Genomic DNA, 288,358 nt, shown 5'->3' with positions numbered 1-288,358 from the left:
TTTTGCAAAAATCAACCTGTTGGTGGCGCTATAACAGGCCAATGTGAAAAGGGTGGGATATATTCCTCAGCCTAATAAGACAATGTGTGAAAGATTTCACGTAAATTGCATGCTGTGTTCATGATTTGAGGCTTTTGTTCAAAACGGGGCAATCTTGCAAACTGTGAAAGGCAATTATAGCCAATTAGGGTGGAATATGAAATATCGGACAGATCCGACTTGAGCACATGACCATAGAGATACTGTGTAACGATTTGTGAGATTTTTGGACAGAATCTGGAGGAGTAATATCCAAAAATGTGTTTTACAAAAGTCGGCCTCCTGGTGGCGCTATAAAAGGCAGATGCGGAAAATGCAGGTCAAAGGTTTGTCCTTGGCCTCTAGGGAGTGTGCATGCAACGTTTCACGCAGATCGGTGCAGTTTTAGGTAACAAATGTGAAAAGCTGCCTCAAGGTGGCGCTATAACAGGCTGTTCTGGAAAATGCGGGGCAGAGGTTCATCGTTGGCATCTAGGGAGTGTGTGTGCAAAGTTTGGCATCGACCGGGTTAACGGTGCCGGAGATTAGCTGGTAACGGACGGACGGAAGGACACACGGACGGACACACACACACACGGACGGACACACACACGGACGGAGTGCAAAACATACTCTCTCACCATGCCTTCGGCCTGGTGGAGACAATAACAGGCCAATGTGAAAAGGGTGGGATATATTCCTCAGCCTAGTAAGAAAATGTGTGAAAGATTTCACGTAAATTGCATGCTGCGTTCATGATTTGAGGCTTTTGTTCAAAACGGGGCAATCTTGCAAACTGTGAAAGCCAATTATAGCCAATTAGGATGGAATATGAAATATCGGACAGATCCGACTTGAGCACATGACCATAGAGATACTGTGTAACGATTTGTGAGATTTTTGGACAGAATCTGGAGGAGTAATATCAAAAAATGTGTTTTACAAAAGTCGGCCTCCTGGTGGCGCTATAAAAGGCAGGAAAAGGTTTGTCCTTGTCCTCTAGGGAGTGTGTATGCAACATTTCACGCAGATCGGTGCAGTTTTAGTTAAAAAATGTGAAAAGCTGCCTCATGGTGGCGCTATAACAGGCCGTTCTGGAAAATGTGGGGCAGAGGTTCATCGTTGGCATCCAGGGAGTGTGTGTGCAAAGTTTGGCATCGACCGGGTTAACGGTGATGGAGATTAGCTGGTAACGGACGGACGGAAGGAAGGACGGACGGACGGACGGACAGACACACACACACACACACACGGACGGAGTGCAAAACATACTCTCTCCCCATGCCTTCGGCCTGGTGGAGACAATTAATTGTGAATGGGAGTGTCTTTCCGGTGAACACTGGTATTATAACCCCTGAGTATAATTGCATTTTAATTACCTATAGTGTTATGTCCTTTTCAATTTGGTCGTAAAATAATATTAGTTATGCATTTGTTCTCTGCAATGTGTATCCTGTCTGAGTTATCTCTCCTGATTGGATCTGTGCATGAAAATGCATTTTCTGTTTGAGTAAGAGCTGGAGGGACATAGAGACTTACTTACTTATGGAGGTTACTGAACAAAGAATTTGCAGCTAACGCATTCAAGTTTAAACGTGAGGACCATAAATGAATGATAACTTCATGCATGATGAATTGATGATTGAGTTAATCTGCAATCCCACACCACCTTGAAACTGCTTGACAAGGTCTACCACTCTGCGCTTAGTTTATTACTGGCCCACTGGGCATCCTCAAGTTAGAATGCATCATTGTACTTTGTATCAGGCTTAGGGCTGGCTGTCCCTGGCTCCTGCATGTTTATAAAGCAATCTAAAAAAAAAATTACCTGTCATCTCTAATTTTTCTAATTCCCAGACAAGGTCTCAGGATCGGTTGCTGAAGTCCCTTAAGTAAAATAAATAAAATACAAGAATAAATTAAACCTTTTAGTTAATTTATTAATCTTGATGTGAGTGGAATTCCCCTTTAAGGCAATCTTTTCTTAAAATGAAAAGATGGTCATTTGGAGAGCAAAGAGCATCAACAGATAGGAATTTAGGATTGAAATGGTTTAGTCCAGACTCCAGGGTAACACAACCCTTGAACCTGTATCAGCTAATATATGATGCACTTATATGTTTGTTTATTAATCAGATTACCAAAAAATATAATCATCCCATTTGAGGTCTTCCGGAACAGGGCCCTGAGAACACGGCACCATTTTCATGCCCATTTTATTTTACATTTTATATTCACATTTAGTTTACAAATGAGGAGCCAAATGTTTTACTAACATACATTTAACGCACAATATTTCTTCAGATGCAACAAATTGCACACCTTTGATAGCCATAGTCATTTTGGGGATAAACAAGAATTTGAAGGGTACATTTATCTGATAATGATGTAGATAACATTATGAAACAATTTGGAGTATAATGTATAACTGGAACTTTAAAAAAAATATATAATATATATATTGTATTATATTATAACTGGAACTATCTGAGGTCAAATATAGTTTTGTTGTCAATACTCCTTTTATCCAGAATAGGCACCCAGCTGCAGCCTATCAGCACACAGCGTGTGCAGCCTATAAGAGCCTCTGTAGACTGCTTCAAACCTAACCCGCCATCTTTGATTGTTGTTTAAGTTTAGCAGCAACAATCAACATTAATTTCCACTCTTTAAAGGTAAGCTGTAAAGACGTGTTATGCAACCAACTGAACCAAGAACTGAAACCCGTTTCAACAATCTGAAACAAACTACCACTAATGTGACCAAGTTTGTAAAAAAAAAGTTGCTTGCTTGCTAGCCGTTAGCACGGATCGACACACGGAAAACAAGTTGAAATGTGTCTAGTGAACTTATTTTACAAACCATGAGGTGTATATATCTCACCAGCTTAACATTTGAACTGTAACAAGCACAACTTAAATCTTAAATGCATATTTGCACAATGTTTTTAAAATATCATTTTGTGTCTTTACCATAACTTCTCACCTGTTAACCAGACTCTACCAGCAATCAAGACGATATGGAGGCACCTGGTAAATTTTCTCTCCTGCGGCAGCGAGATGTCAGTGTCCCTATGCTCAGGGTGAAGATGTCCCGGAGGAGATCACAATCTCAAAAGGAGAACCGGGAGTGTGCCGTCAACAGCCGCAGGCAGCTTGACCAGGTCCCTGAGCTGGACTCGACACTGGAGGCAGTCAACATCTCCAATGTTAAGGAGACCGCGCCACGGGTTGGACAGTCTGCTAAAGGTAAGGCTTGATTTGTATAAATGCATGCAACTTAAAACCTAGCCCCATATGTGCCCTCTCCCTACGCTCATTCTGTAGCTCCGAGATGAGGTCACAGACAGAAACCCCTCCCACCCCGTTCAGAAACGGCGCATGTTTCCACAATTCCCCATTGCTTACCCTTTTCTTAACAATGCACCAAAACCTTGAAGTGACGTTCCGGGTTTACACTAATTTACCGTCAACAACGCCAAAGAAAATCCAACTTTAAACGGTTACACGAGCGTTACAGCGGTTGTTTAGCATGTTTTTCAAGGAAGTTGAAAAGCTTTAGCGCCTCCCCGGCGCCTCCCCTGGTCGAAAATGTCCAACTGACTTCAGTTCACTCGACATGCCCGCGCACACGCACCAATCCCTTGATAAACACGGAAGCGACTGACAAAATTCGCTTCGTAAAGGCTCGGTTCAAATCGCTAGTTGGATTTTCTTTGGCGTTGTTGACGGTAAATTAGTGTAAACCCGGAACGTCACTTCAAGGTTTTGGTGCATTGTTAAGAAAAGGGTAAGCAATGGGGAATTGTGGAAACATGCGCCGTTTCTGAACGGGGTGGGAGGGGTTTCTGTCTGTGACCTCATCTCGGAGCTACAGAATGAGCGTAGGGGAGAGGCACCCAGCTGCAGCCTCGCAGACGAGACGTGCTCCGTGAGCGGGCCGTGCTCCGTGAGCAAGAACAAAAACATGGTAATACATAAAAATAGTCATGTGAATCATACGTAAGCTAAGAACCTAACAGTGGAATATCTATATAATAATACTGCATATACAATATAGAGTGCTATGTCTCCAAAACGATATTAAACTGACTTAATAAATGTCTGCAACACAGAGTGTTTAACTATATGATGCTGTTTATTAGCTAGTCTATGGTAGTCTTAGTGATGGTGGTCTCTGTTGTCAAACTTTCAGTGTTCAGACTGATGGTTATGGTTATGACAAATATTGCCTATTTTAACATACTCCTGAATATTGATTTAGCACTTTTTCTTTCCTTTTCAGAAACACATATCCGTAATGAAATCTGGCGACCAGCCAGTGCCAGTCAAGTGCGGCCGGCAGTACAGCTGCCCGTTCTGGGGACCCACATAGGCCAGGCCTCTCTGGTCAGCCAACCAGCCAGGCCTGGCCTGGGTCCCCCCACCCCCAAACCTAACCACTAGGACAATCAGGGATTGGCCGTACTGCAGCTACAAGACTCCTCCCCCTTCAAGAGTCTTGGGCGTGGCCACAGAGCTCTTCGCTGCACATGGCAGACCCTCCGGTGGTGACGAGGAACACCGAGAGGCACCCAGCTACATAGTGTCAAGGACATCACAGCAACATCCTACCTAAGAAGCGAGTGCATAGATGCCAAAAATGGCATGTTTGTTGTTCTCAAGACACTGCATGGATGCACTATTCCCTTGCATGTGCAACAGAGGTCCTGGGGAGGAGACCACAAGCTTCGTTGCGAGTCCCTCAGCTGTCGGCAGAATCAAGAAGTGGCCTTAAGAAGTGATCTCACGGCCTGGGCCACGGCTCAGTGGTCCAGGCACCTTGGCTGGCAACCCAGTCTGGCAGTGTGCCGCGGGTTCGACTCCCGATCCCGACGGCCTTTACTGCATGTCTTCCCCCCCATCTCTCTCCCCATTTCCTGTCAGCCTACTGTCTGTCCCTCCATACAAATAAATAAATAAAGGTGAAAGCCACAAAAAAAACATTAAAAAAAAAAGAAGTGATCTCACAAGCTTCAGATGTGTTCACCTCCGCTCACTTGACTACTGTACAGTGACGGTTACAGCCCCAGAGTTGCTTCAAGACACCTTGCAGTTGATGGTGACGCAGAGATGGTTTGGGGAAGACAAGTTGAGAGAGTGCATGAAAAGAAAAGAGGCTGCCAGTGCACAGCAAGCTCCATTGTCTGTTTGTACCACCCTGATGTTTCCAAAATATTGTGTGTCTGTCTATGAGCCATCAGTCTCTTATTACAGTCGTCTTGGGCGGGTGATGGTCGTCTATAATAAGAAGAACACCTGGCATTGTGGTTGCAACAGCTCTTGCAGGTCATGCGCTCACAAATACATTGCAAAGTGGCACCTCTTTCAGGAACATCGAGACCTCTTCAGGCGGGTGAGATCAACAGAGCATTCATTGCAAATGGAGGAAGAAGTTGGACAACATGGATCTTTGGACGGCAGGAGTGATGAATCGGTATACCCTCCTGAAGGTGAGATTCTGAAAAGGATGGTCGAATACATATTCAACCGAAAGAAGCTTCCAGCTGTACTGCAAGAGGACTTGCGGAAGAGGAAGACTAAGGAGGATTACCCGACACACTTGATTCCTCCCGAGTCCCAGTGCTCCATCTGTCCTGGAAGGGTGCCCCTGAGTGACTGCATTAAGATCACCTCTCATGCTAAAATTGTCACCACTGACGGCATTATTGAAGGTAAGTTTAAATCTAATTGGCGTAAATCTGATTTAAGTCATATATTAAATTTAATAAAATCTTATTTTAAGAACTAATATACAGTATTATCTTTTAGACATAAGTACATACTGCAAGGGGTGTCCCATGTTTGGCATGTACTATCGGTACCAAGAGTTTGCAGATGGACTACATAACTTCAATGACAGCATACTTCTTAGTCTTCACTTCTGTCTCCATTTGAGGTCTAATCTGCAGGTTTGCATTTTTCTTTAATTATGCTGCAATTATCTACAGTGTAATTTTATTTCTTAATTGAGTTGGTCAACAAAATGGTTAAATATTGTTTCTTCATTGGGATTTAATCCTAGGTATACATGCATAGGAGGCAGAGTGAATGCCTTACAATGCTTTGATGTTGCCTTCCCTTTCAGACCAACCAGTCTATTGGGAGTGCTATTCTGGCTCTAGAATATCTTACAGAGAAGAAGTTCCCCTTGGCTGATTCACTCCATCACGGGTACCTGCATTTTGAGGCTCTATCTGAGCATGACTACAGTTACAACTGTGTTTTGATTGATTGATTGAAAATTGTATTAACAGTTTGCAGAATTACAGTACATTTCAAGCACAAACTCAATACAAAGGCTGTTAACTGAGTGGACGACCCAATTAAGCATTACACTTGTTTACAACAGGGTCCACCATGTTCAATTCATCATATGCGTTGTGGGGACCATCCACCAGTGATCGTCATGGATCTGGAAAAGCTGTGTTCAACATGTCTGGTAAACATTTTGGCTTTCTCATAATCATAGATGGGGAGGGTGTTTATAGTATAAGGTCACTACTACACAACTTCCCTTCCTAAATTCATTTATTTTTAAATGTGCAGAAAAGTATTGCTTTTATGTGATTGTAAGGTTCTCTGTGGTGGTCATAATATTGATACAAGTCTGTTATTTGTAGCCAGTGACCTCAAAATGCCACCTGAGGGCTACAAGGGAGAAGTGAATGTGGAAGAGTTCTGGGATTCTGTTGGCAAGCAAGAGATTGCCAGGGGGTTTCTTACTAGTAAGTACAAAAGATTTGCTGACTTGCACTCAACAATGGAGATGTAAAACTTTATTGAAAAGATTCCTATTGATAAAAGTTTACAGTACACTCTAGTGCATTTCTTTCTTCCATTAAGGTAATAAGGAGAATCCTTTCTCTGTGCCACCATCCTACGAGTACTGGGCTCCTTGGATTGGTCCCAAGACCTGGAAGTCTGCAGTTGTGTTGAACACTGAATTCCACAAAGTTCCTACAGCTAGAGTTTCTGTTAATGAGGCGGAACTGAGTGTAACTGAGAGTCGTCTTATTGATAAGCTCATGAATAAACGGGTATGGAATATTGTGCATGCCTGTTCAGATTTACACAATGGCAATTGCAACAGAAATTTTCATTACATTTAAAGTCTCTGCATTTATTATTACCCAGGCTGGGGTCATTCGAGACCTATGTAAAGAGTGTGGCCTGGATACTGGTGGCTCCAGAAACGACCTTATTCAGAGACTGAAGACTGAGATGTCATCGAGGGCTGGCTATGACAAGATCTTTGAAAAGATATGGGGTGCATCAGGTATTTCTTACATAATGCATGATTTATTTTCCCTCTGGCAGCCTCCTCTGCTGTAGACCCCCTGCCAGTTTCATCTGATGTACAAGACCACCTGCCAGTGTCCTCGGGACAAGACCCCGTGTCGTCTGATGATCTTGTCCAGGGGATTCTGCCAGAGGATCTTGTTCAAGGATCATGGGACATGGATCTGTCTCCACAGGATTCACTGATGGATCAGCCATACCATGCAGAACCAGGTGACAGATGCAGTGGTATTGGGCATGGTATCTCGGCTAATATGACACACTTTTTTTTCTGTAGCTGATGCAGTCCTTTTTGTCTTTCGGTTTTCATCTTGTTCTGTCAGTATGTGACGATGGCTGCCAGGCTCTAACATCACCTGAAAACATCCGGGGAAGAAGAGACTGGGACTTCGCTTTCCATGGGGGACAGCAGACACTGGTACAAAGGAGAAAAAAAAGAAAACTGTCAGACTATGTGTTGTGACATTGCTACAATAATGTGTACAATTTCTTTCCTTGACTGTTAAAGCTATGTGCTGAATGGGCAACGTTCTCCTGAAGAGCACATTATTGATGTCGGCGCAATAACTTTAAAGCGCAAAGATTTCCTGACTTTGGGGTTGGAGAGGGAGGTGGAAGCCACGGTGAGTACTATATCTCTGCTGTCGGGAGGAAACCACCTAACTCCAAAATGTTCATTTTTCAGGAAATTAAAACCTTATATTTTGAAAACAAAGCAATACAGTCTCATCAAAGTTGGTGTTGTGACTTTCTATATTGTCAATGACTTCCATGAGAGGGGTAGAGGTGGTGGAGTCCAATGGCCTTAAGTGGTTTTGTCCAAAGTAATTTTTACTACTTTCCATTGGTTCAATATTTGCAAAACAACACACAGACATAAAGGGTGTTCAATAGCACTGATTTATGCAACAACAAAAAAATCTAAAATGGACTTAGGAGGTTTCTTCCCGACAGCAACGATATCATGATCTCAAAAGGCAAAGATCAATTCTCTAAAACTCAACTTATGCTTCATGCAACTTTACAGATTGTCAACTGCTGTCTCACCATGATCTCTGAGATTGCCAGATGTCGAGTAAGTTGTGTTTCTAAGTTTCTTAAGAAATTATTTAAATGTTTTTGGACATATTGAAAGGTAGTATGTATTTACAGGGAAAGGATGTAGTCACCATGGATGCGTATGTGGTGGCGTCATGGAAGGCACCATATGATGACGATCCCTTTCTGTCCCTATCAAACTTATCTGATCAATATAAATGAAAGCTCTAACTTCTAAAAACTTTGTATGCCAGTCTACATTAAAACTTTTTTTCCCTTATTCTCGTAGGATGATGCAGCTTCTAAAGACCTCATCCTATGCCCGACATGGAAACCAGGACACTGGATGCTCAGTGTAAGGCTTTTTGCATGTCAACAAATGTAGTCTTTATAACTTTGTAACGGGTGCAGTACTTAGTTTAGACTAGTCATTGGTTAGACCAGTCATTAGTCCTACAACTACAACCTATCTCAAACCCTCACCCTAAACCTAACCTCCCACGGGGCAGCACACCTAAACCTAACCTTAACCAATGACTAGTCTAAACTAAGTATGCACCCCCTGTAACTACTTTAATAGAGTAATGTATACTTCTGTGATCAGTGTCAATATTGTTTTGACAATATTATTTTGGTCATGTAATTGAAAACCACATGTGTGTGTGTGTGTGTGTGTGTGTGTGTGTGTGTGTGTGTGTGTGTGTGTGTGAAGGTGAAGTGAGCGGTGCCTCTTATCATGATATATGACACAGTAACGTGCTGCTACCGACAAATAGACACACATAGTCACATGCTGGTTTGTACCTAATTTATTCGATTCAAAGGAGCTTTATTGGCATGAGAAAACAAACGTTTACATTGTCAAAGCAAGTGTCACAAACTCTCAATACAATAAACAGTTGAAAATGGAGAAAGTATATACAGTTGGACAGGGTACAGCATTTTGTAAATGGAGCTATGTCACATTGCATCGTTATGTACATGTTATAACGGGTTATAAAGCTTTTTTGAAACTAATAGCAGCACTTCTTTTCAGTCACTTTGGGACAAATGGCAGCATTTTTCTCATGACTATTTAAATGGTATACAGAAAACTCAGATTTAAGATCTGTTTAAAGGTAGCAGCTCTGTTTCACAATTGCTTTTAAAGAAAAATAGACTGGAGGTTACACATGATGCTAATTATTTTTTGCAACTTCTTTACCACTGTTTCTCAGGTCATAAGACCAAAAGACAAAGTCTTGCACTTCTTAGACTCTAAGAACCCCCATGGCTTTGGCAGTCAGGAAAATCTCTCACTTTTCAGGTTATTTTTAATGCAATTTTGGCCCGAGTTCAAAAGTTGGCCCTCGAGTTCAAAAGTTGGCCCTCAAGTTTAAAAGTTGGCCCGACGTTCAAAAGTTGGCCCTTAATTTCAAATGGCCCAATTACCTTCTATGAGTTGTACAGCTGCATGTGTTCTGCTGGCATGACTTGTATTGCTTGGTTGCATGTTTTATGTTGCATGTGTGACTTGTATTGCTTGGTTGCATGTTTTATGTTGCATGTATGACTTGTATTGCTTGGTTGCATGTTTTATGTTGCATGTATGACTTGTATTGCTTGGTTGCATGTGTTCTGCTGCATAACTTCTGTTGCTGTGAAATGCATGCACTCTTGGATGAGTTGGGTATTTCTTTCTGTTCTGTATGGCTTTATAGGAGAGTGAGATCTGGACTGGTTCAAATGTATGACATTTTATATTTCTAACTTACACCCCATCTTAAGCATGGAACTTGAGATGAGTTTAAACGTAACCACGGTAACCGTGCTGATATCATACATTTGACTCAATCCATCAAGTCATGTACTTGTAAATAGTAATTACATGTTTATTTTGCAGTAAAATGGCTATGAAAATGGTGCCTGGGCTTTGGACTGTCATGAAGAATAAGGTAGTAATAAAGAAATTATGTATACTGTATTCATCTACTGTAGGTGTATTATGCGTTAGACTTGAACCATTCTGTTTCTTCCAGAACATCCCCCTACAGATGGATGGACTGTGTTGTGGAGTCTTCATGCTGATGGTAAATTAAATTGACACACAAAGCTGTTATTACTGTACTTATTGCGTACTGGTTATTGAATGAAAATTACATTGTATGCTTGAAATGTGTTGCAGTATGCTCTCCACCTGGTGATTGATGAGCCATTTGACTTCAGTTTTGTGAGTTGAAATTGTACACATTTACACACAGACATACCAAAGATAAGGCTGTGGTGGTGTCTGCTTCTGATGGAGAATTTCACTCTCGGCGGGTAAAAGAGTAAAATAATGGAATGCAATTAATTTTGACATTTTTAAGTCTCTGAATCTAACCTAAACCTTCTTTCTAATATAGTCAAGGAAGGAAATTTGCCCATTGGTCAGATGATGCACTGAAAGTGCGGGAGGACGCAGACAACGACGCAGACGAGGCATGTTTCTTAATAGCGCATGAACAAGTTGAAATTTGTATTTGTCTGGTTATTTTACTGTTCTGTAAAATGACCTGTTCCCTATGTTAAATTTTAGGATCATGACTGTATGGCTGCCTCTATTGATGTCTGCATCTTCCAGAAAAGGTAAGTGATGGGACAAATTGTGAAATTTGCAAATATCACTTAAAGGGGAATACCACTATTGTGTGGAAATAAGAAAGTCCCCCCCATTCTGTGTTGCCTAGAACTGGAGGTCTGAAAAAAAGATGTACTTCATAATGTTACTGATTTTATTTTTTCTTCAGACCTCCAGTTGTAGGCAACACAGAATGGGGGGACCTTTGTATTATTTCCACACAACTATAATGTATATTAATGGTAAAATGTTGAAAATGAGTGGTATTCCCCTTTTTAAGCAAAAATTACATGAGTGCATAGGTTATTAGATGGTGGTATCCTGAACACGCAAACCCCCTGGTCCAGTGTCAGAGGTGCCAAGGGTGGCTCCACACACACTGCGCTGGAATCGCAGTCCCAGTGGACAGTTTTTGCTGTGGATGTAACAAGAATCCCCATTCACTGGAAAGGTTTGCAATTTGTTTTCTGGGCAGTGTTATAAGCTTGTTGGTAATTATGGGATAACAAAAGGGATTCTATTTCACTACAGGACGTTGGAATTAAGCAGAGCTGGGATTGCTGGGGTGGTAACGGGACCAGAAATCCAGGTAAGAGATTTGCAATTTTTCAAACTAAAGTTGTTACTTTGCATATTGAGTTCTTTAGATGTAATTTGCGTCTGCTTTCTCAGGCTCTTCACACAACCCTGACATCAGGACAGCAACTCTCAAGCAGACTACCTGTACCAGAACAAGCAGGGATGTTGCAAGCTCCGGGACAGCTTGAGACGGAGGAAGTTCACAGTTTTCATGGAAAATGAGGTATTTTTAATGTTAGGAAGATACAATCTCACTGTATACATGTATACATTATTGGTTGTCAGTTAATTATGTCTATCTCCCCCAATTAGACAAACGAGTTGGTCAGACTCGTAAAAGGAACGCTACAGCTGTCCAATGACCTAGACCATATGGACTTCATCTTGGATGTGATGCTTCCTGAGGTATGCGTCATGGATGAATGAATAATGTATAATTCTTTTGGGGCGATAGTTCAATGTTTGTTTTTAAAAACGCCTTAACAATAAAGATAATTTAATGTTCGTTTTGCATCATCATTACATCACCTAATCATAGCCTCCTCGATGTTGTAAGATGATAAGAGCGCCCCTCACTTCACATGGGAGTGATTTTTTTGTATTTTTTTTTAAACTTTATGTAGTACTGTTAGACATGTTATGCATCAACAATTGATCTTTGTATTTTGTTTCTTTGCAGACTATGATATACATACTGAAGAAGCTGGAGGGGTTTACCAGATTCAGAACAGGCCCTCGACATTTATTCTTTCACTTAAGATAACATTTAGTCTGTCATAAGTTGTCACCCACCGAGTTGATTTGGAAAACTGTTCACAGAAAGTTCGCTTTTAAAATAGTTCGCAAATGTCACATGGCCACATGTTGAGATAGGTTGACAATCATAAATTCCCATTTAGGCGGGGGAGATGGTTGAAGGGTGCTCTGTGTGTTTTATCAAACATTTGAAAATAACATTATTTGAAAATGTTTGACACAGGCTCTAGTGAGGAATGAGCAAAGCAAAATTTCATCAGCTACACAAACGTACTGTAGATTAAATGTTAACAGTTTTTTTTTCAATGTTCTTTTTTCTTTTTAAATAATGTACAAGACGGAATGGAAACATTGTGCCCCCAAGAGCTGAATCTTTGCAAATGTCTGACTCTAGTCACTCTTGGGATGTTGTCACTATGAGGTTTCCAACAGTATTACAGTTTTCATTCGGGGGATGATGCTCAGTGACATTGCCAATGTCCAAAGGCTCCAGTGAAATTTGTTCTTTATGTGACTCTTCGCTGTCTCTGCTTCTCTGCATGCATAAGGTTTTGGATGAAAGTGCACATTTAAAAGCCAGGACCTGGAACGGGGGTTGCAAGGCTCTGCAATATAAAGTTGTGACCTATTGAAATAAGTCGAGATGTCTCACAGAGTTTGAGTTAATAAAGTGGTTAACTTTGATCCTGCCTCTGTGCCTGCTTTGAGTGATGTTTGTATTACCTTTTAATTGCCAAATCAAATGTGCTTCAGACTTGATGGCAAATTTATACAAGGTTAACTTTAGTGAATGTTGTGTACAATGTTCAGAATTCAGTCCGTATAGCATTACATTTTTTTTGTAACGGTGGTTAAACCAGTTATAAACTTTTAAGCAGTTTGTAGACAAGTAGTAACGGTTTGTTCACATTCGTAAACGAATAAAGTGCTACCAGTTTTCTTGAAACATTGCTTTGCCTTTAACTGGATAATGTAATAACTTAAGACTATACAGTAGGGCTTATCACACCTGCTAAAAGCACTCATTTGGAAACTGATGTATGATGCTGACCATGATACTGATATATTGCTGACAAGATACTGACTATCCCTAGGTGTTAACACAGGAGATTTTCACCTGGACTATACCATTTTTGTAAACTGTATCTGTAAACATGTATTTATTGAATAAACACCTTGATTGGCTTTCCCACAACTTGCTCCTGAGTCTGTGTGTCTGTGTATTAGGGCTGTCTCAAATAACTGAGTTAATGAATTTGTGAAATGAATTAGATTAAGATTTATAACACAATTAATGCATGCTTGGATGATCCACCCCATACTCTCATCCACTGCACTATATATAGCCCTATCTGGATGGGGGGGAAACGTTGGTTATTGCCTTAAATTAAAAGGCTGCCTAATTTACATAGGCTCAAATCACAATCAGAGAGACACCATCCTACCACAGTGGATGTGTTATGTGAGATGAGAGAGATGAGATGTAGCCTACTTTATTATCCCTGCAGGGAAATTGATGCATCAGACACAATGTGAAATAAACAGAAATCAAACAGACAGACAGAAACACATCAGATACAAATCACAAGGAGAGTGGCCAGATGGGACAGTTCCTCATTTCCAAGACTTTTCAGGCGTCCCACAAATTGAGACCCTGTCCCACATTGTGACTGGCAGGCATCAGTGTTCAAATGCCCTAATGATAACACCACTCATGAACAAAATGAGCATTTTAAAACAAAATGTGAGACACCACAGGGATTTAATAATGAAATGATATGCAATAGGCTATTAGGCCTATATGGTCGAATATGACATCAAGGCATTTAAGTAATAAGTTGCTATAACCCCGTCCCCGTGTCCCACACAAGTGATACTTGTCCAGACCATAGACCACAGACACAGGACCATATGCATTGGGGGACAAAGTTCTTAAGAATGTGTTGTTGCGACTGTAGGCCACTGTTTACTATGAAAACATGCATTTCCCATCAGTCAGTCAGTAAGTGTGTCATGTCACGCCTTGTGTCACGCCTCCAAATATGGTCAAGCCTCATGACATCACGTCTCGTGACACGTCACACCACCATATATGGCCGTCTCCATATATGATATAAGATCACGACACTGACCTCATCAAACCTCATCATCTGGAACAGTCTCCCTACAGAAGTAAGAGAGACCTCCAACTATTTGACCTTCAAATTTAACCTGAAGAGGTGGCTAAAAACAAATCAAATCTGTAATCATGAGTAACTATCAGCACTATTTAGTATTCATCACCGGTGTCATTTTTCACTTCACTTTGCTGTCCCCTGTACCATGTTGATCTGTTCCATGTATTGTACAGTATTGTATTATGTTTTTGTATGGACATAGTGTTGGGTGCTGGCACATATGCACACATGGCATCAACGCATGGTGTTGTGTGCTGGCACACTATACACTCTGTCTTTCTTTTATCTGTATTGTATTGCATTGTATTGTACTGTATGTGTCATTGTATGTTTAGTTTTACTACCATTTTAAGAGCCTGCTCAGGGACTACAGATGTAAATTAGCTTATGGCTAACTCTGGCACATTTACATGGAAGTGAAAACTGAAATATTGATTAATAAGCATTGTCCCTGTCAAATAAATAAATAAATAAACCCTGGATAGCCATACATGGAGAAGACTGGATCATCACCTAGATCTCCATATATGGAGCTGAGCCGGCCAGCAACTCTACATCTGACCTCAAACCCTTAGATCTCCATATATGGAGCTGACCTGTTCTGACATTCCATTTGTTGATCCTCCCCACCCGTCCTTCCTCTTCGATGTCTCCCTTTTGACTGATACCTGTCCATTCAAACTCTAGACGGGCCCGCCCCAAAGTTATTAGTAGAGTTCTCAACAGGCCCAAAAATGAAGGCCCGGCCCTACCTGGGCCCTCATCAAACCCTGTACACTCAAGACACGCTCCATGGCCAGTACAGAATTAAATATGTTGATCTGACCCCCCCATGCCAAAGCACCAGCGCTCGCCCAGCAGTCTGCTGTCACCCAGGCAGATGTGTGCACGTGACCTCGCTTCTCGCCCTCAGGGCGTCTTACTGGTATAGTCTGATGGCGGTTGGCAAGATGGTCTACTGTTATTTATCTTTCTATTCCCACAACAATATAGACTACAGAAAAATATGGCATATTTTGGACATAGTTCGAATGGTCATCATTGATCATGACTAATTATTTTTTAAGAAATGTAATGTAAAGTAATGTAAAACATTAAAAATGTAATCGTTTGACAGCCCTAATACTATATATTATTATTAGTGTGGTTGCCCAAATATAATAATTTATAATATTATTATGAGGCTAAGCGCTAAGGAGTGAACCAAGGATTTCACACACACACACACACACACACACACACACACACACACACACACACACACACACACACACACACACACACACACACACACTCACACACACACACACACACACACACACATATATATATATAACCCCCCCAAGGACCGCTGGTGGTTTTGGGGGTGCGACCCTCACGTTTAGCAGTGTTGCTCATTCCACGGACGCGTGGTCATGACTGTACCTCGTTGTAAAGGTGACTAATCAACGATTAAAATGATATAAAACACAATACCAATTGGTATTAATTAAAGTGGAGAAATCATGGACCAAAGTTAAGTTTACGTTTAGCAATGTTGCTCATTACACGGACGCGTGGTCATGACAAGCTGTACCTCGTTGTAAAGGTGACTAATCAACGATTAAAATGATATAAAACACAATACCAATTGGTATTATTAAAGTGGAGAAATAATGGACCAAAGTTAAGTTTCCGGTCCCTCACCGATCACCGCTCACTCATCACCGCCCTCACGCTCTCTCATAACCTCCTAGCCCCATATGTGCCCTCTCCCTACGCTCATTCGGGAGAGGGCACATATGGGGCTCCTCACGGAGCACCGCCACTCACGGACCACGACTCGTCTGCGAGACTGCAGCTGGGTGCTATTGGCGTAGGGAGAGGGCACATATGGGGCTACTTAAAACCCTACCATTTTGTTCACATTCAAGATTATATTGCCGTCAAAACGGGAAATTTGGTTGTAACAATTTATTTTCTGCACAGACTTGGCTGTCGCACAACGACTGGAGATGCTTAAAAAATGGAAGGAGACTAAGAGCTTAATAAAGGAGAAGGAGACGAGGGAGAAGGAACGTAAGGCGGTCTTTAAGGTGGGCTTATTTCGCCCCACAGACTCATTCTCCCGACAGCTTCCAGTTGCCAAACCCTGTGAGGTGAGAGGGCATTCAAAGCCAGCCCCTTTGCAAGATAAAGTGGCACTACTGATTTTTTGTCACACTATGATCATGTTTATAAAGCTATACTTGTTTTCAATGCATGCACCATACTTTTATTTGTTTTATGCTGAAAATGCTAATAGAAGTTGCACTGTTATGGTAATTGGTTATTGTCCCTCCTTCCTACCAGGCAGCGGTGAAAGTGCCACAGACCCGTGGCACACGTTTAACAAAGCTGGACCAGCAGGTGACTTGTAACTCCATAACCCCACCCAGCTCTGTCACGTCAATTTGCATGAGCATTGACTTCTACTTATGCTTGTCTCCATCTTGTCCCACAGCCAAACAAGCCTGTAGTGGGAAGAATGACCAGGAGCCGCACAGCTCTTGTCCAGCCACAGCCAGCCCAAGCTACAACCAGCGCCAAAGTTGTCCAACCATCTGTACAATCTGCCAGAGCCAAAGTCCAACCAGCTGCTACCAGGGGCAATGCTGTCCCTAGAGGTAACTAATTGCAGTCTGAGACAGAAACCATGTTTGGGACTGAAGTTATCTTGCTTTATAATGATGCATTCAAACAAATGGGCCTGCGCTATAACAAATTGCTGTACAAAGTTCTTACTGTAATTCATCATTATTGGTTTATTGAACTGTTGAATAATTCAATGTATTCAGCAATGAGATTCTACGATATCATCCAAATCTTGTGTTTTTATTTTTAGCAGGGCCAGTGGCTGGTGCAGCAACCGTCTCAAACGTGGACAAGCCTGCTGGAGGTACACACATTTTCTGCTATTCTCCTCTGGTGTTTCAGTTAAACCTTTTGCCTTAACCATTTTCATATAATTTGTCAATTAATGCATTTTCTTTTTTAAATGTGTTGGGTTTTTTGTCCTCTAGGTAGGACAACAAGAGGCAATGCTAAGCCTGTAGCAACCTCTACTGGCAGAGGCAAGAACAAAGGTATACCATTTACAGCATGCACAATATCCTAACTATGACTTTAGTCTTTTGCTTGTTTTAACTTTGTTTATTTGCCTGCTGTACTTGATACCTGATTTCTGTGTTCTAATTCAGCAGTGGTTGTCAAGACTGTGGTGGTTGATGAGACTGTGGTGGTTGACGAGACTGTGGTGGTTGACGAGACTGCAGCTGTGGTTGTCAAGACTGTGGTGGTTGACGAGACTGCAGCTGTGGTGAGATTTTAATTATAGACTGAGTGTAATGGTCCTACGTCTCCATGCTTCACACTGAATAAGATGCTGAATACATATGTAAATATTTGTCTATTGTGTTCTTTTGGATTCATGCTGTAATGTTAACAGTGACTAATTGTGCTCTGGTGTCTGGATCTCCTTGGGTCTGAACTAAATATTGAATGTGGGGATTAAAGTGGTTCTGTTTCATTACCTCAGAAGCAGGGTGCAGAATCAACTCGCCGTGAGGAGGAAGCTGAGTTGGTGGTGGAATCTGACACCCTTGCTCCCAGGCCTGCCACTGAGGGTACCTCCTCCTTTGCCCCTAAAGGGTTTGTGTTTGAGACCCCTGCTGGCCTCTACACATTCAAATTCGAGCCGCTTACTCCACGCTCTGTGGACACCTTCCTCAGACCCAGGTTTGGGCCTTCCTTGACTCAAGACTCTTGAATTTTATCTTGTCACATGTCTCGTTCGTGGACCTATGTGGGAAAAGTCAGTTTCCAAACCATGGATTGCAATTCTACTTTTAACTCTGCTTTCCCCCTGCCAGCTCAATGTTGAACATCCCACCTGTTCCCCTCTTGGAGGCTGAGACGAGTGGACCGTCTCCTCCTAAATCCCCACACCGCTCCCCTCAGGCTCCAACCAGCCCCCAGGAGCCCCAACATGACGTGCCATACTTCAGGTGAGAAAATTATGCAGAACGATGGTCAAACTCTTGACATGAAGTTATGTACTAGTATACATGGATCACAAGTCTGACTTATTATTGTGTTCACAGTTTAATTGTTTTCTGGTCTCTGTATCAGGTCACAGGTCACCACTGAAACGGCCAAGTTGACCACCCTCAGTCAGCTCTGGGATGTGAAAGTGGACGATGACTCCATCCCTGAAGAGAGTGAGTCTACCTGCTCAACAGGAACCAGAGGGACACATTGTGACTGTCAATATTAATCAAGCCTATCGTTACTGTCGGAAGGAAACCTTGAATGTCCAAACGATACTTCAATTAAAATTGTGGTATAAAGCACCTGTGTTTCATAGATCAGTGTCACAAGCTCTTAATACTTAATTGGTTCAATATATTTCAAACATATAGATGTGACTTAACCTCTTTTCACAACTAGCAGAGCTACAAGCTCATTCTTTTTTTTTTGCGAAGCTGTAGTAGGAATTAGGGCATTGGTTTATAAAAATCACACCCGTGTGAAGTGAGGGGCGCTCTTATCAACATTCTCTATGATGTTGCTGTGATTACTGATTAGGTGATGTAATGATGATGTAAAACAAACTGTCAAAATATAAAATTCTCTTTATTGTTGATGGGATGTAATGTTTGTTGGGGACAAAAAAACCCATTAATTTCTCCATTGTCAATGGCGTTTTTAAAACGCCATTAAACGTGTGTGTGTGTGTGTGTGTGTGTGTGTGTATATAGGAGGGACTATCGCCCCTCAAAAATTGAAATGTAGAGATGCAGGGTTTCTTCCAGACTAAGATTATCCAGAGTTGTAACTCTTCCCTCTTGTACATGTTTTAATTGCATATTCACTGAATGTGGCTGTCAATCACTGTTGTCACTGTTTCTCACTTAGATTTGGACCAGGTATTGCCACCCCAGTTACCACTGGCTGCCATTGAGGTACACGCTTTTCTTTGTTGCAAAATCTAACTAGTAGCCACTTAAGCACTACTTTGGTGTACACCATCTATATTTTCATGCCTGAAATGGGTCTGCCAGGTTGAAAACCATTAAACCTACCAGGACTGATAATCCAACTCTTATTTCACATTGTAGGTTGGCTTCAGGCCTATTCAGTGGAGACCATTTTGACAGTCTTTCTGCTTTGTTTCTCAGGCCTCTCAGACCTCCTCCTGTTCACCCCCAACCTGAAGGACCGGATCAGGCAAAGTGTCTGCCCAAGTGACCTGATGGCCTTTACACCGCCTAACTAATGGAGATTCTTATTTTTTTAACCTGATCTTATGTGTATATGTTGCTTTGTTCAAAATAAATCTTTGTATAAATCTAGTTTGTAATGGATCTTTTACTCAAATATCTTCACTTGACTGACTCGCATTGATAACCCGATAACTGATGACATGCATTAACCCATCAGATCTGAGGCAAATTCTAAATCCTGACTCAACATTTTCTGAAAAACTCAATATGTTATACATGGCAACAACTACCCCAAAAGGGGTTTCCTGGATTCCTGGCCAGCATGACTTCCATTTAGTATATCATGCACTGTAAGCTGTAGATGGCCTATTTTCAGTTATTTGAAGAGGGTATTTGCTGAAGTGGTCAAACTAGCAATAGAAAACATGTATGTTGCCCCAGAAAATGCATGATCACTGCATAGGACTTGGAACACAACTCTTCAGTTGAGTTTTTTGTTGTTGCTTTAATCCATGTGATAAGGGTACAGAAAGTAATATGCTTAGAAAAAAGCTAAGCAACAGTCTGGGAAATGTTGACATCAAAAGCTGTTGGGCATACATTGCTTCCAATAATTGTTGCATATCTGTATCAGAGTATATTGGTAAATCTTTTGTTTGCATGGCTGGATCGAGGTGATCCTAGTACATCAGCGATCAAAGCTAGGTGGTATTGGAACAGTGGTTCTCAACTTTTCTGGATCAAGTGTTCAAAGACCATTTCATTTTGGGTCCGGTGCCAGCACTCAGGATACATTGACTTCATCCTCTTGTCCATCAGCTTTCTCTGCTGCCGTCTCCTCTAACTCTTTCCGCTGCCGCCTCTCCTCTTCCTCCCACTCTTTCAGCCTGGAACGGAGAGATCACTTGAAATGACAATTCTTCTCCTTAGATAAAAACATTCTAGGCCTGCAAATATCATGCAATATATTCGACCACAGCCAACATTTGGCCAATCAGATTCGACTATACAAATTCTTAGTCGGGGACACCACATATTGCATGATTTGACAGATTTGCAGTCTCACGTTTGTCATGCAATAATAGATAATGTGCTTAATGTCTGATTTAACATGCTATGGTTTCTGATATCAAATCATGCAAATAAATTTGACTGATTGGTAGTTGAATCAGACACTCGTTCTTGCTGGAGAGACGACTAATCAAGGTCAGGCATTCTACACATCTAGTTTGAACCAGACTACCTGGTCTGTTCTAAGACCTTGGCCAGGCTGATGCGTTTCTGGGCCTCCTGGCGTAACCTCCCTTCCTCCACCTCCCTGCTCAGCAGTCTGCTGTAGTCGTATGCAGGGAATAAGATCTGGCTGAAGAACTGGTGTGTCCTCTGGATCCATTGATCCATTTCATCATCATGAGTCACTGGACCTCCAACTCTCATCACTTTTTCTTCCTCTGCAGCCCTTTCTGCAGGTTCTGGATATAATTATAGACAACCTTTTACATTGGCATGACTTGCAGGGAATATTTAAAAGCCTAGCTCATACTTTTTTAACAACCATGTTACTTTAAGTTATTTTTGAGGGGCGCTAGCCCCCCTATGCCCAGCTTTGTGTGTCTGTGTGTACCCCATAGAGATGATTTCATTGGCTGAGCAATATGTGTACCCATACTGATGATTTGATTGGCTGAGCAATGTGTGTACCCCATAGTGATGTTTGATTGGTTAAGCACGAATGTGATGTATGATAAGAGCGCCCCTCACTTCACACGAGTGTGATTTTTTTATATTGAAGGACAGAATAGATGTATGTTTGATAAAAGCCTTATTCAGTGTACCTGTGCTGTGTAGAGGCAGCAACGATTCCTCCTTTTTATGGACCTCTGATAACTGTGTGGCAGAATCACTGGCTATCGTTGAGAAATGCACACAAAAACAACAGTATGACATGGTTTACTGCAAGGATTTGCATTTTAAACAAAGTGTGTTTGTGTTGGTTATTCTTTTTTTTTTTTGGAAGAAAAGTAGATAACTGCTGATATTCAAATGTTGCCTGTGGTTCAGTTTAATCAAAGACAAGACATACTGTAAATTGTATATTTGCCACACATTACCGTACACAGCACAAGCATAGAAAATGTGTTTCATAATTGCATTTGTACATATTACTCAAAAAGTGCTGCACAATATGCATATTACAATGTGCATAAGTGGTATCAGTGTATATATTAGAAAAACAAATAAAACAACCTGCTGTCTGAGAGGTGGCTACGGGACTGAGATTCTGCTGGGACTCAGAAGAGGACAACTGCAGAATGTCTCTGGACCTGGTTGTCTGTGTAGAGAAGTACAGTAGGAAATTATGCCAAAACGACACATCTTGCTAAATGCAATTCCTGGAAACGCCACTGGGACAAACTGATTTTGAACTGGCCCTTTCACCCTCTGGTTTGACCACTGATTCAATTATAGAACTTTATGAACCGGGCTGCATAAACAAACATCTTCCATGAGACCTACTTTAACTCATCTTGTTTCCAACCAGGAATATTTCCCACCTTTTGCAGAAATGACAGTATACACATTAACCGGTTCATAAAGTTCTATAATTGAATCAGTGATCAAACCAGAGGGTGAAAGGGTTTGATGTTCTAGTTAGTATACACAGAGGGAGAGAAGACTAGGGAATATGAAAGGTCCTAACAAAATGTGATCAATGTCTTTTAGTCTGAAAGGTGTATGTGCCCTAATGCCTCCTCCATCATTGTGACCTCACCTGTTTGGCTTCTATCTCTGAACAGGGATGTTGCTGTCTATCTTGACCAATCAGCTGGCTCTTCACTTCAGCACAGGCTAGAAGAGCTTCTAAGAACTCCAGGAACGTAATCTACAAGGAATAGACAGGTAAAATATTAATGATCAGGAGAGGGAGATTGGCTGGATAGATGTGTAGGCCTACTATGCACTACTACTGTATATGTAAGTACATCAATAATTGTATCTATTCTGAAAAATATTACTTTGATTTATTTTGTATTTGTTGTCAAAACATGAAACTTTTAATGTATGTTTTCTTATTAGGAACAAATAGATATTAGAGCACAAGAGCTCACCTCTAGATCCAGGTTGTAAAAAGACCACTCTCCGGTGTCAATGTTCTCAGCACTCATGATCTTCAATAATTTTCCTGTGGTCAGCTTGGCATCAAACAGACCAAGATCCTGGTTTCGGTGAGAAACATTGACTATAAAAACTGACTTAAACATTCTGGTATATGAATCAATTAATAAAGGACTTAAAAAACAATAGAAATGTGTAGTAGTGGGATGTGGTTTCATGGCAACTGCACGCAGAGAGAAAGCCACATGGTGGCACCCTTCTGCAGTTAAACATGGCATATATACTGCCAGACTGTGCCAGCCCTATTTCTCTGTTGGTTAGTGGGTATGTCCTAGGTTGGATGTGTAGGCATGATGGAACCTATGCATGGAACACCCTGCATAGAACCTTACCTTCACCAGACTCAGGGTTCAGGAAAAATAAAAGAAGACATATATCACATTGTTTTCCGATCTCTCATATTGTTTACGATGTGCACTGCACACAATATACTTTAATTGAGGTATCTAAAGAGAGTACTGGACTGTCTTTGCCCATACTGTACAGCCCAGTCAGAAAGTAGTCTGTGCTCACCAGTGTAGTTTTCACAATCACAGAGAAGTAAAAATGTTACCTTAAACATCCACACAAGGTGCCTGCAGGTCATGGTGTGGTCAGCTGAGGATGCTGGCTTGACTACACTAAAGGCCTGATAGATCTCCCAGCACCTCTCTGTGTAGTTCACAGTAACCACCGCATGGACTGGGTTACTGAACAGAAACCCTGAATCAAAATAAAGGTGTAGAATTTTAGGGTGAGACTGCAGTCACTGGAAGGTCTTTGTATGTGTAGAGTACAGTACAGTACAGTACAGTCATCTGTGTGTATAGAAGCCTATTTCGTGGAATGTGAATGCTGTATGCACCTTTTACATTCTTTGCATTTGGAAGGATGTTGTCATTCATCAGCTTGGAAAAGCATGCCACCAAAACACTGTTTGACGACCTAGGACAATGAAAGACACATGTCTTATGTGTTCTTTATTGCACAGAAAATTCAGTGTTCATTTATCCATTTGTAACTGAGATTATATCAAAATTTAACCAAATGTACCCTAATGGGTTCAATGGAAACTAGAAAAAGTGCCCTTCTGGGCACAGGTCTCCACCAGGAGGATAGGACTGTGTGAGATGTTTGGCAAAATGTTTAGTAGTAATATAAACATGTTTGCCTTGTATGGCAATTGGATGATTTGAGGCATTTTGTTCCAATCAACCTGTTTTGCAAAAATCAACCTGTTGGTGGCGCTATAACAGGCCAATGTGAAAAGGGTGGGATATATTCCTCAGCCTAATAAGACAATGTGTGAAAGATTTCACGTAAATTGCATGCTGTGTTCATGATTTGAGGCTTTTGTTCAAAACGGGGCAATCTTGCAAACTGTGAAAGGCAATTATAGCCAATTAGGGTGGAATATGAAATATCGGACAGATCCGACTTGAGCACATGACCATAGAGATACTGTGTAACGATTTGTGAGATTTTTGGACAGAATCTGGAGGAGTAATATCCAAAAATGTGTTTTACAAAAGTCGGCCTCCTGGTGGCGCTATAAAAGGCAGATGCGGAAAATGCAGGTCAAAGGTTTGTCCTTGGCCTCTAGGGAGTGTGCATGCAACGTTTCACGCAGATCGGTGCAGTTTTAGGTAACAAATGTGAAAAGCTGCCTCAAGGTGGCGCTATAACAGGCTGTTCTGGAAAATGCGGGGCAGAGGTTCATCGTTGGCATCTAGGGAGTGTGTGTGCAAAGTTTGGCATCGACCGGGTTAACGGTGCCGGAGATTAGCTGGTAACGGACGGACGGAAGGACACACGGACGGACACACACACACACGGACGGACACACACACGGACGGAGTGCAAAACATACTCTCTCACCATGCCTTCGGCCTGGTGGAGACAATAACAGGCCAATGTGAAAAGGGTGGGATATATTCCTCAGCCTAGTAAGAAAATGTGTGAAAGATTTCACGTAAATTGCATGCTGCGTTCATGATTTGAGGCTTTTGTTCAAAACGGGGCAATCTTGCAAACTGTGAAAGCCAATTATAGCCAATTAGGATGGAATATGAAATATCGGACAGATCCGACTTGAGCACATGACCATAGAGATACTGTGTAACGATTTGTGAGATTTTTGGACAGAATCTGGAGGAGTAATATCAAAAAATGTGTTTTACAAAAGTCGGCCTCCTGGTGGCGCTATAAAAGGCAGGAAAAGGTTTGTCCTTGTCCTCTAGGGAGTGTGTATGCAACATTTCACGCAGATCGGTGCAGTTTTAGTTAAAAAATGTGAAAAGCTGCCTCATGGTGGCGCTATAACAGGCCGTTCTGGAAAATGTGGGGCAGAGGTTCATCGTTGGCATCCAGGGAGTGTGTGTGCAAAGTTTGGCATCGACCGGGTTAACGGTGATGGAGATTAGCTGGTAACGGACGGACGGAAGGAAGGACGGACGGACGGACGGACAGACACACACACACACACACACACACGGACGGAGTGCAAAACATACTCTCTCCCCATGCCTTCGGCCTGGTGGAGACAATTAATTGTGAATGGGAGTGTCTTTCCGGTGAACACTGGTATTATAACCCCTGAGTATAATTGCATTTTAATTACCTATAGTGTTATGTCCTTTTCAATTTGGTCGTAAAATAATATTAGTTATGCATTTGTTCTCTGCAATGTGTATCCTGTCTGAGTTATCTCTCCTGATTGGATCTGTGCATGAAAATGCATTTTCTGTTTGAGTAAGAGCTGGAGGGACATAGAGACTTACTTACTTATGGAGGTTACTGAACAAAGAATTTGCAGCTAACGCATTCAAGTTTAAACGTGAGGACCATAAATGAATGATAACTTCATGCATGATGAATTGATGATTGAGTTAATCTGCAATCCCACACCACCTTGAAACTGCTTGACAAGGTCTACCACTCTGCGCTTAGTTTATTACTGGCCCACTGGGCATCCTCAAGTTAGAATGCATCATTGTACTTTGTATCAGGCTTAGGGCTGGCTGTCCCTGGCTCCTGCATGTTTATAAAGCAATCTAAAAAAAAAATTACCTGTCATCTCTAATTTTTCTAATTCCCAGACAAGGTCTCAGGATCGGTTGCTGAAGTCCCTTAAGTAAAATAAATAAAATACAAGAATAAATTAAACCTTTTAGTTAATTTATTAATCTTGATGTGAGTGGAATTCCCCTTTAAGGCAATCTTTTCTTAAAATGAAAAGATGGTCATTTGGAGAGCAAAGAGCATCAACAGATAGGAATTTAGGATTGAAATGGTTTAGTCCAGACTCCAGGGTAACACAACCCTTGAACCTGTATCAGCTAATATATGATGCACTTATATGTTTGTTTATTAATCAGATTACCAAAAAATATAATCATCCCATTTGAGGTCTTCCGGAACAGGGCCCTGAGAACACGGCACCATTTTCATGCCCATTTTATTTTACATTTTATATTCACATTTAGTTTACAAATGAGGAGCCAAATGTTTTACTAACATACATTTAACGCACAATATTTCTTCAGATGCAACAAATTGCACACCTTTGATAGCCATAGTCATTTTGGGGATAAACAAGAATTTGAAGGGTACATTTATCTGATAATGATGTAGATAACATTATGAAACAATTTGGAGTATAATGTATAACTGGAACTTTAAAAAATATATATAATATATATATTGTATTATATTATAACTGGAACTATCTGAGGTCAAATATAGTTTTGTTGTCAATACTCCTTTTATCCAGAATAGGCACCCAGCTGCAGCCTATCAGCACACAGCGTGTGCAGCCTATAAGAGCCTCTGTAGACTGCTTCAAACCTAACCCGCCATCTTTGATTGTTGTTTAAGTTTAGCAGCAACAATCAACATTAATTTCCACTCTTTAAAGGTAAGCTGTAAAGACGTGTTATGCAACCAACTGAACCAAGAACTGAAACCCGTTTCAACAATCTGAAACAAACTACCACTAATGTGACCAAGTTTGTAAAAAAAAAAGTTGCTTGCTTGCTAGCCGTTAGCACGGATCGACACACGGAAAACAAGTTGAAATGTGTCTAGTGAACTTATTTTACAAACCATGAGGTGTATATATCTCACCAGCTTAACATTTGAACTGTAACAAGCACAACTTAAATCTTAAATGCATATTTGCACAATGTTTTTAAAATATCATTTTGTGTCTTTACCATAACTTCTCACCTGTTAACCAGACTCTACCAGCAATCAAGACGATATGGAGGCACCTGGTAAATTTTCTCTCCTGCGGCAGCGAGATGTCAGTGTCCCTATGCTCAGGGTGAAGATGTCCCGGAGGAGATCACAATCTCAAAAGGAGAACCGGGAGTGTGCCGTCAACAGCCGCAGGCAGCTTGACCAGGTCCCTGAGCTGGACTCGACACTGGAGGCAGTCAACATCTCCAATGTTAAGGAGACCGCGCCACGGGTTGGACAGTCTGCTAAAGGTAAGGCTTGATTTGTATAAATGCATGCAACTTAAAACCTAGCCCCATATGTGCCCTCTCCCTACGCTCATTCTGTAGCTCCGAGATGAGGTCACAGACAGAAACCCCTCCCACCCCGTTCAGAAACGGCGCATGTTTCCACAATTCCCCATTGCTTACCCTTTTCTTAACAATGCACCAAAACCTTGAAGTGACGTTCCGGGTTTACACTAATTTACCGTCAACAACGCCAAAGAAAATCCAACTTTAAACGGTTACACGAGCGTTACAGCGGTTGTTTAGCATGTTTTTCAAGGAAGTTGAAAAGCTTTAGCGCCTCCCCGGCGCCTCCCCTGGTCGAAAATGTCCAACTGACTTCAGTTCACTCGACATGCCCGCGCACACGCACCAATCCCTTGATAAACACGGAAGCGACTGACAAAATTCGCTTCGTAAAGGCTCGGTTCAAATCGCTAGTTGGATTTTCTTTGGCGTTGTTGACGGTAAATTAGTGTAAACCCGGAACGTCACTTCAAGGTTTTGGTGCATTGTTAAGAAAAGGGTAAGCAATGGGGAATTGTGGAAACATGCGCCGTTTCTGAACGGGGTGGGAGGGGTTTCTGTCTGTGACCTCATCTCGGAGCTACAGAATGAGCGTAGGGAGAGGGCACATATGGGGCTACTTAAAACCCTACCATTTTGTTCACATTCAAGATTATATTGCTGTCAAAACGGGAAATTTGGTTGTAACAATTTATTTTCTGCACAGACTTGGCTGTCGCACAACGACTGGAGATGCTTAAAAAATGGAAGGAGACTAAGAGCTTAATAAAGGAGAAGGAGACGAGGGAGAAGGAACGTAAGGCGGTCTTTAAGGTGGGCTTATTTCGCCCCACAGACTCATTCTCCCGACAGCTTCCAGTTGCCAAACCCTGTGAGGTGAGAGGGCATTCAAAGCCAGCCCCTTTGCAAGATAAAGTGGCACTACTGATTTTTTGTCACACTATGATCATGTTTATAAAGCTATACTTGTTTTCAATGCATGCACCATACTTTTATTTGTTTTATGCTGAAAATGCTAATAGAAGTTGCACTGTTATGGTAATTGGTTATTGTCCCTCCTTCCTACCAGGCAGCGGTGAAAGTGCCACAGACCCGTGGCACACGTTTAACAAAGCTGGACCAGCAGGTGACTTGTAACTCCATAACCCCACCCAGCTCTGTCACGTCAATTTGCATGAGCATTGACTTCTACTTATGCTTGTCTCCATCTTGTCCCACAGCCAAACAAGCCTGTAGTGGGAAGAATGACCAGGAGCCGCACAGCTCTTGTCCAGCCACAGCCAGCCCAAGCTACAACCAGCGCCAAAGTTGTCCAACCATCTGTACAATCTGCCAGAGCCAAAGTCCAACCAGCTGCTACCAGGGGCAATGCTGTCCCTAGAGGTAACTAATTGCAGTCTGAGACAGAAACCATGTTTGGGACTGAAGTTATCTTGCTTTATAATGATGCATTCAAACAAATGGGCCTGCGCTATAACAAATTGCTGTACAAAGTTCTTACTGTAATTCATCATTATTGGTTTATTGAACTGTTGAATAATTCAATGTATTCAGCAATGAGATTCTACGATATCATCCAAATCTTGTGTTTTTATTTTTAGCAGGGCCAGTGGCTGGTGCAGCAACCGTCTCAAACGTGGACAAGCCTGCTGGAGGTACACACATTTTCTGCTATTCTCCTCTGGTGTTTCAGTTAAACCTTTTGCCTTAACCATTTTCATATAATTTGTCAATTAATGCATTTTCTTTTTTAAATGTGTTGGGTTTTTTGTCCTCTAGGTAGGACAACAAGAGGCAATGCTAAGCCTGTAGCAACCTCTACTGGCAGAGGCAAGAACAAAGGTATACCATTTACAGCATGCACAATATCCTAACTATGACTTTAGTCTTTTGCTTGTTTTAACTTTGTTTATTTGCCTGCTGTACTTGATACCTGATTTCTGTGTTCTAATTCAGCAGTGGTTGTCAAGACTGTGGTGGTTGATGAGACTGTGGTGGTTGACGAGACTGTGGTGGTTGACGAGACTGCAGCTGTGGTTGTCAAGACTGTGGTGGTTGACGAGACTGCAGCTGTGGTGAGATTTTAATTATAGACTGAGTGTAATGGTCCTACGTCTCCATGCTTCACACTGAATAAGATGCTGAATACATATGTAAATATTTGTCTATTGTGTTCTTTTGGATTCATGCTGTAATGTTAACAGTGACTAATTGTGCTCTGGTGTCTGGATCTCCTTGGGTCTGAACTAAATATTGAATGTGGGGATTAAAGTGGTTCTGTTTCATTACCTCAGAAGCAGGGTGCAGAATCAACTCGCCGTGAGGAGGAAGCTGAGTTGGTGGTGGAATCTGACACCCTTGCTCCCAGGCCTGCCACTGAGGGTACCTCCTCCTTTGCCCCTAAAGGGTTTGTGTTTGAGACCCCTGCTGGCCTCTACACATTCAAATTCGAGCCGCTTACTCCACGCTCTGTGGACACCTTCCTCAGACCCAGGTTTGGGCCTTCCTTGACTCAAGACTCTTGAATTTTATCTTGTCACATGTCTCGTTCGTGGACCTATGTGGGAAAAGTCAGTTTCCAAACCATGGATTGCAATTCTACTTTTAACTCTGCTTTCCCCCTGCCAGCTCAATGTTGAACATCCCACCTGTTCCCCTCTTGGAGGCTGAGACGAGTGGACCGTCTCCTCCTAAATCCCCACACCGCTCCCCTCAGGCTCCAACCAGCCCCCAGGAGCCCCAACATGACGTGCCATACTTCAGGTGAGAAAATTATGCAGAACGATGGTCAAACTCTTGACATGAAGTTATGTACTAGTATACATGGATCACAAGTCTGACTTATTATTGTGTTCACAGTTTAATTGTTTTCTGGTCTCTGTATCAGGTCACAGGTCACCACTGAAACGGCCAAGTTGACCACCCTCAGTCAGCTCTGGGATGTGAAAGTGGACGATGACTCCATCCCTGAAGAGAGTGAGTCTACCTGCTCAACAGGAACCAGAGGGACACATTGTGACTGTCAATATTAATCAAGCCTATCGTTACTGTCGGAAGGAAACCTTGAATGTCCAAACGATACTTCAATTAAAATTGTGGTATAAAGCACCTGTGTTTCATAGATCAGTGTCACAAGCTCTTAATACTTAATTGGTTCAATATATTTCAAACATATAGATGTGACTTAACCTCTTTTCACAACTAGCAGAGCTACAAGCTCATTCTTTTTTTTTTGCGAAGCTGTAGTAGGAATTAGGGCATTGGTTTATAAAAATCACACCCGTGTGAAGTGAGGGGCGCTCTTATCAACATTCTCTATGATGTTGCTGTGATTACTGATTAGGTGATGTAATGATGATGTAAAACAAACTGTCAAAATATAAAATTCTCTTTATTGTTGATGGGATGTAATGTTTGTTGGGGACAAAAAAACCCATTAATTTCTCCATTGTCAATGGCGTTTTTAAAACGCCATTAAACGTGTGTGTGTGTGTGTGTGTGTGTGTGTGTGTATATAGGAGGGACTATCGCCCCTCAAAAATTGAAATGTAGAGATGCAGGGTTTCTTCCAGACTAAGATTATCCAGAGTTGTAACTCTTCCCTCTTGTACATGTTTTAATTGCATATTCACTGAATGTGGCTGTCAATCACTGTTGTCACTGTTTCTCACTTAGATTTGGACCAGGTATTGCCACCCCAGTTACCACTGGCTGCCATTGAGGTACACGCTTTTCTTTGTTGCAAAATCTAACTAGTAGCCACTTAAGCACTACTTTGGTGTACACCATCTATATTTTCATGCCTGAAATGGGTCTGCCAGGTTGAAAACCATTAAACCTACCAGGACTGATAATCCAACTCTTATTTCACATTGTAGGTTGGCTTCAGGCCTATTCAGTGGAGACCATTTTGACAGTCTTTCTGCTTTGTTTCTCAGGCCTCTCAGACCTCCTCCTGTTCACCCCCAACCTGAAGGACCGGATCAGGCAAAGTGTCTGCCCAAGTGACCTGATGGCCTTTACACCGCCTAACTAATGGAGATTCTTATTTTTTTAACCTGATCTTATGTGTATATGTTGCTTTGTTCAAAATAAATCTTTGTATAAATCTAGTTTGTAATGGATCTTTTACTCAAATATCTTCACTTGACTGACTCGCATTGATAACCCGATAACTGATGACATGCATTAACCCATCAGATCTGAGGCAAATTCTAAATCCTGACTCAACATTTTCTGAAAAACTCAATATGTTATACATGGCAACAACTACCCCAAAAGGGGTTTCCTGGATTCCTGGCCAGCATGACTTCCATTTAGTATATCATGCACTGTAAGCTGTAGATGGCCTATTTTCAGTTATTTGAAGAGGGTATTTGCTGAAGTGGTCAAACTAGCAATAGAAAACATGTATGTTGCCCCAGAAAATGCATGATCACTGCATAGGACTTGGAACACAACTCTTCAGTTGAGTTTTTTGTTGTTGCTTTAATCCATGTGATAAGGGTACAGAAAGTAATATGCTTAGAAAAAAGCTAAGCAACAGTCTGGGAAATGTTGACATCAAAAGCTGTTGGGCATACATTGCTTCCAATAATTGTTGCATATCTGTATCAGAGTATATTGGTAAATCTTTTGTTTGCATGGCTGGATCGAGGTGATCCTAGTACATCAGCGATCAAAGCTAGGTGGTATTGGAACAGTGGTTCTCAACTTTTCTGGATCAAGTGTTCAAAGACCATTTCATTTTGGGTCCGGTGCCAGCACTCAGGATACATTGACTTCATCCTCTTGTCCATCAGCTTTCTCTGCTGCCGTCTCCTCTAACTCTTTCCGCTGCCGCCTCTCCTCTTCCTCCCACTCTTTCAGCCTGGAACGGAGAGATCACTTGAAATGACAATTCTTCTCCTTAGATAAAAACATTCTAGGCCTGCAAATATCATGCAATATATTCGACCACAGCCAACATTTGGCCAATCAGATTCGACTATACAAATTCTTAGTCGGGGACACCACATATTGCATGATTTGACAGATTTGCAGTCTCACGTTTGTCATGCAATAATAGATAATGTGCTTAATGTCTGATTTAACATGCTATGGTTTCTGATATCAAATCATGCAAATAAATTTGACTGATTGGTAGTTGAATCAGACACTCGTTCTTGCTGGAGAGACGACTAATCAAGGTCAGGCATTCTACACATCTAGTTTGAACCAGACTACCTGGTCTGTTCTAAGACCTTGGCCAGGCTGATGCGTTTCTGGGCCTCCTGGCGTAACCTCCCTTCCTCCACCTCCCTGCTCAGCAGTCTGCTGTAGTCGTATGCAGGGAATAAGATCTGGCTGAAGAACTGGTGTGTCCTCTGGATCCATTGATCCATTTCATCATCATGAGTCACTGGACCTCCAACTCTCATCACTTTTTCTTCCTCTGCAGCCCTTTCTGCAGGTTCTGGATATAATTATAGACAACCTTTTACATTGGCATGACTTGCAGGGAATATTTAAAAGCCTAGCTCATACTTTTTTAACAACCATGTTACTTTAAGTTATTTTTGAGGGGCGCTAGCCCCCCTATGCCCAGCTTTGTGTGTCTGTGTGTACCCCATAGAGATGATTTCATTGGCTGAGCAATATGTGTACCCATACTGATGATTTGATTGGCTGAGCAATGTGTGTACCCCATAGTGATGTTTGATTGGTTAAGCACGAATGTGATGTATGATAAGAGCGCCCCTCACTTCACACGAGTGTGATTTTTTTATATTGAAGGACAGAATAGATGTATGTTTGATAAAAGCCTTATTCAGTGTACCTGTGCTGTGTAGAGGCAGCAACGATTCCTCCTTTTTATGGACCTCTGATAACTGTGTGGCAGAATCACTGGCTATCGTTGAGAAATGCACACAAAAACAACAGTATGACATGGTTTACTGCAAGGATTTGCATTTTAAACAAAGTGTGTTTGTGTTGGTTATTCTTTTTTTTTTTTGGAAGAAAAGTAGATAACTGCTGATATTCAAATGTTGCCTGTGGTTCAGTTTAATCAAAGACAAGACATACTGTAAATTGTATATTTGCCACACATTACCGTACACAGCACAAGCATAGAAAATGTGTTTCATAATTGCATTTGTACATATTACTCAAAAAGTGCTGCACAATATGCATATTACAATGTGCATAAGTGGTATCAGTGTATATATTAGAAAAACAAATAAAACAACCTGCTGTCTGAGAGGTGGCTACGGGACTGAGATTCTGCTGGGACTCAGAAGAGGACAACTGCAGAATGTCTCTGGACCTGGTTGTCTGTGTAGAGAAGTACAGTAGGAAATTATGCCAAAACGACACATCTTGCTAAATGCAATTCCTGGAAACGCCACTGGGACAAACTGATTTTGAACTGGCCCTTTCACCCTCTGGTTTGACCACTGATTCAATTATAGAACTTTATGAACCGGGCTGCATAAACAAACATCTTCCATGAGACCTACTTTAACTCATCTTGTTTCCAACCAGGAATATTTCCCACCTTTTGCAGAAATGACAGTATACACATTAACCGGTTCATAAAGTTCTATAATTGAATCAGTGATCAAACCAGAGGGTGAAAGGGTTTGATGTTCTAGTTAGTATACACAGAGGGAGAGAAGACTAGGGAATATGAAAGGTCCTAACAAAATGTGATCAATGTCTTTTAGTCTGAAAGGTGTATGTGCCCTAATGCCTCCTCCATCATTGTGACCTCACCTGTTTGGCTTCTATCTCTGAACAGGGATGTTGCTGTCTATCTTGACCAATCAGCTGGCTCTTCACTTCAGCACAGGCTAGAAGAGCTTCTAAGAACTCCAGGAACGTAATCTACAAGGAATAGACAGGTAAAATATTAATGATCAGGAGAGGGAGATTGGCTGGATAGATGTGTAGGCCTACTATGCACTACTACTGTATATGTAAGTACATCAATAATTGTATCTATTCTGAAAAATATTACTTTGATTTATTTTGTATTTGTTGTCAAAACATGAAACTTTTAATGTATGTTTTCTTATTAGGAACAAATAGATATTAGAGCACAAGAGCTCACCTCTAGATCCAGGTTGTAAAAAGACCACTCTCCGGTGTCAATGTTCTCAGCACTCATGATCTTCAATAATTTTCCTGTGGTCAGCTTGGCATCAAACAGACCAAGATCCTGGTTTCGGTGAGAAACATTGACTATAAAAACTGACTTAAACATTCTGGTATATGAATCAATTAATAAAGGACTTAAAAAACAATAGAAATGTGTAGTAGTGGGATGTGGTTTCATGGCAACTGCACGCAGAGAGAAAGCCACATGGTGGCACCCTTCTGCAGTTAAACATGGCATATATACTGCCAGACTGTGCCAGCCCTATTTCTCTGTTGGTTAGTGGGTATGTCCTAGGTTGGATGTGTAGGCATGATGGAACCTATGCATGGAACACCCTGCATAGAACCTTACCTTCACCAGACTCAGGGTTCAGGAAAAATAAAAGAAGACATATATCACATTGTTTTCCGATCTCTCATATTGTTTACGATGTGCACTGCACACAATATACTTTAATTGAGGTATCTAAAGAGAGTACTGGACTGTCTTTGCCCATACTGTACAGCCCAGTCAGAAAGTAGTCTGTGCTCACCAGTGTAGTTTTCACAATCACAGAGAAGTAAAAATGTTACCTTAAACATCCACACAAGGTGCCTGCAGGTCATGGTGTGGTCAGCTGAGGATGCTGGCTTGACTACACTAAAGGCCTGATAGATCTCCCAGCACCTCTCTGTGTAGTTCACAGTAACCACCGCATGGACTGGGTTACTGAACAGAAACCCTGAATCAAAATAAAGGTGTAGAATTTTAGGGTGAGACTGCAGTCACTGGAAGGTCTTTGTATGTGTAGAGTACAGTACAGTACAGTACAGTCATCTGTGTGTATAGAAGCCTATTTCGTGGAATGTGAATGCTGTATGCACCTTTTACATTCTTTGCATTTGGAAGGATGTTGTCATTCATCAGCTTGGAAAAGCATGCCACCAAAACACTGTTTGACGACCTAGGACAATGAAAGACACATGTCTTATGTGTTCTTTATTGCACAGAAAATTCAGTGTTCATTTATCCATTTGTAACTGAGATTATATCAAAATTTAACCAAATGTACCCTAATGGGTTCAATGGAAACTAGAAAAAGTGCCCTTCTGGGCACAGGTCTCCACCAGGAGGATAGGACTGTGTGAGATGTTTGGCAAAATGTTTAGTAGTAATATAAACATGTTTGCCTTGTATGGCAATTGGATGATTTGAGGCATTTTGTTCCAATCAACCTGTTTTGCAAAAATCAACCTGTTGGTGGCGCTATAACAGGCCAATGTGAAAAGGGTGGGATATATTCCTCAGCCTAATAAGACAATGTGTGAAAGATTTCACGTAAATTGCATGCTGTGTTCATGATTTGAGGCTTTTGTTCAAAACGGGGCAATCTTGCAAACTGTGAAAGGCAATTATAGCCAATTAGGGTGGAATATGAAATATCGGACAGATCCGACTTGAGCACATGACCATAGAGATACTGTGTAACGATTTGTGAGATTTTTGGACAGAATCTGGAGGAGTAATATCCAAAAATGTGTTTTACAAAAGTCGGCCTCCTGGTGGCGCTATAAAAGGCAGATGCGGAAAATGCAGGTCAAAGGTTTGTCCTTGGCCTCTAGGGAGTGTGCATGCAACGTTTCACGCAGATCGGTGCAGTTTTAGGTAACAAATGTGAAAAGCTGCCTCAAGGTGGCGCTATAACAGGCTGTTCTGGAAAATGCGGGGCAGAGGTTCATCGTTGGCATCTAGGGAGTGTGTGTGCAAAGTTTGGCATCGACCGGGTTAACGGTGCCGGAGATTAGCTGGTAACGGACGGACGGAAGGACACACGGACGGACACACACACACACGGACGGACACACACACGGACGGAGTGCAAAACATACTCTCTCACCATGCCTTCGGCCTGGTGGAGACAATAACAGGCCAATGTGAAAAGGGTGGGATATATTCCTCAGCCTAGTAAGAAAATGTGTGAAAGATTTCACGTAAATTGCATGCTGCGTTCATGATTTGAGGCTTTTGTTCAAAACGGGGCAATCTTGCAAACTGTGAAAGCCAATTATAGCCAATTAGGATGGAATATGAAATATCGGACAGATCCGACTTGAGCACATGACCATAGAGATACTGTGTAACGATTTGTGAGATTTTTGGACAGAATCTGGAGGAGTAATATCAAAAAATGTGTTTTACAAAAGTCGGCCTCCTGGTGGCGCTATAAAAGGCAGGAAAAGGTTTGTCCTTGTCCTCTAGGGAGTGTGTATGCAACATTTCACGCAGATCGGTGCAGTTTTAGTTAAAAAATGTGAAAAGCTGCCTCATGGTGGCGCTATAACAGGAAAATGTGGGGCAGAGGTTCATCGTTGGCATCCAGGGAGTGTGTGTGCAAAGTTTGGCATCGACCGGGTTAACGGTGATGGAGATTAGCTGGTAACGGACGGACGGAAGGAAGGACGGACGGACGGACGGACAGACACACACACACACACACACACACGGACGGAGTGCAAAACATACTCTCTCCCCATGCCTTCGGCCTGGTGGAGACAATTAATTGTGAATGGGAGTGTCTTTCCGGTGAACACTGGTATTATAACCCCTGAGTATAATTGCATTTTAATTACCTATAGTGTTATGTCCTTTTCAATTTGGTCGTAAAATAATATTAGTTATGCATTTGTTCTCTGCAATGTGTATCCTGTCTGAGTTATCTCTCCTGATTGGATCTGTGCATGAAAATGCATTTTCTGTTTGAGTAAGAGCTGGAGGGACATAGAGACTTACTTACTTATGGAGGTTACTGAACAAAGAATTTGCAGCTAACGCATTCAAGTTTAAACGTGAGGACCATAAATGAATGATAACTTCATGCATGATGAATTGATGATTGAGTTAATCTGCAATCCCACACCACCTTGAAACTGCTTGACAAGGTCTACCACTCTGCGCTTAGTTTATTACTGGCCCACTGGGCATCCTCAAGTTAGAATGCATCATTGTACTTTGTATCAGGCTTAGGGCTGGCTGTCCCTGGCTCCTGCATGTTTATAAAGCAATCTAAAAAAAAAATTACCTGTCATCTCTAATTTTTCTAATTCCCAGACAAGGTCTCAGGATCGGTTGCTGAAGTCCCTTAAGTAAAATAAATAAAATACAAGAATAAATTAAACCTTTTAGTTAATTGTGCTCCTATAGAGCAGTGGTTGCCAAACTTTTTAGCCTGTGAGCCATGACCCAAAAGAGAAATTAAATGGTAAATGGTGCATTTATATAGTACCTTTATCCAAGGCGCTTTACAGAGATTGTGCATTACATTCACCCATTCACACACCGATGGCAGCGGAAACCATGCAAGGCACCAACTAGCACATTGGGAGCAATTAGGGGTTCAGTGTCTTGCTCAAGGACACTTCGACAGTAACTCTGGGGGAGCCCGGGTTCGAACTGGCAACCAACAGTTACCATCCAGGCACTCTACCCCTGAGCCACCGCCGCCCAAAAATGTGATGTTTGCCCCGGACCCAAAGGGAAAATAGCAGATCTACAAGCTCACAACGCTCACGCCTCGTGAGCTTGTAGATCACCCATTTTCACAACCACACTATTGTTATTGTAACACTTTCTTTTTCCTCCGGAGTAATCGAATAATCGAATCGAGTAATCGAATAATCGAATCGAACTTCCGTTGTGATTGGCCGAGCTTTGCATAACGTTTGTAGCAGCTAATTGGCTGTTGTTGGTTATGTAACCAATCTATGTTTTACAAACAGACTATTCCGGAGTAATCTAACTTCCGCTGTGATTGGCCGAGCTTTGCATAACGTTTGTAGTAGCTAATTGGCTGTTGTTGGTTACGTACCCAATCTATGTTTTACAATCGTTTATAAAGACATGAGTTCCATTGAAGGGGCAGAAAACAAACTATTCAAACGTTATAGAAGTTTTCAAATTATGGAGGGGCCTATGTAAGCGACTGCGGCAACCACACTTTGCAAATTTTCAAATAATAATAATAACAATAACAATAACAATAACAATAATAATAATAATAATAATAATAATAATAATAATAATAATAATAATAATAATTATTATTATTATTATATATTTATATTTACTATATGTCATGCCTCGTGACATCACATGACATCATCAGGGATGGAGATCCCTGATAGAGATCCCTGAGGTCATCAATATTAAGCCCATCCCTGATGTCATCAATATTGGCCAGCAACTCTATCTGACCTCAAACCCTTAGATCTCCATATATGGAGCTGACCTGTTCTGACATTCCATATGTTGATCCTTCCCCTTCGATGTCTCCCTTTTGACTGATACCTGTCCATTTAACCTCTAGAAGGGCCTGCCCCAAAGTTATTAGTGCAGCTGCGCCCGGCAGCCAGCGAAAACTAGTTCTCAACAGGCCAGAGAATTAAGGCCCATATGGAGCTGACCGGTAGTGACATTCATATGTTGATCTGACCTCATCAAACCCTGTAATGCCTATAATTAGCCTATTATTTCTTCCTGAAATTAAAAAAAATACATTTTGTTTTTAATTAATGATTGTTTTTGCTCCTTGGGGAATGTTTATGTTTATGTTTTGAAAAAATTATAATTCAAAATCAAAATGTGGGAAACAAAAAATAAAGGGACATCAAATATGTCTGCGAGTCTACAAATGTGTGTGGACCCACTGTTTGGGAAACTCGGAGCAATTGCCAGCATGGAATAAAGTGAACGACCATTGGATTCAAAAAAGGAAACTATATGTCTACACAAAATCAAAAGCACTGCATGAGCCAAACTGTCTGCGAACAACCTCTGGAGTCAGAGTCTGCCGTCTGGGAATTCAATTGGTCACCAATTTCGATGTAACACCGGTATCACCCGTCGCTGGCGAGGAGACATGCTGCAATGGAGCAACCACACGGTTGTCTGGTCAGAAATACTGGATATAAATCAGACAGATCCCGGCGCGGAGGGGGATTCTGCTGGTCCAGAGGCTGTGATAGTTCCTATTATTTTTGGACTAATATTTCTGCTGGGTGTAGCTGGAAACATTTTGGTAATGGTTGTCATCGGGAAGTTTAAGTCGGGAACGCGCGCCCGAAGTACTACAAATATCTTCATCCTAAACCTCAGCATAGCGGACCTGTCGTTCCTTCTATTTTGTGTTCCCTTTCATGCAACTATTTATTCGTTACCCGAGTGGATATTTGGAGCCTTGTTGTGTAAATTTGCCCACTATTTCGCCATGGTGAGCATGCTTGTGAGCATCTTCACACTCGTGGCCACGTCTGTGGACAGATACATCGCGGTGGTCCTTTCCAAAAAGTCCCCTAGCATCCGCAGTAGGAGGAATGCCCTGGTCGGCGTCTGCGTCATCTGGGCACTTTCTTTAATTTTTGCTGTTCCAGTGGCACAGCACCACGTTTTAACCAACCACCCCGCAGCTCCAAACAGTACATTTTGTTGGGAAAAGTGGTCTGGACCTTCAAAACAAATATATAAAGTGACAATTTTGATCATAGGCTATCTGTTACCTTTGGTTTTAATCATATGCTGCTACTCAAAGGTAAGACAAAACCAAACACACACAATCCTCATGCCGACCTTGCCGATGCTTTCATCGGTCGCAGATAGCTCTGGTCTATATACAGTAGGTCTACCTATAATACCTTTGTATTTTTTGCCTTTGCAAAGGCATTAGAGCATATGGACCAGAGCTAGGTCGCAGATAATGCTGCTAATCTGTTAAAAATGATTTTATACGAATATATGTCCTTGCTGATATATTTGCCTAGAAAATGACACAAGACGCAATTATGTTTCTTGTTTAAGTTTAAATGTGTTTATTGGCGTGTTTTGATGATTAGGACATTAGCCTGTCTACTGCTGGCTCGATTTGACCGTCTACTCTAAAGTAAAGTATGCTAAAGTTTATCTTGACCTTGACAATGTGAACGCTTTTTCATAGCGACATTTAGTTAATCTGACAACTGTTGAAATAAGTCTCTTTTAGTTTAAAGCATTAATAATTGCACGGGACGCAGGAGTCACGACCAAAGGGCGTTCATGCGCTCGTCGCAATGCGCCCCGTGCGTAAAGCACTTTGAACCTTTACCTTTCCATAGGCTGTTAACGCACGACAACGCTGACACATCATTATTGCTTTCTTTGGGCTCCAAAGTCTGGTATTAAGTTAAACACATGGAGGTTAAATATCCAGGCTATTTCTCCCAACCAAAGTGTCATGCATGGGTTAAGCTATGAAAAGACCTTGGTGGATGGTCATTTCCACTTTACATATATAAACACTAAGTTCGTGTGTGCGTGCGTGTGCGTGCGTGCGAGCGTGCGCGCGCATGCTTGCATGTGTGGGTATTGTTATTCCCAGTGTTAATTTTAATTAATTTTCATATTTAATCATGCTATTTATCATTCTGAAAATGCCAGTTATATGCATTTTATGTTTCCACTTGCCTGCTGTTCATCCAATAACAGCAGGCAAACACTCCTCTTTCACTCTTTTTTGTGCCTGATAAGCCTAGTTTATTTATTTATTTAGTTTCTTTAAAATTGTATGATGACTAGAATTTCGCCGCCCTTCGGGCGGCTCATCCTAGTTGCGTTGCAGCGCAATGGGAAGAAGGAAATTGCGAGATTTGACAGACTCCACTTCATGTTTCAGCTGTGTTTTTAAACCCAGTATTGTGCCCTTCACATGTATTAACGGATGGGTATTATTATTATTTGTTGTATTTTATTTGCACATCAAAGCAAATTAAATTAAATTAAAATAAGCACACATGAAACTGCTTTTTACTGTTTTTGTTTACTTACAATAAGTTACTGTTTTTGGAAACCAAAAGATGTTGAGAATGGAGCAGAACATACTGTAGTATATTTTTGTGGGGACCTTGACTGCATTATAGTAGGCCTACAATCTTTTGGATTGCAGTGACCCCACATTGTTTCTTCGGGAACAATATTTGTAGTTACAATGAGGGCTACATGAGCCGAAGGGAGAGAAACACGTCGCCTCTCTCCAGTCCGTGCGTATGGTGCTGCTGGTGGCTGAATAACAACGGATCGCATCGCTGACTGACATAAACGCACAGTTCCAATTCAGAGGCACTTCAATAAGAAAACTCAACTAATAATGCTTGTGTGTGTTAATCTGCCCGATGCTGACGTTAGTATATAATGTTTAGATTGTTTTCCTCTTGTACATGCGTTTGTGGGCACAGTGGCAGGGGGTGAAAAGGCGATTTGTCCCATGGTGTGCACTGCGCAACTGTGCAGTGTAAAACATGCTGAAATCAAACCACACACACACACACACACACACACACACACACACACACACAGTCACTCAGTCACAAATCCTCCACAGTGTGATTACGTGTCTGCAGTGACACTGATGCGAGGTTACAATGAGTCCGTGGTGTGGTGAGACTGGGAAAGGAATAATGCGCGGAAGAGCTTGGCATCCGACTGCGCGCGTTGTGTCGATGAGATGGGCGCGTTGGGAAATACCGCACCGAAGCACACTCGCCTATTAGTTTGCATTGCATTTGCACAGTGCGCTCAGTGCGATATTTCCGAACGTGGCCGTTGTGTGTGTGTGGGTGTGTGTGTGTGGCTGGCTGGCCTGTGTTTTGCTGCGTGGGGATCGCCATGTGAGGGGGCTAGCCAATAAGGGCCCGGTGTTGCATGTGGAGAATTGTGTAGGTTAGTGTGTGTGGTGTAGCCGAACGGGGTGGTGAGAACATGAGGGGGATGTAGCACAGCAATCGGTGACCCCTACATTAAGCTGTGTTGCTCCCAGCATGCAGTGCAAATGCGTGTTGTAGCAACCGTAGCCAATGGGAAAACAGGATGCAGTGTTGCCAGGTCCGCGAATTGTAAGCGAGTTGTAAGTAGCGTGTTGAATGGCATTTGTTCTGGGCTTGTTTTCATAGACCTGGCAACAAATTAGGCGGGGGTGTCGGTGCTTGTGGCGTGTTTGTGTTTGTTATTGATAGTGATATTGTTTGTGAGTCTGGACGGGAGGCGGCTTTAGTGGCAGTGCAATGACAATTTTTACGCGGGTGATGTTGAGTGTGGGCGTGCTGTGCGACATGAGGAGATAGCGGAGGGTCGACACGGAGGGTAAGTCTGTGACATGTTAGTGTGTTTAGTGGGTTGTTGCAGTGTGTGTTGCAGTGTGTCAGTGACGTAGTAGCTGGTGCCTTTTGTTCTGTTCCTGGGAACAGCGTTTTGGGCACACCTTTTCAATTGTATAATAGATATATGGTGCCATTCACTGAGGCAAACAACATTCATTAATTTATAGCTGTATAGTTACAGTTAATAAAATATATGATTTATAGCAATGTGTTCATCACATGGTGTTGGCAGAAAAAAGGAACCTGTCTCCCTATGTATTTAATAGGCTAGTAATTTAGTCACAAGCACTTTTTAAGTCTGTTCAGTATTGATATAATCCACAGAAAGTGTGTGTGTGTGCGTGTGTGCGTGTGCGTGTGTGTGTGCGTGCGTGCGTGCGTGCATGCATGCGTGCGTGCATGCAAACGTGCGTGTGTGTGTGCCTGCAAACGTGCGTGCGTGCGTGCGTGTGTGCGTGCCTGCAAACGTGCGTGTGTGCGTGTGTGCGTGCGTGCATGCGTGCGTGTGTGCGTGTGTGAGATATGCTTCATGATATCATATTATATACAGCCAGTTCTAAGTCTTTAAGTCTAATGGACATAAAGACATACATAAAATAAATAACCAGTAGTAGTAGTACCCAACATGTACCAGAGAGGTTAAGTGTGTGTATCTGTCTCACAAAGATGTTTTTTATTCTGCTTCCAGGTGTTGTTCCATCTTCATAAGAAGTTGAAGAAAATGTCCAAGAAATCAGAGCGCTCAAAAAGAAAGGTATGTCCTCTGTATTGTGTTCCTCAAAATGTCCCCACCTTCTCTCTTGGGATACCGGAGAACTCGCCAGTTTACCAAGTCGCCACGGCGAAAATTCTTCATCAATGTCTTCATCGTTATGCTAACATGCTGTCTTCATCAGTGTAGTATGTCAAACTCACAGATTCAGTTCATTTCCAAAGTGATCAAATTATTTTGATCACTTTGCACTTTGTGCAATTAGATGGTCAGCTAGATGATGATAAAAGGTGAGTATGTGAATACCAATGATAAGTAGGCCTACCATTTCAGAAATTGTTACCAATGAATTACATTGTTTTGGTACTTTGGTGTTTAAACTTTTAGCATTCCTACTTTCTCTAGTGTTAACTCTAAACAACTATCCTCTCTCTCTCTCTCTCTCTCTCTCTCTCTCTCTCTCTCTCTCTTCTCTCTCTCTCTCTCTCTCTCTCAATTCAATGCAATTTAAATGAAGGTGAAGTAAAACTAAAATGCACTAAATTGCGGCGAGTTGGTAAACTGGTGAGTTCTCCGGATACCTTCTCTTGTCTGTCTGGAAAGTGTGAACAGCAAAACACATGCACGCACGCACGCACGCACGCACGCACGCACGCACGCACGCACGCACGCACGCACGCACGCACGCACGCACGCACGCACGCACGCACACACACACACACACACACACACACACACACACACACACACACACACACACACACACACACACACACACACACAACTGAACTCAATTCAATTCAATGTTTTAAGTTTTGCAAGTGAAGAAGACAGAGTGCAGTAGTCCCGTTCTAACAGTCAATGGGCTTCTCCGATGCACCCGTCGATATTTCGAAAGTTGCCAAGGATGAAACACAAAATAAAGCCAAATGGCGTATTTAGCTTACATGCTGTAGACACACCTATGTATGTTGTTACCACAGCAACCAATGTTGCCAAAAAAATGAATGCAGGGCATGAATACACAATTGGAGCACTCCAAAACAACAGAACAGTCAAATATTGCATTTGAAAGGGTTTTGTCCGCAGCGTGAACACAGCCTAAGTGTCTTTGTTGCTTTTCACACATTCAGCCATTATGTTCTTCTAATGAAACATGTGAGCAGAGCAGAGCAGAGCAGACATCATAAATCTACTCGAACGTAATCGGGGATTCATGAGTCATGACAAGTCTGTTTATTCAGAGAGAATGTGAATGTAAGAGGTTATGGGGTTGTGGGTGGCAGTGATGGACTTTTACTCTACTTCATTTCAAAGACAGATTTTGTACTTTCTTTTCAACTATATTTCTAGGAAGGGAAAACATGACACTGTACTGTAGTATAATGAAACAGGGCATTTATGAAAAACTGAAAAAGTTAAAATATGAAAATAAGAGGTTTCTGCCCAACAGCAACAATATATTTTTAGCTGTTCAGTTGTGCATTTTGGCAGAAGCCTATTTGACATATTAGTGTTTCACGGCCACATCAGTTGCTTTGATCAAGTAGGCCTACTATCAAATAGTTTGGACCTTGGAACATTTATGGCATGTTAGCAGGGACATAGCCAAGGTCAAAGCCAAGCCATGGTCAAAGCCAAGCCACTGTGTCCAAAAGTGCACTAGACGCCCTAGATCAGCCAAACATTTGTTCTCACTGACCAAATAATAAGAATATAAAGTGCCCCGAAGTGGAAAAAGAGGCACTCCAATAAGGAATGCAAGACTCGCTCAGATACACATTCTTATTTATTGAGAACGCCTGACGCGTTCCTCAGAGCAGATTGGTCTTTGTGCTGAAAACAGATTTATGTTTATTGGGAATGGGACTTGATCCCTCAACCACCCCAGGGCGTTCTGCTGCCTTTCTCCTCTTAATGTTTTTTATAGATAGGCAACCCTGTTGCCAATGACTACACAGCTGACTTAAGGTGGGAGAAGAAAGTCACCATTTATGGAAATAAGGATTTCTTTATTGTACGATGAATAGGACAAAATTATGAAATAAAGAAAAGAAAAGAAAGAAACCCTAACAGTCTCAGTAGTTTATTTACCAGGACAGCCTAGAAGAGTTGTGTCCTTCGGGTACTTTTTATTCATATAGGCACAGGCAACACATGCCTACCTCATCAGAAATACAGCACAGGTGTGTCACTTATAAAGGGGACCTGGGTGAAGCATATAAAGAGGTCAGAGTAGAGAATATCTGGCTTGTTTACACGTGCGCCTAGCTATGAATATTTGCACTTTATGAATTCAATAGCAATCAGAACCCCTTTCAAAGAAGGCCTCAGCTATGCAAAGATCATAGGTAATTCATAGTGTTACACTCGATTGGTTTGAACCGACCAAAATTGCAAATTGTCATCGTACTCACTACTCACGACACTAGTGGGGCTGGAAGGGAAAAAGGGGATTGGGGTGGGGGTGCCCGGTAGCTCTGACAGTTGCTGCTTGTCAGTGATGAAGAGCATAATTTAAATCCGACAACCATCAATTCATGTCTCACGGGACATGTGAGACATGAATTGATGGTTGTCAGTCGCTCTGACTGTGGTTTCCAGTCTGTCTACTCATCAAATAAAGCAAAATATACCCTGGCTAAGTGCCAGTGACTATTGAAATATGTCCCCAAAGGCCCAAACTTCAGTTAAACAGTTTTGTGATCTCAGTGATGTATTGATCCACATGACGTCACAGGGACCCTAAAAAGTTTAGACGGAATAAATAAAATAGAAATATGCAATTCTGGGAAATCACGAGCCACAAGCAATCCGCTGGGAAATGAATTCCGTCTTGAATTCTTCATGTATTTGTTTGTGGGAAAGCCATTTGCACATTGTAATTCATGGGTTTATAGGTTTATACTAGAAAGTTCTGTTCTTGATTAATTCTTCCTTATTGTGATGTCACTCCTGTCTGATTGATATTGTCCAATCAGAAAAGGGACAGAAATTTTACTTTGGGGGTTACAGAAAAGGTTACAAAAAACGTCCATTGAACTCAATGAACAAAAAAGGTTACAAAAAAATCCTTTATAGCTGGCATAAAAGTTTGTGGGCCTAGAACAATAGTGTAATTCTGGCAAAAGTGTGGTTGTACAGTATGATGATATATGATGATGATGAATTGACCCACATGACGTCAAAAGGTTTATATGGAATAAAGTCGGGCAATTACTATAGTTTGGTTGCCTATACTGCAACCACAACAATAAACTGGAATTCTGGAGAATGGCAAGTGTGGTTGCAATTTTCCCCCGAGCAGCTCACAAAATACAGTATGATGATGTTGTATTGACCCACACGATGTCACAAAAATCTTATACAGAATAAAGTCGGGCAATTACTACAGTCTGGTTGCTTGTTGGACTATACGCACCTTGGACAATGGAATTAGGTCATCCTCAGACGAGTCTTCCATTGTCCATTGCTTCCAGTAATTCCATAATTTAGCAACAAACAGTCCTGTATGAAGAAACTTCCCTTGAAGACAAACATTGATTGAAGGTGTGTGTGAGATGCTTGGTCAGGCAGTACTGTACATCTGAATGGAATTCCAAAGAGTTCATTCCATGCTGCTGTCATAGTGGAGCACAATGTGTACGTTTTTGGAGGAGAGGAAATTGTCCCCGACTCCCCGGTTACAACTGGAAGTAAGAGGAAAATGTAGAAGCACTGCAACATGCTTTATGCCTTGATGTCGACACCCACAGATGGTTCAAGGCCAAGGTTTCTGGAACTGTTACCAAGGTGAGGTACCGCCACTCAGCATGTGTCTTTGGGAAGGTCATGTACAGGGCCGGATTAACACCTCTGAGGGTCCCTGGGCACTGAATCTGGAAGGACACTCTACACATGCACGTGCAAATCTTTGTGCGCGTGCGCAAAATCTGGACAGTGGGGCATTTTGGCTCGGTTTTATGCTGTTTATTTGCCTATTCCCGGCCGCCTACTCCGACCCCAGAGTCAGGCAGTAACAAGCACATTATTTTCATTTGACCCACATAGTAAGCACATGGGCATCCCCAGCAAATGGTTGTTTTTACCTTTTTTGTCGAGCCACCTGACGCTATGCATGCAGAATGAAAACAAAGAAATGCTGGATGGTAGACATCACGTCTTTTATCACCTCTCCACCTGACCTCACACAGCCCAGTAGGCCCACCCACCTTGAACAGCCAGTCTAGTGCATTGTTGCTTCTTTTTGAGGGGCGCTAGCCCCTCCTATATACAGGTTTAATGTTTGTGTTTAGTTCAATGTTTGTTTTAAAAACGCCATTGACAATGAAGAGAAAATTCACGTCATCTTGTCCCTAACACAAACATTAAATGCCATTAACAATAAAGATAATTTAATGTTTGTTTTGACACCGTTTGTTTTACATCATCATTACATTAGACTTTAATATATTAGAGTTAGATTAATAGAGGTTACACAAAAACATACCTGTATGTATTAAGTTTGAGTCGTCGAAAAAAATAGTGGTCTCTTATTGGCTCCTCGATGTTGTAAGATGTTAAGAGCGCCCCTCACTTCACACAGGTGTGATTTTATTTATTTATTAGTGGGTGGTTGTTTTAGATCATTCTGATTAGTGGGGAATTCTTTTGTGGAGCTAAAAAAAATTAAAAATCTTTTTTTTAGGGCCCCCTGGTGCCCAAGGGCCCCTGGGAACGTGCCCAAAGTGCCCATATGGTAGATCCGGCCCTGGTCATGTACATCCATGGAGGATGTCAATCTTTTAGGCCTATGGACCTACAAAATGCACACCACCAACATGGTCTGGACTTTAATGAACACTAGAGGCACTCCACCAGCTGTTTCATCAAGTAACTCCGCCACCATCATCGGGACAAAGATGTTTGTATTTGGGGGCTGGGAGTATAAGTATACCTACTGCAACAACATGAGAGTGTTTGACACAGAGACCAACTTCTGTCTGAACATGCCTTGCAGCCTTCAGCACAGCTTCTTCCATGCAGGACGCGGGGTCATTCAGCCTTTATCTCTAATAGAGAGCTGTACATATTTGGTGGCTACCGGGTCTGGGACTTAAATGATCTGTGGAAATTCAACCTAGAGACTTTCTCCTGGAAGAAGGGGGGAAGGCCCAGGTGGGATGAATAGCATGTGCTGTTGCATGGGGGGAGACCTTTTCATTCTCTTTAGAGCATATAACCTATATGTATAGCCCTAAAGGGCGAGTTTGCGTGCACGCATCCGCCTGGGTGACGGCAGACTGCTGGGCGAGCTCTGGTGCTTTGGCATGGGGGGGAGGGGGGTCAGATCAGCATGGAATGAATTCTGGACTGGCGTCATGTGGAGCATGTCTTGAGTGTACACTACAGGGTTTGATGAGGTCAGATCAATGTATGGAATGTCAGAACAGGTCAGCTCCATATATGGAGATCTAAGGGTGGCAGCGGGGGCAGTGTCTTGAGTGTACAGCAGTGGCCCTTGGAATAAATTTCAGAGAGAAAGTTACAGCGATATATAAAGTGCTAGATTATCATAATGACAGTAATCCTAAATTATATTCTATCATATTCAAGGGCTTTTGGAGAGAAATTAGACAGACTCCTGCAGTGTGTGTGTGTGTGTGTGTGTGTGTGTGTGTGTGTGTGTGTGTGTGTGTGTGTGTGTGTGTGTGTGTGTGTGTATATTTTCAGCTAGTGCTCGTTGACGCTCGTTCTGTCAAATAAATACCGTAGGTCTATTCTAAAGTATAGCATATACTGTACTTGTATAGACATATATCACCCTGTGCTCATACTGTGCACAAATGTGTACCGCCTGATGATGTGTGTGCGTGTGTGTGCATGTGTATTATAGAGACACACGGTGACTACAAATTTCACGCCCCCAAATGAGACAGCTGCCAATGCAATCCCTATGAGAGGCATCATAAAATACCCTAATTTCACTGGTTCATTACTGAGGCTATAGCGTTTTTTTTTGTGTTCTAATAAAGTGTCCCATATGTTTGATTTGTCCTTTTCAATGTCACATAACTGCCATCTCAATATACATCCTACAATGTACTATAATATACTCCATCAGTTTGTGAAAAGTGCTAGCATTGTAAATCTCAAGTCAAAGTGGTCACACGGTATGTCACGGTTGCATCCCTTGAGGTTTTCAGTACCCAGATATATTTGTTGTATTTCGTTTTATATGCTACTGTATGTATTTGTTGAAAATGATCTAAACAGCATCTTGCAAGACTATTATTACAAGTAAGACGCGCGAACGCGGGAAGTGAACGCAGCTCGTAAATTGCAATAACAACAATTAGAATAAATGACGTACTTTTTAAGGTTTTTTTTTAGTTCTGTTTTTTATTTTTTATAACTTTTTTAAGTTACGTTTTTTTTTTTTTTTTGTGCGTGTGTACATTTTCTTTACATTTTTTTAAAGTTTTTTCTTTTTAAGTTTTTAAGTTTTGTTTTTTTAAGTTAAGTTTTTTTAAGTTAAGTGTGTGTGTGTGTGTGTGTGTGTGTGTGTGTGTGTGTGTGTCTCTGTGTGTGTGTGTGTGTGTTTTGTGTGTGATACAGCTCCAAATATGACAGACACACACAGACAGACACACAGACAGACAGTTTAGGCCAGCTTCTATAGTTAGTGCTCACTGCGTTCGCAAATACTCATCTGGAGAATTCACTAGGTAGTTGAAAATGTCAGGATGTCACTCCTCCATTTAGCTGGGTTATTTTCCCATGCAACTATTCAGCAAAGTTAATTATACAAGTTGACAGCTGTAAAACACACCGTCGGAGCTCCGCGGTAGGTAGAACATACATAGTAAGCCTGTGACATGTTCAAAATATAGACATGAATAACAAAGTCAATCGGGATCGGGATGTATATTGAGAATTCCACTCTTCAAAGTCAGCGCTCGTAGCCTCGTAAAGGCAGTGACGTCCCTTAAAAGTCTGCCGTCTCCCCTCTGCTCCGTTAACATTATGGGTAACTCATTCAAGTGGTAAATTAAATATGAAATGCATCCTCTATTGAGAAAACAACAATATATGTTGACAAAGACACTTCAAACATTTGGAAACATATTTTTATTCAAATCAATATAGTCTTCAGTTCATTTCATATTATTTTAAAAGTAGGCTAACTACAATAAAGAAGAGGATCCAATGCACTCTGTTCCAGTGAGGTGAAGAAAAGCCTTTTTATTTGGCAAAGAACATTACAAAAAAGGAGAACCAACGCGTTTCGGAACTCAGCCTTCGTCAGGGTCCCATAGTTATGACATGCAGCAGGACGTCATTATATAGCGACCATCATGATTGAAAACACTTGACAGCAATCAGTGTCGCTGTCAGTCTAATACATGTCAGCACAATAAATGTTAGAACATCAATGTCCGCACATTATACATCATAACAGTTAGGTCCATATTGTTTCAGATACAAGGGTATAGAAACGACTGGGAGGTTTTGTAAGAAAATACAATAAATAAAAATAAAAAATCACACCTGTGTGAACTGAGTGGTGCAGTGACGTCACACACTAACCATAGCAACCATGCTCATCTGTACGTGGTACCACGTACAGGTACACAGGTACACGTACAGGTACACGGGTACAGACAAAGCTGGTTGTTGGAGTGGTTTGCACCACTCAAAAAATAAAATAAAAAGATAGAATCCCCAAAACAAATACCAGAAAAAGGTTGTGAACAGTGTGTGAGGAGGAGGAAACCTTTAGAGAAAAGGGGAAAAATCAATGTAGTCATTTAGACCAGGGAAGTTCGTAGCTTTCAGGGTGACAATCCAGAACGTTTCTCTCTGCAGCAACTGCTTTAATCTATCACCGCCTCTCACAGTTTTAGGGATGATTTCTATAGCAATGATTTTTAAAGAGCTTGGGTTGGCATGATGAGCCTCTTTGTAATGTACCACCATGGGATAATCAGGGTTTTCAGTCCGTATTGCATACTTTTGTTCTGCTTGTCTATCTTTTAGTCTGCGCTTAGTTCGTCCTATATAGAAGCAACCACAGTCACATTCTAATCTATAGACAACAAAAGTAGTGTTGCAGTTGGCCTCTAATCTGATTAGAGGCTTTGTCTAATTCTGACTGAAGACATCCTCAAAGCTCTTTGTCTTAATTACGTTGGAGCAGTGGTTACAGTTACCACACTTGAAATTGCCCTCTGGATAGTTGTGCTCATACTGTGCACAAATGTATTAGCCTACAATCCCTACATAGATTTTGTGTTTGAACACAAAATGCATTTGTAGAATCCAAAAAAAGTCGCACTTCGCACGCACGCTGTGCGGCCCTCCACACACAATCATTCTACAGTTGTGGCCCCCGACCTAATCTAGTTGAATACCCCTGCTGTAAATTCTCCACAAGGCCCTGGCCAATGGATTTAATAATGCCAACTAAGTAAGTCTCCACTTCATTGATACGTTTCGACATGTTGTGTTAATCCCGTCTCGCTGTCACTAACTTTTTGTTTAGACTAATGACTAACCGCAAAGCTACCGTTGTGAACTTGTGGAACAGCAGAATTTGCGCTGCCACTGTTCTCAAATCCCGGGGGCAGTCCGCTCTCTAGTTTATATAACGCTATGAGTGTTCTCTTCTCTACTCTCATGCACCTCCCTGCATGTGTTTTGAATAATGACATCTCCCCATATAGCCAAATAACACCATCAGGAAAATGTGGAACACACATTTATTATTAATATGCATATTAACCGTAAAGCCGATAAGCATATTCGGATATTTCATAACGGTTGGCTAACCGGCTATCCGGTTAACTGTTGACATCCCTATTCTCCGTCATCTATTTTTCAGTGATTACGCTAGAGGGCGCTCTTTGAATGATGCTATGACTTCCATAGAAGACTACACCAGGAAGTCATGTGATAAAAAATATATACAGCCCATCCACAACAACGTTAAATGATTTATAAAAATGCTTCTATTATCTATCTATCTGATTTATTTTCCCAGATTGCGTTTTTGGTGAAAACAACTATCTGCCCATTGTTTTGTTTTTATTTTTATTATAATTTTTTTACCATGGTCCAGTAGCAAATAAAATTGCGGGTCGCGGGCCACGTGGGCCCCACCCCTAGAAACAACTATGCCAGCTGTTTAGTACAGTCAAACCAAGCTTATACAAATCGGGTCCCATCCAACCAACCAATACTGGGGTGCAGAGTAGAGACAAATATTCATTATTCACCTCCAAAAATCCAAGAGAGGTGTGCCACGGTCCGGTCGTGGACCGCGGTCCGCCTGTTGAGGACCACTGATGTAGGCTAATACATTTGTGCACAGTATGAGCACAGGGTGATTATGTCTATACAAGTATATGCTATACCTTAGAATAGACCTATTTGACAGAACGAGCGTCAACGAGCACTAGCTGAAAATACAAACACACACACACACACACACACACACACACACACACACACACACACACACACACACTGCAGGAGTCTGTCTAATTTCTCTCCAAAAGCCCTTGAATATGATAGAATATAATTTAGGATTACTGTCATTATGATAATCTAGCACTTTATATATCGCACACATCATACCTGTAACTTTCTCTCTTAAAAACAAATATTCCAAGGGCCACTAGGGGGCAGTCCGCGGGCCGCATTTGGGCTGCCAGTTGAATAGCCCTGCAGTAGGCTGACAGGAAATGGGGAGAGAGATGGGGAAGTGAAATGCAGTAAAGGCCGTCGGGATCGGGAGTCGAACCCGCGGCACACTGCCAGACTGGATTACCAGCCAAGGTGCCTGGACCGCTGAGCCACGGCCCAGGCCTTGTTTCTCTAGCGTGACATCCTTTGTTTTCATCTGCGTTGAAAAAGAAAATCAGTGGATCTCGAAAGATGAGTAAAAATGCTGGCAGTGAAGCAGGTTAATAATTACCTGGCAGTTAATAATGTGGCCTCAGTCATAAATGTGAGAGAGATGTACTGTAGCTCTACTTAACTACTATATCATCAATAATGATAACTAATAATGATATCATCAATAATGATAACTAATAATGATAATAACTACTATATCATCAATCATCAAAGTACCCCTTGGGTACAGACAGAAAGACCTTGCACATCTTTTCATGTTTTCTATAATTTGGCCCCCTCTGAAAAATGTTTGGACACCCTTGTGTAGTTAGTAGATTATAGTAATTGCCTGACTTTATTATTTATTTATTCCATATACACTTTTTGGGGTCCCTGTGACCATCACACATCATTATTATCATCATACTGTACTTATGCAAGACTTAAAGCTTGAAATTGTCGGTGCAACCACACTCTGCTACCAGTAGGGTCACATTCAGGGTCACATCATGTTTGTATTGTGTCTTGAGCACCACATACCACTTTTGTAGCAGAGATCAGCGGTTCTGGACAACCGGATGATGGGGATCTCCTATCATGCCTATACAGTATAATATGGATGGGCATATCGCTCATATCGTCAGTTCTGGACAACCGCATATCCAATCCAACCAACGTGCCGAGTTTGTAGTGGATTTGCCCCAGATTACAGCCTGGTTGGTCTGCTGGGAATGTGCGCCTCTGAGAAAGTCCAGCCTTTATAACCCTGTGGGCTGAACCGTTATATGGCAGCTAAATAATCACTGCAAGTGGCAAGGTCCATCTGGTTTATGGAAGTAGGCTATAAAGGAACCAACTTCCCATGTTAAACATGAACAAAACACAGAGACCAACCAAAACATGGTTGATGCAATAGTTTGGTAGTTTAGTTTGCTACAAACCACAGCAGATGAACCCCAGTTCTCCGCTTGGGAAGCAAATTGATAAATTGTGTAATTAACCCCTTTATTTATTAGGGGGACATTGTAATGCAGGACATTGTAATGGTTCTGTGTAAATCTGAATGAAGTTGGAGAACGGATGACATACTTTCACAAACTTGGTGGGAATGATTAGTTGGCTGCCATAAAGAGGTTATTAACTTTGTTGTGAAATCAAGGTCAGGATCAAAATCGAAATTGGAAGAGCAGATTTTCATAGTGTCTGGGTGGGTATACAGTAATTATTAGGCAGCACCAAAGAGACCATTACATTTTGGTCAAAAATACTAAAGGTCAAAGTCACAATTATGGTAAAGGTCAAATTCGAACAGGGGCCAGTTGTCATCGGTTGCCCCAACCAAACGTAACCACGGATGATTTTAGCAATAATGCACGTGACCTGTGAAGGTCCACACGACTGTGGCTAAGGAAAATAAATGGAAAATGTCACAGATATGGAAATGAACACGCTGACACGCTTATTTATTTTTGCTTGCTGTCATAATAACGCTCTCCTCCAGCACTTCTACTGCAGTGTGAAACATCAAGCATCGAGCAGGAAATTCTTTATACCGGTACATTGACTTTACATTTGACCATTATAAAATGGTTAATTATATTCATTCATTTCATTTAGAGAAAAGGAGTTACTCCTGTTTACTCCAACTGGTAAAGATGTTTCTGGCATGCACAAACAAAGCAATTCAATCCTAATTGCTCTTCTAAATCCTTTAGACCCATTATTGACCTTAAACCAACCTTGAAACGTACCTTAGTTACGTCACCATCAGCCAATAAGGGACCACCAATCTTACCCCGACATACATACATACATACATACATACATACATACATACATACATACATACATACATACATACATACATACATACATACATACATACATACATACATACATACGCGCGCGCGCACGCACGCACGCACGCACGCCGATTACAGTACTTGCGTGCTCTGCTAAGTAACAAGTAATGCTATGCTATGAACACCTGCAAATGAACACCTGCAAATCCGTCGACCCATCAGTCAGTCACGCCTCCATATACTGTATGGTTGTCAGTCCATCACGCCTCGTGACATCACGTCTCATACTGTATGGTTGTCAGTCCATCACGCCTCGTGACATCACGTCTCATATGGTTGTCAGTCCATCACGCCTCGTGACATCACGTCTCATATGGTTGTCAGTCCATCACGCCTCGTGACATCACGTCTCATATGGTTGTCAGTCCATCACGCCTCGTGACATCACGTCTCATACTGTATGGTTGTCAGTCCATCACGCCTCGTGACATCACGTCTCATACTGTATGGTTGTCAGTCCATCACGCCTCGTGACATCACGTCTCATATGGTTGTCAGTCCATCACGCCTCGTGACATCACGTCTCATATGGTTGTCAGTCCATCACGCCTCGTGACATCACGTCTCATATGGTTGTCAGTCCATCACGCCTCGTGACATCACGTCTCATATGGTTGTCAGTCCATCACGCCTCGTGACATCATGTCTCATATGGTTGTCAGTCCATCACGCCTCGTGACATCACGCCTCGTCACACGTCACGCCACCATATATGGCCATCAGTCCATCACGCCTCGTGACACGCCATGTCTCATATGGTCGTCTCCATATATGAAGATCACGATAGCTATAAGACTGGATCATCACATACAGTAGATCTGCATATATGGAGCCGGCCAGCAACTCTACATCTAACCTCAAACCCTTACATCTCCATATGGAGCTGACCTGTTCTGACATTCCATATGTTGATCCTACCCCACTCGTCCTTCCTCTTCGATGTCTCCCTTTTGACTGATACCTGTCGATTCAAACTCTAGAACTAGAGTTCTCAACAGTAAGCCCTGGCCCTACCTGGGCCCTCATCAAACCTGTACACTCAAGACACTGCCCCCGCTGCCACCCTTAGATCTCCACAGCCAGACTAGACAGACTGATTAAGCGAGCAGGCAAGGTGACACGGACCAAGCCTGACTCTGTGGCAGTGATGGCAGAGAAGAGGACTCTGGCCAAGACACTAGCCATCCTGGACGATGTCAGTCACCCACTGCACACAGCACTTTACTCTCAGAAGAGCAAATTCAGTAACAGGTTTCTATCCCAGACATGCAGCACAGATAGACTTAAGAATTCCTTTATCCCAAGGGCCATTAGACTATATAATGAATCAATGGGGGCCGTGGGGGGGAGACGAGGAGGGAGGGGGTTGGTCAGTTGATGTTTTTGCTTTGCTTTTGTTTGGTGCTGTACTTTTTAACTATTTGCTATTGCCTTTTTCTACTGTTTCTATGATGTAATGTACTTTTATATGTTCATCATGCTCTTTTTATTCTGTATGTATGTTTTTACACTGGAGCTGTTGGACAAAACAAAATTCCTTCGGGATCAGTATCTATCTATCTATCTATCTATCTATATGGAGCTGAATTGTTCTGACATTCCATATGTTGATCTGACCTCATCAAACCCTGTACACTCAAGACACGTTTTCCCCACAAATCTCATTGCCGATAATAGCAGATCTCCAACCTCTGGAGTTGCGTGTGAGCTTGTATCTGCCCAGGATAGCGATGCTAGGGTTGATGTGGTTAAAACAATGCAAGAGTTCAACATCAAGCGGACTTTAAGGAATAAACAAGTTTCCCTTTTATTTCACCTGCCGGCATCACAGCATGACCACCTCCTGACTGAGGGACTTCCAATCCGGCCCTAGACCTTCTGCTCCCAGTTTCCTCTCTCTCTGCACCAGTGGTTCCCAAACAGTGGGAGGGGACCCGTTTGTGGGTCACGGACAAATTGTTATGGGTCACAACTCGAGTAAAAAATAAATAAATAAAAAGGTCTAAGGTGCTGACGATGATCGTTGCTCTGTGAGCGGTCTGTTGTCATGGCTCCTTCACGGCCCCCAGTGGGTCTTAAATAGCTATGGAGAGAGAAACTAGAGGAGGATGTTGGAGGAGGTAAAGCAGAACAGTGTTCTGCTTTACCTCCTCCAACAGTGGCTGTGATAAGTAGAGGCTGTGATAAGTAGAGGTAGGTCAGAGGTAGGTCAATGAACGGGACAGCTTCGGGATTCGGGAAAGTTGATTAATTAGTCTCTTCATTTTTCAGTTCAAGTGGTAAAGTTAACGTGGGCATGTGTCCATCTTTATGATTATGGTTGTTGTCTTTCACTGGCATGCGACTTCACTCACCTGTCACCTTTACTCCATTCCCAGCTCTTTTGAAAGAGTCTCTGTGGTTCTGATTATTTTCAAAACTCAACTTTACCAGGTGACTGTAGTCTGCAGCGCTAAAACGGTTCACAGTCAGCAACACCGGGGCAAATATGTCTGTAGTCTGTACTAACGTGCAGCCAGACGAGCCAGCCAGTAAGCAGCCCAGTTTAAACACACTCTTTCCGGCGGGCGTTGTGAAGGGCCCTTCACAATATAGCGTCTCCCTTTATGAACTATATTTTACACTGGTTACTATTAGTCACGGTAACTTAACAGCGTGCGTTTGTTCATGGGAGAGAGAGCCAGAGAAAGAGAGAGAGAGAGAGTACTCCTACTACGGTAGGAGCGGCCGCCGGGCCCTCTCCCGCCGCAGGCGGGAGAGGGCTGCTTTCCCTGCTTCCCCTATATCGCCACCCCTGAGGCAGGTGTAGTGGACGGTGAGTGGCTGTGGAGTGCGATCTGTACTCATGAACTTGCGTTGATTACAACCATATATATATATATATATATATATATATATATATATCGCCTACAACAACTTCCGGAGGCCCTGTTCATGACGTAATATGATTTTCTTTTTTTTTCTTCTTTTTTTTATCACTGGCCTGCATGTGTGATGTGTCTTATCGGACTTCAAAGCATGAACAGCAGCCATATAGCACAGCCAAGTAGAAGCAAACACAAAAGCATCTTTTTTTTTTAACTTTGTCTTGAAATTACCGGTATAACTGATTATAACTGGCATGCAGGCAGCATGATGCAAAGGCACCTTAATTAAACGGGAAGTTGATTATAATAGGCCTAGGTTGTTTGAGAAAGTTGATTAAAGCATTTGTGATGAATGATTATCATTGTTCAGTTTCCTCAGAGCTACAACGTTAATGTGCATGTGTCCACGGTCCACCTTTAAGATTTTACCCAGGTTATTACAGTAACAGGAAATAGGTGTAAGTTAACTTACAGTAACAGCATGGGAGAGAGCATGCAAGTAACCGAGTTGACAAGAGAGACAGGGCGAGAGAGAGGGGGCGAGAGAGAGGGGGCGAGAGAGAGAGGGTGAGAGAGAGGGGGTGAGAGAGAGGGGGCGAGAGAGAGAGGGTGAGAGAGAGGGGGTGAGAGAGAGGGGGCGACAGAGAGGGTGCCTCTTGGGGAGCTTGTGTCCGTAGTGTACGAAAACGGGTATTTAGGGAGAGCTTGTTTTGCATCAACAAGGGCCCCTGTTTCAATTGAGACAAATGAAACATAGTAAAGGCCGCCTGTATATATATATATATATATATATATATATACCTTTGCATAACGTTTGTGCCACATGAGCCAATATAAGTGGCAGCGAGGAGGAGGAGCAGAGGAAGGGGGGAGAGGAAAGGATGGCCACCTTTCTCTATACCAAATTGTCTGTGCATGTGTGAGAGAGAGAGAGAGAGAGAGAGACAAGGCAACTCAAAGACAAGGCAAAAAGGGCTTTTTATGCCATCAAGTGTTCAATTCAAATCCAAATTCCAATTAGGACAGCCTCAGTGCAGCTACACTATCACCCAGAAGATTAGACCTAACCAAATTATAACTAAAGAAAAAGATAAATACATCACATATTTGAATGAACTCACATAATCACACCACAAACTAGAAACATATTTGGCCTTAAACAGACAATATACTGTGGCAGACTACCTAACCACAGTAACTGATAAAAACCTGAGAAAGACTAACTGACAATGTACAGACTGAGTGATCATAGTCTGGCAATAGAGAAGGGCAGACACAGACAATTTACAGTAGCCTATGCAATGTTTTATTTTCTGCACCACCTGCTTTATTTTATTTTAATTTATTTTTTAATTTCATTGATATTATGTTATGATGTTGTTTGTCATATTTGTGATTGTGCTTTGGCAACACTTGCCGATAAAGCCTGTTGAATTGGAGAGAGAGAGAGAGAGAGAGAGAGAGAGAGAGAGAGAGCATACATATCCTGAATATTGCTGTCTGCCTCAGTGCTCCCTAGTCAACTAAATTCTGGAAACCTCTAAAAATGAACTACATGCTGCAGAAAAACCACAAGGAAGCCATTCTCGAGTTTATAATCTGAGAACCATATCTGACCTTAATCCCAAAGCCATGCCCCTCCACTTTACACTCCTCTGAATTGAAGGGACATCTGGTTCGTCAGGTGGACAGTGTGAAAAGTTTCACAGCCCGTCAATTCTTTACCAACCAGTGAATATTCGTCATAAAACCTGGGGGGGGGGGGGGGCAGTGTTTGGCAGTGTTTTGCCGTGAAATCCGCTAAAAAACGTGGAAAATCTGCGTAATTATGCGCAAACTTTTTCGCGCTTTGTGCTCGCAGATAGCCCCCAAATATGTCCCCCCCAGTTATAAAATGCTATCTGCGCCCCTGGTGTGCGTGCAGTTGTTGTGCGTGCCTCCCAGGTGTGCCAATGGAGTCTGCCTTCCGTAGAGCGTGTCTCTTCCTTCTTTAAGAAGTCCTTACCACCAACTCGGAACCAGCACACTGCAAAACAAAGCAGACACACTCACATGCCCTGACAAAGGCTGCAGGGCCGTCAAGTTCAAGTTTTGCCATCTTCTGAAGATAAAAGAGTACACTATCCTAAATGCCATGACCTTTCCCAGAATATCATTAAGCCCTCGCATCTCAGTCAGAACACGTAATGGACCAGAACCAAGCAAGGCAGGTTGACATTTTCTCAAAAAAGATGCATTTACAACCTCTGTAAACTGTGTGGTTCAATACACAGAGGTGTGTACTGTGTGAAACCATGTACACAGGTCTCAGATAAAGTTTGGATTAATGTAATTCAGAAAAAAAGTTTACTGTTGCACATCCATGAGACGTCTCACACTAACACAACATCACAAAGGATCTGATTAGAACAGTCTGTATATACACGCTGGAAGAAAAGGAAGTCCACACCTTCTATTGTGTCAAAACATTAAAAAAACACTTACTTATAACAGAAATGAACAAGTCCCACATATTTGTCAGAAAGATGTGTTGAAGGTTATGACAGTAGCTACTGTAAATTAGAAAAATAATTAATACATGGACAGCTTTATCCAAAGATCCAAACGCCTAGACTCTGCGGTGTGGACAGAGTCAATTTGATACACCCTGGCAAGGGTTGCCAAGGGTGGTTAAATATGCCAAGAGAATGCTGTGTCTTAATTAGAGACACACCTGATGAAGGCTCAATAGGACAGATGCAATAAGATAAGCCTCACTAAAGAGCCATTTGACAATCATTTGATTACAGAAAGCCACCTGGGCTACAAATAGCTATCAGCCATCGACCGTGACATCAGTGCCCAATGAGCTACAAAGGAAATGGAACCTCTAACCACAAGATTATTACTGTCATGCTCTACATACAACATCACTGTTTCCCAAACAGTGTCGGTACCCATTTGTGGGTCACGGACCAATTTTTATCGACTCGAGTAGAAATTCCATTTTCTTTTCCTACATTTTAAAACAAACAAACAATCAAATCTAAGAAATGCCATAAATCAAAATAAAAATAGATACAAAATAAAAATATCTGCTATTATACACTGACACGAAGGTAGACAGGAACGCCCACAAACGTCACATCAGGTTTTAGCCTGGGGTAAAGAAAATGGTCTTCCCCATAGGGTTATAATAGCGTACGATCCTTTGGATCACTTTCAGAGCGATTTTTTGGATGATAGAAATATTGACAACCAAGAAAAATCCATCAGAAGGACATCTGGAACGCAATCTTTCAGTCGCCGTTGGAAAGTTGACTAATTATTAAGTATATGCGACGATTTAGCCATGGTTCACATTGCACTGGTCTGTCATGGCGGAACTTCAACCTGTTTTACGCACTTTTCCTATTTACAACGTAAACGTCGACATACATGTTCAGATTTAAAATATAAAGTGCTCGCCCCAGAGCCACGGATGTTACAATCCTCCTCGGGTGGGTAGAAGTTTTAATCCGATCGGTGGCCATTTTATCAGAGTTATAACTCTCATGACTCTCATGGCCTGTTCAATCTCATGCCATCAGCGAAAAAAGATACACGCAATGTTTTACAAACTTGCTTATGATTCTTGATGACTATTTTTATGTAATTGAGATAATACCATAATATGGTATTATCTCAATTACATAAAAAGAACAACATATTATGTTGTTCTTGCTTACTGTAAATCGCTCTGGATTAAGAGCTTTGGTAAATGCCTAAATTATAAATTGTAAATTGAGGCATAGTGAGCTTGTAAATCGCTTATTTTCACGACAATCAGGCTTTGCACAGCTATGACTTTAAATAGCGAGCATGTGTGTCTCTCTCTCTCCCATGCTGTGTGATGCCGAGTGCGGTGCAGTGGCTTTATGCTCTCTCTCTCCCATGCTGTGTGATGCCGAGTGCGGTGCAGTGGCTTTATGCTCTCAACGTGCTGTCTCTCTCCCATGCTGTGTGATGCCGAGTGCGGTACAGTGGCTTTATGCTCTCAACGTGCAGGATAGTGTGGAGCCACTGCAGAGCACACAGTGTAACTATGATCATACTTTTTTACTTGATTGTATAATGGAACTTTCAGATCATGCACACTTTAGTGCTGATAAATTATAGTGTACAGGATATTTGTGTTTTTTTTCCTCTTTCTCTGTCACGCACAAACTGAGTATAGGACCCAAGGCATGCAAGAGAAGTTGCACAGGAACTTTACTCACAAAATAATAACTAATACAACTTAGATATACACATCACAGGGCGGAAACGGCAGCGTAATAACTCCCTCACAGGGAAAACATGCAGGGAGAGAAGTTCGGAACACAACATAAGATGACAATCAAGCACTGAACAAACACAAGGCAGTCCGTTAAATAAGGACGGTGGCAATTAGTTCTGGGCACAGAGTGTGACATTCTCTCTTTTCTAAAGAGATCATTTATTTATAGATCATTGTCACTTTGGAATAACCTGCCTCGAAATCTGTTGCATTTACAGTAAATTAACGTTTAAAAAGCAGCTAAAATTCCATTTGAAGTGTTTTGTGGTTTGGTTTTGTGGGGTTCTTTTCGCTCTCGCGTAATTTCAGCAATTTCTATTTGCTTTTATCCAAACTATTGTGTGTTGAATACTGACTTTTTAACAATTTTGTATTTGTAATTGTACTTGTTTGTACCGGTATGTTTATTCTTATGTGGACCCCAGGAAGACTAGCTGGTTGCTATGGCACCAGCTAATGGGGATCCTTAATAAAAATCTAATCAAATTCTTTCTTTCTATACAGTATATGTATACAGGTACAGTCAAGGTTTGGGATTAATGTGTTGACCATGTAAAAGACATGCCTTGTGTGGCTTGGTCTTGTAGATGGCCACTTTACTGTGCTTAGCTCTTTTACTGTGATGGGACTTAAACCTGTGTGGGCCCCTGTGGGCTGTTGTATACTAGGTTCGGACTCGCCAAATAATAAAGCTGACATCATATAGAATCCCCAACCCTCTTAACCTTCCAACTGTCTGCCTGGTAATTACCTTGCTGTTGCTGATACAGTCCAAGAGTACATGGTTAACATAAAAGTTTAAAACCTTGTTTTAAGTCTAATATCATAAACGGTCCTCTCATTTCTCAGTGAGTTGTTTGTTTTTGTTAAATTATAATTATGATGGCTGGGTAATTATCATTAAACCGTAACTCTGTTGACGTTAATTTCCACACCAAGATTCACATGGATGATGCCATCAATTGTCATACTTAATTAAAGTTGGTGCAGTTTTACTCTGGCAAACTTTGTTGATTGCAATCAGGAAACTGGATTGATAATGAGGATTAAATCCACCTCTCATTATTTCTTCTCTTCTCTTCTCTTCTCTTCTCTTCTCTTCTCTTCTCTTCTCTTCTCTTCTCTTCTCTTCTCTTCTCTTCTCTTCTCTTCTCTTCTCTTCTCTTCTCTTCTCTTCTCTCACTCCAGACAGCCCAGACGGTGCTGCTGGTGGTGACAGCCTTTCTCATATGTTGGATGCCGTACCACATCATTGCAATGTGGGTGGAGTTTGGCAACTTCCCCCTAAATGACGCCTCCTTCGCCTTCCGCATCATGGCCCACATCCTGTCCTACGGCAACTCCTGCATCAACCCCATCCTCTATGCCTTCCACTCCGAGAATTTCCGCAAAGCCTGCCGCCAGGTCTGTGGATGTCACCTGTATCCTCCACCCCCCACGGAGAAGATGGCACGCCGTATGGACCGTATGGAAAGTACAACATCGACCATTCGCTCCACCACTGCTATTTGAAAGGGAGGCAGCAATAAGCGACACAAGAGAGCACCAAAAATAACTCATTAATCTCTTGTGAGGCTGTGTGTGCCATTGGCGACAAACCAATTCACAGATTTGAGCCAGCTGATTTATGATATACATGTAGTTGCAGGGATACATAAGGTGGCACACAGCAAGGTGCAACTTGGTTGGTTGCTGATGGACAATTACTATTCTTTTTTTAAATAAATTTAGAGTAGCCAATTATTTGTACCCCTATTTATTTTTTATCCCAATTTGTGCCCCAATTTTTACCCCTTTGTGCCGTTAATCACTGCTATTGTACCCTGGCTATCTACTTGTGAGGAGCCCCCACTGGGAGGACGTAGCTACTCCATTCTCCTACTCCTCCCGTTCATCACTGACCGGCTCCGCTCCAGCCTATAGTGCAGCCAGTGACATAGACTGCCTGGACCGGCTGCCCTCTCTTGAACACGGCCAGTGTTAGTTTAGATCAGTGGTTTTCAACCCGCATTAGCCTCGCAGACCCCAAGCATTGAATATTTTGTTGTCGTTGGATACGATTTTGTCCACAATTCCATGCTGTATTGATGTGGTACCATAGGAGAGATTACAAGAAAACTTTCATCAAAATAACAATTATTCAACATTCTTTGTATATTGTACATTAAGTAATGCATGTTTAGCAATAATTTAACTCTTGAGAGTGTGAAATGTTACACTCTCAAGAGTTAAAGATCTATAAGGGTCCATTTGTTTACCAACTCTCCATCATTTTTCTGGGGACCACCTGGAACCCCCTCAAGGACCACTGGTGGTCGTCTCAGAGTTACAGATGGATATTTACGTTGTCCATTTGGACAACGTGGTGGTCCCCGGACACGACGTTGAGCACCAGAGTATCGTATTGAATGCAGAGATTCTTATAACCAGGGTTGAGTACTGCAGTAGCCTCGCGTAGCCAGACAATATCAATCTGCCTGGGGCAATTTGCATTGCAAAGGCAGATAAGTCTGGTTACGCGAGGCTAGTACTTCAGTGGGGAATAAACAATAGAAGTCTGCACACTGTAACTTTGTAAAGCTCCCAGTCAAGACTTTATTATAGATTATATATTCATTATAGTCTTCAACAGAATTCTGATGAAGACTCTGTGGTGAAACGCTAATCTATAATTAAGCCTTAAGTTAAAACATTTATTCCTATTGATAAAAATAGACACCTGAATTAATGTGCTCTTTGTGACCAGACTGAATAAAGATCAGAATAAAGGATAACCAAGTGCTCACTGTGCTCATGCCGACATGATGACCATTTCATTCAACACACAAAATGATGAAACAGAAAGGATCACACAAAAAAGGCTTTTTACAGGATAGAATGCCCAATTTTATTAAGCATTCGAGAACTTTGGAATGGGTAAGAACTTTATTGATTGCGTTAAAGTTATGAATTTTACACAATACTGTAGATGCACGTGTCAGCAGCAATGAGGGGGGCAGCAAATTACTTTATATAATTACTGTATGCTGCATATGCTTGCGCATTATTATTATTATTATTATAGCCTAGTGTATGGCATTGAGGTATAAAACTGTATGTCAATGTTCTAAGCGTCTGTCTGTCTGTCTGTCTGTCTGTCTGTCTGTCTGTCTGTTTTTTGTTTTTTTGAATTGGGGTAAAAACCATTGTCAGTTCCAAATCAAATAATGCTAAAATACGAATGACATCTTCCTGATTTATTTTTGTTAGAACATTGGGAAAATGAACCAATGTCTGATGTTTGTTCTGAAACAAACATCAGAAAACAGAGAAACAGTTATTTTAAAGTCAATTCCTATTGTCGATCAAATTATACTAAGATCCCCTGACTCCCTCCTGGCTCTGAAGCTGTGGACTGACCTCCCCCCTCTGTCAGGAGTGGACTGTCTGTAGACTCACTCTCCCCATTTTCCACCATAATCTGAAAACCTAGCCTGGCTGGTAAACCATCCGTCACGTGATGTCACGTTTACCTATAGCCTACTTACTTTGTAGCGCTTAATTGCTTTCTTAGCACTCCATTTAGCCTGTCATTTGTTGACTAGGGTTAATACCATTTGCCCTGTCTTGTGCTTTGTAAGTCACTCTGGCTATATAACAGCATCTGCTAATTGCCTAAATTGTAACATTGCGTCTTGGACTGCCATGCTATACTGCTAAAGTTGTCACTTGGCCTCTAGACAACTTTTGTCTTCCACATGGAAGACAATAGTCAAACAATTAATTCTAAAATGACTGCAGCTACCACTCTGCTTGGCAAACTGAATGGAAAATAATCCCACATAATCCTAAAAACGTGCCCTACAATGCTAATAGGCTCAATATGTTTACTTTATACCATCTAGGACAATTAAGGACTGTTTTGGTGCCCGTCTCCTCTGCTCTCATGTCTGTGTTTGTGTATTTAATGTTTGGATGAAATGCAGAGGGAAGGTTGTAGCCTACCATCGTGTTGATCTCAAAGGAAGAACAAGGCTGTGCAAGAAGAAGCTTGGTTTCTCTCTGGTTAACATTTAGTAGTGCATGTTTAAATCCTGTAATAAACACATTTCCCTCTCCCTCTGCTCAGATAATATAAGAACGGTTCCTATGCAAGTATGAAAAGTATGGAATTTCATTTAATATTTTCCAAGTCTGGAAAAGTATGGAAAATGTAAAATAATGTATGGAAAAAATATTCATGCTTGACTATTACTGATATTCTGTTTTCCCTGGGGAGGGGACTCAGGTCCTGCCCGGTCGGCGGTCGTGGATTCCAGCTTGTGCTGTCACGTGTCGCCAGGCCTATTCATATTCCAGTGTTAGGTGAATAGGTGACCACCCAAAACTACAACTTATCACCTAAAACTATATGTATAGTATGAAGGCCCTTAGGTGCCTAGGGTGTCCGTACTCAGGGGGGCCTCCATACATACATTCTGGCACCAGTGAGCCTTTGTACGTGGAGGGAGAATATCTGACCAGGGGCCTTCCCCTGAGTCCCCTGATCCGGGAAGAGTGCCACCTGGCGGACACGGGAGGGGAGGTTGGGGTTGCATCGGCCGCCTAATTCTAAATGACGGAGCAGTTGTGCAAAGACCCGCCCGGCAGCACTGTTTAATGCAATTTATTTGTGCCAGTTATTCAATTTTGTTGAATTACTCATGACAAAGTTGTAAAAGTCAACAGTATGTATATCCATAAAATAAGCAAGCAGCACGCACAGACAATACACTAGTTCTTTCTTTCAATCATGTTATTATTATTATTATTATTATTATTATTATTATTATTATTATTATTATTATTATTTATTATATTTTCACAATCTGATACACAGATTCGCCGGCTACTTTCTAATGTTTTGATAATTCACGTGACAGATGTATGCATATGACGGTATAGAGTTTCAAACTACTGTATTTAAGAAGAAGATGATCAGGTAATAATATAATTGTGAAAATAATAATAATGAAATAAAGAAAATAGTGAATTGTTTGCTAGCGTGCTGCTTGTTTATGTTATGGATATACATACTGTACAACTTTGTCATCAAAACAACAAAAAATACTTATAACTCGCACAAATAAATTGCATTAAACAGTGCTGCCGGGCGGGTCTTTGCGCAACCGCTCCGTCATTTTGATACACGGGAGTCCCCCTGACACTGAACTCTCTGACACCTCTCTGACATCTCTGACACCTTGTTTTATTATTATTACCCTTATTGTCTCCACCAGGCCGAAGGCATGGGGAGAGAGTATGTTTTGCACTCCGTCCGTGTGTGTGTGTGTCCTTCCGTCCGTCCGTCCGTCCGTCCGTCCGTCCTTCCGTCCGTCCGTTATCAGCTAATCTCCGGCACCGTTGGCCCGATCAATGCCAAACTTTGCACACACACTCCCTGGATGCCAACGATGAACATCTGCCCCACATTTTCCAGAACGGCCTGTTATAGCGCCACCATGAGGCAGCTTTTCACATTGTTTACCTAAAACTGCACCGATCTGCGTGATACGTTGCATGCACACTCCCTAGAGGCCAAGGACAAACCTTTGACCTGCATTTTCCGCATCTGCCTTTTATAGCGCCACCAGGAGGCTGACTTTTGTAAAACACATTTTTTGATATTACTCCTCCAGATTCTGTCCAAAAATCTCACAAATCGTTACACAGTATCTCTATGGTCATGTGCTCAAGTCGGATCTGTCCGATATTTCATATTCCATCCTAATTGGCTATAATTGGCTTTCACAGTTAAGTTTGCAAGATTGCCCCGTTTTGAACAAAAGCCTCAAATCATGAACGCAGCATGCAATTTACGTGAAATCTTTCACACATTTTCTTACTAGGCTGAGGAATATATCCCACCCTTTTCACATTGGCCTGTTATAGCGCCACCAACAGGTTGATTTTTGCAAAACACATTTTTCGAACAAAATGCTTCAAAAACATGTTTATATTAATCCTAAACATTTTGCCAAACATCTCACACAGTCCTATCCTCCTGGTGGAGACCTGTGCCCAGAAGGGCACTTTTTCTAGTTATTATTATTATTATTATTATTGTCTCCACCAGGCCGAAGGCATGGGGAGAGAGTATGTTTTGCACTCCGTCCGTGTGTGTGTGTGTCCTTCCTTCCGTCCGTCCGTCCGTCCGTCCGTCCTTCCGTCCGTCCGTTATCAGCTAATCTCCGGCACCGTTGGCCCGATCCATGCCAAACTTTGCACACACACTCCCTGGATGCCAACGACGAACCTCTGCCCCAAATATTCCTCAGCGGCCTGTTATAGCGCCACCATGAGGCCGATTTGGGCAAAACACATTTCTGTAGATAACTCGTACACATTTTATCCATACATCACACAATTCGGTATACACTATCTCCATAGTCATGTGATCAACACAGATCTGCACAATTTCCCATCTTCCATCCTGATTGGCTAAGATTGGCTTCCAAAGCTCACATGATTGGTCCGTTTCGAACAAAGTGCCACAAATCACAAACACAGTGTCCAATTTCCATGAAATTATACACGCACATTTCCACTAGGCCGAGGACGACATGCCACTATTTTTCCCCAAATCAGCCTCACGGTGGCGCTATAACAGGCCAATTCCTGTTTTTACCTATAACTGCATCGACAACTTATGTATGTGCACTCCCTAGAGGCCATGGAAAAACATTTTCCCTGCATCCCTCCACATCTGCCGGTTATAGCGCCACCATGAGGCCAATTTCTGCAAAACGCATTGTTTATGTTAGTCGCACAGATTTCATCCAAATCTCACGCAAATCGGTACACACGATCTCTGTAGTCATGTGATCAAGACGAGCCTGTTGGATTTCTCAGATTCTACACTGATTAGCTAAGATTGCCTTCCAAAGTTTTCAGGAGTAGCCCGTTTTGTACAAAATGCTGCACATCCAGAATTCTATCCTCAGAGATGCTATGAGTGATCTGGCTCTGCATTTCCTCAACAAAATGAAGAAAATTGTTGCAAGAAACAAACAAACAAAAAAATATTACATTACATTAAACATTTTGCCAAACATCACACACACTCCTATCCTCCTGGTGGAGACCTGTGCCCAGAAGGGCACTTTTTCTAGTTATTATTAAACTTGTCAAATTTGGTGTTGAATATTGAACATTCTTAGCGTTTAGTTTATTGTTTTAACATTATAAAGTATCACCAGTTCTAATATAAGAACTATTTGATGGCTCTCATATTCAGTTTAAATTTAACCAATACTCAAAGTCTTGTGAGTCTTGGTTATAATTTAAATAGAATCTTGTATTGTTTGCAAATGAACAATGATGGACTAATATGATATACTTGCCACTTGCCAGTACCTCAAGGTCTATGATGTAGTAGCCTACTAGCCAGAAGACCTACATCATGATCTTGATACTACTAGCCGGTAAATTACATGGAATATGATGTACAGTACTAGCAGGTACATTACATTGACTATGGAGGAGTATAATGTAGAAAGACAACTTTCAGATCACGATACTTGTAGCCACAACTCCAGTTGTGCAGTCCAGTTTTCACTTTCAGCAGCCTAAATGGCGCTGTTCATTCTTTCATTAGGCCCAGCTGACTGTAATATGGCCAGGCACAGGGGGCAGATCAAATCCCCCTTCTTCTCCCATCTCATGAGGAGACGGGCCGAGAAATTTGAGCTGAATCGAAAGCCTTCCATCTACGTCCAGGCCCAGCTGTTCAAGTCAACCAACCATGGGTCCTACTCATCCTTATCTCATTTTCCCAGTTGTTGGCGACAAGCATCGCAAGCTGCCTGGGCTATGTTGTTGACATGGCAACTGGGAGTTGTGAGTGTGACATGCTTCTGGTGTTTACAAGATCCAGTAATGCCATATTGTAAAAAATGCATTATAATATATGAGAGTGAGTGAGTGAGTGAGTGAGTGAGTGAGTGAGTGAGTGAGTGAGTGAGTGTGACAGAGAGAGAGAGAGAGAGAGAGAGAGAGAGAGAGGGTTTGTAGGGTTCAATCATGCTTGCAAGATATAAGAGGATAAAACCAGAAAAAGCACTGAGACTTGTTTACATCAGGTTCCTCCATCATTTGCATCACTCTTGCTATTCCAATCTCGCACTTGTAAAGGCACTCCGAATGAGAGTGTCTGTAGCCTAAGTATCAATGGACTCTATGCACACAGAATAACCCTTCCTACTTCCCTGGAATCCCAGCTCCTTCCCTACTTCCTTCGCAGGTGTTACCGATGATACTAATTGTCTCCACCAGGCCGAAGGCATGGGGGGAGACCCGGGAGAGTATGTTTTGCACTCCATCTGTCCGTCTGTGTGTCCGTCCGTCCATCTGTTACCAGCTAATCTCCGCCACCGTTGGCCCAGTCGATGCCAAACTGTGCATACACACTTCCTGGATGCCAACGACGAACCTCTTCCCCAACCTTTCCCCACAATGGCCTGTTATAGCGCCACCATGAGGCCGATATCTGGAAAAAAAACATTACCTGCTATAACTGGACCGATCTGTGTACAACTTTAATTGTATGCGCACTCCCTACAGGCCAAGGGAAAACCTTTGCCCTGCATTTTCCACATCTGCCTGTTATAGCGCCATCATGACGCCAATTTTTGCTAAACACATTTCTTTATATTACTCGTACAGATTGTATCCATACATCACGCAATGCAAATCAGTATACCTCTATAGTCATGTGTTCAACACAGATCTGGTTGATTTTTCATATACCATCCTGATTGGCTATATGATTGACCTAAACGATTGATCTAAAGTTTGCACGACTGGCCAGCTTAGAACAAAATGCTGCAAATCATGACCGAAGCATCCAATTGCGGTGAAACTGCACACACACATTCCCACTAGGTTAGGAAACATACATGATTTGTATCCGAAACATCCATGGACGGGATGTGAATAGCAAGGCTGTTTTGCCACTACAACAATGCACCTTTGTCAATAACATGCTTTATATATTGCATGCCAAGTTGCCAACCATGAACACACAACATGCATTCATCTTTATAACATTACTAAGTATTATTAATATAGCTGTTACATGTTATTAAGGCTCTGATCCATTTAGTGTACAGTGGTTCTCAAACCTTTTAATTTCAAGGACCCCCAAACATGGAACCAAATGAACCCGTAAGGGTCCATTTGGTTCCATTTGTACACTCTCAGAGTTACAGACCTGTACGGGAACATTTGGAACCCACTCAAGGAGTAGCAGAGTGTTTCCAGTGGGCCAACATGCACACAATACAATAGCATCACCTAGCTCTGGTCCATTTGTAGTACACTAGAATTTTGCGGGCCTTCGGCCCGCTCATCCCAGAGTTGCGTTGCCCCGCGTTGCGATACAGAAGTCCACAGATACAGAAGTCCACAGTGACACGCGTTGTATGCAGCTGTTTTGTGTTGCAGCGCGTGCGCGCGTGTGCGTGTAGTGTTGTTGGTGTTGTTCTTATCCATATATGCGCCTCGGTTCGTCCCGTTTGTTCCACGCCAGGTGTAGATTTTTTCTGTGCTTGTTTTCATAGACGTGGCAACAAATTAGCAACAGTAGCCAATGGGAAAAAAGGATGCAGTGTTGCCAGGTCCGCAAGTTTTAAGCGTGTTGTAGTGTGTGTGAGAAGGGCTCGACGCTTAGCATTTTTCCAAGTAGCACGCAAATTATTTTAGGAGCACGATGAAAAGTTATGAAATAATGTGTTTGAGGGCCCTCCTATCCTATATACAGCTTTAGTCCCCACACGTCTCAATATTTGCCATTGACAATGAACCGAGAAATTAGGTCAAAATGCCGCAAAATATGACGTAAATTCAAATATATTATTATATATATATGTTTTGTAATTTAATTTGTTTTGTTTTGAATACTTTACTTATAAAAAAACCTGGCAACCCGCACCCCGCGGTCATTTTCCGCTAACCTGAGCGGGGCTCCCTAGCCTGCTGGAGGGGGTCACATCATCCCATGCACCCTCGAGAGGAAAAAAAAGGAAAATAAATGCAGCCTTGAGCCACCAATGTGGTCTTGTGGAGCTTGATCACCTCCTCCTCCTCCTTTCCCCAAATTGCCAATCCCAATAAATCCAAAAGTAGCCTAGTGTGAATACTTCCACAGCCTAATTACTAAAGGATGAACTATCAGTCTTCTCCAAAATCTTGACAACGCATTGTAAACAGAGACAGGAGCCGTGTGTGTGTCACACCAAAAGTGGTGACCTATAGAATCCTGTACATAGGCTATAAGCATCACGCAATCGTCACCCCTACACAGCTGTCATTAATTAATGGTCTTGACTTGATTGCCTATGCGTTCAAGTTATATAGGGTGAAAAGCGTGAAATGCACAGGCTCATTTTACATCGCTGCTGGCTGCCACTGCCACTCTCTCTCTCTCGCTCTCTTCTCTCTCCTCCCTCGCTGGGGATTGTGTGTGGGGGGGGGGGGGGGGGGGGGGATTAGTTGCGCTGCCTTCGACAGTGCTATACTTCTCCAGCAGCGGTGCAGAACCGAGAGAGTGACACATTCTTTTGGATGTAAACTGCGCAACTTTTAGCTTTAAAGATCGGATTCTGTAGTCGCACCGGTGCTACAAAGTGAATTGTACAACTTGCACGGTGATATTTTAAGTCGCAAATGCGAGTACGTAGTCGCACTGTCGAGCCCTGTGTAGTGTAGTGCAATTGGCGCTGCATCGCGCGGCGATCCAAAATCCCCCCCCGCGCACGCACGCACACACACACACACACACTGTACGTAGCTGTTTGTTGTTGCAGCGCGCGCGTGTGCGGTTGGTGTTGTTGTTCGTGTCCATATATGCGCCTCGGGTCGTCCCGCTTGTAGCACGCCAGGTGTCGACGCGGTCGTGTTTGCATGATTTGAACTGTCCAAGTTAGAGTCAGTGTGTGCTGTCTGTAATTCGTCTTCTTCTTTTGGTATGTGTGTGTGGGTCACGTGGTGGGCTTTGAGCAAATGGGAGAGGGAATGTAGTGTTGCCAGGTCCGCGTATTGTAAGCGAGTGGTAGTGTGTGTAAGTAGCGTGTTGAATGGCATTTTTTCTGTGATTGTTTTCATAGACGTGGCAACAAATTAGGCGGGGGTGTCGGTGCTTGTGGCGTGTTTGTGTTTATTATTGATATTGATATTGTTTGTGAGTCTGGACGGGAGCCGGCTTTAGTGGCAGTGCAATGACAATTTTTACGCGGGTGGTGTTGAGTGTGGGCGTGCGGCGCGACATGAGGAGATAGCCGTGGATCGACGCGGAGGGTAAGTCTGTGACGTCTTAGTGTGTTGTTGCAGTGTGTGTTGCTCCTGCTTGGGCTTCGGCACCCAGCGTGGCAGTGGCGTAGTAGCTGGTGACTTTGGGTATTGGGTTGCGTACATGTTTTCAATTGTAGGCTATAATAGATAACAGTAGCACAATTTGAAATGTGCACCCTATGGCCAGACAAAGTCTGTGTTTTTGACTAGGGTTTGACTGGATTGCTGCCCCTCCTTGTGGAGAGAGGGAGGCTGCATGGAGGTGTGTAACTGGTAGTCCAGGAAGGAAGTGAGACTAAATTTCATGTCATGAAGATGGTGTCATCATGACTAAAATATCAAAAAATCACACCTGTGTGAAGTGAGTGGTGCAACTGTGTGGGGGTTCCCGGGGGGGGGGGGTTCCAGACCCACAGGAACGCACCCAGGGTGCCAGCCCGGTTCCGGCGAGCCGCCCCGCGTCCAAAACGGTTGAGAAATGACAGAGTTACAACCATGCTGTTTTCATGCTCATACCTACCCAGGCAGGCACCCACCCACACACATAAGTCCGTAAGGGAGTGGTTTGCACCACTCAAAAACACATAATATTCATAAAAACTCCAGGAAAGTGTTTCTCGCTGTGATTGGCCAGTCGCTGTGATCGACAGCCTAAACCTAACCCTAACCCTAACCTTAACCTCAGTAAAACTATACCTAAACCTAACCCTAACCTTAACCTCAGTACTAACTTGCCCGGGGCGTGGTTATAAACACAACCCGTATAGGAATTAGTATGTAGCGTACTTGACATGCAAAACCACAAAACCTGGGCATTGAGGAAGAGCTCCCTCTGCTGTTAAAAATCACACCTATCTTGAAACTTCTCTGCCTTCTCTAAGCTCCTATCTAGACACAAAATGCAACAGTATAACATAAGGTTATTGGGTAGCAAGCATATCTGAGAATGATCAATACAATAAACAGGGACAAGTTAACAACTTTCAAAGGTGGATTTACATGTTTATTGAAATTCAGAATATCAAAATCCAGCTTAGGTCAAGTTTTCAGGATGGGGCTGAGTTGGTGGAAGTAGGAAGTCTTTGGTTGATCTCTTAGTTGGCAGCCAGGGTCTGGTCCACCCAGCCACGGAGCTCGGTGACGCGGGCGTAGACGGCGGGGGTGGAGGTGGAGCAGCGGCTGCTTCCCCAGGAGACGATACCAACCAGGGTCCACATGTTGTCCTTCTCACACACCAGGGGGCCACCAGAGTCACCCTGAGACAGACACAGCAAGACCCGAGCGTTACAATTGATCACACAACTACCCACAATCTACTTTTGTCTTAAACGATGGAGCTTGCACACAAAATAAATACCCGCTGTTTTACACCTATAAACCATGATGTAACAATAAAGATGATTCTGATTCTGTTATACAGAAAGTCAATCAGCCTGATTTGATTAATCAACAATGGGCTATTTGGGTTGTTAATATTGCAGTAAGGAATAGAAACAGTAACACAAGTTGTATGTAGAAAATCTTGTACAGTAATAGACACATTTCAACATTAAGCATGAGCGCATTAAAGTGAGCACATATTTCAGATAGACAGCATGAGTGGCACCTCCACACCAAGTTGATATGTTCCATATGGCCGATTAAAAACTCTAAACTCACGCTCATTCTAACCTGCTGCATGCCTGCCACAACTGCTTGCTGATGCTATTCTTTGTGCAAAATATACGTTATGAATAGCCTGCTATAGAAATACAATCATACACACACGACTACAGTAGATTCAAAGTGAAATATGAGGGAGCAGATCTCACCATGCAGGAGGTAGCACCATCAGCTCCAGCGCAGATCATGACGTCAGAGATGTTGCTTCCCCAGTGCTTCTTGCACTGCTCATTGGACAGGAGGGGCAGGGCAGCCTGCTGGAGCTTGTTGGGGGTCATGGGGGCTGGAGAGAGAGAGAGAGAGAGAGAGAGAGAGAGTTTAGTAATTAAATAACACCAAGAAAGTAAAGTAAAAACAAATGACAAATGAACCCATGTTTAACAACTGCACAACTGCAACCCCCTCCCCCCCCTCCCAATGGAGAAATGGTCTCACCATTGTAGCGTTGTAGACCCCAGCCAGAGGTCACGCAGTTCATGCCAGCGGCGAAGACATCAGCGGACTCAGCCAGGCAGACAGGGGACACGTTGGCGCCCAGGCGAGCGGGGGTGGCCAGCTTGATCAGAGAGATGTCGTTGTTGATGGTGCGAGGGTTCCAGCCGGGGTGGGTGAACACCTGGGAGGGAGATGACAATATGAACATATAGTATTCACCTGAAATACTGTATTGTACTACATGGGTTTGCTTCTGGGCTAGAATGGCAATCAGGGTGAGCAGCCTCTTTCCATTAGCTCACCTGCTCAACACTATTGACATTAACATCAGTCTATTAAAAGATACAATCCATCCCAACCAGCTACCACCAACTGTAAGATGCTGCTGTATGGAATACGTCTCAAAGCCACTGGCAATAGTTGTACATAGTATATACTGTGAAGTTTAATATACTAATCTGTTGTACACTGTGAAGTTGTTTGCACAAATTTAGGTAGCAGCTACTGGGGGGGAAATGCTGCTGAATTGTCTGAAGGAAGCCAAGCCAAAATAAGTTTTACTCTTATGTACCTGTACACAAGATGTAACAATAATGTACAACCTTGGAACTTGAACCGTGAACTCTTCAACCTATTTTCATATTATATAATTGATTCTCATACTGCTGATTATATGGCACCATTTTGGTCTTACTCCCTCTGTGTCTCAGATGTAGGCTGTGGACAGTTCAGAAACATGCCTGCCATTTGGCAATTTCAAATACATTTTCTAACTTTTTGTTTTTTAATTTATTAATGCACAAGATCAAATGGCTTCTCTAATTCAGAAATTGGCTGCAGATTCTCTTAGCTTGGGAGCTCCATCAATGTCATTGCTCACAGAGTGAGTAGAAATCAATGTCATTGCTCACAGAGTGAGTAGAAATTGTGCCATCTTATTATGAGCTTTTTAGTGAGGGCCAAATTATAGGAAGTGCTCCTTTAATATCAATTAAGATGAATCTATTAACATGAGTCGTGAGTCAGGTTGTGTATAAGTGTGAGTATGCATATGGAAGGGAATATAATGCCATCAAATGTACCTTGGAAGGCTTCAGGATCTGGATGTCCTCAGAGGTGGAGGAGGAGCCCTTGTCGTGCTCTCCAACAATCACACGGTGGTAGGTCCTGAAATGAAATAGATTTCTGTGTTAATTACGTCTTACAAGATGTAATCTATTATTTACATGCACTGTGTGTAGACACTAGACACATATGAGTAGATGTTTTATAGGCCTATCTCTTCTGTCGGGGGGAGAAACCACCTGACTCCAAGATGTTCATTTTTCAGGAAATTAAGAAAAACTTTTTTTTACTGCCTCATCAAAGTTGGTATTGTGACTTTATATATTGTCAATTTCTTGCATGAGAGGGGGAGAGGTGGTGGAATTGGATGCTTTAGCAGACAGTTTGAGGGTCCAATGGAGTTAAGAGGGTTTTTGTCTGAAACGCTTTTTAATACTTTTCAACTTTTCGACCAACACACAGAAGTAAATGGTGTTCAATAGCATTGATTTATGGAGAAAAATCAAAAATCTCAAAAATGGAGTTAGGCGGTTTCCTCCCGACAGCGACGATATGCAGGTATAGATCCCTTTATGCAGTGAAGAGATTTTTATATCGATTACATGCATATTTGACTATACAACATTTAAAATATCCTGCCTTTGAATGCATGAAAATCTAATTATATAATTGTTCCTCCAGAGCAATTTACAGTACAGTGGCTGAATTATATCTTAACTTCCTAGATCACCTGATTTACAAGCCTTCTGCATTTGCTGTGCAGGAGAAATGCACAAATGAGGACTCAGATACTGACCTGACATTGCAGTGGGCAGCAGTGACAACCCAGTTCTCATTGATCAGGGAACCTCCGCAGAAGTGGAAGCCATTGGATTGCTGAGGTAACATGAAGACGGAGGGGATTAGATATTAAGCTTACACATGTGAAGTCTCTTCACCAACCATCACTCATGACCAGATTTCCATGTATGCGTCAATATAGATTATGTGCAATAAAGTGTGGTGAGAATATAGTATTGATGTTGTGTGTATATCATTGTAGCATTCCTGGTCTTGTCAGGAGGCAGGGATCACTGACATTAAACCTTTTGAAATAAAACGGCTGAAGTCTGATATTTGTATTTATTTGAAAATAGACGATCTACAAGCTCACAATGTGTCGCGATGCGATGCATTGTGAGCTTGTAGATCTGCTATTTTCAAAATAGTTTTTACATTTTGGGGCATATGGGGAGAAATGGGGCATTCTGCATAATACTTTGTACTTTACTCAAGTAAATTTGGATTAACAGACTTTTACTTGTAACAGAGCATTTCTAGATTGCAGTATATTGATACTTCTACTTAAGAAAAGCATTTGAGTACTTTTCCACCACTGGTCACAGGCAGGTAGAGTCAGTCAGACAGTCACTCACCTGCAGGGACACCTGCCAGGGCCAGGAGTGTGGCACAGCCTCCTCACCGTTGACGATGCGGGCATAACCAGTCACCTGGGGAGCGACGGCGGGGGTACCGCAGCCTGGAAACGAGGAGACAATCATTGTCACACTCCTGACTATCAAATCTAATGTAAACATCACATCCCTTACTGTTCATCACATTGAAGTAAATCTATACTGGACCATACCCATTCTTTATACAGTAACATTTACATCTACATTAAAAAAAGGGGGGGGGGAAGCCTGGGCTGCCTGGACCAGCACGCCTGTGGCCCGGGCCCGTACTGAATAACTTTTACTCTACATCTTCATATTCATATTAAGAAATATAATTCTTCCTCTCCTCTTTTTAAACTCTTGAGCTGTACTTTAAACTGAATCCTACTAATTAATCCAAGTGTGTTTGCAGAAGGAAGTACATCACAGGTTTAAACAAGTTATGTAGGCAAACACTTCTTCTCTGTAACAAAACCCATATTTGAGATGGCTGAACGAGGACCCGGGCTTCCCTTACCGTAAGCGGCGCTGACGAAAGCAAGGCAGGAGATCACCCAGAGGAAAGCCATTGTGACAATGTGAGTGTGACACTGAACTGTGAAGACCAGAGCAGATCGTTCCATATTTATCCCCAAAAGCCTCTCACTGTCAACCAATCAGAGACAGGGGTGTGTCCACCTCAGCTGAACGTTGAGGTTGTTGGCAGTGGTGTAGTAACTAAAGTACATTTACTTACGTACTGCACTTGAGTACAATTCAATTTTGAGGCTATTTTTAAAATATTTTTGTACATTTGAAATTTTGAACTGGGACATTCTGAATATTTCTATATTGCAGTATTGATACTTTTACTTAAGTAAAACATTTGAGTACTTTTTCCACCACTGGTCGTTGTTGGTCCAAAAACCTTCCATCCGCCTGTATCAGGTCACAGGTGTTTATCAGGCTAAAGCCACAGGCCAGTTCTCAGGCCTAGTGCACTGCTTGGATAAATATAGCACGCACTGACCTTGACATGTTCATGTTTCCCCGTTTGGAAACATTCTGTGTATGAGTAGAAAGTAAACAGGAAAGTGTAGAATTTCAAATACATTTAAAAAATAATGTACCTACCGCTATGTCTAAGCATGTTTTCTGTATCTAAGAATGTTTACTATGCATAAGTATATGCATCCTTTGTGTTTGTATGTCTTATGTGTATACCGTAGATACAGTAGTTACTGTAGGGTAGATAGATGTGCTTTAGCTGTGCCAGTTTTAACCAGTTTAAACCACAAGTTAGCTGAACTTGTAGATAGATTCGCAATTCTTTATGTTTTGACAATTTCATCCATAAGGATATAATAGGCGCCATGGCATACAGTACAGTAGGCCTATACACACTACCTTTTCTGACCTATTTTATCATGCTCCAGACAAATAGGCTACCCCATATTACAATAAAACTAACTAAAAAAAACACGAAACTAACACGAAAAAAATAAAGAAAAAAAACTAAACCAGTAAAGCCACATTAAAAAATGATTTATAACCATAGTGAAATTGAAAACTTAAAACATTAAAAGAAAATAATGTGCAAACTAATGGACATTTTAAAACTATAATAACCTTGATCTTTGTTTGGATTGACTTGGTTAGCATTATTGTAAATATATCAATACATACAAATAAATACATTTTTTTCTCCTTGTTTATTTAACAGCGACAATACAAAAAACAAGTTGTATCAAGAAACCGTTGCGTTGTACATAGGGTATATATCCAAGGCTAATTTGCAACCCCAGTCCCTGGTTAGGCCTTTCTATAGGCTACAAATTTGAACTACCTATACTAAAAACAATCGTTTACAAAAAAATACATGCAGATGCATCTAATCTATACTAATAATATTTTACAACAAACTTATAACAATATGTATAACAATACCCATTACATTGACCTATAAAACAAAAGATAAACATAATCACTCAGGTAACCAGTAAGACACTATACACAGTTGATTTGATTTCAACCATAGTTTGAGTCCTCTGTAGAACACATTACCATCCGTCTCTAGTTTTAGACCCTTAGGCAAGTAGTTCTAAAGGTTTGCCCCCTTTACTGAGAAGGCAGACGTGTAGTTGCTCGTGTAGTTGCTCTACCGGAGCTCAGAAGACTATCAACCAGTCCAGAGAACAAAGGTGAAACATGACAATGTAAACATTTTTAAAAAAAAAACAATTTGATGGTAGAAAAAAACCACAAAACGTAAAAAGGTTGTGTTTAAAAAAAATACCACACAGGTGCCATCTCATCGGTTTTTGATCCATGATTTGTATAGCCTGTTTGTATATTGAAAATCACACCTTAGGCAACTGCCTGTCATAATTTCAAGTGTTTTTTTGACTGGGGGGGTCATATTTTGACAGCAGCAACTGCCTGTCATAATTTCCCTCCCTATCTAAGTATTGGACAGTATATGGATGTTGATATTCATTTTCTATTCATCCTTAGGGCCTCAAATCACACCTTAGAAAGAAGGAGTGTCTATTTCAAACACAAAGTGTTTTTTGACTGGGGGTTAGTATTAGGATGTCAGTATTAGGATGTTGATATTCATTCTGTATTCATCTTATAGGGCCCCAGATCACACCTTAGAAAGAACAAGTGTCTATTTCAATGTTGATATTGATTTTGTATTCATCTTTGGGGCCCAATTTGATGTTATTGGTTTTAAGACCGTTTGAGAGGATTGTGACCATGTTGTAAGGCTGTATGAGAAAATCATAGCATGCATGTACAGCTGTGCAGTTTGGGCTGAATAGTCCCTTCTAATGTGACGGAAACAATTTAAATTTGGTTTAACCTTCTTGCATATGCTTCACCTGCTTTTCAAATTTTAGGTTTTTATCCAAGATAATTCCTAAATATTTTACTTCACTCATTTCAGCAAGAGTTTCATTTTTGATGCACACCTCAAAGGTATCCGTAGCAGGCCTGTTACAGATTGAGATACACATTGAAACTGTTTTTTTTTTTTTACAGAGTTAGTACATTACATAGAAGTACAGTAGCAGCTACTCTGCAATATAGAAGTAGCAGCTACTCTGTTACAAGTAAAAGTCCGGATTTCAAAATGCACTTGAGTAAAAGTACAATAATATTGGCATCAAAATATACCTATAGTACTAAAAGTAAAAGTATTCATTATGCAGAATGTCCCGTTTGAAGTTTTGAAATGTTTAAAAATATTTTTGAAAATAGCAGATCTATTATCTATCTAGATTCATCAGCATGTAGATTGATTATTTTTAATCTGGCCGAAATGTACATAGGGCTTAAGTGGTTAATGTATGCTTTGTAATACATAATGATCAAAATATACAAAGTAACTAGTAACTAAAGTTTTCAAATAAATGTAGTGGAGAGTAAAAGTACAATATTTTGAAGTAGAAGTAAAAGAACTGGAAATTGGAAATACTCAAGTAAAGTACAAATTCCTCAAAAAGTACAGTACTTGAGTAAATGTACTTAGTTACTTTACACCCTGCTGAAATCTATCAGATAGCTATAAAACCATTGAGTCACACTTTTTGAGGTCTGTAGATTAGTGGAGCCCCTTTTGGTGTTGTACCTGTGTGTCATTCAGATTGATTTACTGAAAACTGAAAAACTTGAAAAAAATGTGTGGAACTGATCATTTACGAGCAATACCAGGACAAGGCAAGACAAGGTAAATTGAAAACAATAAACTGACATTATTAGTCTTTTTTGTCTAACACAACAGTCAATACACCTTGAATGAAAGCCATTTTCTGACCCCCGGCTTGGAGTGAAGGAATACTTCTACATTTGTTTTTCTTCCAGTCACAGGGAGCCAAAACTGTGTAACAGTATTAAAATGTAATACTCTTTCCCATTACAAATCTTGTAGTTGGAAAGCTTCACTGCAGCTTCTTCTATAGCAGTGAAGTTCTTTTTTTAAGCAGAAGCTGAGAGACACTGACAGAATCGAAAATATGCAGAAAGATTACGTCTGTCTATAGCAGCCTGAGCCAGTGAGTGGTTTCATCACCCCAGGAATATCAGGTCTAAATTGTCTGAAATAGAGTTTTGCAAGCTCAAGTCTGCTGCACTTTGAGCTCCTCGTGTTTGAGAAGATGCAGAATTTAAGGGTAAGGGTAATCAGGCTTGGCTCAACATAAAAGATGGCATCCCTATTTATTTATATATATATATATATATATATATATATATATATATATATATATATATATGTGTGTGTGTGTGTGTGTGTGTGTGTGTGTGTGTGTGTGTGTGTGTGTGTGTGTGTGTGTGTGTGTGTGTTTATTTCATTTTGAGTTTGTCCTTTGTACCGTGGTGTTGTTTAGCTTAGTTTTGATTGTTGGTGTATCTCGTTTAAATCAATGTAGAAAATAATTAAAACTAGAAAAAGTGCCCTTCTGGGCACACGTCTCCACCAGGAGGATAGGACTGTGTGAGATGTTTGGCAAAATGTTTAGGAGTAATATAAACATGTTTTTTTGTTTGTTTGTTTTTTGCAACAATTTTCTTCATTTTGTTGAGGAAATGCAGAGCCAGATCACTCATAGCATCTCTGAGGATAGAATTCTGGATGAGCAGGACATGTGCAGCATTTTGAAAACACTTTGGAAGGCAATGTTAGCCAATCAGTGTAGAATCTGAGAAATCCAACGATCATCGTCTTGATCACATGACTACAGAGATCGTGTGTACCGATTTGCGTGAGATTTGGATGAAATCTGTGACTAACATAAGCAATGTGTTTAGCATAAATCGGCCTCATGGTGGCGCTATAACCGGCAGATGTGGAGGGATGCAGGGAAAATGTTTTTCCATGGCCTCTAGGGAGTGCGCATACATAAGTTGTATACAGATTGATGCAGTTATAGCTAAAAACAGGAATTGGCCTGTTATAGCGCCACCATGAGGCTGATTTGGAAAATAATGAGTGGCATGTCGTCCTCGGCCTAGTGGAAATGTGCTTGTATAATTTCACGGAAATTGCACACTGTTTTTGTGATTTGTGGCATTTTGTTCGAAACGGACCATTCATGTGAGCTTTGGAAGCCAATATTAGCCAATCAGGATGGAAGATGGGAAATGGTGCAAATCCGTGTTGATCACATGACTATGTAGATAGTGTATACCGAATTGTGTGATGTATGGATAAAATGTGTACGGGTAATCTACAGAAATGTGTTTTGCCTAAATCGGCCTCATGGTGGCGCTATAACAGGCCGTTGAGGAATATTTGGGGCAGAGGTTCATCGTTGGCATCCATGGAGTGTGTGTGCACAGTTTGGCATGGATCGGGCCAACGGTACCGGAGATTAGCTGATAACGGACGGACGGAAGGACGGAAGGAAGGAAGGAAGGACACACGGACGGAGTGCAAAACATACTCTCTCCCCATGCCTTCGGCCTGGTGGAGACAAAAAAATTAGAGAGTGTGTCAGTGAAAGAGTATAAGGCAGAAGTATCAGAGAAACTCTGACAGGAAACCAATAAAGAATGATTGCGTCTGACCCAGCAATGGCTCATCACCTCAGACACATCAGGTTCAATTTGTCTGATTGGTTTGAAGACAAATTAAATAACACCAAACTTTGGAACGTGTCATGATGAGCCAAACATACAATCTGTTCTATTGCTATTCTAAGGTGACAGGGTGCGTATGCCTTTTTGAAGCATTCACCGGTTATAACCATGGGAAGACAGATCATCTGGGAATAAGAAGGTCCCCGGATCACTGGCCTCACTTTCTTTGTTTCAATCATTTTATTTTAGTTTTTTCCACAAACTGATATATGACTCACATATACTACACCAGATAACACACGCACTCACGCACGCACGCACGCACGCACGCACGCACGCACGCACGCACACACGCACGCACGCACGCACGCACGCACGCACGCACGCACGCACGCACACACACACACACACACACACACACACACACACACACACACACACACACACACAATCCCTTCATGTCTCCTTGGAGAACATGTGTGAGCCGTTCTAGTGGGAACAGTTGCAGAACATTAATGAAGCCAACTTGAGACAGATGGTACAACATATATGGTAACCAACATTGTACGTATGTACAGTACCTATATGTTTTTCTTGCACCTTCAACATTTACCGGAGCAGACTTTATCATATTTGCTCCTTTGATATGGTGTAGTTTATAATTTATGTATAATCTTGAATATAATTTCCTGGGGCTATATATATATATATTGATGGTCAGTGATTGCAATTTGTATGTCCCGTTCGGTGTTCACATGACTAACTTATTTTTTTCTTTCTTCAGCAGGTAGACCTGGCGAACAGGCCTCTCAATTTGCTCAGGTCCATTTCCTTCTTTATATTGGAATGGTATGGAATGGTTTTGGAATTTAAATAACTTTTGTTTTTTGTTTTTTTGTTTATTATTGTTATCTGGGGTAGCCCATACTGTTCCTGGATTTGTTTAAATGTTGACATGGTCCTATGTACAGTATATCTTTGATATTGGACGTTCAATCCATCTGGTTAGATCTAATTTCATCTGTTTAATAATAGGGGTCAGATTCATCTTCACTAAATCCTCAAGTAGCCTATTTGCCTTATTGGTCAAATTGATCGAAGATGAGCAAGACACTTAACCCCTAACTACTCCCGGGTTCTTTATTAATAGCACCTTATAGTTAGGATGGGGGATAAATGCCTTCACGTGATTTACGTAGCAAAATATATATTCTTTCCCACTTTTCTCGCATCATCTTGAGACACCCTCCCCCGCCCCAGAAGATGAGGGACATATTTCTTATACAATAACAACATTTCCACAAGCTCTTATATGGACACAACATGCAACAGTAACATCTTGGGTATAGCAAACATTACAAGTAACCAAGTTTGCCCAGGCAATATCTGAGAATGATCAATACACAGCAACGCCAACTTCTAAAGATCTTTAGTGTTTATTGAACTTCAGCATATCAACAGCATCCAGCTATATAGGTCAAGTTTTCAGGATGGGGCTGAGTTGGTGGAAGTAGGAATTCTTTGGTTGATCTCTTAGTTGGCAGCCATGGTCTGGTCCACCCAGCCACGGAGCTCGGTGACACGGGCGTAGACGGCGGGGGTGGAGGTGGAGCAGCGGCTGCTTCCCCAGGAGACGATACCAACCAGGGTCCACATGTTGTCCTTCTCACACACCAGGGGGCCACCAGAGTCACCCTGAGACAGACACAGCAAGACAGGAGCGTTACAATTCATACTCATTGCTGCATGCAGTTGCAGTACACACATACAGTAGCTATGCAAAGTGAAATATGAGGGAGCAGATCTCACCATGCAGGAGGTAGCACCATCAGCTCCAGCGCAGATCATGACGTCGGAGATGTTGCTTCCCCAGTGCTTCTTGCACTGCTCATTGGACAGGAGGGGCAGGGAAGCCTGCTGGAGCTGGTTGGGGGTATTGGGGGCTGGAGAGAGAGAGAGAGTATAGTAATTAAACAAACATCAACAAAGCAAAAATGAACCCAAGTTTATCAATCGTGTCAATCATGTTTACCCCCCCAGCAGTGTCCAGTGACATCACAGAGAGAGTAGAGAGGGTCTCACCATTGTAGCGGGTCAGACCCCAGCCAGAGGTCACGCACTTCATGCCAGCGGCGAAGACATCAGCGGACTCAGCCAGGCAGACAGGGGACACGTTGGTGCCCATGCGAGCGGGGGTGGCCAGCTTGATCAGAGAGATGTCGTTGTTGATGGTGCGAGGGTTCCAGCCGGGGTGGGTGAACACCTGGGGACCAACAGACGGGTGGAAGAGGGAGAAAGACAGGGATTAATGGGAAGGAGTGAAGAGCAATTATACGGGAGATGCAAGTCTTGTGCAATATTAATGCAGGACTGGAAATACTGTATTGTACATCATTGTATTATAAACCAAGAGGCCTCGCCTAGCCTCTTAACAGTATCTCAACACTATTGACATGATTGACAGCATATTAATATCAAACATCAGTCTGTTGAAATCAATTACATTGTGTGTCAGGTTGTGCATTAAGTATGCTGTAAGTGTGAGTATAATATGCATGTTAGTAGTAGTGTTAAATGTAGCTTTAGTTAGTTTATTTGGCACCTTGGCAGGCTTCAGGATCTGGGTGTCCTCGGAGGTGGAGTAGGAGGCCTTGTCGTGCTCTCCAACAATCACGCGGTGGTAGGTCCTGAAATGAAACAGTATCAATGGAAAATTAATTTATTTCTCTGTGTTAATGTAAATGTTAATGTGTTTAGATGTGATCTTATGTAAAATGTAATCTTATAAGTAAGATGCAATCTCATAAGAGAGTATTATTTACGTGCGCTTGTACAGTAATTACAAATCACAAGTAGGCTATTATGCAGACCATACAGTACCATCTGCTGTCAAGTGGTTGTTATATTGATTAAATTCAATTCAATGCAATTCAACACAACTTTATTTATGTGCATGACTAAAGACAGACAGGACAAACAGACAGTGTGCATAAGTTGAGGACTTAGATACTGACCTGACATTGCAGTGGGCAGCAGTGACGACCCAGTTCTCATTGATCAGGGAACCTCCGCAGAAGTGGAAGCCGTTGGATTGCTGAGGTAACATGGAGATGGAGGGGATTACATAACACATGCACATACACACTAAGGAGTTTTGGCATTATACTGATATTAAAACCATTTGAAATCTAACGGCTGAAGTCTGATCTTGTCACAGGCAGGTACAGACAGTCACTCACCTGCAGGGACACCTGCCAGGGCCAGGAGTGTGGCACAGCCTCCTCACCGTTGACGATGCGGGCATAACCAGTCACCTGGGGAGCGATGGCGGGGGTACCGCAGCCTGGCAACGAGGAGAAAATCATTGACTATCAAATCTAATGCATCATGTTGAAATAACTGGTCATCACCTTGAAATAAAATAATCTACAGTATACTTTCAGCTGAATCATCCTAGTTAAGGACAGTGTATTTGTAGGAGAAAGTGCATCTTTTGTGCAATCTTTACATTTTCATTAAGGGTTTTAACAAGTTCTGTATAGGCAAAGACGCTACATTTGACATGTCTTCACTGTAACAAACTCCACATTCTAAAAGGCTGAACGAGGACCCGGGCTTCCCTTACCATAAGCGGCGCTGACGAAAGCGAGGCAGGAGATGACCAAGAGGAAAGCCATTGTGACAATGTTACACTGAACTGTGAACTTGGGAGCAGGTGGGGTCCGTATTTATTCCAAAAAGACTCTCAATGTCAACCAATCAGAGACCAGGCTTTGTCCACACCTCAGCTAAATGTTGAGGTTATTAGTGCAAAAACATTCCATCTGCTGCATCAGGCGTTTATCAGGCTAACGCCACCTGCCCGTTCTCAGGCCTGAAGTGAACTGCTTGGATAAATATAGCATGCACTGAAAATTACATGTTCATGTTTCCCCCTGTTTAGAAACCTTATGAGTGGAAAACTTGAGTACAATTTCAAATTCATTTAAAAATGTAGCTACAGAATGCATACCTGTACTGTATGTATAAGGGGTCATCAATATGTCCGTACACGGACAAATGTGTCCATGGCAAAGACTTGTCTTGTCCGTGGCAAATGTTTCATTTTCTTTTTTACACACCATTATAATGTTTTTATTTTGATCACAAGACCCAATTACTGAATGTCAAGTCTCCAGGTTTCCTACAGAATTATTTACAATGATTTACTACGACACTATGGCATGTTAGGTGTCCAACTAGTACTAGTGGTTCTCAAATTTTATTTGCAAGGACCCCCTTAACTCTGAGAGTGAACAAATGGAATCAAATATCCATTTGTACACTAGCAGAGTTACAAACCTGTTATGGTCATACAGGGCTATAGGTATTTCCTGGTGTTTCTGGTATAATATATTAGACGGTCAGTGGCAAAATTCACATTTTGGCAAAAATGTCCACTAAAAGTCAGCATGGCGATGACCCCTGTGTCCAAACAGACTTTTGTTCATTATGTTTTACATCCATGATGCACGATGCATTCAGTAATATTTTAGCGACTTTATGTTTTGAATTGTTAACAAATAACCAATGCTTACAGTATGTGCAGGCTGTCCTTCATAAACTAAACTAAACTAAACTAAACTAAACTAAACTAAACTAAACTAAACTAAACTAAACTAAACTAAACTAAACTAAACTAAACTAGAGTATAGGCTACATAAACAGTACAACAATGTTAAACTGGCTGATGACAGAATAGATGGATAAATAGGTTTATCCATCAAAAGCAAAATGTTAATCTCTGCAGATTCTGCACTGTGAAATTCTCAGTGTCCATTTAACTCAAATGGACCCGTTACAGGCCCATGGACCATGACGGACGGTTTATTTGGTTAACTTTCAATGACTTCGCTGGGGAACGCCTGGAACCACTTTGAGAACCACGGCTGTATAGAGCAGAATAGGAGCACCAAATAATGTACAACTACTGTAAGGTCACAGTCACCATAGATGTCCCTGCAGTAACACAGATAGGCCTGTATATGAACATTTGTGTACATACACACTAAATAATCCTAAAATATGAGAAGACAATGATATATTGACAATGATATCAAAATGGCAGACAGCAGGGGTTATAATACTATTGGTGGTTTATTTGAGAATAGGGGCTTTTATAACTTATTCAGATTTAAAAGAAAAATGTGACATTGGAAATGACTAGAGAGGTGCCCGCAGGACCTCTACGGCAGTGCCAGTTGGGCACTGGCCTGCTTGGAACGACGCAAGTTGGAAATTAATGCCCCACCCAGATATTATGTCTGTGTCCCCTTTATGCTCGACGTCAGATTCCTATTATGGAGTTCTGTGTCAGCCATGCCCAAATATGGAGTGTTGGGATGTCAGAACAGGCCAGCTTATGGAGTTCTGTGTCAGGCATGCCCAAATATGGAGTGTTGTGAGGTCAGAACATAGCTCCATATACCCTGGGCATCTGCCCGGTCCAGAACCTTTTTGGGGCGGTTCTGGACAACCGTGGGTCCGACCGACACTGGGCACTGCACTCCCTGTGGTGGTGTGGAACGCATGTGTCGAATTTGAAGTCGGTGGGGCGAACGGTTCTCGAGTTACGTGGATTACAGACGTACACACAGAGACTTGGTGCATAGATGGTACATTCTGTCATAGTCTAGGTAGTAAATTTGACGCTGATGGAAATCCACTAGTAGTTAGATATTTAGAATTACCACATGAAGCTCATATACTGCATCTGTTTTTGAGTGGTGTAAACCACTCCTACAACTGGCTTTGTTAGTCTGTCTGTCTGTCTGTCTGTCTGTCTGTCTGTCTGTCTGTCTGTCTGTCTGTCTGTCTGTCTGTCTGTCTGTCTGTCTGTCTGTCTGTCTGTCTGTCTGTCTGTCTGTCTGTGCAGAAAAAATGAGCATGGTTGCTACGGTCACCCAGTTCACCCGGATGTGATTTCATTACGTCAGACATTACGTCAGACCACAGCTGATCAGGCTATATAAGACCTTACACCACTCAGTTCACACAGGTGTGATTTTTTTCTTAATGCTAAAACAACTGCTGGGTGGTACATGACAGTCTCAAATTGATTTCCATAGTTGTAATACATTATTTAGAACTGAACTGCACAGTATATTTTGACACCACAAAAGTATTAATATTTGGGTAAATGTAACTCTTTGTAAAAATGGTCTCTTGCTATTTTCAAATGGTAGAAATTGTAAATGGTACATTTACAGAGGACTTTTCAACGAGTCAACCATGCAATTAAGGCACCACCGTGACCTGCTCATCGGGGTTACGACACGTCGACATAAAGCCAGGAGGAAGCGGGTACTTTCTGGTTGCAAGATGACCACTCAACCTCCTGATCCAATCTTTACTGTGTAGGTGGGGAGATAACAGTAGGTGCATGTAAATATTGTGAAACACAGTCTTTTCACTAACCAGTTTGTTAGAATAGTTTATAGAATATTCCTCATACATTTTCAACTGAATAATTTCAAATTAATTTAATGCAGTATATATTAACAATTTCGTCAACAAATAAAAACTAGACTAAAATGTTATGGAGGGACTAGTGGAGAAAACATCCAGTAGAATTAAAAGACACATCATGTTAATTTTGGTTGCATGCTGAAAATAGCAGATCTACAAGCTCACAATGCATGTGAGCTTGTAGATCGGCTATTTTCAGAATGCAACCAAGCGTAAATTCTCTCATTACATCAAGGCCTGACTAAATATCTTATGATATTTTAGTCAGCTAAAGACTAAAATATTTCAGATGACTAAAATATGACAAAAACTAAATTGAATTGTATTCAAAAGACTGACTATGACCAGTCTACTAAATATTGTTCACAGTATTAGTAAATTAAATGTGGATTAAGTATTCAATGATTATACACTGAAGAACTATACGTACGGCAACGTGTCTGCATAATTGCATGCCCGGGTTGGCTCCAACACCTCCTACTGGTGGTCACACAAGGTCAGCCATAAAAAAGTGGCCTAAATAATCCTGTCATGAGGACTATAATACAGCTTTTTAAAATATTGCTGCAAGATTTATATTAATTAAACCACAAAGCATTATATTTGAAAACAAAGTTAACTTAAACTAAGTAAGGAGGAACTGTGCACTTGAATCTGTGTACTTGTATTATTATTCATTTTGTTATATTGATGCTTTGTAATGGGACCATACAAAGCATCATATTTGAAAACAAAGTTAACTAAGTAAGGAAGAACTGTGTACTTGAATCTGTAGTTGTTTTTTGTAGTGGTCACAGTGCAAGGTTATTGCATCGTGACCACGAGCTGTGCGGCCTCTTTTCTTGGAAGCACATAAGGTCAGCTCCCCCCCCCCCCCCCCCCCCCCCCCCCTGTCCTCACTCCACCACCAAATGTCCAAAATGTGCCTCATGGGAACATGTCCAGTGTCACCAGGTGGTGCATGGCGGGCGACGGTAGGACAGATCTACGTTAACAGGTTAATAGTTAATAGATGAAGACGGGTATATAAAGGTTGATGAGGGGATCAAATTGAGTGAACCTAAGCTCAGTAAGCTGTAACCATGGCCTTCCTCTGGATCCTGTCCTGTCTCGCCTTCGTCGGTGCTGCCTATGGTGAAAGCTTGTCCGGTCCTTCTGCGATCGCTTTCAAGTTTATTTTATTTAATTTGTTCAAAGTTTGCAGATTTACAAACTCACAACACGATGGGCTATTTTTAAGTGTGTGCGCGCGCCATCATGTGGTTGTCAACAGGTTGAATGCATTAGAAACAGCTCTGTAATGGTGTGTGTGTGTGTGTGTGTGTGTGTGTGTGTGTGTGTGTGTGTGTGTGTGTGTGTGTGTGTGTGTGTGTATGTGTGTGTGTGTGTGTGTGTGTGTGTGTGTGTGTGTGTGTGTGTGTGTGTGTGTGTGTGTGTGTGTGTGTGTGTCCTCAGGCTGTGGCTCTCCTGCCATCACTCCAGTAGTCACTGGATACTCCCGTATTGTCAACGGTGAGGAGGCTGTGCCTCACTCCTGGCCCTGGCAGGTGTCCCTGCAGGTAAATATGAATATGAAGGAAAAAAATTAAATCAAAATGTGCCATAAATATTATATTATGGAGGATATCTCGGCGGTTGATGGGCTTGCTCAGTGTGCAGTCGGCGACATTCATGAATGATAAACCAAGTGAAAAAATGATACACCTACTGTACCTAGTGAATGATTTTATTTTCCCCCATTTTGTGCTTGTTGCACCTTTTACTTACTATGCGTTGGAGCACATTGGAATGTACACAGCAGACAGCCATAGAGTATATGTGGGGTCTTTGTCACATCCAATATGTACAATATATCTTTTAGGATTACACTGGATTCCATTTCTGTGGTGGTTCCCTGATCAATGAGAACTGGGTTGTGTCTGCTGCCCACTGCAATGTCAGGTAATACAACACACAACCATGAGATAAGTAAAGTTTGGACTATAAACAAGTGTCATTCAACCATTTTAAAACTATTCATATTATAAAAAAAATAGTCATAAATATTCAAAAGTAGCAAATCTACAGTACACGTTTGGAAATAGCAGATCGGTTATTTTACCTATTTGTTGTAGGAAAAAGTAGCAGTTGTTAAATATGTGAAGTAAAATATAACAAACAACCTACTGTGCTACTTATGGACAAAGTGAAACAATGTGATCTCTGGTTGTTTTTCCAGAACTTCTCACCGTGTGATCCTGGGCGAGCACGACCGTGCTTCCAACGCAGAGGAAGTCCAGATCATGAAGGTTGGAAAGGTACAGTAGTAAGACATTAATTAACAGTAATACATAATGACATTAGATAACTTAAATACACATTATAGATACAATACGTAGCCGTTAACATAATTGTAGTAGATCTATACGGTCCATCAGATTTATTTATCATTGTGTAATACACACATAGGCCTACATAAAGCCTTCAATTACAGTGTTCAACAAAGTCCAACAAACCACTGTGTGCATATCAAAATCAAAATGACATTAAGCCTGCTCCTTCATTACAATTTACAATTTAAGCATTTAGCAGACGCAAGAACAACACATGGTAATACATCAAATACATTAAAAAAATAGTCATCAAGAATCAAGCTAAGAACCTAGCTTTTGTCTAACCGTAGAAAATCTGTACAGTAAATGGTGGTTGCAAGTCTAGGAAAGTGCTATAAAACGCATTGCCTGCTCATATTGTTGGCCTGCATGGGGAGGGTGTACTTTACTTTATTTTTGTTTATTTGATATGGACAGAGCACATTCATCTTTGATTGATTGATTGATTGATTGATTGAAATATTTATTAACAGTTTGCAGAATTACAGTACAAACACAGTAAAGAATACACTATAGAGTTCTATGTTGTCTACATAAAATGGTATCTAAATTACCGGTACATACGTTTAGCCTTTGCATACGCCTGTAAGGTTGTCGAGGTTAGTGCAAGTGCTAGGGCAAGTGCTACAGCTAGGCTTCATTACTGCAGTCAATCGAGATATGGGCAACGGATAACTGACTGTGATTTCTCTGACAGGTCTTCAAGCACCCCCGCTACAGCCAATGGACCATCAACAATGACATCCTACTGATCAAGCTGGCCAGCCCTGCCAAGTTGGGCATGCGTGTGTCTCCTGTGTGTGTGGCTGAGACCAGTGACAACTTCTCTGGTGGCATGATGTGTGTGACTTCTGGATGGGGCCTGACCCATCACACAGGTGAGGAAACAACAACCCAAAGATTAATTCAGGCAGGTTACCAAATGTTAATGCTAATGCCCATACAGCATGGCCAATGATTGTAACATCCTTTTTTAGTTTTTATGTATACTACATTGTAGTAGTAAGCCTTGTCGAATGATGTGGCCCATAGGGCATGGAGCCTATCTCCTGTAGCATGAGGCAGCTTGATGTACAAGTACACCCCCTGAATTCAAAATATACTTGAGTGAAAGTATAAAGGTGCAGTCGGCGTCCAAATGTATACTTAAGTTAAAGTACCCAAAGTAAATGTGCTCATTATACAGAATGTCCCATTTCAAGCTATCACAATCTTTAGAAAATAGCCGATCTACATGTTGACGCATTGTGAGCTTGTAGATTGACTATTTTCAAATGGCTGAAATGTATAGGGCTGAAGTGGTTAATGTATGTTTTGTAATAATTATCAAAATCTACAAAGTTTTCACATATTAATGTGGTGGAGTAAAAGTACAAAATTTGGATCCGCGATGTAGTGGAGTAGAAGTCTAAGTATTAGAAATTGTAAATACTCAAGTAAAGTACAAATACCTCAACATTGCACCTAAGTATACAGTACTTACGTAAATGTACTGTACTTAGTTACTTTACATCACTGCTCCTGGGAAATCGCACTCTGGTTTTACCATAGTTGTCAAGAATGTTGTTAAAATCATTGTTAAGGAATGGAAGTCTGAGGATTTGCCTCCAGCACATGTAGGCTATATGGTTCACTCAGCTTGGTATTGTGGCTGCTTTGGAGAGGTTATCCTTTAAGATGAATAATCAGTTGGATAAATATGATTTGAAGTGGAACGTGTTCCTCAGTCATGTTGCAGGTCCTTGATATGATCCATGGTCAGGCAATGCCCTTTTGATTGTTTACTGTATTAGTATACATATGATACGGTTGATGATGCTGCGTGTTTGGTCGTGTAAACTAATTTAAACTTTTAATTTGATTTATTTGTATTTTTATTTGTTTATCTTGTCTATCCTTGTTTTATATTATGTTTCTGTGTTCGTACATAATGTCCATGCATACGTATTCTGTTGTTGTTGTTGTTGTTGTTGCTTGTGTTTGTTTTTTCTGTTTTCTGTTTTCTGTATTTGTAAAAAATCCAAATAAAGTAGGCCTACTGATCATAATTTTTTTTTTTAAATTTAAAAAAAAAAGAATGTTGTTGTTGAGGCCTTGGTGCAGTCTATACCCTTCCCACAACGGAAAACATCCCACTCCAATCAAACCTAACTTTTGAAGGACGTGTGCTTTCTTCCCAGCTCCAGACACCCCTGCCCTGCTCCAGCAGACAGCTCTCCCTCTCCTCACCAACGAGCAGTGCAAAAGATTCTGGGGCAACAAGATCAGCGACCTGATGGTCTGCGCTGGAGCCTCTGGAGCCTCTTCCTGCATGGTGAGTGACAGGGAGGGAGAGAGAGAGAACAATCATCAAGATGACATTTAGACATGAAACACGTATTAATACAACACCACTGCTTGCTGTTTCAGGGTGACTCTGGTGGCCCCCTGGTCTGTCAGAAGGCTGGAGCCTGGACCCTGGTTGGTATTGTCTCCTGGGGCAGTGGACAATGCGCGACCAACTCGCCCGGTGTGTACGCCCGCGTCACAGAGCTGCGTGCCTGGATGGACCAGACCATGACTGCCAACTAAATCCGCTCTCATGCATCATGGCCGTTTTCATATCATCATGAATAAAACTACTCTGGAAGCTGTACACGCTGCTTGTTCTTTGGAGATTTTGGTGCAATTAAGGAGAGTTATCTGACAGAAATTACAATGGATTTAAAAACCTATTTATTACACCATCCCTTTGAACAACGGCAAAAAAGAAAGAAATATTATTTGGGTCAAGGTGTCCTATGGGCCTACTTAGTTTTTAGTTTTTGCTTTTGTTTATTTGCACATAACTATAATAGTTAAAAACATATGGGAAAGGAAGATAAATTAAAACAGTTCATTAAAATGGTAGCATACAATAACAAAAAAGACAAAAAAAAAATATGCCGGAGAGGCCAAACATCGCAAAGGGGCTTGTGAGGTGGCCTTCCTAATGAGAGTCCTACAAGAACTAAACAAAACAACAAAATACTATAAAGTACAAAATTATGGTGACGAAAATAATATAGGTATTGGGTAACAGTCTTGGGGATTTAACAGGGTATGGGATGTGTTGGAAATATAATATCAATTATAAATAAAGAACTATCAAAATATAGGACATATATGTATCAGAAAAATATGTAACAATAGGAAATGTTGAAACATAATGTATAATATAATGTTAGACAGATCTATTAGGAATTGAGTGGGAAACAAAGAGGCAAATTTGTTAAAATCAAATAGGGTAAGGGTTTTAAGAAATTGAAATTGGAATGGAACTGGTAAATTTGTTAGAGAAAGTAATAATTTTGATAAACAAGAAAGGTTGGCTGTCTTGCCCAAACAAAATATATTTTAAGACATGATATAATTGTGTAATTGTGAAATAATTGCCTGCTAGTTCTCTTACTACAAAGTGTCACCAGCAAGATATTTATAACCAGTGTACTGTAACAGCCAAACTGTAAAACGAGGGTGATGCATTGCCGAAATATGTTATGCAGTAGCTACAACTAATTTCATTATGAAGCCATGTCAGACAAGACAATTAATGGAACATTTTTGGCTCCTCCGTGTCTGAACCCCTACTGACTGCAGGGTGTATGTGAAGCACTGTGAACTGTGATTCAGATTTTACGTGGGCCAGTTTCGAATTGCAGCCGTCCGTAGGTGCCCTTTGAGAGCGGGATTCAAGGGAGTCAAGGGATTCGCATGTCTTAATGACTGTTGGTAGGGCGTTCCACATTTTGGTGGCATAGGAGCGAAAATAATTTAGTCCCTTGTTTGTGCCGAATCTGGGTTGTACATGGTTCGTTGCACTCCCTCTGGTGTTGTGGGTGTGGACTTCGTTAACATTAAGGAAGTATCTAGACAGGTACATGGGTATCTTGGTGCAGAGCGTATTATACTTTACAAGAAATGAATATATAAATCATAAATAAAATCTTTACTATAGCTATTACTGCTAGTGCTATTATAGCTATAGCCTATAGCTATTACTGCTACAATAGCTATAGCTAGCCTATTTACCCTATTTACACTCAGATGTACCCTAGAGTCCATATTCTGGGGCGAACATTCAGCCAAAAATTGCCTATCTACAAGCTCACAACACTTTGCATTGTGAGATTTTGTGAGCTTGTATCCGCTTTCGGCAAAAGGATTTGTTGTATAATGTATATCGTGGTTATAGCTACTACTAGGCCTACTAGAGCTGTTACGACCCTATAGGGTCAGTGTTGGTATTGCTCTGCATTGTCTTGTGTGTGTGTGTGTGTGTGTGTGTGTGTGTGTGTGTGTGTGTGTGTGTGTGTGTGTGTGTGTGTGTGTGTGTGTGTGTGTGTGTGTGTGTGTGTGTGTGTGTGTGTTTGTGTGTGTGTGTGTGTGTATGTGTGTGTGATTGAGTGTGATTGAGTGGTGAGGAGTGACGGATTGAGTGAGTGAGTGGTTACCAGCTGCAGCTTGCATGAACACCATCATTTATATCTGTTCTCCGAAAATAGCTCATCTACAAGCTCATGCATGGGCTGCAGATCGGCTATTTTCGGAGCAGAGATTTATAGACATTATGTGCAAATATAAAATAGCTGTGAACTTATGTAAGTGGTTATGGTGAAATAAACCATTAACACTGGTTAGTTTGGATGGGGCGAGGGGACTATGACATCACCGGCTCAGGAAAGAGACGGCATTCGCTGTACACATGGAGACGGCAAAGTCGCGTCTCCAAACTGTGGTGGTTTCAAAATTAGCCCGTTAAGTCCCCAAAAACGCCGTCTCTGTGTGGCAGAAAGGGCAGATCGGCCTGGGTAACGCAGAATACATCCTCGTCTGGACAGCACCTAAGTGGTGTATGTATGTGTGTGATTGGCTAACTTCTATAGGAGGAACCAGGCTGGTGATTGGCTTCTGTGATGGGCTCAACTATAAAGCTGGCTGAAACCAAGGGGCCAGTGAGGCGCTCCAACGTTGAAGCACTGGGCCCTAGTGGTAAGAGGGCGACTGTGGCTCAGGAGGTAGAGCAGGTCGTCCAATGATCCATGGGTCGGCGGTTCGAATCCCGGCTCCTCCTGTCTACATGTCAAAGTGTCCTTGGGCAAGACACTGAACCCCAAATTGCTCCCGGTGTGCTGGTTGGTACCTTGCATGGCTTCCGCTGCAATCGGTGTATGAATGTGTGTGTGAATGGGTGAATGTAATGCACAATCTATGTAAAGCGCCTTGGATAAAGGCGCTATATAAATGCACCATTCACCACCACCACAAGGACTGCAGGCGGACCCGTGGATTCATGACGAGGAAACCCCGTGAAGCTGGGCTTTAACATTGAGCGCTCGGTTGCACTTCCGCATTTGCCAACCAAAATTTGGTTGGCAAACGGTCCTTCCGGGTGCTTCAAAACGCCACTGAGCAACTTCCACTGACATGAATAGCGGGGGAGGGGCGGAGCTTCGCGCCAGATCAGTCTCTATCCTTCTTTATACTCTATGGCTGAAACCAACATTCTGATGTGTTGTTACTATAGCCAGCCTCCAAACACCAGCATTTCAGTCCTGCTTTTAGATTTTGCCGTGGGTTTCAGCTAGGCTATGTGTATGTAGTATTGTAGTGTAGGGGTGGGTAATTTGGCTTTTATATATCCCACCCTGAGGTAATGTGTATGCTGTTGCTTTGTTTACCAGAGGTTCATATCAGGCTCGAAATTGAACCCATTATGTGAGCAGAAAAAACATATTGACAGCAAAGAGGCAGAGGAGAACAATGGGAAAATCAGATGGGCAGTGCAGATGGACAGACATGGACAGACACTGTGGCCTGAGGGCATCTAATTTTTGGAGGGTCATGAGGGTCATCCAACCTGTAAGAATTCACAATAGGCACGGTGTCTAATAACATATCGCCAAGAAAGAGGCAGAGGATAAAATGGAAAGATCAGCTGGGGCACTGTGGGGCAGTGCGGGCGCCGGGCGGGTCATCAAGGCCACTGTGGCCTCAGTGCATCTAATTTTTGGAGGGGCATGAGGTCAAACTGAGGGGACGCGGGGACAAAGGCATAGATGCCGGCCTCCATAAAGGTCCTGCCCTGATTATAAAAATAATCTTTGTTTATGTAGGCCTAGATTTATTTTTATTTAAGTTGATTCTACTGGTTTACACATTCCCCAGGAAGAATTCATCCATCCAAGATTATTCATTCAATGATTCAAACAATAAGCAATATGCTTTTCCTAATTTCAGTTATATATATATGTGTGTATGTGTACAGTATGTATTCTATGTGTAGATATGCACATATGGATATGTGTATGTATGTACTGTATATTCATTTATTTATTTTTCTTTCTATCCTTGATGTGTTTTGATGTGATGTTATGCTTTGTTATTTCTGATGTTCTTGATGTTCTTTATGATTGTTGTTTTTAATCCTGTCTGTAAAGCCCTTTGTAACGTTATGTTTGGAAAGGTGCTATATAAATAAAATGTATTCATTCATTCATTCATTCATTCATTCATTCATTCATTCATTCATTCGTTCGTTCATTCATTCATTCATTCATTCATTCATTCATTCATTCATATGCATTTATCACTGCAATGGCACAATTGACAAACACACACACATGTTTGAATTGGACGTTTTATTGAATGTGCAGTGCACTAGTGTAAACTAGAGTGAGTGAGTAAACGGGTGACAACAGGTTTAGTTGGCAGTCATGGTCTGGTCCATCCAGGCACGCAGCTCGGTGACGCGGGCGTACACACCAGGCATGGTGGGAGTGCAGGTTCCACTGCCCCAGGAGACAATACCAACCAGGGTCCAGGCTCCAGCCTTCTCACAGACCAGGGGGCCACCAGAGTCACCCTGAAACAACAAGCAGTGGTGTTTTTACGTGTTTCATGTCTACAATATTATTACATTCCGGTAATCGCAATTATTTGAGATAATTGTAATTATTTGTGTGTGTTCGTGTAGAACACAGTTCTTATATGAACTTTTATGAAGCGATCTAAAATCCCCCTATGGGGATTAAAAAAGTACACGAACCCGTGGACTTAGCGCCCTCTAGCGATATTGACGTCAGACTTCGGTGCTATACTGTAGTTTTCCATTTTTTAATGTTTTTCAATAAATAACAATCTGCCGCGTGGGTGGAGCTTCATTTCCATCCACCAGCTGTCTAAAAAGCCGGAAGAGACCCCGGGAGTCAGCTTCCTTTGGCCGCTCATGGAATCTTAGATGTGCCCATACCCCCTCACTCACCATGCAGGAAGAGGCTCCAGAGGCTCCAGCACAGATCATCAGGTCGCTGATCTTGTTGCCCCAGAAACGTTTGCAGTCCTCGTTGGCGAGGAGAGGGAGAGCCGCCTGCTGGAGCAGGGCAGGGGTGTCAGGAGCTGGAAAGAAAACACACATCATTCAAAGGTTAGCTTTGAGCTTTGAGCTATAGCAGAACATAAATATTTGTCATAATATTGTCTTCTTGTTATGCTTCATGAGAAGAAGACATTTGATCTGTGTTAGAACATTTGTTAGGTTTCATGAAATCACCTTGAAGCTTTGCCGTTTTTACAGAATTATACTGAACAAGAGCATAGAATATTGATAACTTAAAGATAAAGATATTGAGGATTGAGATACCAGTTTGCTCCACTTTCTACTTGGACATCCTATTCTAGATAATTGAACTGGCCACTGCAATAGTCCAGTCACTGTGGTCAGTGATTAAAAAATCCCTCACCATTGTGGCGGGTCAGGCCCCATCCAGAGGTCACACACTTCATGCCACCAGGGAAGTTGTCACTGGTCTCAGCCACACACACGGGAGACACACGCATGCCCAACGTGGCAGGGCTGGCCAGCTTGATCAGCAGGATGTCATTGTTGATGGTCCAACTGTTGTATTTGGGGTGCTTGAAGACCTGTCAGAGAAATTACACAGTTGTTTGTTGAGTAAATGCATGGCTTCAATGATATTTTCCAATCTGCAGCCAGGGACATGAAAAATGTAAATGTACACTAAGGAAATAATGTTATATCCCTTCTGAGTCCCAACGCATATCAATCAGAACATATATACTGTACCTTTCCAACCTTCATGATCTGGACATCCTCAGCGCCGGAAGAACGGTCATGCTCGCCCAGGATCACACGGTGGGAAGTTCTGAAAAGGTTTCAAATAAATTATGGTGGCTTATTACAGTTATTACAGTATTTCTTAATGATTCCCTGCATGTGCACTGTATTAATATAATATGAATTACAGAGGGAGTTTCTGGACTGTACTGTATACCTGACATTGCAGTGGGCAGCAGTCACAACCCAGTTCTCGTTGATCAGGGATCCGCCACAGAAGTGGAAGCCGGTGTAATCCTGAATTCAGATTGTATTTATTAGCAACCGTATAGGATTTGCAGAGGTAATTTACAGTAATTCAGTTATGACAGCAAATCATACAATACTGTACACTTTTGCCTTTCATCCACCTACTCCCACCACATGTGTCCATAATAACGGAGACAGTTGGAGAGACGGGTGTTGTAAATAAATGGTGGTGGTGTCGCTGCATATTTACCTGCAGGGAGACCTGCCAGGGCCAGGAGTGAGGCACAGCCTCCTCACCGTTGACAATACGGGCGTACCCAGTGACTACTGGACTGATGGCAGGAGAGCCACAGCCTGAGGACACACACACACACACACACACACACACACACACACACACACACACACACACACACACACACACACACACCCACACACACACACACACACACACACACACACACACACACACGGCTTGAACACCAGCATGTTGCTATATATTTAATTATGTTGCAGATTAGCGCACAGTAAATTGTTCCAGATAAGACTGTTGCTGAAAGGAAGAAACACTTGTGTGAGGGTTGCTGTTCATAGAAGAATATGGAAATAGCATTTAAAATTCATCAAAACCTACTTGGAATTACTATTTAAAAAAGAAAGAAAAAGTATTAAAGCACATGATTATACAGTTCACCTGTAGAATAAAAAACTAGCCGTGATCTGGGTTGCTGGAACCACTGTCTGCATACAATGAAAATATTGATGAGCTGGTACTGAGAACTCACACCAAGCTTGCACTCATAATATGAGTCTCATATCCAAACCATTCAGCCGCCGCTGAATGACTCACATTTCATATAAGCTCACACATCACTTGTGCATTCAGAATATCAAAGCATAAGCATTATTATAGCCTTATGCGGAACACCCATTTCAGAAGTAAACGTAGGCCTACAAGTTCTGAATCCTAGTTACTTATGTAGGCCTACATGAGTATGTTCCTATAACTGGATTTTTCCACTCATTAATTTATGCTTCGTCGTACAATGGTGTGATACAATATTATTACAATATTGTGCGTGTTAAGGCCTTGTTCAACATGGTAGCCACTACCCAATGTATTGCACGCTATTTTCAAAATATGGCAAAGTGATTAATTCCTAATGTTTTTGTTATTTTGTAAGTAGGCTCACGGGAAGACACAATAGATATGCACAATTTGAAAATAGAGCTTGTATTTCAGCACATGAAGGTATACTTACCATAGGCAGCGCCGACAAAGGCAAGGCAGGAGAGGATACACAGGAAGGCCATGGTTTCAGACTTTACTCTGCAGGCAGGCTGACTGCATGGTCTTTTATACTGGAAGTTCTGGAACGCAGGCTTCTTATCTCTCGGTGGGAGTTTGTACAGCTTGCATGTTAGTTATGACATGAGGTTTTCCTCTGAAGGCACCAGTGGGGTCTTGTTAATATTTCATGTGAATTCTATTTCACAGTTACATACATACTGTAATGAGTTTTCGGGGTTTTTTAAACTATATTGTACGTTTGCGCTCCTCTGTGGCAGAATTCAGCTAGCTGGGTGAAGCTGCAAACTTAAGTTCCCCCGTGGGATGAAAGAATTCACAAAAAAAGAAAAGAAAATGCCTGTCTAATTATTTTAGAGCAGTGGCAGTTCATGCAAATGAACAATATTCATGCAATATTCAATAGGCATTTTAATGAGGATGGATACTGGTGTTTTTGCCACCATTTGATGAGATTTTGTCTCGCAGACCCAAAACTAAAGACCATTTGGTAACACTTTATAATAAGGTCGCCTTTGTAATGCATTATAAGCTCATTTATAATGCATTACAGGTTGTTATTCTTGGATAAGATTTTGTCCACAATTCTATGCTGTATTGATGTGGTATCATAGGAGAGACAACAGGCAAACGTTGATCAAAATAACATAAGCACACCTGCATAAGTACCCTAATGCAGGTGTTTAACAAAAATGTAATTATTGAGAGAATAGAACAAATGGACGGTTTCATTGTACACTCTCAAGTGTCTTGAGAGAGTAAAATGAAAGAGTTAAAGATCTATAAGGGTCCATTTGGTTACCAACTCTATACCTCATAGCTGGGGGACCACCTGGAACCCTCTCAAGGACCACTGATGGTCCCCGAACCACTGGTTGAAAACCACTGTCATTGGTGTAGAACCATGTAACCTGTAAAGTTTCCGACTCCTTTTTTTAATGTTTATTTAACCAGTAAAAACACATTGAAACTGCATCTCTTTAACAAGTGGGAACTGGCCTCACAGGTGCAACTATACAGTTTCTCAATATCTCTGGTATAGCCTACTGTATAGCTTGCATGTTTAGTATAGACCGCTAGACTCCAGCAGGAGCCACGGCTTAGACCCTTAACACAAAATAAGATGCATTGTTGTAATAATGCATTGTACAGTAAACAGAATAAACTAGATGCTAGGCCACTGTGACATCGGGGCATCTAATTTATTGAGGGGCATGAGGTCAAACTGATGGGACGGTGGCGGCAAAGGCATCTATGCCTCCATGAAATGTATGTCCTGATTAGAAAAATAAATAAATACTTATGGAACACTTATAGAAAGGCCTTCGACAAAACTGTTCCACTGAGCCTGAAATCACTTTTTTTCCAGGATGGGACAAATACAGTTTATATATGTCCTTTCCTCTTTGCTGTATTCACAATCCTGTATAATCTCTCCCACACCTAGTCCAGTAATAATGTAATTTGACCTCTAACTAATTGCAAGAAAACCAAAATCAACTGATTTTGCATCTTCAATATATCCTGAATAACAGAAAGAAAGTTGCCTGGAATTGTCTGAGGGGAAAGTGTTGAAAATGGCCTGTACAGTATGGCCACCATTGAAATCCTATTATAAGGCAATATTTTCTAAATTTCCTTATGCTTTAAGTAGCATGTGACATATCAAACTAGGTTGTTGTCATGATGCTGAAGCCATTCCAAGCATTAGTTTTGCATAAAAACACTCATTGGGCTAAATTTGGCATTTGTCATTCCAAGCATATATCCTGTGCTGTTTTTTTTTCTCACGTTTTCTTGCACTGACCAATGGACACTTTTGTTTTGTTTGGCTTTGCACTGTTGACTATTTTTGTCTTGTTTTTCATATGATGAGACGCAGTAATACACTTTATTATGACGCACTGATCGACTGTATATATGTATATACGTTTTTGTTTATCCTTGTTTGCCCTGTTTATTATTTTATTATTGTTTCTTGATGCACCTTGCTTTTCCTTCTGCCTTGTTTCGTCAGTATACTACAGTAGTTTTTCATCCGTCTTATCCTTACTTGTATGTTGTAACCTTAACTGCTGTGCTGCCTTTTACTTACTTACTTAGGCCCGTCGCTCCCAGTGGAGCATAGGCCATCAACGACTCTTCTCCATCCAACGTGGTTTTGGGCTGTCCTTTCCGCCTCTCCCCAGCTGATTCCCTGTCTCTTCAGCTCCGCCTCAGTGTTCTGCCTCCAGGTGTTCTTAGGCCGCCCTCTCTTCCGCTTCCCCTGGGGGTTCCAAGCTCCAAGTCAGTGCCTGGCGCATTGTACTAGCTGCCGTTTTCCTCAGGGTGTGGCCAATCCATCCCCACTTTCTCCTTAGGATCTGTTTCTCCACTGGCTCCTACAATTTACAATTTACAATTTAGGCATTTAGCAGACGTTCTTAATCCAGAGCGACTTACATTAAGCAATAACAAAAGCATGGCATACATCACATATATAAAAAGTAGTTATCATGAATCATGCGTAAACTAAGAACGTAACAGTGGAGTATCTATGTAAACTATACATACTATACTATACAAGTAAGACGCGCGAACGCGGGAAGCGAACGCAGCTCGTAAATTGCAAAAACAACAATTAGAATAAATTACGTAATTTTTTAAGGTTTTTTTTAAGTTATCTTTTTTAAGTTTTTTTTTAAGTTACGTTTTTTTTACTTAAGTTTTTTTTAAGTTAAGTTTTGTGTGTGTGCGTGCGTTTTTCCTTTTTATTTTATTTTTTTAAGTTAAGTTTTTTTTAAGTTAAGTTTTGTGTGTGTGCGTTTTCCTTTTTAAGTTTTTTTTTTACTTAAGTTTTTTTTAAGTTACGTTTTGTGTGTGTGCGTTTTCCTTTTTAAGTTAAGTTTTTTTTTTACTTAAGTTTTTTTTAAGTTAAGTTTTGTGTGTGTTGTGTGCGTGCGTTTTTTCTTTTTATTTTATTTTTTTAAGTTAAGTTTTTTTTTAAGTTAAGTTTTTTTTAAGTTAAGTTTTGTGTGTGTGTGTGTGCGGGTGTGTGTGTGTGTGCGTGCGTGCGTGCGTGCGTGTGTGTGTGTGTGTGTGTGTGTGTGTGCGTGCATGTGTGTGTGTGTGTGTGTGTTTTTGTGTGTGATACAGCTGCGCCCTCTGGTGGTGGGCGGGTGGTGTTACAGCGTGACACACACACAGACACACACACAGACACACACACACACAGACGTGATCTGCTGGGTCTCATAGTAAATGCTCACTGCGTTCGCAATAATATATTATACATGTGTACTATAAAGTGCTATGACTACATAAAGTGCAATTCTAGAGCTGTCTACGTAACAATAGTAAGGGCATTTTATCAGGTATTTGACCAATCTGGGAACTAAATCGTTACCAAGAAATGTCTTCACCAATGTGTTTCTAAAGGTGTCTAATAACATGTACTAAAAGTTTGAAATTCAACACCCGTGGGAAAGTTGAGTTATTAGCATAATATGTGACCATACCCTTAACATCCTATATAAGGCAAAAAAGTCCAAATTTCATCATTCTTTAAGTAGCATGTGACATATGCAACTAGGGTGATTTCATGATTCTGAATCCATTCCAAGCATTAGTTTTGCACAAAAAACACTCCTTGGGCTAAATTAGGCCATATCCACTTGACCAAATGTGCTGACCTCATCACGTTTGTGTGGCCGTTTTCCTCCCAAGGAGTGTTTTTTGTGCAAAACTAATGCTTGGAATGAATTCAGAATCATGCAAACACCCTAGTTTCATATGTCACATGTTACTTAAAGAATGATGAAATTTGGACTTTTTTGCCTTATATAGGATGTTATGGGTATGGTCACATATTATGCTAATAACTCAACTTTCCCACGGGAGTTGAATTTCAAACTTTTAGTACATGTTATTAGACACCTTTAGAAACACATTGGTGAAGAAATTTCTTGGTAACGATTTAGTTTTCATAGATTTCTCTTACTACAAGCTATAAGTCTGTTTAAAATACTATCTAAGTCTACATAATGTGCTATCTAAGGGGCTAGGCTAGGGCAAGTGCTACGGGCCATGGTGGAGTCTGAAGAGGTGGGTTTTCAGACTACGGCGGAAGATTGGGAGTAAGGCTGCAGTTCTGCGATGGGAAGTGCATTCCATAGTTTTGGAGCCAGAAGGGAGAAGAGTTTGGGACGTGTGGAGCGTTGTCCCGGCGTTTTTAGTGAAGGTACCTCCAGCTTCCCTGCGTTGGCTGATCTGAGTGCGCGGGAGGGTTTGTAGGGTACGATCATACTTGTGAGATATGGGGGGGCCATGCCTTTGGTTGCTTTGAATGCCAGCATCAGAGTTTTGTATTCTGTGCGGGCAGCGACCGGGAGCCAATGGAGGGAGCGGAGAAGGGGGGTGTGAGAATTTTGGCTGGTTGAAGACCAAGCGGGCTGCGGCATTTTGGATCAGTTGGAGGGGCTTAAGTGCACATGCCGGTAGGCCAGTAAGGAGGGAGTTACAATAGTCAAGTTTTGACAAGACGTAAAAGTATGGATTTGACGTTGGAATTGAAAATCCGCACTTTGGTTGTCAAGGCTATTTGTTTAGAGGACCAGATGTGCTGCTGGGTGAAATTAAATGAAATGATTACTATATTTACCCAGGGTATCTGGGTTAAGCTCAAGAACTTGTTTCCAGCCAGGCCCTGCTCATAGAACACATTTCATCGTAGTGGTTCAATGCCTTGTTCAAGGGCACTTCAGCGGTGGTAATTTTAACGTGTCAGACCGCTGATTCAAACTGGCGACCTTCCGGTATCAAGACCGCTCCGCTATCCGTTCGGCCACCGCTGCCACTTATTGACTAATTTCCCCCTGCAGGATAATAAAAGGTATCTATCTATCTATTTTGCTCTATTACCATTGTGCTATGACTTTTAACATTAACACTTCAATTTTGGTTGGCTAATCAGGTTCATTTTATTTAAAGATGGAGTTTATGAGGTGACAGTACTCCTTGGTGTGGTTATGTGCAATGATGTCTTCCCTTTGTATTTAGGGTTTCTCCTCAACAGTCAAACGTGCCAATGAAAAAACTGATATAGTGACATCACAATATCAGCCCCTCCCCCTTTATCATACAACAGCTGTGGGTGTGGCTTCAGTTCAGTTGGATCACCACCCATCAGGCAAACCAAGCATAGGCTACTTAATGAACTGGTGGGGGTGTCCAGATAAAAAGACATTTTAACAAATACTATAGCCTACAATTTTGAAAACAAATCTTCCTCCTTTATAATAATACCTAATGATCATGTTTTAGGTTGGGAAAAAATCACGGCACTCCATCTTTAAGTTGATTCGACTGGTACACATTCAATGTACAGCTTTTCTCAGATATAAAGCTTTATAAAGATTTATTAATTTAAGCGATAATAGCACAAATACACTAAGGCACCATGTTTGAAATGGTTGTTTTATTGATTGCACTAGTGTAAACTAAAGTGACAACACTGACAGGTTCTAGTTGGCAGCTGTGATAATACCAGCCGATGGTCGGAGGCTCCAAGGAGTAGACAGGTCCACACACACGTTTCCGGCATTTTATTGACCTCCAAAAGTGTCTTCAGACAGTGCAAATAAAAAAATAACTACTACAGGCCAAAATAACTTTCCACAAATAGGAAACAAAATTAACACTTAAGAAAATAACAAACAGTAACTGCTACAGGCTTAAATGCCTCTTGTGATGAGGCCCTGGCTCACAGTTCTAACCTGTTGCTCTTTCACAACTAGCCTCAAGTGAGACTGAACTGCCTTCACTTCTTCTTCTTCTTGTGATTTCCGGCAGACTGGATGCCTTCCGGCACATTGCTGCCCTCCGCAGGTTGGGATTATATCCCCTTTGGTGTTCTCCTCAGTGAGAAATATTTACAGTGCCCACCCGAATTATCCCTTTACCGTCATTCCCTTCTGTTACTCAGCCACATTTGGCTGAGTTGGTGCGAACCCCTCTCTCAGGGTACTGTCCAGCTCTTCAGCACTGATCTTCCACCTTCAAAAACCTCCTAGCTGCGTCAAGCACCATTTTAATCCTTTCGGACTTGCTTTGTATTTCAACGGCACAGTTCACCACCATAGCTATGAAAGCCAGGAAACTCCTTTTGTCCATGCCCATGGTCCTCTCATCTCCATTCCTCATCTCCACTGGTTCCTTTGGCTCTGCCGCTCGTTCCTCCACCTCCAGTCTCTTGACAGCATCGGCGTATGTCATGCCCTTTTCTTTTCTCCGTATACTACTCACTGCCATTTCCTTCACTCTCTTAGGGCACTGCATTGCTCCTGTATGATGGCTCCCTTCACAGTTTACACACTTTGGTTGACCCTGATGCTGTTCTTCACATTTTCCCTCACAGTTTATCCCTCCACACTTTCTGCATCTGCTTTTCCCCCTGCACACTGCGGCCACATGCCCATACTCTTGGCAACAGAAGCATCGCAGTGGCGCTTCCTCGAACGGCCTCACTCGGTAGCATATGTAGTCCACACACAGAGCCGGATTTACCTTGCTGAGGGCCCCCGGGCTGGAGCAAATTTGAGGGCCCCCCTTGGGGCGCGCGGCGCAGCCGCGCGGCCCGCGATTTGAAAAAATTTGGGCTATTTTGTTTTCATTTTGGGGTACCCAGGCCCCTAAAAAGAGAGGCAGGCAGGCAGGCAGGCAGGCAGGCAGGCAGGCAGGCAGGCAGGCAGGCAGGCAGGCAGGCAGGCAGGCAGGCAGGCAGACAGGCAGGCAGGCAGACAGACTAGTCGCTGTCCATGGTGCTGAATGAATGCAGCCACTAGTAGGCAATAGTGCACTAATGCAGTTTAACTAAATACAATAACTATACACACATTTCACTTGAATTGGTCAATTGGATTTCAATACTTTAGTTATAAAAAAAAAAAAAAAAAAATATATATATATATAATTTTTTTTTTTTTTTATTATTATTTTTTTCGGGGGCCCCTCTAGTCGTGGGCCCCCGGGCTTCAGCCCACCCTAGCCCAACGGTAAGTCCGGCTCTGTGACCACACATACTCTCTCCGGCAACTCTCCTTCAAAGGACAAACATATTGAATTGCTGTCCTCCTTTCTCCCCTCTCTGCTCCGTTTCATCCTCCTGGCTTCACACACGCCGTCACTGTGGACAAATGCCTCACTATCGATTGATAGGGGGACCCCACTAATCACTCCCCTTTTCTTTGGTTTTTCTCCTAACCTGAAACATTTAACACTGGCGCCCTCGTATTCCGTTATCCCCAACATGTCTTCCATCTGCTCCTTTGTTCTGCACTTAGCTACTACCAGTCCACTCCTTGTCACCCTTACTTCCCATATTTTCCAACTTTTCCTACGATATACTTGCCTACCCCGTGAGGATCTCTGAAAATCCCATTTGAGGCGCCCTCAGCTTTCATTCCAACCACAAAACTCTCCTCTTGCCTGTGGCTGTCATCCCTTTCTGAGCTAGAAGTGTCGTTCCTCCTCCTCTTATTTTCCAGCCCCTCGTCTCGAGTCTCGCTCCTTTTGGGCTCCGCGACCCGGCGCCGGCTCCATAACCTCTTCCTCATCATCTTGTCCTTCACTCTCACCATGGACACTCTCACTGTGGTACGATGGCTCAGTCGGCTTGTACGCTCTCTCAGTAGTCGGAGCCGGGATGTACGATGGCTCAGTCGGCTTGTACGCTTCCTCAATCGGAGCCGGGATGTACGACGGCTCAGTTGGGTTGTACCCCCCCTCGTCCACCGTCACCTTTCGCTGCCGTCCCTTCTTTTTCCTCCCTTTTCGCCCGCCTCCTGTGTCCTCCGCCATCCCTCAGCTCAATTTTCCCAGTTCAAGTTTCCCGCAACCAGCCGCATCGAACACCGAGGTCCCTGTGCCACCGTTACCAGGTAGTCTTTCCCTCAACGCAGGATGTAGTTCTCTGAACTGCCTTCACCTGCAGCAATCCTGCTCTTAACCAGGTGGGGCAAACCATCCCCTAATTAGTAAGTGGTAAATTATCTACTCAACCACACAGCTATCTAAGGCTTATGAGTAATTCTTCCACATTACTATCTTTTACTAGGAATATACATTCAACTACATTTCACACATTTCATTTACAGAGTGTAAGACAACATAATACAATGAAAATGTAACATAAAAGAAACAAACACCCCTCCTCCTCCACAGTACTTGGCACCCTCCAATCTAGAGAGGAGTGCCAGCCCTTCAGAGGGCAGACAGGTGACAAACAATGCAACCTCAGTGTCAATACAAATATAAACACATTTAAACCTCTTGCAATCATTGTGTGGAATAATAACAATGTCATTTGTACAATATATATAGGGCACGGGCTGCCCTGTGACAGCAGCCTAGGTCTGGTCCATCCAGGCACGCAGCTCGGTGACACGGGCATACACACCAGGCATGGTGGGAGACTGGGAGTGCAGGTTCCACTGCCCCAGGAGACAATACCAACCAGGGTCCAGGCTCCAGCCTTCTCACAGACCAGGGGGCCACCAGAGTCACCCTGAAACAACAAGCAGTGGTGTTTTTACGTGTTTCATGCAGGGGTCATTTGCTTGTGGACATTTTTGTCAAAACATTTTTTTTGCCACGGACATACACAATGATGAAATATAAAATGTCCATAAACACACATGTTATGAATGACCATAACAGGTCTGTTCCATTTGTACACTCTCAGAGTTACAGTAAGGGGGTCTTTACAAATAAAACATTTGAGAACCAGTAGTTGTACTGCCATAGTGCATAGTGAATCAGTGTATACAATTATGAAGAAAACCTGGAGACTTGACATTCAGTAATTGAGTATTCAAAATAGGAACATTATAATAATGTCACGGGCAAGACCAATTAAGTCTTTGTCACGGACACATTTGTCCTTGGCTTGTACAGATATACTGGTGACCCCTGGTTTCATGTCTAAATGTCATCTTGATGACTCACCATGCAGGAAGAGGCTCCAGCACAGATCATCAGGTCGCTGATCTTGTTGCCCCAGAAATGTTTGCAGTCCTCGTTGGTGAGGAGAGCCGCCTGCTGGAGCAGGGCAGGGGTGTCAGGAGCTGGAAAGAAAACACACATCATTCAAAGGTTAGCTTTGAGCTTTGAGCTGTATATAGTCCTTGGGCCAGAGGCCTTATTATCGGATATTGTTGCCCTAAAAAGGGACAAGACATATGTGCTATCATTTTGTTCGTCTGACATCCAGGAGTGCTAAATTGTGTGATAGCAGTTTCAGAAGGGCAGCTGAATATGATTTTAGGGGTATAATCTGATTATGCAAAACCATATAATTCAATGTTATCTAAACTCCAAAATTATTCACTTTTATGCACATTTCTGATGTTTGTACCATGGATGGGCATGACCAACATCATAATAGAACAACAGACATGCTGAATTATACTTCTTGTAGCCATACCAGGCAAATCCACAATACCTGCCTCTCTGAAACAGGGTACTTAAACTTCTGAATTAAACATCATAGAATCATGAGTGATACGTCTTTTTATAGGTTTATGAGGATGTAGAAACCATTTAGACATTACTTTGAAGAGTCAGGAACTCTCAAACTCAAGGTTGTACCCCAGCACACAACGCAACTCAGGGAAACATGTAATAAACGAGTAAATGAGGACCACACAAGCTGTATTATGTTACTTCTGGAGATACTGATGAAATGGTTCTCTGTTTAGCATTCCAAAAACACATCCCTTGTCCTATCTATCAGAAGTGTGGTACACAAAACCACACACGGTTTGTGAATCTGAATGCACTGAGGTTATTGAAGAAAACCCCTGATTTTCAAGAGACATTCAAACAACTTGGCCAGACTTGGGATGTTTCAACAGAGCTCTTTGACCGACTGCAGCAGTTCACTTGTAGCTGGTACCTGTCTGGGACCACCTCCAGTGATGTGAACGAGTTCCGCTACCATCTTTTCTGTGCCAGGAGAGGGGAGGCTGATTCCAGTCAACTCCCACCATGTAGAGAATGTCTATTTCTCCATGCCCTCTGTGCCAATTACCAGACTAGAATATGGAGATGCTCTCTGCAGACTCACCCATCTGTAACAGATCCCATACAGAGTGGATGGACAACTGTTGATGGTGGAGAGTTAGCAATTCAGTGGATGCGCACAGCCCCTGCACCAGATGTAGTCCTTGAGTTTTTGGCCTGTAAATGTGCACAAGTATGCAAGCTTCCTAACTGCAGTTGTCTCAGCAATGGTTTGAGATGTACAGACCTCTGCAAACTCCAGAACTGTACAAACCAAGCACCTGAGGAAGATTCAATGTCTACAGTTGAACAGGACAGTTCTGATGAGGAAGAAGTTGCATAGTTCAATACAGCCATTGACATCTATAGACAATTTTGTGTTTTCAGTGTTTACGATAGAGGGCGCTCTTCCACAACCTGTGCAACGTTAATCTACGGCTTCCGAATCAGAGGTAGACAGGAGAAAATGTGATCAAAACCAATCCAAAAACATGTGTAGTATTATAGGACATTTTGGATCCAAAATTACCGTGACATTGACCTTTGACATATGACCCTGAACTTGAATTGCTTCAGTCACCTCTTAAATCAACTCAGCACCCCAGAAAATGTATACTTTGATGTCAGAATCATCCAAATCGGCCCATTAGTCGTTGAGTTATGCCTTTCACTATATACCATTTTTTTCATCATATATCAGATATAAGGGCCAAAAACAAGTAATCAGCTGCCATTTTGACATTGCTATCACATCATTTCATAAACTACAGACATGTAGCAATACAAAAATCACATTCGCTTTGTCCCTTTTTATGGCAAGGATATCCGATAACAAGGCCTTGCATGTTTGTTGTTCTATTATGATGTTGGTCATGCCCATCCATGGTACAAACATCAGAAATGTGCATAAAAGTGAATAATTTTGGAGTTTAGATAACAATGTATTATATGGTTTTGCATAATCAGATTATACCCCTAAAATCATATTCAGCTGCCCTTCTGAAACTGCTATCACAAAATTTAGCCCTCCTGGATGTCAGACGAACAAAATGATACCACATATGTCTTGTCCCTTTTTATGGCAACGATATCTCACCCGGCCTAAGGACTAATAGCAGAACATAAATATTTGTCATAATATTGTCTTCTCATTATGCTTCATGAGAAGAAGACATTTGATCTGTGTTAGAACATTTGTTAGGTTTCATGAAATCACCTTGAAGCTTTGCCGTTTGTACAGAATTATATACTGAACAAGAGCATAGAATATTTGGTAACTTAAAGATAAAGATATTGAGGATTGAGATACCAGTTTGCTCCACTTTCTACTTGGACATCCTATTCTAGATAATTGAACTGACCGCTGCAATAGTCCAGTCACTGTGGTCAGTGATTAAAAAATCCCTCACCATTGTAGCGGGTCAGGCCCCATCCAGAGGTCACACACTTCATGCCACCAGGGAAGTTGTCACTGGTATCAGCCACACACACGGGAGACACACGCATGCCCAACGTGGCAGGACTGGCCAGCTTGATCAGCAGGATATCATTGTTGATGGTTCAACTTTTGTAGCGAAGACCTATCAGAGAAATTACACAGTTGTTTGCTGAGTAAATGCATGGCTTCAATGATATTTTCCAATCTGCAGCCAGGGACATGACAAATGTCCAAAATGTATTATGAGCAGTTAAAGGAAAGGAGTGTAAATATTGAAGCCACAGTAGCCTGCCATGGAGCAGGTCAGGGGTTTCAGGAGCTGGAAAGAATTTAACACACATCATTCAAAGGTTAGGTTTGAGCTTTGAGCTATAGCAGAACATAAGTATTTGTCATATTATATGGTGCCCAGGTCTCGTGACATTATGTGACATAATGGAGATGTGGAGACCCTGATGTCACAGTTAAGCCCATATATGGAGATCCCTGATGTCATCAATATGGGCCAGCAACTCTACAGTACATCTGACCTCAAACCTCAAACCCTTAGTTAGATCTCCATATATGGATATATGTCAGAAGCTCAGAACCTGTTCTGACATTCCATATGTTGATCCTTCCCCATCCATCCTTCCTCTTTGATGTCTCCCTTTTGACTTATACCTGTCCATTCAAATTTCAAACTCTAGACGGGCCTGCCCCAAAGTTATTAGTGCAGCCGTGTCCGGCAGCCGGCAAAAACTAGAGTTCTCAACAGACCCGAGAATTAAGGCCCGGCCCTACCTGGGCCCTCATCAAACCCTGTACACTCAAGAGAATGTCCCCGCTACCACCCTTAGATCTCCATATACTGTATGGAGCTCACCTGTTCTGACATTCCATATGTTGATCTGACCTCATCAAACCCTGTACACTCAAGACATGCTCCTTATATGGCCAGTAAAAAATTCATTCCATGTTGATCTGACCCATGCCAAAGCGCCAGCGCTCGCCCAGCAGTCTGCCGTCAACAGGCGGATGCATGCGTGCCCTTTAGGGCTATGTCACTTCTTTGTTTTTACTTGCGCAAGCAGAGCGTGCAATAGTTCAATGTTTGTTTTAAAAGCGCCATTGACAATGAAGGGAAAATGTACATCTTGTCCCTAACACAAACATAAAATGCCATTAACAATGTCACCGTTTGTTTTACATCACCATTACATCACCTAATCATAGCAACATGAGTTACAATTTAATATATTAACGCCCCTCATTTCACACAGGTGTGATTTTTTTTAAATCTAGCTACTACAAAATATTTTGAACATTGGCCATGGTCTTTACAGAAATAATGCAATTAGTTTATTTATTTACTATTCTGTAAATGAGACTTCATAATGACAATGCATAGCTGACGTGCATGTAAAGCATTTCTGACAGCATAGGACCTGGGAAATAAACATATGTTACAGGAAGACCTTGAGTCAAGAACCCTAGTAGCCTCGGAAACCCAGGGAGAAAACCCAGTGACTTATGGCCGTACTTGTATAGAACATGACAAGGACTAAAGCCTCATTATCCTTAGCGTGTGGGCTAAATGGAAAAGAAAAGAAGAAAATAATTGGAAAGGAAAGTCTGTAAACAAAGTACAAACTACAGCAATGGCTGACTTATGCAATTGTTATTTCCATCAAGGGCTTTTCTGGGAGGATTTCCTTACTCCATTTTCGTCACTTAATTTTATTGTTTCATAATTAAATGGCGATTGAATTGCTTCACAATACAATTTATTCTCATGCAAAGATGAAGGACATAGTTTGTGCACTCTGCAGGGTGCAAAAAGAAAGTCTATGACATTAAAATGCTAAGTCTTTAGTATTACACAATAGCATAAAGTTCATCAGAGTGCAACTTACAATATACTTAAAAACTAAAGCTCATTGCGTTTACTGTATGTAACTGTGAAATATAGAATTCACATGAAATATGAACAAGACCCCAGTAGTTCCTTCAGAGGAACAACCCATGTCATAACTAACATGCAAGCTGTACAAACTCCCACCGAGATAAGAAGCCTATATGCAGACACGTGCAGACAGTGCCGTCTCCAGGCACAAATCTGCAGGGAGGCATACAGGGGGGTTGGGAGGGGGTCCTTTAATTGGCACCTGACCTTTTTTGCCCTTTTCATGGCCTGCCCTGTGGCCCTTGTAAATATTATAATTATATATTTTAATGGACATGTTGGAGACATGTCTCCTCACCAACCATGATGATTATAAGCACAGAAATGTATAGTTGACCATTTGACATAGACATAGCCTATGGTTATTATGAATATTATGAATACCACATTTACATGGTAAATGCTTATTTTACTGTCCAATGACATATGGTCCAAGTTATTGTGGAACATCTTGCTCCATTAGCACATCCAATGTACTACATTTCTGATGTGAAATGGCACAAGGGACGCACACATGTGCCCAAAATCAGCATGTGCCCTTTCCTGGGGTTTGGGCACCTGTCCCCTCAGTGCTCTCTGCACGGCCCTGCCTACATGTGTTCCAATATAAAAGACCTTGGATGCAGTCAGCATGCTAGAGTCAAGTTGAAAACATGGCCTTCCTGTGGATGCTCTCTTGCCTTGCCTTTGTTGGCGCTGCCTATGGTAATTAATGTGGTAGTATATGTGCTGAAGTTACACCTGTCTGGGTCACTATACAAATCACTGCCTACAAATCTTATACGAACAAGAGGCCTGCCATTTTTGCAGTTTCTTTAATGAACATGACGTTGACATAATTGTAACATGCCACTGGGTGAAAATAAATATGAATATTTTATAATATTATACTATGGAGTATGGTAAGTTAATATATTTGTCAGAATATGTAGTCCCATTAGGAATCCAATAATAATAATAATAATAATAAGAAGAAGAAGAAGAAGAAGAAGAAGAAGAAGAAGAAGAAGAAGAAGAAGATATAAGAATTAGATATCCAAGTTTTAGTTTTTAATTTGTGTGTGTGTGTGTGTGTGTGTGTGTGTGTGTGTGTGTGCGTGCGTGCGTGCGTGCGTGCGTGCGTGCGTGCGTGCGTGCGTGCGTGCGTGCGTGTGTGCGTGTGTGTGTGTCCTCAGGCTGTGGCTCTCCTGCCATCACTCCAGTAATCACTGGGTACGCCCGTATTGTTAACGGTGAGGAGGCGGTGCCTCACTCCTGGCCCTGGCAGGTCTCCCTGCAGGTAAATATGCAGCGACACCACCACCATTTATTTACAACACCCGTCTCTCCAACTGTCTCCGTTATTATCTACACAATATTGTGTGTTACATTTAGTTTTTTGTCAATAATAGACTGGGCACTGGGCAGTGCATTTATTCCATAGAGCATCCTTTGTATGTAGTATTTGCTCTGACTGTGCGTGCGCGCGCGTGTGTGTGTGTGTGTGTGTGTGTGTGTGTGTGTGTGTGTGTGTGTGTGTGTGTGTGTGTGTGTGTGTGTGTGTGTGTGTGTGTGTGCGTGCGCGTGCGTGCGTGCGTGCGTGCGCGTGCGTGCGCGTGCGTGCGTTGTTGCTGATAAATATAATCTGAATTCAGGATTATACTGGCTGGCACTTTTGTGGTGGATCCCTGATCAACGAGAACTGGGTTGTGACTGCTGCCCACTGCAATGTCCAGTAGGTACTGTAGCTACAGGACAGGACAGTAGTCTACTGTCCTGTCCATACAGCTCCCTCTGTATGTTCATTATGACTGCTAACAAGAAGACTGACTTATTATTAGGTACTAATATGTATTTTGGCTAATTAACTAACTAATTAATAAGCACCCACCATTATTTAATTTGAAACCTTTTCAGAAATTCCCACCGTTTGATCCTGGGCGAGCATGACCGTTCTTCCAACGCTGAGGACATCCAGACCATGAAGGTTGGAAAGGTACAGTATGGTGTGGGACACAACATTTTCTTACATCTATTATCAGGAATCAGGATACTGTGGTTTCCATCTTTACACTCTTCTCCATTACCTGCTCAAAATATTTTTAAATTTTCATGTTTCATGTTCCTGGGCCTGGCTACAAAATATTGTTTAAGCCATGCATTTACTAAATGCATGAAATGAAATGAAATTCATCTAAAATGGTCTACAATTTACAAAAAAAAGAAAAGAAAAAAATGTTCACATCTCTCCCAACAGCTAATTTATGTAATTTCTCGGATAGGTCTTCATGCACCCCAGCTACAACCAATGGACCACCACCAATGACATCATGCTGATCAAGCTGCTCAGCCCTGCCAAGTTGAACACGCGTGTGTCTCCTGTGTGTGTGGCTGACACCAGTGACAACTTCCCTGCTGGCATGGAGTGTGTGACCTCTGGGTGGGGCCTGACCCGCCACAATGGTGAGGGACAGGAGCTTTCATCACTGACTGACTGACTGACTGACTGACTGACTGACTGACTGACTGACTGACTGACTGACTGACTGACTGATTGATTGATTGATTGATTGATATATATTTTTATTTCACAGTATGCAGAATGGGTATACATTTCAAACGAATTGCACAAGTCAATACAAAAACGTTGTGGACGATCCATGATTAAGCATTACACTTACACAACAGGGTCCACCCTTTTCAATTTATCAGAACATTTAGAGACGTACAAAAGACTAAATTTACAGGGGCCAGTTTAGAATTGCAGCCGTTCGTAGGTGCTCTTTGAGAGCGGTCTGTCGTCAACCCTAAGCCATTTTAGCCTCTCAAAATGGGCAGGGGTGGGGGTGACCACAGTGACTGGACTATTGTAGTGGCCAGTTCAATTATCTAGAATAGAATAGGATGTCCATTACTGTAAGTGGAGAAAATTGGTAGAGCAGGCTATTTTTAATGGGCACTTTTAATGTACATCAAATGAACTACACACACTTATACCTAGGGAGTGATTCATGACAAGAAGAAAAATAAAAAATATATATATAACAGAGGGAAGAAAGGATGTTTTAGAAAGTCAGCTGGAGATGAAAAATCACACCCGTGTGAACTGAGTGGTGCAAGGTCCTATATAGCCTGATCAGCTATGGTCTGACGTAATGTCAGTGACCATAGTAACCATGCTCATTCTTTTGAGGGACAGGTACACAAACACACACACACAGGTACTAACAAAGCCAGTTGTTGGAGTGGTTTGCACCACTCAAAAAGTATACCCCCATCGCACTCTGGTGGTTATACCCATAGTCACAATCAAGAATGATGTAGTCGAGCCCTTGGTGCAGTCTACCCTTCCCACAGCAGGAAAACATCTCACTGCCAATGGTACACAGACAGACCCAACAGACTATTCAATTAAACCTAACCTTTGAATACTGTGTTTTCTGCAGCTCCTAGCACCCCTGCCCTCCTCCAGCAGGCTTCTCTCCCACTCATCACCAATGAGGATTGCCATGGAATCTGGGGTGACAGAGTCAAACCCATGATGATCTGTGCTGGAGCTTCTGGAGCGTCTTCTTGCATGGTGAGTGACACAGAGAGAAAAACATCAACATAACATTTAGAACAAAAAAAGGAAAACACGACTGCTTGTTGTTTCAGGGTGACTCTGGTGGCCCCCTGGTCTGTGAGAAGGCTGGAGCCTGGACCCTGGTTGGTGTCGTCTCCTGGGGCAGTCCCACCTGCTCTCCCACCAAGCCCGGTGTGTACGCCCGCGTCACCGAGCTGCGTGCCTGGATGGACCAGACCATCGCTGCCAACTAAACCTGTCAGCATCGTCACTCTAGTTAGCATATAATCAATGAAACGAATTCCAACATGATTGCCCTGATGTATTTGTCCTTATTGTGAAAGTTGTTTATAATAATAAAATCAGACCCTGAACTGAGTGATGCTGTACTGTACTGTACTGTACTGTACTGTACTGTACTGTACTGTACTGTACTGTACTGTACTGTACTGTACTGTACTGTACTGTACTGCACTGTACTGTACAAGCCCTCCTCCCTGGCCCCTGTGTGTGTGTGTGTGTGTGTGTGTGTGTGTGTGTGTGTGTGTGTGTGTGTGTGTGTGTGTGTGTGTGTGCGTGTGTGTGTGTGTGTGTGTGTGTGTGTCAGTGGTGCCATGCTCGTAGAACACAGTCCCACACCGTGGTACCAATAACATTTTGACGTGCACGCGCAGGGACGGAATGGAACGGTGCACGTGCATACACGCTAGAACGCGTACCCCACACATAGACGCACTGTACCCAAAAATCCTTTGGTCAATTGCTAACCTACTTGCATAACAGGTTTCTAGCTGGCAGTGAGTGTCCCCCCAGCCCGACACCTCCCCCCAGATTCACACCGTGTCAAGTACGAGTACCCAAATCAAATCACACTTTTCAGTTCGCAGTCTTCACACACAGGCACATACACAGATCTCCATGTGGGACACCGGCTGACAGTTAAAACGAGTGCTATGACAACATATATCATTAGGTTCCCAAGTTGCATCGTTCCCAAGTAGGCCGGTGGCCGACTGCGATGGGCACGTACAGGTCTAGTCCACTCCTACTATAAATGCGCCATGTCTCTGCGTGTGTGTCTGCGTGCGTGTGTGTACAGTTGTAATGCACGTAACTCGAGAACCGTTTGCCCCACCGACTTCACATTCGACACACACGTTCCACACCCCCACAGGGAGTGCAGTCCCCGGTATCGAGTCGGTCGGACCCACCGTTCTCCAGAACCACCACAAAAGGCTCTGCTCAGGCTCTGCCAGTGGGCCTAATCAGCCCCCTCACCTGTGCAATTCCCAGCCTCTGCCTCAGCCAATTGATTGCCATGGCAACCCCACACCTGCAAATTATGGAGATACAGATATCTCCATGGGCACAAAAGGGACACAGACAGATAGTTAAAATGGGTGCTAAGACAAGTTGACAACGGGTATTATTAGGTTCCCAAGTTACATCGTTCTCAAGTAGGCCGGTGGCCGATGGGCACGTACATGCAGGTCTAGTAATACTATAATAGCCTATGCAGCTTTTCTTTACCTGAGCAAAATACAAAATACGTGTGCACATGCAGGCGCGCGCGCGTGCACGTGACATCATTGAAATGCTGTGGTACAAAAAAACCCCCACCATTACGTGCGTGTGACACTGCTTAACAGTGCCATCCAGCGGTATTGCGATGGTACTTCCATGCTCATACGGAGAGACAGACAGACCACAGAAACTCACGTAATGGAGTAGTTAGCACCACTCAAAAAGCCACTTAATGGAGTGGTTAGCACCACTCAATAAATGCATATTGCTTAAAATAAGCCGTCGAAATGAATACATAAATGTTGGATTTGTGGTTTTATTCAGGTAATTACCAATAATCCTTCCTGTAGCTTATTAGTATTACAGTATAATATATGAGAAAAGCCGTGTATAGTGGCAAAACTTTTTTTTTTTTTTGCGCAAAAATCTGCCTCATATGGTGGCGCTATAACTGGCCGATTTAAAAACAATTGGGGTGGAGATTAAAGGTATATTCAGTGATTTGACTTAATCTAAATATCACTTATTTTTTCTTTTTTTCTGGATAATCCTCCCTACTATAGAGTGTGCTGACCATATAAGGAGCTCCTCCCTGTCCCCAGTGAGCCCCTGGTGTCAAAAAACCCTAGTTTCAGTTTTGGTGGCGGGTGGCAAAGCCTTCATCCAATCAGGATGAGAGGGGCCTTCCTCCGATCATGATCGAGTGGGGGCGGGCCTTGGTGCACATGCTGTTGGCCTGTTGCATTTCCCCCCACTGTAGAGCGTGCATGTGCACATTTTGTTACCGGGGCGGACTGGGTGGTTTTCCAAATCACTCAAATCACTGAATGCTCCTTTAATCAATAAAACATTTATTATTAAAAAAAGATATGCAGATCTCCCACCACCTTCATAACACTTAGGCCATGCTATCTTGCAACATTTCATCTTTGAATTTCTGGTTGTCACAACCTCCAGTTCCACTGAAACTTGAAGAGAGAGGTGCTAGGTAGGCTAAGGCTGAGCAATTAACCGATATTGAAACCGATATTTAGAACAATAACTTACTAAATCCTGCTCATTCTGTAAATTAAACAAATTATTGAGAAGCAGTTTTTTCCACACATTTTATTTTATTTCTTATACTGTATGCATATCAAGAACATTAAAAAAAAAACAATTACTCTGATTAATAGAGATAGATAACCACTAAATTATATTTCTTCGTTGTACAATGGTGGCATGAGAAAATAGCCATTATGTAGCCAATGCCAAAGTGCAATAACTACGCTTTTTTACACACCAACTTATTTGTGTATCCCAAAGGTCAAATTAGCCTTCATGGTTTTGGGGATAAACAAATAACTCAAGAACATATTTACAATTAGGTAATATCACTTATTTGCCAATATCTCATTTGGCTGACCAGTTGAAACAATTTTAAACCCAATATTGGCCATAGTTACTGCATTTAGGCTTTGTAGGGCAGTACAGTAAACACACAACACGTTGCATAATCATGAATTGTAATCGAGGCAAACGTTTGAAATAATGGTGATATTGACTTGAAGTCATATGGCCCAGCCCTAGTGTTAGGTACGTCGGTTGGTGCAGGACTGGTCGAGGCGGCGACAGGAGCAGAATGCATTGAAGGATTGATTAGGTACGTCGGTTGGTGCAGGACTGGTCGAGGCGGCGACAGGAGCAGAATGCATTGAAGAAGCGGCAGTGGCAGGTGTCACAGGGGTTGCAGCAGGGCAGCTGGTGACCCAGACAGGACTGCTGGTGGGGGATACATCGACGAGGGGATTGGGAACGCATGGCCCGGCCCTGGTGCTGCATGGCATCACTCTGAGAGAAATCCTGCAATAAAATAATAATACAAAATTATTAAAATAACGATGATACTACTACTACTACTACTACTACTGCTACTGAATGATTGATTAATGATTGATTGATTATTTATTTATTTCCGTGTGGTGGACACAAAGTGCCCAACCCTCATGGGTTTATAAGACACCATTTTACATTTGCATTTACAGCATGTTTACAGAGTTATACAGAGTATTCTGTCTTCTCTCCCAACTGACAAATGAAATCTGCCACAACAAAAGCTCCTTTAGCAAAACATTATCTCAATTTTCTCATAATCATTTAACTCAAGGAAATCTCCACAGATAGAAGACATCTTGTTAACCAGTATTTCTCTTATGTCATAATATTTACATAAAACAAAAATACATCGATTTCAATTTCACCAAGTTCACAGAACAAGCAGTATCTCTCTTCTTCTTGAGTATGTTTTGCTTATTACATTCATGCATAGACATAGGCATTAGGCCTACCTATGTATTGTGCAAGTCAACCTCAAGTCAAAAAGTGATGTGTCAACTGTCAAATGTTGTTACGGTATGAAGAGCAAGAAAGTCAACATCGCAGGATTGTGCACCAGTGCCACCACACACTGAAAACAGATCTACACGCTCATAACGTGAGTGTGTCTGTGGCAACATGGCATGCAGGCTGGAGGCTGCAGATCCAACTTGACACTGGCAGCCAGGTAGCTACAGAAGGTGCTAATGGTAATGTTCCTGACTGTATTTGCGCACAGAGAGATTGTTGTCTTTGGTTTAAATTATACTTCACATAACGTTCTACCGTGTATCTGTCCTTTATGAGGCAGTAGGTTCGCAAATTAGGTTTATACCATTTTCGGTTACTATACCATTTTACTTGTGGGTGTGTGTGTGTGTGTGTGTGTGTGTGTGTGTGTGTGTGTGTGTGTGTGTGTGTGTGTGTGTGTGCACGTGCGCATGCACACATACACATGTGCCTGCATGCGTGCAGTATAAAGTGTGTGGAATGAAAATGATTAATTTAAGTGTTGTTCTGTTGGTTCACCTAAGGAGAGAAACAGTGGGAGTGTTTGCAGTCTGACCTCGTCGTAAGAACCTGGATCCATCATGAACTGCTCCTCCACAGACTCATCAGGCAAAAGGATGGGATCAGCTCTGGAGCGCTGGGTCTCCCCTGCGGAGGTAGAGACAAACACACATTCACTGGTTACAACAACCCACATTAGAAACAACACCTACTTGTTTGAATATCCCCATGCCTTCTTTTATATAATGACTGAAACTATAAAGGCCAAAAAATAAATTAAACTTAGTTATATAGACATTTTCAATATTTCTTTACATAATTATGTTTCACAAAGTGCATATGAATTGATTCATATGAAAATAAAGTGATTTTCCACTATATTAATTCACTTGATAGGGGTTTGTACTGTATCTCAGGGACCCTGGCAGATTTCTAATGACTCTACAAATACACAAAATATCAAACATTTAGCTGGGGACCCACTGAAGGACCACTGGGTGTCATAGAGAAGGGAGTTCCAACCGCGCCTCTAGCCTATGGCAGGCCAGTCTGGTGCATCTCAGAAGCAGGACAGGTATCATGAGAGAAGGAGGCACTGGAGCAGCTCAGACAATTTAGGCCCTTACTTTATTAACAGGGTGCAGGTAAAAAGTGACAACGTTTCGACGTGTGGATCATCCACGCAGTGTGATATCGTCTGGCTACGCGAGGCTAGTGCCCTGTAGGCCAGCAGTATGCAATGCTGCGGTGTCAAGCTGTGCTTATGTGATAGCGCTTTAAAACTAAAGTTTGTTTTCGGTATTATTATGTCCATGGCTGCCTCCTGTACTATGCATACAAACACCCTTGACCAAATAATGTATAATGCTATCTGTATAATAGATTAAATTGTCATTTATAACAATTTACAATTCCAACTAAAACTGGGTGATACATTCTCACATAATTCTATTGCATTAAATGAACACATCCCTTTGTATGAAATATGTTGTACAATCCCAAATCTTACTTTGTCAACTGACCTATATCTGAGAAAAAGGATGGCTCAGTCCTTCTCAGGCTGGTCTTACTGTTATCAAGGTGGATGTTGCTGTGAACCAGTCCAAATGACTGCTGGAATAGGCTGAGGACCCAGCAGCACATCATCACAGTGTTGACCATCATTGCCCAATTTGCCCCAGATCTTCACAATAAAATACTTCAGTTTTAGGCAAAACAATAAAGAAAGAAAAGCTCCTGCAAACAAAGTGGAGTAAGTAATTAAAATTCAGCAATGAGAAAAAATTGCCTTTGTTCTCTTGCAATGATGTAGGCCTACTGATGTACTGTATGTTGGATTTTCTTGAAACCTTATATACTTCATCATACGACAAATTGTGAAAATAGATGATCTACAAGCTCGCAATGCTATTCTATTTTTACAAATTCTGACAAATTTGAACAATTTAGCCAAAATAGGCCAAATTATATATCAACCTAAATTAAATAAATCTATTGAACAAAGGACATTTTATTTAATTCAGTCTGACCAAAAGCAGGGATAAAACATTACGAAGTGGAAGGAAAGAGGGAGAGAAAGAGAGATAGTAATATACAGTAATTCTAAATTATAATCTAGATAATAAATATGGATTAGCTCATGCTGTAACTAGAGAAAGCCACAGAAAAGAAAGGGGAGTACTGCAGTATAGCTCACCTATAGTTGGGTTTCCTTGTGGTTAAGTGTGATCCTCTCTGGTTTGGCGCTCATGGGACCATCTTTATAACTGTCTCTAGAGGGATGTGAGAGCCACATGACCACCAATGATGACACAATGGTTGTCATTAACTTCCGCCAATTTCGCCAAGTCCTAGACAGTTTAAGCACAATTAAGCTCCTCCCTTTCCTACGCTGTAACCTTGGTTATAATTAAAGTGCATACATGTGCATTGGTTTCTTGCCCCCCAGCATTATGTTCGAATTTGTGGTACTCACCTCATCCATTGTCGTCATCAATGTCCTTCTATCGATGGGCTGATTAACGTGCTGCCTTGTTTTGTTTTCTACAGGCATGACTCAATTGAGAACATTAAAGGACGACTCAGTAAATTGTACAAGTATAGTTGAAAGCATCGATGCTCCACATTTGCCAGGCGGTTAAGGTTCATGGTGTTTGTTCTGTATTATTATGTCTCGTATACAGGTATAAGAGCAAACATATTTTGTTCTGGTTCCTCAGATATTGTAGCAGCATCAATAATAATAATAATAATAATAATAATAATAATAATAATAATAATAATAATAATAATAATAATAATAATAATAATAATAATAATAATAATAATAATAATAATAATACAAAACAACAACCACAACAGCAATACGTAACGTTATTGTATGAAATCATGCCCAATGAACAAACAGCGGTGTCCCTTATGAAACCTAAATGACTGCTTTACCTCTATGGTACAACCAATATATAATACATTTCCTGAATAATATGCATTTGTGATACAATTGACTAACATCCACAGAGCACTTTAGACAAATCAAATCAAATCTAGATCAGGTCAAAACAAGGGCATGCCATACACACATTGAACACAATCATTCAACAGCCTGAAAGCCTGTCCATGGAGCTAGCTGTGTTCAGGAAATTGGGCTTAATTGTGTTGCCAGTGGTTTAGCCTGTTGTGCTTAGACATTGTTTAAGTCATTAAAGGTCATTCTTCCTGTGTCCCCAGCTAGTGTGCAGACTTTCTTTTTACTCTGTGGATTCTGAACTCAGCCCAGCACCTGGTTTGTGTGTGCATGCTTTATTGTTCTTTTCTGTTGCTTAGTTTTCAACCTTTAAACTTGGTAAAGAGACTTTGAATACTGATCAAAACAATCTAGCCATAGATTGCATAGGCTGACAGGTTTTCAATCTAATCTTAAATATACCGAGTGTGTCTGCTTCACAGACTGAAACTGGGAGAAAGTTCTGTCCTGTTCTAACCTTTATTGGAACATCAAGCATTTTTGCATACTTGTAACGCACTGGTGTTCTAGCAGGTTTATAAGGCTTGATAGGTTCTTTAAGATACAATAGGTCCATGAGCTTTGTAGGTGAGGAGGAGAATTTTAAATTCTATTCTGTTTTTAACCAGGAGCGGAAGTCAGTGCAGAGAGGACAGTGAAGGACAGATACTGATCTCTTTTTCTTTTAAATTTAGAATAGCCAATTATTTTTTAACCTAATGTAGTCGTTATACCAATTGCCAATTAATTCCTCCCCACACACATTTATGTGTTGTCACTACTGTTGTATCTAGGCAAGCAGTAGTCTGACCAGTTTGTTTTGGAATTGGGATGTATGGAGCCTTGTTTTTAGGGCCTTTGTGGTGCTATGGTACCATGAGGTGCATGCATGTATAATAGGACGGTATGAGAATACGCCACGTAGGGGATTGCACTGAAGTATAGTGGACACACAAATGGAAGGCTCTGAAGCCCAACGGGCCAGCTTTGTCCAAGGAAACTGGTCAGTGAGGACAGGATGCGCATACACCATAGACAAGTGTGGTAGCTGAAGCAGGCCAGATTTGTTCAGGGAGACCGCAAGTCTGGACACACACACACACACACACACACACACACACACACACACACACGCACACACACACACACACACACACACACACACACACACACACACACACACACACACACACACACACACACACACACACACACACACACACACACACACACACACACACACACACACACACACACACACACACCGGCCATCGTACTCCCTCTCAGTCTCAGCCCAGACAGAGCAGAAAGGAGAAGATCTAAAAGTTGCCCAATTCACTGACGTATGCTTTGCCTTTGGAAAATAAAACATAACTCAAGTTGAACCACAAACACCCAACAACATACACATGCAGCACTCTTAACAATAACTGGTTTCATGAAATAATATATAAATGAATGAATGAATGAATGAATGAATGAATGAATGAATGAATAAATACGCCTCTGCCATTATATTAGGCCTATACCAGTAGGTAGACAAACACGGACACAAACAGGCAGGGACGGATTAACCCCCACGAGGGCCCCTGGCCCGATAGTTTTTTGGTTCCCCCCCCTTTTTATTTAATTTAACACAATCAACAGCCAATGGAGGACCCCAGGAGCCCTTAATTGTCAGGGCCTCAAACCCAGTATCAAGAGCCAAGGGCCCCTAGGCTGTGCATGACCCTGCTGACAGGGCAAAAATATACCTATAAACTCTGCCTCCTGGCCGTTCAGGCCTGGGCTGTACCAGCTGATTTTAATAGCCTGACACGCGCACGCACACACACACACACACACACACACACACACACACACACACACACACACACACGCACACACACACACACACACTCCTGTTTTTATATTCTCACATTAAAACCTGACATTCGTTTAGTATAATAAATAGTTAATTGTCCTTCATATTTCACATTTCGCTGTCATGTTTTAATCAAAGGTTCATAATATCATATTTACCAAAGCAAAAACAACTATCTATAAATAAATATCCGTCACATGATGGGTCACATGATTTTGCCAGCTGATCGTTGCGTTCAGAGCCGGTATTACACCGATGTTGGTGACATAATGAAAAGCGTGTCTCCAGAGGTCACTATGCACAAGTAGGCTTTCCACTTCGGAGAGCCACAGTGACATGAGACGTTGAGTCACTGAATTCGATAGGTCACCCATTTCACTGTATCAGCGGGTACTTGGCAGCTCTCTTCCCGACTGTCACGAATAACATCCGTGTGTTGTATTTTCCACAACCCCTGTCAAAATGCCTTTTTCGGAGTTGTATTTTAACGTCGACAACGGCTATTTGGAGGGTCTGGTCAGGGGGTTTAAAGCCGGAATCCTTTCTCAGGGAGATTATTTAAATCTGGTCCAATGTGAAACGCTGGAAGGTGAGTGTAGCAGATGGCTAACAGCTCTGGTCCATAGCGTAAGCTAACGGCTAACTCTTAAGCTAAAGCAATTTAGGGCGATCGTTAGCTAACGTTATGCTGTCCCCTGTTAATGACATGTTATGTGTTATATTTGTAACGGTGTGTATTTATTTAGTACACCTTTTCACGTTTACGTTGTATTGTACCGTAGTTGTTTGACCTAATGTGACCACCACTAAACTAAATGTTTTGATGAATTGAACAAGGTGGACCCTCTTGTAAACAAGTGTAATGCTTTATTGGGTCGTCCACTCACAGTTAAGTCTTTGAATTGAGTGACTGTTAATAAATATTTCAATCAATCAATACACGAGTGTCTAAATCATCCTAGGTGTAAGCCTATAGCTCCATATGGAACCTCTCCCTCCCATATGGGGGTAATGGGGCTATATACGTCCAAAACATTTTGACTGAAAATTGTATTAACAGTGTAGAGTAAGCACAGTTCAAGAAAGCACAGGTCAATACTAGCCGCAATTTGCAACTCTAGATTTATTTTATAATGGGATCAGGGATGAATCTAGAGTTGCAATACCCTCCATTGACTCCCCACTCATCCAATTTGCTTTTGTGATCTGCTTGTATTAAACAACGTTAAACTCACCAACATTGCAGCTGTAGGGAAAGCTTGAATTATCCTCTTTCAATCTGCCAAGCTTTTGTTTCATAAAAATCCACCATAGACATGTTATGAGCTACTTTCTGTCAAGAGATTCTCTGCAGGACGTGCAGGTGATTCTTTTTGTGTTGGAGTTTGGAAGCACTCGTTTTTATTAACGGGTCGCGCTGCTGCATTATGTGCAAATGAGAAACAGTTGGTACACAGGTCCGTTCATTGACTTCGACAAGTGCTTCCAAACTCCACATAAAGCCTATATTCGTGTTTTTCTTCCATTCATCTTATGTTCGATTGTGCGGTACCCTCTTATGTTTCTGACCCCCCACAGACCTAAAGCTCCACTTGCAGAGCACGGACTATGGCAGCTTCCTGGCCAATGAAGCCTCTCCTCTAACGGTGTCTGTTATTGACGACAAACTGAAAGAGAAGATGGTGGTGGAGTTTCGCCATATGAGGAACCAATCTTATGAGCCACTGGCTAGCTTCATGGACTTCATCACGTAAGCTCTGAATAATCACAAGACATTCTTCATATTGGGAAGCAACCTACTGTGTGCCATGCCTTTTGCCAAAGGATATTGATTCCACTATATTCTTTGAATGGGTGAATAGTAGTACATATGACTTCATAAATGCAAGTTAATTTCTGGGTATGTGAAGCACTCTTCAAATTCAACTTCTCTTGGGCTTTACACATTCCAAAACTAGAATGATAGCTGAAGCATGCTTTGGTCTAACATTAAATTCCACCAGAAGAAACATTGTGGCTTACAGTATTGTCCCTCTCTCTGACTCTGTGTTGGAGTGTGTACCTATCTTTCTTCCTCTCCGTGTTGTGCCTTACGTCTCCTCTTTCTCTCTCCTTCCTGACCACAGATACAGCTACATGATTGATAATGTCATACTGCTGATCACAGGCACGCTGCACCAGCGGGCCATCTCTGAGCTGGTGCCCAAGTGCCATCCACTGGGCAGTTTTGAACAGATGGAGGCAGTCAATATCGCTCAGACGCCAGCTGAGCTGTACAATGCCATCCTGGTAGACACACCTCTGGGTAAGGACACGCACACACGCACCAATGTTCTTGGCTAAAACATTTCTCCTCTGAATGGAGTTGGTTATAATACTATATAAACTGTAGGTCTGAGCCAAATGCTTGGGAGCTCTGTATGGCATTATTGTACCTACCTGCACAAGCATCAGTCAGTGTTCCATATTTTATTTGTTCCTATAAAATACCTAATTGCATATCGATGCGTCCAAATGATCATAATGTTCTAGTACAGTCCCATGGCTAAACATGCGTTCATGCAGAAAAATCGTCACAAGGGTCACTAAATAAGCCATGGAGACAAGTGTCTGCAAAGCGCCATTTGAACTTGTGTTGGGTAGTTAACAGAGGAGCTTAACATGTTTGTGTGACTTTTTGTAATTATCAACATACTGTTCAATGTTGCGATTCAATCCACAATTCAATCAGTACCTAATTCTTTGTACCCATTTTTATTAGACACTTGAGTAGATGTGATTGCTTGGAATTCATGCTTTGTACATAACTAGAAGACTTACTGTTGATCCTTTCGTTTGGTATCTGCAACTCTCTACTAAAGAGAATTTTCTGGCAATTGGTATTGGTATGGCTATTCATACCGTACATAGTCCTTAAGCCAGACAACTCTTCCACAATATTCAAATGCTACAGAGAGAGTCTCTCTCACAACGTTAATGTGTGACATCTGTTTGTCATTTCCGTGCAAGAAAAAATATTTTTGAATATACATTTCTGCTAAGCACTTGGCTAGATGGGCTTCAACACATTTAGTTCCAGTAGCTATTATTTATGCGACTGCAAATGTGACACTGAAGTTGGGGGATGCTATGCATTTTCAGAAGTTCCGATGTACAGTGACTGTTAGGTGGAAGCATTTGTATTTGTATATAATTTGTGTGAGCCAACGGTCTCGTCTGTATTGAGAGACTAATAATCCAGTACCTAATGGAGCACTCTGCAGTATTTCTCTCTGTTCGTTTATTTTGTTCTAGTGATTTTCTTTTGAGCAACCACTCTTATAGACAGACACTGTTGCACAGCCTAACACACAGACACATACAGACCAGGGAGGAGGGCTAGTACAGTACAGTACAGCACAAGTACAGTGGTCTGATTTTCCCCCCTTTCTTTCACTTTCAGCTGCCTTCTTCCAGGACTGTATATCTGAACAGGACTTGGATGAGATGAACATTGAAATTATCCGTAACACACTTTACAAGGTGCCAGAGCATCCCTCACTAACGCATACAGTTCATGACGCTAAAGTATCATTTATACAATGTATGATTTATATTGGTGACATTGAAATAATTCGTTGTAAACCCAATTTTTGTTTTTATGCTCTTGTGATTGTCAGGCTTATCTGGAGGCGTTTTACAAATTCTGCTCCAACTTGGGAGGAACAACAGCTGATACCATGTGCCCTATTCTCGAGGTGAGTTTGTTGTTTCCCACAGATGATTGGTGATTGCTAGGCTCAGTAGGCTGACAACCAAAGTTATTATAGTTTGGCATTTCTCATTAGTTTGTATTAGTTTGGTGACACATTCCTGAACGCAACAATGCGTGAAATCAATCTTGCATATCTTGGAAGTGTTCTTGTGCTTGCGTGGAGTATGTTTCAGGCTTGTTTGTACGTAATCTTGACATTTAACAGTCTACTGCTTTCAGTGTAAGTCAGTCAAAGTAATATTAAGTCACTCTGAATAATGGATTCATCTAAAATTAAATACCAACATTTTGTGAAGTGAGTCACATTTGTCCCCTTTTCTATTCCCTTTGCTGCAGTTTGAGGCAGACAGAAGGGCCTTCATCATCACCATTAACTCATTCGGTACGGAGCTTTCCAAGGAGGACCGGGCCAAGCTGTTCCCCCACTGTGGCAAGCTGTACCCGGAGGGTCTGGCACAGCTAGCCCGCGCTGATGACTATGAGCAGGTCAAAGCTGTGGCAGACTACTACCCTGTAAGTGGGGACTTGTAAAGAGTACTAATTTATTATACAAACTATTACAAAAAAGATGTATATCTTTTTTTTTAAATGTTGGTTCTCTTCTTTTCGGCATACATTCAAAACTGCATTGTTGAATAATTTCACAATTTGAAACCTAGTCTTTTAGTTTTAGAACCACAAAATGTAAATATCCTTTGTATTGCAGTTTAAAGTAATTACAATGTACTTTCAAGATAATAATGTAGGCCTAATTATGTATTTAGTATAATTGTTTATATTTTAACATAACTATTGCTTTTGTTTATAATGAGCCCAAACATTGTAGGGTGTGAGAAATGTAGATGGAAAACAAAGGTACTGGGTCACAGATCACAGAGTGGCAAGAGTACATTTCAATTATTTTTTTATTTTTGAGACAATGACTGGCCATGTGTGTCCCTATGTATGCTTGGAGTATGAACAGTGAGCAGCCTAAAGCGCGCGCGCGCGCGCGCGCACACACACACACACACACACACACACACACACACACAGGCATTGCACCGCGCAGTTCGCACAGGGGTGTTTTTTTTACGTGTACATTTTTTAAATAAACTCACCGAAAATAGGGGGGGGGGGGGGGGTAAGGGATCTTTTAACGCTTTTATTTCCCTGCTGTTTGTCAGGATTACAAGATGCTGTTTGAAGGTGCTGGCAGCAACCCAGGAGACAAAACACTGGAAGACCGATTCTTTGAACATGAAGTAAGCAACACACAGAAATACAAATATGGTAGTCTCAGGGTAAAGCCACTCCTTTGAGGGGATATAGTTTGTTATCTTGTTTGTGACTCTTTGTGGGTTTTGGGGATGGACTTCATCATAATATCCATAACAAGCTGTGCAAATTAGTGAATTCAGCAGCACAATTCCTTCACCATAAATCTCAGGATTAAGGAATATAGCCTGACTTTCAAAGGCACGAGGTAAATGCATGTACGTCTAATAAAATGAAACCTAAAAGTGGTTACTGCCATTTTGTTAATCTGATACCATGTGTTACTGTCAAACTGTTATTTTTGGAGCTTTTATTTTCTAGTTTGTTAATTTGATACTATGTGTCATGGCAGGTGAAGCTGAACAAGCTGGCGTTCTTGAACCAGTTCCACTTCAGCGTGTTCTATGCCTACGTCAAGCTAAAGGAACAGGAATGTCGCAATATTGTCTGGATCGCTGAGTGCATCGCTCAGAGGCACCGTGCCAAGATTGACAACTACATACCCATCTTCTAATCTGCCTCCTCCCACCACACGCAGTAAAATTCTCCATGTTAATTTGACCACATGAACCCTAGCGTCCCTATTCTGGGCATGTCATGATGGGCGAAAATGGCAGATTCACAAGCCCACAACATGCTGCATTGTCAGCTTGAAGATGGGCTATTTTTGGTGTAGAGGGAAATGGGAGGCGGCCTAGTGCACACTCCCGTGGGACCTCAGTCAACAAAATATATGGGTTTAAGAGTTTACAAATGGAAAAATTAACAATGGGAATTTTACTGTACACCCATACAGATATCGTTTTACATTCTGATCTCTTAACTCTTTCACACACGCACATTTTCTGTGCACTATTCAGCTCTGCTCAACATCTCTTGAACCCCCAAATGCTAGGCGCTCATCTCAACCCTCAGTCCACACCGGAGTTTCAGACGGCTTGGAACACTGGTGTGAATTGTATCCAAAGGTCGTTTCTAAATGCCTTCTCTTCTTCACTCTTGGATGTGAATTAGTAATCTAATTCTCACTTTCAGTAATGCTGTTGGCTTGTGTTAGGGTAGTCACTTACTACAGTACATATACTTTGATCCATGATATCGTGGTGATTGGCTCTTAATCTTAAATTATAAATAATACAAAAATATATACATTTTTTAAATAAATAATCAGCTGTATTTGTACAGCAATTATCAAAACAGTTTAAAAGTGCTGCACAGATGGCTCAAAAGAATGAAAAGTTAATGGGTTAATGAAGCTGCCAGAAGAAAAATACTACAACAGGCATCTGCCAAGTGCTTTTACTGCTACTGTTGGGTGATGAGTCTACCATCTACTATACCAGGTCCTATTGTGATTTCCTAATTACCAGGGTAGACAAACAAAAAGGTTAATTTCACTCCTTGCTACCTGTCCAAATTCTTTGAAAGGATTGACAAGACGTTGGAGAACTTAAGAGAAACTATCGCTGTTGAGGTTAAAACATTCCTTTGTTGATCTTTATGCCCATTGCAGTTGTAAAGAGTCCATATCATAAATGTAAACGTGTATGGAAAAAGTCACAAATGTGTATTTGGTTTTGCTTGGAGTTTTTTTAATTCTGTTAGTTGGTTCTGGCAGCATGTGGGACATTATCGCTGTCGGGTGGAAACCTTGTATGTCCAAAACTTACTTTCCAATGAGTCAAGTTATTTAGTCACAAGCTCTTGTTAATACATTTCATTGGTTCATTATTTATAAAACCCACAAGAAAGACTTAGCGACGCTCAACCTGGTGTAACGGCGTTTCTGTTTTGGGGCTTCAAGCTTCTATATTGGCTACTTTGCGATATACTGTTGTATGACAAAATATAAAATGACCATTAGAAAAAATAATAAATGCAGATAGGTTTTCTGCTCGACAGCGATGACATGTTTTGTGTAGTTGATTGGAAGGAGTGTTGGATATGTCATTTCATGTATTTTTCCCAGAATTCAAGACTTGAAAATGTGTGAATTTAATCAGTAATTTTCTCATTTTCTGTTTGTGGTATACGAATACAGTGCATAAAATGTAGTTTACAAATCTTAAATGGAGCTCCAAATAATCCCCATAGTCTGTGTTCTTTGACATTGTGTGTGTGAATTACAAGTCTATAAATGACTGGACTTGTCTTAGCAGGATATACAAATTATACGTCCAGGGAAGTAACAGAGTTGTATATGGAAAACAATATGTAATGTTAAAACTATAAAGTGATATATTTAAAGATGACTATATGATTTCTTTTTTTTTGTTTGTGCTGTAAAAAAATCATTTATCGGTTGTCTTGTTATGAGTTGTCCTGTCCTTGTGAAGTCTATTATAAATGTCATGAATAAACATGAAACCTCTACGATTTCTCGACTGTTCCTTTTAGTTACATTGATTTGCACTGTCAAAGTACACACTGAACCACAATTCTTTTTAAATTATTTCATAAATCACATGCAGCATCTCACCCTGCAACTAGCCTGCAACCAATGTGCATCAACCATGTCCTCCCCCCCCAACCCCCAATTTGCTCTTTTGAAAGGTTGGTCTGGACAGGTGGCAGTATGTGGACTGGGTACACATTTCATCTCACACCAAACATTTTAAAGAACACCTTGGAACTTGAGGGCTCAACAAGAGAGTGGTACTGAGAAAGAGGCAGATAGAAAATATATAGCCTAACAGTGCCTCCTACTGGTTAAAACTAATCGAAAGATTTCAAACACACGCGTTGCTAAGAGGATTGAAACTCGACTCTGACTGGCTCGTCGCTTCACTCCCAGCCAACCAGCGCCGCTGTTGTAGCTAGGTCAGTTTTCAGACAAAAGCGTCCTTCCTCACCTAACCAACCGCGTCTGCTGATATTTATATTTACACAGTCACAGATGGTTTCATATCATAGAGCCTCTCTCTGATATCACAACATGAATATAGAGAAAATGGCTACGATTCTCTCGACTTCAAAGTAGTAAACCATTGTCTTCTCAAGCTGGCTTCACCAAAAGGCAGACAGCTGAAGCTGACTTTACCAGCTTCAGTTTTGACCAATATGTCAAAGTTCAGTTTCAGGAGGAAATCTGACAAGCAATATGTAAGTTCAACGTTTTTTGTTCTATTCTTTCCATTATAACGCTTTAGACAGATAAGAATAGATAGCCTAATGTAAACACTTAACAGCTGCTGCCTGTAGTATATTTGCTTTGAGTGTACAGTACAATATACTAGTGCTGCCAAAATTAGTATCCCGACCTGAAAATGCAGGGATACCCCTGTTAATGAGCAAACATACTGTACCAATGATTACTATCAGAATATACTACTATACTATACTATACTATACTATACTATACTATAAAAACATAATAATAATAACTTACCCTACCTTTAATTCCCTCACCACTCTGTCCCTGGTGGCTGGTGGTCGTTCAGAGACTCCGACCAGCCTATGAGCATTCATCATGGGCATATTAGTGGAACGGTGGAATATTAACGTCCTTAACTAATGATATATACACTTGGTTAAATCACAGTGACTACCATTAGTTAATGGTGAGGACCAAGAATGAATGATACACTCATGATGAATTTATGTAATACAGTATGATGTTCATAATTGATTCATCATTAATTAAGCGTTAATGATGTGTATGCATTTGCATGACCTTTGGATGTGTGTGTACATACAGCATAGTCTAACTGTGTCCCTGACCTGCGTCTCCATAGAGTCACATCTCTCATGGTTTGGTCCCTTCTGCCTCCATCGCCCCAAAACCCGCTGTCCCCCGAACCCCTCCACCCCGCAGCCCCGACCCCTCTCCTGAGAGGCCCAGGTACCTAACCCCCAGCCTTCTGCCCTCCTCTCCTCTCCTCTCCTCTCCTCTGTCCCCCGAACCCCTCCACCCCGACCCCTCTCCTGAGAGGCCCAGGTACCTAACCCCCAGCCTTCTGCCCTCCTCTCCTCTCCTCTCCTCTCCTCTGTCCCCCGAACCCCTCCACCCCTCCACCCCGACCCCTCTCCTGAGAGGCCCAGGTACCTAACCCCCAGCCTTCTGCCATCCTCTCCTCTCCTCTCCTCTCCTCTCCTCTCCTCTCCTCTCCTCTCCTCTCCTCTCCTCTCCTCTCCTCTCCTCTCCTCTCCTCTCCTGAGAGGCCCAGGTACCTAACCCCCAGCCTTCTGCCATCCTCTCCTCTCCTCTCCTCTCCTCTCCTCTCCTCTCCTCTCCTCTCCTCTCCTCTCCTCTCCTCTGTCCCCCGAACCCCTCCACCCTGCAGCCCCGACCCCTCTCCTGAGAGGCCCAGGTACCTAACCCCCAGCCTTCTGCCATCCTCTCCTCTCCTCTCCTCTCCTCTCCCCTCCACCCCGCAGCCCGACCCCTCTCCTGAGAGGCCCAGGTACCTAACCCCCAGCCTTCTGCCATCCTCTCCTCTCCTCTCCTCTCCTCTCCTCTCCTCTCCTCTCCTCTCCTCTCCTCTCCTCTCCTCTCCTCTCCTCTCCTCTCCTCTCCTCTCCTCTCCTCACCCTTCCACCAGTATCATATTTATCTTCATTTGTAGGGTTGGTATAGCCTCGTAAACCGCCCCTCCCCTCGCCAGATATTTCATTCTGCAGGGGGAGTGGTTCTACCAGGCTAGGGTTGGGATCCTTTAGGATTTTAACGATTCCGGTTCCTTAGCGATTCCCTCTTAATGGTCTGATTCCTTATAGTAAGGGTATTTTATCTGGGAACTAATTCGTTACCAAGAAATTTCTTCACCAATGTGTTTCTAAAGGTGTCTAATAACATGTACTAAAAGTTTGAAATTCAACTCCTGTGGGAAATTGAGTTTATTAGCATAATATGTGACCATACCCATAACATCCTATATAAGGCAAAAAAGTCAAAATTTCATCATTCTTTAAGTAGCATGTGACATATGAAACTAGGGTGATTTCATGATTCTGAATCCATTCCAAGCATTAGTTTTGCACAAAAAACACTCCTTGGGCTAAATTAGACCATATCCACTTGACCAAATATGCTGACCTCATCACGTTTGTGTGGCCGTTTTCCTCCCAAGGAGTGTTTTTGTGCAAAACTAATGCTTGGAATGGATTCAGAATCATGCAAACACCCTAGTTTCATATGTCACATGTTACTTAAAGAATGATGAAATTTGGACTTTTTTGCCTTATATAGGATGTTATGGGTATGGTCACATATTATGCTAATAAACTCAATTTCCCACAGGAGTTGAATTTCAAACTTTTAGTACATGTTATTAGACACCTTTAGAAACACATTGGTGAAGAAATTTCTTGGTAACGATTTAGTTCCCAGATTTTCATAGATTTCTCTTACTAATCCAAAGGAAACCTTACAGAACTGTAACTCTGAGAGAGTACTAATGGACCAAAAAAAATCCACTCCCATGTGAAGTGAGGGGCACTCTTATCATCATACATCATCTAATTCTGGCCAATTAGAATTTGCGTCCTCACATTTGTCTTCAATATTTGTGTTTACGCAATGGCACACGATGGCATTTAGGGCTCTATTTTCGTCAATGCCCTTATCCCTAAACTACTTTGACCTTTTTTTCCTTTTTTTTTTCCCCCCCTATTTTGAAAAACATTTTTGAATAGTTAAAATAGCCAATCTACAAGCTCACAACGTGTCGATGTAGATTGGCTATTTTAACTATTCAAAAATGTTTTTCAAAATAGTAAAAAAGTAGTTTAGGGATAAGGTGTTTAGCATGGACGAAAATAGAGCCCTTATAATGTTTGTGTTGGGACAATGACGTAAAACTGGCCATTCATTATCAATGGCATTTAATGTTCGTGTTAGGACAACGTTTTATTGTGTTTACACGCACCCTCAAAGCTGGACATAGGAGGGGCTAGCGCCCTTCAAAAACAGTTCCGTAAACGGTTCCAAATGTGCTTGAACTGATTCCGATTCCTTGGGTTGTTCCGGATCTAAACCTATATTCATGAGTCCCTCTTCTTCCTCCTTGGTTTATTGCAGATCAGCGTTAGCCGCGGCCGTCTGGTCTTCGTCTCTGACCGGCAGGTCGTTTGCTGTTCCCCCAGCCAGACCACGCTCTCTATCTGACAGCGGCCACCCTCAGTCTGTCACCTACCACCCCGACACCAGCACTGCGCTCTACACACAGTAAATAGTGTTTTCAAACACTTCTATGCCATTTCTACAGCGAAGTCAGACAAAAAGGAGAGGTCAACCACATGGACCCTATTGTGTGGCAATCATTCCGCGGAAATAGAAGATCTACAAACAACGCAACACATTGCGAGGTTGTAGATTGGCTATTTACGGAGAAGATATTTAGTGTAGAAGCGAAAAAAAAGTAGCTGGGGGATATATTAGGTTTAAGTGGTTAAAACCACTTTCATCATGATGTCCCTATTTTGAGCATGTCATCATAGGCAAAAATGAGCTCTGCAAGCTCACATCACCTTGTATCGTATAGGGCTTAAGTGGTTATTATAGCTTGATTCATATTTGTCGTTCGACTGGGTTGCTCACTGAAAATAGCCGATCTGCAACTGCATTGTCAGCTTGGTGATCTGCTATTTTTGGTGAGTGATAGCAGTATAATTAATGAAATATTAGAGAGGAAAAACACTGATCCTGAGGCCAATAATGATCTCATTATGTTACGGCCACTAGAGGGCGCACACAGTCAAGATATCTGGATGAGCCCCTCAGTACAAAATGTAATAGTTGAAAAGGGTGTCCCCAGGGTCATCAATATGTCCATACATGGACAAAATGTGTCCGTGGCAAAGACTTGGCCTTGTCTGTGGCACATTTTTGATCATAAGAGGCTGAATGTCAGTCTCCAGGTTTTCTTCAGAATATGTATGACAGTTATTTACTACAACACGATGCTATGGCATACTAGTACTAGTGCTTCTCAAAAGTTTTGTTTACAAGGACACCCTTAACTCTGAGAGTGCATGTGCAAATGAGTGAACTCAGAGGGCTGTATTTTGCGTGTCTTAAGTACCAGGTCTTATTACTTAACTTAAGACCTGGAGGCGTGATCAATGCCATTTGGCTATTCTGAGTGGCCAAAGAGCATTGACCACGCCTCCAGGTCTTAAGTTAAGTAATAAGACCTGGTACTTAAGACATGCAAAATACAGCCCATAGTGTGCAAATGGATCCATTTGGTTCCATTTATACACTCTCAGTTACAGACCTGTTACAGTCATTCAGGGCTAGCTCTTTATTTGTTTCTATTGTCCAGTCATTTTCCATGTCCGTGGCAAAAATTGAATTTTGACAAATATGTCCACCACAAGCCAGCATGGTGATGACCCCTGGGGGTCCCATCAAAGGGCAAACTTCAAGCACACTCGAGCAAGGACTCACTATAAAAAGCCTTTTAATTTGATGATAGGGTTACACATAATTTAAAAACATTTTAATTATGTGCCAGCTCGCCTTTGTTCTTTGAAAAAGATGGTGATAATTAAAAAAGTAATTGTTTTGGACATACAAGGTTTCCACCCGACAGAGACTATAATACACACGTGCGTTTTGTTTGTACAGGGACACATGGCCAGAGTATGTCATCAGTCAACCCCGCCTGCCATCTCCCGGACATTCTGATGAGGAGCTAGATGACAGGGAACAAGAGGAGGAGGAGGATGAGGAGGAGAGGAGGAGCAGGTGGGAGGAGGACATAGAGGGGGAGCCGCTGTCTGAGGAGGAGGAGGGCCATATCTACCAAAGTCTTGACAGACGAGGGGTCGGTCCAATCACAGAGCCCGTCTACGCAATGCCTATAAAACATCAGGTAGTTGTCTGTCTGTCTGCCTTACTGTCTGTCAGTCTTTCTGTCTGCCCGTTGGGCACTGGCCTACTTGGAAAAGATGCATGTTAAGAAAAAAAAACGCCTACACCCGACCGACTCGACGCCGGACACTGCACTCCCTCGGGTCGGCGTTGTCGTGCATGTCAAGTTTGAAGTCGGTCGGTCGCACGGTTCTCGAGAAACACAACACACGTGGATTACAGACATACGTACTACAGAGATTCCGTGGATATATTGTAAGATTGTAAGATAATGTTTACTTTCTGGAGTAATATTAGTTTTTGACTGCAGTTACTAATCTGAATCACAAGGTGGCTTCACTCATCATACTAGGTTCTGAGAGAACTGACCGCTGTAACCCATGATGAGTAGAAATATTTGTATCTGCAGATCTGTGTTGAGAAAGTTAGAAGGACTCCCATGACATACTCTGCCTGATTTATACATTTAGGTGTTGTGCACCAAAAACAGCCCATCTTCTAGACTGGCTCTTTTCAATGTGTGCCACGTGCAATTAACCCAATCTGCACCACCTGTTAAACAGAAATGCAGTGCAGTTGCCAGAGATATGGGGACAATTGAAAGAATAAATAACCATGGACGCATCCATGTGCACATCGCATGCACGTCAGAAAAACATTTTTTTTTAAATCTGAAAAAAAAAAAAATCTATATATTAAAAAGAAACGTTTAAAGGAGCATTCAGTGATTTGGATGATTTGGAAAACCACCCAGTCTACCCGGTAACAAAATGTGCACATGCACGCTCTACAGTGGGGGGAAGTGCAACAGGCCAACCGCATGTGCACCAAGGCCCGCCCCCAGTCGATCATGATTGGAGGAAGGCCCCTCTTATCCTGATTGGATGAAGGCTTTGCCACCCGCCACCAAAACTGAAACTAGGGTTTTTTGACCCCAGGGGCTCACTGGGGACAGGGAGGAACTCCTTACATGGTCAGCACACTCTATAGTAGGGAGGATTATCCAGAAAAAAAGAAAAAATAAGTGATATTTGAATTAAGTAAAATCACTGAATATACCTTTAAAAAAATAAAAAAATGACGCAACTTTACGTCTTGGCACAGGTAGGGTATGCCATCTTCATATAATAGGTCCTCACTAATAATCATGATGAAATGGCACAAATGATGCGTAGCTTGCGGAGTTAGTTCAGTCAGACATACTCGAGGAGATTCATGCCGTGCTCAAAGGCGCATACTATACTCAAGGGGTTAACATGCTGCATTACTACAGTATGTGGGTGTATAAGTGTGTGCAAGTTCCACACATCATTCGCTGATGTGGCAGTCAGCTGATCAATTTGGCGGGCTACTTAAGCTCACTAGACTGCATGCTCTTCCTGCCTTCCTCTGCATATGGTTCCTGGTTGTTATGTGATGTTTGCTCCCACCACCACCACTGGTGGGATCTGTTATTTATGTCCCCCATTGGGGTTTTATTGTATATCTATCTCCCTGCTCTTAATGTTTTATGATGGTGTTTAATCGTGCCGAGCAGGGAGAAAATGCAGCAGAGCCGAACGCCAAGATTAATATCATATGCACACTTTTATTCTCTTTCTTCAATAAATGTTGGTAAATCTATTCGTGAGTTGTCTGACTGAATTGTTTTTCTACTCAGTCTGTGTCTCATGGGAGGGCTGTGGGCAGTTCAGAAACCCGTCCACCAGTGACATCATCGATGGGGAATCCAAGCTAATAGAAACGGCAGGCTTTCTAGTCTTGAAAAGTTGCAATGCGAAAACTCTTGTTTAAAAAAAGAATCTGCCTAACGATGATGTCACTGGTGGACGGGTTTCTCAACTGCCCACAGCCCCCCTATGAGACACAGACTGAGTAGAAAAAAATTGTGCCATTTTATCATGATTATGAGGACATATTATATGAAGATAGGTTGAAAAGTGGTGAAGTGGTCCTTTAAGTATAAATCAAGCCTGCGTAAACAATTAGGCCTGTCAAGCAGACAGCTGTTTTCCAGAATGCACTGGGTCGCGACCCTCAAATGAGCAAGGATTAGATCCTCCCCACTTCCCTGTTAGCATCTGTCACTCTCCATCAGCTGTTTCCCTACAGCTACCCAACGTTTCTGTTAGTCCCACTGAGAGCCGCTTAGTGCATGCACCTCAGCACCTGTCGCTGAGACAGAGGGAGAGAGGGAGGAAATTAGAGAGACAGAAAGACAGGGGAGAGAGAGGACAAAAGCATGCAAGAAGGAGAAAGCTGAAAGACAGACAGAAGTTCTGTATGTGTGCAATGTTCTGTAGAGGTATCTGCCGGTTAGATTCACATTCTAGGTGTAATTATAATTTAGCTAAGCTTGTGTGGAGCAATCTGTTTTGTATTTAGTAATGTGTAAATCTCAGCGTAAACATGAAACAGCTAGAACTAGGCATAAAGCTACAATGTGCACGTTTTAAGACGTCGTCTGAACTTGTCTCACTCTCCTGGTGGAGCTTGTCGCTTGCTTGCTTGTCGCTTGCTTCAAATACTATTTATTGTCAACCACTAGATGAGGTGTCCTACTACCCAACACTAGGGTCGGACAAAATTGAGCCCTATCTTGTCTTATGCCTAATCGTTTTGGGAATAAACGGAGGTCCCTGATGTAATTTGTATGCACAACACTTCAGAGAAAAATCAACATGAAAAATACCTGGTGATAAGATCGTTTATCGTGATTCTGCCTGACAAAAAAATAATCTGAATAATGATGAAAAGGGACAAGATCTGACAGATCTCCATACAGATATGGCTATATTATCAGTCAGATCGCCTGTGCCACGTTGTGAAACGTACCTGCAGTATGAAGACAGCAAACATGTACTATATAGTCTCTTTATTTGTCTCTTGTTTACATGAATTTGGTGCACGTGTGCGATATGGAAGAGATTGAGAGAAGATAGTGTTTGCCTTTTAGTAAGGCCGTGGAAGTATTCACACAAGTTTTGGATTTATTTCCTGAAAGGAGGACATCAATGTCAATGCAAACTAGAAAGGTCGCAATTTTAAAAAATTGCAAAGTGTGGTTGCCGCAGTGGCTTACATATGCCCCTCCCACTGATATTGCCAGCCAATTACAATGTCGCGTCACCCCTGCGATCATGCGTAAGTAATTGGGAGGGGATTTATCCCCCAAAAATCATGTTTTTGCGACAAACGGTTACATTTCTCGCATTTGCGGCGCCCCCTATGGATGGAAATGGAATTGCTTTTGGAACTTGGTTGATTGAACCACCCGCGACATGCGATTAAAATTTGGGATGGATTGGACATTCCGTTCGTGATTTATGGCATTTTTTGTAAAATAGGCCCCTCCTACTATCTTCGGACGACGATTACGGCTGAACGATACGCAGTACCAAAATTCTGCAGTTGGTGTTTTAATCGGATGGGTCCGGAGATCATGTGTGCCGATTTTTGTGAGATTTGGACAAAATCTGTAGGAGGAGGAGCCAAATTTGGAGAAAATGCAAATTTGCAGGATTTTCTTCCAGGTCGAAAATGGGCGTGGCCTATATGTGGAAATGCATCATGACCCAAGGAATCCATGGAAAAAGAAATTTGGATTTTACGACTTACGGTTCAAGAGTTATAGGGGAAAACGCAAAATCATGTTTCTGCAAGAAACGGTTAAATGTTTCGCATTTGCGGCGCCCCCTATGGATGAAAATGGAATCGCTTTTGGCTTTTGGTTGATTAAACCACCCGCGACATCTGGACATTCCGTTTCTTGATTTTAGGCATTTTTTGTAAAATAGGCCCCTCCCACTAACTTCGGACGACGATTAAGGCCGAACGATACGGACAAAAAAAATTCAAAAAATCTGAAAAAAATTGAAACGCAGTCCGATAGGTCCAGAGATCATGTGTACCGATTTCTGTGAGATTCGGACAAAATCTGTAGAATCAGAAAATAAAAGTGTGTTTTGAAGAAAATTCAAAATGGCGGAAAATCTATCCTAACACATATGGGGAGATGCGTCATGAGCCAAGGAATCCAGGGCAACAATAATTTTGATTTTACAACCTATGGTTCAAGAGTTATAAGCCAAAACATAAAGTGGGCTTCCCCATTATAAGTCTATGGAGAACTAATTAATTAATCATCAATTAAACTATACAACGGATCTCTTAGCAAAATACAAGCACACGATTCCCGATGAAGCCAGTCGATTTGACATATGGCTCGAGTGTGTGCGGCAAAAACTGTGGGAGGAGTAGTGCGTCAAAGTATCCAAATGTACAATAACAATAGTCTGGTTGCCCTGTTAGGGCAACCACACTAATTACCGGTAGCCATGTTGAAGCCCGGCACAGCTCCACAACACTCCGGTAGGCTGCACTCTTGACTTTATGTTTACCAAACTTCCTCGCAGATGGGTTTTAATTGTCGGTAACACATCTTAAAGTTACTTTTTTTATTTAGAGCAGAGAAATCGCTTTGCTAGGACAGGTTCAGAGCTGACAGTGAAATGCAAATGATCCCATTAAGCAACTGACAATCTCCAGGTGGTCTGGAAGTGTGAAGAACTCAGCCTGGGGGAGAAAGGGCGAGAGCGCTTCATCTGGTCGAACATACCCGAAAAATAATGAACAGACAGGGATGGTATGAGGATGACTAATTACATATTTAGAAAACGTTAAAAAGACGAAGAAAAAAAAAGATTTGAAAAAAGCTCTATATCCATCTGTCCGTCTGTGTGAGCAAGCCACCTCTGTTCCATGAGGGCATTGCATTTGAGGAATAATAGTATATAGCCCATATTGTGGCCTAGATGTGAGGGCCTGCAACCAATGACTGTCTGAAATAGAGATGAATGGAAGTGAAATGTATTGTGAAGACACCATTTTGATATTGTTGGGTATAATCCAACCAACCAAGAGTGAGTTACATTCTGGTAAGTCCTGATGGGGGTTGTATTTGAGGAATAATTGTATATAGCCAAAATTGTAGCCTACTTGATGTGCGGGCCTCTGCGACTAGACTAGTTCTTCAAAATAGTAAAACATGCCTACAAAGTTTAGGCACAAGGGGAAAGATAGGGCCCTAGGGGTAAAATAACATTTGATACATTGAAATAAGTCTCAGATGTCAACTTGTGTGTCTTTCAGGGTACCAGTCAGTCAGAAGGAGGAGAGGAGACCGATGACTCTGCCTTCCTGTGCTCTCCCTCTCCACTACAAGGTCTCTGCTCATATTACACACACACACACACACACACACACACACACACACACACACACACACACACACACACACACACACACACACACACACACACACACACACAGTACTGTAAATTCAGCACACATGCTGTACACTACACACATACTGTCAGTGGTGGAAAAAGTACTCAAATGTTTTACTTAAGTAAAAGTATCAATACTGCAACATAAAACTACTCCATTAAGTAAAGGGCCTTTCAAATGTGAAGCGATATAACACGCCTATGGTTCATTTTCAATGAGACCTGCGTTTTTGCGCGGAGAAGTCGCGAAGTGCGACAACGCAAGCGTATTTACGTGAGCGCGGTCCCGTGAATTTGTTGCGCGCGTACTCGTTTCGTGCACACGCCCGCGACTCACCAGACCTGGATTCTGTTTAGCTTTTTTTTACGCTTGCGTTGTCGCGCCCCTCATGAGCAGACCTGTAGCAGACCTGTCGTTGATCCAGGCAACAAAGTTGAAAAGTTCGGAACTCAAAATGTACTTAGTAAAAGTACAAAAAAACAAAGTACTAATTATACAGAATGTCCCATTTCAAGTTTTCAAAGGTTTTCAACCCCATCTCACAGACATAGCACTAGAAATCCCAAAAATACGTACATTACACGACTACTGTTTTTACCGTGACGGAGGCGTGGCTTTCACTAGTACGGAAGTGCTATTTCACCGTGGCTTATGGTGGCTGGGTGAGTTCGGGTTTTACATTATTTGCTATTCTTTCCATATCGGGTTACAACTCAGACAGGGCTGAGTCGGCTCTACCGAACTTCACAACGCTCGACACGGCAACTCGCAGCCCTTTAGGGCCGCTCGGTGGTGTCTCCCATGGCTCAAGTTTGGTAGAGACGGCGCCCCTCCTTCATTGTCTATGGGGAGGATTTAGGTGTCATGTACAGATTTTTGGGTTTTCTAGGCATGTATGTACTATGTACGTAATTGCAATTCTGTGCTATGTTTGGGTGAGACTGGGTAGCAGATCTACAAGCACACAATGCATTGCATCGTGACACATTGTGAGCTTGTAGATCGGCTATTTTCAAATGTCAGAAATATAGGGCTGATGTGGTTAATGTATATTTTGTAATAATAATCAACATCTACAAAGTAAGTAGTAACTAAAGTTTTCAAATTAATGTAGTGGAGTAAAAGTACAATATTTGTCTCCACCAGGCCGAAGGCATGGGGAGAGAGTATGTTTTGCACTCCGTCCGTGTGTGTGTGTGTGTGTGTGTGTGTGTGCGTCCGTCCTTCCTTCCTTCCGTCCGTCTGTTACCAGCTAATCTCCGGCACCGTTGGCCCGATCCATGCCAAACTTTGCACACACACTCCCTGGATGCCAACGACGAACCTCTGCCCCAAATATTGCTCAACGGCCTGTTATAGCGCCACCATGATGCCGATTTAGGCAAAACACATTTCTGTAGATTACTCGTACACATTTTATCCATACATCACACAATTCGGTATACACTATCTCCATAGTCATGTGATCAACACGGATCTGCACCATTTCCCATCTTCCTTCCTGATTGGCTAAGATTCGCTTCCAAAGCTCACATGATTGGTCCGTTTCGAACAAAATGCCACAAATCACAAACACAGTGTGCAATTTCCGTGACATTATACACGCACATTTCCACTAGGCTGAGGACGACATGACACAATTTCTTTTCCAAACCAGCCTCATGGTGGCGCTATAACAGGGCAATTCCTGTTTTTACCTATAACTGCATCGTTCTGTGTACTTTGTATGCGCACTCCCTAGAGGCATGGAAAAACATTTTCCCTGCATCCCTCCACATCTGCCGGATATAGCGCCACCATGAGGCCGATTTCTGCAAAACACATTGTTTATATTAGTCGCACAGATTTCATCCAAATCTCATGCAAATCGGTATACATGATCTCTGTAGTCATGTGATCAAGACAAGTCTTTTTGATTTCTCAGATTCTACACTGATTGGCTAAGATTGCCTTCCAAAGTCTTCAGGAGTGGCCCGTTTTGTACAAAATGCTGCACATGTCCTGCTCATCCAGAATTCTATCCTCAGAGATGCTATGAGTGATCTGACTCTGCATTTCCTCAACACAATGAAGAAAATTGTTGCAAAAAACAAACATGTTTATATCACTCCTAAACATTTTGCCAAACATCACACACACTCCTATCCTCCTGGTGGAGACCTGTGCCCAGAAGGGCACTTTTTCTAGTTGGATCTGAGATGCAGTGGAGTAGAAGTAAAAGTATTGGGAATTGGAAATACTACCAATATATTGGACCGTGGAAGTACAAATAACTCAAAAACTCAACATTTTACTTAAGTACAGTACTTAAGTAAATGTACTTAGTTACTTTACACCTCACAATCATGACATTTTACTTGACGAGTAATTGTCATACAAATTATTTGCGATTCATGATTTAATTGTGTTTATCCATTGAACATTTTTAGGCTTTGTAAACAAAAATTGCACGGGCAGATATGACTAATAACTAAAATATACAAAAACATATACTGACAATGACCGATACATCCATCCATTGGGGGTTAAGGTTCCAACAGAGATTTCCAGTCTTACCCGAGCAACTTACCCGAGCAACTTCCTCCTCGCGGATCCCAAGGCGTTCCCAGGCCAGTTTAGAGATGTACTCCCCCATCTGTACTTAGATGCCCGAACTACCTAAGCTGGCTCCTTTCCAAGCGAAGGGGCAGCGGCTCTACTGCGAGTCTCTCTCGGGTGACTGCACTTCTCACCCTATCTCTAAGAGAGATACCAGCCACCCGTCTGAGAAAACTCATTTCGCCCGCTTGTATCCACGACCTTATTCTTTTCGGTCATGACCCACACTTCATGAGTCATGACCATAGGTGAGAGTAGGAATGAAGACTGCTGGGTAGACCAAGAGCTTTGCCTTCTGGCTCAGCTCTCTTTTAGTCACAACAGTGCAGTACATCGACTGCAATACCACTCCTGCTGCTCCGATTCTATGACTGATCTCCTGTTACCTCCTACCCTCACTCGTGAACAAGACCCCGAGATATTTAAACTTCCTCAACTGGGAAAATCTCATTCCCTACTTGGACTGCCCCATCCATCGGTTTCCTGCTGAGAACGATGGCCTCAGATTTGGAGACGCTGATCCTCATCCCAGTCGTGGCACACTCACGGACAGGGTGCGGACGGGCAGGGTTCCTACACAAGTATGGAAAAGTATGTAATTAGATTTTAGTATGGAAATGAGAAAAAAAAGTATAGAAAGATGTTTCAGACTATTGACTTATAATAACCAAATCTACACATCCCCAACAAAAATATTAGTTACGCAGTGTAGTTGTTAAAAGGTTAACTAACTTTTCTTCATAAGGAAACCATAATTGTTTGGCTGCATTCATCATCATGTCCATGGACACAGTTAATAAATGAGACTTCACAGACGGCACAAACCTTGAATTATCTTTTATTAACTAATTTTCGGTTCTTATTTAGAAAAGTACGACGGCGTATAATTCATTAGGAGCGTTTCCGTTTTATATTTATTTGTTAAACATTGCTAACAAGTATATTTTACTTCATAATCAGCCAATGAAGTAAAGTTTGTGGACATTAGTTATCTTTTCTAGTTCACTGGTGAGTTGTACATGATCAAGTTCAAGTTTATTTGAAAAACATCATTGCAATGCATAACAATATGAATTATGATGTTTCTTACATTTTGAGACACAAGAGGACCGCTCTATTAAAAAACAAAAACACAACTAATAATCAACTATCAAACAACGCTAAAAAGGTTTCTATTACTTCTGGTAAAGCTTGTACGCTTTGGGTAGGAACGACATCTGGTACCTTTTTGTGTGACTCACAGGTTGTGTGAGTGTCCTCCCATTCTGTAGTGTGTAGTGACGTATTTGTAGACAGGCTCTGGATCATTGGACTGGTCCCTTCTCTCAGTAGTCTATTGAATTCCCTTAGAGTGGCCTCCTCTCTCCTCGCCTCCAGAGTGGGGAAGGAGTTAGTTGGTATCCCAATGATGCGGCAGCAGCTTCTCTGCAGACATTCCAGTTCCTGTATCAAGTGTTTTGGGAGGCCGGCCTAGGCAGGTGAAGCATATTCCAGCACTGGTGTGATAAAGGTCACATATACCTGGGTCAACACATTTGGGGGGTATAATGTGAATGTTACTGTAGGGGTTGATGGTATACAATTTAAGTTTACATGAAATCTAACAATCTAACATTGCCTGGATTTGGTTTCAACCAATTTCAACACCGTCCCTATTTTGGCCCGACACAATGACAATGACATTGTGCAAGGTTCTCTTTGGTTAGAAAAGGGAGAATCCTTCAAAGTCAAATAAGTTGAAAAAACCAAGGCCCATCTTCCAAATAAAGTTAAAAAGGCTTTCACATTTACTAATATAGTATGTTGTTTCTCTACAGAAGAGATACAGGAGGCAGAACTGCTGGATAAGAAGGTAAGACACCTATTTCTCCTTTCAGTTTAAAATCTTTATTTTAATTACTAGACCGGTGCCCGGCTGTAGAGCACTGAGTCTGTAACGATGGAAGTTGGAGATCCATGCCCCACCCGGCTATGCAATACCCGTTGTACCCACGTATATCTATTCTACGTCCGAGCATTGACATGGTAACGCCCCGCCTGCCTCTGATTGGCCTACCGACACTGCCGGCCTTACCAGACTTAAATTTCCTCCGAGGTGGATAGCTGGAAGTACGATATAATACAAGAGAATGACAGCTTGGCACGTGCAACAGTAACTTTTATGTTTTGTAGAAGAGGCAAACTAATATATTGTTTATGCCGTTTATTTTACATGTGTACAGTGTAAACTTGAAACATTATTGTACTGTAAAAAGGTGTATTTTCCCTTGATCTTTATCTTTTTTAGTATCATAGTATTAGTTTACTATAATTAGATTAATACACGATAATCAACACTAACACTTTAATTTAGAACACACCCAAATCAAATCGTACAAATACGTGTTCAATCAATCATTCAATCAAAGCAAGCGGCATAAACAATATTAGTTTGCCTCTTCTACAAAAATAAAAGTTACAAGTTACTGTTGTGCGTGCCAAGCTGTCATTCTCTTGTACTTGTATTATTTCCCACCACGGAGTAACCCATGGGAGTAACCTCGTGTCTTGGAGGACAGTCTGGTGAGACCATTGGGGCAAGACGGGCAGTGTCGGTAGGCCAATCAGAGGCAGGGGGGGGGGGCGTTACCATGTCTATGCTCGGACGTAGAATAGATAAACGCGTTGTACCAATGTCAAAATATGGAAATTGCTGTATCTGTCTCTCTGTGTCCCTTTATTCCTATATGAAGTTCTGTGTCAAGCGTGGAGTGGAGTGGTCGAACAAACTGTTCTGAATGAATGAGGAAACAAGTTACTAACTGCACCGGTTCCAAAATAAGCAGCTGCCCTCAATAGTGGTGCATTAAATTAATCAATATCATTTTATTTTAATTTAAAGATCTCTGTGGGCCTGAAAGTATTTTATTGTATTGCAACATGGTAATTATTTTGAATAAACGTATAATCGATATATATCATTATCAATACATATCTATCGTGAGATTGCAAGCAATATCCACCACTAGCCCTCAAGTATTCGCTCACAATTAGTTATATGTTGAAGGTTTCACTGTTCTCTGGCTGTGCGAGTACTGTACAGTATGTGTTTGTGTGATAAAAATGCCTCCGTGAACCAAAAATAGATTGGGATCCACTGGCCTAGAGGAATAGTTGGTGCTTGATTTTGCATTCCACAAGGTTGGGGCAGCAAAAGCTCTATCACCCCAGGTACGTTACTTGGTCCTGGGGAGTCACATACTTGCCTTTTTATCATCATGTATTTGACCATTTAATTGCACAAAATAATTTGATCACTTTGGAAATTAACTATAACATCTGTGAGTTTGACATACTACACTGATGAAGACAGCATGTTAGCATAACGATGAAGACATTGATGAAGAATTTTCGCTGTGGCGACTTGGTAAACTGGCGAGTTCTCCAGTATCCTCTTTAAATATGTGGCCTGAACACCACTATTGAACTCTGCAAATATACAAACTGCATTGATTTTCATTCGCAAACTGACATTATGTGATTGTATACACACATATTTCAGCAGGTCACCCATTTCACCATAACACCACCATGCTGGAGTGATCAAGTGTGAGTGAGCGAGTGGCCGAGATTTTGGGTATTGGAATTTGGCTCTAGGCTCTCTCTCTCTCTCTCTCTCTCTCTCTCTCTCTCTCTCTCTCTCTACTCTTTCTCTCTACTCTCTCCCTCTCCCGCTATCAGATGGTGCACATGTAGCTGTTAGAGGAAATTGAAAATCTTTCAGATATCATCTGACCATTTGTCTCTTTACTCGGCTTGTCCTCGTATAATCTGTCTTTGGGGTTAGATGATAGTTATTCTCTTAAGGCAGATGTGTTGGCTCCCACAACTTTCAAATTAGGCTTCTGCCTAACTTCTGTGCTTCGGAAGTGTCGGGAGTTCTCCCAACACTTTCGTTTTGCCTTTGCAGTCACATAATTAAGTCCCCCTGGAAAATACATTTGTCAAAGCATATCTAGCTAGCTGCTTTACCACTGGAAATTCTAAAAGGTAATTTAAATATATTTAAAAATACACTTGCTTCGTGACTGGTAGAATTCTGTTCCGTTCTGGCTTGAGAGACAAGACTGGATTATTGTCTGCCCTTCGATAATACTGTCACTCAGTTAACCGTTCAATAGACCAAACTGACAGTCAGTCAGTCAGTCAGTCAGTCAGTCAGTCAGTCAGTCGGCATGCCTATTTTGGCCATGTCATTATATGTCAGATTTTTTAAAAAAAAGGTAAAAAGAAATCAATCAATAGCAAATCGATAGCTTTTGAATAGGGCTTAATTATACCTTATTATGTAGACACTCTGTTTCTCTTACAATTGCTCTCTCTCCTAGACCTCGACTCCAAAGCTGAAACAGAAGTCTTCATCAGCCAATAGAATCATGCCTTCCCCAGGTATTGGTCCTCTCACTGGTCCAAACCAGAATGGTTTTCTATCCTATCCTATCCTATCCTATCCTAGGTAGTGTTTAAAGCCTTCACCTTCCATTGGACTACTGTCTGCCGGAATAATGAGTGTTAATGGAAAAACTAAAATACACACTAAAGCACAAGACTAAGCATATATTAGCAGATATTCAAACTGACAATGAAACATTCACTGCAATGGATTGTTCTGTGCATTTGTTGCGCAAAAGCTATTTTTCTTGTGACAAATCTAGTTTATCTATAATCTAGACACACAAAAAACACTGAGATAGCTGGAAGTTGGTGTTGAAGGCTGTAATCTGTCTCATTCCTCTCTCTGATAGCAGTAATCAAGTATGTGAGAGAAACTAATTATTTGGAGAGTCTGTCTTGTAGAGGCAAATAACAGGAACTGTCTGTCCTACAGAGACAAGCAGAAGGAGCGGATTGAGTAGTGAAACAGATTAAAAATGTGTCTCCTTTTCTGATAAAACAAAACTGGAAGAGTAGTGGATTCTAAACTCCAGTCGTGACCTGTGACTTTTATAATACAGTGAAGTAGTTCATGTTTTATCTAGGTCTGTTGCTAGATGGCAATAGTCATTTTGCATAATCATTAGATTAGATTTTCTATATAAAAACTGGATGAAATGAACAGAACATTTCCATCATTATTTGGACCTCATTGTCCACACATTTAAGGGACAACTTTAGTTTTTTTCAACCACGGTTCATGTTTTTTTTACTATAGTCCTACTAGACCCCAAGAAATTACATCTGGCCACAAAAGATCACAGGATCTACTGAATGTGTCAAACTGACATAATGAGCCTATGACACACAGCGTGGCTTCCCCCCAGTAGGCTACCTTCATATTCAGTAGATCCTGTGATCTTTTGTCATGAATCATAATTATTTGTAGGACCGTTACTAGCCAACTGTAATCAGGCTTAATGTGAACTTGTTTGCTTTGTTAGATGTGACAGAGGAGACAAGCGGCCGTGGATCGTCCAGGAAGAAGAAATGTTCCGTTAAAAGGAGAGAAGGCAGTCGAGGACAGCATGGAGAGCCTGGTAAGACAAGCTGCTCATATCGATGCCTGGTTAAACGACTCAGTTTCCTCCTCAACCTTCACTCAACTTTGTGTTTTTTTTATTGTAAATTGTCATTATAGTTGTGCTATCCATTTGGTGTTACAATGATTTTTTTTAAATGATAGTGTACCATCCAAATATTTTCATACATTTGAAATTTTGAAACGGTACACTCTGCAAAATGAGTAATTTTACGTTTGGTACTGTAAGTACATTTTGATGCCAATACTTTTGTACTTTCCAATCCATTTTGAATTCCGGACTTTTACTTAACGATTTCTACATCGCAGTATTGATACTTTTACTTCCCCCACTACAGTACTTGCTTATAGTTCTAGAACAGCATAGTGCTTTGTGTGGACGGCCCACCCTAGCGTCGCTATTCTTGGGTTAACAATCGGCAGGAACAGACGATCTGCAGGCTTGCGTTGAGAGCTGGTAGATCAGCTATTTTCGGCAAAGACATTTTGTGTCTTACACAAAATGTACGCATACTGTAGGGTTAAAATGGTTAATGCCATGTGCAGCAATGGAAACACGTTTGTTAAACGTACCGTAAACATACTATAAAAGTACATATGACTTTTACTTCTGTCACTTTTTTTTAATACAATATGTTTGCATACTTTAGTTATTCACGTCAGACTAATGGATGGGAATGTACTGTAACACATTTCACCACAGATTAAAATAGAAGATTTACCACTTTAACCCTATACTTAGGGTCCCTCAGGGCTCTATGGCTTGTCCGCTCCTTTGTGTGGTTGCTGTGAGCTTGTGGATCTGCTATTTCCGTCTAATGCCCAGGAATAGGGACATTAGGGGTCATGTTGTGCGCTTCATGTACTGATGATTGGATGGGCACATTTTTACATTCATTGGTCTAATGCCCCCCCCCCCCCTTTCTTGTTCTCTTTTGTTCTGATCTTGGTTTGGGTGTCTTTTTCTGTGATGTGTTGTGTGGCGTGCCTTGCTGTCGCATGTAAAACCAACATGCAACCCTGTTGTGGTGCAACGTGCCCCCCTGTACAACCCCCATACACCCACCCCACCCTACCCACCCACACCTAACACCCCACACCTACTCATTCCCTACTCAAACACACACCTGCCTCATTTCACCGTCCCCATCCCCAAACACTCCCACCTCACTAACTCCACCCCATCTCACTTACCCCTACAATTACACATCCAACCCCACCTGAACAAACCCCACTCATTCCTATCCAAACAACCCCACCTAACTAACCCCACCCCGCCTGCACCGCCTGCCCCGTGTTCTTCATTTTGCCGTGTGGCTGTGTGTTGTTTTCTATCCTTGTGTGTGCCGTCCTGTTCCGGTGCCCCACGGCGTTCCCACCAAACTCCTCCACCCCCCCTACCACCAACCTCCACCCACGCCCAGGGCCCAGCCAGGTGTACAGGGAGGTGTTGGAGGTGCAGAAGGAGCTGGTGCGCTCCTTGATGGCGCAGAACGCGGGGCTGGCCGCCGAGCACCGGCAGCTGGAGCAGAAAGTGTGCCAGCAGGGGGGAGAGATCAGCAGGAGCCTGGAGAGACAGAGACAGCTGGAGGAGGAGCTGAAACACAGCAAGGACAGGAGGAGCTCAGCAGGTGGTGCTCAGGGGGAAGAGGAGAGGAGAGATGCGAAGAGGAGAGACGCAGAGAGGAGAGGAGTAGGATAGAGCGACCAATGCTGATTACAGATGTTTTAACACTTTGAATCTGGCATGCCTATTTTGGCCATGTCATAGAAGAAGGTTTGCACAGATTACAAAAAAAGTCAAAAGAAAACGTCAAAAGAAATCAATCAATAGCAAATAGATAGCTTTTGAATAGGGCTTAATTCTACTTTATTATGTAGACACTAGGCACAGTGGTACATAAAAGTCAAGATCGATTTATTGGCTCTTTATCTCTGGCTCTAGAGATAAGATGAGAGAAGGGTGAGAGAAGAACCGCAAGAGGAGGAGAGGAGAAACCGGGAGAGCGAGAATTTGAGGAGACAGAGAGTAGGAGACCCATAGGGAGAGGAGATGCTGGCTGGCTGTGACTAAACATAGTATATGATGCTGTAGTGTAGCTGCAAGGATTCTTCTTTCCTGTTTAATGCATCTGGTCAGCAATAATACATGCGTAACACTCTACAGGCCCTGCTCTTTACACATTTAGCATTTATGCCCTTGCTCTCTCTGTGTGCGTGCGTGTGTACTAGGACTACAGACAGAAAGGCAGCCTACAGACAGGCTACAGGCAGAGCTACGGACGGTCAGACAGCAGGCTCAGGAGTTGGTGGATGAGAACGACGGTCTCAAGCTCACGGTACATCGTCTCAACGTGGAGCTGAGCCGCTACCAGGCCAAGTACAGACCCCTAAGCCCACAGGAGGTGAACACACATCCACCCACACGTTTGTATATGAATAAATATATTTTGATTTGGCTTACTACAGGGCAGGTGTTGTTGTTGGCACTGGGGCTGACATTGACCTAGACACAAATGTTGAGCCCGGATTTCACTAAAGGCTGACAAACGACCATGGCAGTGTATATGCAAATAATAATGAAATAGGAGTTGGATAGGGCTCGCTGCCTCGCTGCCTCGCTGTCCTAGAATAAACTTTGGAGCAGAAATCAGATGTGCGTGGTGGTGGTGGTGAGAGCGCTTTGGGACTGTGTGGGATTGGAGGAAGATGTGGAGTTACATTATTTACTGGACATTAAACGTAGAGGGCTCTGATCGGATTGTTTTCAAATCAAAACATTGTAGCTGTAGCTGAGGCCTTTGCCCTTGCTGGTCCCCCACTGATGGTTGCTATCAGCTTTTCACTCTGCGTTTTGGTTCCTTTGTGCTTTGCGACAAGCGACGGGACCACGATGGGCAGTCAAAAACATAATCTTTGGTTAGAATTGGAAGCATTGATTTAGATCAAGAGTTATTCACGTTTTAAGATTTTCGATCTCATCCACTAAAATGGAGGGGGACCACTTTGGATGACGTCCCAACCGGAAATGACATTGAATGTTGCCCAACAGGCGCTCCCAGCCTGTGGAGCGGTGCACTCAGTTATGAAATGATTAATGTTCCGTCTTTTGATTAATCTCCGTCCTGGGCGCTGAGCGTAACTATTTGATAGGACGGAGACCTCTGTTTATGCCGCTCAAGTTAATATCAATTGATTACGGTTCACAACTGTGTCCTGTACACACTCGTAACACTCAGTTTACGAGAACCGTTTTTAGAATCGTAATATCTCGGATTCTTCTTTTTGGCTCAAAACAAGCTTGATTTGCGGCTCATTTCTCTAAACGATATGATCCTCGGTTACAAAATGTATGTTTTGGGTGAATTAAATACATTCGCGGGCCATGTTCCATAGCGGTTTTTGACTTCCTGACTCGCAGTTTCGGGGTGAAACCGCTCTATAACTTTGAAATGAACGGGTGAGAATCTGTGAGTTCCATTTCAGCCACTAGATGGCAATGTTGGCAGTAATTAACAACCATATATAATGTTAGTCAGTGGTGTAAAGTAACTAAGTACAATTTTGAGGTATTTGTAATTTACTTGAGTATTTACAATTTCCAATACTTAAAGATTTTTTTATACATTTGAAAACTAGAAATGAAACATTCTGCATCTTTCTACGTTTGGTACTTTAAGTACATTTTGATACCAATACTTTTGTACCGTTTACTGAAGTAATTCTTTTGACCTGTAACAGTATTTCTACATTGCAGTATTGATAGTTTTACTCAAGTACAATATGTGAGTAACTTTTCCCACCACCAATGTTAGTACTCATCACCAGATGTTCCAGACGGCTACACGCCTGAACACCTGTGGCTTCTTGTTGTTGGATCCTGGCTGCCTAGATTTAGTCAATCTGCTGTCTGGTGTTAAAAATGTGTTGATTGTCATCCAAGATTCTATGTACTGTACCTCCATGCAAAACGAACACCTCTGCTGGGATTTCCAGACAGTGTAGGCACTACTAGGCAGGTACACTGGCTGCCAGCCTGGCCGTCACTGTTCCGCAGCCATTCTGGGAACCCTCAACTGTTTTCTCCTCTGTGGTTTGGGTCCTTTGTGCCTGGTTAAATTCTGAGGACTCCTGCTGATTTGATTTGATTTTTTATCTACCAGGTGATCAGGTTTGGCTATTGAGGTACTCGTTTGAGTGGATCAAAAAGATTATTTATTGTTTGATGTGCAGAAAACTCTAGGACTATACCTTCTCTAAAAGGTATAGTCCTAAAAAGACAAAAAAGTGGCCACACACACACTAATAGCCAAAGTGCCAACATTTTTGAGGGCCTCCTATTGGTGTAGGAACATCAAATTCCCATTGACAATGAATTTTACGTCATAGTGTCTATTTTTGTCTAGCCTCAGTACCCTGGGGGAACGAGAGACATTTTCCTGGACCGGCACCACTACAAGGACTGGTGTGTGTAGCATCCTTCTGCACAGCAGAAAACCTTTCTCCCCAGATATAGTCAGAATTCATCTTAAATGTATTATTCGTCTTCAATTATTGACTCATTCTTAGTTAGCTTTTCATGATTTAGTTATTGACTATGCTAGTATTTGAAGCCTACACAGACGTGAAAGCAATGGTGGTTTTCACTGTCAGGCACTGGAAAACGGGCCGGCTAAGTGATAATTTGCCCTAAAAAGATTCCCACCCCTGGATTTACACTATCCAAAGCAACTATGTTCGGCAGTCCATGCTTGACATAGTTAGTACCTTAGTACCTTATGCAGGGAGGCTCCCTTGACATAGTTAGTACCTTAGTACCTTATGCAGGGAGGCTCCACTTCAGCCCGTCACTTTACCACTTTTTTTGCTGTGCTGGTTATACGGCCACTGCCCAATCAGGAGTGGACACACGCTTATCGCCCTCTCTGTACTTTTTGTCACTCGTCTCACAAAGGGCCAACGGGTCATTCTTGTCCAACTTATTTCTGTCCTGTATTATGTGATACCTCTGATAAGATAGCAGCTATTACTGTATCTCTGTTGAATATTTAATGTGAGGACTCGAGAGCATCCGCCGCACTGCACACAGAATACTAAGCACAGCATCGCCGCAAATCGGCCTCTCATTTTATCGTCTCCGGCGCAGGCACATCTGCTTTAAAGACAGCTCTTAATCGCTTTGTGCCACAACTTGTTGTCGGATAGTGAAGTGAATAAGAGCTGTACATCTGCTATTTTTGAGGGGCGCTAAGCCCCTCCAATGCATGGCTTTCCGAAATCACGTCATAGGCCCGCCAAGTCTATGGCCTTTATATTTGTTTAGGGCAGTTATGATGCAATATTTTCCCAGCTAAGTCTATGGACTTTAATGTTTGTTTAGAGCAGTAAATAACAACGTAAGACACCATCTGGCTGATATAAATACTGCCCTTGCTGCGCCCCTCACTTCATACGAGTGTGATTTTTACTATTATTTAAAGTGTATTTGAAAGTGAAAGTGGTTAATGTTTGTGTTATGTCTTCAAGTAACGAGGCAGTGCACAGTGCACACGTTTGATATCACTTTTATATAAGCTTGGGAGCGGCAGCATAACACACGCATGAGGGGACACTCAACACTTCCTATGTTGTTGAGTGGTGCAAACCACTCAACAACCAGCTTTGTCTGTATCTGTGTATGTGTGTACCTGTACGTGGGGCCACGTACAGGTGGGGCCACGTACAGATGAGCATGGTTGCTATGGTTAGTGTGTGACGTAGTGTGTGAACAGTTGCACCGCTCAGTTCACACGGGTGTGATTTTTTATTAACGCGCGCAGTAGACACGCAACTAAACTACGGCAAGTCTGTTAGGACAAACAGTACCCAGTTATCACACATGTTAATACACCACAGTTTGCCTGTGGGTTTTATGAATATTAAACCAATGAAAAGTATTAACAAGAAAGAGCTTGCAGCCAAATATTAACTACATTGGATGATTGGAAATACAGCATGAGGCTCCCACTCGACATCCCAGGTCATATTTATTTAGTTTAGTAGTGGAATAGAGTTACACTTACAGCAGATCAAACTATTCTTACAAACTACTCGGAGAAGTAGAATTGTGACTGCGACACTCTTGGAGTTAAATTAACACTCATAGTTTAAATTTACACTGATAGTTTTGGTGTGTATCTTTTTGTTTCTCCCTGTCCTGTCTCTTGCTCCCACATTTGCTCTCTCTCTCGCTCTTTCTCCTATTCGACCTCCGTCCCTCAGTGTTATAGAGATTGTTAATTCTTATCTAGATAGTAGAAATGCAATTACTCTGCATTGTGACTTGTGAGTCAATCTGCAGGAACAGAAGGTTAATTGTGATGTGGAGATCTTGAGATCTTAAGTGTATTTCTTGTGTGTGACTGGATTCTGAGCTGACTGAATATATTGTTTGACTGTTCTCTGGTTGAATGGCTGACTGAATGTCTGACATTTGGCTCACGTCTCCAGTGAGTCGCTGATCTTTGTCCACATTTACCATTCTGAGTAATATCGGGTCAACGGGCTAGCTGCCCAGACCTGCATGCTCGCACGCATGCACATACTGTACACCAGGGGTATTCAACTAGATTAGGCCGGGGGCCACAACTGTAGAATGATTGTGTGTGGGGGGCTGCACAGCGTGCGCGCGAAGCGCGAAAATGTGTGGGTACTCAAAATGCATTTTGTGCTCAAACACATATCTATATTTCTGCACAGTAATGAGCAGGATAATATGTCTATACAGGTATATGCTACCTTAGAATAGATGTAGTGTAGACCTATTTGACAGTGCATAACTATAATTGCCTTGACATTAACGACCGTCAACGAGCACCAGCTGGACACACACACACACACACACACACACACACACACACACACACACACACACACCTGCCCTCTGCAGTGCTCTAGTCCAGGGGTTCTCAACCCATGGGTTGCGACCCCTCGGGGGGTCGCCAAATTATTTTAGGGGGTCCCCAAATTATTTTCAAAAAAAAAGAAAAAAAAAGATTTTTTTTTTTCATTTTTTTTTTTACGATTTTTAGTTTTAGTACCTAAAGTACATTTTGATACCAATTCTTTGGTACTTTTACTCGAGTAAATGTTGAATTCCAGACTTTTACTGCAGTATTGATACTTTTACTGTAGTAAAACATGTGAGCACTTCTTCCACCACTGCTAATATCCATCCATCCATCCATCTGTCTTTCATCCAGGGTTCCAGAGTCAGTGGGTTACCACTGAAAGGTTCTCCTCCCCCATGGCTGGTCAGTATCTTTACTTATTAAACCACAGTAGAAGTCCACACTCCACACACTTTGACCCTTTATTAACTGTAGTTAAAAATGCACTATGTAACTTTTTAAATTAATAAAATGCCATTTTGTCCAATCTGTATGTTGTTAGAGTATGTTAATACAATACAACTTATACAATTGGGGTGGTTGTATTTGGTCTCTCTAGTCTCTGCTCTTCTATTGAGACATTTAGATCATGTCAAAGGTGACGATCATCATGTTTCACCTAGACACCTAGACACAGGATTATTCTGACACACATTTTGACCTGATGTTCAAGATTCAATGTATCCCCTGCAGGAGCAAGCAGGCAAGCTCTACTAGCTCAATGGAAAACATGTCAGTGGAAACCAGGTTCAGATCAGGGGTAGAAGAGGAAAGGTACATTGTGCAGCTTTAACCAGGGGGGAAGCAGTCTGAAGCATGTCTTCACACCAACACACAATGTGCTGATCAATCCAAGAGTGTGTGTAGAGTGTGCACCGTAGATAGATTTGTCTGGTTTCCAGCCTTTTGCTCTTAGCCCCTTAATATTAAAACACATTTTTAAACATTGACCATATGTTTTGACGAAAATATATTGATCAAAGTATGTAAAATGGTTGTAAAATATATAATTTTGGAGGTGTATTTTCAAGGCCCAAAGTAGGACTGCAGTAAGCTATAAAGCAGGTGTGTGCTGCTGTGCTTATGTGTTGTAACCTACTCCCCCTTCAACCTACACAGCAAAAAAGTTATATATATGACCCCATTTTACACTCCTGTACAACATTACACAATGTAAATATAAAATCAGACCAGTCTGAAGTGAGTGGTGCAACAGCGCCCCCTGTTGGTATACTAAACAGGGATGGACATATAGGGACATAGGGACATTGCTGTTCCTTGGAGTGGTTGCACCACTCAAAAAAGAATATCTGTGTGTGCATGGTTATGCCGTATATTGCCCCCCCACCCACACACACACCCATAGGCTTATCTTTTTTAAGGTCTCTTGTCTTTGTTTATCTGCCAAGGCTGACCAAAGTGCTGAACAAAGGTCAAAACAACAGAACAAAGCAATATAAAGCAACGATACAAAAAGGCAGGAAACATGAACGAGACAATACAATATAAAACAAGAGCATACATTAGCACAGAGCAGAATATCGGAAGACGGAGAGCTCAGGTGCAATTAAAAGCAAGGGAGAACAGATGTGTTTTGAGTAGGGATTTAAAAGCCCCAATCGAGTGGGCAGATCTAATGGGGAGGGGCAGCATGTTCCAGAGCCTGGGGCCCGCGGTCGCGAAAGCACGGTCACCCCTGCTCCTCTTGCTAGTTGTAAGCTCAACCAGCAGCAGCTTGTTCGCAGACCTTAAAGCTCTTGGTGGGACTTAGGGCACATTATTGTCATTCATTATTATTGTTATGTTGTGTTAGCAATTTGCTGACTTTAATACCACTGCAGTTGGCTGCTTGTACCTGTGTTAGTAGTGACAAATAATCCTTCTTGATTCCTGACACTGTTGCAGTCAAATTAACACTCAGTATTTGTATGTGTGGAGCCTTAGTTACGCACGTAGTCCAACATAGTTCTGCTTGTGAACGTGCCTGTGACAACTGCTGTTGTAGCTTGTTTCTTTTTATAGACTATGCTACAGTACGTCTTCAGTGTGGCTAATGAGCGCACGGCACAGTCATCGCTGCAGTGGATTCATTTTTTATCTGCAGTCTATTTATGCAACATAAGTATTCCATTTGATGGTCTTCTCTCGCTCCGACTCACCTCTAGATTAAATGATGCAGACAAAAGACAACATGACTGAACAGAATCCTCTGAACACCCTTGGGTGTTGTTCTTGTCAAATTAAGACCATTCCACCAGGGCTGCACAATGTACCCTATTGGCCTGAATATAATGGAAATATCCTAAAAAACGGGGTCGTATTATAATCGGGGACTAAACTATTTGACATTCAATGTTCTTTTTCCACAAATGAGTCTTGAAAAATGGGGGTTGTCTTATAATCAGAGTCGTCTTATATTCGGCACAATACGGTACTGTATCAGACATATTGAAATCAATCTTTCCCAATACAGTATCTACAGTGCAAGAAGCTGTAATATTTTAACATGCCTAACGTGGCAGGGATCTAGATTTCACATCAACTAATACTAATACTATTATTGAACTGTTCCTATAGAGTAGACAATTGTCTCTTTAGACAAACAGTTGGAGCTAAGGGGCAGTATTATGCGTGTCTTAAGTACCAGGTCTTATTACTTAACTTAAGACCTGGAGGCGTGATCAATGCCATTTGGCTATTCTGAGTGGCCAAACAGCATTGACCACGCCTCCAGTTCTTAAATTAAGTAATAAGACCGGGTACTTAAGACACGCATAATACTGCCCAATGTCTCTAGGACAGACCGGCTATTCTCGAGTAAAGAAGTTGACTATACATGGGTGGGTGACGTGACATGCTGTCCTTTGCTGTCCTCAGTGTCAAACGCGTATAAATAAAATATATATTTGTCAAAAACCTTCTGAATATTGTGCAGGACATTATGCTTCATGTGAACATACTCAAGATTAAAACATTTCATTCCTCATTTCTTCAGAATTTTCAACCAAACATAGCAAAACTCATATGGTGCGACTGTCCTGGCCCTGTTTCTCAAAGTAGGAACTTGAATAAAACTAAGGGGAAAAAATGCTAAAATTCTTTTAAAAATTCCATAAATATAATATAGATGTTTATTTGTGAGCCTAATCTTTTCAAAGTCCAAGCATAATGTTTTCAGTAATTTCAAAAAGATGTTGTCCCCCAAACCAAAATCATATTGTGTGACACCATTTTGGGAAATTTCAACAGGCAATTGTTTGGACACCCATTGGGATAGAGAGGTCCTTCTTCAGTAAGGCTGCTCAGCACTTGCATTACAATAGCATGACAGGTGTCTGTGGTGAATTATCATTTTAACATTTCCATGAAATACGATCTTGTTGGAACGCTGACCAATGCGACTCATCCGAGTGTCTGTGGGTGTGACACCTTTTTCATTAAAAAAGCTAAAGTTATTAGATTTTTTGGTCATAATTACATGTAAATCTATGTTGCTTTGTTATAGCTAGCATGTTGTTAGCATGCTAATGTGTAGCTAGTAGCCTCAAGGTTATGTTAAGTGCAGAAAACATAATATGGTGTGACACTATATCATAATTGTGTGACTGTCTGCCTGTCACGCCATATGACTTTTTTGTCACACCATATGATGCAAACTGTATTTTCCTACAGATATAACAATAAATAACAAAGACCCATGTTTCTTTTGTCCATTTAAACATTTGTTTTAAACAGCTTCACCTAAAATCTGCAACTATCCACAATAAAATGTGTTTAATTTTGTTTTATTAAGTCATTTGCATGTTATTCAATGTTAAAGCAATTTTCCTGTTGCTGTTTTTCCTGAGTAATTGTTTAATCAATCTGTAAAGTTCAGTACTCACTAATAGGTAGGTTAAAACACAGTTTGCTTTGAGAAATGAAGATATGATCATACGGTGTGACACTAAATCATTTGGTGTGACGTTCCAAATAGTGAAAAAATCATACCTTTATTAATGATGAAACCATTAATGTTCATGGATTACATAGCAAATAGTATCAGGAAGAGTCACAAATATTTGTGTAATTTTAGAGAAAGTTGTGTCACAATAAATACAAAATATGTTGAAAGACCGACAACATGGGCCTCACATTGAGTGTTGATTACGAAAATAATATACAGATTTAAGAAATTTTCACAAAACTATAGTGGATTACAGGTTAGTTATGATAAAGGACTTTGATAAAGTGAGTAACTTAAGAAAGGTGTACTCCATTTTCATTTTATAAACAATTATTGTCATGTCACACCATAATGATTTTAGGCAACAAAATGCTGAATAAATTCTGATTCCAATAAAATATCTAAAAACAAAATATGTTTCCATAAAGATGAGAGTGAGTAGAACAAAAGTAAATGATTTTTATTCCTGTTATTTAAAGGTTTTTAAAAAACACTTTTTTAGGGGTGTCACGTCACTGACCAACATACTGTAGGAATTTACCGACTAATCGATTAGTTGATTTGACCACCTCCTAACCCCTACAGTATTTTATTCAAAAATGCAAAAAAAGCAAGAAAATCTAACAATCAAAATGTTTAGATATAGGTCAACATGTTGCATTGTTTCTAAACTATTTGAGCTATTTTTGACAATTCCTTAACATTTTTGATAATAACATGCCCAAAACCTAGGTGGCCAGGTTGAACGTGGTTTTAATCAGCACACTGTGTTTGTTGCATACAACAATGACCAGCCTTGTCCTGTTGGCGAGGTTGAGAATGAACATTCTAAAGGGCCTTGCAAACGGGGAGCGATAAAACGCGCCTATCGTTCATTTTCAATGAGACCTGCGTTTTTGCTCGGATAAGTCGCGGTACGACAACGCAAGCGTATTTACGCGAGCGCGGTCCCGTGAATTTGTTGCGCGTGTGCTCGTTACGTGCACACGCCCGCGACTCACCAGACCTAGATTCTGTTTAGCTTTTTTTTTTTACGCTTGCGTTGTTGCGCCCCTCTGGAGCAGAGCTGTGTTGATCCAGGCTGCGTTCCTCGCTTCACGTTTGCAAGGCCCTAAATGTTGCAGAAGGAGGAGAGGACACTGGAGCAGCATGGACATTTAAGCCTTATATTAGGTGCACAGTATACAGAACGACTAACGTTTCGACCTTGCGGTCTTCATCAGAGTCATAGAGGTGGCAGCATTTGGGCATGTCTTTAAGTACAGGCTGGGCTATCAATGAGCCAATGACAAAAGCCCATGTTACATTTAATAACCATTTACTACCAGCAGTCTAAACAGTTCAGAGTGTGGAGGAAAAAACGCTGTTGAACAGTAAATTAAATAAAGTAAAACAGTGATTCAACCATATAAAAGCCATACAAATTTAAAACATTATTTAGGAACAACAGTGCACATACATAATTAAGGGCCTTGTGGCCAAATATATAGAAAAAGGAAAATACAGAGGCACAACAAAAACATTACAATAAGACCGCAAGGTCGAAACGTTAGTCGTTCTGTGTACTTAGCACCTAATAAAAGGCTCTAAATGTCCGTGCTGCTCCAGTGTCCTCTCCTCCTTCTGCAACGTATGTCCTTGTACCTGTGAAGCACTGGACCAGCCGCTCCAGGCTTGAGGCGCGTTGGTAGACTCCCTTTGGCCCTAAATGTTGATTTTACTACTACTACCACTGGCTATTGAAAGATTTAGACAAGCAGAATGAAAGGTTATATCTAGACTTGAGATTTGCTCCTCAAGAAACTATTTCAGCATGGATAAAAAGCATAAAAACAAATAGTCAACTGACAAAGTCTTGACTAAGACCAAACTGATTGATTAATAAATGATTCGACTATGAGGGGAACAGACACTTGAACGCACTCTATAGGACAGACAGTTTGCTACTGGTTGTCTCAGTAGGACAGACAAACAGTAATTCATTATTCTCTGTAGAGCAGTATTGAGGGGACATATTGTAAATGTTGCTGATTTAGTGTGTTGTTTGCTGTCTGTCCCGTCTGCAGCTGGATGTGAAGTATTTATGTCCTCTGCTGCTAGCGTATGAAGACAGGATTAACGAGAAAGACTCTCTCCTAAAAGATGCTGAGGTAAGGCTACTGTATGTGTAACTGCACAAAATTGTGCACCTGTGTCTGTTCTGTGCTCCGTGTAATTATGAATGTGAATGCTGTTGTGTGCCTTTTCCAATTGTAATTCAGTGAATTTTGTGTGAATTTTAATAGGGTATTTCTAAAGGAATCATTTGTGGAATGTTGTGAATTGTTGAATGAGTATCTTGTCGTAGCCCAGATTCTTTTTTTAATAGCACATACTGTAGAAAGAGTATAGGCTAATGAAAACATACAGTGTGGAGAGGGACACTAGAACATTACATTTGGGTAAATAATTGCATTTGGTGTCTCACTGTGAGGTTTGTAAGACCCAGGGTCTTAGACCCCAAATATGTTCTGCTACTGCATGTTCTCAGCTACTGTATGCATGTATTTATAGCCCCTCCTATGTCCAGCTTTGAGGGTTAGTGTAAACACAAACATTGTTCTAACACAAACATTGAATGCCATTGATAATGAATGGCCAGCTTTGAGCGTTTGTCCCAACACAAACATTAAATGCCATTGATAATGAATGGCCAGCTTTGAGCGTTTGTCCCAACACTATAACATTGAATGCTATTGATAATGAATGGCCAGCTTTGAGCGTTTGTCCCAACACAAACATTGAATGCCATTGATAATGAATGGCCAGCTTTGAGCGTTTGTCCCAACACTAACATTGAATGCCATTGACAATGAGCATTGCGTAAACACAAACATTGAAGACGAAGGTGAGGACGCAAATTCTGATTGGCCGGAATGAGATGATGTATGATGATGTACGATGATAAGAGTGCCCCTCACTTCACACGGGTGTGATTTTTATGTAAATCACTTGACATTGCCTTTGTGTGTATAAAATGTCTAGCCTTGGCTTTATTGTTGGATTGGCTTCCATTTGCCAATGAAAATGATGTCTTATGGTCCATTAGGACGGAGGAACCAAGCCAGCAGCTGGTCCAATCACAGCTATTAAATGTTTAGTGTTCCAGCCATCCAATTAGACTGAGATATGGGGTGTTGTGTTTGGAGAACAGACAGCTTGTACTCACAGAAAGACAGCATTTTATAATACCGAATATCTGCTATTGTCAGTCTGGAACAAGAGTGACATACATTAATTATAGGGGAAAAAAACAACCCCAGAAATCTCAAATTGCAAGTGGGCCACAGAAGTCCACTTTTTCCTTAGTTTTATAATAAATGATTGCATAATGTAAATCATAGATGACCTACAGTATGTCATAGATACCTGACGTCACAGGCCGGTCACATGAAGTCCGAGATCCACATTGGATCCATGGCATAGATCTTGAGATCCACATGATTCAACTTCTTCTGTGTACTACATTTTTACTCCTATATTTTATAGTGTAGATTTTCGTCTTACACAAAGATTAAATTCCCATTGACAATGAATGGACAATTTACATCATAATTATGTAGATCAAATCGGCTATTTTTGTCCTACACAAAGAATTCCCATTGACACGGGTGTGATTTTTGTTAATTTCGACTGCAGGTCGCATTTGAAAACTTGCATTTCCCATCAGTCCGTCAGTCAGTCCGTCACCCCACGTCTCCATATATGGTCATGCCTCATGACATCACGTGCTATCATGTGACATCAGGGATGGAGATCCCTGAGCCCATGTATGGAGATCCCTGATGTCATCAATATTGGCCAACAACTCTACATCTGACCTCAAACCCTTAGATCTCCATATATGGAGCTGAGTTGACCTGTTCTGCCATTCCATACTGTATGTTGATCCTTCCCCATCCATCCTTCCTCTTCGATGTCTCCCTTTTGACTGATACTTGTCCATTCAAACTCTAGACTGGCCCACCCCAAAGTTATTAGTACAGCCACGCCTGGCAGCCGGCGAAAACTAGAGTTCTCAACAGGCCCGAAAATTAAGGACCGGCCCTACCTGGGCCCTCATCAAACCATGTACTCTCAAGACACTGCCCCGTTGCCACCCTTAGATCTCCATGAAACTGACCTGTTCTGACATTCCATATGTTGATCTGACCTCATCAAACCCTGTACACTCAAGACACGCTCCATATATGGCCAGTACAGAATTAATTTCATATGTTGATCTGACCCCCATGCCAAAGTGTCAGAGCTCGCCCAGCAGTCTGCCGTCACCCAGGAGGATGCGTGCACGCGACCTCGCCCTTTAGGGCGTCTTACTGGTAATCATGTTAATGGTTTAACTGCTCGTGGCGGAACGTTCCAACAGAAGGAATCCAACCAGCAACTGCTTCTCGTGTAATGTTCCGTCTGATAAGCTTTATTATTGATATCAAACTGGATCAATGATTTATTTTTTTAAATTATTATTTTGGCTTGGCCTTTCCTTCTTTAGCGATCCTAGACCGTATTGCGCAACCGCGCTGCCGTCCACCTCCCATTATACAGGCTGACTAAAAAGCTGAATAACTCGAAATCTACGGAGCTCTCCATGGTTTGGATAAAATGTGCGATGTTCGGAGGTCTTTGCTGATTATCCGGTGGTTTAGATGGAAACATTTCTAGAGCAAGGATGGCTTCATTTTAGCTCGCTAGCATTGACGCTATTTATGTAGCATTAAAGATGGATGGACAGGATGTCAGTCCAGTGCGTGCTGCATTGAAATAGGCTCGGCAGTCTGCGGTTGGCTCTGCGTCCAGCAGGAGGCAGTATATGGGTTAATTATTCATCATTTTTCTTCTCAGTACTGTGTTCCTGTATACCGTTTTGACTTCTGCATTTATGTTGTCAGTGATGTGTTGCCACTGCAGCACTAAAACATATTGCACAGCTATTTCTGCTTCCTTCTGGAAATGTAGCACAACAACAACAAAAAAGGCCAACTTCAGCCATCAAGCTTAGGTTAAACTGTCAAAAATGTCTAATGTAAAGTGCACATATTCTGTTTGAAATGTAGATATTATAGATCCTTTTATCCATGATTGAGGTGACAACTGTCTAAGAGCTCTTACAGAGCAGTGTCTGTGAGACGAGGTGACAGAGAGATAATCTGCTTGACATCACAGGCATGCCACGGTATACCGAATTTCGGTAATACCGCGACAGGAAAAGCCACGGTGTTGATACCGTGAGATTTCCGAGCTGACGGTATTTTAATACAGCGTCGGTGGGCGGCGCATGCTGCGCATATGCAGTGCAACTCCACTTGCAGACTAAGGCAAAACATTTATTTTCACCACACAGCTGCAGTAGATTGAAAAGTTGCTTCCTACCTTTGAGTTAGTGTTGCTGAAAGACACCCAGATCCAATTGTATATTCCATATTTCCATGTAGCCTACTATGTGTGAAGTTGTGAACTGTCAACACGGCACACAGAGTTGTGATCATGCGCAGTTGAGATTACGCACTAGCTCTGCTGCAGCGTGCAGGGTACAAAACGGCCATTAGGGGGAGCTATTGATTAATTGATTGAATACTTTATTGGCAGAAATGTAATCAGTATAGGGTACAGTCAAACACATGTCCAAAGGGATCACTGAAAAAAGTCCTTGCAGTCTTGTTTCCATTCAGGTCCTGGGTAATCAATTCATAATCATGACAAGTCACATGACAAATAACAAAATTGAAATTATCATAAAAGGTAAAAATACAAAATAATATATGTAGGCCTACAGGTTGGGGAACAAAGAAGGGCTTATAAGGAGGTAGGGGTAGTCACTATACATAGGTGGGGGGGGGCAATCTTTTTTTTTTTATTATTATATATAAATACCGTGGAATACCGAGGTATAGGTTATCAATACCGGCACCGTACCGTACTGTAAAATATCATACCGTGGCATGCCTACACACCCACTCTACCCCAATTTCTCCTAAAGTAGTGACATGTGTGACAGCTCTGATGTCACCTGAACCAACCAGCTATTGACCATAATTGTCAAGTAAATTATGGATGGAAATTAGGTCTAATGTCCGCCAAATATGATGTATTGTGGCAACACAAACTGCCAAAATAAATGCCATTGACAATGAAGGGACAATTTCGTCATAATATGATATATTATATACATAATTATGTAGATACATATTGTAGACGAGCAAAAGCGGCTAACCAATCACAAAATTCATTTCAGTTCAATGAAAGGAGAAATTAGGTCATATGTGCCTCAAATATGACGTCATTGTGTGTGTGTGTCCGTCCGTCCGTCTGTGTACAGCTAATCTCCGGCACTGTTAACCTGGTCGATGCCAAATTATGCACACACAATCCCTAGATGCCAACGATGAACCAAAAATCCCGCAAATCGTTACACAGTATCTCTATAGTCATGTGTTCAAGACGGATCTGTCCGATATTTCATATTCCATCCTAATTGCCAAACATTGGCTTTCAAAGTTTGCAGGATTGGCCCGTTTTGAACAAAAAAACGCAGCGTGTAATTTACGTGAAATCTTTCACAGACTTTCCTACTAAGCTGAGGAATATATCCCACCCTTTTCACATTGGCCTGTTATAGCGCCACCAACAGGTGGAACAAAATGCCTCAAATCATCAAATTGCCATCCAAGGCGTAAGAGAAAATGGCACCCTTTTCACATTGGCCTATTATAGCGCCACCAGGAGGCCACAACCTAACCTGCCCTGTTGGAGACCTGTGCCCCGAGGGGCACTTTATCTAGTTTATTAATGTCATCATCCCTTTAACCATTAGGATCATGGTCGTATCGTATGTGATTGGAAGATGTACTGTATGAGCATGGACTTGCCTTGACTTCATGACTCATGATGTGGGCTCATCTCCTGTTCTTGTTTCTTGCTGGCTTTCAGGAGGAAAGGATGAGGAAGTGACGTGTTCTTGTTTATTTCAGGAGGAGATGAGGAAGTTGCGTGTCCGCGTGGACGAGGTTGTCACAGAAAACCAGAAGTTTCACGAACAGCTGACGGACACTGGAGTAGTCAGCCATAATGACTGGTGAGGCTATATTGTGTGTGTGCGTGTGTTCGTGCATGTTGTCATGTGTGTGCATTTGTGTGTGTATCCGTCTATCAGTGCATATCACCTGTCTATCACCAGGGATGTCCCGATCACGTTTTTTTGCTCCCGATCCGATTCCAATCAATAGATTTTGAGACATACCGATCTTTCCCGATCCGATCTTTATATTTTTATATAACACTTACGCCATATCACAATAGCAAATATCCTAATCTATGTCACTCTAGTCTAGTCTGTTGACATCACATTATCAGCCCCTCCCCTAACCCCTCCCCCTTTATCATACAACTACAGCTGTGGGTGCGGCTTAAGTTCAGGTGGATCACCAGGCATACTTAATGAACTGGTGGGGTGCCCACATAAAAACGACATTTTAACAAATACTGTACACTTTTTTTGAAAAAAATCTTCCTCCTTATATAACAATAAGACCTGATGATCATGTTTTAGGGTGGAAAAAAATCACTCCATCTTTAAATAAGTTGCATATCAGCACCCCCACCACCTCAGGACATTGTGGCACTGCAGCTAAAACAGCTTCAGAAGCAAAAAAGAAATGCCATGGACTGGTTATATCAGAGTGGTGATTGAGGCTCAAACCATTAGAAATTAGTTTGACGGACATAGACAATATGATATTAAATGTTAAAAAAAATCATGTTATAGCTGCTTTCAAAAGTGCTATATAAATAAAGTTGTACATTATTATTATTATTATTATTTCAACACTGTTCATTGGACATCATGTCCTTGTAGGAATAGAAGCATCTGCAGCTGCACTCACTATAAGTGCCACCTAAACAAAGTCAAGGCAAGGAAAGTTTATTTGTATAGACCTAGCACATTTATATACACCAAGGTAATTCATAAGACACAAAAGGCATTCAAGGACATGGAAGGCATTTAAGAGCATAAAATACAGAAATGAAATGCAAACAAAGAAACGGGTATGAGCTGGCAATGTATTTATTTGTATAAGGTTTTGGAGAAGGCAATATTATAAAAGCCATTATTTGACTCAGTGGTTGAGCTTTCTTAGTTCATCATGTTACAACTCTAGCAGCTGCATTCTCAATGAGCTGTAGCTGTCTGGTAGGACCTGAGAGAAATCAATTATACATAGCATTTTAACCAACTTGAAATAAAAGCAATTATACGTTTTTCAAAGTCTTATTTGGACACAAATCTATACATTTTTAACCTATCTCAGGAACCGGACTCTGCAAGAGACAGACACAGGGTTAGAGTTAGAGCACACATACAGTAATATAAACTGGCCGTGTGACCTTGTTATAGAATGTCATACATGATCAGCTGAGAGTTGCCAGAGTCACCCATCCTCACAGATGGCACCTTAGGTTCCTAGACCATAACCCATTGCCACAAGGCTTAATAAAAAATCACACCTGTGTAAACTGAGTAGTGCAACTCTGTGTGGGGGTCCCCGGAACTTCCAGACCCACTGGAACACGCCCATTGTGCCAGGCCGGTTCCGAAATGGTTGAGAACTGACAGAGTTACCGTGTGGGGGTCCCCAGGGGCTCCCTCTACTGTACGTGTCACTGTACTGTACTGTCACACCCAAAATCACGTAATGGCTGCTAAAAACTCAGCTTCCCATCATGCAGCTGTGCACAGTGTGAAGCTCAACAGTGCCACTTTGTCACCTGTTGGTACACTAAACATACATACATACATACATACATACATACATACATACATACATACATACATACATTACATACGAGGTCCCCACTTTCTGTCTCATTCTCTTCATTTCCTCACCACCTATCTAGTTCCCATTATTATTTCTCTCTTGCTTGCTGTCTCTTTCACTGGGTTATCGACAACCTCTCCCATTCCTCACTTTTTAATATGCGTTTTCTCTGTGTTTTCTCTGTGTGTGTGTGTGTGTGTGTGTGTGTGTGTGTGTGTGTGTGTGTGTGTGTGTGTGTGTGTGTGTGTGTGTGTGTGTGTGTGTGTGTGTGTGTGTGTGTGTGTGTGTGTGTGTGTGTGTGTGTGTGTGTGAGAGAGAGAGAGAGAGAGAGAGAGAGAGAATGCATGCGTGCGTGCATGAATTTCAATCTGCAAGAAATGTGCTCTGTTAAATGAACTTGACGACCCCCTTCGTTTCTCATCCAGGCATGAGCTAAAGGAGCAGGCTGCCCTGGTCCTCCAGGAGAACCAGGTTCTGATAGAACAGTTGGAGCTGCAGCATGTCAAGACTAAAGAAACACACAACAAACATCATAATGAAGGTACTGTCTCAGACAGACTGACTGACAGGCAGCCACAACATACATCACACTGAAGGTCCCTGGTACACAGACTTGAGAGACAGACAAACAACTATGGCTTATACTGTTAGCTAATGGTTTTCAAAGTTTTATGCAAGGCCAAATGTCATGCAAACCTGTGAACGAAAATAGCCAATATACAATAATAATGTGTATAATTCATTGTAATAATAATACATAATCATAAATCATTATAATGTGTAGTTGTCACAAATTCCCGAGGCACACCTGGACTTGTCTCCAGTGTTTACAGATTCTGCGAGAGAAACAAGCAAACAGATCTACGAAAACAAGCTCCAAAGAAGCGACTAGGCTCAGTACCGTTGTCCGCCGCTAGGCATAAGCACAGCACCCACTGCGAGTGTGCATATAGGGCACCACAGTGCAGAGGGGACACCAAAATGAGCCAAGCCGATCTTCATAATAACTCAATTATTACATATTTGAATTGTCTCCACCAGCCGAAGGCATGGGGAGATTATGTTTTGCACTCCGTCCGTGTGTCCTTGTGTCCGTCCATCTGCGTACAGCTAATCTCCGGCAACGTTGGCCCGGTCGATGCCAAACTGTGCACACACACTCCCTGGATGCCAACGACGAACCTCTGCCCCAAATTTTCCACAGTGGACTGTTATAGCGCCACCATGAGGCAGATATTACTCGTACAGATTTGATCTATACATCACGCAAATCAAATCTCTACAGTCATGTGATCATGACGCGTCCGTGTCCGCTTCACCATATTCCATCCCCATTGGCTAAGATTGCCTTCCAAAGTTTGCAGGATTTGTCAATTTCCTACAAAAAGCCTCAAATCATTAACACGGCGTGCGATTTCCGTGAAATTATGCACACACATTCCCACTAGGCCGAAGAAGAAATTTTTGGCAAAACACATTTCTGTACATTACTCTTACACATTTTTGAGTGGTGTAAACCACTCCTACAACTGGCTTTGTTAGTTTGTCTGTCTGTCTGTTCGTACCAAAAAATGAGCATGGTTGCTATGGTCACCCAGTTCACACGGGTGTGATTTCATTACGTCAGACATTACGTCAGACCACAGCTGATCAGTCTATATAAGACCTTACACCACTCAGTTCACACGGGTGTGATTTTTTCCATACATCACGCAATAAAATTGGTATACACTATCTCCATAGTCATGTGATCGACACGCATCTGTCCGCTTTCCCATATTCCATCCCGATTTGCTAAGATTGCCTTCCAAAGTTTGCAGGATTGGTCCATTTTGAACAAAATGCCTCAGATCTTGAACACAGTGTGATTTCCGTGAAATTATGCACATTCCCACTAGGCAGAGGAAGAAATGCAACTTAAATGTTTACACCCATAACTGCACCAATCTTTGTATAACGTTCAAATCAAATCAAATCAAACTTTATTTGTATAGCACATTTCCAACGACCGAGGTCGAACCAAAGTGCTTCACATCACAGAGCATAAGAACATACATCGAGAGTAATACAATAATAAAAGGAAGGAAAAGCATTATGTAAAAAATGTCAGAACAGAACAATATATCAAAAACAAAAGGCAGTTCCATAGGTGCATGGGCACATGGTGCATAGGTAGGCTATAAAGGCCACGGTAAACTTAATTAGGAAACGCGATTGAACGTTGTATGCGCTATGTTTCTCCTATACATATTTTGTCCAAACATCACAAATTATTATCCTGGTGGAGACCTGTGCCCAGAGGGGCACTTTGTCTAGTTTAAATGAGATTAAAAACACAAATACAATTAGGCACCATAGCATTAGACCGTTTAAGGCAATTAGAAAAGGCTATAGGCTACTGGAATTCTCTGCCGCCGAAATAATAACGAATCACAACCTGCGTGCAGTCTGAAGTTTTTGTGTCCCCATGTGGATCTGTTTAGAGCTGAAGCGGCACCTCCTCCCACACATACGTTTACATTGTTGTAAACGTATGTGTGGGAGGATTGTCAAATTGTCAAAATATAAGAAAAAATATTGAAAATGGGGACAGTATATACTGTACAGTTGGAGGGGGTACAGCATTGCGTGAGCAGAGTTATGTCACATTGCATCATTATATACATGCTGCTAGTATATAGTATAAAGCTTTTTCAATCAAATAGCACCTTTTGCAGTCACTTTGGAACAAATAGCAGCATTTTTTCTCAAAACTATTTATACAAAAAAGCCTCAGATTTAAAATGTGTTTAAAGGTAGCAGCTCTGTTTACATGTGCAGTAGGTCTAGATGTCTATACGGACAGATAGTAGTCCTTAGGGTGGTTGTATTCCATTGGCCAACCTTCTTTTAACGCAACAGTTAACAACTTCACATATATTGCTGCTGTGTTTGCACATTGTTGTATTTCTCCCAATAGGTATGGGAGTCATTCTCTCTCTCTCTCTCTCTCTCTCTCTCTCTCTCTCTCTCTCTCTCTCTCTCTCTCTCTCTCTCTCTCTCTCTCTCTCACTACCATCTCTCCCTCCCTTCTCCCCCACCTCTTTCTGCCTGTCTGATTCCATCCTTTTCCACCGCTCTCTATTTCCTTTTTGTATTGTATTTGGTTGTATTTGCTTTTTGTATGGGTTTTATTTTGTTTTGCCTTTTTGTTTTCCATATGGGTTGGAAGATTTGCTATTTTTGTTTAGTCAATACAGTCTCAGCCTTTTCAGACTGTTGTCAGTTTTTTGTGTAAAGCATAATTTACATTTAAAGGTTTCATGACATTCATTTTCATTTATTTTTAATTTTTCGTTTTTCTTTTAGGTTTTATGACCTCAATTACACCCAATCAACCTGAACCTTTAACATTCAGTGGATTTTCTATGGCTGGGATTTTCTCCGTCTGTGAAGCCTTGAGCTGCAATGAAAACAGGCAAAACTGTGAAAACAGAGAACTTGTTTGTGCCAGAAAACCCCAGACCACAGAAAATCTACGGAATGTTAACAGTTCAGGTTTCTTTTGGGTGCAATTGAGCTCAGGAAACCTACAAATAAATAAACAAAAAAAATAATAATGTCACAATCCCATTCAAAATCTAAAATGTTTTTCCAATTTTTATTTAATTGGTTTTAGTTTACCTTAATAACCTCACGTCTCTCTTCTTCCACTACTCGGCCACTGTTCCACTTCTCTCTCACCTCCCTCTGTGTGTGTCCTTCCCTTCCCTCTCCTCTCCTCCCCTCCTCTCCTCTCTGCAGTGTGTAAGGTGTCTAAGCGGCTGATGCTGTTGGAGGAGGAGAAGAGGAGGCTGGAGGTGGAGTTGGAGGAGAGCCACAGAGAGCTGTCATCTCTGCAGGCCAAACACCGGCACGCCTCAGCCAGCCTGGAGAACGCTGTCAGCTGGGAGGAACACTGCCACATCGCTGGCAAGCTGAAGCGGTACTGACACATTCCACATGACCACAGAACAGTACTCACACTAACAACAGTATGCATTGAGTATAGTATACATTATCCATATGGGCAGTATACATATTATTATGTAATCGTGTCAGCCAATGCATTTTTTTTACTTAATTATAATTGATACATTAGGCTACTTTTGAAATTCAATTCCATGATGCGTCGTTCCTTTCTCGGAATGAGTGTTAGGTCGCATTCATACCTGTACTTTGATGATCCGCACCAGAATTCGAATGAGCCTTCACACCTGCCCAAATGAAGCGCACTTTCCGACAATATACAGCAGGATTCGTTTTAATCGCAGTAAAGCATCCCGGTGTGAATGCCACCTCAGATAAATGACTGAACCTGTTCATTCATAGTGAGTCTCTCTGGATAAGGGATACATGAGTAAGATGGAAGTTCAATACAAATGAGTTCAGCGTGTGTGGCCTAGTTTAGAGCAGACACCTCTTTTCAGGGGAAATGTCACCAAAAGGAAGCAGACAATGAACTATACAGGGTTTAAGTGGTTAAAGTCCAACTACACTAAATGCAAAAAGCAGCAATAGAAATTTGGAGTGAAGCTGTTTCACTCACTGTGGGCAAAATACTGTATAATAATTAAGATAAAGAGCACATTTGCATAATGGTGTTTGTGGTTTGGTCATAAGGCTGAGGTTTAATCAGTAAAATGTCAACATGGCATTAAAAAAGTGAAAAAAAAGATATAAGAGAAAGTGCTGATGGCTGTTCAAAGTGTTGTTTGGCTATTGGTTATTTTCAGCTGTAGCAGTGTAGAGTTGACAGTGAGATAAAGCCCATTTAGTGTTTTTGTATCTCAGTATATTCAATCAGACACAAATAAAATGCAAACAGCCTGCAGCTCCACTGAATCCTTTGATGCAAATTGTGTCCAGTAGCAGTTTAGTTGTCAAAACAGGGGAGTTATCCAGAAAGCAGGATTAGTGAGTTGAAACTGGATCTGGATTTAGGAAAATGCAGAATGTTTCTAAACTCCACATACCACAGCATAAATGTGCATGCCAGAATATTTAGCTAATATTTAACATCTTTGCAAATCTATTCTTTATCTTAGTTCATATCAGCGTCATTACTGTGTCATGGCGATTTAGGAAGATATTTGTTATAGCTGCTTTCAGATATGGATACCGTAACATTGTCCATGTTCTCCTTGATATTTGCCTTGATGCCTTGACGTCCAGCACCTAAATACAGGCAAAAGATCAATCTTCTCTGTGAACAGTTTGGGGTATGTACTGATCTCATTCTTGGCGGAATAGTGAGTACAGTTGCTTGAGATATTACTGTATGCATGCAAGACAAGGGATTGGTGATGAGAATCCAATAGTATCGATCAATCTGCAGGCTGGCTATAACTAGAGGAGAACGAATGGTTTTCTGGGGGGGAAACTATGAAAGCAAGCGTTGGCATATCATTCATTTTCACAGGGATGCAGGGGTTAACAGAGGTGGACTGCTTCTCCTGCAGCCTTAAATCTCCTCGTGTCTCACTCCAAGCATATCTTGAAATGTCAGCTTGCTCTCCTTTTTTTTAAATGGCCACTTAATTGGAACATTGTTAAAAGCTGTGCCTGTGCTCTCTCTCTCACTATGAGAGAGAGAGGCGTGGATACGCGGTAGTCATGCATCAATTGGCAGTCAATGACTGGCTTCTATTATTATATCACTACATAATGTTATATCATTTCCCTAAATGGTGTTATATCAACAGGGATAGGGTCATAAAAAATGGTTATGTCTTTGGACAGGTGGAAAACTTAAGTTAAACTTGCAGAGTCCGTGTTTGACTGATGAAATATATACTTTTATAGGTTCACGGGGATGGACGGTAGCAACGCTAGAATCAGAGCACACTGTTTCCACCCAAACAACGTAACTTAACACAGAACCGGTGAGCAAGCATACATGACGACACACACCCACGGATCTGATTAATGACGGCTGTGTGTATGCACATTTTTGCTGCAATCGGGCCAACTGTCCCGGAGATCAGCTGCTCACAGACGTACACATGGACGACGGAGGGACATGGTGTAAAACATAGTCTGCCAGCCAAAGTGCTAACAATATAAGGTTAACAGCACAAAATTAGACCAATGTACCAAAATCATAAAGAACGGAGAATCCTAAGGATGCTAGGTTTAGAAGTTGACTGCGAACACGCATGGTTTGGATAGAGAAAAGAGGAAAGCTCTGCATGGTTCGTAGTTATCACAAACTGAAAACAGGTGCTCATTGGAGAGGGTTCAATAGTAGGTAAACATATTTAAGTTCCTTCCCTTGTAGTGGGCTGAAATCCAAGTGTGAGAAAACAGGTGAACTAAGAAAAATTCCAAGGCACTCCGCTCAGTTGAGTTTTAAGAAGCCTATTGTAGTCATTGGCTTTATTGTAGTCATTGGACTAACGCATTTCGGTTCAAGAGCCTTCATCAGGGTCCAATAGTTATATGACATGCACACACTTGTCATTTTATAGCGACCACAGATTGTCAATCATCATTAAAAACAATGTCTAAATCCAAATATATACATAAATTAATATAAATATCATATCTCTGCTGGCAGAAAACAGAAGCAGAAAACTACCCTAAAATGGAAGATAGGTTACTCACTCCACACGTGTAATGGAGTGAGTAATCACATGTAAACACATGGTTTGGGTTAAACCTGTCCAAGTTTGATCCATCCTGAACCCCCCAAATTCAAATTTAAATCAGCTGCTGTTAAACTGAGAAATCAGAAAATCTGCTTAGTTTAGTTCAAGATAACTTGCGCCAGCTTTCCAGAATACACCCCATGAACAGAGGGCCTAGCATACCTACATTTGTCGCTTTAATACAAGGTCCTTCAAAGTACCAGAGCAATGATGTGGATATAATTATTTTCAGCATGGATGGCTGACCCCAGCTGGAATAGAAACCCTAACCCTGTTAATGTTAGTGTCACACTAATGATTTTGCTATGAAGAACCAGAAATCCTAATCAGTTTAATTTTGAAATGACCTTGGATGCAATTTGAACTGTAATTTGTTTTTGTTCCGTGTTGTGATGACTGCTGTAAATGACTGTGTTGTTAGTCATCGACCAGTGGTCCTCGAAGAGGAAAGACTACTAACCCGCCCAGGGGTTGCCAGGGGAGCTAATTGAAAAGTAGAGGAAAAAGTAAACAAAACACAAGAGGATATTTGATATTTGATTTGGTCATTATTGTCAAAATCTTCAAAATAGCTAATCTACAATGTGACACTGCATGTTGTGATTTCATGGACCGCATTATACCTGCTTGGGCTGGCGATGCTCAATTGTTGGGCCTTGGGACCGTGGGGGCTGCCCCGTGGTTCGACCTCCCGTTAGTTCCACCATGCATTTAGGTTGGCGAACATGCATTAAGGTTGGAGAACACACATGCTTTAAGGTTGGAGAACATGCATTTAGGTTGGCGAACATGCATTAAGGTTGGTGAACACACATGCATTAAGGTTGGTGAACACACATGCATTAAGGTTGGTGAACACACATGCATTAAGGTTGGAGAACATGCATTAAGGTTGGAGAACATGCATTAAGGTTGGAGAACATGCATTAAGGTTGGCGAAAATGCATTAAGGTTGGCGAACATGCATTAAGGTTGGCGAACATGCGCTGCTCCCGTGCTTGCGGTTATGTTTAGGTTAGGGTTAGAGATAGGGTTAGTAATGGTCGAATTAACGGGAGGTCGTATCAATGCCACGCAGCCGGGAACGTACGTACTAGTATTCATGTACCAGAATGGCTCGGCATTAAACTGTTTCACATTGAATCTGTGGCAGCTGTTCCATCTTTAGATTTGGCAAACATAATGCTTTTGTCATTAGTCTGTTTTAGGGGCATTAGTATCTCTCAAACTATAGATGCTTTCCAAATACGCTGTAAAGAGTAAAGGGTGCTGTGACCCCCAGACTAACCCATATGTGCATCAGTCATTAGCTAGCTTATTTATTATTATTTATTAAAGTTTAGCAAATAACTTTACACGGTACATTTATAGTCATCAGTGTGTTTACAGTAGCACAGGTTAACATCTAGCAAAATGTCAATGTCAACTATGAAAAAAGAGAAAAGAGATATTGAAAAATGAGAAATACAGTACTTTCGCAGAGGTATTTTATTTGACTATGACATATTCATGCACTTAAATTGGGTCACTTGGGACTGCAGGGAAAACGTTATTGACATAATAGAACCACTTTGTCTGCTTTACAAAAGAAACTGGTTCTATTCACCACTGATATATGAACAAAATGCTCCATTTCCCATCATCCTCACAGACCGGAATTTTTAGATTACCGTATTGTCCCGAATATAAGACGACTCTGATTATAAGACGACCCTTTAGGATATTTCCATTGGAAAAAACGTAGTCTTATATTCAGGCCAATATTTGATTATTTCATTTCATTTTGCTTGTTAGGGACCCATTTGCTACTGATGCGAGACCATAAAGCATAATTCTCTGCTAAAGGTAAACAGGTGGTGACATTACTCGAAAAGGTCCTTATTACAACTGGTTGACTTGGCAGGTACATGCAACCTTTGAATGCCCTTGGACTGAGTGTAATAATCGAGTGTAATTCCCAAACATGAGAGCTTTGGCCTTTTGAATCTAGTTTCTCTCAAATGAATGCTATTACAACACTAAGTCAAAACCTAGTATACTGTATAAAATGTTGGAGGGCTTGAATATATTGGTGGTCTATAAGTACCGCAATCATAGTGAACGATATTTGTAGTGAAAGTGTTAATGTAAGACCATCACCTTTGCTTTCAATTTGAACTGTTAAAAAAATCCCCCCCAGCGACCATGAGTTCTGTCTTTTGAGCATATAATATTGTAGATACATTTTATATATCTGAATGGGACTTTTGACAGAGCTAAGGCTCTGTTCAGCGTACAAAAGTGAGATTTGATAAGATGGATAGTCTGGTTTAGCCCAATTATCCCATACAATATGAGCATGTAACATAACATAAGTAATGTGTTTTGTATTATTTCAATTTCCAGCATTTCATAATGTACAGCAGTAAAGGTTGTTGTTTGTGTTGTGTCTTTCTTATTTCATGTGCCTCACAGGCAGTTGGAAGAGCAGGATAGAAGGAGGCAGGGCGAGGTAGAGGAGTTACTCCACAGAGTGTCTGCCCTGCAGGAGGAGAAGACGAGTTTGGTCGTAGAGAAAACCAACCTGACAGCTGATGTCAGTAACATGAAGACGGAGCTGGAGCTGCTACGACAGACTGACAGGTAATTCTGCTAGTAGTTGTACAGGGGGAAGACAAACTGACACTGACAATTGACATATTGAGCCTACGACATGCAGTATGGCAGCTCCCTAGTACCCTTGATCTTTTGTGGCCAGATGTAATTTCCTGGGGTCTAGTAGGACTATAGTAACAATAAAGAAATTGCCGTAAAAAATTGTGGCTAGTGGCTAAATACAAGTGGTATTTAGCCACCTGTTAGAAGGTGGGGGCAGTGGGGCACCCCCCTGTCAAAAATAGCTAAAACCGTTAAAACGAAAGAAAGCAGCAAATGAAGAAAAATCAAAGTGACCCTAGGGAGGTCCTCTACAATATCTGCTGGGAACGCCTCGGGGTTCCACAGAATGAAGTTACTAATGTTGCTATGGAGAGGTAAGTCTGGAGCTCTCTGGTGGAGCTGTTGCCCTCGCGACCGGACTGCGGATAAGCGGTTGAAGATGGCTGGATGGACGATCAATCCCCCGACCGTATAATCAGCCTTCCGCTGTGCCTTCCGCTGTGCTTTAGCGATTTCTTTTTAATAATTTTTTTAACCGTCCATGCACTGCTTTGTTATGGTCCGTTGAAAATGCCATGCACTCGGAAGTGGAAGGCTACAGGAGCCGAAATAGACATTTTAGAAAATGCTTTTATTAATGCCAATGTGTAACATGGGAGTGGATGGGAGCTGTGTTTTTGCAATCACGTAATTTTTTGGCAGTGAATGGAATCATTTTTTTGATCATTTTGAGAAAGCAATGTGTATATGATGACCAAACAGATAGAGGCATTCATTGTTCATTTCACTCAGCTAGAACGGTCTAATAATTTCTGAAAATGTTATGTCCTGACTGTAACACTACAGTCAGGAGCCAGACAGAGATGAGCTCCACCTCCTTAACCCATTCTGGGCGGGAACCCATTTTGGTGTTCTAATCCTTCTGGACGGAAACCCCTTTTGGGGTTCTGTACAGTATGTCAAAAATTATGCTGCTATATAAATATTTTAAGTTTTTCAGAAAACTTAGGTCAGCATTTAGAAGGTGTTTTTAGAATCGGCCTCAGTCCATCCATCCATCCATCTTCACCCGCTTATCCGTAGTCGGGTCGCGGGGGCAACAGCTTCACCAGTGCTCCAGACTTCCCTCTCCAGAGCAACATTAGTGACTTCCTCCTGGGGTATTCCGAGACGCTCCAAGGCCAGTGAGTCGATGTGTTTCCTCCAACTGCGCCTTGGTCTGCCCCGGGGTCTCCTCCCAGTAAGACGTCACGTGTGTCGAGGACCTCCCTAGGGAGGCGCCCGAGAGGCATCCTAACCAGATGCCCGGACCACCTCAGCTGACTCCTTTCCAGGCGAAGGAGCAGCGGTTCTACTCCGAGTCTCTCTCGTGTGACTGAACTTCTCACCCTATCTCTAAGGGAGATGCCAGCCACCCGTCGAAGAAAACTCATTTCGGCCGATTGTATTCGCAACCTTATTCTTTCGGTCATGACCTACACTTCATGACCATAGGCGAGAGTAGGAACGAAGATTGATCGGTAGACAGAGAGCTTTGCCTTCTGGCTCAACTCTCTTTTCGTCACAACAGTCCTCAGTCCATGGGTTAAATCCAAACTGCACTGCGATAAAGCTCAGCTCCGGTCTGAATCAAATGAGAGGAGATTAGTGGTCATATTGTGTGGATGTGTGAGCGTTCATTGGTGCAGTGTGTTTGCAAGGGACAGATTTGTCACATTGTCTCATTCTTCACTGATTCATCTTACTTCTTCCCCATTCTTCTCTCCCTCTCTATATGCAGGCGAGTCCAGTGGAAGATAGGAGAGATGGAGAGACAGGTGGAGGAGTGCAAAGACAAAGAGTTAACGGCGGATCAGTATTTAGCCTATGTTGTCACTGTGGCTGAGAGGAGCTGCCATGAGAGGGACCAGCTAATATGCATGGTATATAAGCCACGCACGCACGCACGCACGCACGCACGCACGCACGCACGCACGCACGCACGCACGCACGCACGCACGCAGACAGACAGACAACATACTGTATCATACGCACGCACGCACGCAGACAGACAGACAACATACTGTATCATACGCAAGTCAAATGTAAATGTAATGCCTGTGAATGTGTGCATAAGATACCAATAATTGTGTTCTGGGCTGGTTGTCATTTCATGGCTAGAGAGGTCAGAGCGGGCACCTGTTGCTATGGGAGACCTGTTGCTATGGGTACTTAAAAATACATTGTTTTGGTACCCAGTTCTTAACGGTCTTCCACAACCTGTATGAAATGAGAGCACAAACTGCATCTATGCTTTCATTCATGTGTGTGCTACACTAACTTGCTCGTACTACATGTTTTTTTTTTTACTTTATGCTGATGTTTAATTAATTATTGCATTAAATTATGCATAAAACAGAGAATCACCAGCACTCCACAATCACCAGCACTACAGAGGTGTGTACTGTAGGTGAGCCTCTGAATGTTAAAAATCACACCGTGTGAACTGAGTGGTGTAATATAGCCTGTCTGACGTAATGAAATCATGTCTGACGTAATGAAATCACACCCGGGTGAACAGGGTGAACATAGCAACCATGCTCATTTTTCTGCACAGACTGTTCAAAGCCAGTTGTAGGAGTGGTTTACACCACTCAAATCATGTCTGACGTAATGAAATCACACCCGGGTGAACAGGGTGAACATAGCAACCATGCTAATTTTTTCTGCACTAACAAAGCCAGTTGTAGGAGTGGTTTACACCACTCAAAAATCAATCCCAAAACACAGCCAGATGCAACACTGTATAGACAAACAGCCACCTTGGCCGAGCTCTGTGCTCTACTGAGCATATTTTCTAGTTCTTTTTTATTGAATCGGTCTGGATATTTCGATCACTGCCCTTCCACCTGCCTGCCTGCTTCTCTGACCTCTACACTAAATACCGCACAGCTGTGTGTAGCACTCCCATGCTGTCAGATAACTAGCTGTTGAAATAAAGGCCTCTTGTTTAGCGTCTGACACCTAATTGAACTTGTTAAGGATCCATTCAGCATGGTAGTTTCAAGATTAATGTATCACAGCTTCCATCACACAGAGTCACAAGACACAAAAACCACCCCTGCAGAACCACTGAATATCAGTTGTGTCTTGTGACACAGCTTGTTTAACAGAACAGATCGTATGGTCTAGCTGTCACTTTAACCACATGAACCAGTCCTGGGAGACAATTAAGTACACTCAGGGTTTTAAGTGGTACAAGGTCCCTCAATGTACCAGGAGTGGATACATTTCCTGCATGGTTGACCGCAGGGGCAATATAGTAGAACTGCTGTGTTATAGTGCAGGGGTTCTCAACCCGTGGGTCGCGACCCCTCGGGGGGTCGCCAAATTATTTTGGGGGGTCCCCAAAATATTGTCCAAAAAAAAAAAGCGATTTTTCAAAAATAGCAGACCTACAAGTTCAGACCTACAAGTTCATGAGCTTGTAGATCTGCTATTTTTCAATAGCTAAATTATAACAATGCTTAAAACATCAAAAGGGGTTCCCGCCCAAAATGGTTTAAGGTTATTGTAGCAGTCAATTTATATTGGGGGTCGGGAGGGGGGCGGGGCGGGGGTCCCGAGACATTGCTAAAGCATTTCCGGGGGTCCCCGGCCAAAAACGTTGAGAACCCCTGTTATAGTGCATTGCTCCAACCAAAGCCCCGGCTGTGATCTCAGGCAAAGATCCCGCTGTGTGAGGGGGTGCTGTGTCATTAGTCTGATGGCGCATTAGTTTGACAGCGTGTTGGTCCGACCGCAAATTTCGAACCCTATCCAGAGTAATGGGATGTCGGAATTATGGGCAGTCCCACTCCCGCCGCGCGAGGGCAAGACCAGCAAAGATGTTTGTAGTTCCGACAGAACAGTTTGAAACAACATTTTAATCCGTTTTCTTTTGTTTTGTTTACATATTACATGAAGGCATGTGCCAGCTTGCGCATGCTTATATCACATAGGCCTACCTGTATTTCTCCATGTTAAATTTGCCACATGCTGCCAAAAGAAGCCTGGTTTAAAAGTCTGTTTCAACCTGTTGATTTATTGTTCCATTCCATCAGAACTACAGTACAGACATCTGTAGCGCGTATATCTATTCTACGTCCGAGCATAGACATGGTAACGCCCCGCCTGCCTCTGATTGGCCTACCGACACTGCCAGCCTTACCAGAGTTTCCTCCGAGGTGGAGGATACATGCTGCGTGAGGAAATAAATAAATAAATAATACAAGTACGATATTATAATACAAGAGAATGACACTTGGCACGTACGACAGTAACTTTTATTTTTGTAGAAGAGGCAAACTAATATTGTTTATGCCGTTAGCCTGTTTATTTGTCAACATGTGTAAACTTGAAACTTGAAACTAAACTTGAAATTATTGTAGGCATACTGTAAAAAGTTCTCTTTTCCCCTGATCTTTATCTATTTTAGTATAATACGGTAGTATTTAGTTTAACACTAACACTTTAATTTAGAACACAGCCAAATCCAACCATAGTACATTCAAAGCAAACGGCACAAGTTTAGTTTAGTAATTTGTTTTCTTCTTCTACAAAAATTAAAGTTACAAGTTGCTGTCGCACGTGCCAATAAAGCTGCCATTCTCTTGTACTTGTATTTAACCACGGAGTAACCTTGCGTATCGGAGGACAGTCTGGTGAGACCTTGGGGGCTAGACGGGCTACAACGGCAGTGTCGGTAGGGTCGGTAGGCCAAACAGAGGCAGGCGGGGCGTTACCATGTCTATGCTCGGACGTAGAATAGATATACATGTGTAGATGTAGCATACCACAGCTATACTTTACATTTTCGATGCGATATGTTCAGAATACTATAGGATATGATATGTTCAGAATACTATAGGACAGGGCTATTCAACTACATTGTTCAGGGGACCGCATTGTCAGAATCCCAAGGACGAATACCTCGTGCTATTTACAGTCTTGACCAATAAAGTATTCAATCAATCAAAGAAAAAAGTATGGCACCCCAGAGCTACAGCGGAGGGGGAGGTCACAGATGGGGCTAGTCCACCCATTGAGCTACACAGGGAATACAACCATCGCTGTGTTATTTCCATTGTGCACCCTTGAATAAGATGTTCATCTTTAATGATCGCTCCTTTCTCTTTCTCCTTTGATCTGTGCATCATCTCTCACTACCTACAATCTTATAATCATCCTCTTTCCCATCCTTCCTTCCCTCATCTTCCTCTCCCTCCTGCTCTTCCTCCTCTCCTTCTTTCTCCACCTCCACCTCCTCATAGCTCCGTAACCCACCCTTCTTCCTCTCTCCTTCCCCAGGCCTCCAAGTTGGAACAGAACAAGCAGGGGGTTCTGGGAAGGATACTGGAGGGCACTGTGTGTCTTGTAAAACTTCAAGAAAAGGTCAAGGTAAGGGCAACGTCTAGCTAACATCACCTCCTCAACAGCTACCTACAGTAGCATCTTTTCTGTGCCATCTACAGTGCAGCATCACCTCCTCAATTTCACCTATTCATCATGCCCGTACCTTCTTTCTATATACAACCTTGTGTAGATAAGATCATAACGTTTAATGCATTTGTGGGTTATGCATTATGGGTCCCTTTTCGTTTCCTACGTTTTGTTGTTTTGTCATGAATTAAAACCAAATTCAATGATTTTTGAATTTGGAATAAATTAAAACTCATTCAGTGCCACCTGGTGAACACCAGTTTTGGCCCTCGTTGCCACCGAAGCCCATTATAAATAAAATAAAGAAAATAAATGTATATTGTGCATGTAATGTGCATGTCATCACCTGACATGCAGATTAGAGCAATTTTCAAAATATGGATAAAAGAAATACACCACGTCCTGTGGCACTGAGACAGTTAAGGAACATCTAAGAAATTCCATGAATTATAAAACGAATGTTTGAAGAAGTAATGGCAATAGCCAATCTACAAGCTCACAAAGCAGCACTAAGCGACGTGTGAGCTTGTAGATCTGCTATTTCACTAGTTTAGGCCCCGGGCAAACATTATAGTATGGTACAGTACGGCACAGTAGGGCATTAAGCAACTAGTCAACTATTCAACTAGTCGACTAGTAAAACCACTAGTCGACCTTGTTGGTACTAGTTGACTCGTTTTTTCTCAAGATCAGGTAGATTATAGTTGTCACCAATGTACAGTTTTTAAATGTACATTCTCTCTCTTTTTTATTTTACATAATAGGTAGTTAAACAACTAGTCGACTAGTAAACTAGGCAACTAGTCAACTAGTAAAAATGACTAGAAGTGAATGCCCTACGGCACAGTATGGTACAGTACGGTGCAGTACGGCACAGTACAGTACGGTATAGTACAGTATGGTACATTACAGTACAGCATGGTACAGCACAGTAAAGCACAGTACCATATTGGGGGCAAGGCATTCCACATTTCCACACCTGAGTGGCAGTGTTGTGGAAGGTGAATTTAGTACCCATATTTGTTCTAAACGTGGGTGGCACCAGATCATTATTCACACTCCCCCTAGTGTTGTGGCTGTGGGAGTTGCTCACCTTGTTTAGGTAATCAGTTAAGTAAATGGGCACTGATGGCATGGAGGGCAGATCTGTCCCATTTTCAATTGCTTGACTCTGTCTTCTACCCGGAGCCATCCTATGCTATCAAAATGTGTTACAAAAAGGTGGGTCATGGGCCCTAGGCCTAGAAGAAGTCGGAATAGTTTGTTTTGGGAGGTCTGGAGCTTAGTTTTTTGTGCCATTTAGATGTTAGAGCAGGGATTCGTTTTTGGCTGGGGACCCCCGGAAATGCTTTGGCCATGTCTCGTGACCCCCGCACCGCCCCCCTCCCAACCACCAATACAAACTGACTGCAAAAATAACCTTAATAATAGAGAAAATATATCATAAATGAATACTGAAACCAGATATAATCATTAAGGAAAGTTTATGCATGCACCACGTACTATGTAAACTCTTAATTTCCATTTTCCAGCCATTCAGTTGCAAAAAAAAAGAAAAACATCTTTAAAAAAATAAATAATTTGGGGACCCCCCAAAATAATTTGGCGACCCCCTGAGGGGTCGCGACCCATGGGTTGAGAACCCCTGTGTTAGAGAACCAGGAGGTGCCAGTACAGAATTCATTTCATGTTGATCTGATCCACCATGCCAAAACACCAGCGCTCGCCCAGCAGTCTGCCGTCAACGAGGCGGATGCGACCTCGCCCATTGGGCGAGGTCGCTTCTCGCCCTCAGGCGTCTTACTGGTAATATAGATTGTTCCAGAATTCATTATGTTAAGAGATTTTTGCAGATTTGTAAAAACCAAAAACGTATACACAAATAATTGTGTGTAAATGTCACTAATAGCAAGAGTTTTCACAACCAAATGCCATTTATAATATTGCTATTTCACTACAATTATTTGCTCAGAGTACCACAATGGAAACCAGTCTCTTTTGTGTTATCGTGTGTGTTGTGATTTTAGCCCAAATGTGTGACTGTACCTCGTGATGTTTGCATTTCTGTCTAATACATTTATCAATCTATCAATTGTCAGGGAGTTCAAAGGCCTTCATTGGAGACTCATGGGCCAGAATATGCTACTCAATTAGTCAGATTTATTCTTTCTTCTGAAACATACCCTGACACATACACACTTGATTAGAGCAGTAAATATTACCACAACAAGCAGCACCACTGTTATTAAAAACAACATGACATCTACAGAGTGATACGAGTACCAGGGCATTTTGTAGGACTCTGTGCGGAGATGAGCTGCACCTTTGTGTCTCATAACAAACTCTATCCAGAAGACGGCGCTGTCCAGCGGCTCCATTGGCTTGTCTCTGTGTAGCCTGGAGAGCCTCTGCATGTTCATCCTGTAGGAGGGCTCATGGAGGACCTCCTGTAATGCCTCCAGGAAGTTGTTATCTTTGTCCACTGTGGCCATCGAGAGAATAATCGCGGCTCCTCTCTCTTTGAGACGCAGCAGGTTGTCGTATTGGTCAAAAAACAAGGGTATACCCACAACAGGCACTCCATGATAGATGGCCTCTTGAACCCCATTCGAACCTCCATGGGCCACAAAGAGCTTCATCTTTGGGTGTCCCAGAAGATCGTTTTGTGGCATCCAGTCAAGCATTAATGTGTTGTTCCCCAGAGTAGCAGGCCTGTCCCCTTTATACTTCCAGATTACTTTCTGAGGTAGTCTGGCAAATGTGGCAGCTATCTCATCCATTATGTCAGTGGGCAGTCCATGGACAAATGTCCCCAGAGACATGATGATGACTCCATGTTCCCCAGAGCTCTGGACAAACTCCTCCAGATCTGGAGGAAGAGGTTTAGCAGGTTTGCACTGGAATCCTCCCATATAGATAACGTTAGGCATGGTGGGGCGAGGGAACTCGAACACAAAGTCAACTCTCATCAGCCACAGGTCTGCCCCCTGCATCAACTCAGTGAATTTGACATCTGGTCCAAAGAACTCGTCGCAAAAAGCCTGATATACTGGAGTGATTAAAAATATAGTTTCAGCTTTATTTAGCAAATGGAAAAGCATGTTCTTAACTCTTTGTGCAAAATTAATTTTGTCTGATAATCCTGACAAGGTCATTGGGATATAAGATAAAGGTGAGGGTGCAATGCTATGATGTCCCTCCCCATTCATGTTTACCCATCGCACATTGTAGACTAGAGGAAGCTTTAAATAATGAGCCAACAAAGTACCACCCCCCCAACATGGGTCAGAAAGGACTAAATCATAGTCTCTCTCCTTGATGCCATTCATCAAATCTGTGTTTTCAAACATGGTTCTAATCATTTCACAATTCATCCTGGAAACACTTGAGAGGACACTGAGTGCGCTCATTTCCAAATGAAAGAAATTCAAAGCAGAACTTTTGCCTCTTTCTATATCCAGTACTGTGCCAATAAGTGAGTTCAGAAAGTCCTCATTGAACCCTTGGCCTTCAGCCACAGGCACAGTGATTGAGTCATAATAGGTGGATTCCTCTTTGATGTACCAGCTTTTAGTTGTCCTCAGCACTGTAATGGTGTGTCCCTTTGAGTGTAGAGCTTTGACCAGGATATCCATGTTCACCCAGTGGCTTCCTTCTAACGGAACAACCAGAATCTTACCTCCTTGGCAGAATGGCCAGAGAACCATTAAACATGTCACAAGGAGGCAAACTGTCCTCCATAGCTGCCATGCCATCATTTACCTATAGAGGACAAGCAAAGACATGTTCAATATCTTGAAAATGTTGAAATTGTTAATTATGTACTGTATCAGAGAAATTGTAGTGTGATATCAAACGTCGCCTGTCAGAGCCACTATAAGTTTAATAAGTAGAATTTCAGTCGCAGCACAATTTACGGTACGATTAGACCTAATAAGGCATCATTTGAAATAATGTGTTTGTTTTTAGACAGAAGTTTTACCCTAATTGTACACAATATCCCTACATTATGGTCTTATAAGAAATCGCATAAGACCTAACAAAGCCTACTAAGAAATAACATGTTCTTTCTTATACTTTTATTTCATGATATTTCCGTTTACTAGACATTATATCTAATTTATTATTATTATATCTCTTTTCAGAATCAGAAAGACTTTATTGTCACACCTTATGAAATAATTACCAGTAAATAATTACCAGTAAAAAAGGGTGAAATGAATGTGCCACGGCTCCTCAGACTTTCAGTTCATTCATAAAAAATAAATAAACAGGATTAGGGATGTACCGATGAGACAATTTGGCCGATATCGATATCCGATATAATGAATTGCTGTTATGGCCGATAACAGATATTACCGATGTCGATATGATCTCATTCTGTATTAAAAAATATATAATTATTTTGGCAATTCTGAAAAAAAGTTGGATTTAAAAAAGCAATGCCTCTTTATTCCAAAACTAGGGATGCATGACCGTTATTGAAATGTCTGCTCATATCCCAACATAAACAGCTTGAATGTAGTATTTATTTTTAAATGTTCCAACTATTGACTCTTTCGAAAGATTCCACAGAAAACACTGAAATAATGTGTAGCCTTCATCATCACAAAAGGCTTTCTCAGGCAAATTAAATGTCTGCTAAATCCGATACCAATTACCGATTAATTGGTTTAAGGCCAATATCGGCCGATACCGATGTGTTTGCCGATTAATCTCCCATCACTAAACAGGATATGGCTCTATGATATCACTATATAAAAATATCAACACATAATAAAAAACTAAGGTGCTAAAAAGAAAGCATGCTTTTGTAAACAATAAATACAAATATGAACTAGATAAAGTGCCCCTCGGGGCACAGGTCTCCACCAGGGCAGGTGAGGTTGTGGCCTCCTGGTGGCGCTATAATAGGCCAATGTGAAAAGGGTGCCATTTCTTGTTCCAAAAATGTGTTTTGCAAGAATCCACCTGTTGGTGGCACTATAACAGGCCAATGTGTAAAGGGTGGGATATATTCCTCAGCCTAGTAGAAAAGTCTGTGAAGGATTTCACGTAAATTACATGCTGCAACCTGGAGGAGTAATATCTTTTGTTTTTTACAAAAGTCGGCCTCCTGGTTGCGCTATAACAGGCCGTTCTGGAAAATTTGGGGCAGAGGTTCATCGTTGGCATCCAGGGAGTGTGTGTGCAAAATTTGGCATCGTCCGGGTTAACGGTGCCGGAGATTAGCGGTTAACAGACAGACGGACGGACGGACACACACACAATCCTGCAAACTTTGAAAGCCAATGTTAGCCAATTAGAATGGAATATGAAATATCCGACCGTTATGAACACATGACTCCCTCCACATGACCTCACTCTTTAGGGCACATTTTCAAGTCAATGTGGAAAATTAAATTAAACTATAGGACATATCTCTTAGCAAAAATCGATATCTTATTAGACCATAATGTAGGAATTGCTTTGTATAATTAGGGTATAACTGTGTTTATTTATGTCTAATCAAAAACTAATTATTTCTAATAACAATATTACATATTAACGACTTGGGGTATTAATACTTTTTGAGCACATGTTTTGGCTTACAATGAATATGCTTCTATTGGAATTCTCACCGACAATGCCTATTTTTCAACAATGTCTATCAGCAACATAGATATCTCTTTTTGGAGATGTAAGTTAAGCTAATTTTGTGCTGGAATAGTTCTAAGAATTATTGTCTGAGACTTTTTTTACTCATCTTTATGACTAGTATGTTAATTCAGTACATTTAGCAATTCAGCCCAATTCTTTACATGATACTAGTAAAGGAGAACAGGGAGGCGATAGTCTGACATGGAAGAGATATAATAAACTCAACTAAACAAGCTCTGCTCTAAACATTTTGCTCAAAACCACTGTGAAAATGTAACAATCCCATGATCAAGTTTACTTACAGATATTGAAAGTCCACCAATAAACCAAAGACAATTAGCACAAAAACATTTAGCACGCAGTGATAAATATATTTTGCGTTGTATATATCTTTCCTCGTGAAGTTCAAAGTCCAAAGTTGTGTGTGTGTTTTTGTGACTGTTTGTAAAGCAGGGCGTTGCTTAAACGGTGCATGTACAGTACAGACTGTACTGTACTGTACTGTACTGTACTGTGTTCCACTGTACTGTGCTCCACTGTACCTGTGCTGTGCTGTACTGTACTGTACTGTACTGTACTGTACTGTACTGTACTGTACTGTGCTGTACTGTACTGTACTGTACTGTACTGTACTGTACTGTACTGTACTGTGCTGTACCGTGCTGCTGTGCCCTGTGTATGTGTGTGCGCACGTGCATGTGTGTGTGTGCAGTGAAAAGGGGAGGTGCCGGGGAATGATGAAGTTGTGATGTAATTAGCATCACAGGAATAATAGCAGCTTTTTCCAAAATTGAAGGAATGCTGCCTTAGTCTACTGACCGCTGAAATAGAGGGCTCCACGCTGGAGTTAGCTCCTCAGCAAACGTTTTAAGGAGAAGGGCCGAGATACAATCGAACCCACTGGCCTTCCTAATGTGCAGTTTTTTTCAAACATTTACCACATCCCTCGGCTCAATTACTATTCTATGCTTAATCGGGTCACACACTACTGTAGTTAGCAGCTCTCTACATTAATTAACATTCTTTGCAGGATCAGAGTAAAAACGTTTATAAAAGTAGTTAAATTCATTGGCCTTTTCTAATTCATTGTGTATAATGTCCTTTTTTGCAGAGTTTAAATTAGTCGTTTATTTGGCAGAGACCCACAATTCTTTCGAGCTTTTATTAGAGAAAGCCTCGCGGACGTGTATACACTATACTGTACAGTGCTGCTCTTTAGCTTCCTTTAGCTTTCCATAATTCATTATTTTTGTATTAGTTTGAATTCCATCTTGTTGTTATTCCGAAAGGCATACTTCTTCCTCTTGATGCAGTTCTTAATATCAGGGGTGATGTAGACCTTGTTAGGGTATACCTTGATGGTCTTTTTTGGAACTATTGAGTCCACACAAAAGTGAATATACCCTGTGATTGCCTCTGCAGTACTGTCAATGTTATTTTCTTGAAAAACCTCCCAGTCTGTGGCAAAGAAGCAGCCGCTCAGCTTCTCCTTGTTGTTGTCCTTGTTGTGTCTCAGACATGTCTGCACCTTTTAATGGCAGCCTTATATGTGGGAATTAGCTGTATTGTGTTGCATGTTTGGACGTGCCCTTATGCAGTCTGTTCTTAATCTGCTGTCATTTTTAACCTGTAGAAACAGAAACCAAACTACAAAATCCCCCTGTTATGATATGATATTGATATCATATGATATAGTACTTTATTGTCAGTTTGCACTGAAATGTGTCTTGCGACTCAGCAGCCTTGTATGCAACATATACATGTACACATGTGACATAACGCACAACAGAAAAGAAAATACAATGACATATGTTGTAGGCCTACCCTGTAAAAGGGGAGATCTCAGTAAGTACGCTGGACAGTGTTTCCTCTCTGTCAGCAGTATGAGAATGTTTACTGTCACTTTAGTTCAGAAATATCCACATAGTCAATGTTTCATTGCACTCTCGATCTTCATACTGTTTGGTCCTTATTCTCTTGGAGAATAAACATGAATGCATGCAAGTTACCCACACACACATTAGCAACGTTGTGCACTGCATGTATCATGGCATGCATTGTGCTCTGAAGTGAATCAAAGCATAATCCAAGTTATCAAAATAATAATGTCAAAACACTCAATATTCGGTCACAAAGTTACTCAAGCTATAAACAAAACATCATGACAACACATGCAATCATTCATGAACAGAAATACCCATTTTATACCTGTAAAAGGGGAGATCTCAGTAAGAACGCTGGACACAGCGTTTCCTCTCTGTCAGCAGTATGAAAATGAAAGTTATGAAACAACAAGCCCGCGCTCTCTCACTTGCTCCATCTACAGGCATGACCAATCAATTACCAACACCAAGTGTGAGGTAGTAGATTACAGATGCATTGATCTATTCTGACTGTTCTCCTTTTAACTATGTAATCTCTTTCACAGAACGTGTTTACATTTATTTAATGTCACAAAACGATTTCAGTTTTTAGAAGGCTTAGAAGACGTATTTATTTGTTAAATGAATTGTCCATCTGGATCACAGCTATATCACTCTATCACACATACATAGAAACATAAGGGCAAGAGCGATGTCCACAGCTCAGTCTAGTCCTGTCCAGAATCCTGATTAAGCCTCAAAGTCGACAAGATGGACAAAAGTCTGACCTTATTGTATGCTGGAACACCATAAGATCATAATGTCCTTCCTGAAGGCACCAACCTACACTCTCCATACAAAACATGGCTAGTATTAGTCAGAGATGATATTATCCTTGCTAACCTTAGGATGTTGTTATCATCAAAAATAATCTCTTCTGGTACACCACTAGCTATTTTAGCTATAAAATAAATCTCTGGAATTCAAACGGGTACCGTACCATATAAGATCTACATTTTAAAATGTCTTTTTTTTTCACTCGCTGTCCTCTTATCACCATGTGGGAAAAGTACTCAAATGTTTGACTTAAGTAAAAGTGTCAATACTACAATCAATGTAGGAATAGTCTGTTACAAGCAAAAGTCTGGAATTACAAAATATACTTAAAGTAAAAAGTACTCATTATGCAGAATGTCCCATTTCAAGACCTTTTGAAAATAGCAGATCTACATGATGAATTGAACATGGCGGACCCTCTTGTAAACAAGTGTAATGCTTAATTGGGTCGTCCACTCACAGTTAACAGTCTTTGTATTGAGTTTGTGCTTGAAATGTACTGTAATTCTGTAAACTGTTAATAAATATTTCAATCAATCAATCAATGACACATGTGAGCTTGTAGGTCGGCTATTTTCAAATGGCTGAAATGTGTATACGGCTCAAGTGGTTAATGTATGTGTTGCAACTTGCAATAATAATCAGCATCTACCAAGTAACTAGTATATAAAGTGTTTAAATAAATTAGTGGGGTAAAAGTACAATATTTAGATCTGACATACTGTATAGTGGATTAAATTAAATATAGTGGAAATTGAAATTACTACAAATACCTCAACATTGTACTTACAGTAAGCACAGTACTTAAGTAAATCTACATAGATACTTTCCACCACTGCTTATCTACCATTCCCCCTTCATCTTCAGCCACTTCATCTTCAAGTCTTTGGCAACCGTCTGTTAGGTCATTGTTAGGAGAGATAGTCGCTGCTGTGTCCTCATTTATCCTGGATTTAGAGAGAGAGAGATACTGTATGCTCCCATACTCTGCTCTGCCCTGTGCTGGGGGACAAAACTAGGCCCGCAATTAATGTGCTGTATATTGTCACTGTTGGTTGGAATTGAATTTGTCCAAAACAGTCACTTTGCAGGGAAAGAAAAAAAAAGAACGAAGTTACAATGCATCGAAGGTAATTATAATATTGTCACAAGCTTTTGATAAAACCCACATAGACAGACTTAACCATGTTTAACCTGGCACCCCTATTGTGGGTTATATTGTTGTCATTATAGGTGAAAATGTAAAAAAAGAAACCAGCATAAAAAAGAAAGTTTTATTTTATTTTTTTTGGTAGCAAAAATGCTGATCTACAGTACAAGCTCATGCGTTGCATCATAATGTGTTGTGAGCTTGTAGGTCATCGTATGACAACGTTGTGCAAAGAGACACAAGTTTTCGCTCTACCAGCGATGCTATACTATGGAAATAAGGTGAATCATTTTTTACTCTCCCCTGTGGGGAATTTGCATTGCAGGTAGACATAAATCACAGAACAGTACAGGTGTAGACAATAACCAAAAACAAGTGAGACACACCACATTAACACATTAAGAATTGTCAAATGAGTGAAAGAGCAGAAAATGACCAAGGAAGTCAGGATGGTGGTAGTTAAAGAGTGCTTTTAGAGGTGTGCATTATAGAGGCCCCTCCCACTATTTCTTAAAGCCAGTTTCAGGCAAACAGTATGGTAGGCTACAGTATATCAAAACACTGCATTATAGTGTAGTATGATTCAGGTTATATGCCTGTATTATAACTTTTTAATAAACATTACATTGTGCAAAGGTCATTAGAGTGAGTCAGGGTTGAGTTTTGACATCATTGCTGCTGAACTGAATTGTCCCATCTTCCTCTTCTTATTTCTTGTATCATGTCTTGTTATACTTATTGCCAATAGATGCAAGTAGCATACTGTAAGTAGGGTTTTCTGTTGACAGTGGAGTGGACACCAAGAGATGGAAATCTTGGTGACTCAGTTCTAGTAGATTGTAGAATTGCAGCAGGTTTCTGAGGTAATGTAGCTTAGAGGAGGGATATACCTGATGAAGTTCCATGCAATGATCCATCCAACCTTTGGTCCAACCCTTGCCACATGCATATTTTGAAAAAGGGTATTTCCAAACATGATCTTTAGGATTTTTAACGGTATATGTGAAAATGTTAATTAACGCTTGGCTAACCAGAACAAACTATTAAAGTCTCAGCCTTGGAGAAGGTCCTTGGCCAACACACTTTTAAACTGCATGCAGACATATTGAAAAGGGAATTTGTCTGACTCTGGTATAAATGGGAAAATTGGTAAGATCAAGCTATCCCTTTAAACACAAGGCTTTTTCAAATATTCCATTCACCAGCCAAACACTCAGTCACCATGGGAACGTGGCTCATTAAAAACCTATTATTTTCATGGTGTAGTTGCCAAGAGCAATTGCGTCACTTTAGGTTTGGGTCTTTAATGAATGCAAGGAAACGGTGCCCTTTTAAAGCTGAACAGGTTGCTGATGAGAGACTGAGAGAAGAGCCCTTCACATACTGGAAGTCAATAAATGACCCACCTGCTTGCTTTCCTACAAAACACACTATTTATATATGTAATCGGGCTGTTTATGCAGATACTAATGGGCTATTAGTAATGGTGTTTCTCTGCTGCTTGCCAGGTTGTCCTGCTGTTACGTGAGGTCCTCTCAATCCGTTTACATTTTAACCCATTTGCCGTCATTGGTGAAGATCTACGCCCAGGGCCGGTTGTCATAATACATGGAGAAAAGAAAAAGGAAGGAAGATATACAGCTAAATCTTGCGGCACCCCTTACCCCTGTCCCCTTATCCCTAAACTTATTTGCCATTTTTTACTATTTTAAAACCTTTTAAATAGTTCAAATAGCTGATCTACAAGCTCACAATGTGTCGATATAGATCGGCTAGTTGAACTATTTTATAATGTTTTAAAATAGTAAAAATTGGCAAATAAGTTTAGAGGGTGGCGCAAGATAAGGCCCACTGTGTGTGAATTGTCAGTCTCTCCAGCGCCTCAGTGAGTAGCATAAAGTTCATGCTAACATGCAAACAAACTTATTATGGAATACTGTAATCAAGTAATTGTTAACTTTTATTGACTATCCTACGTCAAACTGTGAATGTCAGCGGTCAAGGGACTTTTATTGCAGATGATTAAAGTACAGTGTCCTTTTGATAATTATGCTTTTATATTGTGTATGCAGTATTAGGGCTCAATTTTCGTCACCGCTAAACCCCTTATCCCTAAACTTCTTTGCCTTTTCTTACTAGTATTTTGCAAAACATTTTTGAATAGTTAAAATGGCCAGTCTACAAGCTCACAACGTGTCAATGTAGATTGGCTAGTTGAACTATTCCATTTTTTTTAAAGAAGTTTAGGGATAAGGGATTTAGCGGTGATGAAAATGGAGCCCTTAGTATGCAGCATTATAATCTCTCAGACAGCAACACAGTTCCCTAAAAGATGATCGTCCTTGCCAACTTAATTCCATTGACTGCGATAGTTGGTACTAGTTGACTAGTTGATAAGAAAAAAACACACACACACACACACACACACACACACACACACACACACACACACTGAATCAACACACAAAATCAGATACATTAGATCCATGGTTGAGCTATGGAATGTGATTCTTTCCAGTTTTATTCTCAGACACAGGGAAAAGGTAGGAGGTCCGCACACTGTTCTACAGCTCCCAGACTAGTTTATTTGAAATGAACAACCTTTTGACCCACAGCAGCTCTTCGTCAGGTCTTAAGCTGTAGAACAGTGTGCGGAACTCCTTCCTATTCCCTGTATGTATCTTTTTGTTCAGCACCTGAAGATTTGTTTTAGAGATGTGCGTGCTTCCCTCTGGACTCTTATTCTCAGACACAACCTTAGAGAATGACCTTCTCGGGCTAAACATAGTCTTACCTGCAGTAGCTTTGTTGTCAGCGGGATGCTACCATGGGTGACGCCAATATGACACCATGGGTGGAGTCGCAGCAGGAAGAGATGATTGACAGCTCTAATTGACACTTTTGGGTTGAGAGATCAGAACCATTAAAGAGTAGATCATCATCAATTATGAATAGATGCTAGGTGTGTGTGCGTGCATAAGTGTGTGTGCTCACACGTGCTGTGGCGTGTGGGTATTAGTGCTCAATGTGCTACACAGGTTCAATAAATGGTCACAGATGTCATACAGATGTCTTTCTGGGATTTATTTCCATAAAACTCCTCCAAACAGACACGATACAAGACACTGTGAAAACTGCAAATAAAATAAATACATTTGTTCTAAATCATAACAGTGTTCCGAAAATAAGCCACTTGTGTTTTTTGTAAAGTCGCTTGTAAATATTGGTAGTTGAGATGCATTTTTGTGGTGCTTGTTTTTGAGTGGTTCAACCACTCCCTTACGGAGCTATGTGTGTGGGTGGGTGGCTGGGTGGGTGGGTGTGTCTGAGCACGAAAACAGCATGGTTGTTTTTCACAGCCTGTGTATAAATCATAAAGCGTATATAGCCACTCAGCTCTAAGTTAGCCTGGATCCAGCCCAAAGACCCCACCCACTCTCTGAGTGGACTGTGTCTCTTCAAGAAAGCTACAGTCTGATAATCAGGCTAGCTCTAAGTGCCATCAGGAACACGTCAGGAATAATGAATATTAATAATAATCATAATTTTGTGTGTGTGCGTGTGTGCGTGTGTGCGCGTGCGCGCGTGCGTGCGTGCTTATATACCATGCATATAAGCTGGTGTGTGTGTGTGTTAGGCAGAAAGAGGCAAGAATGTGTTTAAATTATTCATGTCTTATTAAAATTGATGTGCCACATCTGCTGGAAATACCTGGAAATGTTATGAATATTTGATTGTAGCCCGTTATAATACAGTCGGTCTAAGCCTTCCAGAATTACATATCTCACTTCGGTGTGATAATATTATGTGCAGACCCGACATTATCAGCTGGCTCAACTCTGATGACTTTTAAGTTGTATGGGCAATTTTGTCACAAGGAGAATTGTGTTATTGTTACGTTTCTCATTCTGTTCCAGCTTTGGTTCAGAAAATGGTTTCCATTTTAATGAATTACTTCAACAAATACCTCACCCCCGCATTTGTCTCCTTTGAATGACCTCTTGTCTCCTCCCCTAAAAAGCCTCCCCCTCTCTTCCCTGGACATTACAGTCACCATGCATGATTTATTAATGGCACATTTCATGAGATGTACAGTTGGGTGCCACCGATATTGTCCCTTATTATTTGACCCATTTAGGCCTGACCTCAAAATTAAAAAAAAATCCTTCTAAATCCTCCAGTTGTCTGAAATAAATATTTTCACGATTTTTCAAAAATAGCAGACCTACAAGCTCGTAGCGCGCCACTCGGTGGCGCGCTATGAGCTTGTAGATCTGCTATTTTTCAATAGCTAAATTATAACATAATGTTTAAAACACCAAAAGGGGTTCCCGCCCAAAATGGGTTAACTGTCCTTTTGCGCAGATCACGCAAACCTCAGCAAAAAGAAAAGGACAATATCGATGGCCTCCAACTGTACTGTATATGCATGCATTTACATATTTCAGCCCATTTCGTGCATACTGCACTTGAAACATGGCAACATCTCGTTCAGTTGTGCCAGTCAGTGGTACATATTTTTGTGCAATTTAACTTTAATCTGTGTCTTGTTTAAAGTAGAGTAGACTGTTCCACATCAAACACTATAAAGATAGTTATACTGTAGTAGTTCTTGCTTGGTGTGGATGGTTCTATATCTGTTCTATATCTATTTCTTTCTTTCTTTCTCTTTCTTTCTTTCTTTCTTTCTTTCTTTATCTTTCTTTCTTTCTTTCTTTCTTTCTTTCTTTCTTTCTTCCAGTTTCCTTGATCTCATTTAGTCTGTAATTAACAGGGGTTAATGACTTCATCATACATTTGCACTGTTTGAAACACTGTCGTCTTCAATTAGCTGCAGTTCTCAAATGCTGCAGGAGAGACAGCACTATCTTTATCCCTCTGTTGCTCTCTCTCCACTCTCTGTCCAGCTGACTCGCCCTCTCTTTCTCACTCAGGACCTCTTCTGTCTGAACAAACATATTATGTCCGTCGTCTCGCTCTCACACTCTGTGTAAGGAGAGCTGGTCCATTTGGTTCCATTTGCACACACATCCGACATACAAACCTTTCGGACCCCCATTTGGGCCGCAGACCCGACGTTGACAACAGTGATTTAGGAGACAGACAGAGACCATGCAAAATAAGCCTCCATTTTTATTTCAGCATTTTTGGTCTTTCCATTTATTTCGTCTCGTGTCCTGATGTTGGTTTAGAAGACAGTACAGTATGTAAGTAAGCAGGACTCAGCACAAACACAGAAACAGAGAAACAGGCACAGTATAGAACAGTATACAGTGGTTCTCAAACGTTTTTGTGTCAAGGTCAAGGACCCTCGTCACAAAATATTTTTTGCCAGTGACCCCCACGCAAGAGTTGTGTTGTTAAAATGTTTATAAAACATTCAAAATCTTCTTTTTAAATAGCTGATCTACAAGCTCACAATGCATCACGGTGCAGTTTAAAGTGGTTAAACTGATTTTGGTACCATATTTTCTCTTTGCTACCCTTTGGAACCCTCTCAAGGACCCCTGGGGGTCCCTGGACCCCTCTTTGAGAACCAGTGGTATAGAGAGTGAAGGACAATGCAGGGAGAAAACCTTTGTGGACCCTTTTCTAAACCACACCCCAAAAGCCATTGTCCTATGCCAATCCAAATAGTTTAGCAACCGTTCCTAAACTGGGCAGCTTCCATCACCTCATAGCTGTCAGTGTTATTTTACATGGCTGTGTTGTTGAACACTTACACAGCTTAACGTCATGATGAAAGTTACACAACTCACCCATGCACCCAGGTAATGGCAATAATACTAGTAATCACCGTAGTCTTACCGTGCATTACATGAAAACTCCTGTCCTGTCGGACGTTAAAGTTAATTGTGTTGGATACTGTTTCTCCCTCTAAATTAACATTTCGTTTCAGTTAGTTTATTTAAATAATGTCATGCACATTTTCAATCGCATAGCCTACTGCAGGCCTTGTTGACTATAGATTTAGAAGACATTTTGAAGCTCTTGCTACTGAAATGATCGATTATTTATGTGGAGAAATCCCGTCATTTAACATGCATCTCAATGGGTGAGAACTGAGAAGCACAGCTTGCCAGACCTTGGTCTGGAGTGGACTGGGTGGGGCTTAGTGAAGGGTCCATTGGAAGGGTCAGTCATTCTGTCAGAGCAGCAGCCATTGCAGTCACATGGTGAACACTAGACAAAGTGGACATATTATGTCAATAGGAAGGAATCTTATCAAACAGAAGACAAAAAAACTCAAACTCAAAACTAGTAATGTCATATTAATGTATGTTTCCAAGATGTTTTGTGTTTTAGTCACAGGGGAGTGCACCCCAATGACACAGCATTGGCAATGATGCAGAAGACTGCAATATTGCAAAAAAAAAAAAAGCACAAATCAAGCACAGAGCACAACAAACAGCAGTGAGTCACATATCCACTGTTGTTTTTTTTATGCTAGGATTTGCTATTTCTTTGTGCCTTTTTTGGAATTACCATAATGCAATGGTTTCCCGATGCCATGGGCCATGGTAGCTCATTGGCTGTTGCTAGGCACCACCACCCTCAAGACATGTGTGAAAATTAAATCGGGCCGGCCTAGACAGCTCAGAAATGGATTGGTTACGATCAGATTGACTCCTTGACTCCACTCACCCAATACAAGAGCCGCAGTACAGTGGCGTTTCTCCTCCAACGTGAGTTCACTCTTCTGGCCTCACAAATTGATCTGGGAGATGAGAATCCTGTTGTCTGAGACCATCTTAGCTATGAGACAAGTGAAGGACCTGGGTAGACAAAACACGCACGCAACCACGCGCGCACACACTAAGTACATACTAAGTACATACTGTATACGCACACATGCTACAAAAACAGAACATGAACTTCAGTTGGATACAGCTAGTTCTGTGTGCACAAAGTAAAACCATACATAATCAAATACTGTATCTTTTGCTCATTGGAAATCTAAACTCTTTATTCTATATTCACAACATGTGACCATAAAACACATAAAAATAGTTCCTCCAGTTGTAGGGTGCGGTCGATCTGATTCAGTTGTTTGTTCATGTAGTGCTTTTTTCATTATGGCGCCAAATGGATGGTTGGTTAAAAGTTAACACTTTTCTTTACTGTGTATCTGAACGATCCATTCTAGCATCCGATGCAGTCTGTTGCCGTCTGTCAGTATGTGAATGGACACAGGCTCCTTGCTTGTGTTGTTAATTCAGTAGTACAGATGAGGTTAAGTGTCGCTGGGTCCACTTAACCTCTAACACTCATTTAGCCACACTGCTATATGTAGCAGCCAGATAGTCAGTGGGCTCTGTGCACAGAGAATAACTCTATATGTAGCAGCCAGATAGTCAGTGGGCTCTGTGCACAGAGAATAACTCTATATGTAGCAGCCAGATAGTCAGTGGGCTCTGTGCACAGAGAATAACTCTATATGTAGCAGCCAGATAGTCAGTGGGCTCTGTGCACAGAGAATAACTCTATATGTAGCAGCCAGATAGTCAGTGGGCTCTGTGCACAGAGAATAACTCTTCCTACTTCCGGGCCCCTTCCCTTCTTCCTTCATAGGGGTTACCGCTGATACTAATTAAGGCTCACAGTGGTTCTCAAACTTTTTTTATTTCAAGGACCCCCATAACTCTTGGAGTGTACAAATGGAACTAAATGCACCCGTAATGGTCCATTTGGTTCCATTTGTACACTCTCAGAGGTGTAGCAAAGTGTTTCCAGTGAGCCAACATGCACAATAGCAGCACCCTGACTCTGTTTAACCAGAATGGAACAGAGCCTTCATTAGTATCATCGGTAACGCCTGTGAAGGAAGTAGGGACGGGGCCCACGTTTTTTTTCCAAAATGGCGTGTGTGCCTAGCCCATTCACCAGTCAGCCAGTTATTCAGTAAACACGTATGGGCACATTCAAGGATCACACAAAATTCTCCTAGTAGGAAATTCCATAATGCCACCACCACCACAGTGCAATCTGTAGGACTGTTGCATTGGACCCGCATTTGCCTCTGCCATATTGGTACTCCGTTCGGCCAGTCAACCAGTCAGCCCCGAGAGGAGCAGTCACACATGCCCTGGCAGAGGCACTGACAGAAGCCGTAGACCAGGCAGACGGTGAGGCTAGAGGGAACCAGGCTGACACACACGATGCCCAGCGTCACTCGCTGGATCACCAGCAGGTAGATCCCCAGCGGCAGCGAGCCAAAGTAGAAGAACCCCAGCAGCCACACCAGCACCCTGGGCACGTTGTTGCAGAGCTTGGCCAGGGCGTCCTGTTCTGCACCACCGCCGCCCGCCGACCCCACCGACACGGAGTCCAGGCTGGGCTCGCCTCCCGTGCCGATGGCGGGGTAATAGTAGTTGCTGGAGGAGGTGGGCGACGGTGGCTGGGAGGAGTCGCGCCGGTTCAGGTCCCCGCCCTGCACCTCCATGATGGTGATGACCAGGCAGTTGGAGGTGGCGGAGGCGGTGGAGTCGCCGCCGTGGAAGGACGGTCCCGGCGAGGAGGGCGACGAGGCCGAGGAGGACGTCAAACTCCTGGGCGTTAACACCACCTCGCAGCTGGTCCTGCACTCCAGGGAAGGCCTGGCAGGCTTGGAGTCGCGGTTGGTCGCAGCCGCGGTCAAACGAGACATGATGTTGGCGTCATCGGGCAGACGGGCCACCTGGTAGCGGGACACCAGGGTCTCGTGGCGGCAGAAGGGGCAGGGGAGACACGCCTGGCCCTCGCCCCCGGCGGAGAGCATCCGGCCCAGGCAGCGGGAACACACGCGGTGCAGGCAGGGCAGCAGCTTGGGCCGGCGGTTGTGGGAGTTGTAGCGCTGGTAGCAGATCTTACACTCCAGCTCCTCAGTTCCCGATGCTGATGTTGTTGTGGACTGGACGGGGGGAGGGGGAGGGGGAGGAGCGGGGAGGGGGGACGGAGAGGGAGGACAGATGCAGTCGCCATCCTTCCCCGTGTCCAGCCCCGCTGCTGCCGGGTCAGCCTGTGCAGGGGTCATCCTGGGATCATTCTCTAGAGAGAGAGAGAGAGAGAACAAAATAATATGTATATTCAGTACATAATACATTTGTACTTTATAGCTGTCACCACGCAGTTAGCATGGGGCAAAGGCCTAAAATGTTCCAATGAGGCACACTATAATTTTTTCTCCTTCCAATTTCTGTAGCCTATTGTAAACATAGCCTATCAGAGTCAACCAACAGCTGGTGTTGTCTTCTCTGAAACTAAGACATAAATACAACTTGTTGGTCTGCTGTTGCCTAAACAAGCACGGTCTGGTAGCTCAAGATACAAAGTGTGTACTACATGTGCAGTGTTTCCTGCAGGAAAAGGCTTTGGCATGGTCCTGGGCAAGGGGGGGGGGGATTTTTATTAATTAATTAATTCGATTAATTAATTGATTTGATTACTTAATTAATTAATTAATTTGATTAATAAATTAAGATTAATTTGTATTATTGCTCTTGTATTGCTATTGGAGACACTGGGGAGGCACTGGGGGGACACTGGGGAGGCACTGGGCAGGCACTGGGGAGGCACTGGGGAGGCACTGGGGAGGCACTGGGCAGACACTGGGGAGGCACTGGGCAGACACTGGGGAGGCACTGGGGGGACACTGGGGAGGCACTGGGCAGACACTGGGGGGACACTGGGGAGGCACTGGGCAGACACTGGGGAGGCACTGGGCAGACACTGGGGAGGCACTGGGCAGACACTGGGGAGGCACTGGGCAGACACTGGGGAGGCACTGGGCAGACACTGGGGAGGCACTGGGCAGACACTGGGGAGGCACTGGGCAGACACTGGGGAGGCACTGGGCAGACACTGGGGAGGCACTGGGCAGACACTGGGGAGGTACTGGGCAGACACTGGGGAGGCACTGGGCAGACACTGGGGAGGTACTGGGCAGACACTGGGGAGGCACTGGGCAGACACTGGGGAGGTACTGGGCAGACACTGGGGAGGTACTGGGGAGGTACTGGACATTTCATATCACACACACCATGATTCACTAGCCCCCCTCATTTTGGGCTTAACTACTCCTTTAACCCATTAAGACCTGATGCCGATTCTACAAATGAATTCAAAATCAGTAGTTCTCACACTTTGAACATTTTCCAAAAACTTAAAATGAAATAAAATAGCAGATGTACAAACTGGCAGCATGGCACGAAGTGACACGGTGTGAGCTTGTACATCTGCTAATTTGTGAATAGCCAACGCAAAAATCTAAAATGAAATGAAATATTAATAATGAATTAAAAACAAATGGTAGATGATCAAACTATTTGTAGATAGTCAATTATCAAATGAAGTGGTTCAAGTATGTTTTGTAATCATAATCCACTTTTCAAATACTTAAAGTACGTAAAAAGTACAATATCTGCCTCTCAGATGTACTGGAGTAGAAGTATAAAGTATAGAAAATTGGAAGTACTCCAGTGAAGTAAAAGTCCAATAATTTGATGACCGGTGGAGGCAGTCGGTAGGAGTCTCCATTAAAGAATCAAATTATTGGACTTTTACTTTACTGTACTTCAAATTTTCTATACTTTATCAAACTATTGGCTCAGGAATGTGACGAAAAATAAATTAATAAATACAAATAAATAATAATCCATGAATTCAAGGCTTCATGGGGTGTGATATTGATATATTGGGTGAACCTTTCTACTACTGGTTACGTTCCAGCAGTGTTGTTGACATGAAAGTGCTTGAGAACCAAACAACACAACACAACACAACACAACACAGCACAGCACAGCACAGCACAGCACAGCACAGCACAGCACAGCACAGCACAGCACAGCACAGCACAACACAACACAACACAACACAACACAACACAACACAACACAACACAACACAACACAACACAACAACCTTTCTCTTGTATGGAAATATCAAAGTGATGGAGCTTGCACAAGAACACGCGCACGCCCCACACACACACACACACACACACACACACCCCATATAGACAAACACATGCATATGCCATGCCCTGCATTCACCTGCATGTGCGTTATAACCACCTATAAGGGAACAGCAGGGGCACATGCAGAGAGAAGCTGTCAATCATCCCAAATGAGGTCACGGTGTGCTGCTGAGCTCTTCAGTCTTCACGTCACACAACTCATGAATGGGAAATGAGTCTGATCAGCCTCTCTGTCACACGCACACACACACGCACACACGCACACAGACACACGCACGCACGCACGCACGCACGCACGCACGCACGCACGCACGCACGCACGCACGCACACTCACACACACACACACACACACACACACACACACACACACACACGCCTTTCAGATGACTTTCATTCATTATAAATGTCACCATTATTGATTCAAAACAGATAAATAGCTCGAAATCCGGTCCCAAGCCTCTCCTGTCTGTCTGCTCTGTGTGAATAACATCAACAGGCACAGCAGGGGGTAATGGGGGACAAACAGGCTGTCTGTCTCTGTCGCTCTGGTCTCCAAAAAGCCGGGCAATTCCACCATTTTCGAATGTTATTCCCTAGTTTTCCTCCGGATTATCAGTCCTTCTCAATCTGATTATACTACTGTGTACAGACGGTTAGCAGAAGAACCTTAGAATTGTTTCTCTCTGAAAGAACTCCATTCTCAGGTTGTCTCTCCATTTGTCTTTACTGTACTGCACCCCCCCTAGCTGCTGTTCCAGCTAGGGGGTCCCCATGATAAATTATCTATAGCTAGAAACCAAATGAATCCTGTGGCTGTAACTCTGAGCGACTGTGGCTCAGGAGGTAGAGCAGGTCGTCCAATGATCCATGGGTCGGCCACCAGAGCCGACTCAGCGCCATTCAAGTTGCGTACCGATAGGAACAGAAGAGTAAATATTAGTCCCCCCTACTTTCCATGCCCAGGACATGTCTGTACCGTCCTGCTCGCGCTCCAAGTAGCCAAGCGCCTGGACGCTAGGGGCTCCTCACTGGCATTTGAGCCAATAGGGAACTTAACAGTGGCAACACAAAAATGTATGGAGAGGAATTCAGTGGCATAACGACTGAACTGGGAGAAAAACAGGGTAAAAAGAATTGGCTACGTACTCTTAAAAAAGAAAACGATAAACTCGTCAGCAGGTGTCGTGAACCTAAATCAGCCAAACAGCTGTGCAGGGAGCAGCCTTGCTGCTTGCTAACATTTCTCAGCACTTTTTTACCTTGCATTATTCATGAAGGAGTCCTTCTGTTCCTCATTAAATAAATAGCACTTGTGTGTCTGATATTAATAGAGAGACTCCCTGACACCTCACCCTGTACTGTCCAGACGGATGTATCCACTGACTGAAGATCAATAGTATAATGGATAGTTACATCACATCCTGTGGTCTGGGGCAAGAAATACATAATAATAATCAGCCCTGCTGAAGAAACGGATTCAACTCGGTTGCATAACGTTTTAAATCCTTGTATATGACTCATACTTTTATGCTAGATTCACTGCTGAATGCTGCCCACCAGCACAGTCACTACTGCAAGACAATGTAAGCGAGAAAGGTTAGGCTGACACAGACGGCCGTCTGAAACCAAAAGCTTTTCGTCTGCCTTCCTCTCTTCATGCCTGCTGATTCTTCTTTTTTATTTGCACATATTACAAAAACAGAAAATTGCATTAACCACTCTACAGCCCTAAAATGTATATTTCGAAATGATACATATGAAACATGAAATATAAAACATATGCGATATACAAGTTCGCAACGCATTGCGACGCATTGTGAGCTTATTTCGAAAATGTCGACATTTTTGGAAGTGTCATTTTAGAAAATGTTTGAAAATCATTGGTAATGTTTGGATATTGCTGAGAACTTTTTGGGATAATGATATGCCCAAAAGAGACGCAATCTTTAATGTGGTTAAGAGATCTGACAGTGAAAGAACCGCATGTGTGGGTGGGAAAGATTAGCTCATATCATAAATTTAAGTTACAATATCATTGATACAATTCAATTGCCCAGTTCAGTGATGGTTGCCATGAATATTTGGCAGTCAGCCTGAAGGTTTGTGCGTACGCCTGACCGTCTATTTTCGGCTTTCTGTGTGTCTTGAATAAATGTCAGAGACAGTTCCCTGAAGTAAATATGTTCTGCCACACATCAGCTTGTGCCTGAAAGGTTAACTGTTGATTTGAACAGCAGCCATGCAGCTCTGCTGGGGAGAGGCAGATGGATGGAGAGAGGGAGGAATAAAGAAGTGAGAGGATGGGAGAAGGATAGAGGGAGGGAGGTATAGAGCAACAGAGAGGAGAGAGAAGTGGCACTTGACATTGAGTATTATTTTAGAACAGTGGTTTTCAACCATGCAGTGGTCTGGTGAGCGGGTTCCAGGTGGTCCCCAGCTAAATTATTTTTAGCTGGGGACCACCAACTCTAACACCAGTTAATGGACCCTTATAGCTCTTTAACTCTTGAGAGTTTTAATGTTGCGCTCTCAAGAGATAAATTATTTTTGGACATCTGCATTACTTAGTCTACAAGAAGTCTACACATTTAGACAATGTAGAATAATTGTTATTTCGATAGTTTGCCTGTTATCTCTCCTAATGGTACTACATGAATAGAATTGCATGGAATTGTGGAAAAAATGTATGCAACAACACAATATTCAAAATATTGGTTCTGAGAGGCTAAGTCTCATCAAATGGTGGTCCGTGTCTCAAATTCAGAATAAATAATGGACCTTGATATGAAAAGGGATGAAAACCACTGTTTTAGAGGGAAGGAAGGCAGAGGAAGAGAGGAGAGAATGCAAAGAGAGGATTAATGGTGTAAAGAGCTATCCACACCGAGCACGATAACTACAATAATAACTTATAGATGTTTTAAAAATCGTTTAACTCAAGTGGATGGCAGAGTCCACACCACAACTATAACGACTATACTATAACTACCATGGTGGCGACAGTCAATCAAAATCCACGAGAAAGACGTGCAAGCGCGATGGTTTTGTCATTATTATGAACAGAATTGTGGAGACAGTCATGAATAGCTAACGCAACTCATACATAGGCTTGCTGGCATTATCTCAGGTAGATTCAGTACACCTACTATATCTGGCATACTTATTATAATTAATAATCAGTGTCAGATTATACATGTAGCCTATTGCATGTCTTTCATTAGTACAACGGAGGTGGAAATCTCTCTCTGTCTCTCTCTCTCTCGCTGCCTCTGTGTGTGCACACGCACAGCTGAACTGTGCAGCGGGTGCTTGGTGCCACTGTTTACGTTACAGAACATTATTGTTCTTCAATGTGGATGCTTACATCATTTTTGTTCTAGTTTAGTTGGTGTACTGTAGACGGCCCTTAAATCGGGATTTCAGAAGTGCAATGAAAATGTACGTAACAGCAGTTTAGCATTTTGTGCCACGACAATTTCAACCCTCATTTTCATTTCCTGGAAGAAATAGTTTAAGATTATCATCGACAGGTGACCCACCTTCTTCAAGGACACACACGTTCCACACCCCCACAGGGAGTGCAGTGCCCGGTGTCGAGTCTCTTGGATAGCCGGTTGACCAGAACCAGCACAAAAGCCTCTGCCCGGGCTCTAGACCTGATCACCCCTATACATATCTCCATATATGGAGCTGGGCTGTTCTGACATCGCAATGATTGTTCTGACATCACAATGAAGTTCTGACATCTGCATAGACTCCATATTTGGGCATGCCTGACAAAGAACTCCATATGGGCATAAAAGGGGCAAGACATAATAACTCGGCCAGTGCCCAACGGGCACTGCTCTAGTGGTGTAAATTAGAAGAACTCCTGTTTAGATGCTTTACACAAAAATCATAGTCATTCACATCCATTTTGGCCCACTACTCTTTCAATATTATTCCTCCCCCACTTATTGTACTTTCTCTTTGGCATCGTCAGACATACTGTAGTGTGCATGAATTTGGAGTCATTATGCAAATGAGGAGGGGAATACCCCACATTCTCTGGCTTCCTTTTAAAATGTAACATCTGCAACAAATGCAATCTGCATTTGTTATTTAACGTGTAGGTAGGTAGGTGTGTATTTCACAATGATTTTGTATGATCTTTTGAGTTTGAACACAGCCAACCTTAGAGCAGCACAGAAAGTAATTGGATTGAATAATGATGTTTCCCTGAGGTTTGAGCTACCCGAGAGCTGCTTCTTTTAAAATGCCAAATAGGTGCTGAATGTTCCTTTCCGTAATACCTGTCTTCACTCATATGATCTCCCCTGTGTGTGTGTGTGTGTGTGTGTGTGTGTGTGTGTGTGTGTGTGTGTGTGTGTGTGTGTGTGTGTGTGTGTGTGTGTGTGTGTGTGTGTGTGTGTGTGTGTGTGTGTGTGTGTGTGTGTGTGTGTGTGTGTGTGTGTGTGTGTGTGTGTGTGTCGGAGGAGAGAACTTTGGCCCTCAGGCTGTGTCATTATCATTCCTGGCCTTTCCTGTGCCTCTCATCTCCAATTTAGGCATTTCACAGATGCTCCTTCGTATGAATAAACAAGGTAAATAGTTACATAATACTAAGAGAACATTCAGGTACAGCTTGAAGCATTGTACCTGAAGCTTGATGAAGCTTGGATACCATGGTAGACAATGACCACATCTGTCTAAACATGTCTACATCTGAATCATGTTCTTAACATCTTTTGGTTGTGAAAAAAACAAAACAAGAGAACAAGTAATCAAGAGTCTGCAGTCCTGTCTGTCTGCAATGGGGAGTTTATTCCACTGTTTGGGGGCCAGGAGGGAGAAGGGTCTGACATGTGGAGCATGGTCCAGAGTGTCGGGCGGCAGTAGCTCAGGGGTAGAGTAGCCGGTAGAGCGGCCGGATGGGAAAACCATAAGGTTCCCAGTTCTATCCTGGGCTCCCCCAGAGTTAGGCCGGCAGAGTTAGGCCGTCCGTCCGGCTCTTTTGGATTTCGCCCTTGTTGGAGGTGTCGAAGTGTCCTTGAGAAAGACACTGAACTCCTAATTGCTCCCCATTTACCTCAATCTGAGGCCTAAATCGCGTGTGCGTGTGCACAGTTTTTGGATTTTCGATGACGTCACACCATGGCAGTGCCTAGTGCCCACATTCTGGATTAATAGAAACCTGAGATTTCTCGGGTTTGGCAAAGGAGTGTTTAAGCAATAAACCTGACACATCCCGGGTTTGGCATACATTGTGTTAATCTCATTGAAGATGACATCCAGACAGTGTATTACTCAATTTAATCTTAATCAGCATGCTAAAATATGTATCTGAAAACATTTTGGGTTAGAAATAAGCCACCTAGTAGCAAACATGCTTTGCTGGATGTCTGTCTCTCACTTGTAAACAGACTCCACGACTCCATAGCCTGAAGGGTTGTGATGCTCTGATTGGTTCCGGGGGAAAAAAAACGTTTCAGCCTGAAACTTCTGTCATGGTAAATAATGCCACAACAAGGAATCTCCAGTGCAGGATGTTTACTGGCAGAAAGGCAGAATACAGTACAGTTCCAACAGGTTGGCACAATAAAAACACAGCAGTAGCCTACAGGTATACTCTCTTATAACTCACTGTCTCTCACACACGCATATACACTGCAATATACAGTCTTTGGTTGGTCCGTGGTTCCCGGGCAGAGACGGAGGATTCACTCAGATATCTATACTCTATGGAAACCGGAACAGAACTACTCAAACAGCACGTGGAACAGACATAACACAGAACCTGTGAACCAATGGGAACACAACACACTACTGTACGTCCAGTAAACACACGCACACACAATAGGTCACAGGTAACACTAGCTGGGCATAGGCTGGCACTTGTTTCCACTCGTTGCAATATAATAACATCAGATGAATGTAAGAAAAGTCCAGAATTCTGCTTTTTATTACTATTTAAATGATTTATGATAAAATCAATCCTAAAAGTTTTCCAAGTAGAAAATAAGAAGCTCTCTGATCAAAACCACTGAGGTGAAGAAGAAAAAAGGGAAGGGCTGCAGTTGGCAAAACCAAACCAAACCAAACTTTCTTCCTAACCCAGCTGATCCTCACTAGCTCACTACAGCCGACATCAGCCGAAATAAAATAAACAGAAGCTTACCTATCTGCACTAACCTTACTGGTCAAAATAAAACACACTCTGGCAGCCACCATTAGACCCAGTGTTCAGCTATTTAGCGCAGAAATATCTACATTTATGCCGAGATAATGGCTGAATGAAAGGAACAGAACCAATGGTCCCTACTGATGCCAAAGCTGCTAAACAACTGTCTCAAACTTGTTAACATTGATTCACATATTAACTTCAGAGCTAACTATCACATGACATGATTTATAATGTTACAACAGAGAGGCACAAAGATGGACTGTTCAGGTCAAATGACAACCAATTGGAATTGTTTGTCACAAAGTGGCTTTTCTATATTTTGAATTATGGATCAGGCATGCTTAATCAGCGGATAGAAATGGAATCAGTGACGAGAAGAGGCAGGACCAGGCAAAAACATAAAACAGAAGACTGTGTCGCAGCCAGGCACAGGTGGGTGTTGATCTGTGAGGAATTCCCTTACCTCTGAAGAAGCAGATAACGTGTTGACTTGCCCTAACTGACGGGGAAACAGACTACACCATATAACAAAATACAAAGCTGTTTAACAAAACCCAAGCTCATGTCTCATGCAGCCCCTGATCCTTAGGTCTGGGGCTTAAACCCCAGTAAGCCTGTGCATTAAGGTGCCCGTGCTTATGGGCTGTTATCCTTCCATAATCACTAGGAACTCATATCCCCAGTCACTACCATCCTAAACCCCTTCTGACCTCCTACCTGAGGTCATCAAAATGTGATTACCTTTTCCACCACTGGTGATCAGAAGGATATTGTAATGTGGTAGATGAGACCAGGGAGGAACTAAACTTCAGCAGCATCTCCTACAGAATGTATTAATATAAACCCTATATTATAATGGGCTTAACACACATGCACGTGTGCTGGTGACGCCAGAACCCAGAACCGTACTAAATTATATTAGAGTAGCAGCGTATAAAAAGTAATGGACACAGTCAGAGCCATGGAGATGAAAAGAGTTGCGTCATCTCCGTTCACTCCAAGGGGCCAATTATTATTATTTTAGAGCAATGAAGGATCATGTAAAGAAAGAATATTCCTTTAATATAAAATGTTCAATCATGTATTGCCAAAACTAAGCCACAATTGATTTGGAATGTATTTCTGTGTGCTCAGAGATTGTAATAAGAATGCAGAAGTAACGCTTGCCATCGAGCAACCAGTAGTCAGACTCATCATTATACGGTAGTTCCAAACATTGAATCCTCAGGCTGTAGAGTGTAGTGTTTCTGATCCCGCTGTTGACGCAATTCTTTCTATCTCAACGGCTCTCAATGGATATAGTGATATAGCACAGCAGTGACATCATCCTCTGTCATCTGCTCATTGACGCTCTTCTCTGCCCGTAGAGAGGCAGTACACTGTCGACCGCTGACGTAAAGAGATAGTTGGAGCGAGGTCTACCGAGAAGGCCCGATAGCATTCAGAACCTGCCGTCAGAAGGGCATAGCGCAGCATGGTTTAGCACAGCTCGGCATGTCGCTTTGTGATGGCAAAATGTCACCGCCTCAGTTGGTGTGACACACCAGCCGTCCCCTGTCTCCCTCTGGGGGGTGTTAAGGAGATGTATAGAGAGCATGGAAGCACTGTCCTCATCACAGGAAAACTGCTACTGAAGATTCCATTTAGAATCTGAACAGGTTTATTGGCGGAATTAATTGGCATAATGACTAAATTGGGGAGAATGGGCAAAAAAACAATTGGCTACTCTTAAGAAGAAGAAAAAACATGATGAATAGAATTACAAATATTATACAAAATAAAATAATAAATAGAAATGTATAATTAAGAAATACAATGATAGAGATTATTTCAGTGTCACTATAAAAAATGTGACATTGTGTCAATTAATGGCAGACAGTGTTGAGTGCTAATCACACGCGGAATCATATTAAAATACCACATTGATTCTTAAATAACTGTTCAATATTTGCCTTAATCACACATTTTCCACTAACAATGATCAATAAGTATGATCAGTAAGACAGGTCAACTTGTGTTGGCTAAGTTGGCTAACACATTGATGTGCCATTTATATCAGCTCACAAACAAATAAAATGTCAGCTGTATTGATGATCCTCTAGCTAGCTAATCAAGGCAATGTTGGGTCATTAATAATTTAAAAAGCCTAAAAGGAATAATGTCAACTTGTTTGCTATTAGAGACACAATGAAAGGGGATATGAGAAATGCCTGCCAGAAAATGATGTTGGCATGGCATGTTAAGACCGCTTATTAGCTGCACTCGATCAGGGTGTTCCACAAGTGTATAATACAATATCTAGCTGGGAGGAAAATGGAAATAGTAGCCATTTACTTAGGTACTGTACTTAAAGGACCACTTCACCACTTTTCAACTTATCTTCATATAATTGGTCCTATAACTAATGTTCATGATAAAATACCACATTTGTTTTCTACTCAGTTTGTGTCTCATAGGAGGGCTGTGGGCAGTTCAGAACCCTGTCCACCAGTGACATCATCGTTAGGCAGATTATGAGCGGTGCAACCACTCCTATAGACAGCTTTGTGTGTCCCTGGGTCCCTGGCTGTGTCCGTTCGTCCGAGCATGAAAATAGCATTTGGTTGGTTTTCACCACCAAGTGTCACTGTTGCACAGCCGCACGCACGCACGCACGCACGCACGCACGCACGCACGCACACACACACACACACACACACACACACAGCACGGCTCGCAGTTTATTCACCGCATCAGAGATAGAGAGAGAGAGAGACGGGCGCTTTTCTGTCCAGCTTTTTCACCGCACCGCACCACCATGCTTCTCTGTGTGAATGTGAACGAATGAGTGAGGCGATGACTTTATAAACTTTATGCGGAAAATGCGGGAATTGTGAATGATGGATAAATTGTTATCTTGTTTACAACTAATGTCCAGTTGGTCACTTCACCATATTCTGTTTGTCAGCACAGATAGTCCCATATCCTCCTGAACTTTGGCCCAGCCCGTGTTACATCTTAGGTTCATAATTTGTGATCTTACTCTTCCTTATCATCATTTTACCCCTAGCCTACTCTTTGTTCACAATATGTTTTCATCTCATCCATAAATGTCTAGTTGCCTAGTTTATCAGTTATTAGATACATTTCTGCCACTGACTTTTTTTTTTTGTGGCTTTCGCCTTTATTTTATTTTATTTTTTTATGGAGGGACAGACAGTAGGCTGTCAGGAAATGGGGAGAGAGATGGGGGGGTGACATGCAGTAAAGGCCGTCGGGATCGGGAGTCGAACCCGCGGCACACTGCCAGACTGGATTACCAGCCAAGGTGCCTGGACCGCTGAGCCACGGCCCAGGCCTGTAAGTGCTGTTTCTTTTTAGTTTTTTTTGGCTTTCGCCTTTATTTTATTTTATTATTTTATGGAGGGACAGACAGTAGGCTGACAGGAAATGGGGAGAGAGATGGGGGGGTGACATGCAGTAAAGGCCGTCGGGATCGGGAGTCGAACCCGCGGCACACTGCCAGACTGGATTACCAGCCAAGGTGCCTGGACCGCTGAGCCACGGCCCAGGCCTGTAGGCGCTGTTTTTAATTCTGTACACAGCTGCCATCCTTATCAGGCCTGTGACCTTGTTGAGAGTTGAGCAGTAACTCAGTGAGAGTAGGTACAGGGTGAGAGAGTCAGGTTGCCAGGACAACGTACCCAACTGCAGAGGAATCAAAGACACTTCCTATCTTGTGACAGCTACGTCACAACGCCTTCACCACCATCAATGTTGGACCAATGCGCGCTCGCCAACCAGCGCCACCGTGGGACGTGCTCCTCTGACAGCCAATGAACTAATATCAACAAACTGACGTCATCCCTAGTATTAAGACAGGGACAATGCTGTGGAGAAGGATAATTCGGCACTCAGACTTTTGGACTATTTACTAAAAATTATTTTGTAATTGTAATCTGAATTCCAACATATTTCTCTGTAAATTTAATCCATTATCTACTAAGATATAATGTTAAACCTTAAACCCTCCTTCTCAGAAGTTTATTTGCGTCTGCCTTCAAATTACTCTGTAAGGTCTTTTCTATTTTTTATGGTTCCAGTATAGCTGTCTTGGTACATTCAGGATTTAAAGGGCAATTCACTCATTTTTAAGGTAAAGACAGCGCTACATTTGGGTTTTCTGGCTGAGCTATCGAAGTTATTATATACAGTCCTTTCTAATTAGCATTATTAATTAGGGTATCAATTTAACCCAACAAATTATTTGATCTTCGAGCCTCCTTTAATGAATGTTACAACATTTATGTAACAGTGAAATCAAGCGAGCCCCGCATATTTCGCATATTTTGCACGGAAATATCTGTAGTGAGTAACGAAAGGTGTCCAATTTTAATGTAGCGGATTAAAAGTACGATGTTTTACTTGTAAATGTAACGAAGTAAAAGTACAGAAAAAGAAAAATACTCAATAAAAGTACAAATTCTCAAAACGTGTACTTAAGTACAGTAACAAAGTAATTATACTTCATTACTTTACACCACTGGGTGTGACAGTACAGTACAGTACAATCACAGTACAGTACAATAGAGGGACCCCCTGGAGACCCCCACACGGTAACTGTCATTTGGGCACATTCCTGGGGGTCTGGATGTTCTGGGGACACACGGTAACTCTGTCATTTCTCGACCGTTTCGGACGGAGTTGCACCACTCACTTCACACAGTGTGATTTTTAAACAAGATCTTTTGAAATAATACTTAGATTTTTATTATCGTGAGAATGATGGCTTCCATTATCGCATTGCAACTTTTCAGGAATATAATGCCTGCAGTTTCTATTAGCTTGGATTCCCCATCGCTTATGTCACTGGTGGACGGGTTTCTGAACTGTCCACAGCACTGCTGTGAGACACAGACCAAGTATTAAAATGTTTTCGTATTTTATCATGAACATTAGTGAGGACCAATTATATGAAGGTAGGTTGAAAAGTGGTGAAGTGGTTTTTAAGTACAATTTAGAGGTATTTGTAGTTTACTTGAATATTTTCAATTTCCAATACTTTTACTTTTACTCCACTACATCTCAGATCCACATTTTTTACTCCACTCCATTTATTTGACAGTTTGCATCGTGCAAAACACAATGCATCGCAATGTGACACCTTGCGAGCTTGTAGATCTGCCATTTTCAAAATATTTTAACACAATCTATGCCGAACTCAGGAAATCGAGGATAGGTATTAAACCCTCCTTTGCCAAACATGAGAACACGAGAAATTATAAAGATCCAGAATTAATACTATTATTTTGACCGTATTTTAGCTTCCGTCGCTAGGAAACGCTTGCTTCCATGGTGTGACGTCATCGAAATCCAAAAACTCTGTGCACACGCGTGTGAGCTTTAGCAGCTTTAAAGGCTCAGATTGAGGTGAGGGCCGATGTTAGAAGCTTAATAAAAAATGAACTGAGTGGTGCAGTGACGTCACACACTAACCATAGCAACCATGCTCACCTGTACATGGCCCCACGTACAGGTACACGGGTACGGGTACAGGTACACGGGTACAGACAAAGCTGGTTATTGGAGTGGTTTGCACCACTCAAAAATGATGTCGATCTCCCGGTTAGTATATTAGCGTTTCTATCGCTAGATTAGGTGATACATGTGGCACAAAAATGGCCGATTACTACTTCTGGTTCACGTGGCTTGTTCACAGGTCTTCTTCGCAGCCTTTTTCGTGCATTCTGTTGGCTGCTACCATGGTCAATGGTGGCATGGATTCGGTTAAACATAATGACTGAGTGCTTTCTACTTTTGGTACCAATACTTTTGTATTGTACATTTTTAATTCCAGACTTTTACTGTACTGTAGAGTATTTCTACACTGCAGTATTGATACTTTTACTGAAGTACAAAATGAGAGTACTTTTTCCACCACTGCCAGCCAGGGACCTGGGGCAGAGCCAAGCCAGGGACCTGGGGCAGAGCCAGGGACCTGGGGCAGAGCCTGGGGCAGAGCCAGGGACCCTGGGGCAGAGCCAGGCCAGGGAAGTATGGTGGGTTAGTGAACAGGGGACTTCCAAAACGGCTAAAACCAGGCTAGGTTGCCACCTGGTATAACTCCCACTGCCACATGCCACTTCATAGTTGTGCCACATGGCAGCACGTCACCTGGCAATATGTAGTGGCAGGTGATACAGCCAGATACCACTTTGGAGCAGCATTCCAGTTATGCTATTAGGCTACGTGTGATTATCTTTTCCTACATCGCTTATCAAACATGTTATATAAAGTCTGTATGTAAAGGCTGTATTCGTCGTTTGTGTATCCAATCGAGGGTAGTTGTGTACCACGGTGGTTACAGAACAAGTTAGATCATGAATCCATGTATTTTATTTTTAACAGGGACCAATACTTCCCCATCCATTTTTCACTCAACACCAAATCTCTGAAAATAGCCAATCTACAAGCATTTGCAACGCATTGCATTTTGCTATAACATTTCTGCTATTTTGGCGGAATGTAATGTTTGCCCCACAATAGGGACACAAAATCTTAATAACCTGAATCACCAGTTCTCTGTACCTCCATGCCTTCTCTTTGCTGGACCCTGGTTCTGCCAAGCTGGGTTGGCATTCTGTCAAAATCTGTGGCTTGAGGAAATCTGTGGATCACTTCAAATGAAAAGGTAGTTCTGGAATTTTACGATAGTGTAGGGCCTTGCCATTACTTAACCATTCTGTGAAATTAATTGAATATAGCTGTTTTCTCCCTATCTTTTGGGTTTTTTCGCTGTGTGCCCCAGTGGCGTATCTACAATAAGGCGAGGACAGGCCTGTCCAAATCCATTTCTGCCTGTCTAATTATCCATACACTGAGAAAAAAGAGAGGACAAACACCAGACCTGAGAACTATTAGTGGGCAGCGGACTGGCCGCTGTGCGTAGAGCGTGACCCTCAATCACCCATTGGAATGCAAATGCATGCCTTTCAGCCTCTGTAGGCTTCTCGTCTGGCAGGTATATCTCTTTGAAAACCTTTAGTGCTTCTGATTTTGCGGGGGGGGGGTGACAACGGCAAAGACCTGGTTAACACACTGCTCCGGGCAGCGCACCCCCCGCGCCTCCACATCCCAGTTCTTCTGTGTGTGTGTATAGTGTCAACACACGCAGAGATGACAGATCAGAATCACACACACACTCGCGCGCACGCGACAGTTTTGGTATGGAATGAACATAATATAATAATTAGGCCTGCATCGCTTTGCCTAAAACACTGAATTATGAAAACCGCAATTGGAAAAAGCCTGCCGCTGGCTCCCATTTGTTGAAGAGACATCTATACATTTTCAAATGATATTGTTATTAGGCTTAAATTATTGAATCCCACGGATAAAGTAGGCAATGTACATTTAACTACAGGCATTAATTACTACAGACATTAATATAGTCTACTGCATATGTACAATTATATAGCCTACATTTAACAAACAAGCTTGATTGACATTTGTAAATAGGTCAATACAAAAACTGCTACGAGGATGAAACCAGAAAAGCACTAAGGCTTCTTTACATCAGGTATAAAGTCAAACAAAAACGTGACAAACAACCGTATGGAAAAAGTGGCAGAATAACTGGGAGGCAGAGGCGCGAGGGGTGCGCTGCCCGGAGCAGTGTGCTAACCAGGCCTTCGCAGGGACAACGACGACACATCTTGCCTGCCCAAAATGTAATTCCTGGAAACGCTACTGGTGTGCCCAGATAAACTCCAGTATCTCCTCAACTTAGAATAATTCTTCGACACAATCCAAAGCAACTCCATTTGCCAGTACAGTTTGTCATGGTGTATTGCATAAGCAGAGATGTTGCTCATTGTGCCAGTTCAGCCCACATAGGCAATCTCACTGCACTGATTGGTCAGCTGCCATATAACCTCCAGGGTATATACCGTTTTTTGGCCCTAGGCCAATAGGTGGAAATAGGGGACTGCTTAGATACTGCTTAGAAAGAGCGGGACAGGATGTAGTAAGTGTTGCATCGTGTCTGTGGTTGTCTGGTTGATTTATAATCCCATGTCCGGTACGTAAATACAAAACAAAATTGGTGAGGAGGCTGACTAGTGTGGTTACAGTACTTACAATGGCCCAGGAGACCTGCAATGCCATTTGAAACATGGCTGACGATGTTCAAAAAGATTAGGACCTATATTCGTGATTCATAAGGAAGGAACCAGCTGGCCCGATACCTGAAAGCCAGACACACACAGTGTCGAAACCGAGTATTTTCTATACCTTCCTTGACTGAAACAGACTCTTCTTATGAGACCCTCCAGAAAAATGCGAGCAAAAATCCTTGATTATGCATCTTAAAATCCTTAATAATGCAGGCTAAAAACCTTTTTCATTTTGTGATGAAATATGTGGGGTTTCTGTGATTTAATGTGTGAAATTGTGAAAGTTGCAGAAATGTGCAAAATATGCGGGAGATTTTGAAATGTGACATATGCTAAAAGTTGCAAAATATGCAGAAAGTTGTGAATTATGCTAAATATGCAAGAAGTTGCAAAATATGCAGGGTTTTACGGTTAAATATGTGGGAAGTTTGTGCGATTATGCGCCCTTTTTGAAAATTTACCCCTGCATAATCTGCGCCATTTGGATGATTATGCGATTGCATGAACACATTTTTCTGGAGGATCTATCTTATGATCATACCGTGGGTCTGTGGCTGCTCTCCAAACACGTTTTTTTTGTTCAGAAGGTAAATATTGCAGAGACATAAGCTTCACAATTAGGCTCAGAGATAAGTTGAGACTATTGCACAATATGTCTGCGTCTGCTACGTGGAAGATGCTACAAGACCAAATTGTGAAAAATGTCTTTCATTACATTAATCTATTGCACACAAGCTACTGACAACTGAACTGATTGTCAATACATTGCCTAACACATTGCTATGCACACACGCATGCGCGCACACATCACACACACACACACACACAAACACACACACACACACACACACACACACACACGCACGTGCGCGCACACACACACATCCTTGTAATCGCACCCCCTTCTCTCTCCTGCACATCTCAGTCCTTTCAAACAGATATATCCCTACCACCTGTATGCACTGCACTGCACTGTGTGTGCGTGTGCGTGTGCGTGTGCGTGTGTGTGTGTGTGCGTGTGCGCGTGCGTGCGCGTGCGCGCGCGTACACAATGTGGATGCTAACCTTGCGTCAGTGTGTGCGTCTCCTCCTCCACTCGTCTCCGTTGCGACGTTCAAGTAAACACTTCCTTCTCAGCGCAGCGCAGCTACCCATCCATACACCGGCATACTGTATACGTGTGTGTGTGTGTGTGTCCAGGTCTGTCCAACAGCTAGGTCAGGGACATCCTGTACTTGCTCTGTCTCTGCTCTGTCACAGCTGAGCTGAGAGGTGGATAATGTATACGCTTAAGATTGCTCTGCCTAATGTCTCCGTCCTCCTCTTGTTCTCGCACCGTGAGAGTCTTAAGAGGTGGACATAGGATGTACTGTACAGTACAATGTGTCTGTTTGTCCTCTGTTTATCCTCCCGCTGTCTGTCTGTCTGTCCGCCTTTTGTCTTCTCATGATACCGGCAGGATGCGCAGAGACAAGCGGCGGTGGACACGCCACACGTCAAACAGCCGTGTCTCTTGTGCGTGTCCTCTTCTCCTCTCCTTTTGCCGGTCTTTTCCCGCTTTTAACCGCTGGAGACATACATATTTAAGCCGTAAGCTCCCTGGGTTCCAACAGTCGCATGTCTCCGTTCATCTCTCCTCCACTGTCTAGTCTGTCCTTCTGTCTGTCCTTCTGTCAGTCCTCCTCTCATCCCCCTGACGATAACAGTTGGTTAGTTCTTAAGTTGATGCGTGTGTGTGAAGCTGTGGGATGATCGCTTCCGTTGAATCATTGCTGTGTCTCTCTCTCTCTCTCTCTCGTCTGCACCCACCGCTTTCCCTCCTCCCTCTCGCTCTCCCTCTCCCCACTCCCACTGGTGTCCTTCCTCCTCCTTGCAGCTGTACCGGCGGCAGGCAGCGTCCAGCGTGGGAGCGATGGACCGGCGTCTGAGGCAGCAGGAGGAGGACTTCAGCGGGAGAGCAGCCTCCTATCAGAGAGAGATAGAACACCTCCACGCGCTGCTCAGAGACGGACAGGACTCCCTGCAACTCCTGCTGCAGCACAAACGGTACAATGTGTGTGCGTGAGCACGTACGTGTGCGTGCGTGCGTGTGTGTGTGTGTGATAGCGAAGAGGAAGGGAGAAAAGAGATGGGAAAGAGGGTGTGTGTGTGTGTGTATGTGTTCACACTGAGGGAGACAGAGAGTGATAGAGAGAGCAGTGGAGTGTGTGTGCGTGGCGTGCGTGGCGTGCGTTGCGTGCGTGGCGTGCGTGTGTGCATGCGAGTGAGAGGAAGAGAGGCAGATATGCAGTGACACTGATAACACAAACCAATTACAGGCTACTGAGAGGAGAGAGAGTCAAAGGACTGCTGCTGCAGATAGACCCATTTGATGCTCTCCTCTCTCCAGGTCAGCAGTGTAAGCAGTGTAAGCAGTACACATATATATCCACACACACACATTTCAGCCATTTGAAAATAGCAGATCTACAAGCTCACAATGTGTCGCGATATGACCCAATAAGACCTGAAGCCTTTTTCTAAATCCTCACAGTTTTCTGAAAAACGTGTTCATCGGTGCTTCTCAAACCGTGTCAAGGACTCCCAAAATTATAGTAGGCTACAGTATTTTGCCATGCACCACCATCTCAAAATAATTTGTTCCAGGGACCTCACGAAGCAAAGATTTGAGTTAGAAGGTTTCACTTTAAATTAAATATATATATTCATTATTCAAAGATTTGCACTAATTTTCACGATAAAAATGTATCATCATCTATGTGATGTGCTATGAGCTTGTACTGTATATCTGCTATTTTTTAACTATTTTATTGCTAAGTACGAACATATTCGTACCCCCTCTGCTAAGTACGAACATGTTCGTACCTAAGGCTTTACACCAAATATGAAACCGTTTCGCCGAAAATCACCTTTTAACATTGGCCCGGTTGCTAGGCAACACATCAGTCACCCCCAACACCAGGATTTTTGCACACAGCCCCATAGAGCTCCATTCAAAGTAGGATCTTATATGGCCATTATCTCTGAAACTACGAGCACTGTCCATGGTGGTGATGATCCATCCGAGGTTCAGATGTGATCTCATCGCTTCCGACATATTAACGTTTCTGGCAAAAGGTAAACAGCGCAGGCTAATGCTAATAAGCCGATCGTTACAATGGCGGTCTGCAAGCTTGGAAACAGGAAATGAAAATGACCAAATATAGAGAAATAGCCCTGGCAAGGCTTAACTACACTCTGCTGCCACCTAGTGGCACAAAATGAACGTGATGGTTAAAAGCTAAAAGTTGTTATTTCCAACAAAACAAGTGCTCCATGGCTATACGGTAGGGAATCTTCTTGCATGTGTTGTACAGTAAGCATAATATCCATAATATCTTATCCTTATGCAGAGATTAATAATAATAAAGGCTGTTTTATTGTTGTAAACGCCAAGACACAATATGATCACACATTGCACTGCAACATAACAGGCAGCGTCACACAACTGAACACATAGCTGTGCTCTACACTGCCCTCTACTGGTAGAATGTATTTGTGAATCTGGAATGGCAACAAAACTATATTTTGCAACAACACTGCAATTAAGTTATAGTTACTGTACATACATTATAGTCGCACCTAGGAGCAAGACTTCTACATGGCCACTGGAAACTGCAACGCACAACCACAGACTTATAATGTTGACCACTGGAAGCTGCCCAGTACAACCCCATTCTTCTGCTCTTGACCACTACACAGCTTCTTGACTTCATGAACCACGTCACAAAGTTACATGTTGTGAGCTTGTAGATCTGCTATTTGTGCCTAACATACCCTCTTGCCGTCTCTCCCTGTTGCTCTCTTCTTCTTTTTGTTGTGTTTAATTCCATCTGCCCTGCAGTCACAGCATCCTCAGTTCTCAGTATCGCCTCAGGAATGGCTCTCACCTCATTTTCTGGAGCTCGGCTTTCAGGAGCTGCTCCTCTCCTCTCCTCTCCTCTCCTCTCCTCTCCTCTCCTCTCCTCTCCTCTCAATCCAATTAAATGGCTTGAATCCTAAATGAAACAAAATGCCTACCTGCTCACTCATTGTACAGCTTCTTCAGATATCGACGTCTCTAAAGATTACAGTATAAATATAAGTTTAAAATGGTGTGTGCGTTTAGAGCTAGGGTAATTGATGCATAGACAAGCTGTGAGCTTGAGTGTCTAGCATTATTGTTTTACCATTTTAAAAGCAAAGCTTTATCAGATCTCATTAATTTGACCATCTCTCATCCATCAAGCCACATGCTTTGGGCATAGAATGAGGGTTTCTATATACAGTGGTTAGCCTTGAGGAATATTTGACTTTCACTGAACCTTTTCAAAATGCTGATGTTCAGAATCACATTACAAGTAAGGTGGGTGTAACGTGGTTGTGCAGGGCGGCTCATCATTGCAGTTGACCCTAGAACACTAAACATAAGTTTTGTTACACCATCACTAAACACGGGTATATTTTACCCAATATAAAATATTCCATAAAAAATATGTATCATCAAAATATATTGCAGTACACCAATACATGGCAACTTGAGGTACTCTTCTTTAATATTTCATCATGACTTTTCACAAAAAAAACTATGAAATAGATTTCATGGGGGGGCCTATCATGGTGCATATTATGTTTTAACTTTTCTTTAAAAAAGAGAAATGAAGTTCTCCTTTGGTCCACCCATTCCTAAGTGTGAGATTGGTCCAGTGGGAAAAAAAAATCTATTGTGGGTGTATTGGATTTTTTTTCCCTCTATCACACTATCACTAAACATAGTGAACACCTGCCTGTAGGAAAAATCAGGGATGTGGGCAGGGAAACAAACCTACCTTCTATGATGTCACTGAGCATCATGAAGGTACTGAAAGACCCACCCACCTCATCAGCAACATTATGAACATTGCAAAAATATAATCGCCTGGGTGAAAATCACCCATGTTTAGTGTTCTAGGGTTAAAAAGGATAGAGATAAGCGCATAAAGTCAATTATGTGACTAATCTGCATGATACAATTGTGGGTGCATAATATTTAAATAAATAAATAATAGGTCATGAATGTTATGTACATGTATAAATATAAAAAGGAGTCCACTTGTGTTAAACACACACACACACACACACACACACACACACACACACACACTGAGTCTATCAACAGATGGCTGACAAATCACCTCTATGTATGAATCCCAGATTCTCATAAAATGGCATACCCGTTTCTGTTCAGTGTAGGGAAGTAAGGGAACACAGTAGTATATATTCTCTCATCTGGTGTTTTGGTGATGGGGTGGAAAGCGCTGTCTAACACATTGGTCATAGGCATATGAGTCACCATTTTCACACTCATCATCTTTGTAGTGACAGTAAATGCCCTGTGAATGGGAGACGTGTCATCCCACTCCTATTCAGGATAGACATGTTTCATCACAGGATATACTGGTGATCACTCTGAATGTTTTTGTATTGATTTGCAGTGACAAGTGGACCATTCACTTGGGCCCTTTTCCCACCAAAATCAAGTTTGGTTCCAGAACCGGTTCCATTTAGGATCCTTGGAAGCCAGCGCTTCCAATAGTTTATAAGCAGAAAAATTGTAATGAAGCATCAATGATGCCTTCAACCTAAGGATAGATAGACCTGTATTTATTTTGTGTGGGGAATTAAATCGTCAATTGCAGTTAGTTTCCCAAAATAAACTTTGCAAGCACATTGGAAATAGAACCAATATGTAGGCTTTCAATCTGTTGTGAATGGGTACAGAATATCTAAAGTGGATATGAGGCTGTGTTTTAGACACATTTAGATCATTGGATGAATTGTTTGTATCGCATCTGCATCTTCGATCTGTAGAATGTTGACATGCCCACTGTGGTTCCCTGTTCAGGGATCTGTAGAATGTTGACATGCACACTGTGGTTCCCTGTTCAGGGATCTGTAGAATGTTGACATGCTCACTGTGGTTCCCTGTTCAGGGATCTGTAGAATGTTGACATGCCCACTGTGGTTCCCTGTTCAGGGATCTGTAGAATGTTGACATGCTCACTGTGGTTCCCTGTTCAGGGATCTGTAGAATGTTGACATGCCCACCACTGTGGTTCCCTGTTCAGGGCAAGTATTTTTTAGTTCCAGTTTCAAGACAACTTTTAGGGTTCGGAACCAATTATTTTCAGTTGAAACACTCTGAACTGGATCTAAATTAGGCAGACAGAAAGGAAAGGAACCAGTCCCATGCCGGTGGAGAAGGTGTATGGGTGTAATCGGCAAGAGAATACATGTGGGGAAGATTGACTTATGTAGAACAAAGCACTTTAGGATACTCCTAAAAAGAGTTTTTTGTAGCATCCTAAAGTGAGTTGCAATCCCCCGCTTTGTTCTACTTTGTCTGTTTTAACAGTTTGGCTCAGCACCAATGACGGAGGATGTGTGTGTGTGTGTGTGTGTGTGTGTGTGTGTGTGTGTGTGTGTGTGTGTGTGTGTGTGTGTGTGTGTGTGTGTGTGTGTGTGTGTGTGTGTGTGTGTGTGTGTGTGTGTGTGTGTGTGTGTGTGTGTGTGTGTGTGTGTGTGTGTGTGTGTGTGTGTGTGTGTGTGTGTGCGCGTGCGTGCGTGTGTGTGTGTGTGCGCGCGCGTGTGTGTGTGTGCGTGTGTGTGTGTACGCGCATGTCCCTATCAGGACAGGAGTCAAGCACAGTTGTTCCTGAGGGTTGTAATCACCCTTCCTGACCCCAATCAGTATGCTGCATGCAGGGGTCAAAGGTTCAAGGTTCAACTTTATTGTCAGCAATACCAGTTACAGAGTAAAAGGCACGTGAAATTCATTGTGAGTTAAAAAAAACATACAACAGCTACAGTCTAGTGTCAAATAATCTATGTAAAAAAACTAAGTGCAAGTTAAAACTATCATCTCTAAACTAAAACTACTGAAAAGTGCATGATCTCAGTGCAACTATGCAGAAAGCCTTAGATATATGACCATATAGCCCAGGCCTTGTAGTGTTCAGTGTCTATTCATAAGTCTGATGGCGGAAAAGAATGTGTTCCATAGTCTCTGTGTGCGGCTGGCGAGGCTGAGGAACCGGTTGCTTGGCCGCGGCCGCTTAAATGGTTCAAACAGGCTGTGGCTGGGATGATACTGTACACATCTTTAACAATCCGTTTTGTCTTTGCCACGCATCGGCTTTCGTATATTCCCTGGAGGGAGGGAAGCTCACCTCCAATTATACGCTGGGCTGCTTTCACTACCCTCTGTAGTGCCCTCTGCTGGCGGACAGTGCAGTTCCCGTACCACACGATGGTTCCACCCGTTAGGATGCTCTCGATGGTGCAGTTATAGAACAACCTCAGGATATGGGGCCTACTCTAAACACCCAGACACTCTAAACACCCATAGGGACAGACAGACGGACACACACACGCCAATTGAAGGAGCAGTGTGCACCGCAATCAAAAACTGACCCAGTGTTCAGCACTGTCCTTGGTGCCGAGATCTGTCCTCATTGTTTGTTTGTTTGTTTTTTTGTTTGTTTTGCGCCACTGAACTCTCAACGATGATGAGGGTGTTTGCACTGTAACCCTGCTATAATATTCCTCTCTGGACCCTTTTCCACCGGGGTTAAACCAGTTTGGTCCTTTTTCCCCTGCCTACGGTAATATTGAACCATTCCAGAGTGTTTCCACCCAAGATGAATTGGTTCAGAATTTCAGAACCATAAAAGTTGGTTCGGAACTTGAACCAAAAAAATGGCCGCCGGTTCCCTGAAAGCACTAAGGTTCCAAGAACCTAGAACGGAACCAGTTCTTTAGAAGTTATTTTGGTGAAAAAGGGGCCTCTATGTAGTTGTCAATGGACTGTTCCTTCTGACACAGTGTGGTCACATCCTGCGTTGACATTCTCAGTCGCTTGATGAAGCGTTGCTCTTCGCTTTGCATTGCATATTGCCAGTGGGGGAAAGTAACTAAGTACATTTACTCAAGTACTGTTCTTAAGTACGATTTTGAGGTATTTGTACTTTCCAATTTCCAATACTTTTACATTTACTCTACTACTACATCTCTCCTAGTTAGTTTTACTAGTTACTTTGCAGATTTTGATTATTGTTACAAAACATATAATCAAAATCATCTGCATTTCTTCATCTGCATCTGCATTTCTTCTTTCTCTCTACATTTTGTTTTATATTATTTCCCTCGTCTTTCTGTCCAGGTTTATGTTGAGCGGGGATGTCATATACAGTCTTATGAATAAGATAATAATAATAATGAGAAGAGAAGTGTTGTTAAAAAAGTGTTAAAAAGAGTCCGCACACCATTTTTATTCTTGAACTATCACTGTTTTTTATATGGCGCCCAGCCTCTTTTTCAGCCTCTTTTTCCACAAGAGAAGTGTTGTTGCCATGGTTTTATGAGCGATTCAGAAAAACACACACACACACACACACACACACACACACACACACACACACACACACACACACACACACACACACACACACACACACACACACGCACGCATGCATGCATGCATGCATGCACTGTACCACAACAATAGAAGACAGATTGCACTGGTCAACGTCCAACTATGAATGTGTGTGCACCTGTGTTGTTGTGAAACAGCTTGCTGCTGCTAACATTGGAATGGATAAATACAGTTTAAAAACAAAGTTTGGAAAAAAATGAACGGAGAAAGTAAATGAAAAACACAATTATTAAGCATGCACCTTATTTGACTGAGGTACCCAGTAAGGTACGGGTATTACGGGTTCATTTGGTTGCATTTTGTACACTCTCAGAGTCAAATGAACACTTTAACAGTGCTAGCTGGTTTAAACTGTTCAGAATTCAAAGCCCTGTAGATGTGAGGATGTCGTTGACTCAGCTTGTGATGAATATTCATGGTAGACCATCAGGGTTTCCTCTCATAAGTAGTGCTTCTCAAACGTTTTTTTTAATGTCAAGGACCGTCTTACCATTTATATTATATATGTCATGTGAAGCATGACAACAGTGTGTGAATGTACCAGTGTTCATTTTGTTGACTAAGACTAAAGCCCTAACCACACCAAAGGGTCAAGACGGTTTTAGCGTTGTCCCTGTGGTGTGATATGTCATGTTGACCCACGTTGACCCTAGTGATTCAACGCATCGAATTCAATGGCCCAAACCACACCAAAGGGGCAAGACGGTTTTAGCGTTGTCCCTGTGGTGTGATATGTCTTGTTGCGTGTTGACCCATGTTGACCCTAGTGATTCAACGCATCGAATTCAATGGCCCAAACCACACCAAAGGAGCAAGACGGTTTTAGCGTTAACTCCTTGCAACCGTTTGGACCCAAGGAGTTGCATGGTGACCCTTTGGTGTGGTTAGGACTAAAGACTTAATCCTATTTAGTCTTCTGAAAAACCTTAGTCGACTAAGACTAAATGGTGTGTTATTCAAAAGACTAAGACTAAATCTTTTCTGGCAAAATTAACATTGCATTGACTAAGACTAAAGACTAAGTCGACTAAGGTTTTTCAGAAGACTAAATGGTGTGTTATTCAAAAGACTAAGACTAAATCAAAATATTGTGAAACAATTAACACTGGAATGTACATGACCACTTTTACGTTTATCCTAAAAGGAGACTACTTTGTTTTAATTTTTTTTGCAAAAGCAAAAGTTATTCCATCTCCATCTCCATATCTTACAATAAATAGACAAAAAAAGAAAAACAGATCCCACATGAAGTGAGCATTAATTGCATTGTTTTATCGATAGTGCTTTTCAATTTCCAAAGCCTGCCCTGTGCTGAGGCTAGCAGCTAACGTGGTGGTGTGCATGCCCTGTGGCAGAGTGGGCATCCATGGTACATTCATGTTGGGTCGATACTGATGTCTTTATATGAGAGGCAGAAAACCAATCCTGTCCCAAATGTTTTTTATCTGTCTGGTGTCAAATAACGTCCCATGTGATCCCTGGACCAGCCAAGCCAATAGCATCCTCTGCCATCTCTTGCCCGCACAACCAATCACAACTAATGGCAGCCCTAATGGCTCTTTTATCCTCTTTTATCCATGTCATTCAGCCTGTTAGACATAATGGGCAGTATTATACGTGTCTTAAGTACCAGGTCTTATTACTTAACTTAAGACCTGGAGGCGTGATCAATGCCATTTGGCTATTATGAGTGGCCAAACAGCATTGACCACGCCTCCAGGTCTTAAGTTAAGTCATAAGACCTGGTACTTAAGACACACATAATACTGCCCAATATCAATGCTGTCTGGTGGAAACCTTGTATGTCCAAAACCATTCCTTTTGTATTATTACTAGAGGTTCGGGCCGCACTTTCTAGTAGCGTAGGCCCTCGCACCTAGTAGGCTACAATTAAGCAATATTACACCCGAGGGTCTGCTTTACTGTCACTAATGCACGCAGAAGTGCATTAATGACGTTAAAGCACGACCCTCGAGTGTAATATTGCAATTATACAACAGTTACCCTTAAAAACAAACACATCAACTCAATTTCATTATGACTAATACAAAACAATAGCCACTAAAAGTGTTCCAAGCACGGCTGATCTTTATGTTTTGATCATGCTCGTTTGAAGCACGGCTAGATGGCTACTTCAACCAATCAGATTGCTTCCTCGAAACGACCTATTGTATGTCATATGGCAGCCAAGTCTAGCGACATTTTAATGTTTGTTGAGAGCACTTTAAACAAACATTACCAGGCACCCACCACTTCACACGAGTGTGGTTCTTCATGTTAGTGATGATGTTCTGCAGCCTCGCCGTTATCAGAGTTCTGAAACAACCCATGCCAGGGGAGGTGGGGAGGGAGAGGCCACTTGGAAACCAGATGGTTCCCAGTTCGATCCCGGGCTCCCCCGGAGTTGGTGTCCTTGAGCAAGACGCTGAACCCCTAATTGGTTTCCTCCGCCATGGGTGCATGAATGTGTGTGTGAATGGGGTGCACAATGCATAATCTATGTCAATCTATAAATGCTCCATTTTCCATCAAGGCATGTTATTAGATTAAATGGATTTAGTTTTTATTTTTAGACTTAAATAAATGAATAAAAACATAAAAGGTTGAAATAATTATATGGAGATACTGTACAGGGTTTCTGCCTGACAGCAACAATATACAAAGTCAATGGACTGATCGGACTGAATCCCATCTACAGTATCATGACCTGTCACCATTTATCTCTCTGGTGCCATGGTGAAAAATACTACAATATTTTTATTTATTTGTTTTATTTATATATATTTTTTAAAGACAGCTGCCTGGATCAGTCATTCTGTTACAGTATGTGAGGTGATACAATTTCTATCATAACTGATAAGCATTAAGCACGATGGAAACAATGGTTAAAATTTAAAAAACAAAATGTTTCTTAATCTTATCCTAGCCTGTGTTTTTGTGTCTGTTACAAGCAGAATTCATTCATAGAGCATAGCGTTAGTTCTGTGAGACATGGCCAAAGCATTTTCCCAGCCAAAAACGTTGAGAACCCCTGATCTACAGTAATGCTCAGCTGTCAATGTGCCATAGTATTTATACGATTGTAATTGCTTCGTTTTGCCTATTCCTCCTACTCACAAGCCTGCATGGCAGGGCAGGGAGATCCCAGAACAGAGACATGAACAGAGACGGCAATCATAATGAGTGGTGAATATTGCAATTAGATCAACAGTTTTAATATGCAATTTAAACGTTTTATTTTTATGAAAGTGGTCCTGACATAATTATTATTGCCATTTGCCTGAACAGCAGGCGTTCTGTGACTCAGCTCGTCTCGACTCAGCCAGTAAGTTGTCACTTACTGGATTGGAAGAAAATATCCTTTGCAGTATAATTTAAGTATTTCACATGCTTCACCAACCAACGACTGCATTGAGGCCACCAAGAGACAGCAGACAATGATCAGCAGCCAGCATCCATATAAGACGATGTATTGAGCTGAAAGTGTGTGTGTGTGTGTGTGTGTGTGTGTGTGTGTGTGTGTGTGTGTGTGTGTGTGTGTGTGTGTGTGTGTGTGTGTGTGTGTGTGTGTGTGTGTGTGTGTGTGTGTGTGTGTGTGTGTGTGTGTGTGTGTCACAATTATTACATAATCATCTAATCGCAATTATTTGAGATAATCGCAATCATTTGAGATAATCGCAATTATTTTTGCAAAATCATCATAATTGTTTAAAAAAAGGAAAGAAAGAAATAGCAGCTCTACAAGCTTACCCTTCTGCTATAAATTATTAAATATGTCAGTAATTTCTTTGTACATTTAAGTTACTTGTCATATCTGCCCTGAGTCATTTTTGATTATGAAGCCTTAAAGGCAACCTGAAATTTCATTGTGTTTCATATTCATATCAGAGTTCCAATGTTCATTGCCAAAAACACAATTCAATCGTTAATCGCAATTATTTGTGTGACAATTAATCGCCAACTAAAATGTGTAATCGTGACAGCCCTATGTGTGAGACAGACAGACAGACAGACAGACAGACAGACAGACAGACAGACAGACAGACAGACAGACAGACAGACAGACAGACAGACAGTGGGTCAGTGTGGCTTGGGGAGAGGAAATGATATATGCATAATGGAGAAAAATAAATAAAAAGCAAAGCGACAGCCAAAGATAGAGGGGGAGGTATGAGGAGAGTGAAGAGGGGTTGTCTGCCACTGCATATGGCAATAAACATAAGAGAGATAGAGGGGGAGGTATGAGGAGAGTGAAGAGGGGTTGTCTGTCACTGCATATGGCAATAAACATAAGAGAGATAGAGGGGGAGGTATGAGGAGAGTGAAGAGGGGTTGTCTGTCACTGCATATGACAATAAACATAAGAGATAGAGGGGGAGGTATGAGGAGAGTGAAGAGGGGTTGTCTGTCACTGCATATGACAATAAACATAAGAGAGATAGAGGGGGAGGTATGAGGAGAGTGAAGAGGGTTGTCTGTCACTGCATATGGCAATAAACATAAGAGAGAGGGGGAGGTATGAGGAGAGTGAAGAGGGGTTGTCTGTCACTGCATATGACAATAAACATAAGAGATAGAGGGGGAGGTATGAGGAGAGTGAAGAGGGGTTGTCTGTCACTGCATATGACAATAAACATAAGATAGAGGGGGAGGTATGAGGAGAGTGAAGAGGGGTTGTCTGTCACTGCATATGACAATAAACATAAGATAGAGGGGGAGGTATGAGGAGAGTGAAGAGGGGTTGTAGATAGAGGGGGAGGTATGAGGAGAGTGAAGAGGGGTTGTCTGTCACTGCATATGACAATAAACATAAGATAGAGGGGGAGGTATGAGGAGAGTGAAGAGGGGTTGTCTGTCACTGCATATGACAATAAACATAAGAGAGATAGAGGGGGAGGTATGAGGAGAGTGAAGAGGGGTTGTCTGTCACTGCATATGACAATAAACATAAGAGATAGAGTGGGAGGTATGAGGAGAGTGAAGAGGGGTTGTCTGTCACTGCATATGACAATAAACATAAGATAGAGGGGGAGGTATGAGGAGAGTGAAGAGGGGTTGTCTGTCACTGCATATGACAATAAACATAAGAGATAGAGGGGGAGGTATGAGGAGAGTGAAGAGGGGTTGTCTGTCACTGCATATGACAATAAACATAAGAGATAGAGGGGGAGGTATGAGGAGAGTGAAGAGGGTTGTCTGTCACTGCATATGACAATAAACATAAGAGAGATAGAGGGGGAGGTATGAGGAGAGTGAAGAGGGTTGTCTGTCACTGCATATGGCAATAAACATAAGAGAGAGGGGGAGGTATGAGGAGAGTGAAGAGGGGTTGTCTGTCACTGCATATGACAATAAACATAAGAGATAGAGGGGGAGGTATGAGGAGAGTGAAGAGGGGTTGTCTGTCACTGCATATGACAATAAACATAAGAGAGATAGAGGGGGAGGTATGAGGAGAGTGAAGAGGGGTTGTCTGTCACTGCATATGACAATAAACATAAGAGATAGAGGGGGAGGTATGAGGAGAGTGAAGAGGGGTTGTCTGTCACTGCATATGACAATAAACATAAGAGATAGAGGGGGAGGTATGAGGAGAGTGAAGAGGGGTTGTCTGTCACTGCATGTGACAATAAACATAAGATAGAGGGGGAGGTATGAGGAGAGTGAAGAGGGGTTGTCTGCCACTGCATGTGACAATAAACATAAGATAGAGGGTGGTATGAGGAGAGTGAAGAGGGGTTGTCTGCCACTGCATGTGACAATAAACATAAGATAGAGGGGGAGGTATGAGGAGAGTGAAGAGGGGTTGTAGATAGAGGGGGAGGTATGAGGAGAGTGAAGGGGGGTTGTCTGCCACTGCATGTGACAATAAACATAAGAGAGATACAGTGTGATACAAATACCAGTGAGTAGATTAGAGTGCTCTGTGTGCTCAGATCTCATTTGCTGAAGGGGTGGAATAAACAGTACAATATTTTTAGACATACTGTAACACTTACTTAAGGTCGAGTCTATAATTATCACATTTATAGTGAATTTGAATGTGCTTGAGGCATTATAACACTCATTGTAAATGTTTATAATCATGTATGACAACTTATAACAACTTTTATCATGTAGTATAAGTACTGGTCATAATGCATTATAAGCTCAGTGGAACAGCACATTATAACTACCATAACTTAGTCAGCTATAAAGTGATTTATAATATAACTAGTGTAATGAAGCAGTATACGTTCGTTTCATTACAATGCATTATACTGAATTATAAATGACAGTGATTATAAATTATAGACCTGACTTTTAAGTAGCCTAAAGTGTTACCTGGTCGTTATTATAATCTGCTGTTCCACTCAGTTTGTAATGCATTATGACCAGCACTTATATTTATATATACAATTTACAATTTAGGCATTTAGCAGACGCTCTTAATCCAGAGCGACTTACATTAAGCAAGAACAAAAAGCATGGGAATACATCACATATAAAAAGCATTTATCAAGAAACATGCGTAAGCTAAGAACGTAGCTAGAACATATCTATATAATGACACTGTACATATAAACTATACATATATACTATACTATGCTGTACATATATACTATGAAGTGCTATGACTACATACAATGCAATTATTGTGCTGTCTACATAACATGCTATAAGTCTGTATCAAATGCTATCTAAGTCTAAAAAGTGCTGTCTAAGGGGGTAGGGTAAGTGCTATGGGCCATGGTGGAGTCTGAAAAGGTGGGTTTTCAGACTACGGCGGAAGATTGGGAGTGATGCTGCAGTTCTGACTGCAACGGGGAGTGCATTCCACAGTTTTGGAGCCAGAAGGGAGAAGAGTTTGGGACGTGTGGAGCGTTGTCCCGGCGTTTTTAGTGAGGGTACTTCCAGCTTCCCTGCATTGGCTGATCTGAGTGCGCGGGAGGGTTTGTAGGGTTCAATCATACTTGCAAGACCTCTGGTTGCTTTGAATGCCAGCATCAGGGTTTTGTATTCTGTGCGGGCAGCGACCGGGAGCCAGTGGAGGGAGCGGAGCAGGGGGGAGACATGTGAGAATTTTGGCTGGTTGAAGACCAAACGAGCTGCGGCATTTTGGATCAGTTGGAGAGGCTTAAGTGCACATGCCGGTAGGCCAGTGCAGTGTTGTTATAATTGGCTACTTCATAAACCTTGTTATCCTTCTTGCTGCCCAAGTGACTGGCCACATAGCTTCAGATGGTGGAGTTGTTAAATATTGTTAAATATTTAATAAGTTATGTAAATATTTCATATTTTTTTATGCACATCGTGCCAGTTTTGTAGAACTACTGTACATTTAAAAAAAGATGCAGACATAATGTTTCATTTTATTTTATTACTGTTTATTACGCACAGATCCATGCTTCACAAGTTAATTAGTAGGCACAGTTGACCTTTTGAATAATACCTAGTCTTGCGTAGCCAGGCTACTATTAGAGTTTTGAACTACACCTCCCGAAACTGGAGAAAGGAAGCTGTCATCTGTTCTTCATTTACATTCATAAAAATCACACCTGTGTGAAGTGAGGGGCGCTCTAATCACACATAATCATACATCATCTCATTCCGGCCAATCACAATTTGCGACCTCACCTTCGTCTTCAACGTTTGTGTTTACACAATGTTTGTTTACACAAACACTCAAAGCTGGCCATTCATTGTCAATGGCATTCAATGTTTGTGTTAACACAATGTTTGTTTACACAAACCCTCAAAGCTGGACATAGGAGGGCCCTCCGAAATATACAGTCTGGTTCAAGCTACTATAGGCAGTAGTATTGCGGGTGAGGTTACCTGATTGTTGTCAGTGAGCTGCCTGATTAGGAGCAGATTTCACACAGAGTCCGTTTGATTCAAACTGTTCCCGAATACGATTGCCTGGTCCCCACAGGCCATGATTCACATTGGCCTTGATTCTTCCACACCCGAATACACTTCATTTAACTCTATTCAATGCTTTCAATCGGTCCCGAGACTACCTCCATGCGGAATGGTTGGGTGATCCACTCAGGTTAATTCAGTGAGGATTCAGATTGAATACTTCCATACTGTGTGCTTGCATGTCGCTGAGGAATTCATGTTCAACTTAATGGTTTAACTGCTTGTGACGTAACGTTCCGTCTGATAAGTTTTATTATTGATATCAAACCGGATCGCTGATTTCTATTTTTTTTTTTTGCTTGGCTTGGCCTTTCCTTCTTTAGCGATCCTAGACCGGGTTGCTCAACCGCGCTCCCGTCCACCTCCAGGGCTGGACTGGCCACAGGTCATACCGGGCATTTTCCCGGTGGGCCGCGACCATAGATCAGGCCGCCAGTTGATATTAACCTGCGGGCCGCATTAGGTGAAGGTGGGGGCCACATGTGGCCCTCAGGCCGCCAGTTGATATTAACCTGCGGGCCGCATTAGGTGAAGGTGGGGGCCACATGTGGGGGCCCAGTGTGGAGGGATGGTATGACAGACTGACTGGTATAAACAGTGCCCCCAGTGGGGAGGGATGGTATGACAGACTGACTGGTATAAACAGCGCCCCCAGTGGGGAGGGATGGTATGACAGACTGACTGGTATAAACAGCGCCCCCGGTGTAGAGGGATGGTATGACAGACTGGTATAAACAGCGCCCCCAGTGGGGAGGGATGGTATGACAGACTGGTATAAACAGTGCCCCCAGTGGGGAGGGATGGTATGACAGACTGACTGGTATAAACAGTGCCCCCAGTGGGGAGGGATGCTATGACAGAGAGACTGGTATAAACAGCGTCCCCAGTGGGGAGGGATGGTATAAACAGCACCCCCAGTGTAGAGGGATGGTATAAACAGCGCCCCCAGTGGGGAGGGATGGTATGACAGACAGACTGACTGGTATAAACAGCGCCCCCAGTGGGGAGGGATGGTATGACAGAGAGACTGGTATAAACAGCGCCCCCAGTGGGGAGGGATGGTATGACAGACTGACTGGTATAAACAGTGCTCCCAGTGGGGAGGGATGGTATGACAGAGAGACTGGTATAAACAGCGTCCCCAGTGGGGAGGGATGGTATGACAGACTGACTGGTATAAACAGCGTCCCCAGTTAGGAGGGATGTTATAAACAGCACCCCCAGTGTAGAGGGATGGTATAAACAGCGCCCCCAGTGTAGAGGGATGGTATAAACAGCATCCCCAGTGTAGAGGGATGGTATAAACATCCCTCAACTGTAGGCTGGGGGCCACATGTGGCCCCCAGCCTACAGTTGATATTAACCTGCGGACCACATTAAGTGAAGGTGGGGGCCACATGTGGCCCCCAGGCCGCCAGTTGATATTAACCTGTGGGCTGCATTAAGTGAAGGTGGGGGCCACATGTGGCCCTCAGGCCGCCAGTAGCCCATGTATGGGATAGGGGATACATTAAAAAAAAAAAAATCTTCTCCCTGTGATGTGGCCCCCTCAGTGGTTGTGGCCCTACGCGACCGCTTATACCGCTTATGCCTAGAACCGGCCCTGGTATTAGGGCTTGTTTGTTTGTGTGTGCCTTGACGGAGTGGGTGGTAGAGTTTCTGCTATCTGCGCGCTGGTTGTGGTGGGCCGGTCTGGGCCAAATTCACGCGAAAATGACCGGGCCGAATTTTTGTCCCAGTCCAGCCCTGTCCACCTCCCATTATACAGGCTGACTAAAAAGCTGAATAACTCCTAATCTACGGAGCTCTCCATGGTTTGGATGAAATGCGCGATGTTCGGAGGTTTTTGCTGATTATCCGGTGGTTTAGATGGAAACATTGGCACTTTCTAGAGCAAGGATGGCTTCATTTTAGCTCGCTAGCATCGACGCTATTTATTTAGCATTAAGATGGACGCTCCAAACAGGATGTCAGTCCCAGTGTGTGCTTCATTGAAATAGGCTCGGCAGTCTGCGGTTGGCTCTGTGTCCAGCAGGTGGCAGCATATGGGTTAAATCCACCTTTCATTGTTTTCTTTGTCAATTTAAGTATTTTTGAGGGGCGCCAGCCCCCCCTATACACAGGTTTAATGTTTGTCTTTAGTTCAATGTTTGTTTTGTAAACGCCATTGACAATTAAGGGAAAATGTACGTCATAATGTGCCTCATTACGTCATATTGTCTCTTTATTCTTAATGGCGTTTAATGTTTGTGTTTGTTTTACATCACCATTACATCACCTAATCAGCATGAGTTAGACTTTAATATATTAGCGCCCCTCACTTCACACGGGTGTGATTTTTACTATTTTTAGGATCCTATTCTACAAAAAAGAATGAACTCTTTTCTACGTTTGCAAGCTAGCAGCTGGGAAGTGTGAGAACAATGCAAGTAGACCATGGGTTACAAGTAATGCATGTTCACATTTTCTAAATGTGCTGACCAGTTGAATTAACTATGTTCACTGCTGGAGGGTGCACTTGCTGTTTATGCCTATAGATGAGTTTTATGGTATGTTTTCATTAATAATTCATATTCATCTTTTGCCTGTGATATTCTCAACTAATTAAACCTTCCTCTGCCTACATAATGTCAGGCATGACAAAGGCCTGACATTATGCATGCTATTTTCTTTATTAATGGTGACGTGTGCAAAACCAGATACCAGCCTCCACATATTTTCTGTATTTACAGTACAAACTTCGAATAAATATTTGATCTGGGAAGCTTTTTGTTTTGAAAACGTAAGGTTCCTGTCTGGCCTATGGAACAGTGCAAGTTTGGATTGCATGCCCCACCTGGTTTTGCAATAGCCATTGTACCTGTATGTCTGGCTGTGTCCCTTTCATGCCTATGTATAGACGCCTTAAGAGACGACGTCACACTGATAAGAAATAGGATGCGCACGCATAGCGGCAGCAGCACAAGAACCCTTCCTCTCATAAGATGCAATGGAAAAGTTCTAACTGCACTCACGTGTAAAAAATGCCCCATCAAACTTTCAGATGCTGTTTTTCTCCCAGTGTGGAGGAAGAATGATTAGGATTTTTATTGTGATCTCTCAGCCTTGAAATATATAGTCCTTGGTTTCTGTTGTGTTTGAACAATAATAGCAATTAAAAACAGTTGTCCTCAAAACCACACCTCCAGTCGTGTCAGTAAATATGGTAATAATAATACGGCTATACAATTCTGCTCATATAACTTATTTTACCCCTCCTCGAAGTAGGCTAATAATCACATTCTAAAAGTCCAGTTTAATGTAAATTTGGAATGGGATGTGGGGGCCGTAAGGGACCGGGATATCGGATAGGCCTGATGGCAGCATGCACAAGATCGGCTTAGTTTAGTAGTTTACAAGATTAGCTGCAAACAGACACACAAATGCAAGAATCTTCTGGCAGAGATTAATGATGTCCGCAGAAGGCCTGTGCAGCAGGTTTACATTTATTCTAGCTACTATAGTGCTGTTGGCTTTGCTGCCTTCATCACAGTGTCATAGCAGGATAAGCACAGCTGCAGCTAATACAATTCATCTTGGGTAGCCTACTTTATTTCAGGTGTACCAATTTACATTTAATCAGATTAATTTGAGTCATGCAAACTTTAATGCAGATTAACAATAAAGCCATAGAACATTGAATTATTTTTAGAGAAATGCAAACATTGTGTTTCAGTTTACTTTAGAGCCATGCACACATGCATTTGAGTTTTACATTCAGTTCAAACGTTTGAGTAATGCAAGACTCTGAACTATAAGGTCCAAAGGTCCCATTCATTTTCACCAGAGAAATGAGATAAAAATGATCCAGATGTATTCAACACACAATATTTAACATCAACATGATTCTAATCTTGCTGAAGCTTATTTTACATTTTGACAGATATACATATTTATTCCAGTATGGCTGGAATGAAAGCTACAAGTGGTCACACTCACACCAGACAATTTAATTTCCCTGTAGAGGAGATGGTACACTAGGCTCGATGGAGTACTAGTGTATTTTTTATGCCTGACCCCCAGAGATTTCAGACTTAAAGTCTGATGCGAAGGCATCTCAATCAATTTATTTCTCTCTTTCAGTATCTCTAACTCTAACCTCTCTTCTCTCTCCTCTCCCCATCTCTCATTTTGTCTATTCTCATTTCTCCACTTATATCCTATCTCTCCTAATCTCTCCTCCTGGTCAATTTTAGTTTTCTCTTTTTGTCTCTGTATCTTAATCATTAATCAAATCCCTCTCATCCACAAGCTAAACCTGCTTGTCTCGTGTGTCCTTCTCTTCTTAACCTCCCCTCCCTTCCCTTCTTGTTTTCCTCTCATCCCCAGGTCAGTAGAGGAGGAGTTGGAGGTGGTGTGGCAGGCAGCGACCAGGGAGAACCAGACCATCAAGGAGACTCTGTTAGAGTGCGGCCCCAACAGGATGCTCCTCTGTCCGGCCCCTAGCCAATCCTCGTGGGCCCCAGAGGAGGAAGAGGAGGCGTGATACCCCCCTCCCCCCTCCCTCCTCGTGGGCCCCAGACGAGGAAGAGGAGGCATGATACCTCTCCCCCTCCCTCCTCATGTCCACCTTCGCTTCTCCCAGAAAAGCTCAAGGTCTCCTCCCTCCTACCCTCCTATGTCTCCTGGCTCCTTTCCCTCCAGCGGAGCTCCATGTTTGATTTGAACTCACAGACACAGACTGACTCATCTGACAAGAGAAAATCACAGACCTGATTTGTATTCCCAAGACAGAGAAAACCACCCCTTACACATAATGAGTTCAGGAAGTAACCACTGTGGAGCCATACGCCCAGCCACATTATCCAGTCATTCTTTAAAACAGCAAGTTGAGAAACTTCCCTCTGGAAAAACCTCAAGAACAATATCTACCCTGCGGAAGTGCCCGTGAGCAAGGTGTCAGTTCCCAACAAGCTCTGGGGGGTCTTGTGCTGTGACCCTGTGCTCACATTTGTATGTGGAACAAACAAGACGGCAAGGAATGGACACTCATTCAGAGCCTAATGCTCCTTCATCAGAGTAAACTGCACTGAAACATGTATGCGTTTTGCAGTGTTATACATGATTGTTAACATATCATTGCTGTGGGACACAAACCTTCTATCTCTTATTTTTTATCTTTAATCGATCAGTTATCTTTGCTATTGTTGGAACCTTTTTGAAGGGCGCTAGCCCCTCCTAAATTCAGCTATAGTGTAGATTTTTGTCCTAACACAAACATTAAATGCCATTGACAATGAATGGAGAATTTATGTTATATGTAGACGAGCAAATCGGCTAATTTGTGCTAACACAAAGATTAAATTAGCATATTTTTTGAACGCCTCCTATATACAGTTTTCGTCCCGTCACGTCTCACATTTGCCATTGACAATGAAAGGAGAATTTACGTCATATGTGCCAAACAAATGACGTAAATTCGTGGCAACACAAACATTAAATGCCATTGACAATGAAACGATATATGTAGTCATATGTAGACGAGCAAATCGGCTAACCATTCACGTAAATTCAGTTGTCATCTTACATGCATGGTGAAAAGATGAGTTTTTTTTAACATTGTATCATCATGGTTAAAAGATAATAACTTAGTATATACATTTTCTATTGGATGATGTACGACGACAAGAGCGCCCCTCACTTCACACGGGTGTGATTTTTGTTTTACATCATGAAGATGTATGATGATAAGAGCGCCCCTCACTTCACACGGGTGTTTTTTTTCTTATTATTATTATTTCGCCTATAATGCCATACTGTACCCAGTGTCTGTCTGTGGGTTTTATAAATATTTCGCTTGTGACTAAATAATGACTACATTGGATCCATTGGAATACTGGTTCTTTCCTGATAAGTAATAAGGGTTTTAGACATACATGGTTTCTGCCCGACATTGATGATACAGTATAGCGGTTAAATGCAGTGCTTTGCCAACAGGTGGTACAGTTTTAAGTTGTTTGTCATTAAGCTCTTCAGATTTGCTGGCTGTCTAGGACAGATGGTTTAGGCCTGTCTCTTCTGTAGGGCTGATGGTTTGTGTTTGGTACAGCTGTGGTGGTCATAGAGGTCTGTGTTTCACATGTTACCGCTCAGTGTTAATTAAAGGGAAACCAATTAGACCAAGAGACATTTTATAAGGCACTTTTCTGTTCTGGATTGAGCGTTAGCTGCAATACTGTCAAAATCATTGCTGAGGAATTTTCTCTGTATATTATTATTCCTCTTGGCTCAGATCCTTCATACTTCTATTTTAAACTCAACCAGATTGAAAGTTCTTTATGTGTGTTAGACCTTTTTTTACTGACTTTTGAAGGCGATCACCTTCGAGATGCCATAGCTGTTCTTTTGGGACTAATAAAATATTGTGTGTGTCTATCCTCTTTTTGGAAGTTTTATTTGAAGCTTTATCGAGAGACTTTTCTTCATTACTCACTCAGTGAGCTGTTCGTCTGTCCAGGGAAAGTGGACTGAACATAAATGCTATTTTACAGCCACTGTCACTGTAATACATGAATAAACTGAGTGTACACTTATAACCTCCGTACAACAACACTTTTCTAGGACATCTCCCCCACTCCACCCCCAATGACATCACTGCCCCATCATGACATCATTATTCCTCTGCCATTATTGACCCTCTATGATGTCACCATCCATTAACCACATGAACCTAAACGTCCCTATTCTGGGGCAAGCATTCAGTGAAAATAGCAGATCTTAAAAGCTGACTGACTGACTCGACAGAAAAGGTCCACTCCGCACATTTAATGTACCACCACTTGCCAGCAGGGGATAGCATTTCTACTGTTTCTACAGTAGCCCGGGCTGTTTGCTATCAACCCGGGGAATCAGTAATTAATTGCTGATTTATAACACTGTGAATAATTGCGACCGAAGGTCACAGTTAACTAGGGAACCGCGCATTTCCCGTCAGTGTGTTGGTTGCATATGGTGCCCAGGTCTCGTGACATCATGTGACATCATCAGGGATGGAGATGTGGACACCCTGATGTCATAGTAAATGTGACCTGCTGTCGCAGTTAAGTCCATATTATCCCTGATGTCATCCCTTAGGATACATCATGTTGATCCTTCCCCATCCATCCTTCCTCTTCCATGTCTCCCTTATTGTATACCTGTCCATTCAAATTTCAAACTCTAGACAAGCCTGCCCCAAAGTTATTAGTGCAGCCGCGCCCGGCAGCCGGCGAAAACTAGAGTTCTCAACAGGCCTGAAAATTAAGGCCCATCAAACCCTATACACTCAAGAGAATGTCCCCGCTACCACTCTTAGATCTCCATACTGTATGGAGCTGACCTGTTCTGACATTCTATATGTTGATCTGACTTCATCAAACCCTGTACACTCAAGACATGCACCTTATATGGCCAGTACATAATTCATTCCATGTTGATCTGACCCCCCATGCCAAAGCGACAGCGCTCGCCCAGCAATCTGCCATCAACGATGCCCTCAGGCATCTCACTGGTATATCTGACTGTGTTGGAGCAAAAGAACAAATTATGTTACTAATATGTAAGGTAATCAGTAAACGTCAAGAAACCTATTTAAAGGAATCCACTCAATGATGGACTAAGGCCAAGGGTTTTAATTTGTTTCTCACTCATACAGGCAGGCAGCCCAGACCATAGACCCCGCCCCACCCCACTCCATTGGGTGAACTGCTTCTCTGCTGGCACTGGCAGCCCTGTTAGTGGGACATGCATGGGCTACTGTGATTGGATTCATATTTTTGAACAGGGAATTATTTTCCTGGTCTCTCGAGGGGGCGGGACTGCGACGCTCTATAGTATGTCATCAAAAAGCATGATTTTCATTTAAAGAAAATATTGTCGAAAACTCAACAAGTTTGTGTTGGCTAGACCTCACTCTCGCAAAGTTGGCCGAGTCTCGCTATCCCTCTCCTTCATGACTCACCCGTCTAACGTCATACACACACTGAACAAACACGTTTGTGCGCCATAGACGGTGTGCGCACACCAGGGCCGGATTAACACCTCTGAGGGCCCCTGGGCACTGAAGCTCGAAGGGCCCCCCTTCACGCGCGCGCAACATTTTAGCTGTTTCGGAGCCGTTTTGGGGAAGTTTTATGCCGTTATATTGACCTATTTCCGGTCGCCTACCCCCCCCCCCCCACCCCCCAGAGTGACAGCCAATCTAGCGCATTGTTGCTGCTTTACACACAATTGCACTTTTCAGCTGCCCTTCTCACGAACAATAAAACACTAATCTTTTTAGACACCATTTATTTAATTCGGATTAGCAGGGAAATTGTGGAGCTTTTTTTGAGGGGCCCCTGGTGCCCAAGGGCCCCTGGGCACGTGCCCAAAGTGCCCATATGGTAGATCCGGCCCTGGCGCACACATTGAACAATCACAAGTGCGCACTCAACAGTGAGAAATGTCTTCCTTTATTTTCCTTTACCGATTATTTGACAAAGGTCACAGTCATTCAAATAGTGTCTATTCATGCTTGTGCAGCTGGCTCTCTCTGTCTTTTGTGGATTCAATTAAACTTCCTCCATCCATTTCAGTAGTTTTTATAGTATATAACATATGTTTTGCTCAGCCATGTCTTCTGTCACATTACCAACCACATTAAAGTAAAACAAAGAGGCTTCAGTGTAGCTATCTACTTTTACTTTTACTACTAACTTGTAGTGTAGCTACAAAAAAAAAAGCTCAGTTACTTTTCATGATGAGATGAAGTGTCAAACCAGTGCCAGTGTTTTGAAAGAATATTTACAGCTCTAATTTGGGTTCAGTATTAACATATTTCTTCCATCAGTACTATGAAACATTTACTTCAAAGAAAATAGGATACCATGTAATTCAACCACAAAGGCAGACATGGAGGCAACTAGTAACCAAGTGTACCTTGTGAAAAGGATAACATATATAATTCATGAGTCATGTAGCTGGTAACAGAATTAAAAATAGCACATATTGTAGATGTTTCCACCCAACAGCAACAACATGTGAACAGGTAACCAACCAGTGGTCAGGAGGTGCACGCACATCCCAGGCTAATTCAACGGGTGGTTGAACAAAATGAACAGACTGCAAAATAAATAATAAGTCTGCACACTGTTTTGTAAGCTCGTTTCGGCATCTCTGTGGCCTTCGTCAGGTATATTCTGAATATACCCGACGAAGGCCACAGAGGCCGAAACGTTGTGTACATCTGCGGAGTAACAAGAATCTTTCTCTCTGCTGTCTTTGTCCTGTCTCTGTCTATCATTGCCGTCTCGTGTCTCTCATCCACTGCTATCCAATAACACAAAAAGTCCTTGGAAAGTATTGGGAAACAAAGTGTAACCTTTACCCCACCTCATATCATATTCAGAGTTGAATCATACTTTATTGAAAAGAACAATGATCTAAAATGTACAGAATTATATTGACAAAAGGATATCACACATTCAGAATAATATCCTTTGGGCAACAGAATTTATGTTGTCCACATTTGACACTTTAAGTAAGATTAGTACAGAGACATAGAAATCAATAAATACCATATTTAATAAACATGCCAGACAGACAGAGAGATACAATGATGAACTCCTATGATAAAAACGTAACGTATAACAGCAGGGGATGAATGAGACATTCAAAAACAGTTGCGGTACATCTATAGCCTGTACACTCTTATCAACGGAGATGGCAGCATACACCAAAGTTTGTTTTGGCTTACCGAAACCGAACAAGTTCTCAGACAAAATTATATTATACTCCATGCAGCTCCTCTTTGAGGGCTTTATACCTCCTGTATTATGACTGTGGGAATAAAACAAACCACATCACGAGCACCTTATATTTTGGACCAATCAGACATGATGTTCACATTGGTGTGTCCTACGGTGATGTCCAGCTAGTTAGGGCATTCTTAGATGTGAAAGAAGTTATGAAACAAACTGGCAAGGCAATGCCGTTTGCTTTGCAATTACGTCATTTTCATGACATGGCTCTGCAGTCTATAGCCTAGTGCTAGTGTTAAGGGGTGAGTATTCATACTTGAAATCTTTAACTAGCAGCTGCATGTCTCTCAGTGCAGTGACATTCTGTGATTATTTGCCATAATCACATTAAAAAATGTATAATTTTCGGCCAAATACAAAGAGACTGAGCGTTGGGGGGTGCGCCAGCTACACGTAGGTCAGGAGGTAACAGGGCCAAAAACGTTTGGGGACCGCTGGTTTAAGGAGTACTTTGATGACTCAGGGACTAGAAGTGGACATACTGTAGTGCAGACTGAACCACTATCTTCATACAGTACAGTGTACATCATGTACATCATCTCTGGTTGTTTGATAAAGAACCACGTGTTCAGAATCAGAGTAGCCTAAGTGTAATTTACCGTCTGATGATTGTAAACAGCAACTGACATCCAATACAGTACAGTGAGAAATTTGTGCGTGCGTGCGTGCGTGTGTGGGTGTGTGCGTTTGCGTGCGTGTGCTCGTGTGCGTGTGTGTGTGTGTGTGTGTGTGTGTGTGTGTGTGTGTGTGTGTGTGTGTGTGTGTGTGTGTGTGTGTGTGTGTGTGTGATAAAAACAGATTTTAGGTGTTAACAGTGTTAGCAGCACTCAGTAGTTGGGCGAAGAACGACTCTGGTTTTTGTCTTAACACCTCCGGACGATCAAACTCCACCACCTGAGAGGGAGACAGGAAAGACAAGGACAGGGACAGGAAAGAGAAGGACAGGGACAGGAAAGAGAAGGACAGGGACAGGAAAGACAAGGACAGGGACAGGAAAGAGAAGGACAGGGACAGGAAAGAGAAGGACAGGGACAGGAAAGACAAGGACAGGGACAGGAAAGACAAGGACAGGGACAGGAAAGAGAAGGACAGGGACAGGAAAGAGAAGGACAGGTGCAAGACAGGCAGGGACAAGTGTGACATGTGACAGATGGACAGGGTGGTGAAATATAGGGAAGACAAAAAAAGGAAAAAGAGAGAAAAGAGAGACAGAGGAGAGTTGGACAAAGAGAAGGAGGACAAACACCGTCAGACATTTTATTTTATTTATTTAACCTTTATTTAATCAGTAAAAACCACATTGAGACTACAGTCTCTTTTACAAGTGTGAACTGGCCAAGAGAAGAGGCGAAATAACTGTGGGGGAACTAATAGCCAACTCCAGTCAACTCCAGTCAGTGGTAAAAAGGACTCAAATGTTTTACTTATTACTTTAAAAAGTATCAATACTGCAATGCAGAAATACTCCATTACAAGTAAAATCACAAATAAAAAAAACACTTGAGTAATAGTACAAAACTAGAAAGGTCGCAATTTAAAAAAATTGCAAAGTGTGGTTGCTGCAGTGGCTTACATATGCCCCTCCCACTGATATTGCCAGCCAATTACAATGTCGCGTCACCCCTGCGATCATGCATAAGTAATTCGGAGGGGATTTATCCCCCAAAAATCATGTTTTTGCGACAAACGGTTACATTTCTCGCATTTGCGGTGCCCCCTATGGATGAAAATGGAATTGCTTTTGGAACTTGGTTGATTGAACCACCCGCGACATGTGATTACAATTTGGGATGGATTGGACATTCCGTTCGTGATTTATGGCATTTTTTTGTAAAATAGGCCCCTCCTACTATCTTCGGACGACGATTACGGCCGAACGATACGCAGTACCTAAATTCTGCAGTTGGTGTTTTAATCGGATGGGTCCGGAGATCATGTGTGCCGACTTTTGTGAGATTTGGACAAAATCTGTAGGAGGAGGAGCCAAAAGTGTGTTTTGGAGAAAATTCAAATTTGCAGATTGCAATTTTTTCCCAGGTCGAAAATGGGCGTGGCCTATATGTGGAAATGCATCATGACCCAAGGAATCCATGGAAAAATTAATTTTGATTTTACAACTTATGGTTCAAGAGTTATAGTGAAAAACGCAAAATCATGTTTCTGCAAGAAACGGTTAAATTTTTCGCATTTGCGGCGCCCCCTATGGATGAAAATGGAATCGCTTTTGGCTTTTGGTTGATTAAACCACCCGCGACATCTGGACATTCCGTTTCTTGATTTTAGGCATTTTTTGTAAAATAGGCCCCTCCCACTAACTTGGACGACGATTAAGGCCGAACGATACGGACAAAAACAATTCAAAAAATCTGAAAAAAAATTAAACGCAGTCCGATAGGTCCAGAGATCATGTGTACCGATTTCTGTGAGATTCGGACAAAATCTGTAGAATCAGAAAATAAAAGTGTGTTTTGAAGAAAATTCAAAATGGCGGAAAATCTATCATAACACAAATGGGCGTGGCCTATATGGGGAGATGCGTCATGACCCAAGGAATCCAGGCAACAATAATTTAGATTTTACAACCTATGGTTCAAGAGTTATAAGCCAAAACATAAATGGGCTTCCCCATTATAAGTCTATGGAGAACTAATGAATTAATCATCAATTAAACTATACAACGGATCTCTTAGCAAAATACAAGCACACGATTCCCGATGAAGCCGGTCGATTTGACATATGGCTCGAGTGTGTGCGGCAAAAACTGTGGGAGGAGTAGTGCGTCAAAGTATCCAAATGTACAATAACAATAGTCTGGTTGCCCTGTTAGGCCACCACACTAACTATTGCCATCAAAATACTTAAAGTACCAAAAGTAGAAAGTACTCTTCATGCAGTATATCCCATTTCAAGTTTTCAAATCTATTAAAATCTTTTGAAAATAGCCGAAAAGCTCACAACTCAGCAACGCATTATGTGGATCGGCTATTTTCAAATGGCCGAAATGCATATAGGGCTGGAGTGGTTAATACATGTTTTGTAATAATAATCTAAATCTACAAAGTAACTTGTAATTCAATCTTTCAAATAAATGTAGTGGAGTAGAATAGAAGTACAATATTTGGATCCGAGATGTAGTGAAATCCACACTCACTATTCGTTTACTAAGTATGGGGTTTAAGTGATTGGTCCTTTCTGTCTGTTGATCTCCCTATTTGTCTTTGTGATTTGCTGTGCATGTCTGTGTTACCTTTCCGTTGTCCATGACCATTATTCTGTCTGTCTCCAGGACGGTGTTGATGCGGTGTGCGATGGTGAGGACCGTACAGTCGTAAAACGCATCTCTGATGGTTTGCTGGATCTGAGCATCCGTCTCTGAATCGATGGACGCCGTTGCCTCGTCCAAAAGGATGATCTGAGAGGAAAGAGGAGGAGAGAGACGAGGGACGATGGAGAGGAGAGGAGACAAGACAGGTGCGCATAGGGAGGACAGACGGACAAAGGAAGACAAGCAGAGGGACAGACAGATTAGTACAGTTTATTGCATATTGTTGCTATATCGGAAAACTTCTGAAAACCTTTCAGAAAATGGAAGGAACCACGGACTGAATGCAGATTATTTAGTCACAAGTCTCTTGTTCTTGTATCTTGTTAATACTTTTCATGTGTTAAATATTTATAAAATAGACAGACTTTCTACCTGGCAACCTTGTACCGAGCAGAAATACAGTGTGCGGGCGTATTTTCTATTTTATTAACCTGGCATCCCTAACAGCTGAACATTTTGTTTTTGTTTTTCCAACATCATCATCATCATCATCATCATCATCATCATCTGTTTAAAGCTTTCCAGGCACCGCTGGGTTGGACTGGATTCTCGACATGGCTTTCTTCCACCAGGAAGGTGGTCTCAAGGTCGATGCCGAGTGCTTTCATGTCAGCCAGCACGGTTGTCTGCCAGGTCTTCTTAGGCCGGCCAGTGGGTCTTGTCCCCTCTAAGTTAAATGACATTTACTTTCTTCACCCAGTCGTCCTCTTCTTCCTTACTAAGTGTCTGTACCATCGCAGTCTGCCTCTCCTCACCACATCCACTATGGCCTCCACTCCAGTGGAGATACACTTAGATACACTTAATAAAGTTGTCCTTTTGTTATTATTATTATTATTATTATTATAGAAAGCTGGCCCACCCTATCAATTTATTTTAATATATTCTTTCTTTCTTTCTTTCTTTCTTTCTTTCTTTAAAATATGTTTTTGTTAGTTTTTTAAGTGATCGTCTTGCTTAATATGAATAAACATGATGTCGGTTGCCCCCCGCCTCTCCCTGTTCCTCAGACTGGAGATGTTTACTTTTTGTTTTTGTCGAGGCACTTCATTCATCTTTCTCAAACAAACTAGTGTTCCCGTAGCTTGCCTCGGCACGTTGCCAGGCTCGCCACCTCTCCATCAGCCTCTGCCTGTCACCGAACAATCAGATAAACTAAAGATTCACGGGAGGAGATCGGTGATAATAACGATAAAGCATTATGCTTTTCTTCCAAATCCTCCGAATGTCCGACATTTCAGGTATTTGGAATGGGAGCCTTTTTGTGATTTCCATGTTGATGCTCTCAAACAAGCTATTTATTTCTGCAGCTTTTGAATGTACAGTAGGCTAGTAGTGTGTGTGTGTGTGTGTGTGTGTGTGTGTGTGTGTGTGTGTGTGTGTGTGTGTGTGTGTGTGTGTGTGCGTGCGTGCGTGCTTCCGTCGCGGCCTATGGGGAGGATTTCAGTGTAATATGTACAGTTTTTTGGGGTTTAGGGCGCATACACACACACACACACACACACACACACACACACACACACACACACACACACACACACATACACACACACACACACACACACACACACACAAATGGATATAAACCCGGTCAAAACCCGATTTGACCGGGCACAGCCTAGACTTCAATTCTGCCTTCGCCACTGCTCCACTCCCATCCTCTGTCTCAGTTCTGCACTGGTCTATCTCTCCCTCAGTGACACACCACAAATCCATCTGATCATCCTCATCTCTGCTCTGTTCAGCTTCACCCTCAGGGCCGATGTCTCACTTCCATACAGGTACGTCATGCCACTTCTAACACAGGCAGAGTACACTTGCCCTTTCATCTTTAGGGATGGCACTTGGATGTTAGAAATGGCATTTCCCTGAACTTCTTCCATCCACTTCTCACCCTTGTGGTCACAGCTAGCTGATTTTTAAGTTCATAACACGTCACGTTGTGACCCGTGGTGACCCGTGGTGAGCTTGTACATTATCTATTTGCACTACTTATGCACAACACTGTCATACGACAAAGTATAAAAAAGAATAAACATAATAAAGATCAAATATAGAGATACAAGGTTGTTGCCCGAAGGAAGGCAACAATGCTATACTCAGGGGTGGAGTGGCCGGTAGAGCAGGTGGATGGGATCCGTGAGATTACCAGTTCCATCCCCCCAGAGTTAGTGTTGAAGAGTGGCCGGTAGAGCAGGTGGATGGGATCCGTGAGATTACCAGTTCCATCCCCCCAGAGTTAGTGTTGAAGTGTCCTTGAGCTGAACACCTAATTGCTTCCGATGTGCAGGTTGGTGCCTTGCATGGTTTCCTCTGCCATTGGTGTAGGAATATATGTGTGAATGGGTGAATGTAATGCACAATCTATGTAAAGCGCCTTGGATAAAGGCACCATTTACCATTTATCTACCATTTACAAATATTGGGAAGAGAAAGTGAGAGGGAGATTGGATTTCTGTAATTAAGAAGGAATCACATAAATGTACTTCACAAACGTATTTGTAAAACCTCCCATGTAAAAATTACATTCTAGGACAATAACAGCATTGCTGTTTTATACAGCATATTGATGTATTAGCTGAAAGGCAAATTGTTCATCGTTTATTGCTACTGCTGCCAGCTGCTGCCGTCCATTACGTCCATTCATTGTAAAGAGGGATCGAGAGAGAGAAGGATAACAAAAAGACAGAAATAGACGGAGAGTAAGAGATACACTGATTGACAGGCAGGTACCTTAGAGTTCCGGAGCAGTGCTCTGGCCATGCACAGCAGCTGTCTCTCTCCCACAGAGAAGTTCTCTCCATTCTCAATCACCTCTGCCTCCAGCGACGCAGGAAGGCTAGCGATCTATAGAGAAAATACATTATACTACTACGGATAATAATATATAAATACCAAGAATTTATAGATAGATTATACATTTAATATAGGTAGACTATAATACCCAATCTCTCTCTCTCTCTCTGTCTGTCTGTCTGTCTGTCTGTCTGTCTGTCTGTCTGTCTGTCTGTCTGTCTGTCTGTCTGTCTGTCTGTCTGTCTGCCTGCCTGCCTGCCTGCCTGCCTGCCTGCCTGCCTGTCTGTCTGTCTGTCTGTCTGTCTGTCTGTCTGTCTGTCTGCCTGCCTGCCTGCCTGCCTGCCTGCCTGCCTGCCTGCCTGCCTGCCTGCCTGCCTGCCTGTCTGTCTGTCTGTCTGTCTGTCTGTCTGTCTGTCTGTCTGTCTGTCTGTCTGCCTGCCTGCCTGCCTGCCTGCCTGTCTGTCTGTCTGTCTGTCTGTCTGTCTGTCTGTCTGTCTGTCTGTCCGTCCATCCTTCACACATATCTCGCGAACCGGTCATCCGATACATTTAAAAAGTGCTTCTTCGCTTTGGAGGAAGATGTGCTCTCGTGGTGAAATGTAACTTTGATATTCTGGGAGCTGTGCTGCTGTACAAGTCTTAAAGAGAAAACAGACTGACAGACACACATGCAGGCAGAGATAGAAAGACAGACATATACTGTAGACAGAGAGTCCCACACGGACAACATACGGCATCCTTCATGTAAGTCTTTTCCAGGGCCATCCAGACCGCCTCATCAGTGTAGTGGTCAAAGGGGTCCAGGTTATACCTGATAGAATAGAAACATTATTGTCATACATGGTTGTTCATGTTTAGCTTAATTAGGGTGAACGTAACCACATGAACCCCCACAGTAGCAGCCCTAATAGTACACAAATAAGTGAACATTCAGTGAAAGGTCCTATACTTTTGGGAGGTTGAGTGCCAGCCAGCCACTGTACACACACACTTTACAAATGGAACCAAATGGACCCGTATGGTTCCATTTGTACACTCTCAGAGTTATGGGGGTCGTTGCAAATCAAATGTTTGAACCACTATAGTACTAGGTTGGACTCCTAATATGCCACAGTGTCGTGTACATATTCTGAAGAAAACCTGGAGACTTAGCATAGTAATTGGGTTTTATGATCAAAATAAGAAAATTCTAATGGTATAAAAAAATCACACCCATGTGAAGGGGCGCTCTTATCATCATACATCCATCATCATACATCATCTCATTCAAGCCAATCACAATTTGCGTCCTCACCTTCAATGTCTGTGTTTACATACTTTTGTTTTCAATGTTTGTGTGTACACACTTTTGTCTTCAATGTTTGTGTTTACACACTTTTGTCTTCAATGTTTGTGTTTACACAAACACTCAAAGCTGGACATAGGAGGGGCTAGGACCCCTCAAAAAACGGACAAGACCAAGTCTTTGCCACGGATACATTTGTCCATGTATGGACATACTGTATTGTTGACCCCTGCCCCCATGGTTTAAGTGGTTAAAAAGCAGGAAAGACAATAAATAGACCAGGAAACATAAGGACAACATAATAGAGCTTCAATGAGAAAGACTGACAGTGAGACAGGCTTGACGGATAAGACACAACGTACCTGACAGTTCCTATGAACAGCACAGGGTCCTGTGGGATGATAGAGAGTTTGTTACGGAGGTCTTGCAGCCCGATGGTGGTGATGTCCACTCCATCTATCAGGATCTTGCCTGCAGCTGGCTCCACCAGTCTGAACAGTGCCACACCTAGAGAAGATTTACCTGGGAAGCAGCAACAATATCACCTTGCCGTTTTTCAGTCTCTTAATAACTTCCCTGTATCAAACTAACTAAACTTTGATTACAGATCTGGTCATACATAATCAAGACAAATGCTATTGACCAGCCTTACCATATTTTTGATGAATTGAACATGGTGGACCCTCTTGTAAACAAGTGTAATGCTTAATTGGGTCGTCCACTCACAGTTAACAGTCTTTGTATTGAGTTTGTGCTTGAAATGTACTGTAATTCTGCAAACTGTTAATAAATATTTCAATCAATCAATCAAAAACCAGATCGGTAGGGTGTGTTGTAGAGTGAATCAACGTTTCTTCGTTTGGTGGACATATTTTATCTTCAGGCCAAAAAGTGTATTCTACATAAAAGGTGAGGATCTGAGAGGATTCCCAATGCAGCACAGAAAAGGTTTTCGATACCACAACACCGCCTTTGCTTCGGTGGGTTCTATTATTTAGCTTTACTAGACATCAGTAGACATCAAAAACCTGGTCAATGCGGATATACGGGGTGTTACTGAGTCGAGAGAACTCGCTAACACTATGTGCCGGACCTATGATCTTTCTATATTCACAGGAGCGTTGATCTGACAAACATCTGGAAATCTGCGAGCCCTCTCACCAGATCCTGTTCTTCCCACAATGCCAATCTTCTCCCTGCCGTAGATGTGCATCTTCAGGCCATTGAGGACGATGGGGGTGTTCTCCCTGTACTTCATCTTGTAGTCGTCGAAAGTGATGGCGCCCTGCTTGGGCCAATCCTCTGGGATAACGACCCCCTTAACCTTCCTGGTACCCTCAGATGGACACTGAGGAAAACAGACAGACAGACAGACAGACAGACAGACAGACAGACAGACAGACAGACAGACAGACAGACAGACAGACAGACAGACAGCGATACGTATAATGGAGACATCGAGTGAAAATGTAATCTCTCAGGGCAGATTTTCAATTTGCAATGAAAATCTGTTAGCAGGATTGCTGTTTTGTTGAATAGGAGCATGCCCTTGAGCGAGAAGCAAGTCAATTAGCATGAAGGGCGCAACCAACCATTTCTGATATACTGTAATTCGTACAGCACACTGAAACAAGCTTTCCCCCAGAGGTTAACATAAATATGTATATAAATATAGTCTGTGTGTCTGTGTGTGCGTGCGTGGAGAACATGATGTAGATATGCAGAACATTACAGACAGACAGTTACGTACATGGCTGTACTCTAGGAGTCTCTCCGCTGAGCTAAACCTTGCCTCTACCTCTGTAGCCAGCCGCACCACGTACTGAAACATCCCTGTTAACTGAACGCACGCACGCACGCACACACACACACACACACACACACACACACACACACACACACACACACACACACACACACACACACACACACACACACACACACACACACACACACACAGCCTATTTCACAGGTGGCATGATTGTATTTTTAGTACCATCACCCAGTGCCTTGCTTAAGGGCACACGAGTAGCTGTTAACTACTGTCACCATGGTATTCCTAAGACATTATAGTCAACATCAAAACAATGAAATCACAAGTGTACCAAAAAGTTCCACAAAAATTCTAAACCTTTTACACTTGTAAAAAGAAAAAAAGAAAGAAAAGCATTTTTAAACGTTTTTTTTAAGCAAAAGTATATCCTATTTGGAATGGGTTCACTCAAATGGCTAATATGTGATAACAATTATGAACCTGTATAGTGTAGGAGAGGGCCAGGCCCTTCATGGCAGGTCCAATGACATCATTGGAGGTGAGGACTACAAACAGCGCCACCAGGACAGCGATGATGACAGACAGGAAGTCCAGCCAGAAGGACAGCCAGCGCGTCCCGCAGTTAAACAGCAGGAAGTGGTTGGAGTTGGTATCACTCAGTTGTTTGAATCTATGGTAGGAAATGTTAAAGCTACACTCAGTACGTTTTATGTCTGTTTTCTCACTCTCCATAGTGTTCTCATTGTCTCCGCCAGGCTGAAGGTGTGACCGAGACAATGTTTTGCACCCTGGCCAGAAAAATGAAACTATAAAGGTTCCCAGTTGTCTTCTTTATCTATTGTATTAATTTAAGCGTTGGACCAGTGCTGCTACATCTCCTATCTTATCTTATCTCACTAAGCATATTTTATGGTACTGCAATTCCCTGTGGTGGAAGAAGTACTCAGATTTTATATATTATATATTTGGTAACCCTTCATTTTACGGTACGGTAATTACCAGGTAACTAATAATAATAATAATAATAATAATAATAATAGGTAAGTACCTGGTATTACCTGGTAACAACCAGGTAGTAGTTATAAGTATTTACCCATTAATTACCTGGTAATGACATGGTAACTTCCAGATACATTACTCAGTAATTACTCAGTAATTACCAAGTATTACCCAGTATGTATAACTATTTACTGTATAATCTCCTGGTAATTATATGGAACTTACCATGGTAAATGACACACTGGTTGCCAGGCAATTACCAAGTATGTTCCTGACAATTACCAGGTATTTATACGTTTTTAGTATGTAATTACCAGCTAACTACCCGGTATTTATAAGTATTTACTCTGCAACCAGGCACGATACCCTGGTTGCAGGTACTATAGGTATGTAGGTACTATAGGTATACCAAGTATTTTCAACAACTACCAGGTATTTACTCTGCTACCAGGCAAGTTACCCAGTAGGTACTAGGTCATTACCAAGTATTTTCCTGACAACTACCAGGTAATAACATGGTAACTGTATTCACTGTGTTTACATGGGTACTACCCATGAAACACGTGGGTAGTAGCCTACCAGGAAATTACCAGTTGTTACTAGGTAATGTCCTGACAACTACCATGTAATTACCTGATAGGTACCCAGTAAGGAAGGAGGAACTGTACTGTAAAAGGAAGCGTGCTCTATTTCCATGATATTACCATGTACCTACCTGGCAATTGTAGATTATAATCCTCCCCATTACCCATCAGGGTGTATTTTGAACTTTGAACTTTGAACTGGCAATAACTGTTAATTACCAGGTATTTACTGTGAAAATTAACAGGTAAAACCAAGCAAGTTACCATGTAAGAAAGGTGGAACTGTACTGTGAAAGGAAGCGTGGTTTGTTACAGTGAAAGTACAGGGTAATATTATGGAAACAAACCACGCTTCCTTTCACAGTACAGTTCCACCTTTCTTACACGGTAACTTGCAAGGTTTTACCTGTTAATTTACACAGTAAATACCTGGTAATTAACAGTTATTGCCATGGGTAGTACCCATGTAAACGTATTCTTTGTATTTTGAACTTTGAACTTTGAACTTTGAACTGGCAATAACTGTTAATTACCAAGTATTTACTGTGTAAATTAACAGGTAAAACCAAGCAAGTTAACGTGTAAGAAAGGTGGAACTGTACTGTGAAAGGAAGCGTGGTTTGTTTCCATAATATTACCCTGTACTTTCACTGTAACAAACCACGCTTCCTTTCACAGTACAGTTCCACCTTTCTTACACGGTAACTTGCAAGGTTTTACCTGTTAATTTACACAGTAAATACCTGGTAATTAACAGTTATTGCCATGGGTAGTACCCATGTAAACGTATTTTTTGTATTTTGAACTTTGAACTTTGAATTTTGAACTGGCAATAACTGTTAATTACCAAGTATTTACTGTGTAAATTAACAGGTAAAACCAAGCAAGTTAACGTGTAAGAAAGGTGGAACTGTACTGTGAAAGGAAGCGTGGTTTGTTTCCATAATATTACCCTGTACTTTCACTGTAACAAACCACGCTTCCTTTCACAGTACAATTACACCTTTCTTACACGGTAACTTGCTTGGTTTTACCTGTTAATTTACACAGTAAATACCTGGTAATTAACAGTTATTGCCAGTTCAAAATTCAAAGTTCAAAGTTCAAAATTCTAAATACACCCTGATGGGTAATGGGGAGGATTATAATCTACAATTACCAGGTAGGTACATGGTAATATCATGGCAATAGAGCACACTTCCTTTCACAGTACAGTTCCTCCTTTCTTACACGTTAACTTGCTTGGTTTTACCTGTTAATTTACACAGTAAATACTTGGTAATTAACAGTTATTGCCAGTTCAAAATTCAAAGTTCAAAGTTCAAAGTTCAAAATACAAAAAATACGTTTACATGGGTACTACCCATGGCAATAACTGTTAATTGCCAGGTATTTACTGTGTAAATTAACAGGTAAAACCTTGCAAGTTACCGTGTAAGAAAGGTGGAACTGTACTGTGAAAGGAAGCGTGGTTTGTTTCCATAATATTACCCTGTACTTTCACTGTAACAAACCACGCTTCCTTTCACAGTACAATTCCACCTTTCTTACACGGTAACTTGCTTGTTTTTACCTGTTAATTTACACAGTAAATACCTGGTAATTAACAGTTATTGCCAGTTCAAAATTCAAAGTTCAAAGTTCAAAATACACCCTGATGGGTAATGGGGAGGATTATAATCTACAATTGCCAGGTAGGTACATGGTAATATCATGGAAATAGAGCACGCTTCCTTTTACAGTACAGTTCCTCCTTCCTTACTGGGTACCTATCAGGTAATTACATGGTAGTTGTCAGGAAATTACCTAGTAACAACTGGTAATTTCCTGGTAGGCTACTACCCACGTGTTTCATGGGTAGTACCCATGTAAACACAGTGAATACAGTTACCATGTTATTACCTGGTAGTTGTCAGGAAAATACTTGGTAATGACCTAGTACCTACTGGGTAACTTGCCTGGTAGCAGAGTAAATACCTGGTAGTTGTTGAAAATACTTGGTATACCTATAGTACCTACATACCTATAGTACCTGCAACCAGGGTATCGTGCCTGGTTGCAGAGTAAATACTTATAAATACCGGGTAGTTAGCTGGTAATTACATACTAAAAACGTATAAATACCTGGTAATTGTCAGGAACATACTTGGTAATTACCTGGCAACCAGTGTGTCATTTACCATGGTAAGTTCCATATAATTACCAGGAGATTATACAGTAAATAGTTATACATACTGGGTAATACTTGGTAATTACATAGTAATTACTGAGTAATGTATCTGGAAGTTACCATGTAATTACCAGGTAATTAATGGGCAAATACTTATAACTACTACCTGGTTGTTACCAGGTAATACCAGGTACTTACCTATTATTACCAGGTAATTACCTGGTAGTTACCTGGTAATTACCGTACCGTAAAATGAAGGGTTACCATATATTTTATATATATACCCTGGCTGTTACAAGTAAAAGGCATAGCTGTATTCAAAATCTTACTTGAGAAAAATAACAAAAGTATTGCCATCAAAATATACTTACGTACAAAAGTAAAAGTAATCACATTTGTCAAAATTTGTCAAACTGTTTCAGATTTGGCAGATCTACAAGGCAAGCTCACAACAGGTTGCGATGTGAGTGTGACGCATTATGAGCTTGTAGTTCTGAGTAGCCTAAGTACTGTATAAAATAGGGCTTATGTGGTCAATGCCTATTTTGTATAATCTTAATCTGCTAAGTAACTAGTAACAAAAGCTGTCAAATAATTGTTGTGGAGTAAACAGTATAATATTGGACTTGGAATATTGGAGATATAATGGAGTAGAAGTTTTCAATATCAAAACATGGACTCAAGCTCTCTACCCGTGCTTCAAACGAGCGTCACCGCACAACTAATGAAAACATAAAAAACAGCTGTGCTGGCAGCTGTGGCTTCTAACTAAACTAGGTGTTTACACGTTTACACAGGACAGGACGATAGAGGCTATATCTGTCATTAAAAATATGTTATAATGAAATTGAGTTGGCGTGGTTTTTTTTTAAAGGCAACTGTGGTATAATCACAATATTCTGTAACAACCTCTCATGTAACATTGCTGAATTCCAAACTCCATAATCAGTTCTCTTTTTCAGTCACACAGAGAAGTTAATATAATGTATGTATTTGAGAATATAAAATTACATTATACTTTACATTGGAAACTACTACTACTACTACTATAAAACACGGTTTATTTTTTTCGTATATAGTTGATAGTGGGATCTAATGTTTCTGTTTTCAATAGGAAGATCTGCATAATTGTCTGAAAATGTAAATGTAAATGTCATACAGTTGAACGTAGATGTGTTGCTTCTCATAGGCATGGATGACATTTAGACCCTGGATGGTGGAGGTGGTGAGAGAAATCCACGGAGACCGACTGATGTTCTCCATCCTTTTCATCTCACGAATACTCCTCTGGAACACACTGTATAAGACACACACACACACACACACACACACACACACACACACACACACACACACACACACACACACACACACGCACACACACACACACACACACACACACACACACACACACGCACAAGCACACGCACATGCACACGCACGCATGCACGCACACACACACTCACATCGCGTCACTTTGTGCCACGATGTGAGCTTGTCCATCTGCTATTTTTGAGAACTACGGTACTGATTTAGGAGCGATTTGTAGTATCAGCCTCAGGTCTTAAATCTCACAAAACTTTCCTAACTCATAGAAGTGGCTGTGATTCTTCAATTAAAGTATAATGTCTTCCTTTTCAGATGAAAATGGCCCAATATCTCTCTTTTATATTTAGAATATAAAGAAATCGATGGTCATCATACTATTCAGTAGAAAGAGGGCACCCCTGTCATTCCTCCCCCGAACACCTTTCACAAAAGACAGCATTTAATTAGGTGGATAGGATCAAGCTGTGGCCTTCTTTCAAAATGCCAAAGAAACCTAATGGCTGAGTGTCTGTGGGTGCGAACCCTTTTACGTTGTTTTTTTTTTGCGGCTTTCGCCTTTATTTTATATTTTTGATTGAGGGACAGACAGTAGGCTGACAGGAAATGGGGGAGAGAGATGGGGGAGTGACATGCAGTAAAGTCCATCGGGATCGGGAGTCGAACCCACGGCACACTGCCAGACTTGGACTACCGGCCAAGGTGCCTGGACCACTGAGCCACGGCCCAGGCCACACTTTTACGTTTTGATGGTTCAAACATAAACTCAAACATAACTCACAAGAGGATGAGACCAAAGATGATTCCCAGCAGGGCTATAACTGCCAGCATGGCGGGGAATATCACGGCAATGCTCAGCATGGTGTAGGTGACCAGGAGGGCGAACTGCAGGAAGTTCTCCATGTTGAAAGGCAACACGGCATCCAGTTCGTCCATGTCTTTGGAGAAGCGGTTGACCAGCCGCCCTGTCGGAGTGGTGTCGAAGAAACTCATGGGACTCGCTATGACCTGAGGAAAGACAAGCATGGGCGGTGTAAAGTAGCTAAGTACATTTACTTAAGTACTGCACTTAAGTACAATTTGGAGGTATTTTTTACTGTACTTTACTTGATTATTTCCAATTTCCAATACTTCCACTACATCTGAGAGGCAAATATTGAATATACATTAAACACTTCAGCCCTATACATTTCGGCCATTTTAAAATAGCAGATTTACAAGCTCACAATGCAACACGAGCTTGTAGATCTGCTATTTTCTAAATATTCTTGGGACATTCTGCATAGTGAGTACTTTCTACTTTTGGTACTTTTGTAGTACATTTTGAAGTCCAGACATTTACTTGTAACAGAGTAGTTCTACATCACATTATTGATACTTTTACTTAAGTAAAACAATTGAGTACCTTTCAGTCACAAATAATCAGACTCTGTTCAAATCTCAGTTGTATACTTGTTAGTTATTGGTAGGGTATTTGTCACTGTACATTTGCACATGCGTGAAATCTATCCTCTGGTATCCTAGTTTCTTGACGCACTATCACTGTATCTCTCAAATGTATGTGATTATTTAATATTTACCTTTCTTGTTGTTCTCGATAAGAGCGTCTGTATAGAGCATCGCAGTCCCACCCCCGACGAGCGGCCCGGAAGAGAATTTCCCATTCATTTTTCACATATAGACGTTTCAGAAAGTAATTATTTAAAGACCTTGCCATGCTGTTTTCGTGCTCATACCCACCCAGACACCCAGCCAGCCACCCACCCACACACATAGCTCCGTAAGGGAGTGGTTGCACCACTCAAAAAGGGCAGGGTATAACACTTTTTTTTGTTCAGCCCAAAAAAATGTGTTTATTGTCATGATTTGGCAGGAGCCCAGTTGGCTTTGTCCGAGGCTTAAAGGTCTTTAAATAATTACTTTTTGAAATGTCTATGGGAAAAATTAATGGGAAATTCTCTTCTGGTGCCCTCGAAGGGGGCGGGACTGCAACGCTCTATAGCCTTACCTTTTTACACATCTTGTTGTGGAGTTTGGTGGAGGCGTTCAGAGTGAACTTGGTGAACGAGTAGCCCTTGATGACGCTTAAGACCAACATGACGACCACGATCAGTCCGTATACCAACTGGTAGAAGGACATCTCAGGGTTCAAGGAGATGTTTCCCTGATCTCCAACGCTCACATTGGCACTCTGTCAGCACAACGCACAGCTTGTCACACTCACAGTATTTTATAGAGGCTATGCGCGTGGCATCATCGTACACGGAAGTTATGCGAAAACGCCTACTGGATGGTAAAAAAAACTACTTCTGGTCTTGACAGCCCAATACATCCAAACAGAAAAGTCTGATTGTAATCTGATTGTGATCTGATTCTATTAAGCGACTTTAAACTCACCAACATTGCAGCTGGAAAGCATGAATCATAAAAGTCCACAGAAAGCATTTTTTGAGCAGCGGACTGCTTTAGATATCATGTCTAGGGTTGGGATCTGTAAACGGAGGACTCAGAGGAATCGGATCCAACATTGAGGAACCGGAATCGGTTCCATCACATTTGGAACCATTTCTGGAACCGGGTTTTATCTCACTGATGGGGAAGGTTTGTGGACTTCATGTCTGCTATACAATTACAATACTGGTGGTTCTCAAACATTTAAATTTAAGGACCACCATAACACCTCTAAGGGTCCATTTGGAACCCCCTACACCTAGAGGAATCGGAAACCATTAGGTCAGTCCGTTGTGCTCCCCAGGTTGGGGTAGCGCCAATGATACAAAAATCGTGGGATAATATAAAAAAAAAACAATGAACGAGAAAGAACCAGGGCGAAGGAAAATGCTAGGCCGAGTCTGAGTGGCGATTATTTAATTATTACCTAATACCCATCTGTGCACTTTGAGTTTATGTAAAGCAAAGTTTTTATGTACAAAATGTGTTGTACAAATAACATGTGATCCCTCTCACCCCATGTCCTTGTTGAAGCCAGATGGAGAGCCACCAGTTGGAGAAGGCCGTAGTTCCCACCAACAGGAATATAATCGACATAACGAGGAACGTAGCGAAATAGCCTGGAACACAACACACAGTCACTGAAATGTGTGTGTTTGTGTGTGTGTGTGTGTGTGTGTGTGTGTGTGTGTGTGTGTGTGTGTGTGTGTGTGTGTGTGTGTGTGTGTGTGTGTGTGTGTGTGTGTGTGTGTGTGTGTGTGTGTGTGTGTGTGTGTTTGTGTGCGTGCATGCGTGCACACGTGTGTGCCAATACTGCAATGTAAAAATAATCTACTTGTAAGAGAGTAGTTACATTGCAGTATTGGCACACACGTACTGGCATCAAATGTACTTAAAGTAAAAGTACTCTTTGTGCAGAATGCCTCATTTCAAGTTCTCAAAATGTACAGAAATTTAATTTCTTTTGAAAATGCAGATCTAGAAGCTCGCAACATGTCGCATCGCAACGCATTGTGAGCTTTTAGATCGGCTATTTTCAAATGGTCGAAATGTATATAGGGCTGAAGTGGTTAATGTAAGTGTTGTAATAATAATCCAAATCTACAAAGTAACTAGTAACACAAGTTTTCAAATACATGTAGTGGAGTGAAAGTACAACATTTGTCTCTGAGATGCAGTGAAGTAGAAGTAAAAGTACTGGAAATTGGAATTACTCAAGTAAAGTACAAATACCTCAAAAGTGTATTTAAGTACAGTACTTTCCACCACTGACTGTATGTCTGTTGTAACAGCTGTGTGTACTGCGTGGTAATCACGTGTGGTTTACCTCCACCAGCTTTGCAGTAGTGATGATACGTTTTCCAAGTGACAGAACCCTCATTAGATCCTTCCTTAGTTACCAGCTGATTCTTTGTTGCTCTACCTATAATAATAATAATAATAATAATTAATGAATTATGAATAATAATAATAATAATAATAATAATAATAATAATAATAATAATTAATCTTCAACTACAAAAGCCAATACATTTTTATCGAAATCTGATGACATCCCAACAGAAGAAAATAGAAAAGAAAATAATTATACATTGAAATATAATCTCTTCTTTTTAACACAAATCAGGCCACGTTATATTACAGATGTTCTTTTAGACTTACGTTTTTTATCAGGCTTTTTTTCTCCATCATCTTTTTCATCTGACATGTCAAAGGCTGTTGGGAAGCATGCAAACAAGCACTCAAAATACATTTACTTTCACAGACAGTATTGAATACAATACCCAGCTTTCCCTCAGGTATCAACAAAGTAACATTATCTTTATTATACAAAAGTAGGCCGATGACCGCTGGGAACGACGGCCGTTGGGAACGACGACCGTTGGGATTGCATGATAGTTTTGAACAACTGCCAGTCTGACCGAATTAAAATGCCATCACCTTCCTTTCATAAAATAAATAATATATATATATATACACTTTAGACCACTGTTTCCCAAACAGTGCAGGGTCGGGACCCATTTGTGTTGTGGGCCATTGACAATTTTTTATGGGTCACGACTCAAATTTATATTTTTCAAAAGATAAGGCATTTATATCCAAATATCATGACCAATGGCATTGTACGACTAAACAATAGGACCCAATGATGAAATTAATAATAAATTAAATTAAATTAAAAAATAAATGATTTAATATAAATGTTTCCCAAAAGCCTCCATTCCCACCTTTGTTGTCATGCTGACTGTCTATGTGGTCTTCTAGTTCCATCTCCTTGGTTTTGGTGGGGGGGTCGGGTGTAGACTCCTCTTCCTCCTCTCTTTCAGTCTGATAGCAGAAAGAGACAACGTTAAAGTCAGAGAAGAGTTAGAAGACAGACAGCAGGAACGTGTGCGTAATTCATGCAGGATGTCACTTCCCAAAAAGAACAGATCTAACAAGCTAACAATGCATTGTCATCTTGTAGATCTGTTGCTTTTGTCACCCGACACCATTGTACCACATGCACATTGAATGAAGCAGATAAAGGACATACGATTCTGGTGGGATTTATCATTTGTAACGATAGTATTTGTACAAACAAAGGAGTATGATATAGATTGTGTGCGCGCGCGAGCGTGCGTGTGTGCGTGCGTGCGTGCGTGTGTGTGTGTGTGTGTGTGTAGTTTGTATGTAATTAAACATAATGTGTTAACGTGTGCACTAGATTAGTGAACAGGGTGGGCTACAACTCCTTCTGCCCTATGTTTGTTTAATTGTATTTGTGTAGGTCAGGAGTATGTTCATGTCAGGTATGTTCTTGTATTTCATTTCATGTTATTTATACATTTATTTAAGTGTTTCCGTATAACCAGTGGTGGCGCCAGGGAATTTTGAGCTGGGATTTTTATAGCAGGTGCTATTTTGGCATCAGGCAATAATGAATGTTACCACTAAAGACAAACATGAGTCAGTGATTTCAGTGGGCCAATTTTAAATAGGTAGGTTACCTCATAACGATCCAATGCAATTCCTTGAATTTGGAATTAACAAATCAAATGAATACCAAAAGTCGATACAATACACAACAAGCACGAACAACATACAACAATCTCATATCTTGGTAAATTAAGTCCATAATTGAGTTCCTTGGCCTGTTGGCAGCATGCACAAATTTGACACTGTGATCAGTGTACAAGATTGCAAGATTATCTGCGGATTGGCACACAGATGGATGGGCACACAATGCATGCACAAACTGCGTGCATGGACATGATCACTCACTCTCACCAACTCCACAATATACTGTAAAAAGAGAGGTCACCACAGAAAGTATCAGTGGATTTACAAAATACAAACAGGCTAGAATTAAGCATCATAGCCCAGGTAATGTAGTGCCATCGTATGCTACTTTAGAAGCATCAATTCACAATTCTACATATATCAAGACATATCATGTTTTCCTTCTGTATTCCGTAACCTTATCCCAAAACACTGAACACAGAGATAATAACAGTACAGGACAGTTATGGTTTAGTATTTATTGCATCATATATTTACAGTTCAGGTCAGTTCTGTGTTATTGCATCATATGTTTACAGTACCTGGTACTTAGTGATGAGTTGGGCGTAGCGGCCCCCGGCCCACATCAGGGACTTGTGGCTTCCACACTCTCTCACCTCCCCTTTGTCCATAAGCACCACCTCATCACAGAACTCCAGATACTGACACGCACGCACAGACGTACACACCCATGCACAAACACACGCACGCACGCACGCACGCACGCACGCACGCACGCACACACACACACACACACACACACACACGAAAAAAAAAAATTTCAGGAAATTAAGAAAACCTTATATTTTTAAAACAATGCAATACTGCCTCATCAAAGTTGGTATTGTGACTTTATATATTGTCAATTACTTGTATGAGAGGGGAAGAGGTGGTGGAGTTAGCTGCTTTAGCAGACAGTTTGAGGGTCCAATGGAGTTAGGTGGTTTTGTCAGAAGCACTTTTTAATACTTTTGGTTCTAATTTTTTATAACCAACACAGGGTGTTCAATAGCATTGATTTATGATTTAAAAAAGAAAAATGGAGTTAAGTGGTTTCTGGTGGACAGCAACGAATACTGCATACAATTCAACTCTCAAGGGAGAATCATAATAAATGGTGAATGTAACTCATGCATTGTCAAGTGTTTTTTTTTTTTTTTTTTTTGTACAGCTCTTGACAATGTATGTAATGTGTCTGACTATCTGCTCAGACACTGACAGTCTGCATTTCTATACATTATATAAATGCAGACTATTTCTCATCATTTCCCAGGTCAGGTGTGTTTCATAACATCATGTATGTACTGGCATCTGCAAGGTCTAGCGTTGGCCTTAGTCTAGTTTTGAACATGGTTCTAGACAACTTGAGCTACAGCCACGCTGTGAAAACAAAGCCCTACAGTACCTGTAGCTGATGAGTGACCAGGATGATGGACTTTCCCTGCAGCTCCTTCTTAATACACTCCTCAAAGATGTGTTTTCCTACATGTGCGTCAACGGCCGACAGTGGATCGTCCAGCAGTAATATGTCTCTGTTGGAGTAAACTGCTCTGGCCAGACTGACCCTCTGCTTCTGGCCTCCTGATAGGTTCAACCCTCGCTCGCCTATCTGGAGAGGAGAACAGCAGTGGCGTAAAGTAACTAAGTACATTTACTTAAGTACTGTCCTTAAGTACAATTTTGAGGCATGTATTTCCCAATTTCAGTTATTTTACACTACATCTCGGATCCAAATATTGTACTTTCACTCCACTACAATTATTTGAATACTTAAGAAGATTTTGATTAATATTACAAAAAATCAGCCCTATATATATTACAGGCTTTCAGCCATTTGAAAATAGCCAATCTACAAGATCACAATGCGTCGTGAGCTTGTGACATTCTACATTTACTGGGTACTTTCTACTTTTGTAACTTTAAGTACATTTTGATACCAATACCTTAGTACTTTTACTCAAGTAAAATTTTAATTCCGGAACTTTACTTAAACAAAGTATTTCTATATTGCAGTATTGATATTTGAGTAAAACATGCAGGTACTTTTTCCACCACTGGAGAAGAGGACAGGAAGGACAAGAGGAAAGACGAGAGATTACTGCATTATTAACCTGAATGTTTAACATTCCCCCACAAGGAACTGCTTTTTACAACCTTGAACTGAGATATGAACTGGAATATGCTACAGTATGTAGTGGAGACTCCGGTATGGTGTATCTTGTGGAGTTTTGTCACTTTGTTGCACCTTATCTCTTTTAAATTGTACTAATCTGTTCTATTCAACTCTGTTCTATTGTTTCTGAGAGGAAGAGGAGCTGGTATGAGGAGCTGGCAGGCGAATGCCGAAGCAGGGTTTGGAAGACTCGCTGCAACACTATAGAGGTCCGGTGCAGAGGGTAGCACCATGACAAAAGCCCTAAGTATGTATAATGCACAGTGCACTTTGGCTGCTGCTATACTCACACACCGCACCTTTATATATATTGTGGTGTCTCGATGGTAAATCACCGCCCAGGTAAGAATACCCCCCGGAGGCCAGCAGAGGCAGAGAGACAGGAGAGGGACATGCCAACCACTGGGAGTGGTTGTGGAAGCCAGGTACATTCCCCGTCACCTGTTGGACCAACTGCGATGCGCGTCACCAGTGTTCGCCCATTAGGGGAGACGTACATAACTGAGTCCTCTCTGCCTCAGAACAGATCACACTCCGGGGGGTGAGGAAGCACGTACGAGACTGCTAGGGCGGTGAGTCGAGAACCACTATTCACCTGTCATTCTATGCCACTATGTGAACTGTCATGCTGACACCTCTGTCTTATTCCCCCCAGGCTAATACGGAGCGCACGCTACACGCGCATTGGGAGCGCGCCTGTCAGTTGTAGCGCAACCATAAAACCCCGAAGGGATACGAGGAGTAGAACCTGAACGGATACGGAGCGGGGAAAAGGAGTGACGGGATCGCTGCCCGAGTACCCCAGCCTGGAGAGAGACCTGGTTCAATCTGATAGTTACTGACCGGCTCAGCTATCGATACTGACCGTCCCCTCTCCCCAGTACAGTCCAGAGACTAGGTCCCGCGACTACCTGGCCAACCGCCCCACCTAGGGGCAGAGAGAGAGAGAGAGAGACTAAGATCATCATCCGTAGAGAAACCCTATCAGTGTCCCTCTCTTTTTTCTAAATAAAAACGCCTTGGAATAGGCAATTGTTCCTCTGACTCCTGGGTTTTGTGTGCCAGTCACCACAAATGGTGGAGAATGCGGGCATGACTGGTTCACGTTAAAGAGAAAAAAAAAAAAAAACCACGCATTATGGAGCAGAACAACGCTATTGCCGCCCTGATGCAGAACCAGGCTGAATTACAGGCGGCCGTGCACCAGATGGCACAGAGCCTACGACGAGATAATGTCGCCGGCCGACCCCCGGGGGATGTGCTCTCAAAACTGACGACCCAAGACGATATCTCGGCCTACCTCGAGCTCTTCGAGCGGATAGCCGCCCGAGAGCGATGGCCGGTTGTAGACTGGGGATCCATAATCTCCGGCTTCCTGACTGGAGAGCCGCAACAAGTATGCTGTGACCTGACACTCGCAGAGGCCCGTGATTATCAGAGACTGAAAGCCGCTGTGCTAGCCAGCCAGGGCAACAGCCTCCCCGCCCGGGCTCAAAAATTCCACAATTGGACATATTCCATTCACCAGCCACCCCGCGCCCAGGTCGCCGCACTCACGCGCCTCACCGGCAAATGGCTAATCGCAGACGGTGACATGCCATGGATGGAGAGGGTGGTCATCGATAAATGCATACGTGCTCTGCCACCAGAGGCTCGGCAGCACGTCGCACAGGTGAGCCCCGGCTCCGCCGACAGGTTGGTGGAAATACTAGAAAATTGGCAAGTCACCCGTGACATGATGAAACACACGCGCACCGAGGCACCCAAACCCGCCACCGAGGAGCGGTCTGGCCGAGACCGCCGCCAGTCCAAAGGGCCGCCACAAGGCCAGCCACCACAGGGCCGGGGTGGCGGTTCCGACCGGTCCCCTCGAGCAGACAAGCCCCGGAAGTGCTACGTATGTGGGAGAATAGACCACATCGCTTGGGCCTGCCCCGAGCGAGACCGTGACGTTTCCTTGGCCAGCGTGTCCTCAGAGAGCAACCGCCCCGCGTTACACACCCAGAGCAAACAGGGCCAACAATTCACTATCCCTGTGAAAATCGATGGCACCGATGCACAAGCCATCCTGGACTCTGGAAGTGCGGTCACGCTCGTGCGCGCGGACCTGGCCGGACCGCTAAGCCCTGAGACTGTCCCCGTCACCTGCGTCCACGGGGACGTGCGCCACTACCCCACAGCAGCGGTGCGTATCCAGACGCCCCGAGGGGATGCCGTGGTGGCAGCTGGCGTTGTTCCAGAACTACCGGTCCCCCTCCTCCTAGGCTACGATTGCTCGCTCTTCGAGCGCTACTGGAACCCGGGACGACGAGCAGAGAGACCCCGTAGACAACGCCGGACCCGCCGGCGCCAACCACCGACCGCGCCGCGGGCCGCCTACCCCGCATTCCGCGGCCTCGACGAGGAAGCTCCGAGCGACGGCTCGGCCCGAGCAGGAAATCGAGCGCTCTCGAGCTCCTCCGACTCCAGCCAGCCGAATAGCCCCGAAGATGACCGAGACGCGCCGGGCTATGAACCCCGCTCCACAGAGAGCCCGGACCCCTTCGCAGAGTTCCCGACCGCCGAGCAGAGAGAGACCCCGTCCCGTGGCGAGTACGCCACCCTCCAGTGGGAGGATCCTAACCTCCGCGGCGCCCGGGAGCAAGTGTCTACTATCGATGGCCAACTCTGCGATGGGGTGAGTGAAATAGTTACTCCTTATTTCGCTGTGAAACGAGGGCTATTGTACCGGGGGGTAAAGAGCCGCGACGGCCGCGTCATAGAACAGCTATTAGTGCCAAAGCCATACGTGAGCCGTGTACTATATTTAGCCCACTCTCACCAACTAGGTGCTCATCTGGGAGTCCAAAAAACACACGATCGTGTACTAGACCGCTTTTATTGGCCAGGCGTGAAGAAAGCCATAGAAGATTATTGCAGGAGCTGCCCGGAGTGCCAGCTAACCGCTCCACGCCCCTCACAGCGCAACCCACTTATCCCACTACCCATTATCGAGGTACCGTTCTCTCGCATTGCCGTGGACATTGTGGGCCCGCTGCCTAAGACGAACCGGGGCCACAGATACATCCTAGTAATCCTAGATTACGCTACTCGGTACCCCGAGGCGATACCGTTACGCGCCGCCACGGCTAAAGCCGTGGCGCACGAACTCCTCATGTTGATTAGCCGGGTGGGGATCCCGGATTCCGTCCTTTCGGATCAGGGCACCTGTTTCATGGCTCAAGTCATCACGCAGCTATATAAGTGGCTAAAAATAAAGCGAATTAAAACGTCTGTTTATCACCCCGAGACCGACGGGCTCGTTGAACGATTTAATCAGACATTAAAGAAAATGTTGAAGAAGCTACCCGATGTCGATGGCAAGGACTGGGACAAGCTGCTTCCATATGTAATGTTTGCTATACGTGAAGTTCCCCAGGCCTCTACAGGGTTTTCCCCATTCGAGCTGCTCTACGGACGACAGCCGCGCGGATTATTGGACCTGGCACGAGAGGCCTGGGAGAGCGAGCCATCCCCACACAGGAGCGTGATCGATCACGTAGAGCAAATGCAGGCGCGAGCCAAGAGGATTTGGCCGCTTGTCAGAGAGCACATGAAGCAGGCACAGCAGGCCCAGTGCCGCGTCTACAACCGTGGGGCCACGCAGAGAGAATTCCAGGTGGGTGATAAAGTGCTAGTATTAATCCCCACGTCGGAATGTAAATTCCTAGCTAAATGGCAGGGGCCATATGAGGTTGTGGAGAAGACGGGAGCCGTCAATTACAAGGTGCGACGGCCCGGCCGCCGAAAAGGAGAGATTATTTATCACGTAAATCTATTAAAAAGATGGCAGCAGCCTGAAGAGATGCCCCTGCCCGCCTTGTTGAACTCTATCTCTCCTCAGAATGTCGCCGAGGTCCCCATCGGCGGGGACTTGTCCCCCAGTCAGACCCAGGACGTGAAGGAGCTCCTCGGCCGGTACCGAGACCGCTTCTCTGAAATCCCCGGCCGCACCAACGTCATACGCCATGACATCATCACAGAGCCAGGGAAAATAGTGAGACAACGCCCATATCGCATCCCGGAGGCCCGGCGGCTCGCGATCCGCGACGAGATCAAAAAGATGCTGGAGCTAGGAGTAATCGAGGAGTCTTTCAGCCCCTGGTCCAGTCCCATTGTCATTGTGCCCAAGCCGGACGGCTCCCTCCGGTTCTGTAACGATTTTAGGAAGCTGAACGAGGTGTCGCTCTTCGACGCGTATCCCATGCCGAGGTCCGACGAATTGGTGGACCGGCTGGGACCGGCCCGTTTCGTCTCGACGTTGGACCTCACTAAAGGATACTGGCAAGTGGGCCTCACTGACCGAGCCAAGGCGAAGACAGCGTTCGCCACCCCCGACGGGTTATTTCACTACACAGTGCTGCCCTTCGGTGTCCATGGAGCCCCAGCCACGTTCCAGCGGCTCATGGACCGGGTCCTGAGACCCCATCGGTCCTATAGCGCCGCCTACCTGGACGACATAATAGTCCACTCCGAGACCTGGAGCCAACATCTGGTACATCTGGCGGCTGTCCTAGGCGCCCTGCGCAAAGCCGCGCTAACCGCCAACGCAAAGAAATGCCAGATCGGCCTAACAGAAACAGACTACCTCGGCCACACGATTGGCCGTGGCTTCATCAAACCCCAGTGCAAGAAGGTGGAGAGGATACGGGACTGGCCCCGCCCCGTCAACAAAAAGCAGGTGAAATCGTTCTTAGGTTTAATGGCATATTATCAAAAATGTATTAATAATTTCGCTACTGTTGCAGCCCCACTCTTTGAGCTGACGCGCAAGAGCCTCCCACACACAGTGAGGTGGAACCCAGAGGCGGAGGGGGCATTCCAACAGCTCAAAGCCGCTCTGTGCGCGGAACCCGTCTTAAAGGCGCCGGACTTCTCTAAGCCCTTCCTGCTGCACACGGACGCATCAGGGACGGGGCTTGGAGCGGTCCTCTCGCAAACCTTCGGAGGAGAAGAACACCCGATCACGTTCATTAGTCGCAAGTTACTGGATCATGAAAAGAACTATGCGACCGTGGAAAAGGAGTGTCTGGCCATAAAGTGGGCCGTGCACCACTTACGCTACTACCTCTGGGGCAGGTCATTCACACTCATCACTGACCACGCACCCCTCAAATGGATGTCCACTAACAAGGACAAGAATGCTCGCGTCACGCGCTGGTTCCTGGAGCTGCAGGACTACAGGTTCAAGGTGGAGCACAGGCCGGGACGAAGCATCCCCCACGCAGACGCTCTATCCAGGCGGTACGAGGAGGAGGAAGAGCCGCCCACGCCGAGCAAACGCTTAGGGGGAGGGATATGTGGTGTCTCGATGGTAAATCACCGCCCAGGTAAGAATACCCCCGGAGGCCAGCAGAGGCAGAGAGACAGGAGAGGGACATGCCAACCACTGGGAGTGGTTGTGGAAGCCAGGTACATTCCCCGTCACCTGTTGGACCAACTGCGATGCGCGTCACCAGTGTTCGCCCATTAGGGGAGACGTACATAACTGAGTCCTCTCTGCCTCAGAACAGATCACACTCCGGGGGGTGAGGAAGCACGTACGAGACTGCTAGGGCGGTGAGTCGAGAACCACTATTCACCTGTCATTCTATGCCACTATGTGAACTGTCATGCTGACACCTCTGTCTTATTCCCCCCAGGCTAATACGGAGCGCACGCTACACGCGCATTGGGAGCGCGCCTGTCAGTTGTAGCGCAACCATAAAACCCCGAAGGGATACGAGGAGTAGAACCTGAACGGATACGGAGCGGGGAAAAGGAGTGACGGGATCGCTGCCCGAGTACCCCAGCCTGGAGAGAGACCTGGTTCAATCTGATAGTTACTGACCGGCTCAGCTATCGATACTGACCGTCCCCTCTCCCCAGTACAGTCCAGAGACTAGGTCCCGCGACTACCTGGCCAACCGCCCCACCTAGGGGCAGAGAGAGAGAGAGAGAGACTAAGATCATCATCCGTAGAGAAACCCTATCAGTGTCCCTCTCTTTTTTCTAAATAAAAACGCCTTGGAATAGGCAATTGTTCCTCTGACTCCTGGGTTTTGTGTGCCAGTCACCACAATATCATCTCAGGTACTATGTGCAAATATGTTTTTACATCTCAGTATATACTGTATGGAGCTGACCTGTTCTGACATTCCATATGTTGATCTGACCTCATCAAACCCTGTACACTCAAGACATGATCCTTATGGCAAGTACATAATTCATTCCATGTTGATCTGACCCCCCATGTCAAAGCGCCAGCGCTCGCCCAGCAGTCTGCCATCAACGAGGTGGATGTGTGCACGCCCTCAGGTGTCTTACTGGTATTCTATAGCTAATTTTACCTCCGTTTGATCACCATAAGGCAGAATTTCCAGATCTGTTTTCAGACTGCAGGCTCTGAGCACACTGTCATACCTGAGAAGGAGGGGAGGGAACATTTAGTTGAAATTGTTTTCACTTTCAATTAGCCCTACGCTAAGTCCCACCCCAAAAAGCGATTGTCCAATGCCAATGCCATCTCTATGGGGGAGAAGGACAGCTTGCCTCCTTGCTGCTAACTATTAGACAAGGACGGGTTGGGGAGGGACTTAGCGAAGGGCTAATTACAGTTCAACCATCCATTTAGGTAAGTCTTACAACTGTGATCAAGTTATTTAGTACACAGAAGCCAGTTTGGCTGAATAAATCATTAGATGAGCACCAATTTACGATGATAATCAAAAGTGGTGTCCTCGATTGATATAATGCAATGTAATGTAAGGTAATTACTGGTGGAGAGCAATACTTCTTCAGTATCTCAGTAGTACTGTATACAGCACATAAACTAGTCCCATATGCCAAGGACCCCCAGAAACAATGTTTTAGAAACAAACAATTAAATCAACAACGTTATGACCAGCGAGCACTGACGCTTACACGAGTACAAGGAACTTAAATGATTATTATTTTTTTCTTCTAAATGTGCCTTTACCTGGTCTCCTCATAGGGTTCCCCCATCAGGATGTTCTCCCTGACTGTTCCATGGAAGATCCAGGCCTGCTGGGAGACGTAGGCAAACGTCCCATCAGCCGTGATGGAGCCACTGTGAAGGTGCATCTAGGATTGGTAAAACACGTGACAAGTTAGAATACAAATCTACATGAAACAAAACAAAACATGAAGGAAACTATAGGCTCACATCATTTTGTAGATTTATTTTAAGTTTTGTTTATTTTAACACTAAAGTTAAACGATTTTCAATGATTTTACAATCATAAAACACCTGGACAACAACCTTGCTCTAACATGTACTGTAGGTGTCAGCTGTGATGTAGTAAGTAAGCCTTGCCGAGCCATGTGGCTCTATGGCTCCTGTTTCTGTAGTGTGAGAATACTTCATGTACAAGTACAACGGAACCCATGGAAATGACGTTACCCTTGATGCTGAGTGCCAAGCAGGAAGGCATTGGGTACCATACATACCCAGTGTTTGGTATGACCTGGCTGGTGATCGAACCCCGACCTCACAGTCTCAGGGTGGACCACTCTAAAGGCCAATTCATATTCCAGTTTTAGGTGATAAGCTATTCACCTTTTCGGTGGTTCGTAAAAAACAGAGAGATGTGTTGGAGTGAGCAGTGAGTCACTTATCACTACGGTGTGACGTCAGTGGTGTGCTGTCAGGGCCAGCAAGGCCTTCTCTGCTGGCTCTGCACTTGCCTGATGCAGAAATTTATATTTTATAATAAATATTTTTCGAAAATATATTGTAGGGCGTTTTCTTTCAAGTGCCAGGATACTCTAGCTGGCCTTTGATGACGTTAACGTCTTGCCTGTATCCCATCGCTGGGGAAAAATATTGTCTATTGAGAAAAGATAACTGGTAAGCTTCTGCGCGAGTTCACATCTATGGGTTGACTGAGATACCTAAATTAACAGATTTAACTCACAAACAAACGCAGATTTTTTTTTGCGTGCTTTCGTGTTGTTGTTATGTAACGCCTTGTGTGTGTGTGTGTGTGTGTGTGTGTGTGTGTGTGTGTGTGTGTGAGGGGGAAGGGCGACCCCCCTCCCACTGCGTGACGTCATGTTGTAGTTATCACCTACAACTGGAGTATAAAAGGCCTTTACAAGGCCACTGAACTGATCTAATAAAAGCTTTTTATCAGATTCTGTTACACTACTGTGCCTTGAACTTTTCTTGAACTGAGATAACTCTGACTCTGACCTTTTGGGTGTGTTCTTTTTTCTTTTCTTTTTATTTTTTCCCTTTCTCTTTTTCAGTAGTTTTCAACTTAAAAATAAAAAATAAAATCAAAGACACATCCAGTCCTCCTATCTTATTAATTACACAACAAAACAATATTAAAGCAAGCAATATAAAAACCCACATAAGTCAGTGCACTTAAAGCACAGAAAATAAAAGTTGTTTTCTAAAAGTAGGATATTTGTAATGCTGGTGACCAACCTGTTGTAAGATGCTGGAGATCAGTGATGTCTTCCCACTCCCCACAATTCCACAAACCCCCAGCAGGTGACCCTGTAGAGGATGACAAGGATGGTCTGAGCTCAAGTTCATAATGGTTGACTCATTTGTTTTCTTTACTTACTTACTTACTTACTTACTTACTTACTTACTTACTTACTTACTTACTTACTTACTTACTTACTTACTTACTTACTTACTTACTTCCCGGGTCTCCCATGCAAGTGCTGAAATATGACCTTCAGCCACTGGTACAACTTCCATCCAGTCATGTCCAACCTAGCCTTTTTATATATTGCACGACTGTAAAGATGAAACAGAATTGGGGAGGAGGCTTCATGTCCTCTTTATCGCTTAATCATCAAAAGAGCTTCCGTACTCCAGACTGTATGACTAGGAACATTAAAGAGGAATGTGCACGGGGGCGTGGCCCGGTCTCCTGCGGGAGGTTTGCATATGCTCAGTGTATACAGGAACTGCGATGATGGAGTGTTCCAGCAGAGGTGCTAGATAGAAAGCTCATAACTTGTGATGTAAATAATGAGATCCAGAACAGCAGTCACCCTTCCCTTTTCAAATGTTTTATATCATCCACAGCACTTGAATGAACAGTTTCCATGTTCCTTTGTCATTTCACAAAAATAAAACACATGTAGGCATCAAAAGAACATGGAAAATCCACAAAAGAAAAATATACAAAAACATTAACATTTAGTAAAAAGAATCCAGTTATGAAATTGATATACTTTTTAAAATAAAAACAAAATCAACATTGTACTATTCTCTTTTTTTATATCCTTTTTATTATTTCAGTTCAGGGTCAGCAACTCTCATGCACCATCATCGCAGTTCCTGTTTACACTGCACATGTGCAAACCTCCCGCAGGAGACCGGGCCACGCCCCCGTGCACATTCCTCTTTAATTTTCCTAGCTGTATGACCGGAAGCATTTGAAAATTGTGGGAAGGAGGCAACAGTCTGGCCACGTGAGACTATGGTGACCTTCACACCAGAAAGCTTTACTGCGATTAAAACGAATCCTGCTGCACATTGTCGGAAAGTGTGCTTCGTTTGGCAGGTGTGAAGCATCATTCGAATCCTAATGCGCATCAAAGAACCACATTCTACTCCGACCAAAAACGGGGGTTTCGCTTCGCTTCCAATCGCACTCAGGGGAGGATTATCCAACGGGCCTGTTGGGCCCAGGCCCAGGGGCCCCTGAGCTAGGGGGGCCCCTGAGCTTGAGCGTCCACGTGACTGTGAAGAGGCTCAAGCTCCGGGGCCCCCCAAAATAGGGGTAACAGTGAATAACAGTGACACACAGTCCTTGTCACTGTTATTAAGAATGGGCTTATTCATTTGTGTCAATAAAATAACCCCAAAAGTCCTAAACCATCATGATACGGTACATTACTGCAAGTGTTTAAACCCTCAGTTTGCATTTACTTGGTTTAGTTTTTGGCTGTTTATTATTTTTAAGCAATCCCTTGCTGTAAATTCTGAATATTGCAGGCCTATATGTCATAATTGTTATGCGTACACGTGTGCAGACAGTATGCGCCACGTCTGGAAGAAAAAATGACGGTGGGCCAGGTGCCCATCATTTCTAGATCCGCCTATGATCGCACTTACGATTCGGTGCAGGTGTGAATGCAATCCGCAGCAAATAAAGGAAATTAAGCAAACAATGTGGCGGGTGAGGAGCTAAACACAGTTGGAGAGGGAGAAGGCATATTTTATGCAGCGCAAAGATGTCCCGTTACCGTGGATAGACGTGGTCGAATGAGGAGACCGAAGCCCTGGTCGAAATGAGGACGAGTACATTAATCAATTGCCTAAGGAAACACATAAAAACACTGCAGTGTAGCCTACAGAATATTCTGTCTGCGTGCCGTAAAGATGGAGTGCTGTCACTGTGTGGGGAGTAGGGACTTTGTCTGTCTGTGCTGAGCACGCTATGCCCAAAGGAACAGTGCGTGCGGAGGAAGAGAGAGAGAGAGAGAGAGGTCCAGTCCCCGACGACACGACACATGCACGTTATGAGTATAATTTTAACACCATAGATTTCACTGTGTGGGCTATAGTTTATGAATTGAACACATTGATAGTCTACCGAAGTATTAGGTGAGAATGTGACCTATGTCAAACCAGACACAGATCTATTCCAAAAGTGTCAATTGAAGAGCCAAAATACAACCACCCCAATTGTATAAGTTACTGTATATATCTACCATACAGATTGAACAAAATAACATTGTTTTCCCACAAAAAAAATATATATAATTAATTATATGTTACGTTGTCAATAAAGACAGGAAAAAAAGTATGGCCTGAAACAGTGATTCTCAATGTGGGGTCTGGGGACCCCAAGGTGTCCTTGAGGGCGTTCCAGGGAGTCTGGTGATTGATAGTTACTATTGTAGTAACCAAATGGACCCATAACGTTATGGTGGTCCTGGTCCATGGTTGCCTGGCTAATAAGCCAGACTCAAATCACACTGTCGTGTGGTATTTGAGTCTGGAGATGCTGTGTATGGATCTTGTTTCCCGGGGGGCGGATTCAAACATTTTCTCTTTGACGCAATTGGTCAGAGCTACTGTCAGTCAAAGGTCTCAAGCATTGAACGTCACTGTACCAAAGCCCGCCCATATTGCATACCGTGTCCCGATTGGCCACACCAGTTCTCTGGTGTAGGAAATGGGTGTACAATTGAGCCTCTCCAGACCGCAATCCGCCGGCAGGCAATTTTTTTTTGCCAACGGCTGATTCGGTCTGGCTTATTAGCCAGGCTAGGTCCATGGCGTAATGCTTACCAACACGGGGTTCTTGAAATTAAAGGGTTTGAGAACCACCACCCTGAAACACACAGAATACTCACCTTGGGTAAAGTGAAGGAGATGTTTCTCAGGGTTGGTTTCCCTTTCTCCTCCCCTGTCATCTCCTCAGGCATCTTCTTCTCCTGGTCGTCAGGGTCAGGCTTTCCTTCCTCCTCTGGCCATTGTCCATTCTCTTCAGTGTGCTCTGGCTCTGCATGCACGTCAGGATGCGCCCAGGACAGAATAGCGTTTTCCATCACTATGGCATAGCCTGTGCCGGTGGTCTTCTCCAGGTAGGACTCTGGGTTCTGAGTCAGCATCAGTTTCTGTGCCCCAGAAAGCAAAGAGAACATCATTTGAGAACTCATTTTAAAATAAACTACATAAGTGTAATCGCCGGAGCGCAGATCTCGGGGTTGGCGGGGTTGGCTACCCAGGGCTTTCATATTTAGAAGTCAATCGTAGCCAAACAAAATGGAATATGGTAAATCTGATCATTTTGATCACATGACTCCACGAAACTTCTCACGAAACCGCTCTCGCAAAACCGTTTTTTGCGGTCTTTGCGAAACCGCTCTGAGTTATGGGCAGACCCCCCTAGAAAGAAGAGTTACCTTGAGTCGCATTAGAGCGACACTGGCCTCAGCCACTGCCTTGATACTGTAGGGCAGTATGCCCAGACTGATCCTCATGCTGCCGAAGATGGAGATTATACTGAAGGCCTGCATCCACAAAAAGAAGAAGATTAACTACAGTACCTGGGAGTGAAGAACCAGGCATGCAGCTTTGGGAAGGACAGGAGTAGTAATGCTACTCATAATCAGCCTTATCAGTCAATCAAACACACAACTGCTGATTTTATTAACGGATTCTTATTCAACCTGTCAATTCAGAATTTGAGCAGGGTATTTTCCCCCCAAGACCTGTGTCAATTTTGTGTGTAAAAGATCTTGGAGAAGGTAATTAATGAGCAATTATACAAGTAAAAGTTCAAGTTACAATTTCAAACAATTCCGTGCAGGTGATAATTTTTCAAGGTGTTCGAGTTTGGAAGCGCTCATTGGTAATCACTCAACGGCCCTGCCCCTGCGTATCACCTGTTTTGAAATTGCACATAATGCAGGAGGGAGGCAGCAGGAGTGCTCCCAAACGCGTGGCTACGTTGTTTAATACAATCAGATAGGACTTTTCTGTTTAGATGTATGGGCTGTCAATTGCAAATTGTGGCTAGTTGCCACCCTGCCATTAACTTAATGGCAAGATGGCCACAGTCTGCATATGGCCTATAGACTGATCAGGGGCATACTAGGGTTGGGGGCTACTTGTGTCAAACTGACAACCAATCTGAGGTCTTTTGTCAGCAGACAAAGGCATGTCTATTAGAAAAGGTTCCCATATAGAGGGTCATTTAGTCTAGGAAAGATTAGGGAGTGCTTGTTTTTATGCACTGTATGTTACTGTCATGTGTTTTGTATTGTAATGTATTCTTAACTTATTAAAGGAGAATTCCGGACCAGCGCTTTTCTTACCGTAATCCGATTGTATTATATCCAAGAACCAGTAAAAACCAGTAAAAACGAGTAATAACCAATAAAAACAACATCCAGAGTGGTCCACACAGAAGCTTTTTACAGATGCTTTTTACAGAACAAAACACTGTGCAACGTCTTTGGTCTTTATGAAAGACAGATGTGTAGATTTTCTTTTCCCCGAGCTAATACAATAACCGATTTAGCTTAAGACCCAGTGTGCACGGTCGGAGCTGCGCTGCGCTCTGAATGTTATAATCTTTCACCCGTACCACTTGTTATTGGATATAATAACATCAGATTAAGGTAAGAAAACGATGAATCCAGAATTCTCCTTTAACTGTTAACTGTGAGAGGAACTCAATGGACTTTATTGTGTTATCCTCTTACTGCTTGTGCTTGTACAAAATGTAAAAGTTACCAAATTTTGACCAAAGATTGTTCGGTCAGACCACCCTATTAAAAATAATGATTCATATTGCACCAATATTCATACTTGCCTCTGCGCTGCCCAATGGAAGGCCAACTGCGGTGTGGACGACAAAGGTGAGGATTGTGGCCAGGGTGGGGATCAGGGTGGCAATGGAGGAGTTCACACTCTGGACGTAACCGGCTTTCTCTAGATGGCACTGCTCCGCTTTCCTGAGACCTGAAGATGAAGAGGATGGGGGAGCACACGGGTGAAATCAGCCCTCAACAGCTTCTGCCAGACATAACAGTGGTTGGCCCTTGCATCCAGCAGCCCAACCCAGTAGTCACTTTGAGTGGCACCGCACGAAGCCACAGGTATGTACTGCATGTTGGACATTACTAACCCTACCCCAAACCCTAACCGCAGTCTTTCTTAACCGGTCATGTATTTCGGAATCCGTCGCCTCAGTCTTAAACGGCCATGGTCTAAAACTTGACTTTATCGGCAAAAAAGTGGTGGCACAAAAATAGTGGTGCAAGCAGGATTCAAATGTAGGAGGTGTGGATTCAGAGTCTAACCAGCCAGCCAGCCATGATACCAAGCTGGCTGCCAGAATGGGTTTTCAGGCCGTGTTAGAATATGACAACGCCCAACTCAAAAGAAAGAAACCCTGCCAGAAGCCCCGCCCAGTAGGAGAGGGGTAGGGGAGGGGAGGGTCCCTCCCCATCCCCTCCCCATATTTTTGGCAGAAGCCGCTGATTTCACCCTTCTGCGATGGGGGATGCATGGAAGAAAGAAAAGAAGAAAGATAATGAGTATAATGGCAAGTATTTCCTACAGCTTTAAGTCAAAAAATCTGAACTAACCCTTTTTTAAGTGTCTTGATCAGGGACACTTTGACACGTAGACTGGGGCTGGGACACGAACTGAACCGGGGACCTTTTGTTTCCGAGGCCAGCCTCTCTACCCACTCAGCTGACAGGCTATACATAACTAATAATAATAATAATAATAAGGGTAATAATAATAATACCATGTATCTTCTCCTGAAAGCTGTCCTCCCAGGCGTACATCTTGATGATTTTGATGCTGTTCAGAATTTCATTCATGGTCATCACACGGGTATCTGTGAGTGTCACCGCTTTGGTTCTGAACATGTTAATGAACTTGGCCATGATGCCCTAAAAACGCACGCACGCACGCATGCACACACAAAGACAGAGCAGAGGAAAGCAATGTCCATAATGCAAAAGTGTTCAACAGTATAATCTACAGCAGTGTTTCCCAAACACTGGGTTGTTTTTCTTCTCTCTTCAATCAGAGCCCACTATTCGAAGTGAGACTTTTCCGGCTGTGATTTTGGAATCTGTTTGTAACCGCCTCTTTGGAAAGGAATCTTCCAGACTAATATCTACGCAGTGATGTTAGTCTGGCCATACCATGCTATACTGATCTATAGTACCTGAATGGGGATGAAAATGATGTAGACTGCGACCCCTATGAGTGCTGTGAAACCCAGGATGTAGCAGGAGTAGATGACACACAGAACTAGAAGTACGGGGCTATAGAAGATGAAGGGTATGAATACTGCTGCCTCAAACATCCTGTAGCTGTCAGCAGTCAACACGTTGATCATCTGAAGGAGAAGAGGAGGATGTTTTTCATTAGATTTCACTATGACAGTTGCATTCTAAACTAGAAATGCACTCTGTCGAGGTGCCAACTTGCGCCTTGCATACAGGTAGGCCATACATGGCCTACTTGTGCACAAGCAGAGCACGCAATTACTGCTACTAACTAATGTCTATTACAACTGCTGTTCTAAATCCTTTAGACCCGTTATTGACATTAAACCAACCTTGAAACGTACCTTAGTTACGTGTCAACGTAAAACGTAAAGAAAAAAGAACATTCCTGTTCAAACAACGTGTACCTCTCCCATAGAGATGGCTGAAGAATCTCGCAGCGAGATGATCTTCTGGAAGGCCAACATGGAGAAGGCTCCCTTCACCCTGACCGCCGTACGCAGGCTCAAAGCCCACGCCAGAGATGCAAAATAGGTTTTAAGGAACTCTGAAAAGAACAGAGCCACACAAAGACCCACACCGTATTCCAGCGAGAACGATAGAGGCCGCTCAACGTATTCTAGGATCAGATTCACCAACACCGCCTTTAAGGAGAGGAGAGGAGAGGAGAGGAGAGGAGAGGAGAGGAGAGGAGAGGAGAGGAGAGGAGAGGAGAGGAGAGGAGAGGAGAGGAGAGGAGAGGAGAGGAGACATATCACAATACGTATCACAATATCGTATCGTTACACCCCTACTACCGAGAGATTAGATAAACGGAAAGCTCCCATAGGTTTGATTCGAAAACAAAATGCAGTATATGTTTCTATAGTACTTACCGGCCCTATGAATACACAGGTCATGAATATAACCCCTGACATGAAGGCGACCACTTGTCTAGTTTTCTGGAAGCGCATGAACACTCTGCCTAGGGAGGCCTTCTCCAGACCTACTTTCTCAACCTCCTCATCCCACATCTTCTGAACCCTTCACAACACAGACAGACAGACAGAAAACCACAAAAAATAGACAGCTTAAGAAATTGACCGTTTTTTTTAACTCACATAGCTGGGCAGAATCGCAGGGTTGATTACTTGCGCAAGTATTGTGGTCGGCTGGACCAAAAGTGGTATGTATGTATGGTATGCATGTCTCTAATTGGCTATTGATGGTGACGTAATTAAGATATGTTTCAAGATATGTTTCAATGTTGGGTGGGTAAAAGGTAACGTATGTATGTATACAGTACATGTATTACTGTATGTCGGTAAGAATGGTGTTTTTTTTTTGTGCAACTGGAAATGGAAATTAAGAGTTTACATAGTACACATAGTGCATGCATAAACTTTCCTTAATGATTATATCTGGTTTCAGTATTTATTTATGATGTATTATTAAGGTTATTGTAGCAGTCAATTTGTATTGGGGGTGGAGAGGAGGGCGGAGCGGGGGTCGCGATACATGGCCAAAGCATTTCCGGGGGTCCCCAGCCAAAAATGTTGAGAACCCCTGTAATAGACATTAGTTAGTAGCAGTACTTGCGTGCTCTGCTTGCGCACAAGTAGGCCATATATGGCCTACTAAATCCGTAATCCATCTGCCAATTGGGGACTACCATTCTTGATGATGTAACAAAGGTACGTTTGGTGATTGGGTATGTATGTATGTATGTATGTATGTATGTATGTATGTATGTATGTATGTATGTATGTATGTATGTATGTATGTATGTATGTATCTATGTATGTATGTATGTATGTATGTATGTATGTATGTATGTATGTATGTATGTCACTCCTACCCCAACCAACACGCACCTCTTCCCATTGGGGTCCGACGCATCGAGGGGAGA

At 42.3% G+C, this 288,358-nt stretch overlaps 17 protein-coding genes, 1 long non-coding RNA gene and 1 pseudogene across 25 annotated transcripts in view; 9 read left to right on the top strand and 10 right to left on the bottom strand.

The window, feature by feature from the left end:
* Positions 1-3,135, bottom strand: part of LOC306920253 (radial spoke head 10 homolog B-like) — a 7,029-nt gene extending 3,894 nt beyond the window's left edge. For both annotated transcript variants that reach the window (XM_079496946.1, XM_079496947.1), the window contains exon 1: positions 3,004-3,135. The gene's annotated coding sequence lies outside the window, so the exon portion shown is untranslated. The remainder of the gene's footprint in view (positions 1-3,003) is intronic.
* Positions 3,038-10,853, top strand: LOC306920254 (uncharacterized protein; the record flags this gene model as incomplete). 4 transcript variants are annotated; one of them, XM_079496948.1, is made up of 16 exons in its annotated part: positions 3,129-3,266; positions 4,303-5,731; positions 5,829-5,968; positions 6,145-6,230; positions 6,409-6,498; positions 6,680-6,784; positions 6,903-7,096; positions 7,194-7,571; positions 7,682-7,776; positions 7,867-7,981; positions 8,386-8,433; positions 8,686-8,751; positions 10,279-10,330; positions 10,415-10,465; positions 10,561-10,605; positions 10,781-10,853. In XM_079496948.1, 4 exons carry the CDS (start codon positions 6,417-6,419, stop codon positions 7,389-7,391), a joined length of 579 nt encoding a protein of 192 aa, XP_079353074.1. In that variant the 3' UTR covers positions 7,392-7,571; positions 7,682-7,776; positions 7,867-7,981; positions 8,386-8,433; positions 8,686-8,751; positions 10,279-10,330; positions 10,415-10,465; positions 10,561-10,605; positions 10,781-10,853. The 4 variants fall into 3 exon arrangements, with proteins under 4 accessions (XP_079353076.1, XP_079353075.1, XP_079353074.1 ...); XM_079496950.1 differs by having other exon boundaries at positions 3,038-3,266; XM_079496949.1 differs by having other exon boundaries at positions 7,377-7,571.
* A 228-nt stretch (positions 10,854-11,081) lies between these two features.
* On the top strand, positions 11,082-13,008 carry LOC306919986. The gene is made up of 5 exons (XR_013789597.1): positions 11,082-11,446; positions 11,527-11,584; positions 11,668-11,797; positions 11,887-11,979; positions 12,254-13,008. It is a non-coding gene; the product is annotated as an uncharacterized lncRNA (long non-coding RNA).
* Positions 13,009-16,479: 3,471 nt separating this feature from the next.
* LOC306920421 (uncharacterized protein) lies at positions 16,480-19,807 on the top strand. Its single transcript, XM_079497169.1, has 11 exons — positions 16,480-16,645; positions 16,839-16,895; positions 16,990-17,152; positions 17,371-17,424; positions 17,549-17,611; positions 17,726-17,844; positions 18,064-18,263; positions 18,398-18,532; positions 18,657-18,745; positions 19,443-19,489; positions 19,706-19,807. The coding sequence occupies exons 1-11, from the start codon at positions 16,502-16,504 to the stop codon at positions 19,739-19,741; spliced, it is 1,107 nt and encodes a 368-aa protein (XP_079353295.1). The 5' UTR covers positions 16,480-16,501; the 3' UTR covers positions 19,742-19,807.
* A 442-nt stretch (positions 19,808-20,249) lies between these two features.
* Positions 20,250-27,265, bottom strand: LOC306919476 (radial spoke head 10 homolog B-like). 2 transcript variants are annotated; one of them, XM_079496181.1, is made up of 9 exons: positions 27,134-27,265; positions 23,772-23,851; positions 23,481-23,629; positions 22,861-22,968; positions 22,524-22,634; positions 21,998-22,082; positions 21,586-21,657; positions 20,994-21,222; positions 20,250-20,637 (listed from the first exon to the last, which is right to left on the bottom strand). In XM_079496181.1, exons 2-9 carry the CDS (start codon positions 23,809-23,811, stop codon positions 20,535-20,537), a joined length of 897 nt encoding a protein of 298 aa, XP_079352307.1. In that variant the 5' UTR covers positions 23,812-23,851; positions 27,134-27,265; the 3' UTR covers positions 20,250-20,534. The 2 variants fall into 2 exon arrangements, with proteins under 2 accessions (XP_079352307.1, XP_079352308.1); XM_079496182.1 differs by having other exon boundaries at positions 21,011-21,222.
* Positions 27,149-31,478, top strand: LOC306919464 (disks large-associated protein 5-like). The gene is made up of 12 exons (XM_079496179.1): positions 27,149-27,396; positions 28,145-28,314; positions 28,508-28,564; positions 28,659-28,821; positions 29,040-29,093; positions 29,218-29,280; positions 29,395-29,513; positions 29,733-29,932; positions 30,067-30,201; positions 30,326-30,414; positions 31,114-31,160; positions 31,377-31,478. The coding sequence occupies exons 1-12, from the start codon at positions 27,168-27,170 to the stop codon at positions 31,410-31,412; spliced, it is 1,362 nt and encodes a 453-aa protein (XP_079352305.1). The 5' UTR covers positions 27,149-27,167; the 3' UTR covers positions 31,413-31,478.
* A 442-nt stretch (positions 31,479-31,920) lies between these two features.
* LOC306920265 (radial spoke head 10 homolog B-like) lies at positions 31,921-35,518 on the bottom strand. 2 transcript variants are annotated; one of them, XM_079496963.1, is made up of 8 exons: positions 35,443-35,518; positions 35,152-35,300; positions 34,532-34,639; positions 34,195-34,305; positions 33,669-33,753; positions 33,257-33,328; positions 32,665-32,893; positions 31,921-32,308 (listed from the first exon to the last, which is right to left on the bottom strand). In XM_079496963.1, the coding sequence occupies exons 1-8, from the start codon at positions 35,480-35,482 to the stop codon at positions 32,206-32,208; spliced, it is 897 nt and encodes a 298-aa protein (XP_079353089.1). In that variant the 5' UTR covers positions 35,483-35,518; the 3' UTR covers positions 31,921-32,205. The 2 variants fall into 2 exon arrangements, with proteins under 2 accessions (XP_079353089.1, XP_079353090.1); XM_079496964.1 differs by having other exon boundaries at positions 32,682-32,893.
* Positions 35,519-39,473: 3,955 nt separating this feature from the next.
* On the top strand, positions 39,474-63,867 carry galr1b (galanin receptor 1b; the record flags this gene model as incomplete). Its single annotated transcript, XM_079496328.1, has 3 exons — positions 39,474-40,142; positions 43,427-43,492; positions 63,544-63,867. 3 exons carry the CDS (start codon positions 39,474-39,476, stop codon positions 63,865-63,867), a joined length of 1,059 nt encoding a protein of 352 aa, XP_079352454.1.
* A 10,838-nt stretch (positions 63,868-74,705) lies between these two features.
* On the bottom strand, positions 74,706-78,831 carry LOC306919445 (chymotrypsin B-like). Its single transcript, XM_079496177.1, has 7 exons — positions 78,778-78,831; positions 78,240-78,343; positions 77,621-77,700; positions 76,842-76,926; positions 75,760-75,940; positions 75,474-75,607; positions 74,706-74,918 (listed from the first exon to the last, which is right to left on the bottom strand). Exons 1-7 carry the CDS (start codon positions 78,827-78,829, stop codon positions 74,757-74,759), a joined length of 798 nt encoding a protein of 265 aa, XP_079352303.1. The 5' UTR covers positions 78,830-78,831; the 3' UTR covers positions 74,706-74,756.
* Positions 78,832-85,323: 6,492 nt separating this feature from the next.
* On the bottom strand, positions 85,324-87,503 carry LOC306919009 (chymotrypsin B). The gene is made up of 7 exons (XM_079496128.1): positions 87,448-87,503; positions 87,062-87,165; positions 86,837-86,916; positions 86,425-86,509; positions 85,905-86,085; positions 85,632-85,765; positions 85,324-85,517 (listed from the first exon to the last, which is right to left on the bottom strand). The coding sequence occupies exons 1-7, from the start codon at positions 87,497-87,499 to the stop codon at positions 85,356-85,358; spliced, it is 798 nt and encodes a 265-aa protein (XP_079352254.1). The 5' UTR covers positions 87,500-87,503; the 3' UTR covers positions 85,324-85,355.
* A 3,908-nt stretch (positions 87,504-91,411) lies between these two features.
* On the top strand, positions 91,412-95,290 carry LOC306919019 (chymotrypsin A-like; the record flags this gene model as incomplete). The annotated part of the gene is made up of 7 exons (XM_079496129.1): positions 91,412-91,463; positions 91,785-91,888; positions 92,191-92,270; positions 92,548-92,626; positions 93,399-93,579; positions 94,882-95,015; positions 95,111-95,290. 7 exons carry the CDS (start codon positions 91,412-91,414, stop codon positions 95,270-95,272), a joined length of 792 nt encoding a protein of 263 aa, XP_079352255.1. The 3' UTR covers positions 95,273-95,290.
* Positions 95,291-99,422: 4,132 nt separating this feature from the next.
* On the bottom strand, positions 99,423-102,359 carry LOC306919024 (chymotrypsin A-like; the record flags this gene model as incomplete). Its single annotated transcript, XM_079496130.1, has 7 exons — positions 99,423-99,584; positions 99,984-100,117; positions 100,462-100,642; positions 100,806-100,884; positions 101,014-101,093; positions 101,296-101,399; positions 102,308-102,359. The coding sequence occupies 7 exons, from the start codon at positions 102,357-102,359 to the stop codon at positions 99,423-99,425; spliced, it is 792 nt and encodes a 263-aa protein (XP_079352256.1).
* Positions 102,360-110,738: 8,379 nt separating this feature from the next.
* On the bottom strand, positions 110,739-113,952 carry LOC306919777 (chymotrypsin A-like; annotated as a pseudogene). The gene is made up of 3 exons: positions 113,802-113,952; positions 111,337-111,455; positions 110,739-110,896 (listed from the first exon to the last, which is right to left on the bottom strand). The product of its transcript is annotated as a chymotrypsin A-like (transcript).
* Positions 113,953-116,428: 2,476 nt separating this feature from the next.
* Positions 116,429-119,573, top strand: LOC306919035 (chymotrypsin A-like; the record flags this gene model as incomplete). The annotated part of the gene is made up of 7 exons (XM_079496131.1): positions 116,429-116,480; positions 116,951-117,054; positions 117,410-117,489; positions 117,672-117,750; positions 118,037-118,217; positions 119,201-119,334; positions 119,412-119,573. The coding sequence occupies 7 exons, from the start codon at positions 116,429-116,431 to the stop codon at positions 119,571-119,573; spliced, it is 792 nt and encodes a 263-aa protein (XP_079352257.1).
* Positions 119,574-128,400: 8,827 nt separating this feature from the next.
* atp6v0d1 (ATPase H+ transporting V0 subunit d1) lies at positions 128,401-135,462 on the top strand. Its single transcript, XM_079497905.1, has 8 exons — positions 128,401-128,664; positions 129,654-129,825; positions 130,202-130,380; positions 131,518-131,597; positions 131,735-131,812; positions 132,166-132,342; positions 132,996-133,073; positions 133,439-135,462. Exons 1-8 carry the CDS (start codon positions 128,538-128,540, stop codon positions 133,598-133,600), a joined length of 1,053 nt encoding a protein of 350 aa, XP_079354031.1. The 5' UTR covers positions 128,401-128,537; the 3' UTR covers positions 133,601-135,462.
* Positions 135,463-135,943: 481 nt separating this feature from the next.
* Positions 135,944-245,682, top strand: cep89 (centrosomal protein 89). The gene is made up of 20 exons (XM_079497739.1): positions 135,944-136,188; positions 136,821-136,927; positions 139,106-139,252; positions 140,657-140,903; positions 146,054-146,126; positions 150,607-150,641; positions 153,157-153,217; positions 154,207-154,302; positions 155,729-155,935; positions 156,537-156,709; positions 161,546-161,596; positions 167,246-167,329; positions 172,187-172,290; positions 174,457-174,572; positions 177,815-177,995; positions 183,154-183,321; positions 185,117-185,258; positions 188,665-188,754; positions 225,433-225,602; positions 244,321-245,682. The coding sequence occupies exons 1-20, from the start codon at positions 136,147-136,149 to the stop codon at positions 244,475-244,477; spliced, it is 2,451 nt and encodes an 816-aa protein (XP_079353865.1). The 5' UTR covers positions 135,944-136,146; the 3' UTR covers positions 244,478-245,682.
* LOC306920824 (UDP-glucuronosyltransferase 2C1-like) lies at positions 190,770-194,770 on the bottom strand. Its single transcript, XM_079497738.1, has 2 exons — positions 194,739-194,770; positions 190,770-192,558 (listed from the first exon to the last, which is right to left on the bottom strand). Exon 2 carries the CDS (start codon positions 192,552-192,554, stop codon positions 190,947-190,949), a length of 1,608 nt encoding a protein of 535 aa, XP_079353864.1. The 5' UTR covers positions 192,555-192,558; positions 194,739-194,770; the 3' UTR covers positions 190,770-190,946.
* On the bottom strand, positions 206,342-207,298 carry LOC306920575 (E3 ubiquitin-protein ligase RNF182; the record flags this gene model as incomplete). The annotated part of the gene is made up of 1 exon (XM_079497387.1): positions 206,342-207,298. The coding sequence occupies one exon, from the start codon at positions 207,296-207,298 to the stop codon at positions 206,342-206,344; it is 957 nt and encodes a 318-aa protein (XP_079353513.1).
* A 4,866-nt stretch (positions 245,683-250,548) lies between the features above and the next one.
* abcc12 (ATP-binding cassette, sub-family C (CFTR/MRP), member 12) overlaps positions 250,549-288,358 on the bottom strand; it is a gene marked incomplete at its 5' end in the record, with an annotated part of 41,980 nt that continues 4,170 nt past the window's right edge. The window contains 28 exons of the mRNA XM_079496327.1: positions 250,549-250,664; positions 253,018-253,182; positions 255,829-255,942; positions 256,624-256,702; positions 257,539-257,698; positions 258,338-258,524; positions 258,927-259,016; positions 259,431-259,620; positions 263,863-264,000; positions 264,811-265,037; positions 266,038-266,220; positions 266,997-267,100; positions 267,808-267,903; positions 268,143-268,196; positions 268,709-268,808; positions 270,065-270,184; positions 270,928-271,131; positions 278,064-278,136; positions 278,693-278,817; positions 280,169-280,240; positions 283,066-283,329; positions 283,618-283,725; positions 285,033-285,181; positions 285,978-286,125; positions 286,407-286,580; positions 286,878-287,114; positions 287,346-287,493; positions 288,324-288,358. The exon at positions 288,324-288,358 is cut by the window's right edge and continues 112 nt beyond it. Coding sequence (XP_079352453.1) covers positions 250,572-250,664; positions 253,018-253,182; positions 255,829-255,942; positions 256,624-256,702; positions 257,539-257,698; positions 258,338-258,524; positions 258,927-259,016; positions 259,431-259,620; positions 263,863-264,000; positions 264,811-265,037; positions 266,038-266,220; positions 266,997-267,100; positions 267,808-267,903; positions 268,143-268,196; positions 268,709-268,808; positions 270,065-270,184; positions 270,928-271,131; positions 278,064-278,136; positions 278,693-278,817; positions 280,169-280,240; positions 283,066-283,329; positions 283,618-283,725; positions 285,033-285,181; positions 285,978-286,125; positions 286,407-286,580; positions 286,878-287,114; positions 287,346-287,493; positions 288,324-288,358 — 3,837 coding nt within the window. The 3' untranslated portion in view covers positions 250,549-250,571. The remainder of the gene's footprint in view (positions 250,665-253,017; positions 253,183-255,828; positions 255,943-256,623; positions 256,703-257,538; positions 257,699-258,337; positions 258,525-258,926; positions 259,017-259,430; positions 259,621-263,862; positions 264,001-264,810; positions 265,038-266,037; positions 266,221-266,996; positions 267,101-267,807; positions 267,904-268,142; positions 268,197-268,708; positions 268,809-270,064; positions 270,185-270,927; positions 271,132-278,063; positions 278,137-278,692; positions 278,818-280,168; positions 280,241-283,065; positions 283,330-283,617; positions 283,726-285,032; positions 285,182-285,977; positions 286,126-286,406; positions 286,581-286,877; positions 287,115-287,345; positions 287,494-288,323) is intronic.

This window comes from Electrona antarctica (genome assembly GCF_951216825.1).
Source record: "Electrona antarctica genome assembly, chromosome: 3".
In the NCBI taxonomy this organism is placed as follows: Eukaryota; Metazoa; Chordata; class Actinopteri; order Myctophiformes; family Myctophidae; genus Electrona; species Electrona antarctica.
Note: the sequence above shows the minus strand (reverse complement) of the source record. Positions and strands in the feature narration are given on the sequence as shown.

Bases quoted from the DNA above. Each gene is read 5' to 3' on its own strand.
- LOC306919009 (XM_079496128.1), bottom strand. From the start codon at position 87,499: ATGGCTTTCCTCTTGGTCATCTCCTGCCTCGCTTTCGTCAGCGCCGCT. The intron at 87,166-87,447 runs GTAAGGGAAGCC...CCTCGTTGCCAG, and splicing joins TTTCGTCAGCGCCGCTTATG to GCTGCGGTACCCCCGCCATC. The intron at 85,766-85,904 runs GTGAGACCCTCT...CTCTCTCTCCAG, and splicing joins GGGTCTGACCCGCTACAATG to CCCCCAATACCCCCAACCAG.
- LOC306919464 (XM_079496179.1), top strand. From the start codon at position 27,168: ATGGAGGCACCTGGTAAATTTTCTCTCCTGCGGCAGCGAGATGTCAGT. The intron at 29,281-29,394 runs GTATACCATTTA...GTTCTAATTCAG, and splicing joins TGGCAGAGGCAAGAACAAAG to CAGTGGTTGTCAAGACTGTG. The intron at 30,202-30,325 runs GTGAGAAAATTA...TCTCTGTATCAG, and splicing joins CATGACGTGCCATACTTCAG to GTCACAGGTCACCACTGAAA.
- LOC306919476 (XM_079496181.1), bottom strand. From the start codon at position 23,811: ATGAATGACAACATCCTTCCAAATGCAAAGAATGTAAAAG. The intron at 22,969-23,480 runs GTAACATTTTTA...CACCGAAACCAG, and splicing joins ACCTTGTGTGGATGTTTAAG to GATCTTGGTCTGTTTGATGC. The intron at 20,638-20,993 runs GTAGTCTGGTTC...TCTCCGTTCCAG, and splicing joins AAGGTCTTAGAACAGACCAG to GCTGAAAGAGTGGGAGGAAG.
- LOC306920265 (XM_079496963.1), bottom strand. From the start codon at position 35,482: ATGAATGACAACATCCTTCCAAATGCAAAGAATGTAAAAG. The intron at 33,329-33,668 runs GTTGTTTTATTT...TCTCAACGATAG, and splicing joins AGCCACCTCTCAGACAGCAG to CCAGTGATTCTGCCACACAG. The intron at 32,309-32,664 runs GTAGTCTGGTTC...TCTCCGTTCCAG, and splicing joins AAGGTCTTAGAACAGACCAG to GCTGAAAGAGTGGGAGGAAG.
- LOC306919445 (XM_079496177.1), bottom strand. From the start codon at position 78,829: ATGGCTTTCCTCTGGGTGATCTCCTGCCTTGCTTTCGTCAGCGCCGCT. The intron at 78,344-78,777 runs GTAAGGGAAGCC...CCTCGTTTCCAG, and splicing joins TTTCGTCAGCGCCGCTTACG to GCTGCGGTACCCCCGCCGTC. The intron at 75,608-75,759 runs GTGAGACCATTT...CTCTCTCTCCAG, and splicing joins GGGTCTACAACGCTACAATG to CCCCCATGACCCCCAACAAG.
- LOC306920824 (XM_079497738.1), bottom strand. From the start codon at position 192,554: ATGATGGCATGGCAGCTATGGAGGACAGTTTGCCTCCTTGTGACATGT.
- cep89 (XM_079497739.1), top strand. From the start codon at position 136,147: ATGTCAAAGTTCAGTTTCAGGAGGAAATCTGACAAGCAATAT. The intron at 174,573-177,814 runs GTACTGTCTCAG...TCCTCTCTGCAG, and splicing joins CAACAAACATCATAATGAAG to TGTGTAAGGTGTCTAAGCGG. The intron at 185,259-188,664 runs GTATATAAGCCA...CTCCTTCCCCAG, and splicing joins GGGACCAGCTAATATGCATG to GCCTCCAAGTTGGAACAGAA.
- LOC306920421 (XM_079497169.1), top strand. From the start codon at position 16,502: ATGCTTAAAAAATGGAAGGAGACTAAGAGCTTAATAAAGGAGAAGGAG. The intron at 18,746-19,442 runs GTGAGTCTACCT...TTTCTCACTTAG, and splicing joins TGACTCCATCCCTGAAGAGA to ATTTGGACCAGGTATTGCCA. The intron at 19,490-19,705 runs GTACACGCTTTT...TTTGTTTCTCAG, and splicing joins TACCACTGGCTGCCATTGAG to GCCTCTCAGACCTCCTCCTG.
- atp6v0d1 (XM_079497905.1), top strand. From the start codon at position 128,538: ATGCCTTTTTCGGAGTTGTATTTTAACGTCGACAACGGCTATTTGGAG. The intron at 128,665-129,653 runs GTGAGTGTAGCA...GACCCCCCACAG, and splicing joins CCAATGTGAAACGCTGGAAG to ACCTAAAGCTCCACTTGCAG. The intron at 129,826-130,201 runs GTAAGCTCTGAA...TCCTGACCACAG, and splicing joins AGCTTCATGGACTTCATCAC to ATACAGCTACATGATTGATA.